The 288,358-nt window shown below is 40.2% G+C and overlaps 4 long non-coding RNA genes across 4 annotated transcripts in view; 2 read left to right on the forward strand and 2 right to left on the reverse strand.

Annotated features, from left to right (window-relative positions):
• LOC122455744 overlaps nucleotides 1–7,784 on the forward strand; it is a 12,039-nt gene extending 4,255 nt beyond the window's left edge. The window contains exons 2-3 of the long non-coding RNA XR_006274195.1: nucleotides 7,240–7,241; nucleotides 7,419–7,784. This is a non-coding gene — a long non-coding RNA (uncharacterized LOC122455744). The remainder of the gene's footprint in view (nucleotides 1–7,239; nucleotides 7,242–7,418) is intronic.
• A 23,317-nt stretch (nucleotides 7,785–31,101) lies between these two features.
• LOC122455843 lies at nucleotides 31,102–220,216 on the forward strand. Its single transcript, XR_006274337.1, has 3 exons — nucleotides 31,102–31,200; nucleotides 189,303–189,382; nucleotides 219,612–220,216. It is a non-coding gene; the product is annotated as an uncharacterized LOC122455843 (long non-coding RNA).
• On the reverse strand, nucleotides 158,497–167,688 carry LOC122455845. The gene is made up of 3 exons (XR_006274339.1): nucleotides 167,309–167,688; nucleotides 161,616–161,719; nucleotides 158,497–159,647 (listed from the first exon to the last, which is right to left on the reverse strand). It is a non-coding gene; the product is annotated as an uncharacterized LOC122455845 (long non-coding RNA).
• On the reverse strand, nucleotides 201,054–203,462 carry LOC122455844. The gene is made up of 3 exons (XR_006274338.1): nucleotides 203,405–203,462; nucleotides 202,810–202,899; nucleotides 201,054–202,293 (listed from the first exon to the last, which is right to left on the reverse strand). It is a non-coding gene; the product is annotated as an uncharacterized LOC122455844 (long non-coding RNA).
• Nucleotides 220,217–288,358: the final 68,142 nt, after the last annotated feature.

The raw sequence follows: 288,358 nt of genomic DNA on the forward strand, positions 1-288,358 counted from the left end.
TCATTACTTTAACTCCCAGGCTGGCACCTCTAATATGCCTTGAGACTGGCATATTTACTTTGTGGCATGGTGATATTTAGCCTCCCCCCATCTATTTTCCCCAGATTTCATTGGATGCAGGATGCAGGAGGTGTCTGGTTTTAAATACAGATCATATCCTCGCATCTAGGTTTGTTTTGTTGTATTGAATATTAATGAGTTTGATGGCTGGAAGCAGCACAGCTGTTAAGATTGGCCTCTGAGACTTGGCAAGAAAATAAAATTCCTGAGCCAAGCTCTATTGAAATAAATAGATTCATACTTCCAACAACTTGCTTGTAATATTTAATGTGTGCCTCTTTCTAGACGTCATCCAGCTTGAGCTTTCATGCTGGACACAACTTGTGACCTCGATTAAGAAAAAATAGCTAAAGTTTTAGCCAAAGCTTATACATTTACTAGAAAAGAGCCTAAATATGGTACGTGTTCTGGAGCTAAGGCTTACAACCTAGGTACTTCCACGTTTTTCACTTCAGGGAGAAATACCAAAGCCTTGCTCAGCCAGAACTCCCCTTGGCTTCAACGGGAGTTTGTAATCTAATGAGGATTTTATAAACCAGTCAGTATCTTGTGCCATTTCTAGAACTTTATAGTTCTAGCACGGATTGCACATACTGCAAGAATCAAAAAGCGCTAATACACGTGAGCATGAACAAGTTAAAGTTTATTTTCCATTTTGGATGAAATTTAAAGGGAGGTCTTATTTGATCCTCTCCAGTGGTTTTCTCCTTAATGATGCTCAGGTCAAATGTTTATACAACAGAAATAAAGAAAAAAACCTGAATGAAGGTTCGGGAAAGAAATACTAGATAATCATGTAGTTTAAAGAACTAAAAAGTTACCAACTTGAAATGAGAGCAAGCAAATCACCCGTTAAAAGAATGCAGCACATTTTACAATGTGCTTTATATATGTAAGGTGAAGAAAAAAGGCTGGCATTGGGGAATTCCCGTTAAAAACAATGAGCTGAGCAGAGGAAAATGTACAGCACTGGAAACATTAGAATGCCTGGTATCTGCTACAATCTGTGATATGGTAATAAACAAGATACTCGATGTACTATGCGTAGTAATCTGACTTCTTTGCTTTAGGGGAGTTCATTCATGGTTCAGTTTTTGATCTAGTTATCTTTTTGCTGTCAAACTTGAATATTGTCAAGGGAGCACGAGAATATGTTACTACCAAAAGCAATCATGCTGTTCGCAACGCACTTGATCTCTAGCATCTTGTTGTAAATGCACATTCCTGGCAGACAACGTCACTGGCATGGAACAAGCATAATAATTCCTGTTTGCTTTTCTGGATGCTGTGATGATAAACATCTCCCCCTTTTTGGGGTAAATTATCAAATAGATCTGCAGATTTTTAGATAAGATTTACACTGGAAGTCATGTGGCTTCCCATGCAGCCCTGTATTAATTCTAATGGTTAATTTCCTATGAATGAAATGCAGCGTGAAAGATGCATTCTAGATGGCTGTGCCTGCCAGTTTACTTTAAGCTAATAAGTGGACATAAATAGTCAGTGTACCACTTCCAGATAGGAAGGCAAGCTGTTATAGATGGGATTGGTAATTTTTGTGTATAAAATAAACAAAAGATAACAGATCCATGGTAGATGATACTTGCATTGTATTTTGCCTAATGCACGAATCAGCATATTTCTTCCAAATAGTGGTTGATGGCTTTCTTCAAATGAGTTTGCATTTGAGTATTTAAATCTAACTGTAATCTAACATTAGAAACCTTTTGAATTACATGGTTTAAAACTAGTTGTTTGACAATGACATCATGTCAGTTCAACAAGAACAGCCAGACTCTATAAAAGCTCCTCTGCATCATGCCCTAAGTCAATTAGGGTTGCCAGGTGTTCAGTTTTCGACCAGAAAGTCCAGTTGAAAAGGAGACCTGATGGTGTCTGACCGGATCTGACTGGACACCCAAAGTCCGGTTACTATGGGTGGGAGATGCAGGGAGGTGCCGGGTCATCACCTTCTACCTGCATTGTGTGGCTGAAGCTCCTGGCTCTGCAGGAGAGACCCTCCTGACCCGGGGGGAGGAGGGGAAGAGGGGAAAAGAGCGACGGGGGGGGGAGAGGAGAAAGTGCGGAGTGGGGGCCTTGGGACAAGAGATGGGACAGAGGCCGGGCCTCGGGTCACACAAGATTAGTTTGGTTCTTCATTCTGAATGCATGGGTTTTCAGATCCCAGGCTTGCTATAAAGGCAGGAATCATTTGCAAAATTCAGATCTTGGTGGTTTACTCCAGAAGATAGAACTTATTTTGCATCCTGCAGAAAGTGAGCTGGCTTGGGCCAGATCTGATAGCTACAATGCAGGAAGGTATTTATTTTGACTCAAAGGTATAATGTGGGACCTGTGTGATTCTCCTATACCCTCATGCGTTCATCATCACTAGTACTAAAACTCTAATTGAGGCAGCAGGATCTAGCCTGATACCTCAAACAGGTTGCAAAATCTGAAGATGTAAAATCTGAGTTTATAGCTGGAAGCTCCAGTCCAGTCTTCGTTCTCTGACTCAGCTACAGTGCCTCTGCATTTTATACAATAAGTACTTGAGCATGCAGCTACTCCATTGACTCATGGCTCATTCAGTACTCTTGGAGCTCTGCATGTGGAGTGGCTGCAGGGCTGGATTGTAACTGAATTAAAAGGCTATAATTATTTCAGGGTGGTGCTAGTAATATAATTTAAACAGTAGACTGAAGCTTGAGTATTTAATGTCAGCAACATCTAATTAAATTATCTTTTAAAATGTTATATAAAACAGTATTATGTACAAATCGGGATAACTTTTTCTGCAGAAATGGAATAACAAAGCAAAATACTTGTAACTGTCAACCATTTTTTGTTTCTCATATTATCACTGTGCATAACCATATTATTGAACATGCACAAATGACAGGCAAAACAAACAGGTTAGTGGAATTGCCTTAAATGATGCCCAAATAATAGTTAAAATGGACACTGACAGATAATTGGGGAGGTCGTTAGCTGATGTCATTTGGCGTAGATTTGTTGGAACTGCATCAGTTTATACCAGCTGGGGGCCTGGATTTTATCCTTCTCTGACTCACTTTAGAAATCAATCTTACTTTTTTTTTGGTCCCTCTTTGATTTGATGTCAGTTTCAAACTCTCTTGCCACTGTCTGCCAGGATGGAAGGGATAAGGAGATTAGAAAAAAACATTTTTACCTCCTGTGCTTTCATTTTTCCATAGTCACTAGTAGTGGCTCTAGTCCTCTCCTGACACTAGGCTATCACCTGATTTCTCCTTCCTTTTTATTAAATATGTTTAATAAGTCTTTGTTTAATAAAATAATCTCATAAACTTGAGGTGGGAAGGCATGTTAGATCATTTTGGGCTGCCAAACACACACCTTTCCTTCAGTATATTCCCATGCCAAAAATGTTACTGAGTTACAGTTAAGGTTCCTCCAGTGAGTTTCCTATCAACACATCTATTAAAAATCAAGGAGATCATGTTAAAGCAGAAATAAAGTCTAGAGTAAACTCAATTCACATTGGTTACCAGCCAAAAGTCAAAAACCCAAATACACCTATAGATGCTTCCTCTCCACAACAAACTGCCTTTCCATTTCATACAGACAATCACACAAAATGCACACAGCCAGTTCCTCAGAATTTCACTGAAGGACACAACCTTAACTCTGAGCTCATCAAGAATAAAGTATCTTACTGACAGACATACCTATACTGTACCAGTCTGTTCTTGCTCCCTAAACAATTGGTGTCAGAGATAAACTGAACTGGTCAAATTTTACTTTTTGTTGAAAATGAGGTCTGGTTGAAAATGAAATTTTTTTAAGAAAAAATAGTTTCTCCCCAAAATATCCAGGTTTTGCTGAAATGTTTTTAAATTAGAAACTTTTTCAGTTGGTTTCAGAGTAGCAGCCGTGTTAGTCTGTATTCGCAAAAAAGAAAAGGAGTACTTGTGGCACCTTAGAGACTAACAAATTTATTTGAGCATAAGCTTTCGTGAGCTACAGTTCACTTCATCGGATGCAGTGAGCTGTAGCTCACGAAAGCTTATGCTCAAATAAATTTGTTAGTCTCTAAGGTGCCACAAGTACTCTTTTTCTTTTTTTCAGTTGGGTTTTTCTATGACAACCAAAAACTTTTTGTGGGAAGGAAAATATCACTTTCTAACCAGCTTACAGATAAGCTTGTGCATTAGAATGTCTGAGGATACAACAGGCAAATAGCTGCTTATGCTTTGCTTTGCTGACTGTGCTGAGCCAGTTACGTTTAGAAGCAGAATTATCTATCAACTTCCCCAGGTATAAATGGAAACAGTAGGTCACATAATGCTACAAATTTTAATAATATTTGTTAAAAATGACCTTATGTCTGAAATCTTTTTGTACAGTGACATTTGAACGATGAGAAACACCCCTCTGTTAGCTAAAGAGACCTTCAGAAGAAGATAGACTACAAGTCTAAATTGCAAAAAAAAAAGTAAAAATAAAAAAAGCATGTTTAATTCCTGTCTCCTAAAGTACTGAACAGATTGACTTGTACATTGCAGAAAATTAGCTCTCTAACTTCCCTAAGAGGAAGTGATGTAAGTTTTATGTGAATACACATGATGGCCTGGTCTACACTGGGGGTGGGGCGGGGAGGAATCGATCTAAGATACGCAACTTCAGCTATGAGAATAGCGTAGCTGAAGTCGACATATCTTAGATCGACTAAGAATCACTTGCTTCATGTCCTCGTGGCATGGTATCGATGGCTGCTGCTTCCCCGTTGACTCCGTTTCCGCCTCTCGCTGTGGTGGAGTTCCGGAGTCAACGGCAGAGTGATCGGGGATTGATTTATCGCATCTACACTAGACGTGATAAATCGATCCCCGATAGATTGATCACTACCCGCCAATCCAGCGGGTAGTGTAGACATAGCCGATGTTACTTAAATAACAAGATTTAATCCTTACTGAAACAGCAAATCTTAGGCGTACCCTAACTGCAGAGTCACTATTGAACCTCCATCATTCCTGATGTTTTGTCCAGTTTAATTGAAAACAAAATAAGTGCTGCTGTCCCCCCACCCTTTCTCATTAGAGACTGTTCTACAGTCCTCTAGACATTTTTGGTTTTTTCCTGATCACCATTTTAGATTTTATTTTCCTCAATCTCACAACATTCTTTCTGGTTATACTTCCCCAAATTGAAAGGGCAGAAATCACAATAGTCTCTCCAGGTTAGATAGTTCACTTTCCTATATCCTTTTTTTCAGATTGAATCTCTGTTCCCAGTTGAGCTAAGAATAAGAAACTGGAAGACAAACACTTGCTTCCCTGTTGTCGCTTTTAAATAAATCAAAAGAAAATATGTTTTCAAAGTGTCACAGTAGTTTTAAGCACCACATGGTTAAACTTGAGAAATGGGAGAAATCTGCAGGGAAATGTGCACTTAAAATATTCGTTAAATATAAAAACAATGTATACTTGACTCATACATAGCACTTTTTTTTCTATAAACTTCAAAGGAGGTAAGTATCTTTATATGGAGAGAAATGTTTTTTTTGATTTGGTTGTGGAATCTCCATCGCTGGAGGTTTTAAGAACATGTTAGACAAACAACTGTCCCGTATACTTAATGCCGCTTCAATGTAGCGGACGGACCATATGATTTCTCTAATTCTCTTTCAGAACTACATTTCTATTATTCTGTGATTCTATTATGTTTTTGTAAAAAACACAAAACTTGCCCACTGTTAATGTATGGTTCTGAATGTGAGGATGTGATAACTTTTAAAATTCCAGCAGTAGATGGGTTCTGGGATGCATGTACAGTAGGTATCCCAAGTGCCAGCCGTTGCCACTATATCTACATACCTAGAATAGGCAATATCACAATATTGCCATCACTAGAAAGTGACTAAGGGTCAGTTTTTAATGTCACTCACCATAAAATGTGATATGGTTATGATATATTTTAAATACAGCTCATCATACTGTAATCTTTTCTTATGATTGATTGACTCATATTATCTTGGAGTATATTCAAATATCATATTTTAGCAGCCGAAATGCTGTTAATTTGTAATGGAATAAAACTGTGAAGGACAATATTTAGAGAGGAACAGGAGTTGGATAAATCAGAAACCACTTTTGTATTTGCATGTATACAAGTGGTTAAACTGCTCAAGATAGTTAAGACCAAAGCAGACTGTGAAGAACTTCAAAAAGATCTCACAAAATTAAGTGATTGGCAACAAAATGGCAAATTAAATTTAATGTGGATAAATGTAAAATAATGCACATTGGATAAAAATAACCTCAACATTACATACAATATAATAGGGGATAATTTAGCTACAACTAATCAGGAGAAAGATCTTGGAGTCATCGTGGATAGTTCTCTGAAGACATCCATGCAGTGTGCAGTAGCAGTCAGAAAAGCAAACAGGATGTTAGGAATCATTAAAAAAAAGTGACAGAGAATAACTTGTTGTCCTTATATAAATCCATGGTATGCCCACATCCTGAATACTGCGTACAGATATGGTCCCCTCATCTCAAAAAAGATATACTCACATTGGAAAAGGTTCAGAAAAGGGCAATTAAAATGATTAGGGGGTTTGAAACAGGTTTGATATGAGGAGAGATTAAAGAGGCTAGGACTTTTCAGCTTGGAAAAGAGGAGACTAAGGGGGTGTATGAGAGAGGTATATACAATCATGAGTGGGGTGGAGAAAGTGAATAAGGAAAAGTTATTTACTTGTTCCCATAATATAAGAACTAGGGGCACCAAATGAAATTAATGGGTATCAGGTTTAAAACAAATAAAAGGAAGTTCTTCTTCACTCAGCGCACAGTCAACCTGTAGAACTACTCGCCTGAGGAGGTTGTGAGGGCTAGGACTATAACAGGGTTTAAAAGAGAACTGGATAAATTCATGGAGGTTAAGTCCATTAATGGCTGTTAGCCAGGATGGGTAAGGAATGGATGGGTAACCCTAGCCTCTGTTTGTTAGAGGGTGGAGATGGATGGCAGGAGAGAGATCACTTGATCATTACCTGTTAGGTTCACTCCCTCTGGGGCACCTGGCATTGGCCATTGTTGGTAGACAGGATACTGGGCTGGATGGACCTTTGGTCTCACCCAGTATGGCCATTCTTATGTTCTCATGTTATGTTCTTGATGTCTATATCAGCGGTTCTCAACCTGGGGCCCGGGGCCCCCCTGGGGCCAAGAGCAGGTTTCAGGGGGTCTGCCAAGCAGGATCGGTGTTAGAGTCGCTGGGGCCTGGGGAAGAAATATGAAGTCCCACTGCATGGGCCTAAAGTCTGGGGTCCTGAGCAAGTTAGCTTCACAGTTCCCCTGTGGTGTGAGGCCCTGGGCAGTTGCCCTGCTTGCTACCCCTTAACGCCAGCCCTGGCTTTTATATGCAGGAAAAACAGTTATTGTGGCACAGGTAGGTCGTGGAGTTTTTATACCATGTTTGGAGGGCCTCAGAAAGAAAAAGGCTGAGAACTCCTGGTTGGTTTGTTTGTTTTTTTTGTTTGTTTTCCTAACTTTTTACATTGCTTTTTGAGGATATTTAGTGAATTTTGATGGCAAGTTATTTTGTGCATTCATATTTAAAATTGACAAGGTAACATATCATTGCATTCCAAATAATGGTTATGCCAGTCTTCCTCTGCTGTAGTTGAAAACGTAACAATAATATAGTCAGAAAAGGGGAAACTGACCATATTCTTTCACTTTCCTGGAGATGCATTCAATGGCAGATGGGCCATGCATGTTGAATGTTGCTTTAAGTTATACTTGGACACTTACGTAATTATGCTTAATTGAATACACATAATATCTTTGTTGTACACTAGATAGCTTCATAGTTCAATCCTGCTTCCACTGAAATGAATGGCCTGGTCCTTTTGGACTTCACTGGTAGTAGCATCAGACTCTTAGTTAGACTAACGTCATTCAGAAATATCCCGACTTCAGTGCTTGTTACATGCATTTGAAAAGCTATAAAACCTAGTGAAGAAATGAAGAATGAAGTTAACAGGCTTTATTTGCAGGCGTGAGGAAATAAAGGGGGCAAAATGCGGAGAGGGTTTTCGTCCTAGTTTTGTCAGACTTATAGAACTTGCCCCTAGTTGCTGGGAGTTTTCATGGCTCCTGTGGGATGTAGCTATCATGGAAGGTCCTGGTTGTGAAGAGACAGAGACAGTCTCATGTAGACAGGATCAATTCCATGTGGAACATCAGGACAGCCACCTGATTTCCCAGTCCCATTAAGCTGGACTCTGTTTTCAAAGGGGAGCTAGCATAGAAGGCGGCATGAGGGGATGGTGTGTTCTCATTGTCCAAGAATAGACACAACCTGGACACTAGAAATGCAAGCTTCCCTACCTTGCCCTGACAACATACTTTTGCTATGAAATAGGCTAGTAATTTGAGTAATGGCAACAACCAGTCAGCACTCCTTCACTGGTATTTATTGTGAATGAAGCCACAAAAGGGAAGGCATGTGGTCCAGAAGGACCAGAAATATACATTCTGTAACTGAGAGTTTCAATGAAATTACTTTGGATTTACACTAATGTAACGGCATGACTGAGAGCTTGATTTGGGCTCTCTACGCTAAGATGAGACCAAGATGACTTGGTGACAAATGAGGAATACGTACAAGAGAGTCAGCGTGGTGTGTGTGGTTTGTTTGTTTTTTTATGTATCCATGTGGATCTGCTCTGAGAGCATCAAACTCGTTTTGCAAAGACATCAAATTTCTTTATTCCATTCAGTTGTGATTTTCTACATTGCACTTTGGCAGGGAGCAGGGGACAGTTGCTTTCCAAGAGAGAACAGAGGAAACATAGATTAGTACTGCTATGCTATAAACTGCATTCATATCCAAACAAAACTTAGTCTGGTTCCTGTATTGGTATGAAACTGAGTTTGTTTTTTTGCTTTGTGGTTTTATCAAAGCCAAAGTATCTGTATTTTATCCTGGTAGGTCTATTCTGATGTTTAAAAGGGGGGGGGGGAGTAATGATTATGTAAGGAACAACTTTGACATGACTTCCACCGACTATCTCAGAAAGTTGTAGGCTTTGACATAAGTAGGCCACAATATTTTACAGAGATCATCTGACAAGAAAGCAACATTTCTTCTATTTGTACTGTTAATATGGGCAGTAGAAGAAATATGTGCAATAAATCTCCTAATGCCTGACTCTTTGTATGTTTGCAGTTTCGTGAATCACAAGCAACTTTTGAACAGGAGCCATCTGGTAGCATAATACTTTTAATGATACATTTACTTGAAATTCTTTTCACATGCCCTCCAGACTTCCTTTAGCAAAACAGATCAGAAAAGAGTAGTTGGCTCAGTTGTTTGTCTCTGTGATAAACTGTCTCTCTTGATTTGAGATGACAAAAATGCTTGTCATTTATCTCCTTCCCTTCAGGGAATATTCCTACATTATCCTAGGTTTTCTTTCCCCTTCTTAAAATCTGTCATATTACTAAAAATATAAATGTTAGCATTATAGATTTGTATATTTGCCTTACTCATGGGAATAGCTGCAGTGATTTTTAATGGAATGGCAGTAAGGGAAGATGTTTTTTTTTCTAGGGGTGTCAAGTAATTTAAAAAAAATCACAATTAATTGCACGATTAAAAATATTATTGTGATTAATCACATTTTTAATCGCACTGTTAAACAATAATAGAATACCATTTATTTAAATATTTTTGGATATTTTCTACATTTTCAAATATATTTATTTCAATTGCAACACAGTATACAAAGTGTACAGTGCTCACTTTATATTTTTATTACAAATATTTGCACTGTAAAAAATAGAAATAGTATTTTTCAATTCACCTATTACAAATACTGCAGTGCAATATCTTTATCATGAAAGTTGAACTTACAAATGTAGAATTATGTACAAAAAATAACTGCACTCAAAAAAAAAGTTAAACTTTAGAGTCTACAAGTCTACTCAGTCCTACTTGGTCAGCCAATCACTCAAAGAAGTTTGTTTATGTTTGCAGGAGATAATGCTGCCCTCTTCTTGTTTACAGTGTCATGTGAAAGTAAGAACAGGCATTCACATGGCACTTTTGTAGTTTTGTAGTCTGTGGGAAGCAACAGACCTCTTTGATATCTGGAAGATACTGGAACAAATTATTAAACAATCAGTTTGTAAGCATCTAAAGCATAATAAAATGATAAGGAATAGCTGACATGGCTTTGTCAAGAAAAGTCATGGCAAACCAACTTAATTTCCTTCTTTGACAGGGTTGCTGGTCTAGTGGATGGGGGAAAACAGAAAACATGATATCTTGATTTTATTGAGGTTTTTGACACAGTCCTATATGACAGTCTCATAAGCAAACTAAGAAAATGTGGTCTAGATTAAATTAGTATAAGGTGTGTGCAAAACTGGTTGAAAGACCATAGTTATCAGTGGTTCACTGTCAAACTGGGGGGACATATCTAGTGGGGTCAGTTCTGGGTCTGATATTTTTCAATATTTTCATTAACGAATTGGATAATGGAGGGGAGAGTATGCTCATAAAATGTTCAGAGGACACCAAGCTTGGAGGGGTTGCTAGCACTTTGGAGGACAGGATTAGAATTCAAAATGACTGGGATGAAATGAAAAATTGGTGTGAAATCCACAAGATGAAATTCAATAAAGATAAGAGCAAAGTACTTTGGATGAAAAAAATCATGCAACTACAAAATGGGGAATAACTGGCCAGGTGGTAGTACTGCTGAAGAGGATCTAGGGCAGGGATTGGCAACCTTTGGCCCGCAGCCCGCCAGGGTAAACCCGCTGGTGGGCTGGGCCAGTTTGTTTACCTGCCGTGTCCGCAGGTTCGGCCGATTGCAGCTCCCACTGGCCGCGGTTCGCCGCTCCAAACCAATGGGGCTGCGAGAAGCGGTGTGGGCTAACTATAATGATAGCTAAGCGTTGAAATAGACTACTAATGGGAGTTGTGGAATCCCCATCATTGGAGGATTTTAAGAACAGGTTGGACAAACACCTGTCAGGTGTTGGTCTAGGTTAATTGGTACTGTTTCAGTTCAGGGGGGCTGGATCTGATGACTTCTCAAGGTCCCATCTAGCCCTATATTTCTGTGCTTCTATGAATGAAAAGGGTGAGAGCCATGGTTATAGAACTGAGTGAAGTAAATGGGTTTTTGTAGGACAGTTTTGGACAGATTGTAAGGTGGGTGATAAGAAGCAATGAGTGCAACAATAAATTTCTTAAACACTATTATAAAGAGCGGTGGCAGCATGTGGGCCAAACTTTGCACCTGCTATATCCTTTACCACATCTCTGACTTCAGCAGGTGTGCATGGGATGTAAAACCACAGCATATTATTACAGGTAGATAAACTGCACTGTAAATTCATATATACTGAATGGTGGGATAGCTTGCATTGGGGTAGGACATATATGCACACTGACTATGGACTAGTGACATCTTTCTTTTGTTAGTATTTTGATCCCTCCTTTTCTATCTCATACTCAGTTGTGCACAAAGCAGTTTGCATGTGAAGGGAACGGCAGAGCGCACTCATGATGACAGTCAAAGTCAGAGATAGTTTATAAAACTGGTTTCAGAGTAGCAGCCATGTTAGTCTGTATTCGCAAAAAGAAAAGGAGTACTTGTGGCACCTTAGAGACTAACAAATTTATTAGAGCATAAGCTTTCGTGAGCTACAGCTCACTTCATCGGATGCATTTGGTGGAAAAAACAGAGGAGAGATTTATATACACAGACACAGAGAACATGAAACAATGGGTTTATCATACACACTGTAAGGAGAGTGATCACTTAAGATAAGCCATCACCAGCAGCAGGGGGGAAAGGAGGAAAACCTTTCATGGTGACAAGCAAGTTAGGCTAATTTCAGCAGTTAACAAGCATATCTGAGGAACAGTGGGGGGTGGGATGGGGGGGAGAAATACCATGGGGAAATAGTTTTACTTTGTGTAATGACCCATCCACTCCCAGTCTCTATTCAAGCCTAAGTTAATTGTATCCAGTTTGCAAATTAATTCCAATTCAGCAGTCTCTCATTGGAGTCTGTTTTTGAAGCTTTTTTTGTTGAAGGATAGCCACTCTTAGGTCTGTGATCGAGTGAACAGAGAGATTGAAGTGTTCTCCAACTGGTTTTTGAATGTTATAATTCTTGACATCTGATTTGTGCCCATTCATTCTTTTACGTAGAGACTGTCCAGTTTGGCCAATGTACATGGCAGAGGGGCATTGCTGGCACATGATGGCATATATCACATTGGTAGATGCGCAGGTGAATGAGCCTCTGATAGTGTGGCTGATGTGATTAGGCCCTATGATGGTATCCCCTGAATAGATATGTGGACAGAGTTGGCAACGGGCTTTGTTGCAAGGATAGGTTCCTGGGTTAGTGGTTCTGTTGTGTGGTGTGTGGTTGCTGGTGAGTATTTGCTTCAGATTGGGGGGCTGTCTGTAAGCAAGGACTGGCCTGTCTCCCAAGATCTGTGAGAGTGATGGGTCGTCCTTCAGGATAGGTTGTAGATCCTTGATGATGCGTTGGAGAGGTTTTAGTTGGGGGCTGAAGGTGATGGCTAGTGGCGTTCTGTTGTTTTCTTTGTTGGGCCTGTCCTGTAGTAGGTGACTTCTGGGTACTCTTCTGGCTCTGTCAATCTGTTTCTTCACTTCAGCAGGTGGGTATTGTAGTTGTAGGAATGCATGATAGAGATCTTGTAGGTGTTTGTCTCTGTCTGAGGGGTTGGAGCAAATGCGGTTATATCATAGCGCTTGGCTGTAGACAATGGATCGAGTGGTATGATCTGGATGAAAGCTAGAGGCATGTAGATAGGAATAGCGGTCAGTAGGTTTCCGATATAGAGTGGTGTTTATGTGACCATCGCTTATTAGCACCGTAGTGTCCAGGAAGTGGATCTCTTGTGTGGACTGGTCCAGGCTGAGGTTGATGGCGGGATGGAAATTGTTGAAATCATGGTGGAATTCCTCAAGAGCTTCTTTTCCATGGGTCCAGATGATGAAGATGTCATCAATGTAGCGCAAGTAGAGTAGGGGCATTAGGGGATGAGAGCTGAGGAAGCGTTGTTCTAAGTCAGCCATAAAAATGTTGGCATACTGTGGGGCCATGCGGGTACCCATCGCAGTGCCGCTGATTTGAAGGTATACATTGTCACCAAATGTGAAATAGTTATGGGTGAGGACAAAGTCACAAAGTTCAGCCACCAGGTTAGCCGTGACAGTATCGGGGATACTGTTCCTGACGGCTTGTAGTCCATCTTTGTGTGGAATGTTGGTGTAGAGGGCTTCTACATCCATAGTGGCTAGGATGGTGTTTTTAGGAAGATCACCAATGGACTGTAGTTTCCTCAGGAAGTCAGTGGTGTCTCGAAGATAGCTGGGAGTGCTGGTAATGAAGGGCCTGAGGAGGGAGTCTACATAGCCAGACAATCCTGCTGTCAGGGTGCCAATGCCTGAGATGATGGGGCATCCAGGATTTCCAGGTTTATGGATCTTGGGTAGCAGATAGAATACCCCAGGTCGGGGTTCTAGGGGTGTGTCTGTGCGGATTTGTTCTTGTGCTTTTTCAGGGAGTTTCTTGAGCAAATGCTGTAGTTTCTTTTGGTAACTCTCAGTGGGATCAGAGGGTAATGGCTTGTAGAAAGTGGTGTTGGAGAGCTGCCTAGTAGCCTCTTGTTCATACTCCGACCTATTCATGATGACGACAGCACCTCCTTTGTCAGCCTTTTTGATTATGATGTCAGAGTTGTTTCTGAGGCTGTGGATGGCACTGTGTTCTGCATGGCTGAGGTTATGGGGTAAGCGATGCTGCTTTTCCACAATTTCAGCTCGTGCACGTCGGCGGAAGCACTCTATGTAGAAATCCAGGCTGCTGTTTCGACCTTCAAGAGGAGTCCACCCAGAATCCTTTTTTTTGTAGTGTTGGCAGGAAGGTCTCTGTGGGTTAATATGTTGGTCAGAGTTGTGTTGGAAATATTCCTTGAGTCGGAGACGTCGAAAATAGGATTCTAGGTCACCACAGAACTGTATCATGTTCGTGGGGGTGGAGGGGCAAAAGGAGAGGCCCAGAGATAGGACAGATTCTTCTGCTGGGCTAAGAGTATAGTTGGATAGATTAACAATATTGCTGGATGGGTTACGGGAACCATTGTTGTGGCCCCTTGGTCACTTGCCAGCTTAGTTAAGAATTTGGTTCCACTATCATTCCCCTATAAAGCTTGCCGTGACTTGAATGTTGTAGTACACCTCTTTGTACAACATGCGGTAAGTGACAAAGATGATCACTAAGTTCTATTAGCAAGCTATGAAGCTAGTTTTAGACACAAACAACACACTGCAGCTGTGATCTCAGATACCAGTTTATCCTACAATATTTTGCGCTTGTGAAAATGGGGGACTGAACATCCTGGAAAGAGCTGTGAGACAGAACCCTGTAGGGCATCAGCAATGGAGCATGGGGCTGATAAATCAAGCTAGATGGGGTGATCCTCCAATCTCTATTAGGGAAATACAGAAGCCAGGGGACACAAGAAAAACATTGAGACCATAACAAAGATAGGATTTAGATTGTCAAAGAAACATTGATCTATAGAACTAAGCTTCTTTGGGTTTATTCTAAATTTAGGACAGGAAGAGAGCAAAACTTGTAGTACACGGTGTGTGGATAGCAGGAGTGCAGGGATGACTCTGGCAAAAATATGTAGCTGGGACTAGCAAGAACATTGCTGGGAATTTGAGTTTCTGAACTTTTGAATAGGTCTGGAACATGAGATTGACAGAGGTATGGTCCTTGTAGCGTAAAGGGGAAAAGGTGATGTTTCTACAAAGATCAGAAAACTGAATCTCATGAAACTATTTCGAGTGTGAAGATTTCTGTCATATCTATCAACTCACCCTAGTTTGGTTTATAGACAATGGCCTTCGTTTTGGGTGTATTTATACACCCAAGCTCTCTGCATTTGTCCTTATGCATAATACAAAGTACTCCATTTAGGAAGGAGCAGTCAGTTGCGCACACAGAAAATGGGAAATGACTGCCTAGGAAGGAGTACTGCATAAAGGGATCTGGGGGTGATAGTGAACCACAAGCTAAATATGAGTCTACAGTGAAACATTGTTGCAAAAAAAAGCAAACCTAATTCTGGGATGTATTAGCAGGAGTGTTGTAAGCAAGACACGAGAAGTAAATCTTCTGCTCTACTCCATGCTGATTAGGCTTCAGTTGGAGTATTGTGTCCAGTTCTGGGTGCCACATTTCAGGAAAGATGTGGAGCAATTGGAGAAAGTCCAGAGAAGAGCAATGAAAATTATTAAAAGTCTAGAAAACATGAGCTATGAGGGAAGATTGAAAAAATTGGGTTTGTTTAGTCTGGAAAAGAGAATTCTGAGAGGGGACATAAGTTTTCAAGTACATAAAAGGTTGTTAGAAGGAGGACAGAGAAGAATTGTTATTAACCTTGGAGGATAGGCTAGGAAGCAATGAGCTTAAATTGCAATAAGGATGGTTTAGGTTGGACATGAGGAAAAACTTCCTGTCAGGGTGGTTAAGCACTGGAATAAATTGCCTAGGGAGGTTGTGGAATCTCCATCATTGGAGATTTTTAAGAGCAGGTTAGATAAACACCTGTCAGGAATGGTCTAGATAATATTTAGTCCTGCCATGAGTGCAGAGGGCTGGACTAGATGACCTCTTGAGTCTCCCTTCGAGTCCTATGGTTCTAGGATTCTATGAAGCCAGTCAAATTTCTGAGTTGGTTGCTTTGTTTTTAAACTGCTCATAAAGTGATAAACAACAAATTCGTTAAATTAATTTAACAACAAACATTGGTTTTTAAATGCTTAATGAATTATGTACAGTGGGGGGTGAATCCTTACATTCCTCACTAATGCTTGTTCAAGCAAAGCTCTCTGGGACCAACTCTCCAGTGCCATGCACGTTATCTTGGTCTTCTGATTAGAAACGTGCAAAGAATGCAGGATTTGACACTTTGTTTAGACTGAAACTTTAGTAGATAGTGGCTCTCATAATGCAACGGGCTGGGGAATAGGGACTCACAGGAAGATGGGCAACTATCTGTGTTTACCTCATAGCTATTCTTATCACTTCATAAATTACTGTGTATTCACTGGTATTCCCACTGATGCCTTGTCAGTAAGCTTAAAAATGTCGTCCTCTTGCGAATACTCTTGATCACCCCTAAAATGAGGAGATTACATCTGAACAATTTTTATCACCATCATTTTTAAAAGTATACCTTTGTTTCCAAAGGTAAATTACAACAGTAATCCTTAAACTTGGCATTTGTAGGTCCTTTCCTGTAGCTTATTTAATAGCATATTGATAGAGGGGAAATATTTTTCAAGTTAAATAAGTGAGCTGCAGCTAGTGTTCTGTTTCCCTAACTGGCATAGGTAAAATGAATTTGGCAGATTACCAGATAGGCTGGTTGGATTAACTTTACAGCCTACAACTTCAAGTACGGAAGTTCAAATAAGGTAATAAATTTGCTACTTGACTGCAATTTAACATTGTTTTCATCAACATATTTCAGCCTAAAAGCCCAGCATCTTGTATGTCCCTGAGCAGGATTTATCTGAAGACATTTCAAATGATATATAGGTAGTTAAGAATTTCTTTAAGACTGACTGGAAAATTGAGTAAGATGGGAAAGATCTCCATCATCTGGCCTGTATCACAATTCCACCTAGAAATATTGGCCTAAAATTCCATCTAATTCAGGCTCTTGAGGTACGTGAAATTATATTATTTCCAAATCTTTTTGCCAATTGTAGTCAAAATAATGACACTTTTGACAGAATGTTGGGTTCTTAATAGGATTAAATCAACTGCAGCTTTTCACTAATGACTTCACAGCAGTGTACTGCTACTGCTAAATTTGTGTTAGTTAAAAATAGTGAGAATGTGAGTGGCCTTCCAGAGTAAGGGCTTATCTTCATAACCAGGGAGATAGATGCAGCGGATGTCGATTTAGTGGGTCTAGTGAATTCCCACTAAATCGATGGAGAGCACTCTCTGGTTGACCCTGGTACTCCAGCTCCCCGAGAAGAGAAAGGGAAGTCAACTGGAGACCATCTCCCATCAATGCAGTGCAGTGAAGTCACCAGTATAAGTTGACCTAAGCTACGTCGACTCCAGCTCCGTTATTCACAAAGCTGGCGTAGTGTAACTTAGGTCAGCTTATCCTGGTAGTGAAGACAAAGCCCTAAGACAGCAAGCCATGTTCAGAGTTAAGATTCTGCTCTGTTACACTGATGTAAATTCAGAGTTAATTCTTTTGAAGCCAGTAATGTTTACTTTAGATTTATGTGGGTGTAACTAGGAGCAGAGTGAGGCCTGAGGCACTAGATCTTCTTTAACACACACCTTCTTGTCTATGCATTATAACACATGGCTATCATCAGATATCCCTGCAACACTGACCATTTATAGTGCCTGTAGTTAGCTCCTGCAATAGTTAAGAATAAAATTCACTTTCCATTCTAAACATTCTTGTTTCAGTTGCTTAGATCTTTCTTAAACAATTTCCTTTTGGGCATTCTCAACCTAAATGTGATATTTTCTTTTATATTTAAGAAAAATTAGTTGAGTTCTTTATTCAAGCACAGGGGGATATCCCCATATTCCCCATCAAAACTTTTTGCATTCACATAATGTAAAAGCAGCTGAAGGTAGAAACTTCCCACTTATTTTGTTGATCTCCGTAAGACTTATCAAGCAGGGCCAGCTTAGATTGCACATGGTAATAAATGGAGAAAACTAGTGTTAATACAAAATTAAGTTAGAAATATCACTCAAAGTTCCAAAAAGGCAAAGCTGCTCTCACACAATGATTCAGTCATATGCAAAATGTTTCCCCACAAACGTAGGGCCTTTTGATTTGCCTGTTCTGCCAAAAAGCACCTTTTTCCGAAGTGAATGAACACAACTAGATGCTGGTTTAGTTGCCGGGCATGCTGGTGAGGTTAGTGAACTGAATCTCACCAATTTGGGTACAATGTCCCATAAACCTTTCTTATGAAATGACCTGGATTTTATTGCTGCACAATGTTGAAAACAGATTCCTTCTCTTTAGCAATTAAAATAACTATCAGTAGAGTCTGCAATGACTTTTGTAAGTCACTGAGATTGCTATAAAATCTACAGACATCTAGACTGTGGCATTAAGCCACAGTTTGTGACAAGGGATGGATTACATAGAGGCAGATCCTACAATATTCACCTGGATACTGGCTTCTGGTGAAAGTTAGAGCAGTTTCAAGGCTGGTCTAAGTTATGGCTGGTTGTCCATAGCTAAGGATTCCGTGACTTTCTGGGACCTCCGTGACTTCTGCAGCAGTTGGTGTGGCTGGCTCGGGGGCCGCCCAAACAGCTTGAGCAGCCCCTATGCCAGTCACACTTGCTGGTGCGGAGGCAGTCTCTGGCCGCCCTGCCCCCCATTCCTTCCCAGCAGCAGCATGGGTCCTGGGCTGTGAACCCCTCCCAGCAGCAGCAGTGGGGGTCCTGGGCTGTGTACTGCTGCCCCCCAACCCTCCCAGAGCACCCATGGTGCCCCGGGGACAGATCATGCAAGATTTAGTCAGGAGTATATAGTACAAGTCACAGACAGGTCATGGGTTGTGAATTTTTGTTTACTGTCCGTGACTTTTACTAAAAAAATACCCATGACTAAAAGGTAGCCTTATCTATAGCCCCAGGATGGCATTCCAGCAACTGAAGGTCTCTAAGGTACAGGTATGGCTACCCAAGGCACGTCCCCTTTCCCTAGGAAGTGCCCCTATGCTGGCTGGCGAAGAACTACCCAGGGATTTTCTATGCAGAAGAGGCCCTGATGGGGCAAGATCTGCTTAGTTCTAAACAGCTTTGCACCGCAGGAGTAGACCCCCAAATTAGGCTCTTTGTGCATGAGACAGGGACAAAGCCTCTGGATGTGCTGGGGAAATAAAGACATTAACAGGGGCCACCTTTGACAGGGGGCACTCCGACAGTTGCGAAAATGCAGAAAGGAGGGAAGGATGTGACCCTGGCTTGACCCTTAGGGAGATTAGTGCTGCCACAGCCCTAGAGTACTCTAGTTCTTTCGTGCTGTGAGCACCAGGACCAGGACTTTGCCTGTGTCCTTATGCCATTGTGTAAGAGGCAGGGCAAAGCTCATTATGTCCTTTCCCTAGCCCAAGCACCGCATTCTCCTTATGTCTTTCACTCTGGCAGTCTCTGAGCATCTGAAGCTCACTGCAGATGCTTCAGCTCTTTCCCCCAGTTACATTTCATATTTGGATTTGCCATTTTAAGTGGAGGAAAAATTATGGATGTGATTCAACTCCAATAAAATCAACCACCGACACCCAATGACTACGTGGGAGCAGGATTTGCCCCTTATGTCTGAAACGATCCTATATCAGGCACATGACCCCAAGGAAATGCCAGCATTTTTCTCTGATGCAGTTATATTATCACATGCAAACCAGCATGCACTTCCTCCAATCAAAATGTTCCATATTTGTTATTTACTGTCATATGTAAGCGTATTTAAAGAATTGTGTATTTTCTAATGCTAGCAAACCTCCTACTTCTACATTTATCATATCTTAATCATAACCCATACGATATAAACACTGCACTTAGTCAACTTGCATTATTTTTTTCTCATTAATGTATGTTGAAAACAAGTATATTAATTATCTTATTATATTATTTTAATTAACTTTCTCCCTGACAGCAAGAATTCTATTTCACTTCCATTTTCACTAGGGTTCTGATTTAAAAGAAAATAGGGAATGTGTGTGGAGGGGGTTTAAACAAAGAAATATCTAAATTCATTGATTTCTAAAGTCAGATATATTTCCCAACCTACTTAAATGTGAGCCCCGTTAAAATGGCTGGGATACGTTTACTAAAGGAGTATTTTATTCAAAACAAAATCTTGTATGAGAAAAAGAATTTTCACATTGCAAGAACAGAGGAGGGAGAAGTCGTTCATCCTTTGATAATTTTACTTCAGGATGGAATACATGTATATAAAAAGGGACGTGTAGCTAGGAATGAGGAATGATAAGCATTTAGAGAGAGAGAGGAGCGCTAAGTTTTCATATTGAATTAAGGCTCTCTTTAACTAGGATAAAGGCATTTACATGGGGAAAAAGACTAAAAGATTACTTCATCAGGGTGAAACTAACTGAAAAAAGATATCACATGTGAGATTACTTTTATAGAAGAAATTTAGAATATAGCATCTTCTTTAAAAGTAACTAAAAAGGTTAGTAAGTAATGCTACCATTACTATGAACATTACAAGGGCTTAAATAATCATGGATATGACAAGGGAAAAATAAAATAGAGGAGAAAATCCATGGAAAGTGCAGACTTCACTCAGTTTTGCAGAATCTATGTTTTTGTTTAATGACTAAAATTGTATCTCTTTTGGTTTTGAAGATAACCTTCCTACCATAAATCACAGAACTGCTGCCTGGTAGATTACATATATCCTAAAAGACTGAAACAAAGTACCAAGAGAGCTATTAAGTTTCTCCATTCTTCGTAATAAAGGGTTAGGTTCAAAGCCTGATTTTGATAATGTAAATATTTAGATGTTGAACTAGTTTATTTGGGGGGAGGGGGAGGAGGGAGGAAATCCCATTCACATCACTGCAACTTAACAATAAATTTTTGAGATCCTCATTCTGCACGGTGCCAAGGGCTGTTCTCATACTTGGGGGTTGCATATTTACCCTAATTCTGAGTTCAACTATAAAAAGTGAGTGTAAATTCATAAAATGTCACAGTAACCGATAACAAATGTTGATAGGGAAAGATGCAAAAACAAGAAAGGCAGAATGAATCCAAACAAAACGGCCTACTGATCTAACCCAAGGACTGTGTTAAGATCATGCTTGGTAAACAAGAAAAGGTGGAACTGGAAATTGGTGAATCAAAACTAGTGTGTCAAAAACTAGGCCTAATGGGTGGACAAAATAATGAAAGGACTGGCTATTCTGCACATCGCTCCCATTTTTGTGTCCAAAAAAGAAACTTTGGGGAGAAAATTTGTCTACTGGAGCGAGCTCCACCACCATGGCTGCCACTCTTATTTCCTGGGACCCCAGGCCTTTGTCTTCCTGATCTTGAGAGGTGACCGGACCGGACCAGGCCATGGAGAGGGGCCCAGATGACTGCCACCTCTACTAGCTCCAGCTGAATTCCAGCCACCTGGGATGCGAGACTTTATCTTTCCCTCATGTTATTTGCCTTCCCCCACCTTATTTCGTCTTTCCTATCTCTCTCCTTTTTCCTTTAGTCTATGGAGAGTCTGCGTTAACTAGCCAAGACTGTATATATTGCAACACCTCTGTAAGCCTGTGACCAGAAAGAGACAGCTAGAAGTAATGCCCTAAACAGCCCATTGCTGGTGTAAGTTTTCCAGGTGTTGGAGTGGCTGATAAAACCATATATGATGCCTGTGGTTTTTTTCAGCAGTGAGGTTGCAAGTGAGAGTCAACACCAAAGTCAGAAGCTGCATTTTCTATCTTTGCTGTTGTGTTCTCTCCCCTTTTTGTGAGAGTCTTGTTTTGTCTGCTTGGGAAATGGGATCAGACTAGCTTCTTCTCTTTTCCCCGACAACAAGTTATTACCATTGCTTTCCGCCACATCTGTATGTTGTCATTTGCCAACAACCAGATCTGCTAGGATTTGGGCTTTTTTTCATGTTATTTATTAAAAAATTAGTGCGGTGGCTGTGTCAAACATGCTGCGGGCATTTCTAAGACGTTGCAAACAGTAAACAAGACTGGAATAAAAGAGAGCCTGTGAAAGTCTAAAAACGTATCTCCTGAAAGTTTATCTGCCTCTACCATGAAGGGCAGCATTAGCTTTCCAGTAATAACCTCTTTCAAAGGACAAAAAGATAACATCCAAAAAACAGATACATTGTTAAAACTGATATGGTTAGAGGAGAGACATGTGACTATATTTCCATCAATAAGCCATGGTATTGTTCAAATAGGGGTGCTGGTGAAGGTTTGAGGCAGTAGGAAAAGTCCAGTGTTCTACTGAGATTTCAGAACAACAGTGTCACCTGATAGCATATTGGTAAAGTAAGATTTTTCTGCAAATCTTGTCTACAGCTGTCTGGGCACATACTGTAAATGAGCTCTCAGGAGCTAAACATGTGTACTTACAAACAAATAAAAACAAAAAGCTATTCTTCATCAGATTGGTCTGCATCTGCGGTTTAATCTTTTCTAAAACTGGGTGAAATTTCCTGACCAAATCTTTATTTTTTTTTGGGGGGGGAAGTAGGTAGACAAAATCTTTTTGTGAATTTGTGTCAAATTCACCAAGTTGCTTTGGTTAAAAGAAAAAAAAATCCTTCCTCTTCCTGCCAAAAACCGCACCAATCATTTTGGTTTTGACATTTTTAAGTTAATCATTTCAATTTTTTAGCTTGAAATGCTTTTTCATTTTGAAAATTCCTTCTAATTTATTTTAAAAACATTTTAAAAGGTTAAAAAGGAGCTCAAAATCAAACCAAAATGTTTCACTTTCAGTCAAGCAACAGGTTTTGTTCTCCCCCAATGAATTTTTTTCAACTTTTGAGTTTGCCAAAAATTTCAATTTGTGTTTTTGTTTTTGGTGCCCACTGAAGTTTTTTCAATTGTTTAGTTTCCCGTGAACTGAAAAATCAGATATTTGCATAGCTCTAGTCTTCTCTCTCTGACTTTTAGACTGCATGGTCTTTTGGGCAAAGAGAGTCTGCTCTGACTACACTAGAGAGCTTACTGTGGCACAGCTTCACTGACGCAGCTGTATGCTCTCTGTGTATCCACTTTAAGCAGGTGGGAGAGCTCTCCCATTGGCTTACTCATTCCAGCCCCTATGAGCAGCGGTAGCTATGTCAGCGGGAGAAACACCAAGTGGCTAATTCACACCCCGAGCAACATACCTTAGGTCGATTTAAGCGATAGTGGAGCCATAGTCTGTCTGTGTCTTCTACAGTGCTGAGCACTGCCCCTAGCCAGTAATGGCAAATCATAATAGCAGAACTCAACTGTAATCTTGGACTGCCCTCTCTTTATAAATGCAGGGTCAGGATGAAGCTCATCAGCTGCAAGGTTTTTACTGCTGGGGAATTCAGGCAATTTATGTTCTCATGTTTCAGAGTAGCAGCTGTGTTAGTCTGTATTCGCAAAAAGAAAAGGAGTACTTGTGGCACCTTAGAGACTAACAAATTTATTTGACATAAGCTTTCGTGAGCTACAGCTAGTCTCTAAGGTGCCACAAGTACTCCTTTTCTTTTTATGTTATCATGGTCACCCCACTATATTGCTGTCTGGTAGGGGATTCCAAGCCTGCAGGAGGAATTACCTTGAGCAAGTATTTGGAGAAGTAACACCTCCAGGTGTTCAAAGCTACATATGTACAAAGCGAGAAATATAATTTTAAGTCTTCCCCTCCCTCCCATCAAAATAATTTGCTGAAATTGACATGCATTCAGAAAATGTTTTGGTTGACCAAAATCTGCATTTTTCACCACAATAGTTCCAATTGAAAAACTTCACACATCTCTTGACCAGTTGCTGCTGAAATCTGTGGTGTTGCAAAGTTTGGGCACCCTTGATTTGCCTGAACCCCCAAAAGAAAAAAATCCAAATGGTAAATAGTTGAGAGAGTTCTCGGAAGTTAAAGTGTAATATCAAGGTGTGCATGTGTTGAAACAGGCAAAGCAAATTCCTTCCTCACTGGTCAGAGGAATAGGGAAGCTTTTGTTTTGTTTGCCTGTCAGTTGCCGGTGTAGAGAAAGCAAAGGTCCTGACTGATTACTTATCAAAAGATAAGGAGCTGTTTGTTTGCAAGCAAAAGGAGCATCACAAAAAGATACTGTCACACTCACCCCACAGGAATGACCTCACAGAATAGGCAAGGTGAGAGGAATTCTGGAAGTTTTCAAAAAGTGTCCATGCGCCAAAAAAAAACAAAACAAAACAAAGAAGAGTGACGAGGGGAAAGGCAGGCTGAACCATTGCAGAGGCAGACATTGCTTGTACTGAAGTAATCATGATTATGCTGCAGTAACAACATAGCTTAAAAAAAAAGGCTAAAAGAGGTGTATATGGTAGGCAAAGTAAGTTCTCATTGGGGAATGAATGAAGACTTTGATTTTCACCAGTAAGTAGATACAGAATGTCAAATCCAAATACCATAGTAGTAGGGAAAGCTGGTAACATGATCACCTGTCATCAAAATATAGGTCTTCTTCTGTGGACAGGTTTAACTGATGTCCCGATGGTGTCTTTGGCTCAGTTCTTAACTGAAGGGACCAGATCTACAAGCAGTTCAGTTTCCATACCCATTTATATCTAACTTTCTTCTGAGTGCCAACAACAGTGCTATTTCCTATTTCCTATTGTTCCATCCACTGTCAACTGCACTGAGATTGTCTATTTCATATACAAACAGCCCTCTGATGGTAGTGACTCTTGGTCACAATTGATTTGGGCTGGATTTTAACCTCTAATCTACAGCTGACAGATTTCAGGATGTCTGTACAAAACCCATGAGCCACTCACACCACTGTCTGTTTTCATCACATTCTGAAATCTTTTCCTTTCTCTGTTTGATGCACTGTAAAGAAAGGCTGCAGTTAAGTAAGGGGAAGAAGAGTTAGGTGCCCACATGAGCTTGCCCATGCTTTATATTTTCTTTCCTCAGACTGGAGAATTTCAAGATGTGTAGAGCTGCATTTTGCCCTCAAGTTACCCAATATAGATCAGAGTTCTTCACTCAATTTACGTGAGGCAACTATTCAAACCTGTTACCTTGTAGCAGCAAGACATTCCCCACTGAATAGAAAAGGTGGTGGGAATATACTAAAGGGCACCAATCCTATATGGAAAAAAATATTTACAAAGCCGTTAAGAGATCTGGCACAATAGATGTGTTCCCTTCTAGTCTTTCCTCCAGTTCTGTGATTTAACCTAGTACAACAACCAGAATAAGTGTAGCCTACAATTGACTCCCACATGCTTAAAATCTGCCTGCTCTGTTTAAAGTGTTTAAGATTTGCTTAAAAGTGGTCAGATAAGTTTCCCCCCCCCAACCCCCATGACCTGTGGAACTTTGAGCAAGTGCAAAACCTTGGCGGGGACGGGGGGCATTTGGTCCCTCCAGGACTCCCTAATTGATAACACTGCTCTGTTCATAGCTGCTGGTGTCCCAAGTGTAGTGGGAATAAAACATGCCTTTGACGTTAACACTGTGCTTTCTGCAGCTGACTTTCTCTATGTGTCATGTCCTGTTGCATCATCCTGACTGCCATTTTTAGCTCTCTTCCAAATTGCCACTTTGCACTGATGTGACTGAGTTAGAGCTGGCCTACACTACACAGTTAGGTCGACATAAGGCATCTTATGTCGACCTAATTATGTCAATGTGCATACAGCCTTCCTCCCTCTGATGTAAGTGCCATACTACACAGGCATCATAACTCCACCTCCACGAGAGACGTAGGGCTTTTGTCGGTGTAGTTAGGTGTAGTAGTAGTCTCCACTTACTTACATTGGCTGTTGGCAGGAGCCGAGAAATTGACAAGAAAGCCAGGCAGCTAGAGCCCAGCTGCCGCCATCTCCCCTGGAGAGCTGGGCGGCTGGACCCTGCTCCTGGCTGGGAGCAGGGGAGAGAAGCCTGTGCATCTGGTCCCTGCTCCCTGTGGGTAAGAAGACCCGACAACTTCCCCAACTCCTGACGGGGAACGAGGAGCACAGGGGGGGAGCGTCCTGCTGGTAGCCTGGGAATCTGTGGGGCATTCAGACTCCCGGCAGGGAGCTGAGAGACCAGGTTCTCAGCTCCCATGCTGCCCCTTGTAGATCAGTGGTAGGCTCCTAGTGAGGACACCTACCACCGATCCAAGGTCAATATAGGTTGACTTACATTTCTAGTGTAAACCTACCCTTACAAAGTGCAGCTTCATCACATAGAAGAGGCTTTACACATTATACCAACATGAGTACACATCAGGAAAGATTGATTAAGAACAGGTGACCACAATATCATCATTATTTTATGCACATGAAAAGGTATCCATCACTATGCTCTTCTATTAGTAATCCCCCAGGAAGCACAATGACTGTGCCAAGGGTAGGGTAAAAAACCTGCACATTGGGTATTATCCTTAATTGTATTGCAGTAGTGCCGCAAAGCACTTCACTTTCCATGAGGATTGGGCTTTATTGTGTTACGTGCTGTATAAAACAAACCGTAAGAGAGTTCCTGCCCCACAGAACTGACAGACGGAATAGACAAGTCAGGCAAAGGGGGAAGGAGATGCAACCTACAAACAGAGTGGGCTCAGTGATAGTTGGCATGCGTCTAGTTCCAAGGAATATGTTTGTTTGTTATTATGGATGAAGGCTTTGGAGGGTTACTGGAAGAGAGGCACTAATATGACCACATGGACTGGTGTGGAGAAAGTAAATAAGGAAGTGTTATTTACTCCTTCTCATAACACACGAACTAGGGGTCATCAAATGAAATCACTAGGCAGCAGGTTTAAAACAAACAAAATTAAGTATTTCTTCACACAATGCACAGTCAACCTGTGGAACTCCTTGCCAGATGATGTTGTGAAGGCCAAGACTATAACAGGGTTCAAAAAAGAGCTAGATAAGTTAATGGAGGATAGGTTTATCAATGGCTATTAGCCAGGATGAGCAGGGATGCAAAACCATGCTCCGAAGTGTCCCTAGCCTCTGTTTGCCAGAAGCTGGGAATGGGCGACAGGGGATGGATCACTTGAGGATTACCTGTTCTGTTCATTCCCTCTGAAGCACCTGGCATTGGCCACTGTCAGAAGACAGGATACTGGGCTAGATGGACCTTTTGTCTGACGCAGTATGGCCGTTCTTATGTTATTGGGGTAGTAAAAGGAAGAAAGGGGGATGTTAGGGAGAAAACAGAGAAGAGGAGCTAAAGAGAGGAGGGCTGTGAGAGTGAGGTTGTTGCTGGGGAACTGATGGTTTGGCAGTTGTTGGAGATCAAAGCAAATATCCAAACAACACAGGGAAAAGGCAGGCTGGGATTATTCAATAGTGGAGCTACTAAAGATTCGCAGCAGCGTGAGTGATTTTAGATCTTAGATAATTGGTGATTTCTTTTTTGCCATGTCATATTTGTTCCATTATTTTTTGTAGGAATAGGTGCCAGATCTGTGAGATGGTAAATGCTTGGTTCACTCCTTTGCTTCTTTCGAAAAACAGTACTGGCTTCTCTTCAGTATCTGAACACCTCCTCAGTCAGACTTTAGTCCTAAAATACACATCTGAGTCTGCAGTGCTATTAGTCCCTACTGAGTAATTGAGAGCTCTTCCTGCTGCTCAGCACTTTTCTTGCTTAGGTCTTATGGCAGAATTCATGCTGAAGATGCAATGTAAACACACAAACGTAAGGAAGCAAAGGCCCTGATTCTGGGTTGCAGCTGGCTTCTTTACTCTGCTCCAGTGATGTAAAGGGGCTGGAAAGCAACAAGATTCTTCCACCCCTGCAAATACATGAGGTTTCCTTGGGTAGCCCACAATCAACATAACCCTTTTTCCTGTGCAGCCCCTCTGACGAAGGGTCATTCCTGAGATGGGAAGTGTGTGACTAGAGTGTTCGACGCCCCAGATATTTTAAGATGAGCAGCCCATGGTCATCTGTAGGAAGCTGCTGAAAGTTAGAACAGGCCTGGAGGCCTGTGCTTATGCTGGGGACCAGGCACGCTCCCAGAACTCAAAAGGGACAAAGGGGCTTAAATACACTTTTCCCCTCTTCCCAGCTATACTTTCTGAACTGAGATTCCAGCAAGGGGCCGTAACTTGAAACTCACACTGCATCCTCACCTGCCCATTTTGCCAGGTTATTAGAGCACTTTATGGGCTAACTACCACTGCCCACATTTTCAGAATGAATGCATGGACTCTTCTTTCTCATCGAGCTCTAAAAGCTGCAACATGGGCACTTTGAGTGCGAGACAGGGGTTTCTGCAGCTGGCCAACATTTCCGCTGCGTAAGTTGATGTCTGCAAGCCCAGTTAGCATGGGTCTAGCATGGCTCGGAGGACTGTAGATACATTGTGTCTGGAGGAATCCCTTAACTAGTGAATGAGTTAGTTGGCATCAATAAAGCTTGTCTTTTAAATGCTTTTTATTTTTAGCAAAATATGAAAAAAGGCTAGCAATTTGGTATCAGCAGCTAAAGAGTTGTGTTATACCTTTTATAAGGTGAGTAAGATTGGTAAAGGTGGTATGTTTCCATGTTAGTTTTTTTGACATCCTCTCCCAAAATGATAGGATGGGTAGAAACATTAGTTAATAGTAATTTATAGAAGCGATCATGTTTGCCAGCATGGTTACTGTGCATCTACAATTGGCACTGTATATCATCCCGAGAATATCTCTTTGCAGAATGAGACCATGATCCTTCCTGCCTACCTGTGCACTCAAGTGATTTTTCAACAGACTAACTGGCTGATATGCAAATTAAACTGTAATTAATTAATAACCAGAGCTGTGGTGGGCAGGCAAATTTTGTTTAATAATGGATTTAGTTAAGGGCAATTGAATTAATGGATACTTGAATAAAACATAAGCAGAGGCACCAGAAAGAAGGGTGAGAGGAGTTAGTGCAAGCAAACAAAAGAATAGGTGTCTATTTAATCTGTTCTATGTTTGCTGGGAAGCATGTGTTATGCTGCTCTTCAAATGAATTCAGATATGGGTTCCTGGCTGAATCAATGTTAGAGTTCAGGATCTGATTCAGTGGTGCTGTGAGAATTGAATAAAAAAATGCTTGAAATCTCATGAGATTTATCTGAATGAAGGAGTTAGAGCCCTTTGGATTTTCTAAATGAAATCAGATCCAAAGTTTCAAACCCAGTCCCCATCCCCGACAAAATTCAAATAGGTTTGCAGTGCATATTTGAACTCTCTATTAAAACCTGAAATCATTTCCTACATGTTCTTCAGTGTTTTATTTCACGTTCTTGCTTCCTGTATGTTGGAGAGATTCTCATTCACTGTGTTTTCCTTATGACTGTTAGAGACTCTGGGGAGAAGTAAACAAAATGAGAATCGATAATGTCAAGCAGACAAGCTTGAAACAAAACGTGGTCCATTAACTAGAAAGGTTCTCTTGGTAAAACATAAGGTGAGGCTGCATGCAAAATATACACTTCATGTTTGGTATTAAAATTTCCAGGAAATAATCTACAACTGCCACAAAAGAGTCCTTAGAAATGAAGAAGAGAATTTTTTTTTTATAAATGACCCCATTGAAATACCCGTAACTCAACTGGCTACTTGCAGTTATCCAGGAATACTTATTATAGTAGCACCTAAGAGTCTCAAACAAGTTTGGAGCTTTACGGTACCAGGGACTGTGCACGTTCTGAGACAATCCCTTCTTCAAAGGGCTTGCAACATTAATAGAGAAAACAGATAGGAGAGAGGGAGTGTTAGAATGTCCGTTTTACTGATGGTGAACTGAAATGCAAAGAGATTAAGTGGTGTGCCCTAGCACACACTTGAAGTGTATGGCAAAGCCAAGTACTGAATGCATATTTCCTTAATCCCAGCACAGTTTTAACTACAACACAATCTTTCATTTGCATGACACACTTACTACTCAAATATTTGTGTAATTAGGCCAGTGGTCTATAATAAGGTCTCTGGGGAACTAGGAAGGAGCACTTCAAGTACCTGCTGGAGGAAGAAAAGCCTCATGTCAATCCCTGATGCTTATGGACAACTGCAAGAGCACCCCATGTGCTCTGTAGGCATATCGTATGCACTATTGCAACTGGAATAGCTCAAGAATGTGTTTCAGGGTTGAAATCTATTAAAGGGATGACATATTCTGTAACACAATTTAAATGAGAACTGGGATTTGAATTGGTTTTGCATATTATCACAACTACATGAAATATGGTCTTTCATAAAAATGTGTGTATTGAGGTGATGGATTTAATCAGCCCTCAGGGAAGTACTGTGTGATTTCCTCAAAATGTTTGAACTGGTATTATATACTGCAATATACTAGATAAATGTTTAATTTCTGGGCAGGTGAACTTTTGCATTAGAGAACACACATTTGTGCTTGCTTATTTTCATGGCCAATATCATTCCAGTTTTCATTGCCATTGACACATAAAAATATGTTGGCAATCATGTAAATATCTTTACAATAAAAATTCCTGATTCTGTGGCATTGTTTGTGTAGGAAACAAGGTGCTGTGTGTCCAATACTGTGGTGATTCTCATTATCTGTGTTTCATTAATTATGGTGTTGCAGGATTTTGTTTTATAATGGATTTAGTTAAGGGTAATTGATTTAATGGCTACTTGAATAGGACAGACACCCAAAAAAGAAGTGTGAGAGTGGAAGAAAACAAAACAGATGTTTCTTTGTTCTGTGATTGCTGGGAAGCATGTGTTATGCTGTTCTTCAAATGAGTTACCACCTTATCAGGAATGCTGAATATAGGAACAGCTGGTTTTAGTGATGAATGAAGGGAGTAGTGCTTTTAAAGTACAGCTTGCCTGATCCTCAGCTGGTGAAAATCACTAGCTCTGTTCCAAGCTCTCCCTGTCAGAGTCCTCCTGTGTTTAAGGGGAAGTTCACCCCAGGCTAGGACAAAGAATCCTCAGGTGTTCTTGTCCTCCAGGTTTAAACCCGCTTTGCTGCAGGGGGAGTGATGCAAACAAACTTACTGCACTAGAGAATGGCGCCAGTATTTTTATGCATACACACACATACACAAAAGAGATCAAGGTACAATTTGCACATTCAGCATGAACTTTTGCATTTGCTGACTTTGAGAAATGAGCTGTGCAATTTTGCTGTTGCAAGGGCACATTTTTAAATATTTATTTTAGATCTCTTTAAAGAATAAGAGAGACATGCAGAGTTCTACAATTGCACAGCACCGGTTTGAGATACCTCTGAATTACATTAGTAAGCCAGAAAGGTACACTCGTTTCTTCAGCATACTGTCATTGGACAGCCAGCAATACAACCTCATCTTGATTAAGTTTTCTGCTTAAAACTGGTAAATATATATTTTATACTAACATATCTGAAAAGGAAATGACATCCAGAAAGAATGTGTTGTCACCTTTTCTTTTTATTTTATTTAACTAGGTAATTAACCTTTTAGATTTTTGCTAGCTATCTTGCAGCCATGCCTAATAAGTAGACCTATTTCAGTCATGTGTTATTCATTAACTGTAGAAATCTGTTCTGAAATTGCTCCTGTGCCAATGAAGTATGGATGTTAAAATCTCTATGGATTATTTAGATCCTGCTACCTTGATACATTTTGGAATTTAATTTTGAAGTCAGAATACTTTAGGAATGCCATGGTTTGGAAAATGTAAAGTTTCACAACATTTGGAGATTGTTTCCTTGTCATTTTGCATTCCTTACTCATGTGAAGTCAATGGTATGGCTTGTAGGATTGAGCTCTGTGTTAACACTTCTGTCCTCCCTTTTCCTATGAAGCTTTTGAGTCCTGTGACTCAAAATGAAATGTTATAGTAGTGTTGTGTTGCATGGACCAGTTGGTACAATATATCTAAGAAAAATGAGATTAATTTATCCTCCCACCTGCTCACTTTCTGCAGAATGTAAAAGAGTTGGTCAAGGTGGAATCCTCAGTGGTTTGCTGAGGTATTCAATTTTTTAATCTCCATTAATGGAATCTAATTGCTCAGACCAATTAGAGGGATAGATAATTTGTAGTTCATTTATTACTTCCTCTTAGCCTGGTTCACATTGATTTAATCAATTTACTTCATAATGGTTCTCATTTGAGCTCTAGGCAACAAGTGACCTTTTCCCCAAATTATGGGCTAAACCTACAAAGACCTGTACAACATCTATGCAAATTCTGCATCCCTCCTCCTCAGCTGCTGCTTTTTTGTATACCAGAGTGAGTTTGGTTTTTTGCTATCCTTGTTAACTTTCAGGAATAATTTGATGCTCGTGAAAGTGAGGATATAACAGCATGGTGTAATTAGAGGCTTTCCAGGCTTCCCTACACAGCTCAGGCAGTGCAGAGAAGATGCAACTTACGCCATGTTATGCTACTGCTACAATAAAGCTATGGGGACCTGGTTATCCCCTAATTGGTTCCAATTTGTAGTGCAGAAAGTCCTTTAAGTGTGTTCCCAAACCGGGCTGAAGCCTTGGAAATGACTATTATTTCTGAGACCACTGACCCCTGGTTGTAGCGTGGACTGCTCTTACAATGTACAATTAGGATTTGTGAATAAACATTTTCCAGTTTGACCGAATCAAGATTTTAACCTATATCGCCAGAATACATAAGGCTAGTGCAAGAACCCTCTAGATGATATCAGTCGTTCACTTCTGTTTGCCAGTATTACATTAGAGTTTCTAGGTAGTACCCTCAAGGACAATCCTCGCTGCTGCAGGGCATCATGGTAGTAGATCACACAAAGTCAATATGAACTCTACAGAAGAAAGTTGCTCCGATTAGGGGTGGTTGGAATTCCAGTGCACGAAAAATTTAGAGGTTTTGGAATTTGTTTTTGTTCCAATGCAGAATGAATCAAAATCTTTAAAATCTTCATGAAAAAAATGAGAGCAAATCCCTCACCTCAAAAGCTACCAGCCTACTGGTTAGAGCACTTACCTGGGATGTGGAAGACCCAGGTTCAAGTCTCCCCTGGGTGACAGGGGATGGATCTTTTGATGAATTGCCCTGTTCCGTTCACTTCCTCTGAAGCATCTGGCAATGGCCAGTCCGAAGACAGGATACAGGGCTAGAGGGACCATTGGTCTGATCCAGTATGGCTGTTCATATGTTCCCTGTTCTGAATCATGCAGAATGGGGACTTACTAAATATTAATTGGGCCAGATAGAAAACTAGGCAGAGTGGGGACTCTTGGTGACGCACGTTTCCACAAAATTTTTTGGTTTCGATGAATTGGGATTTTCTGACAAAAAAACAATTTGTCAAAAAATTCCTGACCGGCTTTAGCTGTGATAACTTTTAAAAGTTATGTACTTCTCCACTCTATTTCATATTATCTAAAGCAGTGACTCAAAGTATTTATATTGTCTCTATAATGCCCTGAAGCTAGATGCTATTAGCATATCAATAATATATCCAGCCCTAAGCAATGCACGTTGAATGTTTGCTGCACATTGCTTTGAGGAATGAAGTGATCCACTGTGCAATAAATATCTTAATAAGGATGAATTCTAGAAATCCCGCTAATAGTGGAACCCTCAATTTACTCTACATCTCATCATTACTGGTTCAGAACTATATGGCCATACTTTGAACCAAGTTCACCTTGGCAGGGTTGAATTTGGCCTGCTGTTTCAATTACTCTTCCCAAAAGACCATGGCATGTATTGATTGTGACAACAAAATTGCAAATACCATTCTGTTTTTGTTTTCGTGGGTGTTCTAACACAAATTTGAATGAGCTGTGGTCATGCCCTCCAGCAAATTAGAGAGCCAATGGTACCCTCTGGTACAGTGATGTTCATTCATTAACTGTATTTTGAATGGGATTCCAGAACTCGCCCAGCAGCTTCATTCGATTTCACTTTTGATATAATGCAGCACTTGAGATGGACTAACTACTTGTGAGTGTAAAACCCCTTTCTGGTCATTTCAGGGAGCCTTTCAAGTATCTCCCCCCTTACTCTCCTTTTTTCCAAATTAAACATACCCAGTTATGTCTGCCTTTGCTAATATGGCTTGCATTCTGTCCCTTTGATCATCTTTGTTCCTCACCTTTGGATCCTTTCCAGTTTCTCTACATCCTTTCTATTCATTGGTGACCAAAATTGGACACAGTACTCCAGCTGAGGCCTACCCAGCACTGAGAAGAGCAGTACTATCACCTCCTATCACTTGGATGCTATGCCTCTGTTAATGCAATCTAAAATTGCAGTTGCTTTTTTTGCAACAGCTTCACATTGCTGACAATTGCACATTGGCAGTGCTGCTGCCAAGCCATTTCTCCCCCCTTTCTATATTTGTGCATTTGGTTTCCTTCCCTAAGCATAGCACTGTGACAGGGTCAAGACTCACCACCGCTGGCACCTCCCGCTGTTTGGTCCAGGAATTAGCTCTGTCCAGTCATGGAGCACCTTTTGCTCATAGTGCCTTGCCCTTCATCTACTGTGTTGCTTTGGAGGCCTACTGCTCTGGTCTCACCCCCTTCCGGGGGTTTGGTGTTACCAGCAGTCTTTGATCTACACCAGCTCTTGTGGCCAGTTGCAGCCTCAAAGTCTAGCCCCTTTGTCACAGGAGCCAGCCACAGCCTGTATCAGGCCACACTCCTCCTCAGCCAGGTGTAGTACAAGAAGGAAGGGGGGACCCAGGCCCACCTGCTACTCTGGGTCCTGACCCCAGGGACCCTCTAGCAGCAGCCTCTCTGCCCTCCTTCTCTCCCCTTGTCAAACTATTGTCCCTGGGCCGCTTCCCCTTCAGCCCTGTGCACCTGCTCGACCCTTTGTAGCAAGGCCTGCAGCCTGGGGTTTTCCTTGGCCAGAACTCCCCATCTCCTTCTGCCCTTCCCCAGCACTGCTCTGTCCAAGGTGCTACCTTTTTGCTCAGGAGCCAGTCCTCCTCCCTTGCCAATCAGGGAGAGACTGCCCTGCTCCCTAGCTGGGCAGCCTTTATATAGGACCTTGCCCAGTCCTGATTGGCTGCCCCTTCCACCCGTCCTGATTGGCTCTCCCCAGGCCTTCACTGATTGGCTGAAGTTCGCGCAGCCTCTCTGGCCTGGTTCAGCCCTTTTCTCAGGGGGTGGAGCTCTGCATTCAAATAATTCCCAGCAATTCCTGTATTGCAATATACCAGAAAATTACTAACATCTTAGAGTTTCATTTGTATCTAAGTTATACAAAATGCAGTTAAATATTGGCAAAGAATGAAATGAAAACGGATCAATGGTTGTCGCATCTGGTTATTTTGGCTATTACAGTTATAAATACGCTGCTCACTCTTAGTAAAATCTTTATTCAAGCTCTGAACAGAGTCTTCATTCCTAGACACTGAGACTCCTTCCTTTTCTCTTTCTTTAATCACTGAGGGCAATTCTGCTGAATTCAAATCTTTTCATTGGTTTTGGATTGGCAATATTTTGGCTAGCAATATTTTGCTACCTTTACTCCCATTCAAGAGTACCTTATTCTTGGTGCTGAAGCCAATAGAAAGACTCCTATTAATTCCAAAGAGCTTTGGAACCACCTATTGGGTTGATTCTCCACTGTCTTGCCCCATTTATGGTTATTCACATCTATACAAAGTAGCTGTAAAATGCAACCAAATCAGACTGGTTACTTTACACCCACTTTTCACAGATATAAATGACTTTGGCAAGTGCATAGCAGTAGAGAATAAGGATCTTCACCTTTCACAATGCTGGCAATTATAAATGTTAAAATGAACAAGAAACACTGAAACCCAGTAGAATAGTTCCTGAGTAAAGTTTGAGAAATTCTAAATAGAAAGCGATGGTGACTGATGCCTGATTTAAGAGTCAAAGGGGTGAGATTTCACTTAATTATCATGCAAGCATACAGTTCTTCAATAGAAGCAGAAAACCACATAACATTGAGTTGACTATCATGCGGAAGGCTTTCATTAACAGATGCCCATTGGAGACAAACTGGTTGCTGAGCGTTTTTGTTCAGTCTAAAAGAAAACATTTTACTTTAAAATATTACACTGTGTTTTGAACTTGAACTGCCACTTGCTGTCCTTTAAAATGTATTAGCAAAATGAATCTTTTCTGTGTGACAGGAAGAAATCACTTTGTATTAAAAATCCTAAATAATATGAATCTGAGTAACAGAATCTCAAATGAACCCTCTATTTCTCTCTCTCTCTCTCTCTCTGTTGGTATAACTATACATTTTGCTTTTGCACTGACATATCTCTAGAAATCTATAAGCAATGGGTGCATTAGACATGGATAATTGACAATGGCTTGTTTGAATTTAACCATTATGTATTTTGCAATGTTGTGTATGCTCAGAATTGTTTATTGAAATTTTGATTCACTTTAGGATAACTTGGCTTCAACAAACAAAAATCCTATATAAAATGTTTTTTCCCATAATTCTTTCTGGTTGACAAATCTAGTATGAAGCCACAATATTCATCTTACAGTAAATTAATTCATGATGCTGACTGCTGAGAACACAATGGCAGGCTCAAGTTTATTGGTTTTATAAATCAATTTAAAAAGTTACTGTAGTAAAAGTGCTCCATAAGAGCTTCTGTGTAAAACTCCAGTATGTAATTAAAAAGATAATGCAGTCTGCTGGATTTTCTTTTATTTTGTTAGGTGTGATCTACTGCTATAAACCACAGTCTAATATATATAAACCACAGGCTAATGTTTTGTTTCATTTTATTTTATTATTATTTTGGTCATTTTATTTGTAGTCTAATAAACATCCTGTTGTAGGTGAATTGCATTCAAATTGCAAACTTCTATCTGGTCTCATGACTTTAGAGCAGTGGTTCTCAACTCTGGTCCACCGCCGGGAAGGGCGGCCAGCATGTTCCTTGGCCCATGCCGCTACTGGCAGCCCCCATTGGCCTGGAGCGGCGAACTGCGGCCAGTGCGAGCCGCGATCGGCTGAACCTGCGCATGCGTCCGTTAAACAAACCAGCCTGGTGCGCCAGGGACTTTCCCTGAACAAGCAGTGGACCAGAGTTGAGAACCACTGCTTTAGAGATTACCTGCTTTATAGGTTGTTTAGATTTGAACATCCTTCATGTTGTCAGTGTAATATAATTTGTGGGGGAGGGGAGTACCAATATGAATTACTAATACTTCATTTTAGTGCAACTGCAGAAAAAGTGTTAGATAATTATCACTCATAATCATATAATTAGTTATATTAATATAATATAATCAGATAATCATAATTATCTGTTTAGCAGACAGTGGCTGCATCTACGTAACAGACTTGGTAACCATGATTTACCATCAGTGTAGCAATGGTGAGAGCTCTAGTGTATGTTAGACTTAGGCATTTTTACCATCATGTCACCTAACGTTATCCTGGAGAGGTAAAATAAGTTAAAACACTTGAATCCCATAGCTTTCACCATTGCTAGGCAGGGTTGTGAATGATGGCTATAAAGGTTGCCAGTGGACACGAGGAAAATGGAACATATTGTGTAGGTGTTTTTTTATCTGTATATAAACTACAAATTTTCACTAGGATTTGACGGTCACCAATGGGATTGAACTTCTACTCATTGCTTAAAAATACAAAGCAAGCTGTTATTGGTACCTTTCAACAGTTGATCCCAACCCATCTATAATGATTTATGCTCTTGAGGCCACCTTATAGCTATAACCTGAGAACTTCATTCCTGATGGGCAGTGAATGAGCTTTTATAAATGTGAAGTTGGCTACAGGAGCTTGGCTAATAGAATGGATCTGTCTCAAAGGCTCTGTCTATGCTATGAGGTAGGAGTGTGATTCTCAGGCTCATGAACACATATTTGTGCTAGCTCTCATCGAGCTAAAGAGCGTAAATAGCAGGGTCGCTACTCTAGAATGGGTAGAGGCAGTGAAGGCGTGGCTAAGCCATGCTCTCCACCGTTAAATATCATATAGTCAATAAAAAGTCTCTGTTAAATGGGGCATACTGAAAAAAATAAGTTTTAAGTACGTTTGAAAGCACAAGGTGATGAATTGGCTGCTTATGTTAACCTGGAATTTGACATTCCTGTGTGTACTCCAGAACTTGACATTACTGCAGTCAGCCATTTTGTATGTTCAACCACTGCTAGCCGAAAACCAAATACCACGTAGCGAAGAATAATCTTAGGCCTTGATGAGGTGAGGTGAGGTTAGATAGCTTCATATTTGAAGTTTGCTAATCAGAATGGGAGGATGGGATAGAAAGTTATGGAAAAGGGTGAGTGAATAGCTATCTTGATTTTAGGTGCCCCTGATATATTATTGTTTATAGCTAGAAATACTAGAAATGTTTTGAGAGAATGAGTAGTTTGTTGAAATTAGGGGAATTGGTGATCACATTATTTTGACCCACTATAGGTTATGTGCTTTGCTAAAAGATTAGGTAAAAGTAAATACCTCTGAGCAGTCAAAAGGAGCTTTTCTTAGGGCAAGAAGCTGACATTTAAACTCCCTGTCAGCTGGATGGAAAGAGGACCCCTGGAAGCCTGGCTGGTGATCACCTGAGACCATCTCAGACTGTGGGCAACTATATCTGGGATGTCCTAAGCCTATTGTGTGTGCTTAATATCTAATAAATAGTAGTTTTAGATTAGAGCATGCTTGCTTGTATCAATCATTTATCAGAGAATTGCTGTATTCCCATTGATTTATTCCTGACACTGCTTGGAGAGAAACAGTTAAGTTACCACAGTTTTGGGTTTTGAAAACCCCAGGTAACAGTTACATCAGTTTACCACTGCCCTTTACTGGACAGAATCAGAACAGTTTGATAGACGCTATCTGGCTTGATAATAAAATGAAGATTCTCCTTTATTGCAAATAATGGTGGCTTAGGATTTTAGAGTAGAAAGATGAGAGTTACATTCCTGCTTTCGTTGTGAAGTTCCAAGTGGTGGCAAAGTGCAGCAGGGACTAAACGATAAAGATCTCAAGCATGTGTTTGGGGCGTATCAGGAGAGGAGCTGGGGCAGAGCTGGTGGAGCTCTGTCTTTTCAAATCCCTTGGTTGTTCTCTTTCATGAAAAGTACAGGGGAAGGGAAAGATAACAGAGTTGAGAAGCAGTCTTGCTCCCATGTTCTAATTTCTGCGGAAGAGTACCGGGATATGCCAGAGAAGACTGAGATACAGCACTCCTTGTCAAAGTAGTTGTGTCCGTTTTACAATCACAGTAACTGAACAGTTAGCCTGCAGGGGCAGGAAGTCATTCAGTCAACATGGCACCGCTCCAGAAGTGGTATCTGAGCGAATGAGATTTGCCTGGCTTGTTCTAAGCTTCTTTCTACGGTCTTGGGAGTTTGTCCAAGTGCCTCTCCATACCCACAGGGGGTGAATAGTAAAATATTGGCTTTGCCTGAGAGTATCTCCAATTTTTGGAGGTATCCAAGCCTTTTCCAAAGCTGGTACTCTCATTTCTAATATGAAACATCTGTACATGTGCTAAGTGGGTGTTCCCTTCACTTCATACTTCCTGTAGATCTTTTATGTGCCTTACATGTTTCCCTGAGTGTGCGTGTGAGAAAGTATTTATTTATTTTGGGGACAGGGGGTATTTACTTCACATCCTAGTAACACCATTAGTGAACCACAGTCCTCCAAATTTTTGCTTCAATTATAAGACTGTTTTAGATAGATGGGAAAGCAAATTTGGGCAGATTAGAGTTTAGGCTGAGTTTTTTAAAGCTGCTTAAGGGGTATGGGAGACAGACAGCCAAACACCCTAGATACCTTTTGAAAAGCTCAGTCCAAGAGTGCCCTTCTCTGTGGACTCAGCTTGTGCTGTGGTTTAAAACTGAGGTTTCCATTATGCAAATATACTGTATGGAAATAGCCAATCTGTCTTTCTTTCTGCACTGTGTATTTTCACTAAGCCTCCACTCCGCTGACTTCTCTCCCTCAACAAATATAGTACTTATAATAACAACTGCCAGCCTGAGACTAAATATTGAGCCTGATAAAGTGCTCAGTGGAGTATTCTGTCCATCCAAATCTGATAATTTGTAGCAGACTAACACAGGAGTAACATAAGGAGGGAGTGAAATAACTTTAATAAGGTTTTCAGAGTATCCACTTTTCTAGAAAAAACAGTATTTGCTGTCATCCTACCCATGTTTAAGAGCACAGCGGGAAATTGGACATAAATAAGTGGACAATAAGGAGCAGGTAAATGCTTTTTTTTAAAACTGAGGAAAGGTTTGTTCATTCAAATAAAAGATCCCGAGAAAGTTGGTGAAGAGCATAAAAATTGCTCTGCAAACGCTTGTGCGATTTTAGTCACTAGTGGCAAGGTAAAGATGTGATTCGAATTCCAGTGTTACTAAATAGCAAAAAATAATAATCCCGACAAAGCTCCCTTAACAGCAGGCTAGGTTGTAGCTACTGCTAATCCAATGCACACAAAAAAGCACAGTGAGAGTTGCAATCACAGGCCTGATACTCCCTGAGCCCAAGGATTGCTCAAGGCTAGCTTTGCTACTGGTGTTTGAGGTTATGATTCTATTCCTGAATCCGTTTAAATTGATAACAAAATGCCCCTTGATTTCAGGAGTTCATGTCTTCAGGTGTTCTCTGGAGCGATGTGCCTACATTCCTCATTCTGTGGCCTTCATAGTGTAGGTCAGAGTCTCCCTGAAATTAGATGCCAGCGTATGGATTTCGGTTCCCACTGTTAGCCATTCAGGCTTCAAAATTTTAGCCTAGTAAATATGTTAAGTTAATTGTTAGTGGATTAAGAAATCTCGTTTTATATTGCAAAGATGTTTCCATCTTCGTGACTTATTTCTGCTTTTTTTTAAATCCTTATAAACATCTAATTTACTTCACATTCTCAACATCGTGACAGTTCTTTTGTCTGTCCCTCCTTCCACATCAGATTTGGGTGGTGGAATTTATTATTCTCCCTTGTTTTGTTTGGTTTTTGCATGGCTTTTTGGTGGCAGTTTCAGCCCATATTCCACGAGAGTCCAGAAGATTGTGAGAGTGCGGAATTCGTGAACACCCTGTTATCTCAATTATCTTATTTTTTCTTTTTCTGCTTTTGTCCTTATTAGCTCAGAGACAACCCAGCCTTGTCATATTCTTTAATTTTAGGGTGTGAAAGTGGGGTTGCCTGCTTGCATGAGTGCCTGTAAAATCCCCAGGGGGAAGGCACCAGAAAGAAAGCTCACTAGCTTTAAGCAACCCTAAATATAGTCTCATAAAGCATGTACCATATTCTATGGTTAAAAGACCTAAAACTGTCTTGTAAATTGTGGTATATAAAAGTTCTGATTATCAGAGTGTTCTATTAAAGTCTGTTACATGATGCCTGTTGGAAGGAGGTGGGAGGAAATGGTTAGCTACCATTCTTACCACATAAGAATATAAATCGAAGGAGGAAATTTCATACTTGGCTCTTCTTCTGATTTCGTATGGCTTGGGTAGGTAGCAACCATCACAAATTTGATAGCCAGCACATTGCCATGGCAGTGAGTAGTTGGTGAATGTCCTTTAGGTCCCAGCAAAAGAAAGAAGGGGACTTTTGGATATGATGTGCTCTATCATTTGTGCCTGGTGACCACAGGTGTGTGCCTCATTTTCCATTTAAAGAGAATTTGTCCACATCTCCCATGAGATGTCTTGATGTGATTTAATCTTCACCAGTCTTTCTGACATAAATCAAAACCCGGTGGTTCCTCAACAGGATCAATGATGAGCTGTTTTGCATGGTCAAAGTGCTCCATGTGATTCTCCATTGAGTCTCAGCATCAAAATTGGGTGTAAGGATCTTGATACAGTTTCATAGAGGGTTGCAGGATTTTCATCTCGTCTTTAGCGAGTTCTGCAGGTCATGGTGTGTAGTGGGATCCTCATATTTGCGTTGACATGACTAAGAAAGCGAAATGTCTGAGCGGCTCTTCTAATTGGTAGAGGCTGGATGTGCGACTCAATACTTGACTCTGAGGTTGTGGTTTAGACATTAGATAATCATTTTGGATTCAGTATCAAAATATTTAACCAGTTGCAAGTTAATAGATTTGATTGACTTTTTAGTAAAATTCTTTAGTTGTTGATTATAACCCAATGGACAGCCACCTTGATGGATCTCTTTATAGGAACTATAAGGTTTGAACATACTATTGTATGAAATTTGATTTAACTCACTTGATTTAATTCTCTTCCCATATGGAGACTAACGTGTTGATTTGATTTATATTGTTTTATTCTTAGTTTAGCTTAATATAAACAACAGTAGTTTAGCTATGGTGATATGTTTTCCTGATTTTATTTTTGTTTAATAAAGTTTTAATAAAATGTGTAAAACTGATACTGAGTCACTTTTCTTCTTCCAACAAGTAATGTGGGTCCAGATGTTTTGAGGACCTAGGTAAATATCAGATAGTCAAGCTAAAATCCTGACCAGCTCGCCTTAATTAGCTTTTGGTTCTCCCAATTACAACCCTGGGATAGGGTGACAAGATAGCAAGTGTAAAAAATCTGGACGGGGGAGGGCAGTAATAGGTGCCTATATAAGAGAAAGCCCCCAAAATCGGGACTGTCCCTATTAAATTGGAACATCTGGTTACCCTACCCTGGGAAAAGATGCTGCTGCTACCTCGGTATATTTACCTGTGACATACTGTGTTTGCTTTTCACTCTTAATACTAGTAGTTATGCAGCTGGTGGAAAGATGCCAACTGCTTATAGTGTAAGAATTACCCAGTAAATGTTTTGTGTGGGAATGTGATTATGTAATTAAAGTTGAGATGTATTTACTAGCACCTAACATTCTGTAAGTATACTTGTTTTACCAAACTCATGGGAATGTAGAATTTCCTAAACACAAATGCTAGAGCTTATTTCTACATTATTTCCAAAGGAAATACCCTACTGATTTTTTTTTTAGTTAATGGCATCCTTCCACTTCAAAATGAAGGAAAAAGAAAACATGCAATATCTCCAAACCTTATAATTTCTGAGCAGCCCTTTTGTACCTCAGGTAACCTTCTACCTGAACTAGCTTCAGGTAGTGTAATCCCAATGATTTATATGGAAAAAGTCATTGATGCTGACTATGAGGTTTAAGAATCACACATTGTGTCTAATTAGAAAGTAACACTAACAAACTTCTACAAAGCAATAAAGCCTTTTATCCATTTAAAGATAGAGCAACATTATGCAAATGAGTGATAATCAGATGAAGCAAAATCCTTTGATCATGTAGTTTTTAAGTTTCCAGATGGCTTTACTGAGACCAATGGATATAACAAGCATTTTCCTGCATTACTCTCCTGGGTACATAAGTACACGTGTTCAGGATTCTTTTAAGCCCTTTCCTCTTTGCAGTCTCTCCCTTTCATTTCCAGGATCACCAACTCTATCCCCAAAACTTGGAACAGATTCTTTGAAAGTTCACCAGGGCTTAAAAAGCTTTTGTGTGAACCTGGGCTGACTAACGACTGCATCAAAAAATCACAGAGAAGTTAAGCCTTTTTGCAAGATTTCCACTTAAAAATAGGTGAAATGTGATGGGCTTGAGATTATAATGGATTTGTTTAATCCAGGTAGCTCAGTGTAAAACTGAGAGTGTGTGAATCCATAGAAATCAAAACCAAAAGAAAGGTATGAAGCAGTGTTTATTTAAGTGTTTACACAGCTCTGATTCCAAGAGTGGTCTCCAGATAGGTGTCTGCCTATTTATTTATTCTGTGTTTGAGACCATTTTAGTTGAGCATCATACAGAAAATGAAATAAGTATTTCATCACTAGAAATCTCCAATCTCAAGGAAGATAGGGATATTGTACATTTAATTGTGGGGTCGGTCTTTTAGGTGGGAGGGGTTTGAGGGAAGGAGTGTAGCTGAGACATTTATTTAATAGTTGAACAATTACCAAAAGGTATGGGTTTCTTGTTTGTTTTTTGAAGATCGGAGGTCAGATTCACAGTGCTCTGCTCAGCACACAAGAGGAAAATCAGAGTAAAGGTGGCTTTAAGTCAGCCGTCCACTCCCCTGATCTTGGGGATGTTGGCGGAGTCCGTTTAACCCCGTGGTGGAATGTAACCTAAGGGCTTTTTTTCTTCTGCTGGCTACAGTGGACTCCAAGGAGCCTTTGCATCAGATGAAAACCTGTGGAGTATAAAGCTTCTCTGGCCATGCTCTTTTCCCTTGGCCACTCCCCCACAATTTATCACCTTTGCCCAGGTCTACAATGGGCGTTGTATAGAGAGAATGGCCCTGGTAACTGGATCCACTAGATTTCCTCGTTTCAGGATATGGTGATAATATTGTGGCAATTTATAGGGCATTTTGGATGGAGAAAAGATAAACTCTCTAACTTTTCTATTTGTGAACCGTTGGCTTCAATTTCTCTATTTCTGTTCTCTAGTAACCAAAAGTATATTTTTATATGTATTCATGGATTTTCCACAGTATCTCTTTCTTGTATAGACTGTGGTAATTTTATTGCATAGTGATATCTACAGGCATACCCTCCGAACAATGTACTTTAGAAGTTTGGTATAAGGTCCAGAAAAAGAACTGAGATATCCTAACAGAGCCCAATTTTAAATGATTGTTAGTGTATTCCATCATTTTCATATAAAGTTCAAATTATGTAATGAAAAAGATAATACCCTATTTGGAACTATAATATAGGAAAGAAGGCCCAATTTTTCTGAATTTAAGCAAAAGAATACCAGAAATAATAAGAGGTAATGATCCATAGTTAGCTCTCAAGCAGTTGACAGATTATTTTGTTGAATGATATCTAGGTAAGAGGTAAAGAGACAATGAACAGATTTGTTTGTTTGGTTGGTTGGGTTTTTTGTAATATGAATGAAGCACCAAAAATGATATTTTTTCATTTTAAACAAATTTAGTTGGTGATAACTTCTAACTTGGTTATCTCAGAAGTCAATGGCCAGATGATCTAAGGACCTACGTGAGCGATGAAATGACGAATGTGATACATGCAACTGGTTTGAAAAATTACCCCCATTTTACATTTGAAAAAACTGAGGCACAGAGAGGAGAAGTGACTTGCCCAAGTTTGCTCAGCAGGTCTGTGGCAGAGCTGGGAATGTAATCTAGGTCTCCTGAGTTCTGCTCCACTGGTCTGTCCACTAGGTCACAATGTGAGTAGTAATAAAATGCAGAACTTCTGTACAAGGTGCTTACTTCCCCTTTACCTGTTCATAAGTGTATTTTTGACAGAGGTTCAAACACAGATGGTCACATGATCTGATGAATATCTTTTCTGTAGTTGGATAGAGAGCAGTAGAAGATCCTTAATTTTAATTTATATCTTGGCTGGGAGTGCAGCATTGTCCAATTTCAAAAATGATGCAAGTTTGATTCTATTTTGTTGTTGTTTGATGGAAAATGTAAGCCCTGCAAGAAATGGTGTTTTGAATCAGTAGGTGGCACTCGCTCCTTTCAGTCAGTACATAACCAGTGTCCTCACTATCTCGTTACTGGGGTGGGGTTAGGAGTGCCTGGTGCTGATGGAGGGTATGGTTTTTTGGTAGAAAACAGAGATCCTGACTACAAATCTCATGTCATTTTCCACAAAACTGAAGGCATTAGCTTGGTGTCCTGGTTTACCTCTAATTGGGAAATTCCATTTTTGCTGATCTAATATTTCCCTCTAGTTCAGCTGAATAAGGTAGTCTTCAGTTGGTCTTGTGCAGTGCTGTACATGGTTTAAAGCAATTCACCTGTGTAGGAAGCTAAATTTTAGTGATGGGTGAAATGACTATGTATCTACAAGGCCATCTTTTTCAAAGAGGCTCCAAATTTGTATGGACAACATTGTGAGCATGGTTATTTCCATGTGTACCCTCTCTATTTTCTGGTTACATTATTTGCAGGTTGGGTAGTGATATGGCAGACTACTCCACTTGTGCGTACAAATGCATGGGGCAAGCATCTGCATTTGCAAAAATTGCTGGCCCACATTCAGAATCAGTTACTGAAAAACGTGGGCCATATTCTGTTGGGTATGTGAGCACCTGGAGATATTTTAATGAGAAGCACTGTATAAGTACCAGTTATCAGTTCCTCCAATTTGTTTCGATAACTTGGTGAAGGATTTAACAAAAATGATGCAAAACCAAAAATCCAGGCCTGAAAACTCTCCAACTTTGTGGTCTTCACAATCAGAACTGAGATCCAGACCCACACTTACAAGGAGCCCATTTTCTTTAATGGACCAAACCAAAACTTGGATCCTGCCATTCCCAAACTGGAGGTTCTGAAATGTTGATCCAAATGTTATGGTTAAGTTTAGGCTCTATTTCTGATCCTTTGTACAGTAAATCCAATTTGCCCAAAACAAGCATGTTTTTTTCCTTTGCACCTGGAAGCTCCTTTTATATAGGCATGTTTTTAAATTACCTATATTAGATACTGTACATCTTGCTACATAACACTGTGAAAATTGATCAGTAATATTATTGAAGGATATCACATACTCTGTATTTTTTATTGTAGTAGTCTTGGCTTCAAAATATAAATGCCTTGTAAAGGGAAATCCCAAATCACCCATTTTTAGAAAACCTGGGGAGATGAAGAGAAAGGGAGGAATAAAATAAAGTATCTATGGATTTGAATTTGACTTTTTATTGTGATTTTTGGGAAGTTTTTGGTTTTTGGTAAAACTTTTTTTTTGCTTTGTAGGGAGAAAAAGGTTTTGACCTGATATGGGAAACAGCCCATTTAAAGTTTGTATGGGGGGACAGCAATAAAGCAAGACACTGAACAATGCTTGATAGATGAGAAAATGCTTCTAGACATCAGGGGCTGCTGAAAGAGAAGCCTGCTTTCTGGACAAGATGCAATGTATGCGGGCAATAGAAGAAAGGAACCAGCTGTTCATCCCTTGATCTTGCCTGATCAGCGTGAGAGAGTTTTGTGCAAGGTGGTCAGTGCACTCGTCTTTGTCAATGAATGGAGAAATTCATGTCATTCATGACTTTTATGGAATGCTTATGCAGAGATAGGGGAAAGATAAAAGGGTTGAATGGAGCACTCAAATCAAGAGATGCTCAAATGAATAGGAATCACAAGAGGTTAGGTGCACTCAGAGTAATATTGTTTTGGCACGTGTTAATGCAGCCAAAAGATATGGAGGCATTAGATAATAAGCTTTTCAACCTTGAGTTCAAAGGAGACAGAAACATGCAAAATGTGAAAATTAATGGAGACAGACTCCCAGGAGAGAAGTAAAGATTTAATATACAGTCATGGGAAAACAATGGGAAAAGGGAACATGGTGATTTTTGTCTCCTTTTTCTACTGAACACGGTGTTATTACAGAGAGTATCTGCTGACCAGAGCCAAAGGGCATTTAAGTTATTTAATGTGCGGTGACCATCAGAAAAGGAGTTTTGCAAAAAATGGCAACAGAGATCTGTTCTTATACACTCTTACTAACAATCCATTTCGTGTTTCGGAAGATTATTTTTTCAAACTCCCCCAGGATCTGAAAATTAACTTGCTGATTTTGTATTTTACTTACATCATCACCGGCAATGATTCCTCCTTTAGAATGTAACTGATGATTTTTCTGATGCATGAGGAAGAATAAAATCTATCTTGCCCTTTCAATTGCTATATTGATTCGACAGTAGTAAAAATAGCACAGAGTAAGGACTTAATCAAACTTTCCTACAGAAGAAGCCACGGAAGAGGGAAAGAGAGGGGGTTGTGTCACTCCATAAGGTTATCCTTCTTCACTGTCTCCAGTGGTGGGGGTAGGAGACTGACAAGTTTATTGGCTGGACCCCCTCCAAAAATAGTGTGTCTTGAAGTCTTCTGGGAGTAGTAAAGAAGGGTTTGTGCTCTGAGAGTGGGTTATGTCCTGGTTGGGGGAGAAGTGAATGCACACACTCACAGGATACATCAAACATACAGTCCTAGCTGCATCTGACACTTCACACAATCCTGAACAGGGGTATAAATGACAAAAGCAATTTTTTTCTCCAAACACGCACACATTTGTTGTATTGAGGCTTTCAGTCAAAGTTGGTCTTGGTCTTGGATCAGCTTTGTCTTGGTGCTATTTAGTCCATTTTTAAAACTCACACTGGAAAATTCCATTCTAATGCTGTGAGCCATCAGTTGTTAACTCAAACTTCTGTTGCATTTGGAAGTTTGCAGTGGTTTTAACCCTTCATATGAAAAGACTAAGATATCTTCTGTATGACCTCTATCAATTAATGTATTGATTCCATATCTTTGCCACTCTTGTTATAGTATTTTTCTGTTGCTTATCATATTCAGAGTATTTTTTACAAATGGATAACTTCTCTACCTGGCCTTAGATCACTTTTCTGAGTTGTAGGTTGTTATACTGTGAGTTTTTTCTGCTTTTAATATACTTCAGATGTGGAATTTTGCCTGATAATCAGATATAGGAACAAAACTTTATTCAAAAGAGATTTAAGCGGGTTAAGTGACATACCTCCCCATTCAAAATAGGAGGAAATGTCAAGTTATGGGACACTTCTCAACTGTGCTTTCACACTGCCTATACAGCAATTTCTGTATACAGACAGACTCTATCATTCCAAGGAATTTTTGCCTCCAACCTGCTGATCCAGGAGTCAGTCTGTGCACCCCAAGGCCCATTGGTGACTACAACCAGGGCCATGGAAAGGAGAAGGAAGTGTGTATAGTAGGCATTATGAAACTAGAGCTGAGAGCCATCACCCTGGTCCCAACAGTGATAGGACATGCAGAGAAAAAAATGCTTTAGAGAAAAATTGAAAAATAGCTTTCAGTGACTTTCTGAGCTGCCTAAATATTGAGATTGCTCTGAAGTTACTGGTTCCAGCTATTAAAGTCAACAAAGAGTTTTGCTGGCAGTCTGAACTCTAATTAATATTTCTGTCTTGTTATTGCTTTATGTATTTGGAGCCCACAATATGGATTTTTTGCTTGAAATATTTAGTTTTGATTGAATTTCTCTTTTAAAAGGTTTACACTTGACCTTGAAGTTTACTTGCAAAAGAAGCCCTATCTTTGGGAAGAGCAACAACTTTTTTTTACAGTAAGTGGCAATAAAATAAATTCTAAATGGAAGTAGCTGTCAACATGGAAAAGAGATTATAATACGGGAGGTAGTAGAGCAACTACCATGGGTTACGCTAGAGCTCATTTTTCAAAGTCTTTGTTCTGTGAATTTTGTCTGATAAGTTCTAGCTGAATAAACTGAAAATGAAAAGAAAAATCAAAACAAAACAACCCCCTCAACCCTCCCCCCCCCAAAAAAAAAACCTCCAGGTGGCATTTACGGTCTCATTTTTCTTTCACAGTCTTCCCAAGTCACTGAAAGCAGTATTCCATTTTGAAATATTTTAAGTGGAATATCCTGGCTTCTGTCCAGCATCTGGAGTAGGAAACATAATTAAGAAATGTTAAAACTCTGACCTAAGCTGCCAAAAAGAAAACCCCATGGGAGTTGAGATGTGAAGCTTCGACTCCATCCTTAATTCAGTACACAATGTCATTCCTAAAAGTGGGCAAACCAGGATGCGTAAAATAATGAATTGTCTACACGAGGAAAATGACCCATTGTTGATGCTGGAGGTCAACCTCTTTCTCCCTACCTACCTATTACACCAGAAATCTTCATCTGTATATTTATTTGTCCCCAGGATGTTCCCATTGTGCATCTCAAGCATGCAAACCTTGCTCAAATAGAAACACCTACTGTATACAATTCTAATTTGCATAGGATGTAATTTTTCAGGAAAGATTTTCCAGAATGTAATCAGATGAATGACTGTGAATTCACTTAATATTTTGCCTAATTTTCCATGGTTTGTATTGTGCAATGGTACCTGAAAATATGTCCAAATATATACTGGCACAGCCTTTTGGGCTCTTATATTTATCATCATCCTTATCCAATCTACGGATCCATTCAAGAAGACCACTTAAATCCTGTTGTCTAATAAAATGTTTTATTAGTAGTGTGGCATTTTAACTGTTACTATTATTATTTTTGGGCATTGTCATCCCTATTCGGCATTTCAGAGGTGCTCATTAGTGTAATATCTGAACATCAGAGACACAGAACTCAAATAATTGTCTCATAGGAGAGAGAAAGCAGAATCTCTGTCTCTTCCATTTCAGATTAAATTAGTTACTTAGGAGTTGGAATTAAGTGATATATTTCTTCCTTCTCCTAAACTGAGCCATTCTACTGCCTTGTAAGTGAACTAAAATAATGGTTCTTGCATCATGTCTTAAAGGTGACAAAAACAGGGCTCATATTGATATCCATGCGCTCCACAATTGAGGGCCCTCGGTGGAGAATGCTCTCACTCTGGTGGGTATGGCTCCAGATTCCCTTATCCTTAGCAGTCTCTCAGTTACTGCACATTGACAATATTCTCAGTGTTGTATATCCATATAACGGTCTACGTTAAACAGATTGCCATCTAAGGGCTCCACTGCAAGAGTCTAGAACAGGGACAGGCCCTACCTTTGACACCAGCAATACAATATGGATATAAACACCAGTGGACAGGTCAAGTTCAAAGTATGGGCAATATCCAGGAGAAATCATTGAATGGCCCTATTCTTTTCTTACTTACAGTAGGGGTCACTCAGAGCTTACGGAGGGTTGAGGGAGGTCTCATGTCTACTAGTGAAACTACTGGTAAGGTTCTATCTCAGAGATGCCTGTTCTCTTGGGGGCAGGAGAGAAGGGAGAGAGTGGCAGCCTTTCATTAAACCTGCAGGACTCAGTTGTGTCAGCAACTCAGGATGGGAGGAAGGCTCCTGTCTAAACCCCATGGTTGTCAGTGACACGTTTGCATGATCAGGGAAGTCATTATCAGGGACTGAGGACTGTAAAAGAAGGTCATGAAAATATCAGTGGTCAAAAATGGTCATGGCTTGATTTGGAAGCACTGTCTTGTACCAGTATTGCACCGGTATTATACTTCTCCTGATTTACCCCATTATAAGTGAAAGGAAACAAACCCTTATTAATTGTCCTGGTTATAGGTCTAGCAACAACTCTGCTCCCCCTTCTGGTCCCACTGAATGCACCCCTCAGGTTTTTTGCTTCTTGCCCTTAACTTTTCCACTCTTAAACTGGCACCTGGCTACCATACCCTGTGTGCCAATTGCAGGGGTGAAAGTAAGTTAAAGGACTTACCAGTATGCTGGAGTCCTGAGCAGGGAGTGGGGCCTCCACTGGAAGAGGTGGGGCCTGAAATCTTGATTTAAAGGGCCCGGAGCTCCAGCTGCGGTAGTGGCGGCTACGAGCCCCGGGGCTCAGGGGCAATTTAAAGGGCCCAGGGCTCCAGCTGCCGTTACCACAGCGGAGCCCCCAGCCCCCTTAAATCACTGAGGAGCCCTGGGGGCTCCCGGCTGCCACCGCTACCCCGGGGCTCTGGGTTCTGGCAGAGCTTTAAAGGGTCTTGGGCTCCGCTGTGGTAGCAGCAGCTGGAGCCCTGAGCCCTTTAAATCCCCACCTGAGCCCTGGGGTAGTGGCGGCCGGGCTCCGGCGGGAATTTAAAGGGCCTGGGCAGTAGCGGTGGCCACCCTGGCTCTTTAAATACTTACCAGAGCCCCGCCGCCACTACCCCCAGGCTTTAAATTGCTGTCTGGGAAAGCTGGTCCCGGTACAGCGCACTGGCTCTTGCTGGTATGCTGTACCGGGACTTACTGGCTTACTTTCACCTCTGGCCAATTGCTATTGCCAAGCAGATCCAACTAAGTTTGGAGCACCTTTGTTTCTTCCCTTCCTGTGGCCAGTGAAATTGACCAACAGCCTTCTTAAAATGATGTGTTTTTATTCAGTAGCTGGAAGAAATTATTGGCAAGGAGGGAAGAAAAGAGATTTTAAAACAACAAACAGCCCAGGCATAAGTAATCTTATCTAGTCTAATGCTTCACTACAAATGAAGTTGGATAGGCTTTTCTCTTATTACAGGAACAAAACCAACTTGCGTTTTCATAGGCCATCCATATTCTCCTGAGTGTCTGTCTTTCTATTTTCTGACCCACAGTGTCCAAACTGGATTGGGTGATCCACAGTTAGACCCATTAAGGCTACTTCCTCTAGCATTGGTTCTGAATGACTCTCAAATGTAAGCTATTCATTGGCTATTAAAATGGGCCTTCTTCCTTTTTCCCCGAGGTGGGTGAAAGTGTTGAAACTGATCCAAGTCAAGCACATAAATCACATTTTGGGAACTGATCAAAACATGCAATTAAAACATATTTTACCACAGGTTTGTTTATTTTATTAGAAAAAGGAGGTATTGTTTTCACCCAAACAGTATTTTTCCCCAGAAAACGGTTCTTCAAGAAAATGGAAATATTAAAAAATGACTAAAAATCTGCCTTTGTCAATTTTCAGGTTTTTTGGGAATGAAAATTAGAAAAATGTGTGGTTTTTTTTAGTTTTTCTTTTTTTCAAAGAAAATTTTTGAGAAATTAAAACAATATTAATTTTTTCCAAATTCACAGGGAAAAAATCACTCTCTGAGGATCTGTACTTTTTAGTGTTGATTAAAATAGGATTTAAAATGTTGCATAAGTAGTGGAATTTATTCTTTCTTTTCTATCATCTCTGTTTAGATGACAAGTGATAAAATAACTTGATACTAATCCGGTTTCTGATATTTCGTTCCTTGCACTTGCAAAACTTCTACTGAAACCAGTGGGAAGTTTGCCTGAGAAAGGAGCACAAATTTTGACCCTATATTTAAAAGCCTATCAAACAACATGGTAAATTTGCTCCATAATGAAAATCTGAGACATGTCGCACAAGTTAACAGCAGTGCATTGATGGGTAATTAAGTACAATCAGGGAATCTTGATGTTGATGATTATAAATGGTAAGCTTGAGAGGTTTATGAAAAGAGTTTTTAGACACCTGAGATTAGCTTGAAACTTGATAATTAAATATTTTGTTTTTATTGGGCTTCTATATAATTTCCAAAAGAAGATATCAAACTGTCTTTGTAATCATCAGAGTCATTCTGCTAGGTATCTGATTTCCGTCACATTCCCATCTGACTGGTGGAATAAAACCACAGGTGCTAATAACAATGGAGATGTCCACGATGACTGGGCTTCTTTCCATGGTGAACCTTTTCCTAGTAATAAAATATTCTAACATGGCTAGTTTTCAGAACAAGAAGAAACTCATATTCTCTCCTTCCCATTTACCCCTGTGTTGCTTTGATGGAGGGAATTTCAGATTATGGGACAAAATGGGTCAAGTTTCTTGATCTGGAAATACCTGCTGTAAAAGGCAAAGGACTCACTCCTGCACTCTTTAGTCACGCAAAATATTCAAGCAATGGAAATTTTGCTTAAGCACCAAGTGCAAGATTGGATCCCAAACTGAGCACAGGGAGAATGGATAGTGGAGCTATAAGGTGATAGGACTCATTTATTGAATTTTTCTCATGCTGGGGAAATCAGGAATAATTTTGGGACTCTAGGTACCAGAGTAACTGAAAACTCCAAAATGACAACTAATTAAAGAAATTCATGGCTACATATACTGTACCAAGGAGACCACCAGTGACTTGCTAGTTCACAGTCTTGCCGTGCTTGTTGTTCTAGCATAAATTCAGAACTGAACTCACTGAATGATCATTTTCAGTGCTGCTAATGAGCTACAGAGAGTCTGAGAGCCATTAGCGTTAAAAACTGTATGGTCTAGCACGGATCATTCTATTAAATATGTCATCAGTTTGGGCCAGATTTTGATCTATTTCTTCAGAGTATTTCCATGGATCCTCAGAGGTGTTATTTCAGAGATACAACTAAACATGAGATTTTTGTTTTACTTGGGTGTGTGAAAAATATAAAGAGACTACTTGAAGCTAATCATTGAACTCTTGGGGCCAGATCCTCTGCTGGCTGTAATTTGGCATAGCTCTTTGTGATTGATAAACAAACCAATCTTTCAGAAAAGTTTTTCAAGGCGTACGTTTAAAAATAAATTTAAAGCAGCAAACTCTGCCTGGTAAAATAGGCTTCTAACCTATGAAGAAGTTCTGGCCGATGGTAAGAAATCAAGGTCAGCATCTCTTGAGGATAATGTACATGATTTTATCACTGATTTGTGTCTTGTTACATTGTAGAATAAAACTAAAAAATAAAGATTGTGAGGCGCTCAAACTACAAAATGAGAAAAAGCTGTAAAATATTGTTGCGTTAATGCTTAACAAAATTGGTGATAGACTGAAAGGATACCTATCATTGAAGTGACAGAAGATTAGGACAATGAATCAATATGTATACACAGAGCTCTGAAGGACAGTGCTTCTATCAAGTTCACTAAAGCAGCAATAGTATCACAACAACAGGTGTTTCCCAAGTGGCTCTGATTCATAGTTCTTTTTGCAATCTAATTTAAATGCCAGCTTAAAACAGGTATTCAAAGGCTTGAGTGTAACTAACATAACCAGGTTTCAGAGTAGCAGCTGTAACCAGAAATCTTTGTGGCTGCTGAAACTTCATTTTCTCATCCATCTTCACAAATACACAAGGTGTAAGATTGAGCCGATGTGAAAACCAGTTCACTTGGAAGAACTCAATATCTGTAAGTGCTTTAAAAATATTAACAGCAATTTCAATCACTATACACCCAATATCCTTTTTCTGTGGAGAAAAGCTCCATTTAGGGTCTTGGTTTAATTTCAGCAGACTGGATGAAATATGAGTTTTTCTGAATACTTTCAGGAACAGTGATGCTTTCCAAGTGCTCAAGCTACATTAAAACAAAGAAAGCCATTCCATGCTAATAGCCATCAAAGTTAGTGCTGACCCATGTGTCCTTGGCTGGTTACCTACAGGTTTTGCTTGGCCTGATGGTGTTTCATGTAAAGGGTGCACACTTGTGTCTTGCTAGGGTTGGAATTCAGGAACATGACTTTCCAGTTGAGTGTTGATTCGAACATCAACTGCATAAATGAAACTTTTGCATATCAGGGAATTCTGGTTGGCCATTTGTGTAGACATTAAACAGCAAGGGTGATAGCACCAAATCTTGGAGCAATCCATTCCATTGAGTATGTAGTTGGTTTTTCTGACCATCTTTCTCAACAAAGAAACATTGGTTCTTGAGCAGGGTGGAGATAACTTGGACCATATTATTTCTCAAAATTCTTCTCAGTTTCAGTAGACATGCACAATGGTTCACAGTGCTGTAAGTAGCTGACAGATCAGCACACATAGTCCCTGTAAATGTGCAGGTTTGAAAGTCATCCTTTATGTACTGGGTTAGGTTTGCAACATAACCATAGTATGAGAATGGGCGAAAAATGGCTTGGTTATCAGTCAGCTGCCCTTCCATTTTGGGTGCTGTTCTACCCATTACCGTCCACTCATATAGATTACAGGCTGAGCAGAGTAAGGATATTAGATGTTTACTTTTCACCGTTAACTCCAGGTATTGTGGGATGGTACAGTCCTTGAGCCTTATGAACATCCAATGTACCTTGGGGTCACATTAGATTGAATGCTGACATTCAGAGGACCTTGAGGAGCTAAAAAGGATACATGAACTCTGGAATTTGTGTATCCCAGAAGCTGGCCAACACAAAATGGAGATCTGATTCTAAAACACTACTAGGTACGAGTCTTGCTCTGAGTTACTGCTGAGTGTTGTGCTCTAGTATGATCAGATTCAAGTCATGCACATAAAACTGATACTGAACTCAGTCAATCCTGTAGGATCATCAAATGAAAATGACTCTCACAGTCCTGCTATACTGCCTTGTGGGGATTGCAGAAGTGAATGGGTGGATGTGATTGTTTCAATAAATATTTTGAAAAAATACTTGCGGATTTAAAAAGTTACAAATGCTTTAAATATCTTTTAACATGTACTTAAATAAAGTGCTTAGTGCAGAATATTTTAAGTGTTTTTAAGTACAAGAATGTAGAATACTTCAAAGTACATATGTGCATTTGTGCTTATGTACATAGTTAAGTACACGGCAACACTTACTAATGTTACCCAGTTTGGGCATTATATATCTTATCCTTTTCAGTGCTCTGTACTGATTAAATTTTCTAGATTCTCACATGTTGTGTAAGATATTACTAAATATTCAAGGCAACCTTTTCAACCCCCTTAGAGAAACCATGTTAATTTCCAATGCCTAACACGTGATCATATAATTTATGCATTTTAATATCTTTTCAAAAGAGAGGACAATAGATAATTGTCTGGAAATGTTTAATTGGAGTAATACAAAGTAAATGGCACCCTGGAGTAAATATCTCTACCTTGTTGGCTTACTACCAAAATCAAGCTTATTGAACATGTGAACGTGGTTTTTGTGAAATGTATTTCAGAGCTTTAAAATAATACAGTTGTATTAAACTGTTTTCCTAATAATCGCTAGCTATTCAGAATGTTTCCCTTCCTTTTTTAGCGCAATTTAGCAAAATGTATTCCACTGCTGAACTGTAGCAATGAATATAAAAGTAGTGCAGAACTCAACCTTAAATACAAAATAAACAGTTTTTCCTTTTAAATTATTTACTGTACAAGGAAAATAACTCATGATACGACCTGAATCTAAAGCTCTGATTGTAACCACTCATCTTAATATTTCTGTTCAGTACACCATACTTTTTCATTTTCATGCATTTCAGTTGTTTTAAAACTTATTCCTGAAAAAATAACACATTCAGGTAATGTCAGTATCAATAGCTTCTTACATTTTCAATATTCTAGATAATCAGAGATTTTGGATATCAAAGAGGATGCATTTTCATTATACACTTAAGTCCAGCATAACAACTAAAACTCCACAAATAATGCAAACAATTTTCTATGTTTCTTCCTTTGAATTAAACTGGAAAAAAGTTGAAAAATTCGAGAGGGTTCAGATAAAATCCATGAGAATGATTAAAGGATTGAAAAACCTGCCATATAGTGCAAGACTCAAGGAGCGCATTCTATTTAATTTAACAAAGAAAAAGTTAAAGAATGACTGACTGAGAAATTTAGAAGTACCTCTATTGGGAACAAATATTTAATGAGGGGCTCTTCAGTTTAGCAGATGAAGGTATTAAAAGATTCAATGGCTGTAAGTTGAGGCTAGACACATTCAGACTAGAAATAAGATGTAAATTTTTAACAGACAAGTAATTAACTATTGGAAAAACCTATCAAGGGTTGTGGGGGATTCTCCATCTCTGGCAATTTTAAAATCAATTTTGGAGGTTTTTCTAAATGATATTATTTCAGGGAAGTTCTGGTGTCCTGTATTTTGCAGGATGTCCAACAAAATAATGATAGTTGTCCATTCTGGCCTTAGAATCTATGGACCTATGAAATGTATTAGTCTTAGTCCTGCTCGCACTTTGTATAGGATCACTTTTTGGTGAAAATTGATGCCGTCTAGTTGTGCTGCCATCATGAATGCTTGTGCAAAAGCAGTTGTAAGGCTGCATAGAAAAGCATAATTTTAAATGTGCATGCATGAAGCTTGCCAGAAGTGCTCGCCCACTCATCCAGGTAGGGAACAGAAATGGTACCCATCACTAAACTGATCAATCACAACTAACCAATGCAGTTTGAATTGTGACTATTCACCCAGAACTTTGCAGTCAATCCACTGAATTGTTTTAATTGTCTCAAAGAATGCCAAGCACCTGTGAATACAGAATACATTTGAGAACATCAAGATATTTTCTAAGCAGAAAAAAGGATTAAACTCATAAAAAGTATTTATTGTAAATTGTTTGCTTAGCTCCAATTACCATGACACTAGCTCATAGAGTATAACTCATGCATTTGTACTAGGGCTGTTAAGTGATTAAAAATTTTGATCGCAATTAATTGCACTGTTAAATAATAATAGAATACAATTTATTTAAATATTTTTGGATGTTTTCTACCTTTTCAAATGTATTGATTTCAGTTACAACACAATACAAAGTTTACAGTGCTCACTTTATATTTTTATTACAAATATTTGCATTGTAAAAAAATAAAAGAAATAGTATTTTTCAATTCACCTAATACAAGTACTGTAATGCAATCTCTTTATCATGAAAGTTGAACTTACAAATGGAGAATTAGGTACAAAAAATAACTGCATTCAAAAATAAAACAATGGAAAACTGTATAGCCTATGAGTCCACTCAGTCCTACTTCTTGTTCAGCCAATCGCTCAGACAAACAGATTTGTTTACATTTTCAGAAGATAATGCTGCCTGCTTCTTGTTTATGATGTCACCTGAAGGTGAGAACAGGCATTTGCATGGCACTGTTATAGCTGGCATTACAAGATATTTATGTGCCAGATGTGCTAAAGATTCATATGCCCCTTCATGCATCAACCACCATTTCAGGGGACCTGTGTCCATGCTGGTGACGGGTTTTGCTTGATAACGGTCCAAAGCAGTGCGGACCGACGCATGTTCATTGTCATCATCTGTGTCAGATGCCACCAGCAGAAGGTTGATTTTCTTTTTTGGTTGTTCCAGGTTCTGTAGTTTCCACATTGGAGTGTTGCTTTTTTAAGACTTCTGAAAGCATGCTTCACACCTTGTCCCTCTCAGGTTTTGGAAGGCACTTCAGATTCTGAAACCTTGGGTCGAGTGCTGTAGCTATCCTTAGAAATATCACATTGGTACTTTTTTTGCATTTTGTCAAATCTGTAGTGAAGGTGTTTCTAAAATGAAAAAAAAGGTTCTGGGTCATCATCCAAGACTGTTATAGCATGAAATATATGGCAGAATACATGGAAAATGGAGCAGGAGACATGCAGTTCTCCCCCAAGGAGTTCAGTCACAAATTAAATTTAACACATTTTTTAACGCGCATCATCAACTGGAAGCATATCTCTGGAATGGTGGCTGAAGCATGAAGGAGCATATTAATGTTTAGCATCTGGCATGTGAATATCTTGCAATGCCGGATACAAAATTGCCATGCAAATGCCTGTTCTCACTTTCACGTGAGATTGTAAATAAGAAGCGGGCAGCATTATCTCCTGTAAATGTAAACAAATTTGTTTGTCTTAGCCAATTGGCTGAATAAGAAGAAGGACTGAGTGGACTTGTAGGCTCTAAAGTTTTTCATTTTGTTTTGGAGTGAAGTTATGTAACAAAAAAAATCTATATTTGTAAATTGCACTCTCACAATAAAGAGGTTGCACTACAGTATTTGCATGAGGTGAATTGAAAATACTATTTCTTTTGTTTATTATTTTTAAAGTGCAAATATTTGTGATAAATAATATAAAGTGAGCACTATCCACTGTGTATTCTGTGTTGTAATTGAAATCAATATATTTGAAAATGTAGAAGAACATCCAAAAATGTTTAATAAATTGCAATTGGTATTATATTGTTTAACAGTGTGATTAAAACTGCAATTAATTGCGATTTTTTTTTAGTTTATCGCGTGAGTTAATTGTGATTAAGTGACAGCCCTATAATATTATAGCCCATATAATACAGCCCATTATATTTAAAACTGTATGGGAAAACCATCATATGAAAACATTCATTCAAAAATGAATTTTGTTTATAGGTCACAAATTTGCTTTATTTTTTGTTTATTTTCTGGGATTTAATGTACAATCATGCAATAAAATAAGTGTGTATAACTACTTTCCCATATGGTTTGAACTTGGGACCTTCAGCATTACAGGCAAGCAACCGTTTTCATGTTCTCTCCACAGGTACTAATGTGGAGAGTGGACTGGATGATACATCTGAGGGAAGGGAATAGAAGGAGACTCCGCCAATTGGAAGGCACGAGAGGCACTGTCCTAGGGATGGGGGTTCCACAACCACCGCTCCCAAGAGGAGGAGGCGGGTGGTTGGGGACTCTCTCCACAGGGGGACTGAGTCATCCATCTGCCGCCCCAACTGGGAAAATGGAGAAGTCTGCTGTTTGCCAGGAGCTAGGATTCACGATGTGATGGAGAGACTGCCGAGACTCATCAAGCCCTCGGATCGCTACCCCTTCCTGCTTCTCCACATGGGCACCAATGATACTGCCAAGAATGACCTTGAGTGGATCACTGCAGACTATGTGGCACTGGGAAGAAGGATAAAGGAGTTTGAGGTGCAAGTGGTGTTCTCGTCCATCCTCCCCGTGGAAGGAAAAGGCCTAGGTAGAGACCATCAAATCTTGGAAGTCAACGAATGGCTACGCAGGTGGTGTCGGAGAGAAGGCTTTGGATTCTTTGACCATGGGATGGTGTTCCAAGGAGGAGGAGTGCTAGGCAGAGATGGGCTCCACCTAACAAAGAGAGGGAAGAGCATCTTCACAAGCAAGCTGGCTAACCTAGTGAGGAGGGCTTTAAACTAGGTTTACCGGGGGAAGGAGACCAAAGCCCTGAGGTAAGTGGGCACATGGGATACCAGCAGGAAGCACGAGCAGAAGAGCGTGAAAGGGGAAGGCTCCTGCCTCATACTAAGAAAGCAGGACAAACAGCAAGTAATCTCAAGTGCCTATACACAAATGCAAGAAGCCTGGGAAACAAGCAGGGAGAACTGGAAGTCCTGCACAGTCAAGGAATTATGATGTGATTGGAATAACAGAGACTTGGTGGGATCACTCACATGACTGGAGTACTGTCATGGAGGATATAAACTGTTCAGGAAGGACAGGCAGGGCAGAAAAGGTGCGGGAGTTGCATTGTATGTAAGGAGGAGTATGACTGCTCAGAACTCTGATATGAAACTGCAGAAAAACCTGAGTGTCTCTGGATTAAGTTTAGAAGCGTGAGCAACAAGGGTGATGTCGTGGTGGGAGTCTGCTATAGACCACCGGATCACGAGGATGAGGTGGACAAGGCTTTCTTCTGGCAACTAATGGAAGTTACTAGATCGCAGGCCCTGGTTCTCATGGGAGACTTCAATCACCTTGATGTCTGCTGGAAGAGCAATACAGCGGTGCACAGACAATCCAGGAAGTTTTTGGAAAGTGTAGGGGACAATTTCCTGGTGCAAGTGCTGGAGGAACCAACTAGGGGCAGAGCTCTTCTTGACCTGCTGCTCACAAACCAGGAAGAATTACTAGGGGAAGCAAAAGTGGATGGGAACCTCGAAGGCAGTGACCATGAGATGGTCGAGTTCAGGTTCCTGACACAGGGAAGAAAGGAGAGCAGCAGAATATGGACCCTGGACTTCAGAAAAGCAGACTTTGACAACCTCAGGGAACTGATGGGCAGGATCCCCTGGGAGAATAACATGAGGTGGAAAGGAGTCCAGGAGAGCTGGCTGTATTTTAAAGAATCCTTATTGAGGCTCCAGGAACAAATCATCCTGATGTGTAGAAAGAATAGTAAATATGTCAGGCGACCAGGTTGGCTTAACAGTGAAATCCTTGCTGATCTTAAAAACAAAAAAGAAGCTTACAAGAAGTGGAAGATTGGACAAATGACCAGGGAAGAGTATAAAAATATTGCTCGGGCATGCAGGAGTGAAATCAGGAAGGCCAAATCACACCTGGAGTTGCAGCTAGCAAGAGATGTTAAGAGTAACAAGAAGGGTTTCTTCAGGTATGTTAGCAACAAGAAGAAAGTCAAGGAACGTGTGGACCCCTTACTGAATGAGGGAGGCAACCTAGTGACAGAGGATGTGGAAAAAGCTAATATACTCAATGCTTTTTTTGCCTCTGTCTTCATGAACAAGGTCAGCACTGGGCATCACAGCATGGAAAGGAGGTGACCAGCCCTCTGTGAAGAAAGAAGCGGTTCGGGACTATTTAGAAAAGCTGGACAAGCACAAGTCCATGGGGCTGGATGCGCTGCTTTCGAGAGTGCTAAAGGAGTTGGCGGATGTGATTGCAGAGCCATTGATCATTATCTTTGAAAACTCATGGTGATCGGGGGAGGTCCTGGATGAAAAAGGCTAATATAGTGTCCATCTTTAAAAAAAGGGAAGGAGGAGGATCCTGGAAACTACAGGCCAGTCAACCTCACCTCAGTCCCTGGAAAAATCATGGAGCAGGTTCTCAAGGAATCAATTCTGAAGCACTTAGAGGAGAGGAAAGTGATCAGGAACAGTCAGCATGGATTCACCAAGGGCAAGTCATGCCTGACTAATCTAATTGCCTTCTATGATGAGATAACTGGCTCTGTGGATGAGGGGAAAGCAGTGGACATGTTGTTGTTCCTTGACTTTAGCAAAGCTTTTGACACGGTCTCCCACAGTATTCTTGCCAGTAAGTTAAAGAAGTATGGGCTGGATGAATGGATTATAAGGTGGATAAAAAGCTGGCTAGATTATAGTGATCAATGGCTTCATGTTTGGTTGGCAGCCGGTATCAAGTGGAGTGCCCCAAGGGTCGGTCCTCGGGCTGGTTTTGTTCAATATCTTCATTAATGATCTGGAGGATGGTGTGGATTGCACCCTCAGCAAGTTTGCAGATGACACTAAACTGGGAGGAGAGGTAGATACGCTGGAGGATAGAGATAGGATACAGAGGGCCCTAGACAAATTAGAGGATTGAGCCAAAAGAAATCTGATGAGATTCAACAAGGACAAGTGCAGATCCTGCACTTAGGACGGAAGAATCCCATGCACTGCTACAGACTAGGGAATGAATGGCTAGGCAGCAGTTCTGCAGAAAAGGACTTAGGAGTTACAGTGGACAAGAAGCTGGATATGAGTCAACAGTGTGCCCTTGTTGCCAAGAAGGCCAGTGGCATTTTGGGATGTATCAGTAGGGGCATTGCCAGCAGATCGAGGGATGTGATTGTTCCCCTCTATTCAACGTTGGTGAGGCCTCATCTGGAGTACTGTGTCCAGTTTTGGGCCCCACGCTATAAGAAGGATGTGGAAAAATTGGAAAACATCGAGTGGAGGGCAACAAAAATAATTAGGGGACTGGAACACATAACTTATGAGGAGAGGCTGAGGGAACTGGGATTGTTTAGTCTGCAGAAGAGAAGAATGAGGGGGGATTTGATAGCTGCTTTCAACTACCTGAAAGGGGGTGACAAAGAGGATGGATCTAGACTGTTCTCAGTGGTAGCAGATGACAGAATGAGGAGTAATACTCTCAAGTTGCAGTGGGGAAGGTTTAGGTTGGATATTACGAAAAGCTTTTTCACTAGGAGAGTGGTGAAACACTGGAATGCATTACCTCGGGAGGTGGTGGAATCTCCTTCCTTAGAAGTTTTTAAGGTCAGGCTTGACAAAGCCCTGGCTGGGATGATTTAGTTTGGGATTGGTCCTGCTTTGAGCAGGGAGTTGGACTAGATGACCTCCTGAGGTCCCTTCCAACCCTGATATTCTATGATTCTATGATTAAAATCATGGGCCTCAACAGTTTGAGCTAAAGAAATAACTCTGCTCGTGGGCAACTATAATAGACTCTTGACTTCTTTTGGGGAGACCTGACAGAGGGGGGATAAAAACCCTATAGTCCTCTAGCGTGGGTTATACAACCATTTTGCAAAGTGGACAAAGCGTGATATTGGTCATGTCATGCATACTAAGAAGTTTCTTTTTGCTTGTTTACTTTATTATAGAATCTTAGGTTCCTGTCTTAATTTTATATGTGCAAATCTCATTGAAGCCAATGGAAGTTTTGCACATGAAAATGTACTGAAGGATTGGGCCTGTAGAGATTTTAGAAGGAAAGACCTAGAACAATGGGTCATCATGTCCATCATCCCGTCAAAACAGTACTGTTACCTACACTGTACTCTGAAGTGCCATTTCCAATTTGCTTTTGAAAGCTTTCACCATGGGAACAGTCTTCCAAGGTAAATGGTGGAGTGGGGAAAATGCTAGAATGAGCAATACCACATTAGCAAGGGAATGGATAAAGTGAACTGACGCAGTAGATCTTCATTATCTCTCATACCTATAATTTTGTGTAATATTACAATATAACAGACAAAGAAGACTTCTGGCTAAAGGTTAGTGTAACACCAAATTAAGACTGTGACCTGGAATATAATCTGTATGAGCGGATCCTTGTGGCAGTATGGATTCTCATCAGCTCCAATAGGGGATCCATGCAAACCCAAACGCCCACCTATATGAATCTAATTGCCTTAGCTCTTTCTCTCCACACCTGTTGACCTTGGAGCATGAGGGTCATGGTTGAGGTCATGGATATGGTAACACACCAGGCATAGAAAGTGAATCGGGCTCCCAGCTGGGAGAGTTCACTAAATGGTTAAGCCTGAGCTAGTGTCGGTGTTTGATATTTGGAAGATAACAGTGTGCAACAGCAGGACTGCAAAATGGCATGACAGATGGCAATGTGTGCCCCCACATATGGGAGGGCAGGAAAGATTTCAGCTCAGAAATGAGCATCTTTAAAATCTAACAAGATCCTTATTAAGTGTCATCTCTCCAGTGTAAACAAATAGGAAATATAGACATCTTTAATAGCCTGAATGGAAAGTTAGATCCCGGTATTTATGAAGTTGTCACACTAAGTTAATAGTTTATCCTTTTTGATAGTACTTGGCATTTAGCAAGCACAATGTAGAATCTCACAGGGTAAGCATACATGAACGAAAAGCACTTCCCTCTGATTGCTTGTCATACCTGGTCGTGGGAGTTAATAGAAAAAAAAGCTGACATAGCTTTATTCATAATGCATTTAAGTTACCTTAGAAGACTATAAAATGTTCCATGGAAATAAACACATTTGTATTTTATGATCATCAATGATTTCACTTTAATTTTGGCCAAGCAAGGAGTTGTTGCATTTTGTGGAAATTTTTATGCATGATAGTAATGGAAAACAGGAATTTTAAACATCTTCATGTTAAACCCCACACACCACCACTGAAGATCTCAGAAGTGTGGATTAATTATTTTCTGTTCTCTTTCTACTTCTCTCTATTTATATATGTTGGGCATTTCTAGTTTTCTGCCTGACAAAGTGAATTGTGATTTTAGTTCTACTGTTGTTTCTCATTCATGGTTAAATGAACACTGATCAGCATGTTAGCTGATTACACATTTAATATTTGGGAGCCATAACTGGATGAGGGAAAAAGAAAATTAAAGATAAATATGCATTTTAAAAACAATGGGACTTCAGTAGAGCTATTATTTTTTACACCAGCTCAGGATCTACCCATTCAAGGCAACGGTACCACAAAAGAAGTTAATTATAAGATGACTGGCCTGTAACTGGTTTGTTCTACGGTTTTTTGAGCATTATTGTCCAATCTGAAAATTAATTTTACTTAGCGATTCACCTTCATAAAATCTTTGGCTGTCCTACATTGGTTCAAATCTGGATGTCACCTAACTGCACATCTCCTATCTTTACAATGAGCCAATCTCAAACCCCATAAATGAATAGTCCTACATTTTGATCAAATCTGGGCCAGAATTGAACTTCAAAATTTGAAATTTTGAATTTCAAAAATTATACTTTTTCCCCATTTGTATATACAGTAGTCAGTGCAGTTCTTCACTCTTCAGCTATTTTTGTATGTATTTCCCCTTTGTCACTAGGTCATCTTGATTTCATTTTAGTGTAGAGAGCCCAAATCTAGCTCTCAGTCACACAGTTACATTAGTATAAATCCAAAGTAATTTCATTGAAACTCTCAGTTACAGAATGTATATTTCTGGTCCTTCTGGACCACATGCCTTCCCTTTTGTGACTTCATTCACAATAAATACCAGTGCAGGAGTGCTGATTGGTTCTTGTCATTACTCAAATTACTAGCCTATTTCTAGTTATGCAATCTAAATTAGCAAATGCCAGGACTTTCTAGAGAACAAAGGGTACTTCTGCTGCTCAGAAGAAGCCCAAGGTATAATAGTCAAGACATTCAAATTTAAACCCTCAAGAAAGATATCTTTTTGTAAAAATACTAATCTGTAACTTTAAGAATTTTCACCTTTGCTTTTCCTTCCTGTCCTTTGATTAAATGTTATTCGAAAACATACATGAATTAAACATAATGTTTTTACCATCATGCAACTTCAGCTCTGAGTCTGCATTTCCTTTAATCCTACACTGTGTGTTTTTGTTCTGAAACTCTGTAAAACAGTCAAATGGTGATGCTTAATTACTGATCAGACAGAATGCTCCAAACTCTTTGATGATCTAGCAAATATTTCCAGCTGTGATTGACAGAAAGCAGAGAGGAAATGCTGTAAATTATTGAAGCCCTTTAAGAATTAAGGATTTTTTGGACTCAGAAGGATAAAGGGTCACTATTTACTATTGATAGAAGAAAATTAAAAGGATCTTTCAGTGGTTAAATATGATGTTTTTAAATACATACATGACATTAAACAGAACCCCTATCAAGCATTCAGCTAGATTCCTATTCACCTCTCTAAACTGAATAAGGAAGAACTTTGAAAAGACCTTTGCAATTCCCTTTAATTTGACATCTCAGAAGTGCAAAAATATTCGCCCTAGTCATTATTATATACACCCCTCTACACAGATGCATTTTACTTTGGTCTGTTGCTATTTTCATTTTATTGTCTGTCACAAGAATTAAGGTTTTAATGCCTCATACATTTTTCCAAATGTGGGAAATTTGATCAGGGTAGACTTTGATTAACTAAGGCTATGTTTACACTACCATCGTAAGTTGACCTAAGTTACGCACCTCCAGCTATGTGAATGATGTAGCTGGAGTCGATGTAGCTTAGGTCGACTTACCGCAGTGTCTGCACCGCGCTGGGTCTACAAGAGACGCTCTACCATCGACTTACCTTACTCTTCTTGTTCCTGGTGGGGTACTGGGAGTCGATTGGAGAGTGCTCTGCTGTTGATTTAGCAGGTCTTCATTAGACCCGCTAAATCGACCCCAGGTGCATCGATCGCCAGAGCATCAATCTAGTGATAGTGTAGACATAGTCTAAAATTTTATATCTCTTCCCAGTCATTTATGGTGCCTAGAGAAGGAAAGCACCAAGCTTGGAAGCTCAAAGGAATAGTCACTAATGTGTGCGTGTGTGTGTGTGTGTGTGTGTGTGTATAAATGTATATATAAATTCATTCTGGTAATGCCAAAACCAAATACAGTATAAGAAAACCAAAATTACACACACCTATATGCATATATAATCTTAGTTTTATGTGGAGATTTAAGTAGACTACTATCTGCAAATTTTAAATTACTGCCTTTTGTGTGCACAGTATTTATTGGTTTCAGAGTAGCAGCCGTGTTAGTCTGTATTCGCAAAAAGAAAAGGAGTACTTGTGGCACCTTAGAGACTAACAAATTTATTTGAGCATAAGCTTTCGTGAGCTACAGCTCACTTCATCGGATGCATCGAGCTGTAGCTCACGAAAGCTTATGCTCTAATAAATTTGTTAGTCTCTAAGGTGCCACAAGTACTCCTTTTCTTTTTACAGTATTTATTGTTAGCTACTTGTGTATAGAGTTTAATTCCTAACCAGTTCTTTTAAGTAGCAATAATTTTCTTTAGCATGACAGGGCAAATACTATCCATAGAATTTCTGCTCTTTGAATCTTTAGTTTCAGATTAGCCAAGAGAGGTCCAATTAATCTTTCAGACCAGTTCTTATATATCCAGTATGTTTTCATTTCCCTTTGAAAAGAATGTGACTCTAGAAGGCCAGAGGGAAATAATTTAGAATAAATAAAAATGGCTTTTTATAGACTTTTCCCATTGAATCATTGGCTCAAATCTAAACTAGGTTGGACATTAACAAAATTTAGGCCACCTGATAGCTGTCAAATGGTGAAAAAGTGGAAATGAAGGGGTAGTCTCACTGTTGTTTTCACTTGTAAAATGTCCATATCACTTCCTTGGACCAGTTTTGCTCTTAGTTATACCCTGTAAATTCAGAATAACTCTTTTGGCTTCAATTCCTTAGATTCCCCATCTGTAAAATGAAGATAATTATCCCTGCCTCAGGAGGGCACTTGGAGTGTTACTATTTGTAAAGCATTTTGAAGATAGGTACTGCCCTGATTGATTAAGAATTATGCACATCTTCTGATCTTCGCTACCCTGTCTCCCCTGGCCCTTGCTCTAATCCACTTGTTTTTCTTATCCACTGGTTATGTCTTGCCCTTTTACATTGTAAGGTCTGTGGGGACTAGGTCAATGGACCTCAGAAATTGTTTGGCTACCACAATATACAAATAAGGCCATCCTTCATATGTGTTGTAGTGCTACAATTTTTAATTGTTCATTTTTAATTTAATTTTTAACTAAGAGAGTTAGGTCAAACAATCAATTCTGACTGATTTGACCATTTTTTTCTCTTCAAATGTATTTCTTGCCTTTTATGTATTTCACTGAAACTGAGCTAAGGTTTGATTTGAAACATTTTCCCATTTGAGATCATGTAAATTCTACAAATCACTCAAATACGAATGCAGCTGAAACACATAGAATGTCATTGGTTTGGATTATATATTTACAAAATCATCTAATATGAGTGCCTTGTATTAGTTATTTAAATTTATCTTCACAAAGTTTTTGCATCAGTGGCAATGTCATATCATTTTTCTCAGTTCTCCTTTCACAATCTATGTTAGGACAATAGTTTTACTTTGTGTCGATTCATATAATGTTCTTTGTCACATGGAGAAATACTTTGTGACATTGATCAGTCATGTTAAAAACAAAGAAGAATTCTAGTTTTAAAAAAGGGTAATTTTAAAAGACTTCTCATCCCACAAATAGCATTGAGTTTAAAATGAGATTGGTTTTGAGCTGTGTTCCTGCCCAAAATATGACCACTGTAGCATTTACTAATGCACCAGATAGCCCACAGTAAACTCAAAATTTACAGATGAGTAACATGAAATGCTCACGTCATCTTCATTTGCTGGTAGCTTCAAAGCACAGGTTTCAGATTCAGGCTTGAACTTTTGCTTCTAAATCAGGTATCTTGTATGATGCTACCCCACTAATATACTAGCTTTCCATTTCCATAAAATAAAAACATGTTACTAGTTGAAACTGAAGAAGAAAATCTTCAAAATGTTAGATGGGGTTGAGTGTTGAAATGCTGGATGGGCATATTGTGAATTAGGAATTGTATTGACTGAATGGTGCTTTCATTCAGTATTTATCCACTTTGAATCTGAACCAATAGATTGAAATCCTTTTGGGTGGTAATGACAAAACTCCCATTGATTCCAATAATTTCTTGAGATAATTAGTCGAGGAAAAATACCGCTCTGGCTCCTACCATAGATGGCTAGCAGGTACAGTCTCTCACTACATCTCTAGGAGCTTCCACATTCTAGTACGTCTCCACACTTAATATTCATTTAGTGATCAGGAGCCACAGAGTCAGGTTGCAACTTTAGTTGGCTCCATGCTCTCACCACTCCAGGGGGTTTAGATTTGACACTTTACAGTCATCTCAGGACCTGTTAAGCAAAATGGTAAAATAGCTATGCAATGAATATCTGTAAATAACTCCTTTCATGGATTACAGCTCTACAAAGCATTTTCATAGGGCAGATGTCCATTTCATAAGACCCACCATCACAATTATCACCATTTGATAGTCTCTGAAAACTTAGCACTCAAGGATGTTGCTGGATTCACAGACCTGACGACTGTCTCTCCTTTAGCCACAGAACAGTCATAGCACAAACAGAGGGATTGAAAGCTTCCTCATTTTGCCCAGCACCATACGTCAACCAGTTTCTAATGGTCATGGAAGTGCTGATCAGCTTCATAGTGAAGGCTGACTTTGGTGACTTATTTGGGGCAGATCATCAGCTGACGTACATATGTCATAGCTCTGTTGAAGTCAATGGAGCTGAGGCTCTTTCTCTTTTATCACAATGTTCCACCTAGGTCCTGGGCTATCAGAAAGGCACCAAACAGGGAAAGCAGGAGCTCAATATTGTGCTGAACATTGTGGATTTCTCTTTAAAAATGTATTTTTTAAATTCACAACATCATTAGCATTAATTATTCTGGAATTAAACACATTATTTTTCATATGTTTTGAAGTGCAGGTAATGAGCAGAACCAGCTAAGGGGGTCATTTAGAAACTCTGATTATCCTAAGAATCATTAACCTAACCAAAGACATTATGGGGTAAGAGAATGTCAACAACGTCACATCTTAATAAATTAAAATAACCTTTCCCCCGCCTCTCATGCTGGATCATATTATTGACCTTTCCATCAGCAGTGTATTATTTGTTAGCAGAATTGCAATACGTATAATGGATTTCTCTGATGTGGTTGTGTGAGCAGTCTGCAACCAAGTTAATGTGCGTGTAAGGCTGCAACACACCAAAAGGATGGTATGGGATATACAACTGGTTGAAATGGTGTTACATTCTTATACCAACTTCAAAGTCATTAGGGCTGAGTGAATAATTTATAACATGATTTACTCACTGAATTTTGCCTCCTTTCTATTCATGAATTGACTGTGAGCTGATCGTGATTAGTAGAATAGTTTCTGTAAATGATTCTTGGTCAGTAGATTGTGCAGGTGTGTTGGGATACTTGAAATTTGACTGGTTTTGGCTAGACACCCACGTAGGCTGCATTTTCTATCTCTCTTTCCAGCTGGGGGCCTATCATTCTTAGACTCAGGCTTTTAGTGGGACTCTGCATGATTATGAATTCCAGATTTAGTTTCTGTAAATATTCAGGAATAGTTGTCTAGAATCTGCAATTTCAACATACAGTCTCAACAATATACTAATTTCCAGGGAAATAAACTCAAGTAGACATAAAAACTATTCAAGCTCATAAGCATAAACATTAGAATCTTTTTGAACAATCCTTTTTTTTTTCTCAATTTGCCTCTCTCTGTTACCCAAAAGAGAGCCGTGGCTACCCACATGTTTGTAAAGTGACTGCTAGGTAACGTAAACAGACCCCCTTAATAATACTGAAACATCATTACTATTGCCCCCCCCCCAATGGCTGCAGAGAGTACCCTGAGACCTTAATGGGACTCCTTTCAATATATGGTTAGAATATGCTGAGGTTAGCAGTTCCTGTATTCCTAAATCTGGGACTGTTAGTGTGTTGCTGTGACTTAATTAGAAGTCATGCGAAACTCATTGCCACAGCATGTCATTTAAATCAAGAATGTAACCAGATTCATAGATGGCCTGGACAGTTATAAGGATAATAAGAATACTCTGAGATGTTATAGTAAATTTAAAAAAATGTTTTGGAAGGGATGTAAGTACAGTGTGTTGAATTTGCAGTGTAGAAGAGCTTGGCGCTATTTGAATGGTGTCAACATCAGAGATGGAGATAATGGCCACATGAGTGAATATTATAGGTTCCAGCTATAAGACCATTCTGCAGTTTTCCAAGCCTTTCTATTGCATGGCAAATCATTGCCGCATAGCTGCTCTGTTAAGTCAATTTAGTAGGAAAGTGTCCCAGTATAATAGTACTGGCACAGTTGTGAGCCTCAGCTTAAAAGGGAGGGAATTGATAATAGGGCAACGTATATGCCTCAGCTTTGGAATTCACTCACTCATGTGGCCCTAAATAGCCTGCATCTGTTGACTTTCAGAACATATTGCAAAGCCCATCTGCTGTCGCAGGCTTCTAGGAGATGGTGGGTGCAAAGGAATGTTTGAGGGGTAATTGGGATATTTCCTTTGGATTTTTCTCAGGTGATTATTTATGGCTTTGGAGAAGGGGGTTAACATACAATACTGGATTTCCTAGTAAAAAAGCTTGTATTTTAAATATGTCCCAAGGGCACCTGGAGCCTAAGACAAAAGTTTATCATTTGTATACATCAAAATAATTTTTTTTCTTACCCTAGCTGCCACATGCCCCATTTTCTTCACTGAGATATTAACTTTAAAGTCTGTAAAAGAAGAGATAATATTAGCTTCATTACTTAAGGTGGCACGTTTCAGTAGAATGTCTAATAATGAGGTACATTGATCAGGTTGCCACCTTCACCATTTTATTTTTTTTGCCTTGCAGTCCATTAGCCTTCAAATAGTTCTTGCAGTTGGACAGTCACATTTTTAAATTGGTTCCATTAACTGGTTATATTATACATCGAGGGAGTGAAGAATGTAGTGTCCACCCCGTTCTGTACGTGGCCTCTTTTGCCTAGCTGTCCTAGAAGCTAACCCAAGTGGCATTGCTAATCCAGAGCAGCTATTGTGCTCCTTGGATGAAATCCCATTTCCACTTAAATGAGTGGTCAAACACCTATTGACTGATCAATGGAGAAAAGATTTCCCCCCATAAGGCAAAATCTGACAGCCCCTTTGTAGGTGTATTACAGTGGAAATCGTATTCCCTGACCTTTACCTTTGGACTCCAGCCATGGGAGCTCAACACAGTCTTGTAGAATTAAAAAGAGAGTTTCATCTTGATTTTTTTAAAAAGGGAAAATTATAACAATTTAAGCACCTCAATAGATTCTCCACTTGCTGGAATCTCACAAATCTTCTCTCTCCCTATGTAGTCATCTGTGCACTGTCATACATAATGTCCTTTATTCATTGGGATGTATCCTGACCAAATGGGACATGTATGTATTTTCTAGGTGACTTTTCTATTGACCTTGTATCTCTGATGATAATTTGGAGACAAGTTTCATAAATATATTTACATTGCTCATTTGATAGTTGTATGTTTTATATTTGTTTATTTGAAGTTTTTCCTCTTTGAAAGAAATTCTTAAAAGATCTCACAGTTGCCTAAAATAGGACTCTCAAAATTGTGAGCTCCTTACTGACTACTTGCTGACTGCCTCCATGTTAATACATTTGACAAAGTGACATTCCAGCCAAACAGCTCAGTGTTAGCACATTATCAGAAGCTATTACTTTAATGTCAGGCTGAGAACTAAGTACCAAAAAGGTGTCTAGCAGGAAGCAATTGCACAGCCTCAAGCTACATACTTTAAAAAATAAAAAGTATGTAAATTGCTTTTGGGAAAATGGACAATTTAATGAATAGGCTACAAGATCTTACATGGCTTCCAATGACTTTAAAATATTGTTTTTTTAATGTAGCATTGGATACCCCAGAGGGATATTAAGAACTAGAGAATAAGCCCTATCAGAATGTTTGACCCTCCCCCCCTGAATGTTTTGATCAAGTAAAGACACTTTAATCTGTCATGGCCAGTGGGCTGTGATTCTCTTAGAAATTGTTTGTCTCATCAGAATCCTCCAGGATTTTGTTAACACTAATTTTTTATACTGTATAAGAAAGTCTATATTTCTCCCTCTCTCAATATTTTCTATGTTGATTTCCAAAATGTAGCTGTTTAAAAATGAAACCCGAGTTGGCTGGAACTTGATAAATATGCTACAAAATGTTTAATGTAAGTAAAAACGGTTGAGTGCTATTCTTAGAGCAGAGCGTAATTTGTAAATGGTTTAAAATGTTATTCTCTTGCATTTAAGAAAGCGGAGGATAACTTTTCAGAACAAAATATTTAGCAGGATCAACACCAGTAATCTGAATTTGATTTCTTTTTGTTGATGAAAATGATTTTAACCAATTTTTGGTTGACAGAGCACTTTTCCATGGTTCTAGAAACTCATAACAATAATGAGAATGTTTCATAGAATTACTACCCAGGAATCAATGAGCAGTAACTATCCTTTCCAACTATTTAATAGCTTATCTATTTCTTATTTATTTTGGGTATTTCCAGAGCACCCATCGCTATTGTACATTAGCTCTAAGGTCAAAGATACAATTCCCTGTGATCAGATGAAAAATACAAATACACTTTAATTTCCACATTTACTCTATAGTTAGGGTAAAGATTGTATATAGCTACTGCTAAAAATGCATCTTAAAATGGTAGTAGCACCCTTATTCCAATTTCAACATAACTCCATTTAAAAAAATAAACAACTGCTGATTCTTGTCCACTATCTTGATTTGATACATTAGGGTTGCTTTAGGGGTGAAGCACAATTGCCAGTGCTGTTAGGGATGGTCTGTACCTGGAAGGGCAAGCAGGTTACATTATGATAAGAATCTCCATCCTCTTCACCATCTGAAATTTGCCCATCGACCAGACCAAACTTGAACCTTCTTTGAGTTTTGAGAAAGTTCGGTGAAGGATCTTCTAAAGGCCAGTTGAGAACCCCAGGCTTTTATCAGAACTGTATCAAACCTCTAAACATCTTATGTTTCTCCAGTCACTGACTCTACCCATGAACTTTTGTTTAATGTGTAGTTGATCACTGAAGCTAACACTGGAAACAAATGGTTTTGCACTTTTCTTACACAAATCAGTGGCATTCTTTTTCTAGTGGCAGGGGTTTCTTTGTTTTGGCTCTTTTTTTCCCTGTTAGGATCTCTGGAGATCTAATCTCCCTATTGCATACAGGTCCAGAGAATTCCTTTTGGCTCTGACATTAATACTCACATAATGATATTTTTATGTGTGGCCTTAGATTGTGTTTTGAAGGAAAGTTTAAAAACAGATAACGGGGTGCGGGAAAATAATCTCTCTTGTGTAAATAGTAGCACATTCTACAAAATTATACAGGCTGTGGTGCCTGCCAGTGTTACTTTACATGTAAATGTGTGTTTCATCTATGCTAAGCAAATATACAGCAAGAGGAGATCATAAATCTCTCAGAAATGAACATGATAAATAATTTATACAAAGACCTCTGGTCAGTCTGTCTCTGTTCCCAGGTGACTGAACTCCCATGGAAGTAAAGGAGAAATCTCATTAGCTTAAACCAGCAGGGACTCTGTTATACTTATATGACAGTCCTTCACATTGCCCCACCCATTTAATCCACAGTTCTTGAGTTTGAAGGTCAGGAACAAAGGGTGCAAAACATGATGATTTTTCAATATAAATGTGCACAGTTGGAGGCTGGCCCAAGTTTATCAGCTGAAACACAATCTATTTTCTACATAAAGAAAGAAAGAGAATTTCATCAATTCTGCTCGTGCTGCACCTGCATAGAGTTTTCCTTCCTTAGGATTTTATTCCACTCAAGAAAGACAGCAGGCCAGTGACCACAGAGAGAAGGAACATAAGAAAAAATTCTCCATATGTATTAGTTTGTACAGCCTTCCATGATTATGTATTGTGGGTCCACCATTGTTTCTCTTTTCCCCGTCAGAGCCCTTTCCCCCAACTTAAGGGTTCAAAAAAGAACTAGATAAGTTCATGGAGGATAGGTCCATCAATGTCTATTAACCAGGATGTACGGGGATGATATCCCTAGCCTCTGTTTGCCAGAAGCTAGGAATGGGCGATGGGATGGATCACTTGATGATTACCTGTTCTGTTCATTCCCTCCGGGGCATCTGGCATTGATCACTGTGAGAAGACAGGATACTGGGCTAGAGGGACCTTGTTCTGACCCAGTATGGCCATTCTTATCAGCTTGGGGTACAGCTGAGTGGGGGCACTAGGACTTGATGCCTGGACTCTGGGGAACTCCATATCCTAGCCTTCCTTGTTCTTCCCTTAGAAACATCAAAGGCTTACATACGCGGCTGGTTCACTACTTGCCAACGACCATCCAGCTAATAGAGTTTTATCTTTAGCTCATGCAGTAGTATTCTGGGCTGAGGTGCTGACAGCCCTGGGTTCAAACCCTGCTGCTGATCCACATGAGGAGTTGTTAAGCAAATAGAAAAAACTAAGGGCAGGAGAAGAAGAATGAGGTAACTGTTGCACCCTGCTCACCCTAAAACAATGGGGTTCATGCTATTGCTGGCACACTTAGGGGTCAGTGGGCATAGTAATTACATTTCAAAACCTATGTTCCTTAGTCAGCCATCCTACATCTCAAGCAGATTTCTCCTTTCCCCTATCAAGTATGATCTGCACAGCAGGCATGGGGCATGGTCTTTTGAGGGGGTTACACATAATTTATTATAAAACAGGCTCACACTAATGCTGCCTTTGCACTATTTCTGCATACCTGTTTCCCCCTCAAGTGGAAAAGGGCCTGGAATTGGCCCATCAGCTTCAGGGCTGATTCTAAAAAGGGAATCAGCCTTACTAAAGATGTTCCCAAGGAGAAGAATGGAAGTCTGGTGAAAGTGTATCCTTGCTAATATAGTTGGCATAATGTATGACATGTATTTCACCAAAGCCTAGCTAACATTATTATTAATATGCACACATCATGTGCTGCTACAGAATCTGAATGGCAAAGGAAATCTTTAAACTCTAGCTTTAAACTCTAGTTAGGTCTATAGGAGTCTGCACATAAAATCTTCCATTCGCTGAAGGAATATTAATAGAGCATTTTACTTTCTTAGGTGGAAATGTAGTCATTAGAGAGGGAAAATAAACCCAGACAAATCTATGAAGCCCTCTTTTTTTCAATTCCTGATTGAAATGACCTCCTTTTCTTAGTGTGTGGCATTTTAAAACCAATATTTTTTTTAAATGAGAACACTGGGAATCTGTGGCTGATATTCTGTCTCTTTTGTTCAGATTGTGTTTTTGTGCTGAATAAGGTGAATGAGGTGTTTTGCCTACACAGCTTATAATGACATTAAAAAAGATGAAAGAAACATTTACAAAAGATTGTATCAGCAACAGGTGCGTTTTGTTTTAATGTGGGCATTTTGAAGGGTATAGTATTACAATACTAAACGTATTCTTTTTACCGACAATTACCAAATACTCGCCAGAGATAATGAATTATAAGCTTAAGAGAAAAGGAATGTTTAAGACAAGGTTTTAGTGGAGAAAGAGACAGAGAATGAGAGAGAGAGAGAGAGAGAATTCCAGATATTTTAGGCAACACAATGAAGAAGCAGTGGAATGTGTCAGGGAAAGGATAGTGAGAGAGAGAGAGGGCAAGGAGGAGACAGTCATAACTGAGCAGAGAGGAATTAGGTGAATGGAGCTGCATTGAGACAATGTAGAGTTTATTTCATTGGGACATCTGAAAATCATGAAGGCAATTTGTATTGTGTTCTGTAATGGAGGCAATATGAAATGTATTCTGTAACCCTCACTAAAGGAGGATTTAGCAGAGTCAGGGTCAAGGGAAGCACAGAGCCCGGATGATGTGAGCTTACAGAGTTCCAGATGAGGGAAGCATGGGAGGAAAAATAACATTTTTTTGCGGGGGGGGGGGGGGGGGAAGGGACAAATGCAGGATTCCTTGGTAGCAATGTTAAAATTTGAATTAACGAGAATGATCCTGGAATCACAGACATGCAACAAAGATGACATTTTACCCAGAGGAAGGACTTTGATCATAGAAGCATTCAGTAGTACTCTCAGGCATCTGTGCAATGTGGCGGTGTGGCCAGGACATGACATGACAGACAAATAGATGAGACAAGGAGAGCTGAAAGAGACAGAATTATGTGATCTCTAAGTGACCGAAGTGATTTGCAAGGTTAACGGTAGTAATGAAATGCCCTTGGGGGAGACGATAGAAGAAAAAGAGATGATTGATCAGTTAAGGAGCTGTAAGACACTCCATTGAAGAGATGATGAGGGGAAGTTTTAAATAAAATCGTGGGGCATTTAGAGGAGCTAAATGTTAAAGCAAGGAGATGAGAGTGCTGGAGAAACCAACATCTCGTTGAAGCACACAAGAAGGAAAGAATGATAGCAGAGATATCCACAGTAAGACTAAGTAGAATGTCAAGAGAAGAATACATGCTTAGAGCCAACCACCTGGAGAGAAGGGGAATCCCAGCACTGTGTGAAAAGATCCTTGGGTACACACCTACAGTTTCATCCTGTCCTGAAAATACCATCATGGAGTTTGGAAATGAGAAGCACTTTGTAGGACATTTTTTATATATTTAGCCAACAGAGGTTGGATAAAGAACTTTGGGAGAGGTTAATCACACACTGGGAAGTGTGCTGTGTGGTGGGTCTTTCAACAATGGAAAGAGAACTAGTTTCTGGAGAAATGTCTTCATTAATTTGGATGTTGGGACATTCAAAAGTTACATAGTCTCTCTCTTTGGTAAGCTTCCGTTGGCCACGGTGATGATCCATCATCTGCAAATTCAAACATATCTTTTCAGTGCACTCTGATTTCATATGTTCCCATTATCCAACAGAGCAGACTCTAAAAATTCTGGGTTATCAATGGTGCTACGCTAGGTCTGTCCCATTTTGTTTACTACAGAGTCCTTAGTTCCTCCGATGCAACTAAAGATGATAATTGGTACGCAGTACAGAAGAGTTCTTATCTCTTGTATAAATATATGTTCTGAATCCTCACCTCTGTTTTCAAAGGCATAAACATTTATCAAGCTGAAAAGTGAACTTTAAAAGACTATTCCATTATGTTTGCATTATCAGTCCAAAGGAAGAAAAACAACAACAAAACCAAAAAAGATCTCTTATGTATCATATCAATTTCAGGATGTTGGAATGAAATTGGCTATATTTGTTAATGTAATTAATTGATGATGTCAAAAAGTTGGATAAAGATTTATTTAGTCTAGGCCTGTGGCTGAAGTCTGTGATGTACCTAGATCTGTAAATAGAAATCTTTATCAAACCAAAATTAATTATAGCACAGAACCACTTCAAGTAGTCTTGACAGAAACTAATTTGGAGATGTTAAATCATTAGGACAGTCTCTCAAAGAGAATTTTTTAAGCTTGCAAGTTTCTTTTATGAACAATAATTGCACAAAAGATTTTCCACATCTGTTTAAATCAGGGAGAAAACAGATTTGTTATAGGGTCCTGTCCTGCAAACACTTAAATGAACTGTCCTATTTAAATCAATGGGACACCTTCCATGATGGCCTGTTTATGGGCCAGATTGTGTTATATCCTTATTCGTATTGAGTAGTACATTACTTCTGGAACAGTTAATCTATTTGTTAATGCACCAGATTCAGGAAGATTTTGAATTTTATGAGGCCAAATTCTCTGTTATGTAACTACAATGGAGTAAGTGTGGGTTAGTGATAAACAGGATACCGGATTTGGACTCAGGAAACTCAGATTAAATTCCTGGCTCAGCCACAAACTTCCTGTGTTTAAATGGGCTTAATACATAATCTACCCCATTGGTTCCCAAACTTGTTCCGCTGCTTGTGCAGGGAAAGCCTCTGCTGGGCCAGGCTGGTTTGTTTACCTGCCGTGTCCGCAGGTTCGGCCGATCGCGGCTCCCACTGACCGCAGTTCGCTGCTCCAAGCCAATGGGAGCCACTGGAAGCGGTGGCCAGTATGTCCCTCAGCCCACTCCACTTCCAGCAGCTCCCATTGGAGCATCGAACTGCGGCCACTGGGAGCCACAATCGGCCAAACCTGCGAACGCAGCAGGTAGATACACCGGCCCGGCAGGCGATGTACAAGCGACGGAACAAGTTTGGGAACCACTGATCTACCCTATGCCTCAGTAACTTATAAAATGGAGACACTCTTTCTCTAACTCAGAGTGCAATTGTGAGGGTAAAATCCTTTAGTGATTGTGAGGTGCTGAGATTCTATGGTGTTGAAACCCATATTAGCACATGAATAAGTGAAGTTATGCCATCAGAAAATTTGACGTATGGGTTTATAGATTCATAGATACTAAGGTCAGAAGGGACCATTCTGATCATCTAGTCCGACCTCCTGCACAGCGCAGGCCACAGAATCTCACCCACCCACTCCTATGAAAAACCTCACCCATGTCTGAGCTATTGAAGTCCTTAAATCATGGTTCAAAGACTTCAAGGAGCAGAGAAGCCTCCCTCAAGTCAACCATGCCCCATGCTACAGAGGAAGGCGAAAAACCTCCAGGGCCTCTTCCAATCTGCCCTGGAGGAAAATTCCTTCCCGACCCCAAATATGGCAATCAGCTAAACCCTGAGCATATGGGCAAGATTTACCAGCCAGATACTACAGAAAATTGATGAAGAACTCTACAAAAGCCAACATATATTTTAACAAAATTAATGAAACATGCAAACACATCCACTCATGGGCTGACAAGCTAATTTTTATGGCTCATTGTGGATTTGAGGTTGGAGACAGAAAGTTAGCTCAAATAGCTCTTTTTAGAGGAAAATTTAAATTTGTCTTCAGTAAAAGAAATCTGAATCACAGCAGCCATAATACACAAAGTTTTAAATTAAACCATAGAATCTTATGATGCTAAGAAGTTTGCTTCAAGTGGAGCTATCACTACATGAGGACCTAATGAAGAAAATAGTAGGATATTCTTGAATGTTCTATGGACTTTTATTTCCTCATTTTAAGCAGCTGTGTTGCTGTTGAACCTCAGAAGGGACTGCATAGAAAAGTGGCAAATTAATCATAATTAGTGACAACACACGGAATCCTTACATCTCTGCCTGAATCTTTTTTTATCATCATCATCACAGTGGTACTGGCAATATATTCCACTTCTACTATACATATGAGCTGACTGCACCATCTGTCTGAATAATGCTTAAAAATTTGTCTGTCCCTGGTGTTGTAAAATTCCATTACTTCTACTGTCCTTTTGCATTAAATATCTGTCAGGTGTTCCCTGACATTAAGAGAAAACTGTTATAGTTAGATGGCTTGGCAGCTAGAACAAGATGAAGAGAACAGCCTGTATTTATACAAATATGGCCCTACTTTTCTTAGTGTCCCTGACATATTACCAACATTAAGTTATATCTTCCAGGGATATAACTGTGTGAGTTCATTAGCCAAATGATAACATAATAACATGGAACAATGCATACCTTTCTTTCTGCTATCATTTGTAAATGGAAAATACTATTTGTTCCAGGTCTTACTTATATCTATCTTTATTTTCCATGTGATGTAAGTGGCCTGGTTTAAAAGACAGGTTATTCTCTCCACTTGAGAGCTCTTAGCTACATTGTCAGACAAAACCTTTCTAAATCAGTTTGCCATGTGGTCCCCAGCAAGAACCATTGGTAATGTCAGTTGTGTGCAATGAGGAAACCAGCCCACTTGTATTCTGATGAATACATGGTGAATTGGAACAATTTCCTAATTACGTATTGTTGAGGTCTGCCTGCATAGATGTTGCTTTCAAATGAACACTCACAATGGACTCTAGATCATGCATTCCACTATGAGATACAATAATGTTTGCTACAAATGTTGAAGAGTATATGTCTGTTTTGTGTGTTATCATTTCACTACTCCATATTTCATTTAAGGGTCATGGTTAGTTTACATAATGCTTAGTTCTTGTATTCTTGTCATCGGGTGGCATAGAAACTTCACTAAAGGGGGTAAATTCTCTTTTGTTATGTTTAAGCTCTGATCGCTACTGCATTCTACCTTCCTCCTCCTCCCCTGCTTTTTTAAAAATTGGTATTATTGCAGAACCTGTGGGCACCAGTAAAGTCCCCATTGTGCTAGGCACTTCACAGATGTGAAGTTAAAAGACAGTTCCTACCCCAGAGAGTTCACAACCTAGGATGGGGGGGGGAAGCAGGAGAAGAAGGGAGCAAGTCACTGTGCATTCATCAGAGACCTCTGCTTACTTCCAGTTTAGCCATTCTCAGCTGGTTTTGCTCTAAACATCACAGCTGCGATGAGTCAGAATACAGGCAGGGCCAGATTAGCTCTCCAGTGGGTCCAGGGCTATTAGATTTTGTGGAGCCCCTGTATACAAGTCTTTTTCCTAATTCAAAACAAAATGATCACAATTACGGTCACAATTCCACTATAAAGAAAAGGAGTACTTTTGGCACCTTAGAGACTAACAAATTTATTTGAGCATAAGCTTTCGTGAGCTACAGCTCACTTCATCGGATGCATTCCACTATACTAAACTTGCCTTTTAATTAACATAAAGCTGTTCTGTGGTTACATTTCAGTCTTAAAACACGTAGAATATAGTTAAGTTAATTCAAAATAGCCCACTTCTTACCTTAGAACAGCTGGTATATTAGTTTCTTTCTGGGAGGGAGTTTGGGTGCAGAAGGGGGCTCCAGGCTGGGGCAGAGTGTTGGGGTGCAGGAGAGGGTGAGGGGTGCAGGCTCTGTGAGGGAGTTTGGTGCAGGATGGGGCTCCATGCTGGGGCAGAGTGTTGGGGTGCAGGAGAGGGGTGCGGGCTCTGGGAGAGAGTTTGGATGCAGGATGGGGCTCCAGGCTGGGGCAGAGTGTTGGGGTGTAGGAGAGGGTGAGGGGTGCGGGCTCTGGGAGGGAGTTTGGTGCAGGAGGGGATTCTGACCTGGGGTGCAGGAAGGGGTGTGAGGTGTAGGGTCCAGCCGGGAGGCCCTTACCATGGGTGGTTCCTGGCCGGCGGCGCAGCAGGGCTCAGGCTGCCTGCCTGCAGGCCATGGCTCCATGTTGCTCCTGAAAGCGGCCAGCTGTTGGCATGTCTCTGCACACTCCTGGGAGGAGGAGGACAGCATGTCTCCATGCGCTGTCCGAAACCAGCAAGCGCTGACCCCGCAGCTCCCATTGGCTGGGAGCCATGTAGCATGCAGGCTTTTGTGAATCACAGTTGAAGGTGCCTATCTCTCTCCATTCATTGTATAGGGAGCTTAGGTGCTGAACTCAGGGTTTGTGAATAGCGATTTTCTAGGTATCTAAAAGGTGTGGTTACTCTGAGCATCACCGTACCTAAATTTCTTTGTGACGCTTTAGCTTAAGAAGCAGTGGTTAATGCTTTTAAATCCAAAGGTCCCAGGCTTAATGCCTGTTGATGGACTCAACCAGAGAAATTGTTATAAATGGATTTCAGAAGTTTAACTATTGTGACAAAGCTCTGTCCTTGCCTCCGTGGGTCCCGCATTTCCTGGCGGATTTCGCTAGCCTCAGAGGCTCACTGTGACCCTCCACGTAACCCTTCTTTCTCTAGATACAAGGGTCACAGTCTACTGAGCCATTTTCATCATAAGCCAGCGAGGGAGGTGAGGAGAAGTTATCCTTCCTTGCACAGTCTCTGTTGTCTCCCAGTCTCGGTGATTAATCAGGGGGCACTGACGTGCACACCCACCTGACTAACTGGGAGGCTATTAACTAGTTTCAGGCCAGCCCCTGATTGGCTTCAGGTGTTCCAATCAACCTAGCCTTCTCCCTGCCTTCTGGAAAGTTCTTAATTGGCCCCAGGTGTCTTAATTGACCTGAAGCAGCTGCCATTTCACTTATCCTGGTACCAGGGATTTGTTTAGTCTGGAGCTAATATATCTATTTCTCACTACTCTTCCATAGCCATCTGGCCTTGCCCCGTCACACATCCGCCCCCTCTGCTCAACACCATAGAGTTTGGCAACTTGGGACACCAGGCAGTATGCTCATGACAGATCATCAGCCTTGCCGTGGTGGCATCCAGCCCTGTGCCATATGCGGAACTGGAATGGTTGGAGGGATAAGAACCACCTGGTGACCCTTGCATTCTTTTCCTTATTCCGCTGCATCCACTGGAGGGGTGCATGGTCCGTCACAAGAGTAAATCGCCGGCGTAAGAGGTAATAACGCAGTGTCTCCATAGCCCATTTGACAGCAAGGCATTCTCTCTCGACTACTGCATATTTCTGTTCTCTTGGGAGAAGCTTTCTGCTTAGGTAGCGGATTGGGTGTTCCTCTTCTCCCACCATGTGTGACAGAACTGCTCCCAGCCCCACCTCGGAAGCATCTGTTTGTGAAACAATTTCCCTGTTAAAGTCCGGGGCTATGAGTACGGAGTCATACTCTTCCATAGCCATCTGGCCTTGCCCCGTCACACTATGTACCAACAGTTGAGAGCTGGTCTATAGCATGAGAAATAACACTTCAAAAATGGGGATTCCTTAGCTAAATACAATGACATAAAATGGACAGTCCCTTCATTTGTACTGCCTATGATGTTAAAAAGAACTCCTACTAGGCATAGCTGGCATCTGTATGATACCCCTTGCATATTCATTTCCAAAAAGAAGTTTTTTTTAAAAAAAGAACAGACATTCCGAAATAAAAACACTGTAACTTTGAGATGTGATTGCTGAAGTAATCAGTAGAACTACTGTCCAAACTACATCAATACAGCGTTGCTTTGAGAAAACTAAGCAGTAATGAGCATTAGAAATACTCCCAAGCCCTTGTCCTCTTTAGTGATGGGTACTTTGCTGGTGCCAGGTAGCCAGAATGATGGCTTACTGAGCCCTTGCAGTGTTCCCTTTGCTTTAGAGAAATCCCCAGGTGATGCAGAACCATCACAGCAGCTCTAAAGCTGCCCCCGCTTCCAGCATTGAGAATGATCTAATTTGCACCAGGGGACCATTGCAGTGCCAGGGTGGGCCAGAATTGGGAGGGCATGAAGGCAGCTTAAAGCCAACTTCACTCTACTGTGCTCCTGAATTTCTCTGATTAATGCTCTGTTGCGGCTCAGGATTTGGTCCCTGGCCTGAGCCGGAGGGGTGCTGTGCCAGCTTTCTCAAATATTTTAGTCCTGATTTCAACATCTCTGCTCCAGTCTTGTACTGAGTCTGATAACGGTCCAATTGTGGTGGTTTGGAAGGGGAGTGGTTAAAAGGAGACAGTAACACAAGATGTTAATCCAGGACTACATAGGTGAAAGCTAAGGGGAAATCTCCTTACACCTTGCTTTATAGTGTACCCTGATGATTCATGTTTGTTAAGAATACTAATTCTCAACAAGGAGCACATGAGAAGAGAAATAAAGATATGTAAAATTCAACACAGTGTTCCTCAAATTAGTGAGGCATGAGGGAATTAAGAGTCTCACTGTTAGTGGGGTCTTCTACAGTTTCCATGGAGTTACTTAATGTTTAGGTGTCTTCAACATAAAAATACGGCATAATTGGAAAATCAAGGAAAAATCTAGATTTATGAGGGTTAGCTTTAACAGTATTTAGCGAGTGCAAATCAGAACCCCTGTTGTAGTTGAGGTCATTAATTTGGAATTTACTAAAAGATTAATACTTTACCAGTAGATGTTAATTTGTGACTACAAATGCAGGAGGTCAGTATTAGTGAGGATAAGAGTTTTTATACCATGGCACATATAATTGACTTCGATGGAACAGGAGCAGGGCACTAAATAGCTGTGAGAGGGTCAACATTTTCAGCCAATATCCTGGGCTAAATGTGAATTGGCATCATACAGGTGGAAAGCTCCATTGTGTATCTCATACAACTTGTTGTTGTAGATGCATCATTAAATAACTACACAGCTTTATCGATTGTACTTTATGGTCTATATCAAAAAAGGTAGAACAGTAGAACATTACTGATAACATTATTTTCACAATACACTCAAATGTTAAAACAAAATCCAAAGGATAAAGAGGGGAAAGTAGTAGAAACTCTGAGTGAAAAATCTGTTCTGCTCCCTGTGATTCTGGCAGAGCTCTGAACATCTTTGTGGACAAATCAATTTGCAGAAGCTGTAGATAGCTGTTAAAAACTGAGGGAAGAACAGCTTAATTAGAGAAGCATATTGAAAGTAGAAGAGTCAGAGTTACTCTAAGAACATCATGTCCCTTTTTCAAAAGCTTTCTTAATTAAATAATTCCAGCCTGTTGGTAAATCTTCAATCTCAGTGGAAGGGTGGAGGTAAGCACAGCTGATGATGCATGTATTTCCCAAGAAGAGGTTTTCCTATCCTTTATCACCAGCTTATACAGTGTGTGGGTTAGGTATAGTGTTTGGCAGAATTAGAATTAGCATGCTCAGATTCTCCAAGTGCCATCAGCATTGTATGGTTGAACTGCAGAAGAGCATAAGAAGAAACAATACAAAGACTACCCTTGTTTCAACATCACAGGCTCCCCATCCATGAATGACCAACTCAGATTCTTGCTCTGTCTCTCACATCCCGACCTTTTTCTTCATTTTTCCTCCCTTTGCACTACCACTGGTGCAGCTCCACCTACAGTAGAGCTAGCACAGACAAGGCACTGGCATTTTTACCATGGTTTTGTCTAGCCAGGTTCAGACCATCTCTAGACAACGTTGTGACAGGTTGGATCACAGAAACCCCCTTGGGGCTGCCAACTGATGAGCCAAGACTACTTCTGCCTCTGCCTTTCCTGCCAGCTTGGGACTCCAGAACCCTGCCTGGTTGTGCCAAACCCGCTTGCCAGCCACAAACACAGACCCAGGTCTGAAGCACATCCCACAAACTGCAGGCTTAACTGAAAGTAGTGTAAGAAGTGTTCCTGTCCTTAACACTCAGATGCCCTACATCCAATGGGGTCCAAACCCCAAATAAATCAGTTTCACCCTGTATAAAGCTTATACAGGGTAAACTGATAAATTGTTCACCCTCTCTAATACTGATGGAGAGATATGCACAGCTGTTTGCCCACCCCCAGGTATTAATACATACTCTGGGTTAAATAATAAGTAAAAAGTTATTTTATTAAATACAGAAAGTAGGATTTAAGTGGTTCCAAGTAGTAACAGACAGAACAAAGTGAATTACCAAGCAAAATAAAATAAAACATGCAAGTCTAGGCCTAATACAGTAAGAAAACTGAATACAGATAAAACCTCACCCTCAGAAGTGTTCCAGTAAGCTTCCTTTTACAGACTAATCTCCTTCTAATCACTCACACCACCTGAGGTTACTCTTTTGTTCCAGTTTCTTTCAGGTATCCTTTGGGGTGGAGAGGCTATCTCTTGAGCCAGCTGAAGACAAAATGGAGGGGTCTCCTACGGGTTGAAATAGACTTTTTATTGTGGGTGGAGACCCCCTCCTCTCTCCCATGCAAAGTCCAGCTCCAAGATGGAGTTTTGGAGTCACTAGGGCAAGTCGCATGTCCTTGCATGACTCAGTTTTTTACAGGCAGCCACCATTGCCCACATGCTATCTTGAATGTCTCCAGGAAGACTTCTTACGTGGATTGGAACCTTCCAAGATCCATTGTTCATTAAGTGTTTCTTGAGTGGGCACTTAATTTGCACATTCCTTTCTCAAGAAGCTGACCAAATGCTTTACTAAGGCTACTTAAAAATCAAGCAAGTACACAGCCAATATTCATAACTTTGAATACAAAAATGATATATGCATGCAAATAGGATGAATAGATTCAGTAGATCATAACCTTTACAGGGATATGTTACATGGCATATGTAGCATAAAACATATTCCAGTTATGTCATATATACATTCATAAGTATATTTCCATAAAGCCTTATGGGGTGCACCATCACAAACGTGGTGGTGAAATCTCTGGTGCATGTCAGCACCCTGTCTGTACTAAAGCTTACTTTATTTCTAGCCCTGGTGCAGCTGTAACGTAAGGAAAAATTCTGAAAAAGCTTTGTGTAGACAAGGCCTTGGTGACCAACCATGCATTACATATATGGGTTTATTATTATAGACTTGGAGTGATCTACCTTGCCTGACTGTCTTGCCTATAAGCATCAGTTTTCTTCCTCGTGACCTGTTATAGATTGGAGAAGAATTTGACCCAGATTATTGGCATTCAGAAGCACTTTTCCGATGTTCATGGTAACAACCACTGACTGCTTCCACTAGTGGCTTGTATGCTCTCAGCTCCTTTTGCAATGATGATGGGGATTTCTCTGAGATGTCTGAAGAGTAGTGGAATGACTCCATATTGAGAGGGTTATACAGTTTCAGGAGTGCAGGCTTCTTCACAGCTGCTATCTTCTGCAAGCTGGCCCACCAGCTGTTACGCAGGTGAGCTCTATGGGAGCTAAGAGAAATCTAATGAAAAATGTGAGGACCTTCCACAATGATTGCTAAGCTACTGGAATTAGATACTGAAGGCTCTCATGTATTGAAAGAGGTTTCTTGATACCAGTTTGGAAGATCTGGAAGAACCTTTAATGTCATGTCTAGGTTGCTGAAATAGATTCAAGAACTAAAAAGGAGAACAAAAAGAGGGGTATTAGAGGGATATTTGTGTTTATATTCCAGCCAGACTACAAGCACAGAGAGGAGACCTAAGCTTACCAAAGCAGGTGCATACTCAGTTGAAAACATTTCTGCTGTCATGTTGCAACCAACAACATTTCACGCTGCCCAACTCATCAAGACAATTTACCTATTTTCTGGAAGAAAGGCAAGATCAGATCAGCAATGGAGAGGAGAGGGCTGTCTCTTGATGGCTAATACATAAGGCTAATTTATAGGATACCTACAGGCATGCTAAACACTGCTAAAAGTTCTTCTCTGAGGTCTATGAGTACAGTTTTACCTTCCTCTGTAAGGGATTAAAGCCCGTTGTTAAATGTCTCCTAGTTTGTTATGTAAATTTGAAAGCTTGTCTCTCTCATCAACAGGAGTTGGTCCAATAGAATATATTACTTCACCCACTTTGTCTGGCTAATAGTTGAATTACATGCCTTTCAAAGAAACCTATCAATGCACCTCACAATGTTTACTGTTTGCAATATTAGGATACATAATGCATTGGTTTCTGCACCATAATCCCTAGAATGACAGAGATGGAACACCATATTTCATGATTTTTTTTGATTGCTATATACTATTCTGAAACCATATTCTGAACCTGAAAATCAGATTTTATTCCTCTTCACTCATTTTTGAGATGTGTTTTTATGCCCTTCCATTTACTGAAGATCAAATTCTGCTGTCAGTTACTTTCAAGCAGGTGACATGATTGCAGTTTCCCCAGAGAGGCCAAGGACTGAATTGTATGGGAACTCTTAGAGGTTATCCTTTGTGGTAAGCAATGAGGCATACTGTGATGGAGGCAGTATGAGGAAAAATTTGTACTCACAGTGTCTACACTATTCTTGCTCTTTGGGTAAAAAAAAGAACTTCAGTCTTCAGATCTGTCAGTCCAGCACTTTTCATAAGGGCTAAATTCCTTTTCAAAAAGGGAAAAAAACCCAGCCAGATGACAGTAATATGAAATAATCAAATGAGAAGGGAGAGAAAGAAGAGAGCTGTCCAGAAAACAGGACTTCCATTCCTGAAAATTTTTGACATTTGTTTTCATTCTGCACCATAACAAAACCAAGAAGAGTTGTCAAAAGAGAGAACCAGAATAGCTAATAGACAGTAGTTAGGGCTCTCATCTGGGATGTGAGACACATGGGTTCACCTCTTCCTGAATCAGAGGCTGAGCAGAAACTTGAGTCTCCTACATGCCCCGAAGTACCCTATACACCAGGCTATCATCAGTCTTCTTTCTCAATCTCTTCTGTGGGTGCTGTTCCCCTTTGTAGAAATAATTAAATATTCATGGGGCCAGAGAGAAACTGACTCTATAAACTCCATGGATAGGATACTCACATGGAAGTCAAGTGCCGGCTCCAAATCAGGCAGGTCAGGGACTTGAATCTGGGTTTCCCACAACCCAAGTAAGTGCTGTAACTGCGAGGCTATCATGGGGTTAGTCTCATTTTGAACACAAATTCCCCCCGGGACCTGAGAAACCTTCCCAATGGACGTTTCCTTTAAACTGATCCATTTCCATGAAAAGTTTCAGTTTTGATGCATCAGCATTTTCCAATGAATAATTGTTTAGTCAAAACATTCCTGACCAGCTCTACTAAATAATGATTGCCTTTTCTGCCTTAGTCATAATGCATTTGCTGCTCTTATGCCCAGGAACACTTCTTATGGAAGAAGAGCATGTTTGCAGTTTTGGGGTATGTACGATGTGAGTGTGATGTGTTTTGCTTTGAAGGAAGAAAGTGACATTCACAATATGACCGGTGATCAGAAATCTCTAGATGCTGGGGCTAAACTGTATGTTCAATGGGTGCAGCACCAGGGAGCTTAACACACAGACCTGAATATCTGAAGAACGATCTTAGCACCGTAAATATGTAGTTTATGAGATGAAGTTTGTAGACAGCATTTCAGGAAAACTTTGAAAGATTTCTCCCCACCCCTGGAATGAGTGCATTGACGGCAGGGAGGAGGGAAATGCAACGTATAAGATTGTGACTAAGCGTTACCTTTGTGATTCCACAAGCTTTCTGAAGTTTTCCTCCATAGAAAGCATACCAGTGAGAGTAGGTAGGGTTAATCTCTGAAATATAGTCTACTTTTCCATATTCTTCCCCCAAAAGAGCCTTTTAATCTTATTTCCCTTTCTTACAATATGCTTGAATGACCTCTTTTTGTTAGTTTAACTCAGCCAAATTGCTGATACAGATGTTTTGTTTCTAAGAAACAGTTGCCTAGGACTTGGAGAATAGGAGAGGAGTCTTTATTATTGACTTATTTCTAAGAGTCCAAAGATTGTATAAGTAGTTAGTGGCATTCTTTATAGAATTGGTATCACTAATACTTGTCTGCACTATCAGCCACAATGTACTAGGTGCTTTCTAGATATTTAAGAAGGGACAGTTCCTGCCTGGAGGAGCTTACAGTCTAAGGATGGACGGACAAGGAGACATGATAGGGGAAGGGGAGCAGCAAATATGATGGGGGGGGGGGTAGCATTGCAGACAATAACTTATGTAGTGGAAGGGTGCCCAACTTAACACATCTAAGGCAGTTTACTATGCCTAGCCTCCCTTGATTCAGAGGCTATCCTCTGGTCACAGTGGCCAGAAAGTGAGCTCTGACATCTGCATACAAGAGTAGAGGAGGAGTAGCACACATAGAGGGTGAAATCCCATTTAAGGCAGTGGGATCAGAATTTCACCCCAGGAAGTTCTAATACATCAACTAGACGCACTGCAGTCAGCGTGGCCGAAGTAGGCATGTAAGAAGGACTTAAATGTAGACGGGGTAGGTGCCTTGCACATGAACTTGGGAAGCAAGCAGTTGGGAAGCAGAGAATATAGAGAGTGCATCCAGTTAACCCTGATTCATTCTCTGAGCCTGGGGCTGGCAGCAGGACTGGTGTAGCACCTTTGTGCCAGTTCTACACCAGTTTTGGAGATGTTCCTGCAGGGTGTCTTTTTAGGTGGTGGTTTCTGCCCCCTTTAAGAATCCTTTCTGCTGCCAGAGATACTAAAAAGGCCTACTTGTTTTCATTATATACTCCACCTTTAAGGACTGTTTCAGACAGGAGTATACTGCAGGTGATTCCTCTTAACATGTAATGTTTTGTTTATAGATAATGCTTGTGCTTTCCTCAGGCCTCTGCCTCTAATGTTACAATCTTACACGTATTTACACATCCTCAGAGTGTAACTATACAGATTGAATAGATGTCTCAAATAGACTTTTGGGAAGTAAAATTGCTGGCTCATCTCATTCTTAATTTAAGGGATCCTTGAGTATTAGGCCCTGAGATCTAAACCCTCTTCCATCCATCCCAGCAAATGAGGTTCAAACAAATCCATCTATCCATAATGGACAGCACTAAATGGTAATGTGCCTCCAACAAACCCCTAAACAAACATGCAGTTAGAGACCATTAATTTCACATTATTTATGAGGCGAATACTTTAATTAGAGGAAGCATGGAAATAAAAGGGGGAATGACCTGAAAAAGTTTGGTTAACATAGGCAGAAAACGAACCAGAAAAGATTATACATTTCCAAACCCATTCATTCTCTCTACAGTTGAATCTTTCCTGCTGTCCCAAGAAGCATGGGATGAACTTCTGGCTGCAGTGAAATCAGTGGAAAAACTTCCATTGATTTCCATGGGACCAGGAGTTTCATCTATAGCGTCAAGAGGCTGGGAGGAAAGGGGAAACTGAATGTATGTTTTTCCCGGGGGGGTGGGGAGGGTAGATTTGCCCCTGCGTGTGAGCACAAAGGAAGGGGGAGGAGCAAAGAGTTCATCCTCTTGTAAATTGTGCAGGAGTCGGACACAATTGCAATCTCCTCCCTTTCTTGAATCCAGACACTTCTAGTGTCCTTTAAAGCACTAGCCACCCCAAGGCAGGCAGAGAAAAGGTGGGAGGTTGTTCCCATCCTCACTCTGATGAGTAGTGGGATAGGCTGGCAGCACAGATCATGGGTCTTATATGAAGCCCATTGAAGTGAATGGAAAGAATCCTCGTATGTTATATCATATCGTGTTGGTGCCCTTCATGCTAAGTGAAATCCTAACCCCTCTGAGGTCAATGGTAAAACTCCCATTGATTTCAGTGGGGCCAGGATTTCACCCCATCTATTTATTCATTAGAATTCTCCTTCCCCCCCTCACCATTCATTTGTCTCTTTGTTTTCACTTTGACCACCCTCTGCTCAATGTCTTACCATCTATTTTTTTCTCCCTGCTGCTTTTTGGCCCCTCTTTCTCCCATTCCAAAGCTGAATTAGATCCCAATACTCTGAATTAGTGTTCTGATAGGGTAGGAAATTAACAAAGAGTTCACCCACAGCCAATGTGTGGGTAACTCTTGTTTCCTGGCAATGGTAAGTGAGGGAGAAAAAAGGACTCATGATTCTGGATACCAACTATTTGATCTCTGTTTATACCAATGACTACTTGGGAAAGCAGATTGAAAAAATGCCCCAGGGGTGCTAAATCTTTATAGCTAATACAGATTTCAGTCTACTGATTTGCTCAGATACAGGAAGTTATAAGTTCCCAACAAGCATTGTAGTGTATGCTACTGGTTTGTTCTCCACTTTAAAGAACTTTAATTTTCCTTTTATGAAGTTGAGTTCTTCTAGAAGCTCAGACTTAATCAATCACATGCTATCTGAACCTTCAGTAGTTTGATCTTCTGTCCATACACCAACAGTCAGGGAAAACACCAACCCCACAAATTATGATTAGATACGGGGTACAAAGGACACAAACTGCCACAATTTGTAAAACTCAGCACTCTTTCCAAAGAGTTTGCACCATTTAACTAGTACCAGTTTTCCTTTTGCTAATGACATATTGTATAGCTGGTTTGGCACTGTAAAATTTATCATAAATATCTCCTTTGTTCAGCTCTGAAGTCAGGTTAACAGATGTAATTACAGTTACTTGTCATCAAAGGTCACGTCCTATGATATAGAAAGAGACACAATGCCTTTTAAATAGTTCCTTGATGCAAATTCATATCAGCCACCCATTTGAAGTGATCCCACTGACTCAAAAGACCCTTTCATCAAAGGTTAGAAATAATATTTTGTGTTCAAGAAAGAGCAGTTTTTGCACAGAAGCCTAACATTATCTTACAATCTGTGTGCCAGTTTGTTCTCACTGAGTCCCTTCAGCATGCAGGCAGTAGCATCTGTTTTCTGGGGGAAAAAGAGCACTGTGTCAGGGAATCCTTTGTAAATATTATGAAAGAAGGATGCATCTGTTATTCGCTACAAGTGCAGTTTAGTTCATATTGGCCACTGTTTAAAACCACAGGGCTCAAAGCTAGATATCCAAATCCATCATTGGGCATCTGAATAGAATAATAATACATAGCTCTGATTTAGTGCTTGTCATTAGTAGATTTCAAAGCACTTTACAAAGGAGGTCAGTATCATTACCTCTTTTTACAGAGGGAAACGGAGGCACAGACAGGTGATGTGACTTGCCCAGGGTTATCCAGGAGGCTAGTAGTAGTGCCAGGAATAGAACCCAGATCTCCTGAAGGGGAATGTGGGCAATGCTGCCCCATACCAACTATGTAGGGTGATTTCCACGTAGACCCTGCTGGTGCCTACTAAAAGTTCCCTAGTGCACATTAACAGATTACCGTTGGCAGCTGGCCTATGTTAATGTGCATTAGGGTACTTTTAGTGTGCACGAATGGGGTCTACATGGGCCAGTTGGTGTGCAACATGTTGGTGTACTTTAGAAATCACACCCCATAGTGCTCATTGTTGCATCGCCCTGAGTCCCAGTCCAGTGTGCTATCTACTAGGCCAGGCACTGTACACTCACGTCTCTCTCTCTCTTTCTCTCTGAATTCAGGTTAGAGCTATTGGTGCTGAGCCTCTCTGAAAGCCACAATCCCTCTCCGAGCTGCCCGTGTGATGGGATGGCTCTAAACTAAATCCTACCTACTCAGGCTACTGTAACTAAACTGCCAGGTAGAGCCTGATCCAAAGCCCATTGAAATCAATGGGACTCTTTCCAGTGGCTTCAGTGGTCTTTGGAGCAGGGTCTAAGGGCATCTTTTCAGTGAGATAAATAAGATCATGTGTGTCAGACAGCTTATAATTGCCCTACAGCTTTATGCAATAGGCACTCTTCAGACCAACTCCTTCTCCAATGTAGATACAGAGGGGAACCAAATCCAGTTGAATGCCAGCTGCAGTTCATTTGCAGGGGGGAATAGAAAGATGCAGGCTCAGAAACAGGCAACAATGGGTAGTTGCCTACGCTGCAATTAGACATGTGGGACTGGCCCATGCCAGCTGACTCGGGCTCATGGGGCTTGGGCTAAGGGGCTGCTTGAATGAAGTGTAGACTTTTGGGCTTAGACTGGAGCCTGATCTCTAGGATCCTGTGTAGGTAAAAGAGTCCTAGAACTCAAGCTAAAAGAAAAGGAGGACTTGTGGCACCTTAGAGACTAGCAAATTTATTTGAGCATAAGCTTTCGTGAGCTACATCTCACTTCAAAAGAACTCAGGCTGCAGCCCAAGGCCAGAAATCTACCCTGCAGTTAAACAGCCACAGGTTTTAATTTGCAGTGTAGATGTACACAGTGTGGCCCAGCACAAAGTTGCTGCTTCTCAAACTACCTATGCTTTGTGTGTTTGTGTGGACATGCATAGAATTAGAAAGTACCGCCCGTGCATTCTTTTTTTTTGTGGTCTAATTTTCAATTCACCAGCATGTATCCATAGGATTTTGGAAACGAGGCATTCTGGGAGAGACCTTCTTTGCAGAGACCTTACCCACCTACAGCTGCCATTGTATATATTCGACCAATACTTTGAACGTGTACCCCAAAGGTTTTCTTGCTTATTGACTGGCTGAAAACTCCTGTCAGTGATGGAGTTAAAAATAAAACCATTAGACCAGGCATTAAACTGGTGTAAATAACATAGCTGCGTTGACCTACTTTACTGAATTTACACCACCTAAGGATCTGGGCCCCAAAGTGCTCAAAATTGGAAATATGGTTAATGTTTGTGTATGTTTCTAGACTTTTCAGACATTTTGTTTTTCAACCAATTTTGCAGGAAGGTAATAGGAATCTATGCTGTATATACCTATACCTAGACAGCCATAACTGAGCATTTCCACATTTTTTACCCCCTTTATGTTGTTTTTCAAATCTATTGGTTTTGTACTGCAATTTGTTGAAATATTTACTCAGCAATCTTAACTACACGTTTCTGAAATGTGTTGGATATAAATACAGTGACATGAGAACAAGTGAGAAAACCAAAAAGAGAATTTTATCGTACACATTTATCCCTAGGCACATCTGCTCCAGTGCTGCAGATTTATGAACTATACACACTTTGAGTTGTCCCAGTGACTTCAAGAGAACTACTCCATGTGTAAAGTTAAGCACATGTCAACTTCTCTGCAGGATCAGGGGCAGTTTCCTCACTTTACTGCTTCATGCAATATACTGTCCCAGATATCCAAGAAGGTCTCTGTTAACGACACTGCTTCAATCTCTGCAAAAGCGAGTAAATGCTAATATTCCAAAAAAAATTACAATGCAAGCATTCCCACTGAAAATACATTTAGAGACAGTGAGCTAGACACAGGCCCCAAACCTAGTTGATTTACAGATTTCCTTAGCCTTCCTTTTCCTTAACAGTGTCTTGTAGAAACCCGGAATATACAGCTTGGATAGAGAGGTTTAGTTTGTCAGTAGGTTGAAAAATCATGTTCACTGAGCAAATTTTCTCTCTTTACTGTGGTAATATGTTTTCATTAAAAAGTACGAGTCCAATTGGAAGTTGCACTGGTTGACAGTTCACCTTAAAAAAAAAAAGGTCATGTTTGTTTTTTTTCTAATTAACATTCATCTCTCAGAATTATAGTTCTCCATATTAAGGAAAGAGGAACTCACTGAGTTGTCTGGAGATTACAAAAGGAATTGTATTAAATATTTAAAAGTTACATGTTTAGGTAGCAGGATGTTGGTATGTGTTTTAAAAAAAACCCAAACATTTGAAATGTCTCTGAAAGTAAAAAGGCCAAGATGAACCAAATGATTTCATCTAGTTTCTCCTAAATACATGGACGTTAAATGGAATTTATCATTTTCAGCAATTTGGTTGAAGTGTGCATCAGTGTTTCTTATAGAATTGTTTCTGAGGCTTGGCCAGCATTCTTACAATGACAAAAGAAGGTTGCAGCTTCCTTCTGTTGCTTCTCTGGACCAAAGCAGAGAGCAGAACCATGCTCATTTTCTCTTGACTAATTCAATCTGTCATCTTCTTTGGCTCAACTGAACTGGCACTGACAGATCAAGAAACTGGCTAGGCAGCAGGGTGTGTCTCTGCATAATGCAATAACCATCGACTGGCAATGATATGAAGTGCTCATGCTGTTAGTTTGATCTCCAGTTGGTTTCCCCATGCAATGCGTTTAGTGGGTCCAACAGGGTTTAACATTGTTAAGATAGATTAAACCTAGCAATAAAAAACATGTTGCAAATATTTAGTTTTGAAATATCACTGATAATGAGACCACAAGAAAGCAGGAAAAAATGGATGGTAAGAGTAATTGCGAATGAAATAAAATTAGACAATGGAAAATATCAGTGATAATTGGAAATAAGAAAATATCTACGCTAAAAGAATCTGTCAGTACTTAGATTTTAATTATGGAACTTTTACTGACCATGCATACATATTTTAAGACCTTATCAACATCACTCATGAAAAGAAAATGAAATTGAATAACACCAGCTGCTGTGTGGAGAGCAACATTAAATATCTGGTTAGAAACGAGTTTGCAAACTAGGTTTTTAAAATAGCTTTCACGATGTGATAAAGCAAATGTCCTCAGTCAGTTGCAGAAAAACTGGCTTGTGAGGATCCTGCTGTTAGAGGTACAGAGATGTGAAAAACCCAGAGTTCTGTACTCTTCATCACTGTAAATGGAAGCTAACCATCGTCAGCAGGTAAAGAAAGAAATAAAAGCACTTTTTGCCACAGGATAACACTTAGATCTGACTGCAAATAAGGCACAAACTTTACACTGGGGAAACGCTAATGGAGCCATTTGTATTGTCACCAGATTCATAGCCACTGCACCAGTGATGTTGCATATTACCAAACTTCATCAAATCCAGAGTTATTTCCATGCACTTTGCAAGAGCTACAGCTATCTAGGATTAACATTTGACTTTGCTTACAGCATGTAAATTTAATCTCCTGATAAATAAATTCTCTTCACGCATACGTGGATGCTCTCTCTGAACCTTGCATTCATCAGACTACTGCTTCTGCAAAACAGGCTATAAGGAGAAAAAGAAATTGTATTACAAAATCCAGCGTATATGGCAACATGCCTTACTTTCCATGTTAGTGGAGAAAACTGAGTTCTGAGAGGCTGACGCACCTGAAGTTGTTTCATTGCCATCATATCTTGACTGGGCTAGTAAGCATCACAGGACAGTGTGCTGAACTCATTCCCCCTTGTTGGGTTGTCAGACTTATATTTTAAACACATGATTTACTGACAAACTTACTTGGACAAGCAAAACAATAATCTTTAACAATCTCTTCCCTGTACTACGGCTTTACACGTTCCATCTGCTTTGTCTGCCTTGACTGCTTTCGTTTAACCTGCAGTGTGTAGTTGGTAATTGTATCCCACTACTTTTGTTCTTTTTGTATGGCTGTGATAAACTTCCCTTTAATCTGTTTTTCTGGTCTCGCTTACGCCCTTGCAATTTTGGTTTTGCCCTTCACTTGTGACAGCAATAAAGCTATGTGGGCTAAGATACCCATCTTCTTGTTTAGTGTCTCCATAAAACACAGAAGCTAATTTTGAAGAATTAACATTTTCAGATAGTGTATCCTTTGGTCAATTTTTCACATCTCTCTGTGGTATTCTGATCAATTCTATATTGTTTAATCAAGAGTTTTCAGAGTAGCAGCCGTGTTAGTCTGTATTCGCAAACAGAAAAGGAGGACTTGTGGCACCTTAGAGACTAACAAATTTATTTGAGCATAAGCTTTCGTGAGCTACAGCTCACTTCATCAGATGCATTCAGTGGAAAATATAGTGGGGAGATGTATATACACACACAGAGAACATGAAACAATGGGTTCTATCATACACACTGTAAGGAGAGTGATCACTTAAGATGAGCTATTACCAGCGGGGGGGGGAGGGGGGAGGAAAACCTTTTGTGGTGATAATCAAGGTGGGCCATTTCCAGCAGTTAACAAGAATGTCTGAGGAAGAGTGGGGGGTGGGGTGGGGGAGAGAAATAACATGGGTAAATAGTTTTACTTTATGTAATGACCCATCCGCTCCCAGTCTTTATTCAAGCCTAAGTTAATTGTATCCAGTTTGCAAATTAATTCCAATTCAGCAGTCTCTCGTTGGAGTCTGTTTTCGAAGTTTTTTTGTTGAAGGATAGCCACTCTCAGGTCTGTAATCGAGTGACCGGAGAGATTGAAGTGTTCTCTGACTGGTTTTTGAATGTTATAATTCTTGATGTCTGATTTGTGTTCATTTATTCTTTTACGTAGAGACAGTCCAATGTACAAGGCAGAGGTACATTGCTGGCACATGATGGCATATAGCACATTGGTAGATGTGCAGGTGAACGAGCCTCTGATAGTGTGGGTGATGTGATTAGGCCCTATGATGGTGTCCCCTGAATAGATATGTGGACAGACGTGGCAACGGGCTTTGTTGCAAGGATAGGTTCCTGGGTTAGTGGTTCTATCGTGTGGTGTGGTGTGGTGTGGTTGCTGGTGAGTATTTGCTTCAGGTTCGGGGGCTGTCTGTAAGCAAGGACTGGCCTGTCTCCCAAGATCTGTGAGAGTGATAGGTCATCCTTCAGGATAGGTTGTAGATCCTTGATGATGCGTTGGAGAGGTTTTAGTTGGGGGCTCAAGGTGATGGCTAGTGGCGTTCTGTTATTTTCTTTGTTGGGCCTGTTCTGTAGTAGGCGACTTCTGGGTACTCTTCTGGCTCTGTCAATCTGTTTCTTCACTTCAACAGGTGGGTACTGTAGTTGTAAGAATGCATGATAGAGATCTTGTAGCTGTTTGTCTCTGTCTGAGGGGTTGGAGCAAATGCGGTTATATCCTAGAGCTTGGCTGTAGACAATGGATCGTATGGTGTGATCTGGATGAAAGCTAGAGGCATGTAGGTAGGAATAGCGGTCAGTAGGTTTCCGATATAGAGTGGTGTTTATGTGACCATCGTTTATTAGCACTGTAGTGTCCAGGAAGTGGATCTCTTGTGTGAACTGTTGTGTGAACTGTTGTCTCATCAGGCTGAGATTGATGGTGGGATGGAAATTGTTGAAATCATGATGGAATTCCTCAAGGGCTTCTTTTCCCTGGGTCCAGATGATGAAGATGTCATCAGTGTAGCGCAAGTAGAGTAGGGGCGTTAGGAGACGAGAGCTGAGGAAGAGTTGTTCTAAGTCAGCCATAAAAATGTTGGCATACTGTGGGGCCATGCGGGTACCCATCGCAGTGCCGCTGCTTTGAAGGTATACATTGTCCCCAAATGTGAAATAGTTATGGGTGAGGACAAAGTCACAAAGGTCAGCCGCCAGGTTAGCCGTGATATTATCGGGGATACTGTTCCTGACGGCTTGTAGTCCATCCTTGTGTGGAATGTTGGTGTAGAGGCTTCTACATCCATAGTAGCTAGGATGGTGGCTTCCTTTTTAGGAAGATCACTGATGGATTGTAGTTTCCTCAGGAAGTCGGTAGTGTCTCGAAGATAGTTGGGAGTGCTGGTAGCATAGGGTCTGAGGAGGGAGTCTACATAGCCAGAGAATCCTGCTGTCAGGGTGCCAATGCCTGAGATGATGGGGCGTCCAGGATTTCCAGGTTTATGGATCTTGGGTAGCAGATAGAATACCCCAGGTTGGGGTTCCAGGGGTGTGTCTGTGCGGATTTGTTCTTGTGCTTTTTCAGGGAGTTTCTTGAGCAAATGGTGTAGTTTCTTTTGGTAAACCTCAGTGGGATCAGAGGGTAATGGCTTTTAGAAAGTGGTGTTGGAGAGCTGCCTAGTAGCCTCTTGTTCATATTCCAACCTATTCATGATGACGATGAATCATCAAAGCACCTCCTTTGTCAACCTTTTTGATTATGATGTCAGAGTTGTTTCTGAGGATGTGGTTGGCATGTTCTGCATGGCTGAGGTTATGGGGCAAGTGATGCTGCTTTTCCACAATTTCAGCCCTTGCATGTCGGCGGAAGCACTCTATGTAGAAGTCCAGTCTGTTATTTCGACCTTCAGGAGGAGTCCACCCAGAATCCTTCTTTTTGTAGTGTTGGTAGGAAGGTCTCTATGGGTTAATATGTTGGTCAGAGATGTGTTGAAAATATTCCTTGAGTCAGAGATGTCAAAAATAGGATTCTAGGTCACCACGGAACTGTATCATATTCGTGGGGGTGGAGGGGCAAAAGGAGAGGCCCCGAGATAGGACAGATTCTTCTGCTGGACTAAGAGTATAGTTGGATAGATTAACAATATTGCTGGGTGGGTTAAGGGAACCACTGTTGTGGCCCCTTGTGGCATGTAGTAGTTTCGATAGTTTAGTGTCCTTTTTCTTTTGTAGAGAAGCAAAGTGTGTGTTGTAGATGGCTTGTCTAGTTTTTGTAAAGTCCAGCTACGAGGAAGTTTGTGTGGAAGGTTGGTTCTTTATGAGAGTATCCAGTTTTGAGAGCTCATTCTTAACCTTTCCCTGTTTGTTGTAGAGGATGTTGATCAGGTGGTTCCGCAGTTTCTTTGAGAGTGTGTGGCACAAGCTGTCAGCATAGTCTGTGTGGTATGTAGATTGTAATGGTTGAATAACTTATGATGTTTTGATGAGAAAAATGCTGCAAATCTGATACAGGATGCCCAAGCATGGTGCATTGTTTGAGAGAGAGGTAATCTATTTACAGGATGTGATTAATATGGAATGCTGTAAAATAGATCAAAGAACTTTAATAGCCTGCCCATGAACTATATTTTAATTGGATCAGACGGGGACCTTTTGAAATATATTTTAATTGGATCACACTGGGGCCTTTTGGATCTCTTCCCTTCCACATGGAAGAGACAGTGTCCATCCCATCACAGACATGACAAAGCCCTCTACTTGTGGACCAGGGACCACTTTGGGGAACTGAGGCAACTGTGAAGGAGGAGTGAGCTGGCCTTGGGAAAAGATGAGGTCCTGTATATTATCCCCTTCTGGCCTTGCTGGGCCACACACTGAGAAGATAATTCGACAAAAGCTGGATAAAAGTTTTTGACCAACACTTTTTTGGTGGAAAAATGCAGATTCAGCAACATCAAATCATTGCAAATTCAGGCCAGTTTTGTTGATTTTGTTTGCATTGACCTGCCCCCCACACACGTGTGTGCATGCACACACACACACATACCCTCTCCCCCAGTTTTTTTCCCCTAAAAAGTCAGGCTATTTCATGTCAATACATTTGTCAGTTTTTCTATTCAAAAGGACCTTTCATTTCAACATTTCCTTCCATTTACTTTTACTTTTACTTAAAATCAACATGAAATATTTAGTTTTGGATTGAACAAAACATTTAGTTTGACCTGAAACGGTTTTTACCCTCTACTTTTTCGCTTCAGATTTTTAAAAAAATTCATTTTCAGTTCTGTCAGCAACCAGGAGATGGGCAATCAGACTCAGTGGTTGGAGCAATGGTGGTCAAGGCGTGCAGTCAGAGCCGGAGTCACGATCCAGGAGTCAGAGGCAACAGTTAAATCTGGTCAGAAACTGAGCAGGGTTGGAGCAGACTGGAAACTAGGGAGGAGAAAGACTGGAGCAAGGAGAAGGGGGGGTGGAGAAAAAGTGAGGGACAGGAGTGATCCCAGCTCTGGATGTCATCACTGAGCAGCCAGTGACCAGCTGTTGGGCTTAAGAGCAGCCCTCTTGGTTCCCCTCAGTCAATCAGGTGGGCTGGCCAACTAGGCAGTTCTGCTGTAGCTCACCTGTGTTCACTAGTCTGGCTGAAGACTGAGCTAGCCAGTCCCAGGCCAGTGGCAGGTCTTTGTTCCTGACAGGGTCGACCCAAAACACACTCTTCTTTTGGTTTTCAGAATTACAAGAAAACTGAAAAATCCATTACTCAGCAATTCATACAACCTCAGGCTGTATTACCTTTTTTCCTGGCCCCCTCCTTCCTGACCAAAGCTTGAAAGAGCTGCCATGGTCAGGTATCTGATAGACAAGGGTTGCTGGGGAACTGGCCAGAGGGCCAAGTTATAGAACAGAGACCAGCATTGCAATGGAATGACTATCAGCAGAAGGAGCGCCGGGAGAAAGATAGCTGCTTATGCCATGCTTGGCCACAAGGAGGCGCTCCTGTGGCGAGCTGGTCTCTTGACAACCTTGTAGGAGGCAATACATGGATTCCACTGTCTCATTTTGGCCATTAATCAATATACAATCAATTTATGGTAAGAATATTAAAAAAGAAACAGAGCTGATTTCAGTCACACAATGGATTATCACAAGAAGACAAACAAAACCTGCTGTTTCCTTCCAGAGTGATGTTTCAAATGTGTTGTCCTATTAGGGCCCGGTTCCCTAAAATGCCCTGCACCTCTTGGATCCCAGTGAAATCTGGAGTGGAGGATGCTCAGCCCCACACAGAATGGAGCCCTATTTTGGGCTAGATTATCTCCTGATTTTACAACTCTTTGCTTGTCTCAAAGACCTTGCCTGGCTTGCAGCTTTGTGCACAAGGAAGAGATTGGGGCTTTATGACCAATGCTCCCAGCCTTGCAAGTAGGACTGTGGCGAGGGGAGAAATCAGGTCTCAATTCCCCCTTCGCACCAGCAAGCAAAGCTGGCTAGACTTGAGCAGGGGGAAGTATGCCCCTCTCCTGCATAGGGCAGACACACATTACTTCTGCCTCACCTGGGTCCAAAAGGGGAGCAAGGAAAAATTATGACTCGGAGATCTGTCGCACAGCTCCCTGGGGTATTGTAGTGTACGCACCACCCCTTGCTCAAGGATATACATAAAGGAACAATCTAGCCATTAGACTTTCTGGGCATATAACACTGAGGATGCAGTTCGGATAACTTGTCTGAGTAGGAGTGGCCTGTGTGCATAAAGGTCAAGTGACCAGATGTATTGGTTCATAATCTGAGCACACAGTTCATAGCAAATGACTATTGAGATCCTTGAATACATAATCATTAATTTTGAAAACCTAATTCCTTAAAAGAAGTATAAATTATTACTAGGAGGAATAATTGGGAAAAAAATTATATATTTACAAATTATTCATATACCTCTTAAGATGACTAATAAAGCAATCTTCCTAACACAGATAACTTCCTTTATTATCAGTTATGCTTTGTGCGAGAAATGCATAAGTGCATATTTCTTTTAATAATAAATATGTTAGTTAAATTATAGAGGGAAAAGAACTGTAAAGGGATTTTATAGCAATAATTTTCTTTAGTTTTGGCATAATAGTTTGGCAGAGCTTTTTAAATAATCAGTTTTCTATGTTTGTAGATAAAAAGATGAAAATTCTAAATGATTAAACCACCTTTCTTTAAATTCTCTTTTCAACTTTATGATGTCTGTTATAATTAAGAGCATGAGTTTACTGATTTAAAAAAAAAAGAGAATGTCACTATTATTTCTGTATGGCTTACAGCTATTATTATTCCCTCCTCCCCCCCAAACCTGTTTACAATCTTGTAAACGTATTTACTTCAGTGGAGAAAATGTACTAATAAATGTTAGCAGTTACATTTTCCCTAAGGGACATGTTACATTGTTGTTTCGTTTTTTCCTCTCTTTCTTTTATCAGTGTACATGGTTGGTATTTAAAGTAATTTAAATATATAGATATAGATAATTAATCCTCTTAAGTAACATGTCATGCATATACCTTGTTTACACTGTTTTGAAGCTCTGTTCAGATTCTGGTCAGATTTTTGTCACAGAAGCGTTTTATTATAATCATTCACACAAATTGTATATTAAAAAAAATCTAGCAACCACTCCTGCTCCTTGAAATATGAAGTAGCAAGCCAAATCAATTTAACAAACAGGAGTACCTGATATTCTGGTAAGCACTAGCTTGAAAGCTTTAAAAAAAACAAAAACAAAAAAACCAAAACCTTGCCATTTCTAGTGTTCCATTAGCTGCTGTGTAATCAGATCCCATCAAGTAAATCTTATCAGCAGAACAAGGTGCATGAAACTGAGCAAATTTTACAAATCACGAGAACTAGGCCTACTGTGAACCCATATTTCCATTTCTCAACAAATTAGCCATAGATGGACGTATTAGTCAATATAATAAGGACCCGATCCAAGTCAGGGGACAGACTTATGGATTTCAGTGGGAGTCAAATCAGGCATTTAAATAATCAAAAATTAGGACTGGATCAAAACGATAATTGGTCGCTTGAAACAGACGGTTTGGGTTTGGACCTGTGTTTTCTCATTAGCATTAAGATCCAATTCAATAATATGAAGAAAGAACAAGACATGAAGAAGAAAAAAGGGGAGGATGAAATTGTTTTGTTTTAAAAATAAATTGCGTTAGTAAGTAAGTTGTGAATAGTTAGCAATTTGGTTTCTGATTTATAGCTTTACATGGAGAACTGTGGACCAATCAGCTGGAACAAAAGGTGACTGGATGTAACAATGCTTTCCAGATATAGTTTCCTTTGTTCCTTCTGGTAATAAGATGTGGCAATGTCCTTGTCCTCATGGATGGCATTTTATTGTGGTTTTTTAAGGTACTTGTCTAGAAATCTTTACAAGTTGCCTTACGAGTACTTACTTCTTCATATCACATTTTCTCTTCCAATAAAGGTTATCAAGTGGACCAAATCCACTAGAGCAACTCCTATTAACATCAGTAGGTGAGGATCTAGGAAAAATATTGTATTTAGAGCCTGATTTTTAAACCAATCTTTGTGGTGCATCCACAAATAGTTAATTAGATGGCCCCACTGGTACATACTCATATCAGGTTGCTTGACACCTGCCATCATTTTCACCTACAAGTAATTGCATCCAGAAGATTGTGGGCATTAAATGGGAGGCTGGTTTTCAAAATCAGCTATTTCACGTCCTGAGTAAATATCATCTGCTTTATAAGTAAACTACTATTTTTTGTGAGTTCAAATGATTTCTATTTTGAGAAGTACCTTAATTAAAAGGGGCTCTTTTCGTCTTAGGTTATTATTGTGGTAGTGTGTACTGCACCCTGATCAAAGATCAAAGTCCCATTGTGTATAGAGTCTGACCAAAGGCCATTCAAATCAGTGGAAAGTCTTCTGTTAACTTCAGTGGACTCTGGATCACAAATAACAAAAGATGGTCTCTGCTTCAAAGAGCTTACAATAATAAGACAAAAGATGGTGGATGCATACAGCAAGCAGACAAGGGCAGCAAAAGGTAACAGCGAGACAGTTATGTTTAGAGTAATAAGGAGTTGGCACAACATACCAGCTGCCTAATCATTGTCAAGTAGTTTGTAGGTATCTTGTCACAGGTAGGTATATTTGTGGTCTTATGATCTAGGACACATTGACAGATTTCTTTATGAATTTTGATACACTTTCAAAAGCTGGCATATTTCTTTGTTGTGGGATGTGTGTAGAAGAAAGTTGGAGCTATACATTTACTCTGCTAATACTGCCTTGGTTTTAGAAGGGCATGACATTATATTCAACTGAATGTTTAATAATACTGTCTTCTTTGACAGGCTTTATTCGACAAATATTTCTAGATGCTTGTATCGACTCTCTGTTACACTGTCATCTGATTTGAAAGATGACGGTCCTTATATAATTTGATTTAGTGAAGAACATTGATTGTTCGTGAACTGCCATCTTGTTGACAAAGGAATTTAAGTGAACTGACCTTTCCTTTATTTGTTTTTGGTGGTGTTGTAACGGTGTTGGTCCCAGGATATAGAGAGGCAAGGTGGGCGACAAGATTGTCTCTCACCAGAAGAGGTTGGTCCAACAATAGATAGTACCTCACCCACCTTTCCTTTATTTGATTTTTCAGAAGATGTATTTGTATGTATGTGTATTGCCTGGTGGCCAGTGCCGTATGGACTACTAGCCACAGGATAAATATGACAGGGACAGTGGTATAGAAAGCTTCTTCATACTCATCAAAGTGCCTCAAGTCTAATTGGGGTGGGGGAGGTGGGGAACCAACTCTAGGGGTGAGAGTTCTCCTCAGTTTCTCCGCAAACATTAGATGGTTGCAATTGACCTGGACTGAATCTGAATCCATGTACTTGAGGTGAAAGTCTCCATATGCCATTCTGTATTTCTTGAGAACATTATGAACTCCTTAATTTTCAAAAGTGAAATTTGAAGTGTGACATTTAGGGAGACTACAAATGAAAAGATTAATTAAAAAATAACACATCTGTTAAAATATTGGCTTTCAGGATACCAATTAGTAGGGTGTTGCCTTTTCATGGAAAGGATCAGACACCAGGCACATTTTAGTGCAATCTTTTCATTTTAATTGGAGGAGCCTCTCCAGTTACTTGCAATTTCAATTATAATTGTAATTGCACTTAACTGTAAAATATACTTGTAATTTCATTTTCATTAAGGCCACTGTCACCTGTTAGCACGCCAGTAACTGCAACAGTTAGATTAGTGCATTTACATGCTATTAACTAGTTAGAGTATTTTTGCTACAATTTAATATGCCATCAGAATGCAAAACACAGTTCTCACTATACAGACTTCAACATGTACTTGAACATGTGTGTGAGCTCCGATTTCTTTTGTGGTAACCTTAAAGTGACAAAGACTAAAGTTTTAAAACTTCTTGCTGGAATATTATCCCTTACTCTTTGTATTCATTCTTTATGCCACGTTGTCCAGAGAGAAGCTAACAAGTTTTTCTCTTTACATTTGTCATTTTCACAGTTAAAAACAAAACCCCCTGAGAAATGGGCCCAAGCCCAAACTCTCTGGACATTTGGATCCAAATTCAGGTCTGAACATTTTCAGTGGCAAAATAGTAAAAGTGTATCCCTATTATGAATTTTTTAAAAAGTCAATGCATCAAACCATCTTTAAGCTTTCATAGATTCAGATCCATATCTAAATTTTCATCTCTGGCCATTGGCTAAAATTAGTAGGTATTGCTGAGGTTCTAGCATATGCTGCAGTCAGAAAAAAAAACATAAACATTTTCTACTAGCAATCTTACATGGGAATATAACATTTGTTACACTGGCTAGGATCTTTGGCCCATCATGTCTATTAATCTGCTTTTGGGTGGGAATACTTGATACTTCAGAGGAAGGTCCCTTCCCCTATTGTGGAATGCTATGATGAGACAGCTGTTCCTTACAGACAATTGTGAATAGACTCAACTTATTTTTGTTTTGGAAACTTGCAAAGGGAAGCTTAAATGTGGCTTTAAGCTACCTTTATGCACTCCCAGTGCTACATGGCTGTCTTAGTCCTGAGCCAATCCTGAAGGCTGCTCTATCTATGGGTCTTCAGGGGAAGCCTTTATGGTACTCAGAGGTCACGGGGGAGCAGGGATCAGCCTTTCCCCACCTCTGCTGCAATGGTTGGGCTGGGGGGTGGGGAAGGGGAATGTAGAATTGAGACAGCCATGGATTCTCCAGCATAAGAGGTGGATTAAGCTGCTTTATGGCTCGTCTGTGCTGCCCAAGTGGAGCTAAGCACCTAACACAGGAAGTACAGTTCACCAACTATCCAGTGAAACTGGCTATACACAAGCTACTGACAAATTTATAAAGTAAACAAAATAGTACCTCCTCCCTAATAAAAAAAATCTCTCTAATCTTTCAGCGATAGTGGTCTTAGAAGTTATTTGTAACCAGAATAGGAGCAAAAATATGATTTTCCCGCCCCCCCCGGTTGATGGTGTCAGTTTAAGAAGAGCATGATACATGATTACCCCCATCTTATCTGTTTTAAATATAAATGCTCTTACTAGTCCCCAGATCATCTGGTCTTTTAAACTAATGATATTTCCTTGTGAGCCCAAGAGAAAATGAGTACATTAAATCCTTTTTTTTTTTTTTGGTGTCAAGGACTTTAGTTGAGCTCTTACAAGATCTTGCACATGCTTATTTAAAACAAACCCGATGGCACTGGAGAGTTTTCAGAAATACTTTTTTTCCCCTAGTGCTCATTGGCTATTTATCTTGGATTTTCAGGTTAGCGGTAACATTCCCCTTGTGTCTGGATGTAATTTTCTTAATATTCCAACTGAAATCTTTATCAGATCTTTAATGCACTTATTACACTTTTTTGTTTTTCAAACAGGAGCTATTTGAAATATATTCTACCTTCACTCCTTTGTTCCAATGATTTATTTTGGTTGGGGAACACAGTTTGTTGCCCAATGAAAGACTGAAGTTTGAATTTTTTTTCCAAGCAAATCTACAGTTTCCTGCACTAATTAGAGCATCGGGCTTTTGCAGCCTGTTTTAAGTCCCATGAGAAATCATGAAAAGAGGCTGGCTTTAAGTATCTCTTCTTTACTGTTTCTGAGGTTTTAAATGAAAACCTCATTTGCTTAATGAGAATGCTACTAGTGTATTTTCATTGGGGTTGGTGGGGGGACATCTCTGCTGTTCATGTTTCATTTGGTGCATGACCTTTTAATTTAGAAAACCTAATAGTGACTAATAAAGTATGGCCAACAATGCTCTTACATTTATTAGGGAAGCCAAGGGTCTTTGTTAAAGAATTCTGAATAAGATGAGTGATGTAGTTCACCCCAGGACAGGAGAGCATTACATAAGCCCTGAAATTTTATTGGTGAGTGGGATGCCTGGTTGAGAGTCTTTAGCACGGAGGTGAATGTTACCCATGCTGAATAAGACCTCATGCCCCAATGCTGCTATATCCCTGTGAGATGCATTAAAATCCCTTGTCTGATGTTAAATATACTGGGCCTGATTTTCCAGGGACTTTGCACCTTGTGTTATCTTTTGCACCAGTGTGCTGGAGGTATAAAAGGTGATCATTCTGACTTGGTACCACTTTGCCCTGGTGGAAATGTGATCACGCAAAGAGCAGGGCAATGCAGCAGCAGCAGGTCCTTTGTATCTTACTGTATGTGTACAGGAGTTGAATGCTTTTTGCTCTGGGTATTGTCATATTCTGTTAATCACATGGATGTTGTCTTCCTCTTTCACTGTCAGGAACCATTAGATATGAGATTTGCCTATGAATTCTCCTCTCACAAATGTAAATCTTTTCCAGCTAGTTTTTATTGGGGAATCATCATTTTATTTCAGTAGCATCAATAACTGGCATACAGATAAAGATGATGAGCTAAATTCGCTGCTGGGGTTAAGCAGGCTAATCCCACTGATGTTAAAGAAATTTCATCTGCGTAAGTCGGCAATTAGTATAGTCTGCTGTTCGATAGTCTGCAGTAGACATTGGGTCTGAGTCAGAGCTAAACTTCATTGCAATTTATGAAATTACCTCAGCATGAGATCAGAGTCAAGCCTGTAATCGGTGCTGCTTGAGTAGGAGAACCTAGTTGGCTGTTATGTAACAGATTTCTCCAAAAGTGACAGAGAAAACAAGTCAAGTCTGTTGTTAGTTCCAGCTGGAAGGGACAGCGTGTACCGAGTGATGACGCCAATGAGAAAACGAGGTAAATTGTAAGTTTAGAAGTGTATCCTTGAGCTGCATTACCCTTCTCTTCGAATCTCAATAGCCTGTGGTGAGGAGGAGGAGATATACATCCTTCGTGCTCCTGCCTTTTCCATGGGCCTACCCGCTTTCCACCCTCAGCACATATAGATGTTGCTCACAGCTCCATTCCTAGCATGCCTAATCCCTGCCCATTTCCCTGCATAGACCCTGATCTCTTGATGGACAGCTTCTGGGAGTGGAAAGAAGAGGGAATGATGGTATGGAGGCAGCTGATACTACCCCATTATGTAGAATAGGCATGAGATCCATAGATGGAGAGTTTCCTCTATGCATGGATAAGGGCATAATTAGGCCCAGTGTGTATATTAATAGTGGACATTCTTACTATTATGTTTTCTTTTCTCTCCCCTTCTGTGGGCTTTGCCTCTGGAGTACAACATGTAGAACGTGTTTGGGAATTCCAATGCAGATACTGAAGTTACAGTGGGCATGCTTAAAATTATCCATTTGAAAGACTCCCCTAGCTCTGAGAAACTCCCTAGCTTTAATTTCCATTAGAACAAAGAAATTGTTCCAAACTGGTGGACCATTTTAACGGAGCTCAATAGATATTCTCTTTCTTTTACCTTTAATAAGCCTATGTTAAGGTAACTCTGATTAGACACACAGAAACCGAGAGGAATGTAGTTCCTATTTTTAAGAAAGGAAAAAAAGAAGTGATCCGGGTAACTACAGGCCAGTTAATTTGACATCTGTATTATCCAAGGTCCTGGAAAAAATTTTGAAAGAGAAATTAGTTAAGGACATTGAAGTCAATGGTAAATGGGACAAAATACAACATGGTTTTACAAAAGGTAGATCATGCCAAACCAACCTGATCTCCTTTTTTGAAAAAGTAACAGATTTTTTAGATAAAGGAAACGCAGTTGATCTAATTTACCTAGATTTCAGTAAGGCGTTTGATACCGTGCCACGTGGGGAATTATTAGTTAAATTGGAGAAGATGGGGATCAATATGAACATCAAAAGGTGGATAAGGAATTGGTTAAAGGGGATACTGCAACGGGTCCTACTGAAAAGCAAACTGTCAGGCTGGAGGAAGGTTACCAGTGGAGTTCCTCAGGGATCGGTTTTGGGACCAATCTTATTTAATCTTTTTATTACTGACCTCGGCACAAAAAGTGGGAGTGTGCTAATAAAGTTTGCAGATGATACAAAGCTGGGACGTATTGCCAATTCAGAGAAGGATCGGGAGGATCTGGATGACCTTGTAAACTGGAGTAATAGTAATAGGATGAAATGTAATAGTGAGAAGAGTAAGTTTATGCATTTAGGGATTCATAACAAGAATTTTAGTTATAAGTTGGGGACGCATCAATTAGAAGTAACGGAAGAGGAGAAGGACCTTGGAGTATTGGTTGATCATAGGATGACTATGAGCTGCCAATGTGATATGGCTGTGAAAAAAGCTAATGCGGTTTTGGGATGCCTCAGGAGAGGCATTTCCAGTAGGGATAAGGAGATTTTAGTACCATTATACAAGGCATTGGTGAGACCTCACCTAGAATACTGTGTGCAGTTCTGGTCTCCCATGTTCAAAAAGGATGAATTCAAACTGGAGCAGGTACAGAGAAGGGCTACTAGGATGATCCGAGGAATGGAAAACTTGTCTTATGAAAGGAGACTTAAGGAGCTTGGCTTGTTTAGCCTAACTAAAAGAAGGTTGAGGGGAGATATGATTGCTCTCTATAAATATATCAGAGGGATAAATATAGGAGAGGGAGAGGAATTATTTAAGCTCAGCACCAATGTGGACACAAGAACAAATGGGTATAAACTGGCCACCAGGAAGTTTAGACTTGAAATCAGATGAAGGTTTCTAACTATCAGAGGAGTGAAGTTTTGGAATAGCCTTCCAAGGGAAGCAGTGGGGGCAAAAGATCTATCTGGCTTTAAGATTCTACTCGATAAGTTTATGGAGGAGATGGTATGATGGGATAATGTGATTTTGGTAATTAATTGATCTTTAAATATTCAGGGTATATAGGCCTAATCCCCTGAGATGGGATATTAGATGGATGGGATCTGAGTTACCCAGGAAAGAATTTTCTGTAGTATCTGGCTGGTGAATCTTGCCCATATGCTCAGGGTTTAGCTGATCGCCATATCTGGGGTCGGGAAGGAATTTTCCTTCAGGGCAGATTGGAGAGGCCCTGGAGGTTTTTCGCCTTCCTCTGTAACATGGGGCATGGGTTACTTGCTGGAGGCTTCTCTGCTCCTTGAAGTCTTTAAACCATGATTTGAGGACTTCAATAGCTCAGACATAGGTGAGGTTTTTCGTAGGAGTGGTTGGGTGAGATTCTGTGGCCTGCGTTGTGCAGGAGGTCGGACTAGATGATCAGAATGGTCCCTTCTGACCTTAGTATCTATGAAAAAAAACATAATATATAAAAAATAGGGAATGTGGCGGAAAAGCATAGGTCAAACCTAGATGAATCATCGAGTGAAATTTAGATGTATTGAAGTCTAAATATTCCAATCTGTTTCCATGGTGATGTTACTTAACTTGAGGGCTCACCATCTGAAAATGACTGTAAATCTTTCATGTCCGATTGATACTGCTGTGGTTGCATCCTCACGAAGGATGCGGCTCAGGAAGGCTAACAACACCATATGAAGATGAAATGTTTGTGAATCTTATGGGAAGAAATTAAAGCTTCCCTTTAATACTGAGTTTGGTGTATGTGCCGGAAGCCACCAAAAATATATCCTCTTACAAGTCTGCCTTTTCATTTCAATGTAATTATTTCCTGATATTTTTTTCCTGTGGATTTCTGTATTGTTACAGTATTAAAAGGTCAAAATGCCAATCAAGTGTCCCCTTGTTTAAACATTTTCCATAAGTGTTTCTGAATTGATTTGAATAAATTATTCATTAAAAATGTTCCCCAGGCCTTGATTTCCTTTTATATAAGTTCAGACTTGAGATAAAATTATACTGTTATTGCCTCTGAGTTTTTATTTCAAACTTTTTATTATGAATAGCTTGACTGCAATGAAAACATCAGGGTACTTATACTTGTCAGTCTCAAACACTAAAAAATCTTTAATGACAAAAAACTGACTATAAACAGCCTCTGAAATACTGTAGAGAGTTTTATTTAACTAGTGATAAAACAAATGTCAGTCATGAGAGGCTTGAACTGCTAAATTGAAAATTAATAAGAATTGCTACAAATATAACTGCATTGCTTCAGAGTACAGTGGTAGAGATTATCTGCACTCTTCATCTCCAAAAGACAGAAAAGCCAAATAGGGTATTTGTTTTAGAGAATCATTGGGAAAAAGTGTATTATTAAAGGAATGGAATGCATGGTTATTAGTGGTTTGATTTGGAACAGTATTTTAATAAGCCATGATCATGTACACCACGATCAACAGTGGGTCCTGAACTTGGAGCCTTCCATACCAAAACCACAGTCCTCGACTGACTGTGTAAAAGGAGAACTTCATCGGGTGGAAGTATCAAGTACAGCAATTATAATGTTATGTACAGCTACAAGAGGGAGACTTGGTCATGTAGACTAAGCCAACATATTCGGCTAGGATTAATTTGAGTTCAGTTTATTTTTCCAGTTAACTAGGACATCTTTGATAATTTTGTGGTAGACTTGTATGGTGTGTGCAAAGGTTTGCAATGGCTGAGGTTTCATGAAAATCTTTTTTTTGTTTGGATTCCTGTGGGGCTTGCAAACCTGTGTTTCATTTTCAAATTTGCTGTTTGAACAGAGATTCAAAGCAAAACTCACCCAAACCCAGAGTTCTGATAGCTCAGTGGTTTGCATGGTTCAAACCAAAGCCATAAAATGGCCCACTTTGCTCTGCCTTGGTTCAACAAAAAAAACTATGAAACTATTTAATGAACTTGATCTGTAGCGAACTCTCCAAACCCAAGAGCATTTCGCCTGGTTCCCGGTTTTATTACAGAATTTGACAAAGTTGTATGTTTTAGTGCAAAAGTCCCATTGAAAGTTTACATTCATTGCAGTATGTGATTTCAAAATAAAACAGATTTGGTGTTTGATCTCAAAGACTGGTAGATAATGTGAGAGAAGTAGAGCATATGAGTACCAACCTTGGATAAACTCGAAGTTTTCTTGTTTTAAATTAACTTTCTGCCCTTGGTAGATAGTTCCCAAGAAAACCGAGCCCTTGTAACTTTTCCCTTACTTATAAGAAACAACAGTTTTATCATTTGCTTTGCTTGCAAGAAAGATTATTGATTGGATCTTAATTCTCATAGATATATTGATTTGAACTTAATATGGCATTGATTTTACAGTTGGATATCTTAACTTTCTTTAGTTAGTAGTATTAAAAAGTAGTTTCGTTGTAATAGTATGCTTGTTTGATTTTATTTTTGTTCGTTTTTTCAACTTTAATAACATCTATGAAAAGAATACAAAGTTATGTTTCTTTCAATTAGTAACATGGAATAGAACCCTTAAGAACCTTACTGAGTTTCAGCTTGTTTAATGAGGAGCTTATTGGCTGCCCTCTAAATTAACCCTGTGGTTCTCACAATAAGGACTAATTATGTCAATCCCACATCATTTGTGAATCCACCTTCCTATAGAGTCCCTTTTGTTTTTTTCACTCCTTCTATGCCCACCCGCCTGCTCTCCTTTCTCCTCCTCACTCCTGCTAATGCCACCTTAAGATGGGATTCTAGCAAGTTTGGCTGTCTCACTAATAGTTACAGATTTGTCAGTTATCCTGTTACTATGCCTTAGACTTCTTAGAGATCGGGGTGGGATTTTCAAAAGACACTCAAGTCCAGATCTTGCAGCCTGTGAAATTTCTGTGCTCAGCTGAGAGCTCAGACAGACAGTGTCCCTCTGGCTTTTCCATAGCAGGGAAACAAAAAGAGCGGAAGGCTCCTTGAAGTCCACTAGGGATTTCATTGTGTAATGTACCTGGAAAGCATTTATATACTACGGTTACTGGTACTATTGAAAACTTTATATATAATTCTTGGCAGATTGTGACAGGAAGTCCCAGGGTGGCAAATCTTGAGTGTTCTGGGATTTGTGCTGAAAACAATGGTGCACTATCAGTGAATGGTGCATCAGGACAGAGCAGAGAAGCCATTATAGCTGTTGGGGCTTCTGACTAGAGGTCCTATAAAGGTAGCCAGCCAGTCAGGCAGCGGCACAGGAGCTAGCAAACAGAGCTGTAAACAGGGGAGTTTGAGTGGGAGTTCTGTTGGAGGAGAAGGTAGTTGTACTTGGTTTTGTATTTTTAGTATTTGTGTGTGTGTAGGGGCTTTGTGCTGGGAGAGCAGCTGAGCCCTGATTAGGAGGTGGGGCTTTGTACTGGGAGAGCAGCTGAACCCTGCTTAGGGGGTGGGGCTTCTGACTAGAGGTCCTATAAAGGTAGCCAGCCAGCCAGTCAGGCAGTGGCACAGACAGCTGCAGCGGCACAGGAGCTAGCAAACAGAGCTCTAAACAGGGGAGTTTGTATTGTGGTGCTTGTTTGGGGTTTGCTTTTGTTGGGGGGGGGTCTTTTTGATGTGGCTTGTGTTGCCCAGATTAACAGGAGTTAGGTGGGAAGGCGATGAAAGATACAGAGGCAACTGTGGGAGTGACTCCTGTAGTGGAAGACACATTGAGGATGACTGGATGTGGAAGCTGTGGTATGTACATGATCCTGGAGGGGGGAACCGGTAAGAGTTTTTTCTGCATGAAATGCCATCTGATAGAGCTGATGGAGGAAAAGATCCGAGGTTTGGAGATGCAGGTGGAAAGTCACGTAGAGTTTAGGAAGGGGTTTGAGCAGATGATGGAGCAAAGATATGAGGTATCTGAAGGGAAAAGCTCAGACTCATGGATGGAAGCAGGGCTGGGGAATTTTGAGGGGAGACTGGGTGAGGAAAGTGGTCAGTGGAAGCATGTGACTAAAAGAACCAGGCAGAGGAAAAGACGGGCTAGTGAAGGAGAAATAGAGCTTATGAACAGGTTTGCAGAGTTGGAAAATGAAGAAGGGGCTCAGCAGGTACTTGTTGAAGGTGGAAGGGTAAGGAAGAAGAGAAGAGAGGCTAGTCCTATAGGAAAAGGGGAAGAGTCAAGGGAGACTACACCAAATATGAGCCCCAGGAGGATACAGGATGGGTTGAAGAGGATTACAAGGGAGAATAGGAATGGAAAGAACTTGCAGCCAGAGGGAACAGGGGAGAGACTGGAGAATAGCACCATCACCAGGAAAAGGCAGGTCTATGTGATCGGGGACTCTTTATTGAAAACAATAGACAGGCCTGTAACTAGAGCTGATCCAGAGAATAGAAGGGTGTGCTGTCTTCTGGGTGCTAAGATACGGGATGTAGACCTGAGGTTGAAAAGGATCCTAAAGGGAGCGGGAAAGAATCCCCTAATTATCCTTCATGTGGGAACAAATGATACGGCTAGATTCTCGCTGGAAAGTATTAAGGGAGACTATGCTAGGCTGGGGAAGACGCTTAAAGAAATTGAGGCTCAGGTGATCTTTAGTGGGATCCTGCCTGTTCCTAGAGAAGGGCAACAAAGGTGTGACAAGATTATGACTGTCAACAGATGGCTTAGGCAGTGGTGCTATAAGGAGGGCTTTGGGATGTATGGCCACTGGGAGGCATTCACGGACAGAGGACAGTTCTCTCGGGATGGACTTCATCTGAGTAGGGAAGGAAATCGACTTCTAGGATCAAGGCTGGCACAACTGATAAAGAGAGCTTTAAACTAGGAATTAGGGGGAGATGGTTGGGAGATGTCCAGGAAATCTCCACACCAGATTTTAGCATTGAGAGGGAAGAAGACAAAGTAAGAAAGGATACAGCCGTGGGTAGGAGAATGTATATAAGGAGCGAGGGCAGTGTGGATACTAGTCTAATAGGTTATACTGGCTGTAGAATGACTGTGCCTAATAGGGTACCAAATGTGAGCGAGGCCAAACAGCAAAAATTAAGATGTTTATATACCAATGCGAGGAGCCTAAGTAACAAAATGGAGGAACTAGAGCTACTGGTGCAGGAAGTGAAACCAGATATTCTAGGGATAACAGAAACATGGTGGAATAGTAGTCGTGACTGGACTACAGGTATTGAAGGGTATGTGCTGTTTAGGAAAGACAGAAACAAAGGTAAAGGTGGTGGAGTAGCAATGTATATCAATGATGAGGTAGAATGTAAAGAAATAAGAAGTGATGCAATGGATAAGACGGAGTCCCTCTGGGCAAAAATTACATTGGGGAAGAAAACTAGTAAAGCCTCTCCTACGATAGTGCTTGGGGTGTGCTATAGACCTCCGGGATCTAATTTGGATATGGATAGAGCCCTTTTTAATGTCTTTAATAAAGTAAATACTAATGGAAACTGCGTGATCATGGAGACTTTAACTTCCCAGATATAGACTGGAGGACCAGTGCTAAGAATAATAATAGGGCTCAGATTTTCCTAGATGCGATAGCTGATGGATTCCTTCATCAAGTAGTTGCTGAACCGACTAGAGGGGATGCCATTTTAGATTTAATTTTGGTGAGTAGCGAGGACCTCATAGAAGAAATGGTTGTAGGGGAAAATCTTGGCTCAAGTGATCATGAGCTAATTCAGTTCAAACTAAATGGAAGGATTAACAAAAATAAATCTGCAACTAGAGTTTTTGATTTCAAAAGGGCTGACTTTCAAAAATTAAGGAAATTAGTTAGGGAAGTGGATTGGACTGAAGAATTTATGGATCTAAAGGTAGAGGAGGCCTGGGATTACTTTAAATCAAAGCTGCAGAAGCTATCGGAAACCTGTATTCCCAAGAAAGGGGAAAAAATTCATAGGAAGGAGTTGTAGACCAAGCTGGATGAGCAAGCATCTTAAGAGAGGTGATTAAGAAGAAGCAGAAAGCATACAGGGAGTGGAAGATGGGAGGGATCAGCAAGGAAAGCTACCTAATTGAGGTCAGAACATGTAGGGATAAAGTGAGACAGGCTAAAAGTCGAATAGAGTTGGACCTTGCAAAGGGAATTAAAACCAATAGTAAAAGGTTCTATAGCCATATAAATAAGAAGAAAACTGAGAAAGAAGAAGTGGGGCCGCTTAACACTGAGGATGGAGTGGAGGTTAAAGATAATCTAGGCATGGCCCAATATCTAAACAAATACTTTGCCTCAGCCTTTAATAAGGCTAAAGAGGATCTTAGCGATAATGGTAGCATGACAAATGGGAATGAGGATATGGAGGTAGATATTATCATATCGGAGGTAGAAGCGAAACTGAAACAGCTTAATGGGACTAAATCGGGGGGCCCAGATAATCTTCATCCAAGAATATTAAAGGAATTGGCACCTGAAATTGCAAGCCCATTAGCAAGAATTTTTAATGAATCTGTAAACTCAGGAGTAGTACCGAATGATTGGAGAATTGCTAATATAGTTCCTATTTTTAAGAAAGGAAAAAAAAGTGATCCGGGTAACTACAGGCCAGTTAGTTTGACATCTGTAGTATACAAGGTCGTGGAAAAAGTTTTGAAGGAGAAATTAATTAAGGACATTGAAGTCAATGGTAAATGGGACAAAATACAACATGGTTTTACAAAAGGTAGATCGTGTGAAACCAACCTGATCTCCTTTTTTGAAAAAGTAACAGATTTTTTAGATAAAGGAAATGCAGTGGATCTAATTTACCTAGATTTCAGTAAGGCATTTGATACCGTGCCACATGGGGAATTATTAGTTAAATTGGAGAAGATGGGGATCAATATGAACATCAAAAGGTGGATAAGGAATTGGTTAAAGGGGAGACTGCAACGGGTCCTACTGAAAGGCGAACTGTCAGGTTGGAGGGAGGTTACCAGTGGAGTTCCTCAGGGATCGGTTTTGGGACCAATCTTATTTAATCTTTTTATTACTGACCTTGGCACAAAAAGTGGGAGTGTGCTAATAAAGTTTGCAGATGATACAAAGGTGGGAGGTATTGCCAATTCAGAGAAGGATCGGGATATTATACAGGAGGATCTGGATGACCTTTTAAACTGGAGTAATAGTAATAGGATGAAATTTAATAGTGAGAAGTGTAAGGTTATGCATTTAGGGATTAATAACAAGAATTTTAGTTATAAGTTGGGGACGCATCAATTAGAAGTAATGGAAGAGGAGAAGGACCTTGGAGTATTGGTTGATCATAGGATGACTATGAGCTGCCAATGTGATATGGCTGTGAAAAAAGCTAATGCGGTTTTGGGATGCATCAGGAGAGGCATTTCCAGTAGGGATAAGGAGGTTTTGGTACCATTATACAAGGCACTGGTGAGACCTCACCTAGAATACTGTGTGCAGTTCTGGTCTCCCATGTTTAAAAAGGATTCATTCAAACTGGAGCAGGTACAGAGAAGAGCTACTAGGATGATCCGAGGAATGGAAAACGTGTCTTATGAAAGGAGACTTAAGGAGCTTGGCTTGTTTAGCCTAACTAAAAGAAGGTTGAGGGGAGATATGATTGCTCTCTATAAATATATCAGAGGGATAAATACAGGAGAGGGAGAGGAATTATTTCAGCTCAGCACCAATGTGGACACAAGAACAAATGGGTATAAACTGGCCACCAGGAAGTTTAGACTTGAAATTAGACGAAGGTTTCTAATCATCAGAGGAGTGAAGTTTTGGAATAGCCTTCCAAGGGAAGCAGTGGGGGCAAAAGATCTATCTGGTTTTAAGATTCTACTCGATAAGTTTATGGAGGAGATGGTATGATGGGATAATGGCTTTCTGATAAGTAATTGATCTTTAAATATTCAGGGTAAATAGGCTTAATCCCCTGAGATGGGATATTAGATGGATTGGATCTGAGTTACCCAGGAAAGAATTTTCTGTAGTATCTGGCTGATAAATCTTGCCCATATGCTCATGGTTTAGCTGATTGCCATATTTGGGGTCGGGAAGGAATTTTCCTCCAGGGCAGATTGGAGAGGCCCTGGAGGTTTCTTGCCTTCCTCTGTAGCATGGGGCATGGTTGACTTGAGGGAGGCTTCTCTACTCCTTGAAGTCTTTAAACCATGATTTAAGGACTTCAGTAGCTCAGACATAGGTGAGGTTTTTCGTAGGAGTGGGTGGGTGAGATTCTGTGGCCTGCGCTGTGCAGGAGGTCGGACTAGATGATCAGAATGGTCCCTTCTGACCTTAGTATCTATGAATCTATGTTGGTGATAATAATCTTGGGTGGTAAAAGGATTATATAGCACTGTTGGCAGTGAGAGGGAGAAAGGACACTCCTCTGATTTAGAAGTTCAGTTCACATTCTGATACACATCCAACTGTTTTGATGCTTATTACCTCTAAACCTTTTAACCTTCTCCTGTTCCCTGTATAACCGAGCTGGTGACATAGGGCATTTTCCATCCTATCCCAAACAAAGTAGCACTGTATAACCTAAGCTTTCTGTGCATTTCATTGTGTGATTGAATAGTAATTGTGTTAGCATAAATATATGTGTGCTTATTAGGTGTAAAATGTATACAATCATATACATCTAGTGAGATTAAAATAATAGTTAAAATTTCTGCACTAATTTTATTGTAAATAGTCTTTTACTTGAGTTCATGTTGCACACAATTTTTGTAACAGAAGGGGTGAGACTCTGGGGAAATATATGAACTATTAGCCTTAAGAAGTTCTTAGGTGAGTTTCCATAAATCTTTTGTTGCATTTCTGTGCTGGAAATAGTCTCCTGTAATTTTGTGACTAAGTTAACTGAGGCTTGATATATTAATGGCATTGCATTACCAGGTAATGATATTTATAATATCATCAACACAAATCAAAAATGCAATATATTACAGTGTTCATACATAGACACTAGACCACCCTGCCATTTTCTGTAGTTTGATATGTCAAAAAAAGAGCTGGTCACATAAACCAAACCAATTAATTGATGGATGCAAAATTAATATTGTTTTTTTCATTATGAACATATACTGCCTAATTTGTTTCTTACAGTTTAAAGGCAACTAATGAAAGTGGCAAACTGCATGATAACAATGAACTGCCTCAGCATCCATTGGACTTCCTGGGGGAAAAACATTTAAATATAATTACTTTTCTAATCATATATATTTGCCTAAAATCAAACAAATGCAATTAGGGTCAAATTTGAAAGTATGTCTAAGGTAGTGCAAGAGAGTCTAAGGGTTTGAAAACCTCTAACCCATCAGCATGTATGTTACACCAGTCTGAACCCACTGACCGTGTGTACCTTACACTTCAATTCATAATCATCTCTGAGATCGGGATGGGATTTTCAAAAAACACTCAAGTCCAGATCTTGCAGCCTGTGAAATTTCTGTGCTCAGCTGAGAGCTCAGACAGACAATATCCCTCTGGCTTTTCCATAGCAGGGAAACAAAAAGAGCGGAAGGTTCCTTGAAGTCCACTAGGGATTTCATTGTGTAATGTACCTGGAAAGCATTTATATACTATGGTTATTGGTGCTATTGAAAACTTTATATATACCAATTTATTTTCATTTAAATCAGGGCTTCTCAAACTGAGGGTCGGGACACCTCAGGGGGTTGAGAGGTTATTACATGGGGGGTCGTGAGCTGTCAACCCTGAAGTCCTCCACCTTGAAGCCCGCTGTGCCTCCAGCATTTATAATGGTGTTACATATAGTTAACAAAAAGAAAAGGAGTACTTGTGGCACCTTAGAGACTAACAAATTTATTAGAGCATAAGCTTTCGTGAGCTACAGCTCACTTCATCGGATGCATTTGGTGGAAAAAACAGAGGAGAGATTTATATACACACACACAGAGAACATGAAACAATGGGTTTATCATACAAACTGTAAGGAGAGTTTCAGAGTAGCAGCCGTGTTAGTCTGTATTCGCAAAAAGAAAAGGAGTACTTGTGGCACCTTAGAGACTAACAAATTTATTAGAGCATAAGCTTTCGTGAGCTACAGCTCACTTCATCGGATGCATTTGGTGGAAAAAACAGAGGAGAGATTTATATACACACACACAGAGAACATGAAACAATGGGTTTATCATACACACTGTACCTGCTTGTCACCATGAAACGTTTTCCTCCTTCCCCCCCCTGCTGTTGGTGATGGCTTATCTTAAGTGATCACTCTCCTTACAGTGTGTATGATAAACCCATTGTTTCATGTTCTCTGTGTGTGTGTATATAAATCTCTCCTCTGTTTTTTCCACCAAATGCATCCGATGAAGTGAGCTGTAGCTCACGAAAGCTTATGCTCTAATAAATTTGTTAGTCTCTAAGGTGCCACAAGTACTCCTTTTCTTTTTGTAAGGAGAGTGATCACTTAAGATAAGCCATCACCAACAGCAGGGGGGGGGGGAGGAGGAAAACCTTTCATGGTGACAAGCAGGTAGGCTAATTCCAGCAGTTAACAAGAATATCAGAGGAACAGTGGGGGGTGGGGTGGGAGGGAGAAATACCATGGGGAAATAGTTTTACTTTGTGTAATGACTCATCCATTCCCAGTCTCTATTCAAGCCTAAGTTATTGTATCCAGTTTGCAAATTAATTCCAATTCAGCAGTCTCTCGTTGGAGTCTGTTTTGAAGCTTTTTTGTTGAAGTATAGCCACTCTTAGGTCTGTGATCGAGTGACCAGAGAGATTGAAGTGTTCTCCAACTGGTTTTTGAATGTTATAATTCTTGACGTCTGATTTGTGTCCATTCATTCTTTTACGTAGAGACTGTCCAGTTTGGCCAATGTACATGGCAGAGGGGCATTGCTGGCACATGATGGCATATATCACATTGGTAGATGCGCAGGTGAACGAGCCTCTGATAGTGTGGCTGATGTGATTAGGCCCTATGATGGTATCCCCTGAATAGATATGTGGACAGAGTTGGCAACGGGCTTTGTTGCAAGGATAGGTTCCTGGGTTAGTGGTTCTGTTGTGTGGTGTGTGGTTGCTGGTGAGTATTTGCTTCAGATTGGGGGGCTGTCTGTAAGCAAGGACTGGTCTGTCTCCCAATCTGAAGCAAATACTCACCAGCAACCACACACCACACAACAGAACCACTAACCCAGGAACCTATCCTTGCAACAAAGCCCGTTGCCAACTCTGTCCACTTATCTATTCAGGGGATACCATCATAGGGCCTAATCACATCAGCCACACTATCAGAGGCTCGTTCACCTGCGCATCTACCAATGTGATATATGCCATCATGTGCCAGCAATGCCCCTCTGCCATGTACATTGGCCAAACTGGACAGTCTCTACGTAAAGAATGAATGGACACAAATCAGACGTCAAGAATTATAACATTCAAAAACCAGTTGGAGAACACTTCAATCTCTCTGGTCACTCGATCACAGACCTAAGAGTGGCTATACTTCAACAAAAAAGCTTCAAAAACAGACTCCAACGAGAGACTGCTGAATTGGAATTAATTTGCAAACTGGATACAATTAACTTAGGCTTGAATAGAGACTGGGAATGGATGAGTCATTACACAAAGTAAAACTATTTCCCCATGGTATTTCTCCCTCCCACCCCCCCCCACTGTTCCTCTGATATTCTTGTTAACTGCTGGAATTAGCCTACCTGCTTGTCACCATGAAAGGTTTTCCTCCTTCCCCCCCTGCTGTTGGTGATGGCTTATCTTAAGTGATCACTCTCCTTACAGTGTGTATGATAAACCCATTGTTTCATGTTCTCTGTGTGTGTGTATATAAATCTCTCCTCTGTTTTTTCCACCAAATGCATCCGATGAAGTGAGCTGTAGCTCACGAAAGCTTATGCTCTAATAAATTTGTTAGTCTCTAAGGTGCCACAAGTACTCCTTTTCTTTTTGCGAATACAGACTAACACGGCTGCTACTCTGAAACATATAGTTAACAGTTTTTCTTAATTTATAAGGGGGGGTTGCACTCAGAAGTTTGCTATGTGAAAGGGCTCACTAGTACAAAAGTTTGAGAACCACTGATTTAAATAAACCAGCTGAATGGGTTAAAAATGAAGAAAAACTTTTGCAAAAAATTTTATACCAAAAATTGTCCCTTTTTTACATCAGAAAAGGTTGTAACTTTTCAACCAGCTCTTTTCCTTCAATATTTAAACTTTAATTTAAAAAAAGTTCCCATCTGTCAATTTTTAAATCAGCACTATCATTCTACTGTTCAGATAGACAGAAACAATAGTCTAAAGCCATTTCTACGCTACCAAGTGTGGTTGACGTAACTTACGTCAGTGTACAACCACTGACTTTTGTACTTGGGTGCTTGCATTGGTGCTTTATATTTGCACCATGCATCATTGTGTCAATGTAAAATGCAGTGCATCATAAGTAGGTATCCCAGCACTCCATGCCGCTATGCCTCAATGCCTTGTGGGGCACTTTTGCAGTGCTTTGTGAGATAGCAGCAATTGGGTGCAAGAATTTCTGGGAGACAGAGGTCTAGTTACCATCATGCCACTTTCTTCACCCCCATTCTGCCAACTATTATGTTGTGGGCTGTTATGCTGGAATTTTCCAAGAATTGGAAAGGCTGCTGAGTCCAGGATCTTTGGGCATGTACATCAGGAATACTCTGCAACATCTGCGTTTGTTTCTTCAGCAAATCCATGATGCTCTGGTGCATTTACCTATATGCCTTTTGGTCCTTTTTCCTTTCAGTCCTTCTCAATGGTCACAAGCATATAGACCCTCAAAGCTCTGTGTTCACAATACAAGGCCATAGAAGAATCGAGGATCTGGTGGAACATATCCTCCCTAGTCCATATCTTTCTTTTCCTGATCAGGGTCAGATGTTCAGCAGCATGGAGGGAGAACCTCTCAAGGCCGTCATGCTAGCAGCTGCTAATTACAACACACAGATATACACAGATTAGAGTTATAGTCATGATAGAAAGGGAAAGATAACTTCAAAACTCCCTTAACATTTCTTATTAAAGGTATTTATGGGAATAATGTAAATTGTTACTTTCAGCTTTGGAGCACCTCATTACCATTAGTGGGCAGATTTCCAGCACTTTTCACCTCCATTCTGACCCCTGACCAACCCAATGTAATCTCATTAGCAAATTTTACCAAATTACTTTCTCTCCTGCTGCAAATCATTAAAATATACATTGAAGAATACCAACTCAGAAGATGAATAACTTATTATTAGCTTTGTTGTGCTCTGAGAAGCAGTTGTTTTTTGTAGCATTATATTTCCTACACGACATTTTAATTAGATTTTAATCTGTGCTTGGACTTTTCTTCATATCCCAGTTATTTATTTTCCTCAATAATTTTCTTCTGCAGGGACCTTATCAAAGCCTTTTGAAAACCCAAGTAAATTATGCCTACCAGGTTGCCTTTATCTACTATTTTATTAAAAAATTTCAAAGAATTCTACCAGTTGCTTTGGGTATTCTATCTCACTTTTTCAACCCTAGTTCTTCTACTATAAATAAACCTCAGCTCCAAACATATGCATGACCTGTCCACACAGAAGTGGATGTTGGAGTACTTCACATAAAATGGAAACAAAATCATTCATTCTTCTTCACTAAACATTCCTAATGAAAGTGATTGATCTCTCCTGCTCTGGCTCCTAGTCCTGTCCTTAGTGTCCCTCAGGTTGCAAAGCTCTTTGATAATTAAATTCCTTTGACTCTGTTTCAGTCTTTTGTTTTCCAGGGGGGAGATTTCCAAAGGCACCAAGGGCAGTTAGCCAATGGGAATTGAATACCTAATGTCCATTCATGCCTTAGTATAATCCAGGATTTTGTCTGCATTCCCCCCTTGCCTGGGCTGCACCGCCTCCAGGAGCCACGATCGGGAGCCGGGCCTGGGTTCCGTAGCCAGGAGCAGGGCTGGGAGCCAGTGTCTGAGGCCTGGGCCGGACCTGCGGTTGGGGCTGGGGCTGGAGTGAAGCTGTGGGCAGAGCGGTACAGGGTAGTGCTTCCTTCCCACCCCCTCCTTTGGGGCTGGCCCCAGTATTGCCATGACCCTTCAAATGTTCCTCCTCACAGTTTATGGACCAATGCTCTAACTGACATAGCTATGCCAGTGTAGACACAATTATGTCAACAGAAGAATGCTTCGGTCGGCATAGCTAACTTGTTCAGAGAGGTGGCGTAGGCGTTCTTCTGCCAGCATATATTGCATCTACACAGTGGGGATCTGCTGGTATAGTTACCCTGGCATAACCAAGGCTCTGTAGTGTATACATTTCCTTCTGAGGAAGTTTAGCTGTGGCCAGAACGGAAACTGAGATCTGAATTATCCTGAATTTTGGGGTTTGAAATCTAGAACTTAATTTTGAAATGAGAAGCCAACCCTACATTGCAACTTCAAAACAACCCACTCTAAACTACCTGTTTTAGACCATGCACTCAGATACTATCAACATTCATAATTCTAAAATTGAATGGTCATGAAAGGTGTTCCACTGATAAGCTGTGAAGGAGCAGTTGTCCCGTAGAACAGATACCATATGGGCCACAGCAGGGGAAGTTTCCCCCACCTACCTATTCATGCGTCTCACCAGGAAAGGTGGCCAAAATTTACTAGCCCTGTACTTTGTTGCTGCTGGTAATCATCTGAGAGTGGCAGAAGACAACTCAGCGGTGTAGCCTGAGAGCAAAGAAAGCAAATAAGATTTGTGTATTAAGACAATAATTATCACAGTTTTAAAAAGTGAATTTATCATTTAGACTACTGAGGTAATTATATGCACAGTCCTATTTTGGCATGACATTAGCAAGTTACATGTCCTCACGGTATGAGTTTATGTCAGTAAAGATATTGCAAAACCAGAAAAGGCTTAGGGAGGGGCTGCAAAATAGTATTAACTGCATGTGCCTTCCACTTCCATGAGGAGAGTAGTTAGAAAGACCAGACTATTTAGTTTTGAATGGAGAAGTATAAGAAGAGATAAGGACTGAGAGATTTACAATAATGAATGGAACAGATAGGCCAGCTGAGTGCTTCTTTTTGCTCTTTATCATGATAGATAAACAAGAAGAAACTTGATGAAGTTAAAATCTAAAATGGATTAAAAACCAATTCTTTTTAAATTAAAATGTACAATAAAACTTTGGAACTCAGTCACTTGATATTGTTGAGGTCAATAGCTAAGTAAGATTGAAAAGAGTTATATATTTATTTGAATAAGACTAGCATTGGTGTTTTCACTAGCTAAAATAAAATTGCAAGGGATTATTAAGTCTCGTACTACAGGACACACGCAAGTAACCAGCTGATGTCAAGGAGAAGTTCCCCCCATGCTGTCATATTGTGTGATTAGATTCATCATGTTGGGTTTATACTCAGTCATTCCCTGAAATGTTCAACCTTTGTCACAGTTAGTTACACGATACTGGACTAGAAGGGCCAGTGGTCTGTTTGGAATGACAATGGCGATGTTCCAATGATCCCTACATGAATATAAGTGTGAGAGAAACACTGATTATTATTATCTGTAACTGTGAAAAACAGGTTGTTAGAAGTGTGGTATTAAAGAGGAACAGGATAAATTGTTTTCCATGGACACTGAGGGTAGAACAAGAAATAATTGGCATAGTTTGCAGCAAGGTTAAATATAAACTTTCTAACTCTAGTGATTGTTAAATACTAAAATAGGTTTCCAGAGAAGGTTGTGGAAGCCCCATCATTGGAGGATTTTAAGAACCAAGTCTCTCACACACCTGTCAGGGATGGTCCTGCCTCTGGGGAGGATGAACTAAATGACCTCTTGAGGTCTTTTCCAGACATCCTTTTCTGTGATTCTATGAATATAACGAGTCAGATTCACTCCTGCTCTGATTACCAGAATGGTAGCTTTCTACCCCCATTTTGAACAAGTGTAGAGGACTACAAAAAGTGCTGGGCAATGGTAAATGGAGCCCAAGATATGTCTGTGCACATTTCAATTTAAATCACTGAATGAGTCTAATCTAGGGTTAACATTAAATTAAACATTCAACAGCATTGGCTTAAAGGCTTTAAGAGATCAGAAGGCAAAGCTTTAAACATATTAAGACTAAATTACCCTTGTTTGGAAACTTTCTCAGGCTTTTGTTCGTCATGAAAGCAAACAGCTGTTTAGCAGGACTTGCATGGGAACCTTTTATCAAGCTCCTGCCACAGGCAGGATAGTGATCAAATACATCAGCAGATTTACATCTCTCTCAACCAAAGCCAGAAGATTTTAATCATTAAAATGTGATTACAGAAAAGCAAAGATGTCAGTAGCCCAAAATAAATCTATGTGTTAGAAGGACAATTTGCCTGAGTTAAATCTGGTAAGAGGTCCCTGCAATTTTAATAGCTCTCATAGCTCCTATATTACCAGGTACACAATGAAGTCACTGCTTGCCATGCCCTGGTATTTCCTCAGATAGAGATGCTAGGAATGTGCAAAGTGTTTTGATTTATTATTATTTTACTGTAAATACATTAGGGCACAAACTCTTCTGAACATGTTCCACTGAGTTAATGATCTACAGAAGATTAATGGGAGAGTTTGAATGTCATCTTCCATGGAAAAATTCAACAGTTTCTATGATCACAAATCATAGAATGTCCTGTGGGACATTGGCACAAGATTGCCACTGGCATTTTCACGAGCTCCTGTAAACCAGTGATGCACTGATATCAAGTGTGGGAAAGCCCCAAATTCAAGGCTACTGATTCACCATAATGTTTTTGAAAGGTTTGGATTGTTTTAAAGAGTGATATCTTTATAAATGCAGAAGAGAAGTTCCCAGGAAAACATACAGTACAGAAAATTGAGGGACACCTGGCTTTAAAAGGGTGTCTAATTCTGGGTCTGCAAAAATGTCTGTTGGCTTGTTTATAACCACGTAATTGTGCACATATCTAAATCCAACTAACCAATTTACACAGGCTACATAGGTATGATCATGAGTTTAGACCCTGACCTTCGCACTTTCATTTTAAAATTGGAGATCATCAATGAAAATTTGGCCCTAAAAAGTAGGGCTTCATTTTTTTAGTATAGCAATTAGCTATGTTGGTTTAGTTTTCATAGTGTAGAGGTAGCCTAAGTCTACCTCAGCATAGCAGGTTAGGCTAAGAGAGGGGTATAATAGCTTTCCCAGTCCTACTAAAAACAGAAGAAATCAGCATCCTCATGGGCTTGTGGGAGTCCTTCTTAGTGGATGGTGACTCACGAGTGAGGCAGCAGGAGGAATAGGACTCAGACATTTCTGGGTTTCCCAACATTTGGTGCGAGAAGAGTGCTCAGCCCAGAAAGTCTTCTATCCACCACTTCTAAAAAGCAGACTCTTTCTTCTACATGCCTGAGCAAAAGAGAGAACACACAACACATGCATTTTGCATAAAAATCTCTCATTTGAACTGCATTAATATCTTCTAAAAGGCAGGAAATTGCATTCAGCATTTCAAAACTTTCCCCAGGAGGAAGCTCTGCTCCTCTTGTGTTTATTTGTTTTGACATCAGTAGGGATGCTCCATCCTGAATGAGTAAATGATGGAATTTTTAGCTAAGGAGAGTGGAAAAAAATACCCATATCCTTTTGCTTGGCTAACTATGGTCCTGCTCCCTGGGGAGATGAACTCCTTTCAAATACATTTCTCCCCTTCCCTTGGCTGCAGCCCATCACCACAAGCTAATACCACACTTTATTACCACATAGCATCCAAAACCTTTGTCAATACCCCCAAAATGCAGTGAGTTTCCCCTCCTATTTTGATCTATTTTAACCACTTAATTGGCTTACTCCTCCTGCATTTAGTAGTGAAGGAGAAGGTTGATAATATAACACAAACAAAATGGTGTTTTATGGCTATGAATATATGTTTCTTTCTAAGAGTTCTTGTTTAGCAACTACCCAACAATGTATTTAGTCATTCCTATTGTCTTTTAAGACCTGATTTCAGTGATCTGCTTGGTCACAGAAGAAACTGTGAAGCTGGTAGACAGCTTGAAAGAGAGCAAGCAATCTGTGAGTCGGTTAAGAAGGAACAAAGGGAATACTCTAGGGACAGACTGACTGTGTCCTGGAGTGGTGCTGTAAATATGATCCATGTCTACGAGTTATAAAATGTGGCAATTTATCTATGTATTGACTGAAACACAATTTTTAACAGTTGGCCGAAAACAAAATGTTTTTAGGGCACAGAAGTGAGCATCAATTAAAAAACAAAACAAAACACTTAATTTCATAATGAGGGAACTGCAATTATCAGTTTTAGCATAGTAGCTCTCTATACAAGTAAATACACTTTATCAGTGTTTTCAGATCCTTTCTTACATAGCATGCATACATATATTTCAGGAACTTTTTAAAGGTGCATTGGAGACAGAATGATAATACTGTGGAATATGAAAGTGTAGTAGGATTTGTTTTAATGCAAGTGATGCTTTTCTATTCTTTAGACCATAGGGAAGCAATTTCCACCAGGAATTACGGTTCAGTCCTAGGTTTTAATATCTACTTTAAAAGAGTTCTGATTAAAGCAGGGTTTGGCAACCTTTGGTATCTGGCCCATCATGGTAATCCACTGGTAGGCCGTGAAACATTTTGTTTATGTTGCTCGTCCGCAGGCACAGCCCCCTGCAGCTCCCAATGGCTGTGGTTCGCCGTTCCCAGCCAATGGGAGCTGAAGAAAGTGGCAGCCAGGCCCACGCCGCTTCCCGCAGCTCTCGGTGGCCGGGAATAGCGAACCTCAGCCATTGGGAGCTGCGGGGATCCATGCCTCTGGATGGTCAATGTAAACAAAACGTCTTGCGGCCCGCCAGTGGATTACTGTGATAGGCTGCGTCCCAAACATTGCCGACCCCTGGATTAAACCATCTGTGAGTTCTTTGTCCATTTAGGGCTTGATCCAAAGCCCTTTGAAGCCAGTGACTCTTTCCATTGGCTTTAGTGGGGTTTGGATCAGGCCTTTAGAGAATTGCATTCATAAAAAATTCATGACTGTCACAGAATAATAGAAATGTACTGCTGGAAGAGACCTCAAGAGGTCGTCAAGTCCAGCCCCCTGCGTTGAGGCAGGATCAAGTAAATTTAGAGCATTCTGTCAGATGTTTGTCCAACTTGTTCTTAAAAACCTCCAATGTTGGGTTTCCGCAACCTCCCTTGGAAGCCTATTCCAGAGCTTAACTACCTTATAGTTAGAAAGCGTTTCCTAATATCTCACCTAATTCTCCCTTGCTGCCATGTCCACCATCTCATCCACTTCTTCCTTTTGGGTGACACTGATCTACTTTGAAGCATTACAATATCAGTCTTGAGCACCCCAGTCCTACAAACATTTCTGCGCTGGAGTAATTTTACATATCTGAATAATGCCAGTTCAGTGTTTGCAGCGAAGAAGTGTTTGTAAGTCTGAGGCCATAATGTGCAAATTAAACCTGTTCAAGATCTTTTTAGTATACTTTGACTGTGTCTATTTTTAAATGATTCCAGTAGAAAACAATTGCAACTTGTGTTTTGGGGCATGTTTGGATACTTTTTATGCATTTCCTACTCTCATCCTCAAAAAACCAGAGTTGCCTCCAAGGTGTAAAAAAATATTTGGATAGGACTACACCAACATTGTCAAACTGAAACTGACAAAGATGTGCGACCTAGTTTAAATTACACAGAAAGTGGAGAAAGAAAACCCAGTGAGGTTTGCAACAGCCATAGCAGGGAAATATTAAAAGCTGAACTAAAAAATTGCTATCCAGCATAATCTTCGAAATCACTACTCTGCATTATATTGCCCAACATGTCAAACGTATTACTAATTTTCCAGAGGTTTGATCCAGAGAGATACTGAGCTCCATTGCATGTTGCAGATGTTCATGACCTCTCAGGATCAAGCTCCACATTAGTTCTCTTTGTAAAGTGGTAGTTTCTCAATACCTTGAAAAATTACTATGCCTGGAAAGGCTCAAACAACTAATCTCTGAGGTATGTGTAAACACAGAATCAAACAATTCTGAATCATTCAGATGCAAGTGGGAACTGAGGCATCCCTTGAAGTGAGGCTGCCTATGGAAAATTGATCTGTTGATCTATTTGATCTATCAAAACCCTAAAATAACCCTAAAATTACATTGTCACAGTCTAAAAAGACTTTATGTCATTATGAGGAAATCTCTCTTGGTTTAATCCAAACTCAGCTGTTACTAGAAGCTCAAATTAAATTCAAAAGGCCAAATTCTACCCTGATTTACACCCCATTTGGTTTAACCACTGCAAATCAGATTACAATTTAGCCCAACATTTTGATAGTTGGAATCATTTTTTTTCTTAATTGGAAATTGCTGATTAATTTATGACAAAGGAATTGCATTAGAATGTATCTGAGGTATTGCATTTAGGATACTGTTATGCTCTGTAAATGAGGCATCATAAGATAGATACTAGGAAAAAGCTGTGGTTCATTACATTATTATAAACTCATAACAACTGAACATATTAAAGTTATCTTGATGCACCCCCGAACTTTCTGAGGAAATAATACCTAACATAAAGCCCTTCACCGTCCTCTCTCTGCTCCTTCCATCTAAGCCAGTAGTTTTTCAGTAGGTTTGATTTTGCTACGTTCTGTCATGATGGAAGCGTGCAAAGATCCTCGTGCTTTCCAATGCTGAATCTGTAGGTACTGATGGAAATAGATTGAATGGGCACTAGAAGAGGTGCCAGCCTGGTTGCTTTGCACTGGTATCCTATCCCCATTCCTGGTTTTTGCTACATTTAAATCTGAGAGACTGTTCTGCAATAATTATTCTATGGACTTCAGGTGAGATTTTTCCGAAGCCTGAATGACATTTGGGTACCTACTTCAGTTGACTTGCAATGGGAGCGGTGTACCTAGCTGCTCTTTGTGTCTTGAGATTCTTTCCTAAGTGTCTTTCCTCCCCCATGTTGTATCTGTGAGTGGTTTGTGAAATCCTCAGATCTGAATTTTTCTCTCTGGATTGATTCCTATGAGTTGCACGGTGGATGATATCAAAGGAAATATCAGTCGCACCTTGTTTACTTTATCACTTAATATTACAAAAGTTCTCAAAATCCCTCTATCAGCAGTATCTTCAAGGTCCAACCCCGCAAACCTTTACTTCACCGAGTAGTCCCAGTGACTGCAATGGAATTGCTCATGAGACAAAGGACAGCAGTGGCGCAGTGTGGGAAATATAGGCACTGATACTTACACTGCAGTTTGTTTTCCTCAAACATATCCAGTACATGGATATTCTACATGGGTCTTAAAATATTTATTATACAGTTTTCCCAACTACAATTCAGGGATATTTTTATAGACATTCTGTCCAATAATTCCCATACTATTATCTTTAGTAAAATGTTTGTTTTGGCTGATTTTTTGCTGTCTTTTTAACACCTATTCTTACTTTAAGATGGAAGATATTTTATTATGTAGCTTAGGTATTTAACTGCAAATGCTTAAACTTTGGGGCTATGAATATGTTACAGATCTCTAGGTATGAATCATCTATGCCAAGTATCACATTTGTACTTAATGCTAACATTTCTGCTCATTTAATGATGGGTATCAAAAGTTGTATATACAACCCTCTCATCTAATATTGTATCCTCTTTAGCCCATGGGTAGTAACTTTTAATGCTATTTTATAATTGGATAAATAGATAAATACACAAAGTAAAACTATTTCCCCATGTTATCCCCCCCCCCCATCCCACCCCCCACTGTTCCTCAGACGTTCTTGTTAACTGCTGGAAATGGCCCACCTTGATTATCACCACAAAAGGTTTTCCTCCTTTCCCCCCCCCCCTTCCTTCTGGTAATAGCTCATCTTAGGTGATCACTCTCCTTACAGTGTGTATGATAAAATCCATTGTTTCATGTTCTCTATGTTGTATATAAATCTCCCACTGTATTTCCACTGAATGCATCCGATGAAGTGAGCTGTAGCTCATGAAAGCTTATGCTCAAATAAATTTGTTAGTCTCTAAAGTGCCACAAGTACTCCTTTTCTTTTTGCGAATACAGACTAACACGGCTGCTATTCTGAAACCAAAGATTAATACAGTTTACCTGTAGATTATTTCAAAAGTCTGTGATCTGTTGTTACCCCCTAACCAATTCTATGTTCAGGATTATGGCACATATTGGAGAATCAGATGTTCGCATTGTGGATGTTTGTATGTTGGAACTATAAAGAAGTTTGTTGTGGATGTGAGGAGTTTGTGGGTGCCTTTGGGTGTGATGATGTATGGATTTCAAGACATGTGAATTGAAGTGGATGTGACTGTCCATTGTTGCTGTAACTCCTGGTTTTCTTGCTTTTCAGGGATTGAGTTGATAGTAAAGTCACTTGAACAACTTTAATTGTAAGTTAATGAAGTTTTCATGTGTGTAAATTGCATTGCTGCAGTGATTTCCACAAGGTCATGTAAGGGCCATAGCTTTATCATCTGTTTGCTACCACACTACCCCAGCTGTGTGGGGTGGAACGCTAGCAGATGTGCTGGTTCTGGGAACTGAGGCTGTCCCTCTACATACATTAACTGAGCCCAAGTAGCAAAGTTGCAGTGGAGAGGTGAGGGATCAGATTTATGCAGTACTTGTGAGAGCAATGTCAGTAACAGAAGTTGGTCAAGCTACAAACCAAAAGGCATGAGAGAAAAAACATAAGAAAGAAAGTAAATGAGTCAACAAATGGACCTTCCTAAAAGGCATTGCATAGACTTTCTCTCCATTGTGGCTCTTAAGCCCTGCGTGGCACAAAGAGGGATATCCAGCTTTTCATCCAGGATCTATTTTTTCCCCATGATCTAAATAATCGATATTGCATAACTTACCTCTATCTCCTCTGACCAGTAGAATCTAGGGTGGCTTTTTGCTAAGGGACATATGATCCGGACATGCCCTTTAAAAATATAATACAGTATGGTGTTTTTTTCATTCCTTGTTGTAATAAATGGGCTGTCATGACTCACAGGCCTCAAACCACATCCACAGGAGCAACCATGCTGCAGGCAGCCAAATGGCTACTGCACTTGGCTACCTGCTGATAACTGTTGGCCTGGGACCCATGAAGCCCAGCCCCAGTTTGAGGCTGCCCCTTTGATGCCCCATTGGCAGAGTCCCAGAGCAGCCAATTGGCATTCCTGGGAATAGAAGCAGGAAGCTGTCTGAACAACTGGGGTCCACCCTGCTCTGGACTGTGTGCTGTGTGCTTCTTGCTTCCCCTCCCCTTGCCCCTGCTTGACTTCCCAGTGTCCTGACCTGGCTTGGCTCTGGACCTCTGGCTTGTGGTTCTGATGTCTGGTATGTCCCCTGCCTGTGACCTCCTGCTATCCTGACCTAGCCTGACTCTGGTTACTGATTTGTGATTCTGATCTCCCGTTTGTCTCTGGCTTCTGACCTCCCAGTATCCTGACAGTGGACTATGGCTCTGACTACTAGGTCTGGCTACCCATGACCCAGGCCTGACTTGGCCTCTGTGATGCTCAGAGGCATTTTGAATTCTCGTAGTTTAAAATAGTAGATATCAAAGTTACAGGTATGGTGGAAAGTTTGTATACAAATAAAGTGCTAGATTGGATAGCTCAGACCCATCTGCAGTCCAGGTTTAAACTCATTATCCAACTGGGCAATGCACTTTGGCGAGAGATGGGTCTATAAAAGCCAGTGGATGGTCCATCCAGAGGGCAGAAAAACTTTCCCTATGTTTCTTTTGTTTTAAGAAAAGTTGATGGGGAAAATAGTGTGAGGGATATTGGAGTGAAGGAGGTGGTACTTTCCAGCCAGTGTTTCCATTCTTATCAGCTAGACCCTTGCTTTGTGGGTTTTTTTTTTGAAATTGAGTTCAACTTAATGTATTTGGTTCCAGGTGTAGACCTTTGCCTTGCACTGTTGGGTTCCAGATAATAGCATTCCCAATGTAACAAAAATATATTACATTATTGTTATTATTATTATTATTATTATTATTACTATTATATTTTATTATATAAGGGTATTTAGTAGCATTAGACAGCATTAAAATATGGCATTTGTTCTGCATACTAATGTTAACATAGCTAAGGTAAGGCTTGCCAGACTGCTTCAAAATGCTCAGAATGCTTTTCTCCACAGTGTGGTCATCTGTGCTAATAACAAGAGCTCATTGTTTGCGGTGGATAGGTAGAGCTCTGGTGAATAACATTTCCCTCCACCAAACAACACATTTGAATTGAGCAACATTAATATAGTAGAGCCCTGGACATGGAAATTGATGAAGGGTGTGCACATTGCTTTCATTCTCAGTGAAGATTTGTCGGTATCTTGAAGTATCACATCGCTTCTTTGTGGAAATTCTCATCTGGTATAATGGCTGAAGTGGGATGTGTGTGTATGGTCACATGGAAAATAGTGTCTGCTCAGAATGCAAAAGCAGAAAGACAGTACAGTATCCACACAGTATTAACATTGTATTGTAACTCTGTAGTCTACGGATAACCATTTCAAAAGTACATAAGTGATTTAGGAGGCTAAGTCTCATTCGCTCCTAGGAATGCCATGCAAAGTGTTATTCGTCCATACCTACATCCACACAAACCTACTTCTTTATTGTGTTAATATACAAAGTGATATGAAACTTCCTAGGACAAGCTCGCTTAATTGAACGTTTCAGCCTGGAAAATAAAATTTTCTGAAAGTTTTAAGTGACTAGAAACAGGGGTTTAGAATAGATGCCTTTATGCAGATCTAACTCTGATACAACTTTTAGTGAATTTATCAGATTTTGTATGTGAAGGATGGAGAAGAGTAGTACACATTTTATTTCTTCTGACTCTAGCGCCCTGTCATCTTTCCTTTACATCTTCCTAACAATATTCTACACTTCTATTGAATCTTTCATTCAAGGATGACAAAGCATTTGCAAACATTAGTTAAGTCTCACAACACTCTGGGGAGGATGTTGGTGTTATTTCCATTTTATAGATGAAAAAAATACAGGGGTTAAGTGCCTTGTCCAAAATTAGAGCAGGTGTCAGTGCAGAGCCAGCAGAAGAAATCACAGCACTCTGGTTACACATCTTGGGCTTTGGATCAGGCACTAAATAAACAACTCTCCCTTTGTTAGTGTGAGCTCCTGTTCTAATTGCCACAAAACCATTTATCTTTTTCCAGGGTTTCTTGTCATCTCCAAATCTCCCCAGGGCACATATTTTAAAAAAAAGCATTGTGAACAATTTCATGTCACCCTCTCCCCTTCGCTGATATGAGATGACTCTAGTTTTTCTTTGTTAAGAAAATGACTTCCTATCTGCTGATTGTAATCAAAGGATTGCAAAACATTTCAGTAGATGTGCCTAGTTAGTAAATGCAAACAGTTATGGAATTATTGTGGAGACTTGGTTCTGAAGCTGTGGTAATGTCTACACTAGTGGTTCTCAAACTAGGGCCGCCGCTTGTTCAGGGAAAGCCCCTGGCGGGCCAGGCTGGTTTGTTTACCTGCTGTGTCAGCACGTTTGCCACTCCAGGCCAATGGGGGGCTGCAGGAAGTGGCGCAGGCCAAGGGATGTGCTGGCCGCCCTTCCTGGAGCGGTGAACCGCGGCCAGTGGGAGCCGCGATTGGCCAAAACTGCGGACGTGGCAGGTAAACAAACCAGCCTGGCCTGCCAGGGGCTTTCCCTGAACAAACAGCGGCCCTACTTTGAGAACCACTGGTCTACACTACAGCTTAGGTGTGAATAAACCACCCACTTGAGCAATGTAAATTATATCGACATAATATTCCACTCCTCATTTAGTTACTGCAGATTAACACAAATACAGTCTCCCTCATTTCATACCCATAAATTTGGTGTAAAATTAAAACATGTCACTCCAATATTATGCAATTATTTTTCATTTCAGATTTTGTGTGATAGAGAGATTTGCCTTCATGCCTTTCTGAATATCCTATTCCACTAATAATGTAGAAATCGGATAAAGGTTAATTTAGCATTGTTATGTGTAATAACATTGTAATAAGTGCTCATAAGTAAAAAATCTGTCACCAAATTCCCTGAAATTCGTTGAATTTTAAGATTTTTTTTAAACCCACCTATTTTAGATACTAGGTACTATTTAAAAAATTCACCATTTCCCCCCTCATTTACTACCTGATGACATTTTGGAAGAAAAAACAATTCTCTCTGAAGTGTGGCCAGAAAGGGTTAAATGTGCTGCAAAATAAATGAGACAAATTCAACCCTTAAAGACATGTGGGGAGATAATATTTGTGTTTTTGTGTATTTACATATATATGAGTAGGGTCAACAATGTAATCAACAGTCCCTGTCTATGCTGTATTCTGATAATTCAAAGATCAAAAGAACATCCTAGCATTTAAATGAAGTGTAAACATGGGATATCTCTGTATTCATCTCTCTTTGAAATGTACAGCAAGTGGTGGGTGAATGGTGTAGGAACCGGGCAGTTGTCTTATGTTAATTCATATAGCTAAGTACCAGTGATGGACCTCCTTCAGAGTTGCCCTAATTACCTATTGTTTCCTGAGGAAATCCAACTTGTCAAAGAAGGCCTGAAATTGTATAAAAGATCCTTTGGTTCTGATTCTGTTTATCTCAGATCTGCTTAAGCTTCATCAGGGGAAGTTTGAGTTGCAAGATGAGATTCCAGTTATGCTGGTACATCCTGAATATGATATTGGACATTGGACTATAACCTATTAACTAAACTCTAAAAGAACTCTTTGCAACTACAAAGCTCACCATCTCCGCTATGTATTTGAACCTCAAGAATTGAACTCATGTCTGTGTGTATATTGATATTTTAACCATACTCTCTATCTTTTCTTTTATAAAACATTTTAGTTTAGTTAATAAGAATTGGCTGTATGCATGTATTTTGGTAAGATCTGGAATATTCATTAACCTGGAAGGTAATGTGTCCGATTCTTTGGGATTAGGAGAACTTTTTCTTTTATATGATGAAATAAGATTTTCAGAAATCTTCATCATATTTGACTTGGACACCTAGATGGAGGCCTGAGGCTGGGTTACTTTAAGGGAACTTTGGTGTTAGTTTCTGGACAACCAGGGAGGTAATAAAGGAACTGGTTTATGCTGGCTTGGTAAATCTAAGTATTGAATTATCCACCATCTTTTTTGGGGTTTGTCTGCCCCATTCTTTGCAGTTCACTCTAATTGGCTAACCTTGGCTGGCTTCCCACCAGTCACACCTTCAAAGAGCGAGCTTTCATGTTGTAAATTATAAGCAGTGCATAGACAAATTCCTTCCAAACTAACACCTATAAAAATATTTAGAGCACTTCATTCAGCAATTCCTTTCTTGTATAACAATGATCAGATAATGAAGGAACGGGATGTAATGGATGGACCACATAAACAAGTTTTTTAAAATTATTTGATTGAATTGTAAATCTGTTAAATAATTCCAGCATAGCAGTAGACTAGATAATAATAAAGCTTTCTAGATTAAATATAGACACCATATATCTTATGTTATTATTACGGATGGCATGCATTCTCTCCTTCCTCTTTAGATAATACATTTCCTAGTTATTTTTCATTATAACACCCAGTAGCAGTACTGGAATGTTTTAATAAACCATTTAATAAACCATAGGAGACTCATTATGTATATTGGGTCAGATTCTCAGCTGGGGTAAATCAGTATAATATACATTATAAAATGGCCTTTGATAATACTCTTCAACATTTAAAAAATGTAATTGGAAGAATTACAAGTGCTAAAAAGAATTCCAAAATGTAAAAATTAAAGTTTCTCAGCCTGAGCATAGACTCATTATGCCATCTACTGAAAGTACGAGCAATAATGTTTTGACTATTAGCCTTCATTTTACGGAATTTTCTTTTCTCCAACTCTGAGGCCTCTAGTTGTGGTGAGATGTTTTGCGGAAAATGTGGGAGCTTTTTCTCAAGCACATTTAAAATCAAATTTTCACTGTATTCTGAATTATTCATTTTTCCTATTGCTCCCGATCTGTCCACAGATGGGTTGGGATAGATCAATTAGGAAAAGGCAAAGGAGAGGATTCTGAGGGAAGAGTCCAATAGTTCCTTGGGTAGAGTCAAGTCTGTTTGTAAAACCCCAAGCAAAAGAGCCCTCTGATCCTGCTTGGGAATTCTGACTGCTCTCATTATACAAACAGTAATTACAACTGTATTACTGGGGGTTCACTTTAAAAGATTTTACAGTGTTGAAAGATACTATTATATATATTCCCTATAAATAAAATAGGAATGCTGCTACAACTGGTAAAAATATTCAAAACCAGAACAAACTATTTTTCAAGTGTATCTTCCACTGTACATCATTCCTTCCCCCACCCTCTCCCTTTTCTCACTGTTTGAGCTGTGAGTTGGGCCATTTCCTCTTAGTTACACTGGTGTAAGTCTTTAGTAACTCTACTTGAGGTTAATGGAGTTACTTCAGATTTATAGCAGTGTAACTTGGAGCAGAATTTGGCTCGTTGATTTTATTGTGTATTGTGTGTAGGTGAGAGCAGAATTTTACCTCAGAAGTTCTATTTTGTAATTTGCAGGAAGCATGTAATTTAAAAAGGACCTTGTTATTTTCCTTGCTTGGTGCTAAGCATCTGAAATTAAGGTGTGTGGTGTTGAGAATTTGAAAGTGAGATATTTGTGAAAAGGTGTATACCTGAATTGTAAAATAAAATGCACTGCTTCTGCACACACGTTCCAGGCCAAATTCTGATCTCAGAGGCATGGCATCAATCCCAAGTAACTCCACAAAGGTCAATGGAGTTACTCCCAGTTTCCACCAATAAAAGTGAGAATAGAATTTAGCCAATAGCACATGATGGTACATCAGCAATTTTATAAAATAGCATTTGATGGAAAGTCCCCGTACGTGAAATCACATTTATATCCCCCCTTTCAATGTAAAAAATGAAAGTACATTTAAAATTCAGCGAATCTTTCTTCCGAACACCTATGGTTTTAATTCAATAAGGCAGGCGATTCTCTGACAGATAAAATATTGTCTGCACTTTTCTTCTAAGGTGATAAGATAGACACTGACTTTTTTTTTTCTGAGTTGTTCCAGAATGTCAGCTTTAGCAGGATTAAGTTGACTTGCAAAAGACAGAACTGTTATATTTATGCTTTTCTAACAAAGCACTGTAAATCTCTTCCACATATTCTGGAAGAGGGATTACCATAAATGAGACAATTTTGTGAAGAGACTCAATGGAAAACTAAGAAGACTTCCTTTTTTATGAAAAACATTCAAGTGTGTTTAACACCCCCCGCCCATCCCCCGTTACAGAAATTAGTTCAGTTTAAACAAAATTAGAACGGATCATACTATCTAAACTAGTAGCATCATCCATAATATTATTTGAATTTTGGCTAGAATGCCATAAGAAAGATAATCTCGTAGAAACTCATAAGAGCTAAATGATGTATCCAGTAAGAGCCTGCGATGTAATTATACCATCAGCCAGGTGTATAGTGTAATATAAATTTATATATATATATATATATATGTAAGTCTAACAAAATGCAGTCACAGAGACTTGTTCTGAGGAGATGGACTAACAAAACAAAACAAAACAAAAACCCACACACAATTTGGTCCAGATTTATACAGGTCTTTTAATGGGAATTAGGTATCTATATTGCTTAGGCTCATCTTAAAATCGCAGTGCCCATCTGCTATCTTTAGGTGCCTAAATTCCTTTGTAAGCTATTTATCTTTTAAACCCCACAGGTGCACACTGTGTATCGGGTGCTCAAAGGTATGTCACTGAACTGTTTGACTTGGTGGTGAGACTGCCAGCTTCAATAATGGAGGAAATTATTTAAATTCTCTCCCCCCCACCACCATGTGAAGTCCAGGTGTTGATTCAAACAACAAAACATTTTGCTCAGACTTTTAGATGCTTTCAAATGACAACCCAAGGAGACACGTGCTGTGCCCAGTAATGAGATCAACAGCCTGCTCTCAGTGAAATAACAATGGAGCTGGTGGGGTGCTTCTTAACCAGAAGTAAATCAGATATACACACAAAGGATTGCCAGTTCCTGGCATAAAGTGGGCCGAGGGGGGAAGAAACACACTGCTCGTACTTCTTTGGTTATCCCTCGATGCAAGGATGATGTCTGTCAAGGGGGGTCATTGATGGGTTTTTAAGTGGCTGAGGAACCCAATTCGTGCCCTGCAGATTTTCACATAGAAGTGACAGTTGTAATCTTGGAGGAGACAGAATTGTTGGCGGGACTGTTGTGCCCTTTCTTTCCTCCTTTGTCACTTCTCTGTCTCATGAGCACGTCTGTTCTCTGCAAAGTGAGCTGTGGCTTGGCGTACGTTGTGGTGCCACCATGTTCTGTTCCACGCCAAGTCCTCCCAGTTTGTTGGGTTGATGCCTCCCTTTTTAAGGTGTACTTTCAGTATACCTTTGCCCTCTGCAAGCCCTTCTTCCCTGACTTGCCTGAGAGAAGAGTACATGCTTCAGGAGGCGAGTGTCAGACATATGTACACAGTGGCCAGCCCAGCAGAGTTGGTGTCTCATGACCTGCACTTCCATACTGCTGATTTTGGCTACAGAGAGAATGCTGATGTGCATTACTGTGCTCCAGCTAGCATTGTAGGTTTGGCTGTCCACACCTACACTGCTACCCGGAGCACGGTAACACATGGCCACTTCTTGGGTAGGATGTATATGTCCACTGGCTCCTCTCTTTTGTAAGAAGAAAAGGAGTACTTGTGGCACCTTAGAGACTAACAAATTTATTTGAGCATAAGCTTTCATGAGCTACAGCTCACTTATGCTCAAATAAATTTGTTAGTCTCTAAGGGTGCCACCAGTACTCCTTTTCTTTTTGTGAATACAGACTAACATGGCTGCTACTCTGAAACCTCTCTTTTGTAAGGAGTCTGAGTGGCTTTGATCTGTTGTGGGTGGGGGCTCACTGTGATACAGAGGCAAAGATGGTGCAGAAAGAGCAAACACATTCATTCTAACACTATAGAGAAAATAGGTTGAATGTATTCTCTATTTTAGTTCCCTTGACTGCAATGGAGTCATTCCTGACTTCTAACAGTGTCACTGAGAGTAGAATCACGCCCTACAGTGGCTCATTCCTTATGTACTCTACCCATAATTATGAAAAAGGAGATGAGAAGGAAGACTTATTCTGAGTTATGTACCCTCCTTTAACAAAATTTTGCTCCTGGATTTTTGTGTGTTTATTGGTTTGATTATGGGACCTTTGCTGGTCAGAGCAGAGAATGGATATTTGTATTTCACTTTTTTTTAATTATTTTTTTTCTAGCATAGTTCTTAGTGCAGTTAAATGAAATTTTGTTGTTTGCACACAGGAGTAACACAGCTCTGGAAAAGCTTATATCTTCCCAAGAAAGGTATAAAAATAAGTATGTCTTTCTTTTGCACCCTCTAGAACAAAAACACACAAACAAAAAAACCCAAATAAAACAAACACACTCCAAAAAGCAAACACAAATAAAAGGCAGAAGTATCAACTTGAAATTCAGTAAAAATTGCCTATTCTTTATACCTGTTTTCAGGTTTCAACCTCTGTATAATTCTGGAATTTCTTATATATTGCAAGGCATTTTACCAGCTTAAACCACAAGTTAGACTTTCTAATTGTTAGTAGGTGCTCTTTATTTACAACAAATGCTGTATATTACATTGTATGTATCCTCCAAACCCATATTCACCCATTTTTAACATGAGCCAATGTTTCCTCTTTATGGAGTGAGTGAATGTTATATGATATAAAGCTTTGCAGATACTTTTAGACATGGAATAAATAACTATCAACAATATAACTAACGGAGCAAATCATAAAACCCCTTGGTTTAACAACCATTTACACGTTTCTCTAAAGCAAAATTGCTTAGTGCTAGATGCAATACTATGTGTGAAAAAATGTAAAATTGCATGCAACACTTTATGCCACCAAGAGCTAAACATGGTAAATATAACTAAAGAATGAATTACTGTTGAAATCACCTCTGAAGGCGGTAGGAAATGTATTAGATGGGAGGTTATATTCGTGGTCAACTGAGTACATAATAAATCATGATTTCAGAATGATAATAAGGAAGCTGGAAAGAATTTGACTGAAAAAGTAATTATATTGACATTTTTATAATGCTGTATTGGTAGGTATTAGGAACAGATGAGAATGGCAGTTTAAGAATCAGATTAGTCTAAGGGTAAGGGAGAGTATGGTGTACATTTCTTCTTAATTTTATATATTATACAAAGCCATATTGAAAACACAATTGACTTTCAGATCTGCTTTTAAGCTGATTAGAGCCAGAGAGACAGATTCTGCTCTCACTTGTAGTAGAAAGAGAGCCTGAGACATAAGACCTTGAATCAGAAGCCCCGTGTGAGGCCTAAGGCCTGGTCAAGCTTTGTTGATATAAAGCAAAGAAGCAAAGTTAGCAGAAGTCAGGCTCTGCCTGCCTGTAAGCTCACAGAACCTTGCAAGAACAGGGCTGGTATTGTAAAAACACACTGAGAAGTTCCTGAGAAGTGCTAGGCACAGGACACTCACTCAAACACATTCCAGAAGGTGGTACGAGAACACCCTGATATCCAGTATGGTACAACCCCACCCTTCCCCAAAGATCATGAGAACACACTGAGCCCTCGTAAAGATACGGTCAGGATGACAGTGTGATGGATAGAGAGGTTTTGATTGAACCAACATGTGCAATGTAATGGATGGTAACAAACCACACCAGGAGACAGTAACAAACCACGCCAGGATGCAGTGACTAACCACATTAGAGGGGCAATACATAACTTGCGGCCTCAGAGGGAGTGTCTCTGTCTGTCCAATGTGGGAACGGAAAGTCCCGCTGTTCACTGAGTTGATCCATTGTTATGGGCATACATCTCTTAGTGGTCGGGTAAAGTCTGCGAGATACTGGAACTGTGCTTCATCGACAATAAACCTGGCCATGTGCCTTCGCTATAAACCGTCTGGATTTATTGGACAGTTTGATTGAGGTCTGCTGTTTCTGCTATCTGCGCAGAGCTGGGATGGCACCTCGAGAGAACATACACGCACAGCCAACATCTGACAACAATATTAATGTAAATCAGGTGTAACTCCACTGAAGTAGAATAAGATGAGAATTACACATGGGAAATTTTTCCTTTATCCATCCTGTTGGGTCTAAACATTGTTTTAATAATGGATAGATTCACCTGAACTCAGTGGGAAGAAAATGCCTCCAAGAGTGTTGCAACCCTGTTGAACACATACAGTGAGAATAACTGGCCCAGGAACTGTAAAAGAAACAGCAGTTTGATAAGAAAGGCACTCAGTTTATGCAGGCAAAACTGTCTGAAGGCCACCTGCCCATTGTTCCCTCTTCCTGGCCCTGCCCAGAAGGGCACAGAATTTACTTGTGGGCCATATTACTTGTGTACTTCAGTACAATAGCAATAATAAACCCCCGAAATGGAATCATTAAGTGATGGATATTTTACTTCAGTTTAAATTTTGTTTCTTTTATTGGCTTGGTATTTTAGAGATGATTATAACATGTAGTTTCCTGATATGTGGATTTTCTTTGTTTTATCTGATGTTTAAAGAAAAACGGGTAAAATAAGGAAAGAAAACCTCTCATGAAAATATATTATGTTTGGCATGAAAAACTGTAATTGCTCCTTTTGAGTAAGGGCCAATTTCTAAACTTTATTTTTTTACTTAATGGATCATAGCAGCTCCTTTTAGAGCAATTTCATTATGTTTGGTAAAGTTGCATTTAGGCCTGTGAACAAATTTATTATTTAAATACATATTTTGACACATCGTGCTACTAACTATGTTGTGCTTTCACAGCAAGTGTCCTCTTTCTAAAGTACTAGACTTGGTGTATTTGCATAGTAGCAATTTTTCAAAGTTACAGCAGTGATGTCTTGCTAAAAATAGATTTGTTAAAAAAGGCTTTCATCCAGAATTATTATTACCAGCAGTGAAAAGTGCTCTGTTTTTGACATCTAAATGAGTTCTTAATCCATTCAAGTAACCCACTCCATATAACACAATGACTTTGCAGATGAATATTAAATACTTTGCTAAAGTCCAGGTAAATTAAACCCATCAGCCTTCATAGAAATAATCCCTTGTTTATGAATCTATGATGATTATCCCTAACTGTGCTTTGACATGCATTCCTCTGTTCTAGTCCTGATGAAAGTATCCTGTATGTCTAGCATTACCAAAGTAAAACTTGTAATTTTAGAGTTTCCTGTATCAACTTTATTTTCTCCTCTTGTTGCAGATGGGCCCAAACCAAAAAAACACCCATAAACTTTGGGGAAATTCAGACTTGACTCTGGATCTAAACTCTGGGGCTTGAGCCCACCTCAAACAGTTTTTCAGTATATCAGCCAATAGCTCCTCTCAACTTCACTAGATTATTTTATTTTACATCTGGCTGCTCCTTCAGAGTTCTGAATTCAGAATTGTGGAGTTCTGTCAGTCGCTGGATATTCTAATTTTGGATGATCTGAAATGGTATGGTGTTCCGGGCTTTCTTTAAAGGTACAGGGCCTTTTCCTTCAATGTATGTCTATTTCCACCATCTCTGTCCATTATTCTTTTTGAGCACTGAGATAAAGTATGCATTTGTTAAGCTTTGTCAGAAATGTACCTTGTATAATACAGCATCTAGTGTCAGACTTTGTTCTCTATAAACAGCTCTTAGAATAAATTCTCTGCACTAGATTTTTCCCACTGGCTTCCTTTTTCACTAGAGGGGTCACAGACTGAGTTTTTTGGATATGAGTTTTTGTTTGGTCAGTTGTAGAAATAGGGACAAGCTGTGTGAAATTTACATCTGAATCTTGATTCAGATTCCAAACCTCTTAACACTTTGGCAAGTTGTCCCTTGGGGTTTTGGGTTGGGTTCATTTCTAGCTCTTCTGGGTATTACAGACTTCAGCCTCACTAGTGACTATGTGCACTCACTTGGTGTGCTCAAGTAGCCAATCAAAGGTGCAAAACAAGCAGTTGAGTGACCAATTTGCATGCTCAAATAAGGATTTTACCCATTCCAAAGGACTACAAAGCCACTTTTTCAGGCATAATTAGCAGATGCACAAAGCATAGATTGACAGGGGCCAGCTGAAATGTTGGCCCTTATTATTTTGGCTTCACCTCTCATGCAATATTCCTTTCATTTAGGGCGACCAGATGTCCCAATTTTATAGGGACAGTCCTGATATTTGGGTCTTTATCTTTATGTAGGTACCTGATACTCTCCACCCCCGTCCCGATTTTTCACACTTGCTATCTGGTCAACCTACTTTCATTTCCTATCTTTGATTTTCTCATTATTTACATTCATAGTTTCATTCTCTAACCATTCCAGTCTTCCATGTGCACAACAACCTTACACATAATTAAGCATTTTCTGTCCACATCAGCCTTTTAACACCTGATGCACTTACACTTGTGTGGCACTTTTTGACCTTTAGGTGTATATGAATTTCTTTTTAAAACACTTTCATTTTTCTCCTCTTTGTCCTTTTATCTTCAGTACTCTACACTGTTCTATTTCAGGCAACATCGGTAAGAGCTTTCCGAAATTTTCACTGGTTAAGTATATCTTTATTGTTTCCCGTTTTAGGCCTTACCTAATTATGTTATAGTCACTACTGCTTATAAGTGCTGTTTTATCTCTTCCATTGTCAGTCTTCATTGCCTTTGAATTATAGAAAATTACAATCTTGGGTAGTTTCTTCCTTAATATATTGTGTAAGGAAACCGCACTTGAGTACTTCCACCAATATGTAGCTTGATTAATTCTTCTACTTAGAAGTTAAAGTCATGCATTAGTACTATATTGTTTTTTCCCCAGATCTTTTATGATTTCTGTGATCGTTTCCTCCTCATGTGATCATTTGATCAAATAGTGTAAGGCAAATTCTTACTCCATTTGTTACCTTAATTTTATTTTAGACAATGATTCTACTCACTCAGAGTTCCTTCTAGGTCCTGTGTCCAAGTTACACCCTCTTCAAATCTTCAAGTGCACATCAGACTCAACTGTCTTCTTTCTATTGTCTTTTGTCTCCTGTAATCAGCCAACTGTGTATCTCTCAATATTTAGTCCTACTGATTGTCACTTTAAATCCATCATGCCAAATTACTGTTTTTGATTTGGGATACACATTTAGTTTAAGCCTCTATTATGGTGGTTTTTTTAAAGTTTCCTTGCAGCTTGCAGGCATTGAGTATGAAATATGTAGACTAGATCTTTATCAATAAAAACAAACTTTCCCAAGAAGTAAATTTGGACACCACTTGATTTCATTTTTCATTATGAACACACGCACTTAATTTTAATCTAAAATTATTCAGGCTTACCCAGTGCCCAATAACCCATTTTTGTACAGGCAGCAGTGAGGACCAATGAATAGAGCACTGGACATAGAGTCAAGAGAATTGGATTCTATTCCTGGCTCTGCCCCGACCTGTTATGTGACCTTAAGCAAGTCACCTTATTGCTATTTTCCCTCCAACTCTTTGCTACTCTGTCTTTTCTATTTAGATTGTAAGTCCTTTTTTTCATCCCCTGGTTCAATAGGGCCCTGACCTTTGTTGACAGCTCCAGGGGCTGCTGCAATATAAATAAAAAAGTAATTAAAAATTGTTCTCCTTTGTGTCAGTCAACCTATTATGTTCCCCCAGGCCAAAATTTAAAAAAAGTTAAAAGTATCCTCTAGAAGAAAACCGAATGCACTGATCTACTCTGAGACCTTTGGTAAGGGTGTCTTATGTTTATTTTGAATTCTAACAACTTCACTACCATAAAACCTGACTTTATGAGTTGCTTTGCCCTATGGCAGTGTTCCTATATCATTCGGGAAGACCTGATTCTGTCACCAATGGTTCAAGAACTAGGGCAAAATTTATAGAGGGAAAACAGAGTTTATGATGTCTACCCTTAAACATATATAAGACATCCCATTCATAGCACCTAAAGCGGAATACTATAGCAATGTAATCAGTGCTAACCAGTATCTCAGGGTTATTTTTGCTTGCCCTGCCATTCACCTATTCCAAATATTTTCCAGAATCTGATAGCAGCCCTCCCTGCATTTGGCTTAAGACCAGTGGCTGGCAAATTCAAAGTAATGTTATGATGTTGTTAAATGACAATCTGTTTTTAATAAATCCCACTTGATTTCAATTAATTAGATTGGAAAATGAATCTTCTAGGCTTCTCCCTAAAACTATACTCATCAGGAATACGGGTCTGTAAAATGGGCTACTTATACTCTCTTATTCTTTTCCAATGTTATTAGCCTGCTATAGTCCATTTTAAAGTAGCAGAAACAAACTTCTTGATGGAAAAGGCAGTTGTACGCATTAGTTAAGGGGCAGGGACATTACATATGTAGTTTGAAGGAGCTATGGAGGTGCGCAGCACAAAGCAAACAATGGGTACAGTATATTTAAAACATCCAACAAAAGGCAAAACGAAGGTCACTATGCTAAGGTGTATGCTTCATGTGAGAAAGGCTATGCAGGCATGTGTAAGTCATGCCCACTCAATGTGCTACTCTCTCACCTGCTGGTGAAGGCTAGGCCACTTAGAGACTTATACATCCGCTACCACCTTGAGTAAGCGAGCTACGTTTTTCAGCTCAGGAAGTAGAGGCTCATGCATTAAGATCCAGATGCTGCAGGTTCAATTCCCTTTACATGTATCATTAGTAATCCTCCCTAGATCTGCACATGGAGGAGATTTAGCTGTCTTGACAGCACTATCTTTCTGGTCCCTCTAGCTCCTGCAGAGATGACTCTGGGCTTTGAAGCCTTCATAGGAGCAGGGTAGATTCTGAGAAGGCCAGGAAGAGGAGTGGATGGGCTAGGAATGCTTTCCCCCACACCATAGACATTGTCAATAGAAGAATATACAGCCAGCAACCAGGAGAATTCTATAGGAGAGGCCTTGCCAGGAAGCAAGTAAGGTAGAGGGACTACAGAGGGGCAAAACTTCTGTGCAGATCCCAATATTTCCAACCTCAAGCATTCAGAGACAAGACCCAAATAACAATCAGATTGTCTTCAAAATCACAAGACTTAAAAATAACAATATCCCCCTCTCCCCCCGGAAACTGTTTATTTGCCTGCTGGATTCTGAGCCTTTAGGGTGCACTTGGGTCATGTTTATGGGTTTTTTTGACCACAAGCACGAGGGCAAGAAATTTACTTTTTTTCCAAATGGAAGCACAGGTTCTCACCTAATTACATGCCTCCAGGAGCTGGAGTTTTCAGAAATACAATAAATGTTGTGAGACCCAGGATAAAGTCATGCAAATTGGCAATACAAGATGGTCAGGGATCCCAGCTGATATGCCAGGTTTAGAGGTGAGCCCCATAGACTGGTCTACAGGGGAGGAATTCCACCCCCCTCCCCGCACGCACGCATTAGAATAGTATGAGATGGGTCTCTGCCGCAGGATTTTTGCAGATTTCCTCTTCCATGTTCTCCTCCTGTGGGGATTTCTGCAGGTGAGGATGACCTATGCCATTAATATTAATCTTCCTAATTGCAGTACTGCAGTGAATGCCCAATTTGCAATAGCAGATCATATATTCTCTAGTATCATATCTTACGTTAATACTTAACATGCAAAGTACAAGAGTTAATATTGGCCATAAAAAGTATCCCTCTTTAAAAAAAAAAAAAATCCAACTACCACATTTAACTGTCTAACCATAGCCCCACACTTTGCAAGGAATATCTTAGTATTTTGTAATGCAGCAAGTTTCTGATGCAGATTCAGATGAGGGCGAGAAGGATCTTTCCACTGACTTGAACGGGCTTTGGATCAGGTTTATAAACCAAATTCTGTATATATTAAAACAAGTTGGATTGACACATTCTCAAATCATACTCTTCAGTTTTTCATGCACTGAATGTACCGCCAGGGTAACAGCAGATCAGAATGCTGATCAGTTATATAGCCCTGCCGTGGATGAATATTTATTTAATTTCCACTACTAGGACCCGAAAGTCTATTTACATTGCACACATATAGTGGATCTTCCTGATGACGTTGCTGACAGTAAATTCAGCAATACAAAATTAAATACATTTTCCCCTAGCTTTTCACCCTGATTTCTTCACTTCCTCATAATTGCCAATGCTATTCTCCCCAAACACTGATCTACCTTACATTAGAGTGAAAAGAAATTACAAATGAGATAGAGATTTAATTAACAGGAAGTAGCCAAGCATGCCTACCAAAGTCAGGTTGAGGAAGGAGGCTAGTTATTTCTCCTAAGTAATTCGTTTAAGAAGTGATTTGACTTGTAATGTGTAGATAAAAGAAAGCTAATAAGGAAAGAATACCATATTCTATATCAATATCTTTCTTTGATAGGAAATCTGTCTTTGAAAAGTACATAATGTGAACAGAAATGTCGCCTTCCATTCCTAAGTAACACTGCTTGCACTAGTTGCTTTTAAATTCAGTTCCATGTGGTGACACCTTTCTGCACCTGATGTCTTGCAATATAAATGTAAGTTTGCATTGGACACCAGAAAAACTCAGAACCATAAAAAGTGATGCAGACAATTACCTATTTCTTCCCGCTTCATTTCTCAAAAATAATTGGTGAAGAACAGTGGTTCTTTTGAGTTATTGGCAAGCTTAACAAGTGCTTTTTATTTTATTTTTATTATTATGCATCATGTGCAATTAGGCTGTAATACATCAAAAATTTAAATAAAATGACCACTTTTCCATTTGGCAGCTTGCTGATTGTTCAGACAGCTGATGCCCCCCCTGAATTTTGAGAAGTGAAGTAGACACAAGGAAGCCATTTAAGTATGGTTTACAGGGAGTATTTACTCTTGAACATAAACGATATTATGCTAGCTATATTTCTAACTGAATATTTAACAATGAACTAACTCACCCACACTCCTTTCTTCTAAACTAGCCCATCTCCAAGACTGAAAAGGAAAAGGTTAGCAGAGTGACGAGAACTAAAGAAACTAATACTGTTTTATTGGTTTATACTTATTTTGGCTCTATAATAATCACACACATTTCAGGTATTAATGCTACTGAGCTCACCAGGAAGCAGACCTCTGTAGCTTGAAATAAGATCTCACTCCAGGTGGGAGTTAGGTGTCAGCTCACCAAAGGCTGTCACCTAAACAAGGCATGTGATTACTTTTCTTACAAGGTATATCATCTTGTGCTAACTAAAAGGCTATTCCACTTTCTTTTCTCTGGGGGAATTTTACCACGGGACAGAAGGATAGCACCAAACCTGTGCACTATTGAGGTCCCGTAAAAATAACAGGAATGAATTCACCTTCTGTGAAAAGGCATTTCTCTGACCCATGCTCCATTAACTGATTCACTCTCATCCCTGTACTGGAGATGGGATGTTGTGAAAGATGACAGAATCCTTGGGCTAAGACTGTCCATTGCAGGGAGAATTGTGCTGTAGTGGCCATTTAAAAACAATAGATAATATCTCAGCTTCTCTTGCTTTTATTGATGCCCTAATTTTGAAAGGCATTTGTGATTGATTCATAGATTCATAGATTCATAGATACTAAGGTCAGAAGGGACCACTCTGATCATCTAGTCCGACCTCCTGCACAGCGCAGGCCACAGAATGTCACCCACCCACTCCTATGAAAAACCTCACCCATGTCTGAGCTATTGAAGTCCTCAAATCATGGTTCAAAACTTCAAGGAGCAGAGAAGCCTCCCTCCAGTCAACCATGCCCCATGCTACAGAGGAAGGCAAAAAAACCTCCAGGGCCTCTCCAATCTGCCCTGGAGGAAAACTCCCTCCCGACCCCAAACATGGCAATCAGCCCAACCCTGAGCACATGGGCAAGATTCACCAGCCAGATACCCAGGAAAGAGTTTTCTATAGTAAATAAGCTTGTCTTCGAGATTTCTATCCTGCCACTTCACATACACATCTGGATCAGCATTTCTACAGCGGTCTTTATATCTGAGCTTTTCTGTTTCTGCTAAGTGGTGGCTCTGTAGATCTAATAACCTTGAGCATGTGGCCAGAGACACTTTCTGTCTGACAACTTTAACTCTGAAACCAACATACACACATTGCATAATAATTCATTTCTGTATTGATTTCCCCCCCCCCACCTCATACTTGTATTTGGCCTTTACGTGGTCTGCAGCCATGTGTGCTACATTCATGTTTATTCTGGATTCAGAGAAGGCTTCTGTTTAGAAAGTCAGTGTCCCTTCTGAGCTGAGAGAAGCAAGAGTTAGCACCACATTCATAAAAGTTTACAACACGGTTCAAAATATGCACTTAAAAGAATAAGGGAGAGTAGAGGATCCCTTTTATCGGACATAATCTTGCCCTAGGACAAACAGTCTTATATAGGGCCAGATCCGCAACCCTGCCTTATGCAGGCAGCCCAAAGTGAATGGATCCTGCCTACATCTCCCCAGCTTGGAATTAGGGAGTTCCCAATGGATGAACTTCAGACAGTGCCAGCTTCTATCCGACCCCATTCTGCAGCCACCACTGTGCTGTGACTATCCCTATCTGGTAGAGGTCTCTTCAAAGTCATTGCCAGTTGGCCAAAATTGGAGCATCCCTCTGGCTGCTCTAACCTATGCTGTGGCTGTGGAGCTGAGCAGAGGACTGGGGAACTATCCCTGTCTCTGTGATGGCCCCTCCCACAAGCTGCACCAAATGGCTATCAGAGGCAGTATAGAATTTGACCCCTTGTGTATTAGTAATTGGCACTTCACTGGATAGGGGCCTTTCTTTAACTTCACCATGACTCTTGCATTCACATGCAACTTTTAATTAGTTCACAAGAGCACCTTGTAATTCACGAAACCTTCTTTAGGTATTGAAACCATACTGCACGACTTTCCCACAGGCATCCAACCCACTTCGTCTTACAGGTGACAAACTCTAAATCTCCACTATAAAAAACTGAAGATAAAATACAACCATCAATCTTTTCCTGTGCAGAAATAAGACCTGTGCCCCCCCCCAAGTATTGGCTGATGTCTACCTACAATAACCCAAACTGGACAGACCTGCAATAAACCAGGATACCTCAATGCATTTCAAATAGAAACGGATATAAAAGAGTAGCTGGTTTGGCCTGAAGGAAACACATGGCAACATGTATTTAATTTGAAATAGATTCCCTCACAGCAACTACCACATCTTTAGGGAATAAGAAGCAATTTTTTTTTCTTTAGATAAATGTTAAATAATTAATGTGCTTGGAGCAAACACGGCATCTCTCTAGTGTTCTTTATGTAAGAGAAACAAGCTATTCACACTCCATTTATAAACCTGATAAATAGGTGTACAAATAGCATCTTACAGAGTTTAGTGCATTTCAACATGTAAAGAATGAGGTGCATTAATACCAAATAACATAGAAACTAAACAAGATTTATTGGTGTGGAAAGCAGTTTACATTATAGACCTTATTACAAAAAAAACCCACCTTTAAATCAAATATTTTCTGATTTATGTTAAAAAAAATCATTTTTAGCATATATATCAATAAAGTATATATATGGTTTTCACCGGTGATTACAGTTTCCCAGAACATGTTATTTTAAACATTGGATTTTATTAAAGTTGTATGTTCATTCTGATTTTGATCATCACTCCCTTTTTCTGCATTTCTAATGCACCCATCATTCTTGGGGAAGGACTCTGGCCTGTGTTATGCAGGAGGTCAATTAGAGGATTAAAGTGGACACTTCATGGTTTACAGGTGCTGTGTAGAACATTAAGTGTCACAAGTCTATATGTTTGAAGATGGACATGTAGATCTCCTTCCTTTTTCAAGATCTGTATGATTGTCTTCCAGGAAATAAAGTGTGGCCAGAGGAGATCAAACTAGTGTTAATCCCCATTAAATGTAGCTGGGGAATGAGCAACTTCATGATGTGTTTCCATAAAAACTGACCATAACTTATGTGGTCAATTTCTACAAAGCTTAAGGCTAGTTCTTGGAATGTTATTTTCCCCTCCAGGGCAGGATGGCATGGAGAGAGGCAGACATCACTTGCGGCTCTCCTGCGATCCACAAGGTTAGGGTAGGGATCAACCAGTTTTGTGGGTGTGCACCCTGGCTTGTCTGCAATTTCAGCCTGGAGTCCCTCTCTGCTTGTGCCACGCAGCCAGCAATGAATGGAGGCCCTTGTGCTGGACCCCCCTCAATGTAAAAGAGAGGGTGCTGGTCCTCATCCCTAGAACAAACTCCCTCACTGGTTCAAAATAGCCCTCATCAATTGACCTCGAGGCCATTCTGTGAGGGGCATTTATTTTGCGAAAGATGGGGTTTGATGGGGGCTTGAGCTGTGTATGGGGAAAGGATTTTTGTGATTTGTAAGAGGCGTCGGTTCTTCTGGGTGGATTGGCTGCTGTTTACTGTTTTCATTTCTGTACCTTGCGTCAGGAGCTCTGGACAGTATCCTGCATTTTATTGCTGTAGAAATCCAGATGAAGAGATGAATTAAATAGCAGAAGTGATAGTCACACACTCACCCTTTACTCTTCAGCTTCTCATATCACCTCTCATACCTGAAATACCACAATGCCAATTCCCCCGGGCCAAAGATCTGATTTCTGTTGTATACTCTGTATGGCAGGGAGGGTGACTATTTCTAAGTTAGAGCTACAGGTGGCTTGGTTTATTAGACCATTTGATCAAGAGAAGGCCTTGTTGTCTGGCGTGGATGGTGGGTGAAGCTAGCTCCCTGCCCCACCTCTTCCAGTTGGGGGGCACGCCCTCGCTCACTGGTCTCAGTCCCCACCAATGCCATGGCCAGGGCTGTGGAGGCTCAGAGCTCAGTCAGGGCCACGGAGAGGGGGCTGAGAGCCCAGACTCACTCTGCTAGGGTTGCCAACCTTCCAAGGTTGGCTTGGCGTCTTGAGGAATTAAAGATTAATCTTTAATTAAAGATCATGTCATGTAATGAAATCTCCAGGAATACATCCAACCAAAGTTGGCAACCCTCCCCTCCCCCCAGCCAGGGGCCACAATGACAGAACTCCAAGCCTCTCCCCTGTTCTGCCCCTTCCGCCACAGCCTGGCCTCCGGTCTGCCTAGGGTTGCCAATTTCAGTTGGATGTATTCCTGGAATTTTCATCAAAGGAAATCATCATTAATTAAAAGTTAATCTTTAATTCCTGGAGACTCCAGGACAATCCTGGAGGGTTGGCAACCCTAGGTCTGCCTGCACTCTGTCTCGTCCTCTGAAGTCCTGCGCCCATTCACTCCTTTCCATCCCCTGCAGCCCCGAGACCAGAAAATCAGGAGAAGAGAGCTCCTCCAGCCCCAGGGCCATAGTGTGGGGAGATTTTTCTGGAGGCCCCAAGGCATGAGCCCTGTGGGCCCATGCAGTAATCCGTCACTGTCTCTCCCCCTGCCTGCCTGGTGGCATGAGGTCCTCCCTGAGCCTCCACTGTGCACCTCCCATGTTGTTTGGTATGGATTTCTTAGCATTTCCAAAGGCTGACTGGTAGGATTATCATTAGCAGCTTATGCAAGGCTATTTTATCGGTGGCGTTATTACATTCCATTTCGTCTGTGTCCGGAAAACCGAAGCAAGTCCCAGAAAAGAGACTGACTGAAATGTTTGTTCATGACAAGCTGGTATCTGTTTAGGTTAGAAAGAAAGACAATAACAGTAATGTCAATTTCTGCCAGTTCTGTCTACTTTTCTTGATTAAAGTCCCAAATCTGTGCTGTGTAAACTTTGCAAAGCACAGATCAGATTTTGTGCTATCTACAAGAACAAAATTTTAATCTACTGGTGTCTGTTTTGTATTAGTTCTTTTATTTTGAAGTGGTAGATGAGGAAAATAGTCATCTTCATTCAGTATGTTTATTGTCTATATCTAGAAATTTTCTTCTCTTGGTATCCACAACTAATTTCTCTTTCTGAAATAAGATATTTTGTTGTCTCTTGTGGAATTGCCATTAAAACAATGTTGTTTTCTCAAACTGATAGGCAGCATGGTGGATGGGACCAGCATTGGGAATCAGACCTCAGTCTCTCCATTGACCTATTGTGTGACCTTGGGCAAATCACTTGCCCTCTGCTTTCCCTTCCCATCCCTTGTGTCTCTTGACTGTTTCGACAATAAGCTCTTTAGGGGGGTTGACTTTGTGTGTGTGCGGGGAGGGGAAGGGCCATATGCTAGCACAATGGGGTTCTGATATCAGCTGGAGCCTCAAGGTGTTACCCTAATGTGAAAAATAGAAAGGGGTGGAAACCGACTAAAATATCCTTTTGGCTGACTGACTGCAAGAACTCATTGGAGAGGACCAGGAATTTTAAGGAGATGATGACATTCACTTCCAGGACAGGACAGTTTAGTCGAAATACTGAGAAACACCTCTTAGTTTTTGGTTTAGAGCAGGTTTGTAGTGTTGGAAGAGACATTCAGCATATTCAGCTTCTGCATTCTGTGATGTGATGAAGCATTCGTGACTCTGAGCAAAGGAAAGGAAAGGATGTAAATGGTCGTGATGGGGCTGGGCTTATTGGTGGTACAGTCTCATGGTCAGATCCTTCGGTCACAACTCTCCCCTGTCTCTGGTGTGTCTTCCAGTAGATAGTAACTCAGCCCTTTGGCCAGGTCACCACTGAAGTCCACCTGTTTCTGAAACAGAGTCCAACTAAGTGTACAAGTCCAACATCCCCCCAGAAAGGAGTTTTCGGCCCAACTCCAGGCCTCTAAAAGCCTAACACCCTTACTTCAGTTCTTATAATGTCTTCATCGCCCTGATTTGAAGGAGAGGGTGGGAGAGGGTTACACCAACCTGAGGCTCGCCGACAGCAATTCCAGGCCCCAGGCCACGGCCATCCCTAGTGGGGTGCGGGGCTTGGGGTGGAAGTGACAAATCTGTCACTTCGGAGACCGACCGCATTGGCCAATCGTGCCAGCCCCCCAAAGCACGGGGCCCGGAGTAGTCGAGCATGCCTTGGAACCCTGTGGCTTGTCTGGGTGATTTAAGAGGGCCTGGGGTTCCCATGCCTTTTTAATCACCTAGGCCCCTGAGCAATAGATCTCTTTGCCCCCCCCCCCCCCCCCCCGTTGTCGGCGGGCCTGACCATCCTTGTAGCTGGCAGGTAGGGAATCTCGGGTCTTCCCTCTATACCCAGCTCTGACCCAGGGCCCTAGGAGTGACAACAATATCAAGAATCCAGGAGTGCTCTGAGGCTGCCTCCCTGGACCACTTCCTACCAATCACTTTCCCAGTTCAGGGCGTGACCACAGTCTCACAAACAATGCGAGAAAAGATCAAGCAAAGGTTTCTTTAATCCTTAAGGATGAGCTAGTCTCTCCTCTGGGGCCTGGGATAATGCTGCTTGCAGACCGCTGTTTCCTGCAGCAAGGACTCCCACTGTACCCTTATTCAGGAGATCTCAGGATGGATCCATCTATCCTATCTACCATCTCCCTCTTTCTCTACTCCGCTCTGCCATTTGCTCTTCTCTCCCAACTGACTTGTCTGATTCTATCTCAGGGTGGAGTTCGTATACCCCATCACAGGATAAAACTGATTATTCTGAATGAATAGGTGAAAATGCTCAGGCAAATGCACAGATCTAATACCTAGTACACAGCAAGATTAGAAAAGGTTGTGAGCCTACAAGAGTGAAAAGAAATGCCATGTGCAGAGAATGTACAGCAGTGAGATCATTATTATTATTATTTATGGCTCAAACCTTCTCCATCCTCTTTTATGTCACTTGGTAGCTGCTAACCTGTGCAGAGATTTACAGTCGACTGCAGCTGTTGGCATTACCAGCAAGCTATGAGTTTTAGTCTTATTAAGATATAGGTGCGCTAACACCTCTGAGACCATTCCTCGCTGATAATTTCTTCCTGTAATTTCGTATAGTGATATAATACAAAGTATTAACTTCAAGACCAAAGTTACATACACTGGCCACCATTAAAATTTGCTTACATTTAATAAACCCTATGTATCAGAAACACAAGGGAGTTCCCTTTACTCAAAAAAGAAAATAACTGGAAAATAAAAGAAAATAACTTGGTAAATATTGATTCTGGTTATTGCTGTACAGTGTGGGTAAAGAGTAGCAGCCGTGTTAGTCTGTATTCGCAAAAAGAAAAGGAGTACTTGTGGCACCTTAGAGACTAACAAATTTGTTAGTCTCTAAGGTGCCACAAGTACGCCTTTTCTTTTAGTGTGGGTAAAGTTCCTTACTGATGTGACACCACTGAAACTAGATGAGTTACACCAGGTGCAAATCTGGCCCAGTGTTTTCAAGCTGATTGATAAACCTTGACATTACATAAGAATTGCCATAAAAACAAAGGGTTGCCATTAAAATGAACAAAGAAACTCCTTTTTGTTGATAGTGTAGAGTGCGGTGAAGCTAATGCAATCGGACATCACCTTGTGTCATATATAATTACCCTCAAACTTAGCAATATTAGTGAACAAAGCCCCTAGTTAAAAATCAGAATAGCTTAATCTCATATGTTGTAAATAAAGGCTGAAAGACACAGTAGCACATCAGAAGATACTGGTAACTGTGCAAAACATCAAAGGATTGTGTGCATTAGTATTCTTAAATCATAGATACATCTTAGATGCACATTTGGTTTTGACTGTAAAAACAGGAGCACTTGTAGCGACACACAAATCAGGAATAGATGGCAGCGTGTGAAATTCCACAGACGTGGGAGTCCTGTGGCCCAGACTAGTGTGAAAATTCTTGGTACAAAGGAGTTCTTTGGAAGCAAAAAGACGTTTCTGGGTTCTAGACTAGGAGGTGGGTAAATGGCAGGTGACATGGAAACTAAACACACATGCATTGTGTTCACTAAGTAGAGAAACAGGAGAGTCTGACATTAGACACAGGGGTAACAAGGCAGCTGCCTGGGGCTCCCATGTTATAAAGTCATCAGCTTTCTTGAGAAAATTCTTCTGAACTTTTGAAGCAAATCCCCCTTTTGATGCCAACACAGATTTCTGTCAGGCGAGCCTGACCCCTATTCCCCAGTCAAGCGGCAGATCTATTTCCCTTTTTCTATGACTGAAGGAGGAAGGTTTCATTAGTTGCCATGCCACTGAAGTGCCTCTCGGGGGAAAGTAGTTCTTCCTTTCTTTGGAGCTGGCAGGCAGGAAAGCCAAGACTATCCCAGAGCTGTCAGGAATCAACAGGGTTTGGGATGAGCAGACCATTGGGGATGGTACTATTTATGGGAAGGTTTGATCAAGGTTCTGGCAGAATTTGACTGTGTCTTGTGTTGATGGGGATTGAAAGTAGCTCTCCTCGGTTTGTAGCTCTTGTGTGATACGAGTTTGGTCTCAATTTAGTTCCTTTTGGACAGGGATCCAGATCTTAAAAAAAGAAACAGAACATGTATCAGCAGTATTTGCAGACAGACCAAGAAGGAATGCATGCATGTTAGGTATTGATGCATATATGCCCCTCGATCCCAGAATTCAGGCTGAGGGATGTTAATGGGGCAGTGTGGGGAAAGATGCACTTAGAGCGGGGGGGAGGGGGAATGATTTCCATATTCCAGGAAAAATGTTGATATTTCAAACATTTTTCCCATCCCAAATCAGGATGAAAAGTTGCAATCTTGAAAGTTTTTGTGACCTACAAATCTGAAATAAATCAATAGATGAATGGGGGGGTCAATCAAAATGTTTAATTCTGATCATTTCAAAACGTTTCATTTTGATTGTGCCTACTTTTATTTATTTATTTATTACTAAAAATTAACTGAAATTTCAAATGAAAAGTTGTTTAGAATCAAAAACTGGAACTTTTCATTTTGAAAATGTCAAAATGGGATGTTTAGACAATTTCAAAGGTTTTTTTTTTTTAAATTGTTTTTCAGACAAAAAGATGTGAAGAATGACCCTTTTCAGTGACAAGTTTTGGTTTCTGCAAATTGGGATTTTTCCAATGAAAAAAGTTTGACTGAAAAATTCCCTACCAGCTCCCCACACGCTGCCGCTGCCCGTCTTATAGCTGCTGTTTGACTAGTTCCAGCACTTCTATCTGACCACACCCAAAAAGCCAAACCAAAAGATCCCGTCCCTCTCCACACTGAGCAACTCCACTTTGGCTTAGTTAAGTTAATGAAAATGAAAACTGACAAATTAAATGAAATATAGACCCGAATTAAAACTCTCATTCCAAACCTATGTTGAGAAAGTTCTCATCCAGAGTCAATCTGTGCTTGAAAAGGACCCACAGAATCTCAGCTGGTATAAATCTCTATTGGAGTTCATGGAGTTATGACAGTTTATACCAGTATGGAGCTATGAGCATTTACATCAGCTGAGGATCTTCTCTGAATTCTTTAGTTCACCCACAGTAGCTCCCGAGAGGGTGCTGTCTGATTGACTGTGCAGTTAGACAGGTGCCTTTGACTACTCTCAGAGTAGGAAAGTCTTTATAATAAAAGAAGATAAAGAAAAAAAGAAGCTGAATACAATTTTCTGCGTGGATCTCCATAGGAATGGCTCTAGGTCTTGGGCTGTCTGGGCAAACCAGCAAATGTCTGCCTTTCCCAGCCCAAAGTCACCTAGACAAGTTACTGAATGTTTTGCTGTCCCTAACATTTTGTTACTACCTGTTCTGCAGTTCGGCTAACTGGATACAAACAAAATTGACCAATATTCATGTTATACACCTTTCATAGTCGTTCCCAACAGGAAAAAAAATATCTAACATGCAACATGGAAATGTCTCTTTTTTTGATGGAGACAAGACAGGTGAGGAAATATCTTTTATCAAATATCTTGGACCAGCTTCAGTTGGTGAAAGAGACATACTTCTGAGCTCCACAGAGGTCTTCTCGAGACCTCTTCTTCAGAGGTAGAAAGCTTCTCTCTTTCACCAACAGAAGTTGGTCCAATAAGTGACATTACCTCACCCACCTTGTCTCTCTCATATCCTGGGACCAACATGGCTACAACAACACTGCAAACTTCTTTGATGGGCATTTTGCTGGACATGAGCACACACCATGATCAGACATTTTAGGCATGTGGCAATTTAAAATGTGCATACTGAAGATTCAAGCAAGAGATGCTTCCTACAGTGAACAATTATTCCCTCAGAGATTATAATGGTGCAGAGTTTGCTGTGAGTTTGTGCAAACACTGGATGTATTTTCTCAATTGCGATATATGTTATCTGCACTGCAGCTTGCACTGTGGATGTAAACTTTATAGAGTGACATGTCTTCCTCTCTATTACTGTTTGGGAGATTCAAATCACTACGAGATCTCAAACTGATCTCTTCATGGAAAGGTATGTGATAAATATAAAAATTGTATCTCATTCACCATTCTGTGCAAGGAAAGATCATAGTCAGCTCATTAGAAATTGAAGAACATATTAGGAAATTCTCTGAAGAAAATGCCTGGAGAAAAAGCTGGGCAAGTGCTTACTGAAAGAAAGCACATCAGTGCAATGTTTAGAGGAGTTGCTATTAGTCGTACCCACATTCAAGTCTAAGTACATTAGGTTGAGAGACACATTTTCAAGTATAAAAATGTAGGGCTGTCAATTAATTGCAGTTAATTCACATGATTAACTCAAAAAATTAACTGATTAAAAAAATGAATCATGATTAATCGCACTGTTAAACAACAGAATACCAATTGAAATGTATTAAATATTTTTGGATATTTTTCAATGTTTTCAAATATATTAATTTCTATTACAGCACAGCATACAAAGTGTACAGTGCTCACTTTATATTATTATTTTTATTACAAATATTTGCACTGTAAAAATGATAAAAGAAATAATATTTTTCACTTCACTTCATACAAGTACTATAGTACTATCTCTTTATCTTGAAAGTATAACTTACAAATGTAGATTTTTTTATTGTTACATAACTGCACTCAAAAACAAAACAATGTAAAACTTTAGAGTCTAAAAGTCCACTCTGTCCTAATTCTTGTTCAGCCAATTGCTAAGACAAACAAATTTGTTTACATTTATGGGAGATACTGCTGACTGCTTCTTACTTACAATGTAACCTGCAAGGAGAATAGGCGTTCGCATGGCACTTTTGTAGCTGGCATTGCAAGGTATTTACGTGCCAGATATGCTAAAGATTCATATGCCCCTTCATGCTTCGACCACCATTCCAAAGGATATGCTTCCATGCTAATGATGCTCGTTAAAAAAATAATGCATTAATTAAATTTGTGACTGAACTCCTTGGGGGAGAACTGTACATTGCCTGTTCTGTTTTACCCGCATTCTGCCATATATTTCATGTTATAGCAGTCTCAGATGATGACCCAGCACATATTCATTTTAAGAACACTTTCACAGCAGGTTTGACAAAACACAAAGAAGGTACCAATATGAGATTTCTAAAGATAGATACAGCATTCAACCCAAAGTTTAAGAATCTGAAGTGCCTTCCAAAATCTGAGAGGAACGAGGTGTGGAGCATGCTTTCAGATGTCTTTAAAGAACAACACTCTGATGCGGAAACTACAGAACCCGAACCACCAAAAAAGAAAATCAACCTTCTGCTGGTGGCATTTGACTCAGATGATGAAAATGAACATGCGTCGGTCCACTTGCTTTGGATCGTTATCGAGCAGAAGCCGTAATCAACGTGGACACAAATATTCTGTAATGGTGGTTGAAGCATGAAGGGACATACGAATCTTTAGCACATCTGGCACGTAAATATCTTGAGATGCTGGCTACAATAGTGCCATGCGAATGCCTGTTCTCCCTTTTAGGTGACAGTGTAAACAAGACGTGGGCAGCATTATTTCTTGCAAATTGTAACCAAACTTGTTTGTCTGAGTGATTGGCTGAAGTAGGACTGAGTGGACTTGTAGGTTCTAAAGTTTTATATTGTTTTATTTTTGAATGCAGTATTTTTGTACATAATTCTACATTTGTAAGTTCAACTTTCATGATAAAGAGATTGCAGTACAGTACTTGTATTAGGTGAATTGAAATATAAGATTTTTTATTTTTACAGTGCAAATATTTGTAATAAAAATAAATATAAAGTGAGCACTGTACACTTTGTATTCTGTGTTATAATTGAAAATGTAGAAAACATCCAAAAATATTTAAATAAATGGTATTCTATTATTGTTTAACAGTGCTATTAATCGTTCAATTAATTTTTTTAAGTGTGTCATTAATCATGATTAATTTTTTTAATGCTTGACAGCCCTAATAAAATGCACTATGAACTATGCTTAAAACTTGTTTAGAGAGATGGACTTGAATAATAGGAAATAAACTTGTGTAACTGCTGAATCCGGTGAAGTGAGCTGTAGCTCACGAAAGCTTATGCTCAAATAAATTTGTTAGTCTCTAAGGTGCCACAAGTACTCCTTTTCTTTTTGCTGAATAAGTGTTTACCTATCTCCCACTACTATCCCCAATCTCAAACACAAGGGTTGCATTGGGGGTCGGAGGGGGTGGTCAAATTCCCACTGCACTCCAGCTATTCTCCATGGCTGTAACAGCCTCTTGGGGCCATAGTTAGGTTGAGTATCTTAGAGCAGACCACAGACTGCAGAGGCAGAGAGGCAGAGCCAGTGTGGAACCAGCCTCGGCATCGGGCAGCCACAACAGGCTCCTTTGCACACTCCCTCCCCCTGCCCAGCTGTGGGAGAAACTAGCCCTGTGATACATTTCATGTTTTCCTGGTGAAGGAGGGTATTCAGATCCAACGGCATGACCTAAAGCAGAGCAACCAGGCCATGTTTGAGATGTCAGTTGTTTTTCGGCACTCATTCCAATATCTTACATGAATTTTTTTTCTTCTTATAAGAAACAAAAATCATGAGAAATGCTTCATGCAACATGCTGAGAAAATCCAACACAGCAAACCATTTGCTCAATAGTCCAAATCTAACTTAGTTTGATGTAAAACTTTCCTTGCTTAAAAAAAACCAGACTAATGCATACATATTCATTTGAAATTTTGTGAATATGTAATTCCTCTGTGAATTGCCTATACTTTAGAGTTATCTAATGCCCACAGCTAGGTTCCAGGAAAGCATAGATTTCTGCCTGCATTAGCCCACACTTTTCCTCCCCTCAGCAGATGAATATCTCCTGAGAGACACTTTGTTGGGTCAATGTTTCTATGATAAAATTGTATTTTCTACCCACACAAAAAAACCCAACAGCCTCTCAAAGCTGACTGCTAATATTGAACAAGCCTGGTAATGACAAAGCATTAAAGTAGGTTGACACTGCAGGGCAAGTAAGAGAAGTTTTTGCATCCATGGATTTTACAGTGAAAGTAAAAGGTTAAAAGCATGAAGAAAAATCAGCTCGTGTTTGAAGTCTGTGTGTATATTAAAAAAAAAAAGTGTAGGGCTTTATGCAAGCCAAAGTGGGAGAAATGCTCTTTGTTCGTTCTGCTGAAGAGAAATGAGAAATGCAATTTTGTCAAATCATGAATAATTTAGTGTGGGTAACAGGGAGATACCACACTTAAAATTGTCCAGTTAGACATCACTGAAAGAGGGAGATTTTTGATGGAATTGTAGATGTGCTTTCTATCCTGTAAGATTAAATAAATAACTAAATGAGAATTGAAAGAAGGTTGGCCCAGTGGGTAAGATGCAATTGTCTGCTCTGCCACAGACTTCCTCTGTAACCTTGGGTAAGTCACTTAGTCTAGTGTGCCTCAGGTTCCCGTTCATAGACTGGGGATGACAGTATTTCCCTACCTCACAAGGCAGTTGTGAGGCTAAATGTATTAAAGACTGTGACCCAATCAGATACCGTGCCAATGGGGCCATAAAAGTACCTAAATAGATATATACTTAGAATCCCTATTCTGCAGTGCTGGCTTGGAAAAAACTTGCCATTGCAGTGATGGGAATTTTGCCTCAGTAAATACCACAAGATTGAGCTCCATGGATTTATTTTAGGGCCTGAACTGAAGCCCTTTGAGGTCTTTTGAAAGATTCCTACTGACTTCAGTGAGCTTCGAATCAGGCCCATAAGAAGGTGTGGACAATTTTGGAAACAGGAGTTCATAGACTGAAAATAAATTTTGATTAAACATTTTAAATATGCCCAACATTTTGACAGATGAAAGGAGATGCAACAAAGTTGGTCCATCAGTGATGCTTAGCAGTGGTATGGGAAAAGAGCCCCATACGCGGGCGGCAAACCTTTCCACAGTGTTTCCAGGTCCACTTGCCAGATGGAAGTTGAAGCAAACTCTGTTTCCTGGCTTGCCTGTGGGCTGCAGACTGGGCTCTCTGCAGTGACTGTACCAATCTTAACCTTACTTCTCCAAACTGAGCGGTTGTGGGCAGAATTGTCATTGACAACAGTTTTTCTAGATCGGGAGAAAGGAGATCTGGGTAACTTATAAATCTTACCTTTTCCCCTCGCTATTTTTAAATCACAGGAAAACTACAAATTAACATAAGCTGGAAGTTAATCACTCCCGAAGAAGGTTGATATAGGGTTAAATCTAAAGTCCATTGATCTCAATGGAAAGACTCCCATTTATCTTCAGTAGACTTTAGATCAGGCCCATACGGACTGTCATTTCCAACTAGGTTTACCATTTGCAGAATTAGAATTAGCCAGAGTTAAAAGCTGCTGTACGTTCCTATTTCATAACATGCTCCTCTAACTCTGGGTATGTTGTTCCCACCTTTGCGGCCACACTATTTTGGCAATACACTAATTGGAACAAAAACAGGCTATGAATCAGAAGTTTGGCCATAATCAATATGATGAGGGAAATATTAGAGAAAATATTTTTGATGAAGGAAAACTGCCTGGACTTGGAGTCCTTTGTAGGCAAGGTTAATAGAAATGCATCCATTTTTATCAACACAAAGTTTGGCCCCTTGGTCTTCATTTTTTATGTGTTTTCACAACTTTTAGTTGTCCCAATTATTACATTTTATTATGGACAGGCTGACATTTCTGCTGACGTGGATCATCTCCGTGAAGAGCTGTGATATTAATCAAACCCTGCCACAGTAAGAAAATGCATTTTAAATTTTGAGCACGCGAATGTGTCTGGGAATATTACTTATGTGAATAAAATATTTAACTAACAAATACTAATTAAGATATAAAACCTAGTTGTGGCATATAAGATGCTGTAGTGAATTTTGAGTCTTAGAATCTACTTTAAGATACACCATGCACAATATCTTCAGAAATCCACTGCTGAGAATTCATGAACAATAGCAAATTTTTGAAGTGCTCTGTGTTGTAATTCACAATGTGCAAGAGATTCATTTCAGCCCTGCCTGTAACTTTAAGAAATGTAAACTGAGGATATTCCATTTATGCAGAACCAAGAGTACAACCATTCCAAATCTGTCCAAATAATTTTAACTTTGAGGACAAGAAACAAAAGTGAGAAGTATTTTCATTATCAGCATCCCAGAAAGTACGATAGTTTTACTTCCAAATTAAATCTTGGGGATGGAGAAGCTCATAAAATGGATAAATAGAATTCGTTATTTTTAAATTGAATTTCCTTAACTTTGGACCGGCCAAAAATGATAAAAATGTCTGATCAAATTTAATTGCAGATTTATCCAGGCTAACCAAATTAGGATTCTTTACTTTATAACGTTAATACAATTGAAATTTAAATACTAATCCTAAATATTATTATGATTATTTTATCAGTTTGATAAAACCCATTAATTTTAAGTGATGATGTAGGGCTATGGACAATCTTAACGAAGGAAATGATGATTCTAAAATTGCTTTAATCATAGGCTTGAACCTCTTAAAAGAAAATACAAATTAAATTTTAATCTGAAACAATAATTATGAAAATCTCCATTTTCATCTGCCAAGCCTTACCATAAAATGTTCTTGCCTGTTTGAAACTTGCAAAAATAAAGAAACATCTTCTATTAAAATAACAGAGTTTTAGCAACTTTCATATATGCTGCCTGCTGGATTTGTATTGAATTGTATTTTTTATGATGATTAGCTTTTCCCATTTTAAGGTACAATAATTGTGAAGGAGTTCACTCACTGATAGAGAAGCTTCTTGTGTCTGGCCATGGTGTAGTAGCTCTCTCTGTCTGCTGATGGTAGCTCCAGTGCTACGGTGGTCTCTTCTCATATCTCAGCCATGTCACAATTTAGTCCACCCCCTGGGGTACAGAGTCTAACAAATACATAATCCATATGTCCTCACCACAAGGTCTTTGGCCCATCCAGGCCGTATAGTTCTCTCACTCTTCTCAGGGCTCTCCATTGGTTCTTATCCCCTCCTCAGGAGCCTCATGCCACCTTCTCCAGTGACTCATAGGGGAACATTGGCCCTCCCTCTACATTGGGTTCTAGCCCAAGGACCCTATAAATCCACAGGCAAGGTCTGTTTAGTCCAAATCCTTGCTGCTGTTTTGCCAGGCTTCTTTCTACCCAGCCTTTTTCAGGCCTTCTCCCCCAGATCATCTCTAGTTCACTCTTGTTTCAAGGCTGAGACTGTCAGGGACCTCCCCCTGGAATCCTCTATGAAAATTCAAGTAGAAAAGTATACACAAAAATCCAATTTTGCTCTCCTTGGGCTTGAACTTGTGTCTCTCTCAGTTAAATGCTTCTCATGGCTCTATGCTTGGAAGTCTGTTTGCCAGGCCTTCCCACCAAAGCCTGCTTTATTCCCGGAGCTGTTCTATGTCAATCCTGTCCGCTTGCCAGCCTTCCTTACTCAGGGCTTGTTTTCCCCAGGGGCTTCCTTCTCCCTCATTTCACAGAGTGACTGCAGAGTCTCTCTCTTTGCAGCCTCCTTCTTTCCTTTCTTTTCTTGACATTTTATGATGTAGCAGTCTCAGCATGTGAAGGCAGTAACCACCACCTACCTCAGTTTTCGAATAAACAAAATCTATATCCTCTCACCCTGTCCTGTATCCTTAACAAAGAAGAGTAATGCTTTTTTAATGCTACTCCACTTTGCCAATACTCTTGCCTGTCCTTTCAGATGATATTCTTTCACTTTGCGGTGTTTCATTTCTTCCTACAGAATCTTTCTGTCTGTCTGTATAATTTTCCCAGCATTCCGGTAGCAGATGTTCAACCCATCTTTGTGCACGTTTAGTAGATATAAATTCTGTTTAGGTCACAGTGATCTGTTAGCATTCTAAATATAGCTACTTCACTCTTCCTATCGTAGCTGTGAAATATAACATTATCCTCAAGTTTTGACATATTTAATAGACCCTTCATCATTTTTCTTCCCACATTTCTTGCCATTCCTTCTTAAGTTCTCTCTTAACCAAACTGTTGAAGTCCAGTGTACTCAGAGGGATCTTTATATCAACTTCCTCTATTTATAAGGCATGCTTTGCTGCTTTATCTGCCATTTCATTGTCAGGTATCCTGACATGTGCCAGAATCCACACTCTTGCTACATGTATACCTAATTGTATTATTTAGAACAATATTTCATTGACTAAATCATTCCTTCTTTCTGTGGCTGCCTTTCTGATTGGTCTTGAACCTGATAAAGAGTCAGATAGGATAGCAGCTATAGTTGGGCGTACAGCCCTTATCCTGGTCAGTGCCAACAGTATGCCTATCAATTCAGCCAACATAATGGCCACAAAATTGGATAGTCTCATAGATCTCTTAATTCCAAATTCAGGGATACAAAAGGCTGTTCCTGTTCTGCCCGTGTTATCATCTTTAGATTTATATCTCTCTCTGAAACCTTGGAATCTTTGTTCATTTTCCAACAATACTTTCTCTCTCTTTCTTTGCCTTTTTAATAAGTCTTTGTGCTACTGCTTTATATTTTTTATAGTTCATTAAGTCCTTTGTAGTCATTGCACTTTTTGCTTGTTTGTATGCTTTTTTTCTTGCTTTAATTGCTTCTTTACAATCTTCATTCCGCCAGGGAACTGGATTTCTGTGTTTTTGGTAATTCAGTATCTTACATATAGATGGGTTGGCTGCTGCTACAACTCCCTTTATTATATTATCATGAAATTCCTCTAAATAATCACTTATCAGTTGGTACTTAGATACATGTCACACTTATTCTTAGAGTCCCCAGTTCGCGTTTCTAAGGTCCCACAAAGGGATTCCTTTGGTATTTTCAATATTACCTTGGTCTTGATATGTAATTAGCATAAGGAAGTGATCACTTCCCATTCCATCTTCTTTATAGATGCATTTACTTATGATATTGCTTGTTGCAGTTCCCAGATCTAAACATGAAAAGCTTCTATCCACCAAATTAAACCAAGTAGGTGCTCCAGTATTTAGCAGTACCAGGATGTGCATGTCCATGAACTGTTCCAGGCATTCGCCATTATAATCTTGCTTTCCCATAGTTCATTATGGCTCTTAAAGTCTCCACAAATAACATCCAGGCCTTTGATACCCTTATCTAACTCTTCCAATTCTAGATTGTCTATTTTTTTTAACATGGGTTGTAAACATTAGAGATTCATATAATGGTGTTGTTATTCTTCAAAGGAATCTCAGCAGTTTTTTACTCAGAACTTAAGTTCTGTACATCTATTTTTCTGTAACTAAAACCTTCCTTTATAAATATACAGACTCCCTCCTCCTATTGTTATTTCTCTGTTGTATCTGATTACATCATATCCTGGAAATCTAAACATAACTTTTCTTACCAAAGCCCCCTTCTGTTCTACACTTCTTGCCTTTATAATCACTGCTCAGCCCCTCCCCATCTGGCCTTCATCTCTTAATTAAGCCAAACTATAGTAGCTTTGCATTGAAGGTTGCAGCAAAGATAGCTCTATCTAGAAAAGACTGCTTTATACTGAAGGGGACATACTTTATCTGTTTTACAAATTTTATTCCAGAATAATATAGATCACATCATTCCTTGTTTCTTAATATATCAGTCAAAGAAATTCCTTGGGTAGGAAGGCTGTCCTGAAATTGTTATGAATATGCTTTTTGGGCCCTGATTCAGAACCTTGAGTAAGAAAATGTCTGAGCTTCCGAAGGCTTGAATTATAGGGTTAAAAGGGACCACAGGGTTATCTAGGAAACCTCCTACCAAGATGTAGGATTTGTTTTGTCTGAACCATCTAAGACGGATGGCTCCAGCCTCCTTTTGAAAACCTCCAGTGAAGGGGCTTCCACAACCTCCTTAGGCTGTACATTCCATTGTCCTACTGTTCTTCCAATGAGGAAGTTTTTCCTGAGATTTAATTTAAATCTGCTATGCTGTAGTTTGAACTCACGGCCTATTGTCCTGCCCTCTGTAGCAAGAGAGAACAACTTTTCTCCATCTTTTTTCATGGGAGCCTTTCAAATATTTGAAGACCGCTATCAGGGGTTAAAAGCAGCCAAGCTAGGCTGATTGGGGAAGCAGCCACAGCTGGGGCCATGCCCAATCAAGGCCCAGCTGGCTCTGATAAGTGGGCAGGGGCCAGGAGCTGGAAGAGTCTCACTCCAGCCAGGGAGTGGGAAGTGCTTGGCTTCCTGGGAGAAATAGAGCAGGGCTGGGGAAAAGCAAGAGGAGCTCCGGAGCTCTAGCCTGGCAACTCCCCAGGCTGAGGCCTTGATAAAGGCCTACGCAGGTACTGGGGCTGGGAAGTGCAGCTCGGGAATAGGCAGAGGCAGCTGCTCCTATCCCTCTTGCCAATGATGAGTGGCCATTACAGACTGCAGTTTGCCCCAGTGATGATGACTGGCTATAGCCACTGAGGCAAGATGGGTGTAGAGGGTTGGGGGGTTCCCCGGGGTCCGGGAGGGACACAGGGCCTGAGGCAGGCAAGACACCGGCCAGCAGAGGGTGCTCTGAGGCTGGAAAGAGCTAGTTCCTGGAAAACCAGCAGGAGGTGCCACACCAGTAAGTCAGTGATCTGCTACACCTTCCTTAATGAACATACCCAGTTCCTTCAGCCTTTGCTCATATGACTTGCATTCCACTACTTTGATCATCTTTATTGCTCGTCTCTGGATCCTTTCTGTACATCCCTTCTATAAATTGGTGACCAAAATTGGACACAGTTCTCCAGCTGAGGCCTAACCAGCACCGAGTAGAGCAGTACTATCACCTCTCATGACTTGCATGCTATGCCTCTGTTAATGCAACCTAAAATTGCATTTTCTTTTCTTTTCTTTTCTTTTCTTTTCTTTTATTTTTTTTTGCAACAGCATTGTTTTATTGACTCATGCTGAGGTTTTGATCCACCTCAACTCCCCAGATCCTTCTCAGCAGTGCTGCTTGCCAAGCCAGTTATCCCCCATTCTGTATTTGTGCATTTGTTTTTTCTTCCCTAAGTGTAGAACCTTACATTTGTCTTTGTTGAATTTCACTTTGTTGCCTATAGCCCAGTTCATCAAGATCCCTCTGAATTTTAGCTCTATCCTTCAAAGTGTTTACAACCCCCCAACTGTGTGTCATCTGCACATCTGATCAGTGTGCTTTCTATACCTACTTCCTACTATACCTACCTACTTCCAGTTAATTAATAAAGACGTTAAACAACACTGGACCCAGAACAGAACCCTGTGGAACCTCACTTGAGACCTCCCTCCATCTGACATCATTCCATTAATAGCTCCACTGTGTTTGCAGTTGTTTAACCACTTAACCACTTAATGGTAGTTAAGACTGCATTTCTCCAGCTTACCTATTGGAATGTCATGTGGGACTGAGTCAAAAGCCTTGCTGAAGTCCAGGTATATTATGTCCATCACATTCCCCTTCTCCACCAAACCAATTACCCTGTCAAAGAAGGAAATCAAGCTGGTTTGGCATGGTTTGTTCTTAGTATCATAGAAGATTAGGGTTGGAAGAGACCTCAGGAGATCATCTAGTCCAACCCCCTGCTCAAAGCAGGACCAACCCCAACTAAATAATCCCAGACATGGCTTTGTGAAGCCAGGCCTTAAAAAAACCTCTTAAAAGTCCGTGCTGCCTGTTCGTGATAACCTGTTCATCCTCCAGCTATTCACACATTGAATGCATTACACATTGCTCTATTAGCTTCCCAGGTATCAAAGTCAGGCTGACTGGTCTATAGTTCCCCGGCTCTTCCTTCCCCCCAACCCTTTTATAGATGGGCACTTCCTTAGCCCTTCTCCAGCCTTCCAGGACCTCCCCGTGATCCATGAGTTTGCAAATATTATTGCCAATGACTCTGAGATTTCTTCAGCTAATTCCTTCAGTACCCTTGAGTGAATAGCATCTAAAGGATGCTAGTGAAGGAAATCTGGATTTGAATCTGGGTTTCAGTATGGAAACTCAGGATCATCTCTAACTAGACACCAAAGAACTCCCTCCCTTTATTATATGTGGAGTCATCAGATAGGGCCCTTTGTTTATCCTCTTCTTTATGGCCAGTTCTAATGGGGGCCTAACATGAATTGTAAGGATGGAAGTTATGGAGGAGACTGTTCCCATCATCTCTGCACTATCCCCTTCTTCTTCTCTCCATCTTTTGGTCATTGGTGGAACTAGTATGAGTACCTCATCGTCTCATTTCTCACTCTCATAATCTGTGTTTTCAACCTTTCTATTTAGATTGTAACATCTTTGGGACAGGCAAAGTCTTTTTGGGGTGTGTGTGTGTGTGTGTGTGTTAAGCACATAGCTCAATGGGTCCATGCCTGGGGTTCCTAGGTGCTACGGTAATACAAATAATAAACAGCAATAATAGTATAATTCAGCCAACTACCAACAAACTTCTTTTCAGAACAGATTTAATTGCCCACTTTCTTATATGGGAATAACAACATTTAATTATGACTAGGAGCGGAATGTAATTCTTGTGAACGGCATAATCAGATGAATCAGCATAATCAGTGTTCTATCTGCAGTCTTTTTACATAATGTGTTTTGATGAAAACAAGCTATTAACAAAATCATAGAATTGTAGAATCGTAGGACTGGAAAGGACCTTGAGAGATCATCTATTTCAACCCCCTGCACTCGTGGCAGGACTAAGTATTATCTAGACCATCACTGACAGGTGTTTGGCTAACCTGCTCTTAAAAATCTCTAATGATGGAGATTCCACAAGCTCCCTGGGCTTATTTCTGTGCTTAACCAGTCTGAGAATTGGGAATGTTTTCCTAATGTCCAACCTAAGCCATCCTTGTTGTAATTTAAGCCCATTGCTTCCTGTCCTATCCTCAGACGTTAAGGAGAATATTTTTTCTCCCTCCTCCTTCATAACAACCTTTTATGTATTTGAAAATAGTTGTCATGTCCCCTCTCTGCTCTTCTCCAGACTAAACAAACCCAGGTTTTTCAATCTTCCCTCATAGGTCATGTTTCCTAGACTTTTTTAATCATTTTTGTTGCTCTTCTCTGGACTTTCTCCAATTTGTCCACATCTTTCCTGAAATGTGGCGCGCAGAACTGGACACAATACTCCAGCTGAGGCCTAATTAGCGCGGAGTAGAGTGGAAGATTTACTTCTGCTAAGACATCCCAGAAAGATGTTTGCTTTTTATTTTTATTGATTTTTTTTGCAACAGCAAAACCTGTTGTGAGTCAAACTGTTGACTCCTATTTAGCTTGCCCTCCCCAGGCATTGGATAGGGAGTCTAGGTGTCCAACTTGGGGCTGAGGATTCCAGTGAAGAGCAGGACACCTAAACATGAGGTGTTAATCCCATTGGGGTCTTTTCCTAAAATCATTTCCAGGACAAGACATTAACTGGTTCCTTTATAAGTATAGGTAAAACCTGGCCTTCCAGGGAAATAGGACAGCAGTATTGCCAACCCCAAATGCTCAAAAATCATGAGTCAGGCTCACCAAAAATTGTGAGATTGTCTTAAAATCATGAGATTATGTAAAAAAATAATAGATTTGATTTTTTTTTAATTTGCCTTCTGCTTTTTAAGCCTTTAGGGTGCACTGAGGTCCCATTTTGAAGCTTCCACAGACACAAGGACTTGAAACTTACTTTTTCTTTAAAAATGAAGTCTGAAATAATCACATCCACTTCACTCCAGGAGCTGGAGCTTTACAGAAAATAATAGCGACTCATGATAAAATCATGAGAGTTGGCAACATTGCTCAGCCACACCAATGTCTGAAGTATGTGCTCTTGTGTAATGCCACTTAGATCTCTGATAGAGAGAGATAGAGAGTAGCCTACCTACATGTCTGTCTGCTAAATCTTTTGCAAATTTATTTCTTACACCCAAATGCTGGCTTCTACCAGTGTATCATTGGGCTGCTAATATTCATTTGACACTTCCTGTTTCCGTTACCAATGTGTAAAACCTTAGGTGTATTTCGTGCATCTATCTGATCACTCAGTTATGCAACTTCTGGTACTTATCTCTCTGAAACACAAACAAAAGGATGAGGGGGAAAAAAATCACTTTGGTGGAGAAATTTCTGTCACATAGATGAATAATGTTGACCACTAACAAGATGTGTGTTAATATCAAATATCTTGTGCACGTCTTTAGTCTCCTCATAATTCATTAATTAACAGGTTAAGGACCCGATCCTGTTCCATTGAATTTAATGGGGATTTTGCCATTGTCTCCAGTGAGACCAGGGTCAAACCCTTAACCTCTGACTGGCAATGACCACTTCTAAGTTGTAGTTTTATAAATGGCTACAGAGGTTTTCCAGCTGTGCCATGGGTACCTGGGATTGACCTTTATGCCTGCTGACATTCATATAATATTTTCTTCAACCAAAGCAGCTTATTAAGGTTTAATCAATTCATAAAATTTATAATAGTACTTTCAAAAAAAGTTTCACATTAGAAACAATTTCCCAAAATTATAGACTTTTTCTGGGGCACTACCTAGCAGTTTTTATAGTATCCTTTGACGAATCAAACACTGGATAAACCAATAACCAAAAGCGTTTGCCACCGTGTCAGCATTAGGTATTATTCTCAGTACTTCTGATTTCTTTCCCCTTTGTTTATACCATGTAGCTGTCTCTCTCTTCCCAATGCCAAACACTTGTTACTCTAAACTAAATGACTTCACACATCTGTTAGCTAGAGTATTGTCATCAAAATGCTGTGCTGGCATCCAATTTGATTTTAACAATATGTCAAATAATAGACAAGGACTGAGAGTGTTGGGAAGCATTATTACTATTATGAAACAAACTGGGAAAAAACATAGGGCTATATTTGGATCCAAACTCCCCCCATTTCCATGTTCACCAAACGTGGCTTGTGCCTATCTATCACTCCCTTGCCAGAACACTTTTGTGCAATGGCCAGCCCAGGCAGGCAGATAAGGAGGCTGATATCATTAAGCACAGAGAAATGCTAGTCGGTGTGAAATTCATACTGCAGTTTAAGCCTTGCTCAATACTCAAATCCTCGTTTATGTTAAATGTTGGTGAAGAAGCTTTTGTGCATTTGTCATGTGCATGATCACCAGGAAGATTGACTAATCCCACCCATGTGTTTTGGGCAGTCCAGATGCTACTGTTACCACATAATGCTGAAAGCTCTATGTGTAAAATGTGTGTTAGATGGTATTTTGCAGTCATCCAATGATGCTTTTCGCTTCTATCATCTAATTCTGTGGTCAGAGATGGGAACTGAAGAAGAATCCTAGAACAATTAAGAGTTGTTGGTACCAGGAGCCCAAAATCAGAATAGGATTTTTCCTTTCCCTTCCGCTTTATAAAGTATTGTCAAGAAAGCACAACGTCCCTCAAATTGGTCCACAGAAAAATGAATTAATAACTTACTATTGCAGCTTTCTTCCTATTTTGTACCTTACATATAACTGGACATTACTTCTAGGCTTCTAGAATTCAAAAGTACATTGCACAGAGAAATGCAGGCCATCGATGGTATCTCAGCAAAGATAATAACTAATGAGAAGAGAAAATTGAGCAAATTAAATCCACGCTCATAATAATGAATGGGATAAGAATGGAAAACACATTAAACCATTAAAAAAAAAAGTGAAGACTGCAAGTGTCGTCTTTCCTACAGAAAAAGTGGGGTTGGACTCTCCCACAAATGTGTTTTGTTTCTATCCGTAAGCAATATAGGTCTGCTCCTGTAAATGCTAAACCAAGTTAATGGAGGTGCAGAGCCATTGATGCATCAGGCCCTATGTTGGTAAAGCACTATTTTTCCTTCTTTCATGTACTGTGCCTACAGGGATGCCTCTTTTAAGAGAAAGCATAACTGGGGGCACTTCTTCTGAAAACTCACATCAATAGAGAGTTCCTGCTCTGAAGAATTTATCTCCCTAGGTGGACTGTTTCACTGGGAAGGTATTCATCTTGTTAACTTAAAACGATCCCATTAAAAAACAAACAAACCACAAGTAGAGGTGCACTAGCTGGGCGGTTAGGTTTTCTTCTGTAAAATATTCATTAGATCTCTCTTGGGTTCCTATATTTAAAAGTTTCCTGCTGGTGCAACCAATTCTACCATTTAAATATGTGAAATATCTTCTGCTTTTCTTCTAATATTTCCTGTCTTCCTTGTCAATATAGAGCAAAACACAAACTACTCTAAAGAGAGCTGTTTTATCCTAACTTCTCTTTTGTTTTGAAGTCAGCCTGCATGGTGCTCACAGCAGGATCGGGGCCTGGGAATTCTTGGGGCCTAATTCTGCAAACTCTGCATATCCCATGGATTCCCTGACTTCCCTGGGAGCTTGTGTTGAGCAAGGATTGAACAATTAGGTGTTAAAAAAGGGAACATGTGATATTGTGTTGGGGCTTAACCACCATGCCCTGCAAGGTACAGGATAAAACACCAATTAGTCATGCTCAAAGGCTGGGGGGTGGCTAATTAACTAATTGCCTTGTGGCCAGAAAGGCAGAGCTAGGCCTTATGAGTAGACTAAGGGAGCTCAGTTGTGGAGGGAAGGCCCAGGAGAGAGGAGGTAGGGAGTTCCTGTCCTTTGTGGGAGAGTTCTGGGGTAAGCAGACTGAGGAAGGCCCCAGGGATAGAACTGGTCCCCTGGAAAAAATGGGGTAACAGCTAGGGAAAGACTGTGGGGAAGGCAGGACCTGAGAAAAGGCTTCTGTTGGAGGAAGCCCTGATATAGGGTTTGCAAGCAGAGAAGATTTCAGTAGTCTTCAGAGCAGAAGAATTATTCACTTGTGTTTGGACATTTTCTTGGAATCGTTTATGATGTCCTGGAAAGAGGTTTGAATTTAGGCTGAGGCATGGAAGGTCTGGGGCTAGAAGTAGGCAGTTTCAGAGGTGCTGGATCCAAAGATAGTGACAACATCACCCCCGGCTGATGCAAGGGAGTGCTCCATGATGCACTGCCACAAAAATCAGAAGGAAGTACAGCTGGCTTATGAAAAATTGTAAGTCCATGTTTTGTTCATTGAAGGTTTGTTGTCTGTCTTTGTCTGTCTCTCTGTTTTTTGCTTTGTTGTTTTTCAGGTAAAATTAGATTTTATTCTTTGAAGAAGCGGATAAATGGAAAAGGCTGAAAATATCAAAGTGAGCCCAATAGTGTCCTTAATGAGTACCTAAAATGAATGGCCATTCTAACAATTTCACGTGAGCGCTAATTACAGACAGCAGGGAGTATCAAAGTGTAAGGACCTGCCTCAGAAAGAATGAGGTTGCTAAGGGAAACTGGAAGTAAATAAGTTAAACGGGTTTGAAGACTACCTCTTGTAAATGAAAAGCTGTAAATGACATTTACTGATTTATGCAAAGGGGAAAAACGAACAAACAATAAAGATAATGAGTTAAAGGGACACGATTAAAAAAATGGATGGAAGCAGAAAAAAGTAAGTGACATTAACAAGAAAATAATCTAAAAACGTGTCATTGGTGAGAGAGAAATCAACACTCAATGTACTGAGTGAAAGCAGAGAGGAATTAAGCAATAAGATGACCAAGAAAAATAAGGGATATGTGATGCTGGTGGACCAGGTGGCAGGTCATGTCACGGTCATGATGTCTCAAGTGAACACTGAAATATATAACTGAAATCGTTCCGGCACACCTATGAGTTAATATTGATAGGATACATATTAGAAGTATGAGAAAGTGTTTGGATTCTATCAAATGCGTGTGAGTTGCTCTTCTACAGAAATTGTTATGCTCCCCCTAAAAGAGGAGACCTCTTGATACTAGACAGGCTATGGTTGGATCTTACAACTGGAAACTCCCTACATCTGGATTGAGGAATTGTCCACAAAAAGACTAAAGACTCTGACTGTTGTTTTCATCTTCTCCCTCTGAGTGGAGTGGAATCAGCTGAGTTTGCTGCTGGGAACACAAGGCAGGAGGGAAATAAAAACCCCAAACAAAAGTAACTAGGCTTCTCTATGTTGATAGGACTCTGGGGGACAAGGAGCTTCCTAGGCAGAAGTAAGAGCTCCCCAGCCTTTTAGCCTAGGTTAACCCTAAAGGACAAATAGAGTTTGCTTGTTATAGATGCCTTTATTACCTTTAAAAACCTAAGACTGTAACTCATTTATGTGTCTGTATTCACTTGCTTTAACTTTGTAAACAACACTCTAGTTTCCTGTTCCTATTTAATAAATCTTCATATGATTTATTATAGAATTGGCCACAAGCATTCACCTTGGTATGAGATCTAAGGTGCAACTGACAAGGGGTAAGTGACTGGCCCTCTGGGATTAGAAGTAAACGGAATATCGCTGTGATTCTTAGTTTTATGGGCCATTTATCACAGAGGACAGACCGGAGCAGCCAAGTGAACTGTCTCTCTCCATTTAAGGCTGTTAATGTGCCTGAGGAGTTTGCACTTGGAGCAGCTGGTTGATGAGATCTAAGTTTAGAACTCATGACCAGGTTCTGTGCCCTGGTTTTTGGAGAATCTGCCTGAAATTGATACTTGCTGTTGTGTCATAATTGGGAGCATCACAGGAGGGATTAGTGATAGTAAAGAATAGATGAAAGATTTTATAAAATAGACAAAAGTGAAGCCACAATAAGAATTAACACTAACGGGCAAATACAAGCTACCGGCCACAGTTAAAAGGAAACTCGAATGTGGTTTAAAACAAATGAATGCCTGGAAAATAAAATGAAGTGTGAGATAATTCATCACAAATCAATACTTTCTTTTCAGGAACCACTTACTGTACCTGATAGTAATTTTACAGATCAGTGTGACAGGTTGAGCATTGCCTTGCTAAAAAGCTACCCCTGCAGTAGCCCGTGGGGTGGGGATAATTGCACTCACATGTGTGCGCTCCTCTTGTATCTCCTAAAGGGGGGTGCTTGACCATGGATAGTTTTGTGACACTCAGATAACTATTTTTTTATGATTCATGACATTTCATAGGCATAGATCAAATCTTGTTATGTCATGAGAAACCTAAACCTAAAATAGTCTTTTTTGTGTGTTTTGACTCCCTGCATTTTGTCATTTTATTAACCAAGGCCAGAATCGGAAATTTTCTTGGTAATTGGTGATTTATATTCTGCCCACCATCATTGTCTGTGGTGAATGTTGGATGTAGGGTTTTTGTTTTGTTTTTTTTGTGGGTAATGAGCAGATGTAAATACCTACAAGTCAGATTAATTATGCTGTATTCCCTCATTTCAGAGACACTCTTACAATGAAGTATGTAATCAAATCCTGTTGCCCTGGTGATTACTAGTTCAAGTCTGGATTACAGCAAGTTTACATTCTTTTTTTTTTTTTAAACTTTCAGATATGTGCATCAGTATTCAGAATTGAACAGACATAGACACATGCTACAAATTAAATAAAACAAGGTTAAAATAGCACCAGATTCCAATTTATGGAAAATAACATAAATTACAGAGAATACAAACATGTTATGCTACAGTAAATTCAGAATAGTCCTGAAATTATTAAGGTGCTGTCAATTTCCAGAATTTAGTAGATGGTAAATGACATTTAAAGGGGCCCTGTAAAGGCTGATGGCCCATAAATATGACCAGCTCCTCATAATATCCAGCTTACCATATTTAAAAATGACTAGTAATGATGAGTGTCTCCATTTCTAACTTCTGATACCTTCTAGGGTGCCTGATTTTCTGTGAGTACATGATCAACACTTTCTGAAAATCAAGCCCTTTAGGGGATCTCAAATGGGCACCTCAAACAGAAGCCCCCCCAAAGACTAATCACTCTTGAAAATGTAGATCACAAGACCTGATCTAAAACCTCTTGAACTCAAAACTATCATCATCCCCCCAAAATAAGGAATGGCATGTTTGTATTCTACACACTATTCACAGGACTCTGGGGGAAATATTGACTGTCTTGTAATTTTCAGAGTCTGTGACATTTAGCATTTAGTTCATATAGTGTTTAGTCCAATATGAAATCTATTGGATTTGCACCCTCATTCTGGAAACAGACACTGTTTCAGCTATTAGGAAGTATTTTTGTGATGTGCTTGACATTTTGCAGACTCTGGGTATTTTTGAGGACTTGCAGGCTTGATAAATATACATTTACTTTGTTTTTCTGGAACCCCGCCCCCATCTTTGCTGGGCTCTGGATTGATTGCCTGACAACCTGCCTGGTGTTTGCGTGGTCATAAGATCTACACAAAGACTGGGGTCCAACTATGTGTAGCTGATTCAAAATACTGGGATATATTGCTGTGTAGAATGGTGGTTTTTTGAAAAGTTCTCCTGGTAATGCCTGTATTGTTTAGACTGTAAGCTTTTCAGAGTGGGGACTACTGCTTGTCTTGTTCAGATCTAGAGGGAGTATCAAGCTCCTAGAAAATGGTAAATAATATTAAACGTCAATATTATTAACAAAGCATGCAATAGTGTAGAAAAGCAGATAAGACTAAACAGTTTCACCTCACACATCAACAGATTAAAATATATATTTACGGGATAGTTGGTACCAACTCCTTGAGTCTCAGTTCTCATTATAAAGGGTCCATGCAATCTTTTCTTTCAGACACTCTGATACCTCCAGTATTATTGTTGTTTGTTTTTTTTTTAAACGTTTTGTGGCACAATGAAAAACCATGCTAGAAGAAAGTAAATTTTCCTCTAGAGTGTGCCGGTAAATTTTCCTCCAGGAATGCCATTCATTTGTTATAGGAGTTGCAACTTCAAGGAATATGATTTTACCCTTTCCACCAACCAGTGCCTTTATATCAACAAAAGGAAATGCCTGCTGCTATAGGTTTGGACCTGCTGCCATTGAAAGAGAACTCCATTGGGTGCAGGACTGGGCATTCGTTCACCTTGAAATCGTATACATTATATTGGTTACCTTTGATGTTCCCTTGACTCCAGGAGACACTTACCTATGCTCTTTTATGTCTTGTTCACTTTGAAAAGTGGCCCAATATGTGATAACATGGAGCCATATAATGTAGATGAGAATTTTAGTGCTGGACAAACTTAAATAGGTATTAATGGCTGTCCCATAGGAACCAAATGTGATGCATTCTGTGAGAAGCTCTAAAATTGATTTTAAATTCTTGAAGTATTTGCAGCTGGATTGGCACATAAAATAGTACTAGATGAAATCCATCCAGGTAATGCAAGTAGATCAGCTACATCAGTGTGATTAAACCTTAACCTGCTATACCCCAGCCCCACCCCCTCCATCTTCCAGTCTTGAACCCTTCTTAAACCAATTGCCAATTGTGCTGAATTATGGCACATTGTACAATTATTTTATTATGATAGATAAACATCAGTTAAATACTAGGAGGAGAATGCTTTCTAATACATGCAATAGATGGAAGCGTATTTAATAAATATTTGAGTTACTGGTGATATACTGATAATGAGAGTGTTTCCTCTTACTGTGAAGAAGCCATCTTAAAGATGCATCTCCCAATTGTGAAGTGTTTCAAAATATATGAATATTAGTGACTATCTATTATGAACAAAGACCTTCAGATACCTCCATCCATTCCCTCTGCATCGCTGCTCCCACCCCCGCCCCAGCGATAAATATCAGACTCATCTCCTTCAACAAACATCTCTCTAGCACATCTGGCCACCTGCAGTAGGAGTTAAACCAAGCACAACCAACTTCTCTTTAAGTAGGAGCTCACACATTTGGGGAAGGGCAGGTTTGCTTCCTTCTCCTGTAAGACTGTTGCTGCCCTTTCAGATGCAAGTAAAACTAAAGCTGATTGTTCAAGCAAGGCTTACCATATTAAATAAAAATGCACAGATGTGGAAAGCAGTCTTCTCCTAGGAGTAGAAGCCTTCTTACAGGACTGCCTTCAACATAAGCTTTGGAATACTTAATGTAGCTACTCCCATGGGCTCTTGGGAGAACTGCTTCACACTTAGCAGGTGGATGTTGCCTCCCTTTTTTAGGAAGGCTGGGGTGATGGACCATGAATACTTTCTTTGGGTCCCAAAGAGTCTGTATAATCTATTTTAGTTCTATTCCAGTCCCTGCTCTCCCTCCTTCCAGTGGAACTGGATGTGAGTATCCAACTCATCCTCTTACTTCATTTTGCCTTCATTTGTCTTGTGCCTTCATCAAGATAACTCTGTTGAGACACATTAGTCAATAATACATAATTTTAAACTACCTGTAGAAAATCCATATTTAGATAATTGAGGCTTTGCTACCTACCCCTTGAAATCCTGTAATCACTAAATTAACATGTTGTCTTTACAGAGCATAAACCTCTTAATCCCTTCACTGCCCACCTACCATCTCAGTACCTGCACAGACCAGCTGGCTCGAGCCAGTTTCATTTCTGATGTTCCTTTTCACAAAATAAGAACTATTTGTTTCTTTTTCCTCTCCACAGACCTCACAGGAGTGGTATCTTGCTTGAATGCTTTAGTAGGTCAGTAACATTATGATTTCTGTGTATCTTTGTTTCAAAAGGTATCTTTCCAGGACTGGCAATAAAATGTCTTATACCTCAGGTTAATTGATTGTAATCAGGGCCAAACAAGTATTAAATGGAAGCAATGCTATCTAATGACTTCTGACCTGTATGTTGATGTCCTTACCAAATTCAAATTAAATTGGTAATAGTGGCAACTTCCTTGTTAATCCTAGCATAGAAGCTAAAGATACCAACATTATGGAGACTGACTTACCCTTTTTCCTCCTCCATGCTTCCTCTATACCAGTGGTGGGGTCACAAGTGGAAGTTTATTGCCATTGCCAAAGCTGTGCCTTCTCTGACTTCAGTCTTTGGGACTGTCAATCTGATGTCTTGAATGAACATTGAATCCACTTTGAAAGAGTAACTTTCCAAGTTGCAGGAGGAAATATCACAATCAATTGGACTCATAAAAATGATGAAAACATGCCCTTTGTCTAGAACGTTTTTTTTTATGGCTTGTCCTTTGTAAAAGGTCAAAACCAGACTTCAATCTACATTATATACTTGTGAGCCTCACATGGATTATGAGCAAATGTTGTTGATAGATTCGCACAGACATGTTTGGACAGGGCTTATGCACTCTTAAACATTGTTTTTATGGGGACTGTGCACCTATATACTTGTCAGTGAGTATGTCCTACGCTGGAAAGTATCTTCTATTATTATGTCTGTCAGCTGACTGGATTTTATCCAACTGATGTAATCTTTGTACTCAAAACTTTTCTCTCTAATGGGGAAGTTTGCTGATTATCATGGGGAACAGGAAGTCCTGAGTTCTCTGGCTTGGTCTGCAACTAACTTGGTGGATTCTGGGCAAGTCGTTTAGGCCAAAACTTTCAAAAGTGGCTGTAGTATCTTAATGATGAGCAGACCTACATCAAGAAACTCTTTATTAGGAACTAGGTATGGAAATGGCATAACAAACTTTCTCTATTCTGTGTAGCTGCAGCCTGAGACAGCTGTCCCCTGGACTTCTTTCAGTAAGAGTGTCCCAGGAAACCAAAGACTGCATGAAGGGTGTACAGGAAGTATGGCTTCTCTGCAGTTCCTGGAGGATTTACTTTATATACAGTGTCCTCAAAGTTTGGTGCCCAGTTTTACACATCTAAATTGGGCAAGCAAATCTTGAATTTCCAAAATAAGGCCGATGGCCTTACCTTCTCTGTCTTAGTTTACTCATCTGTAAAATGAATACACTAATAAATACCTGTCAAGTGTTATGAGACTTATTTACTGTTTTAATGCACTTGACATTACTGGAAGAAAATAGCTGTATAAGTGCAAAGTATGAATATTAATAACTTCCAGGAGATAAATCATTTTCACCAGCCTCTGTTTCTAAAATTTAACTTATTCTTATTGTATCATCCATCTTTGTCTTCAGACCTGATTCTGATATCTTTTTTTCACCAATGTAACTCAATTGACTCCAGTGGAACATCTAATTTGCACTTGTCTAATTACTGTCAGAATCAGGGTCTTTAAATTCACAAAGATTTTTTAATGTAGCTAATTCTGAATACATTTAAAATCAGGGGAAAACATTTAATTTGGATTCACTCAAAGCCGGCATAGTGAGTCTCTTGTCATATCCATTGTTTTATAGTAAAATCATTTTATTGTAATAACTGTCTAATAGCAGCATTTCTTTTAATACCAATTTCCTAACATTATGCTCAGTATTATATGATAATTATTCTAATAGAAGCATCACTGATATAGGCTAGGTGCAGTATTATCAAATCTATTTTGATTCTCTGTGATTATAAGTGTTCTTAATTTCACTTCTATTATAGAAAATGGTTAAAATAGGCTCTAGATGGCTTTCTTGCATATTTCTAGCTATAATGTTTCCTGCTAAAGCAGAAGCACTAGTGAGTGGAAGGAATTAGGAGATGAACAGAAACAAAATAAAATGACTGAATAATACACATGCCCCTTTTATTTTGTTTGTTGCAATTTATTCCTCGTTGGTGGGACATTTCTGGGCATCAGGTTCCCAAATGAGCTCACATTTGAATTTGGTTTACAATCACCAAAGAGGTGTCCAGTTCGACCTGTCAACCAACCACTTCGTAACTGAGTAGAATCAGATGCTGTATGGGAGACAGCAGCCAAGTAGAACTTTCTGATCTTGTGTTTCAGGAGTTTTCTTCTATGAAACAAAGTGCTTGGGTAGCTGAGCATGAATCACTTATCACAATGAGCTTGTGCTTGATGCTGGAATAAATTTAGGTTTAGCTCTGAAATTACCCAGGGTAATAAATGATCCCTCCTAAAGAGCAGGGGTGGTACTCCAGTTTGTGGCCTTGTACCACATAAACATGTCTCCTAGTTTTGCAAAAGATAGATCATGCCAGATGACCCTGATCTCCTCCTTTGAGAAGATAACTTTTTTTTTAAAGACAAAGTAAATGCAGTAGAACTAACCTACCTGGATTTCAGTAAGGCATTGATAATTCCACATGGGAAATTATTAGTTAAATTGGAGAAGATGGGGATTAATATGAGAATTGAAAGACGTATAAGGAGTTGGTTAAGAGGATGATTGCAACAGGTCATACTAAAGGTGAACTGTCAGGCTGAAGGGAGTCTAGTGGACTTCCTCAGGGATCGGTGTTGGGATCAATCTTATTTAACATTTTTATTACTGACCGTGGCACAAAGAATGAGAGTGTGCTCATAAAATTTGTGGCTGACACAATATGAAGCCAATATGAAGGAGGACAGTAATATCATACAAGAAGATCTAGATGACCTTGTAAACTGGAGTAATAGAAAAGGGATGAAACTTAATAACGCAAATTAATGAATTTGGGGAATAACAACAAGAAGTTTTGCTATAAGCTGGGGATTTATCAGGTGAGAATGATAGAGGAGGAGAAAGACCTGGGTGTATTAGTTGATCACAGGATGACTATGAGGTGTCAATATGATGTGGCTGTGAAAAAGGCTAATGCCCAAAGTCCTAGGATGTATCAGGCAAGGTATTTCCATTCAAGATAAAAAGGTGTTAGTACTATTATACAAGGCACTGAGGAGACCTCATCTGGAATACTGTGTGCAATTCTGGTTTCCCATGTTTAAGAAAGGTTTAGAGAAGGGCTATTAGGATCATCTGAGGAATGGAAAACTTACCTTAGGAGAGGAGTCTCAAAGAGCTTAGCTTGTTTTAGTCTAGCCAAAAGAAGGCTGAGGGGAGATATGATTGCTCTCTATAAATACATCATAGAGAACTCCTCTCCCTTCTTGGTATTTATCTAAATTTAAGCATCACTGTGGACACAAGAACAAATGGATATAAACTGACCATCAACAAGTTTAGGCTCAAAAGTAGGCGAAGAATTCTATCAGAAGAGTGAAGTTCTGGAACTGCCTTCCAAGGGGACCAGTGGGAGCAAAAAACTTAACTGGCTTCAAGACTGAGCTTGATAAGTTTATGGAGGAGATAGTATGATAGGACTATGATGGCATGTGGCCCATTGGGACTGCCAGTAACAAAAATCCCCAGTGCCTGGAGATGGGTCACTAGATGGGGAGGTCTCTGAGTTACTACAGAGAATTCTTACCCAGGTATCTGCCTATTTGGTCTTGTCCACATGCTCAAGGTCTAACTAATCACCATACTGGGGGTTGGGAAGGAATTTTTCCCAGGTCAGATTGACAGAGACCCTGGTGGTTTTTCGCCTTCCTCTGCAGCTTGGGGCATGGGTCATTTTCAGGTTTAAATTAGAGTAAATGGTGAATTCTCTAACTTGAAGTCTTCAAATCATGATTTGAGGACTTCAGTAACTCAGCCAGAATTTAGGGGCCTATTTCAGGAGTGTGTGGGAGAGGTTCTGTAGCCTGCAATGTGCAGAAAGTCAGACAAGATGATCACGATGGTCCCTTCTCACTTTAAAGTCTGAGCCTAGTGTGACAGGAAGTAGAATGCCAACTAATTATTCCTGATTGTCTTCATTCAGCACTCCCCTTGCCTTCAGTGGGAATCATGTGCATATGTAAAACTACTGCAGGATTAGACACTAGTGGGAGTGAACATATTGGAGGAAATAAGTTTAGGGCCTCAGTCTGCAAATTTTCATACATGTGAGTGGTGAGATTGATGTCCATGTGCTTGCACACACACAAGGATTTTCATTTAATTTTTCAAAAGTAAAGATTAGCAAACTCAAACACATGGATTATGAGACCTTTGGGACAGGGACCATGTTCTTTCTATGTTAACTGCTGGGCACTTTTATGGCACTATATCAATAAATATTACTAATAACATTACATTGAGCATTCAGTCATTGGTAGTTTACCCTCACTAGAGGACTTGTTGGTTGCTACCTTTTGATAGAGTGCTACAAATCTCTCTCTGGAAGACAAAAGCTCACTCAGCAGCACACAGATTACTTTATCCTGCCCTACAGATGCTTCATTTATTATGTAAATTATGCTTTAAGCAATGCCATCAAGTTAAAAACAAAACAAGACCAAAACACCTCATAAGAATGGTGTAACTGCTATAAAAGGATAAAGAATTGTTGTACAGAATTGAATACCATTGGCTAACCAAGGCTATAATTTTTAGAACAATTCTTAGAAACAGACAAATGGAGAAATTTTCAGATAATTGAGCATCTTAATGTAATCCAACTTTTGAGATAAAGGATGGTTTTGTGATTATTGTAAGGTGTTGGGCTGGGAATCAGGTGTGAGAGATTCATTTCCTGGTTCTGCCGCAGATTTCTTTGAGTGAGTCACTTAACCTCTTTGTGCACTCTTAGAAAGTACTAGTAATACCCCTGTCTTCCTTTGTCTTTGGGATCAGGCACTATCTTACTGTGCATATGTAAATGACCTAGCATGGTGGTCTCCTGATCTCTGTTCAGGTCTCTGGGTGAACCCATAATATAAATAATAATTTGGGGGATGGATTAAATGATTTGGCAATGTCCCTTTTAATGAAGGAATCTTGACACTAATATTCAAACACTTCAGGGTAATGAGGTTCTTAAATATCTGGTTTTGCTTAATATAATTCAAATTCTTGTGAGTTTCAATTAATAATAGAATTTGTTGCAGATATTAGGAAAATGAAATCTTCTACTATGGATCTGCCGCTAGTTTTGTTGTAATATAGCTAATGCTTTCCATCCTGTATTTTGCTCACTTTATAGAGCTTGTAGCCACTTTCAAATTGCCTTAGATGTCAATCATCTTGAATGTGGAATGCCCTGGGAAATGATGGTCCAAACAGCTTTATTGCTATGGTGTAACAGGAGGCTCTTGTACACCATATCCACAGCGCTTGTCAACTAATGTAGAGCCATATCCTGTTTTTGCTAACTGCGCATGCAACTCTTGTTGAATTCACTGGGCGTTTTAACATGAACGGAGGGCAGTGTGCAGCCTTAAATTCCTGTCTGTACTGGGGCACTTAAATCTTATGATCAGTTTATGATGTTTGTTGACCTTACTGCTAATGACATTGCTGTACTGCAGGCAGCGATAAACAGAATCAACCGTCAGGATGCATTAACTGGAACTTTTTCATATTATGATGTTCTGTGTGCTTCTTGGGATTGACTCAGCTTTAAATTAAACTTTAAAACTCAAATCGTTTAAAATAAAATTGAAGTGGAACTGCTACACTTGTTTTCTCTAGTTTATAAGGCCATATGAATCATGCTGTTAAGTTTTTTTTATTGGAGCTGCTGGCGCTAGCTGGCTTTCATGTTTAAAGAATACTTTGAAACCTTGAATGTCTTCCTTGTTGTAAGTCTTGATATTTTGGTGACAAATGAAAACAGGATGAGTGAAAGACAGCTATGTTGTGTTTTTGCTAGATTGTTCGTTTTAAACCTGGGCTGCAATAGTATGTTCGTGTAATTTCAGAGAGAGTAGGAAAGAGACCTAAGCACTACTGCTCAAAGGTTTTTTTCTATACTGAGAGCCAGACTACAAAGTTGTTTTAAATTTGAGATACTGAAGGGACTAAGTGCTTCCCTCTGGAGTAATAGGAAGAAAAGCCCTTTCAAATTTCTGATGACGTTTCTTCTGAGGAGAAGCCACTTGTCTTAATATTGATCTTAGAAATGTGCAAAAGTGTATTAGGTATCCTTAAGCAGGCCAAACAGTCTAAATTTATACACAGCAAATATCTGGGGGAAGATTTAACACGAGTTACTGTAAACCACAAATGTGTATGATAGTCTCCTAACAGATTGTTAATCATTAACAAACATTAACAAACTGGATCCATTTCTTCTGATTCTAGGCTGGGATTTGGAAAACCAAAAGCAAGACAACCCCCAAAGTATCTACTTCAGGCTTTATACAAGACTCCTTCTGCAGCACGTCAGGATTTTGGTATGTTGCTTACTGATAGCACTATGCAGATGCCTAGTTATCCTGGGTGTTTAATAAAGCTGTTAACCCTGTAAATTGATATTGAGCCATAGTATATTAAATCAAGGCTATGAGAAATCTGAAGCACAAGAGGTAAATGCAATAGAATAAGTGTTTTTTACAGGGTGTGTTTTTTTTTTACAAATCTGAGCTCATCAATGTTTCCACAAAAGTTAGTGATTTTGTGGTTAATTTCAAAATGTGGGCCTTATTTTTTTTTTAAGATGAAAGCTTAAACTCTACAGAAACTAAAGGAACAACCATGTAAGTGATTGGACAGTGCACTAACAATCACCAGAATTAATCTGATCTCTGTTCATCTTACATTGGGGACTTCAAGTTGCTCTCCCTAACAGTGAACATCAAACCATCCTATCCTCCACTATATACTCATCTAGGTGGCCCATTGTAATGGCATCACTGCATCCTTATACATAGCACCCACTGACTCAATAGAGAGAGCCACATTTTCATTCTTTCTTTAATTGGGCCTTAAAAGTCAGTTAAATATCTGAGGATCACATTCCTGGATTTGTGCTCACATTTAAAGTCTCACAAATATAAATCCTCCCAGAATCCAGATACACTCTAAAATGTGTGGAATGAACTCTGGGAGAAACTTCCTCCCAAAACTGTGTGAGAGCTGAGCATAGAATGGCTGACGGACTATCAGGGACTGATTCAAAGGCTATTTAAAGACCCCCCATTTTACTTCAGTTGCCTAGATCATTTCTAATGATCCCAAAAAAGCAGAAGGATTTTGAATTAATGTTTGTATACAATGAGTAATTGTCACCAAAGATACCTGAGGGCACATGGGCATAGATGGGAATAAATTGGACAACAAACAGATTCAAAATTCCTGATTGAGTTGAGGCAATTAGTTATAAAATTGTAAGAAATCTATGACCTTCCACATTCATATTTTCAGGGAACATCTTCAACAGCTATAATAAATTGCAAGTTTGATTCAGGATGAGTTTTCTACCATTAGACTGGTTAATAAATGTGAGAATCCCATCAGCCCTGACTCTTTGTATGCAAGCCCCTGAAATCTCATTGCTGTCTAACCACATTTCCATGTTTTAGAATGAGATTGTCAGTGTCCAACATGGCAATATAAATTGTTATGTAGCTTTCTATGCTTCTGATCAGCCCATTATTTAGTTGTTAAATGAAAAGCTTACAAGGTTATATTGTGAATTTAAAGTGTTAATTTGGCCAATGTGACTAGAAAACTGAAGGTCTTTGATTTTGTTCAAATGTGGTATCTTTGAGCCAGTGAACAATGGCTTATAAAAAGCAGTGTTTGTCTTGGGAGTTTGGTGAAGTAAATAAGAAAATAATCTGAATTCTGTCCCAGTCCCCAGCACATTACACAAAGGTGGCTCTGCCATTCTCCATTAGAAATTGAAATAAATGATCAATCCCTTGATGTTTTTAGCATACAAAAGAGGGATGCCACTGTTCCAAGATATAATGGCCGGAATTTATCATTAACATGACCAGAGGTAATAAGTTAGTAAGAAGATGGATGCAAGTGGGTGTTTGGCACAGCAGGGGAAGGAAGGGATTTGAGGGAATCTGGCTGAGACCCCTCATTCTCAGAGTGGATCTGCATCAACCGGGGCCTTGGCTAGAGTGCCCTAGGGGCAATGATCTTTAAGGCACCATATTTCAACTGACATATTCATGGCATATCTTGCAGCAGCCAGAACACAGCAGAGATTCTGACCCTTAATGTACAGAATTTAATAGACTTATTTGTATTGTCATGACTGCCAAAAGGGTTAGGAAAAGCTGGACTTGTGCAAGGTGTTATTGTTGGGGGAGAAATACAAAGTAAAAGCAGATACTTACTATCCTATTTTGTTCTGCACTTATTAACAATCCCCAGATAGCTTGAGCAGTAAGGAATTATGAGAACCAGCAGCAATGCTTACTGATCAAAGACCTCCTGAAACCAACTGTGTTCAATGGTTAGTCAGTAAAAGGCCTCTTTACCCTACAAATGTGACTTGAGTCAAGAGACCAAATTTCAACTCAGTCAGTTGTCCCTGATCTGGTTGCAATATTCACTGGCTGAATGGTGTCTTTTAAGTCAGGTTAGGGTCTTGGATATGCCTGGTTGCAGAACGCAGTTAAAACATAGGCCAGATCAACCAAGGACCCCCTAACTCAGTGTTATTTGTAGCAGAGAGGGGCTCTTTGTTTTCTGCTTCTCTCTGAAATGTTTCCCTACATGCTATATATGTTTACCACTTCTATAACTCATTAAAATACTACTGTAAGCAGCTGGGTGGTCAGTTAGGGTCAGTCCTTAGTCATGTTGTGCAGATAATCAAACCTACCTTTGTTCTGGGCGCTGCTGAATCTGCACTTGCGGCTCCAAATGGACCTTGTTTTTCATTGTTGTATTTCAAAGGAACCTCTGCCTTTGAAATGAGAGACCCAAATACACAAATGGCCTTCCCTCTGCTGGTATGTGCATGTCGGAGAGAAATATCTTCAGGACACTGTTCCTCTGTGCCTCATCTTCATCCTCGTGTTTGAGCTTCATTTTTAGTTTTCCTTTCCTTCACATTTATCCTTCTATGGGGATGGACGTGTATGCCACAGCATTGCTTGTACTATTGCTTTCCCTTCCCTTATTGGATGTTAGACTGTGTACCTTGTGACAAGTTATTAAAGGCTTTCCTTCCTAAAGTAAATTAGCAGGACAATCTATTAATAAGGAGTCTGTGACTGCTTTTTGCTAGGGGGAAAAGAAAAGTTGAGTTAGATGAGTCATTAAATTGATTTTTAACATGCAGTGGTGATTTTAATTTTTAAAATTTATATTATGACTTTGAAATGTGGAGGTCTTGAAGTGTTCTGGCCAGATTACCTACTATCAGCATTTTCAGCAGGTAGGAACTTGTCAGGTTGGCTTTTTCTGTAACGGCTCTGTCAAATTAACTAGAAATACAAGACACGAAGTGACAAGGTTATTTATACAAACGAACCCTGCTTGCACTCAACAGATCTGCATAACTGTTCTTGAGAGAGAAGCTGCATCACAGTTATACAGTAAGTAGGAAATATGGCTACGCTATAGTGAAGCTTTTAATTTATATAAGCTCCCTCAGAAGTTCCTGAAGAAAAAGGACATTTCTTTTTAAATCTTCCCTGCTCTATCTGACCTGTGACAATGTCAGAGATTTTGGCTCACATAGAGTTTCATGGGAACCTTTCTTTCCAGGTTTGCTTCACATTGGTTGACACCCCTTGAATTCCAGACTTGAATGGGCACAACACTCACGTTTTCAAATGACTGCAGATTTTTGAAGACTTGCCTCTTAATGTTTGCCCCCAAATGGGTGCAAAGCTGTTATTCTGAATGTGAACCAATGCAATGCTGAGACTACAGGCAGACAGAATGTAATGACAGCGCTACAGGATAGAGGATTGTCTTCCTGACCTGCTTCCTCCCTCTCCCACTCGCCACAGTGGAATGGAATGCTCCAAGGAAGCTAAATGGTTAGGCTTCCATTATTCGGGGTGGAGTCAAACTGGAGACAAGATGGAGAGTTTGGTGTCATCAGAGGGGCAGCATGGGGATGTGGCCAGTAGTTCCTCCCTTATATTGATTCACAGGCCTGACATTCCTGTATAGCTGCTACGAAAGCCCATGCAAAAGGTAGTTGCAGTGGAGTATCTATTTTACACACAGCCATCAGATCTATTCCTTTTCTGAGGACCTTTACACAAAGACAGTTTTTACTTGGGATTTGCTTTTGGGGTTTAGCATTTGATCCTAAGATTTGTGTGACCTCCCCCTGTTCGTCTCAAGGAAAGGCTAGCTCTGACTCATAATGATGATTTTAAAGTCCAAATTATTTAACTGTTCATCAGGGAAATAATTAACATGCTCCTCTGATGAGATTATGGGCAGATTTTTGGAATTGCAGGTGGAACATTATTGCAAAGCCCCTTATGAAAAATCCTATAGGGCTTAGACCATGAAAAATCAGGTTTTATAGGCACTTGAAGGTATCCTATAAGAAGATCTCTAGATCCTTATGAGATCTCATGGAGAGCGATATCCTTTCAACAGATTGTCTAGACCATACTAAAAAAATCTGTAGCAAGGACATAATTCCATATAAAGGGCTTCCTCTTGAATACCCACAACACCACCTTATTGTCCTTCCTTAAACACCTACTTAAAATTCTTCTCTGCCATGATACCAACAGAAAATGTGATATTGGAGAGCTAAGACCACGGCTTATCATGCTGAGCAGAATCATCATCTTGTTTCCTTGTGCTTCTCCAGTCTGTTTGTTGTTTTGTCCTGTTGCCTCTTGTTTTATACTTAGATTGTAAACTCTTTGGGACAGGGCCCATCTCTGTAATATGTATACAGTGCCAAACACAATGGGGCAGTATCTCCTAGATGTTTCCACAATACAGATAATAATAAATGGGTCAAAAACAGTATATAAATCTAAAGTTTATAATATTGTCTTAAATTCTGTAGAATTTTTTTCTATAAAGGATGACTATATTTTGCCCCATTACCTGATCCCTGGAGATGAATGGTAGCACCATAAACAAACCCTGGCTTCCTGAATTGAAGGTAGATGTTGAGAGATTCCAGCCAGGAAAGAGTCAAGAAAAGTCTGTAGCTAAAAGTGGGAAATGGAAACTTGCTCTTAATAAAGCCCTAAATCAATAACCAACATTATGATTATTTGTCAACACCCCCCATTTTAATTAATGATGTCAGAAAGTAGTGTGTAGTGCATCCCTGAAGTGACATTTTCTAACGGATACATTGTCTGCCAGAGTTGTTCAGATGTTGCATTGGGAGATTGTATCTCAGTGATGTCTTGGCACAATGTAAAGGTAACTTATTTTTCTTCATTTCAGATATGAGGGCATTTTCATTTGTGGAGTGGGTTACTCTGTTTATGGGTTAGAATGACGCAGGCACTTCAAAAACAGTGAATTCATTCTGCATTGGGTAGAATTTTCATTTTAGTGGGAGGGGAACAGCACAAGCCATAAACTTCATTGGCCAAAATATTGCCCCTAAAAGAGGAATTACTTAAGGCTAACAATCTAAAATTCACTAAAGTTTTCAGATTATCCATCTCTTATTTGTATCTGTAGAAGCCAAATATTTGATGTAAATGGATTCACATTCACAAATAATTTATTGCTTCAGATTGTCTGACCTATGTTACCTGCTTTTTGTGAATATTCACATAGGCCCTTTTGTCTGGGCATTGTCCATTTGACTGGAAATGCTTTAATCTGAATTGATAGACACTTTACAAGCTGAAAAATAAATATATAGCTTTAAAATTTAATTGTTCTACATGTTTTATCACATAATCAACTGAAGGTACCAACATTTAAACTGGCATTAAGATAACACAGGGACAATAATGAAAATTTAAAGTGATCACATTTACTTTCAGCTCACAAAGAGGTTATCTATTCAGATAACAGCTGAAAATAAATGACAAAAAAGAACATTGTGAACAGGACAGTTGTCTTTGCTATTCATGCACTATCTAAATAACCAGTAAACTGTTTGTTATTTAAGAGTTACGTAAAGGTGAGAGATATGCCAAAGATAATGCAATTCTGCACCATAATAATTTCACAAGATGGAACAATACAGATTGTCGGGAAAATAACTTTTTATATTTAATAAACTAGCCCTGTTCAGTACAAGCATATTATCTGAGTTAAGTGAGAATGTTAAAAACAGGATAAATTCAATCTCTGTGCAAATCCATTGCATTAAGTAGACTTAACACCAGGGATGGATTTGACTAGTACACTTAACAGGAGGAAAAGGAATACATTTTTGTGGTAGCATCTACCAGTACTATCTGACTTGGGTGGGAAGCAATGTTCTAAGTTGGGTTTCGGGGTGGTTCCTTGCTTTTCAGTAGACTTTTTTCAGACTCACATAAAAAAAGAGGTGTCAAAGACATTTTTATCACCCAGTCCATTTCCATGATGATGCATGGTCTCTACTTCAGTACGTATTTTTAAAATTTCCCTATTCTTAAAGGTATCACTAGATGAGGCCTCTACAATCCAGTTGGGAGATTGGTCCATGACCTAACAGACCTCACAGCTAAGATGACACATTTCATGTCACTTGCTCCCATCCCTTCAAAAAGAGAGAGAGAGTGAGAAATTTTGTCTAAATTGACATGTTCCCACAGAAAGTTTCAGTTTTGATTAAATGACATTTTCTGGTGGAAAATGTTCTGTCAGAAAAATTTTGAGCAGCTCTAATTGCACCCTAGTGCATCTTTTCTATCCTAAGTACTATTTGTGACCTTATATTTTATGTCAAGGGTCAGTCCTAAAGTTTTAGTAACAAGGATTTTCCAAGCATCACCAAAAAGGCTCTGTGACTGTACTAGAGCTTGTTTCTTCTGGATTACTGAGGCATCAAGCTGTGGTTCAGATTTTCCAGGCATTAAATGCAGATAAAGTATTGCATTCCCTTTCTTCTAATTTCTTTTCATACTTTTGGTTCCAATATTTTAAATTGTATTTTCATTTGACATTTGTACTCTCCCCATATATTTTGTTTTATTTATCCTATTTAACCTTCAAAGTTGCTTGCTTTTAAATGTAGTCTCAGGTTTTAAGTTTTATTTTTTTCTCCCTCAGACTCTTTTCTTATTTAGACTATAAAATTGTCAACAATTAAGTAAATGAAAACAGTTACATTTCCAACACTAAACTGAGAAACCTACCCAAGAAATAAGCTAGCTGAATATTATGATTAATTTGCTTGTCAGTAACATTTTTCACTCTAACATTTTATATCTGTTCTCATTTCCCCCTAACCATGTTTTCTTAATTGGACTGATAACATTATTTGAGGGAAGGGTTAACTCTTTCCAGATAGAGGCTGACTTTTCCTTATATCCAGCTGCTAAATTGTATTAATAAACTACAAGACATTAAACTCTTCTAGTATTTTTTCCATGTAAAGATGACAAAACAGAAGAGCATCTTTGTGAGCAGGGGTTGCTAGGTCACCTTTTACTAGGGTTCAGACCTTTATGGAGAGGAATTCTAGGAGATGTAGTTTGCCAGTAGGAACTGATAGGAGGCGAGTCCCAGAGGCCTCAATGTGACTGTACTGGGGATATATTAACAGTTGCTTTAGGATCACAAGGAGAGGACCCCTGAATGAGGGAAAGACCTGGGGTTAGGGTTCTCAACAGGAAGTGCTGGAAGACCAGGGCTGATGAAACCTGGCTGGGTGCTTCCTGCCAAGAGAACTAAGGAAGCATTGAGTACAAAAAGAGGTCGGGGTGAGTGGGGAGAACCTGGGGGGAGGCATGATATAGAAATACCCTGCAGATGGGTGGAGCAAGAGGAAAAAGGCAACATAACACTGTTGTGGGCTGGAGGCTGAGTGATGGTGTTAGTCCTTATTGGGGCTTCCTTTGAGGGTGTGAGAGAGCTTCCTCCTGGCCCCTGTGTGCTGAAAACATTTTGGACAAAAAACAAAGGAAATTCAACCACATATTTTCAGGGTTTTCATATCTTAAACATTTTCAAGGAAAACAGACACTTTTCTGTGAAATATTTTCATTTTGTCAAAAGTTCAATTTTCCATTAAAAAATTGATGGACAATGTTTTGTCCAGCCTTAGTTTTTAATCTAATGCTTGCTCACTCATTCAATTTGTGCTGGTAGTTGTGCATTCATTAGGAACTGAACTCTGACCACCAACTTAATTTATATGCAGTAGGCTGTGAAGGCGTACTGGTATTGTAGCTACTTCCATTCACAATAGATCTGAAGCAGATTTACTCTGTGAACTGTCAAAAAGTGAAAGATTCTATTGGAGGTTTTTAACAACTGGTTAGAATGGAATGATGTAGGTATACTTAATCCTGCCTCGGAATGGGAGTATGTACTAGATGACATTTTGAGGTCCCTCCCAGCCGTACATTTCTATGATATTCCATTACCACTTTCCTCAGTCATCCAGCCACCTATTTAATTCAAGGTAACCAGACGTTGCTTAGTGCCAGTAAATGCATCATTTTTCTAGGGGTTATTTTTTGTGTGTGATAAAATAAGTTTCTGTATAGTAACCAGTAGAATTTTAAATATTACCAAAGAAGTGCCGTAAGACTCATAGACACTGATCCACTACTGTGAAACTAGTTCTAGTTCACAGTTCTTAAACACTTTAATTCCATCACTTGGGCTTGATTCAGCAGGGACTACTTCTGACTTTCCAACACAGAGGAGTTTGCATATTGATTTAAGGCAGTAGCTCCTTCTCCCTCCACTCCCCAACACACACCTACCTTTGGTCTAATCTCTCCTCCTTTCTCACAGATTTTTGTCCCGGATTAGTTAAGCAATCTATATTGTGATCAAACACCATACAATGAACTTTTCAGCTTCCCGTCACGCATCCGCTTTAGCTTGTGGTTGAATACATGTTTCCACAAAAGCTTTTGGGCTTTTTTTTAAGCTTGTATGGTCTCCTTCTCATGATAAGCATTAAAAAGGCCCTGAGGCAAAAATGCTCAGTAATCTTTATTCCTACTTCATTAAATTGGTGGAAGAAAATAAACACTGTTTATTTTGAAAATGTAATTGAATTTCAGAAAAAAAAATCTCATTATGCCAGTCAGGGGTCTGAACACAGACTCCTTTAATTTTTTCTAATGAGTTAAATAAATTGTCTAATACAAGATTGTTTCAGGTACAATAGACCAGAAAATATTCAGACAAGAAGTTTAGCAAGGCATAATTAGTAAGCTGTTAAAATGACCCTCTTTGTGTAGCAAGTCAGAATGAGTGCTTTAGTTTCAAATTAGTTTTTGGATATTAAGAGCTTAATGGCTATGGAATTTTAACAGTAGCTCAGTCTTTAAATTTAAATAAGGAATAGTGAGAATTTTAAAGGGCATATACAGGAAGCATTATGAAACATTAAAAACGAACTTCTTTCTAGCAGAAGAATTCATAAACTATCACAAAATGAACATTTTGTAACATGCGAAATATTCCTAAAAGCAGGTTGCATTCATTATACACACCATTAGTAAGCACTGTTGGTACGGTTAGACATTTCAGTGCCAGATCTAAGTTCAATGCCAGTTGAAGGTCGTTGGAGAATAAATTGTATTCCACATCACTATGACTTTATGATCTATTGCTCATTTTACCACTTGAGCACTGAGAGAGAAATTTTATAATCCTAAAATTATTTGGATTAGCTGCTTGGAGTGTTGTAATTTACAAAAAGTTTCTAAAGTACCTCATTTTTATTTTTATTTTTTGAGCTGGGAAAAATTTATCAAACAAAAATACTGTATATGTGCCAAAGTACCTTACATGAGATTTGAATACCTCTGAACAGAGTATGCCCGTCTTAAACTAACAAAACACAGAATTTTATTTTTTAAAATGAAATAACTTAGACTGGACAAACCATGCCTTTTAAAACTTTCTCTGTTCCACATGATGGATCTCAGAGTGTTTATCTTAATGGGGAGCAACTTTTGGGGGGCAGCCTTTATGCAGAGTAAATATTTTACTGCAATGAATATGTAGCTGTTAGTGAATGTGATGACCTGCTTAATTGTTACATGGCCTCCCACAATAAATGGACAAAACCAGCGGAATCGTGGCCTGTTGGATAGGGCACTTATCTACAACTTGGGAGGCCAAGATTCAATTCCTCTCTCTGCCACAGGCTTCCTGTGTGACCTTGATTAAGTCACATTGCCTCTGTATCTCAGATCCCCATTTTACAGATGGGGGAGAGGGATAATACTCCCCTATGTCCCTTGAGTGTTGTGAGTATAATAAATACATTAAGATTGTGAGGTGCTCAGATACTAACGAACTTGTATGGCCTCAGTTACCAAAGGTGCAAGAACCACCATTGTGATTGGCCATCGTGACATGGGAAGGCATACGGAGGGAGAGAGGTTCCTTCAGCTTAAGCATTTAGCACCTGACTGAAAATTTTGGCCTAAATGAAATGCTAGGAAATGTCATGCATCACCCCTGAGAAAAGTCAGGAAACCAACATAATTGATGGCTATTGCATGCTAGCAGTTGTTGACCAGTGGTGGTGGAGAAAGAGATTTCATGGAATTTAAGGTTCTGTAAACAAACTCCAACTTCCATGTGAATCAACAGGAGTTGTTCCAAACCCTGAGGAACACTCCCTGTGGGATTTGTACAGCCCTGTTTTCTTTTATAGCATTACACAGACTCATTTGCCTTGCTACAGATTTATTCCTGAAGAACTCTCATCCAATATGCATGGAAAGATGTCAGCTTAATGAAAGAGGTGCAGAGTTGACAGATACAAATTAGGTATTAATTAGCTGGACACCAGAATCATTACTGATCTCCAACCTTTCCTTAGGCTAAATGCCATCTCTGGCAGCTGGATTGCATTAAAAGAGCTATCTGCTAAGACCCAGTGACTGGCATCTGTTCTTGAGTCTGCTGTTCGTAACATCTCTGCCCTCTTCTGATATATTTCACATCTAAAGATGAGGTGGCCTCCTGGAGAAACTCAATAATTTATCTTTAGGAAATGTGTGTGTAGCCTAAAAGGAATACATTAGTAACCATGTTAACGGTATGGTAAATCCAAGCCTATATATAATTTGTCAGGGTTTGTAGTAATGACATGAACTATGAGAGGAAAGCAATGGCTTTATTCCAAAGTTTCTTTTCATTGTCTACTTCAGTATTGCCAACCTGAAACATTCAAAAATCATGATTCAGGCCTCCCAAAATAACGAGAATAGTTTTTAAATTATATGTTTTTAAAGCCAATACATTTTGGGATCTTTTTATTTGCCTTTTGGTGTAGAAGTATTTAGGGCTCACATTTCCGATCTTTTTTCAGCAACCACGAGCACTACAGACTTGCTGATATCCACAGGCAATAACCTAATTCCAGTGGCTGGGGCTTTTTTAAAAACACCAAATATTATAAGGCTTATGATAAAATCATGAGTTGGTAACTTGGCCATTTTAATATAGTGAGTAATATAGATCTCTGTGATGGAGTAGCATGGTCAGCTACCATCAGATCCCTCGGCTGACAAGTCACACCATCGCCAAAAGAGTAATGAAGCAGCATGTATAGCCATGTCTATACTTCAGTATTAGAGGGCTTGATCCAGTGCCTATATGGGAATGGGAATATTTCCATTGACGTCCATAGGCATTGGATAAGGCCCAGAAATTGTAGCTTGAGTGTCCGCTCTATTACTTGTTTCATGTCAGTAGAACTCCATTGACTTCAGTGGAATGACACTGGCATAAAACCACTGTAAAGGAGTAGAGAATGTGTACTGTGTATAGAATGCTAGAGAAAAGGGAATAAGAAACATGTAGGAAAGGTAGAAATAAAATATCTGTCAACATAGTATAAGATTCTAGAGCTGAGCACAAAGAAGCAACAAATGAGTGGGTTGTAACTCCTGGGACAGGAGAAGCTCATAAAAGGCAATCAAAGGGGCTGCAAGGCATTGACAATTTTATTACAATCTAAAGCAAAGAAAATCTCTTTCCCATCCCCCACCTCTCCTTACCCTTCAAGGTCAAGTATTCTCTGTCAACCTATCAAAACACAAATAAATTCTATAGGCTCAGCACTCTTAGCACTGGTAGTTATTTTTAATCTTTTACAGTAAATGTAAGGGGCTCACATTAATTTCTGATTTTGAATAAAGGGATGCCAACCTGAAAAGGTTGAGAAATTCTGAACTAGAGCTTACTTTAAATGTCTCGGAGGTGGCTCACTCTAAGTCGTCTTGGCACAAAGCCTGTAGACTTCATTCAGTCCTTACCCAGGCAAAACTCTGATTAACATCAACAGGAACTTTGACTGAAAATGGGCTGCAGAATTTTGCTCTTTATTATTTGTCAGATTTCTCATGTCAATCTGAAACTTCCACTAATCTTTGTTTGATCTTTTATGTTCTTGCAAACTCAAATGAAGTAAGAGAGTTTGTTAAATACTGCCAGCATATCTTGCATATTAATATCCATGTTTAAATGGCCTTTTAAAGCATCTGAATAGCATCTGGCACCAAATATTTTTTTCTGAAGACAGCTATATGGCATTATCATTTGAATTACGGTACTTAACCAGTTCAATTAGTGTAATTCAAACCTCATTTGGCAAGATGTTTCTTTAAATCTGGCTGGAAAGGAGGTACAGTACTAGTTACACATACATTTTATAGTTTAGGAATTTTATAAATAAGTTACGTGCTCTTAAAAAGTAGTCTTGCTTCATATTTAAATCTGGCCTAAATTTTAACTTGCTGTAATTCCAGCTACACACACAGAAGAAGCCTACACTATTGGCAGAATGGTACAAATCAAATAGTATTGATGCCAATCCGCAGCACAGAATCTCTCACTTCTCAACAGATGTCTGCCTACCTTAGAACCAGATACTAAATTATGACATGGACAAAGTACCATACAAACAACTCAGAACTTGCTTTACATGTATGCAGGCTTCTTGGGTCAAGTTGAATGGAAGTAAATAGGGCTACTTGCCCATTTACTCCCTCTCCGGAGCATGGTGATGGGGAATGGTGGGAGCTCTATCTACTGGACAAAGCAGGTGAGTCAGTATGGGAGGGCAGTAATTTACAACTGGCCTTTAGCAGCTGTGAATTATTACTCCTTGAGAGCAAGGAGAGAACAGGGAAGGAATTGCAGGTGAGGCTTGTCCCTGAGTAACAGTGCTTCCTAGTGCTGCACCTGGCATGGGGCAATATTCATCTCTTGCTGGGATGCACACTCTAGGTCACCATCTAACCTGTGTGATGCATTTAGAACATTTGTATTCAAGTGAAAAAAAGAATCATTTGAAATGTGTCAAAATGAAAAATAATCATTTCAAAAGAAATACCTTCACAGCCACACTACTATTATCTCCTTCGGGGACAATTAGCCTAATTCACGACACAGCTAGGGGCTAGTTTTCACATTCATACAAAGGCTAGCAAAATCTTTGAGACTTTCTCAGCCACATTACTGGAAGTTTTGACTGAGTAAAGACTTCAGGCTTGGGCCTACAATTACCGTTGTCCTTCTTACAGAATATAATTAAGCAGGACAGGAAAATCCGACTGAAGGAGAGAGATACCATAACCTGAAAGAAAATGGCTGTAAACTCAACTTTATATCAGCCACCGCTTCCACCCTGCTGTACTCCTATGTTTTGTGGCACAGACAGCCTAGACTTATAGCAAGGGTTCCTCTTGCCCTTCTTTCTTGGTCATCGTTAAAACGTGACCTATTTCAAAAGGTTGGAGGATTTTCAGTCACTTACCCTTCTAGGGTCTGATCCAGTGCACATTGAACTGAATAGAAATCTTTAAAGCGTCTTCCTCTTCTGATACAGCCAGCCATGCAGTTTGCTCTGCAGTGAAGAGTTGGCTTAGCTACTCAGAAATATATAAAGTTGCATCCGATAAAGTGAGCTGTAGCTCACGAAAGCTTATGCTCAAATAAATTTGTTAGTCTCTAAGGTGCCACAAGTCCTCCTTTTCTTTTTTCATATAAAGTTGTCTGTATCATATCCCAGCCTCTGGCTGGCTGGACACAGGCTTGGTGTTTTAATTATGATCAAGACTCCCAAATGGTCTTCTCTGCTTTTATTTCTCTTGCTTTCCCTATCTGCTTATCTATTTTCATGGTCATGTTTTGCTATTTATTTGTTTGTGCAAGTAAAATTAAATTTCCCTGTTTTCTCCTCCTCTTTTATTTCCCCTGTTGTTTTACATGGTGGCATCTGTATAATGCTGTGATTTTATTTACATGTTTAGCATGCAAATTGATAAGATAAGCTTGGGAGAAGGCAGTAAAAAGCCAAGACAAATTTAAACAAAAGTCCCAGGGTGTCTGTTAAAAGTTCTACAGTTTACCTTGCTATTTGACAGAATAGAGCATCTCTTCCCTTCCTCTGTAATTATGCATATTCACATACACATCTAAAAGTAAGAAAACAAATATAAATGTATGGAGACAATAGTATGGGTTATTTAATTCAGTCAGTACCTGCTACCATTTTAGAAACATATGGATTCAGATAAGAAGATATCTCATTCAAGATTAGGGGGGAATTTTTTTTTCCTAGCAGCTCTTTAGAATCTGAATCAATTAAACAACCTAGGTATGCTTTAAAATCTAGAAATATAAGTAAACTGCATACACGGTACACTACGATATATTGTATAGTGTGTATATATATTGCAGATAGTCTATTACTGCATAGCTCCATATGCATGTAAGGCTTTTTCAGTGCCCAGGTGCATTTTAAGCACACTGATCTTTCTGCTATGTGTGGGTGCAATCTGCATTTGATATCAGAATAGGTAGCTTTAGAGTTGCCCAGCAACTGCTTCTCAAATACAGTTGAGGGTGGAGCTCCAAGTTGTTTTCTTCCCGTTCTGCAGCCCAGTGGGCTCTGACAAATCTAAAATACTGTCTCCACTGTGTTTCCATTGATGGGGAAATATCTGGGCCCAATTCTTGGATCCAGATCAGCTGTGTTCAGTGCTGGGCCTGAGATGAGACAAAGGTGGCTATGTACCAATGTTATGCCCCTGATATTGGACTGCTCTAATTTACCAGTATGTTTACCTCTTAATAATGACCCCCCAAGGAATCCAGGTACGTGCTAGCAAGGGATTGCAGGAGTACAGAATCATCCTACCCACAACTTCCTTCTCCCCGCCTCTGCTCCCATGCTGTGTTGCAAAAGGGATAGTGTGTAGCAGGCAGGAATCCTCTGGTGGCTAGTTAGCCATTTTAAAGCTCGTTGACACCACTGGAGAAGCACCAAAGGATCAGAATAGGGGCCAGGATCTAGCTTTCTGAAGCAATGTTGCTGTTTCCCTAGCAGATCCAGTATCCATTCTCACTTCACTATCAGATTGCTGGATAGCTGTTTCTTTGTCTTCCCCTTTTATTTTAGATTCATCTTTGGCTTTTCCCTGCATGTTCTTTTTATGAGGGTCAGACCAGAAGCCTCTGCAGCAGTATGGGTTTTATCTGAATATTATAGACATGCATCTTAGGAATCAGGCATATATGTCCCGCTTTCTTTTGGCTTGTTGAAACTGACCTGAAATGGGTTCTTGGCTTTCCTGGCTCTGACGCCATCATATGACATTTCACTCTTCAAGTAGGCTTGAGTGCTCAAAATTCAGGGGTAAGTACAGAAATGAAGGCTTGGTCTGAGCTGATCTTAAAATTACAGCTTCTGTGAGATTCACACGGGATGGACTCCACTGAGTGAAAACAGATTTTCCACAAAAAGACAGTGAGAAACAGCTTATTTTCTGGCAAGCATTAAAGCAGGCAGTGGAGTAAGGCCATGGCATGTTGAATCAGGAGGATAATAGCTAGGCCTAATTCACTTTGTAAGCTGTGTAGCTTGGAGGCAGCAGAAGACAGATTCTTTAAGTGGCTGACTTAATCTCAGGATCAAATTCTCCATGGATAGTTAATAGTGTACCCTTAATGAAGAACTGTATGGTGTGCATAGGTGCTGGAACTAGGGTTACAAGGGTGCTGCCGCACCCCCTTGCTTTAAGTGGTTTCCATCATATCCAGGGTTTACAGTTTGGTTCAATGGCTCTCAGCTCCCCCACTATACAAATTGTTCCAGCGCCCCTGGTGGTGTGCAAAAGTCTCCCACGCTTTACATGTAGTCATTAAAAGCAGAGATTACGCTAGCTCCATTTTCTAGAGCATTACAGCATGCTATTTGGTAATCTGCCAGTTTCCAAGCAAGCCCACAAATGTCTCAAAAATGACATTTTCCAAGTGCTTGCTGTTGAAAAATCTCACAGTGAAATACAGCTGTTCCCCAGTGGATTCCTTGCCTATTCCAGATGGGGCTGTACTGCTTTATACTCACCTTCCTGCAATAAAATAGTAGCATCATGCATGTTCCATCAGTTATTGCTTAATGTCAAACCCTTCATATATACTGCCCCAGAGATAACATTGGTCAGAAAATCTCCTATTGACTTCAGTGGACATAGGTTCAAACTCCTTATCTCCCCATTCCAACTCTGGCACATAGAGATGCTGGAACAATTTGTATAGTGGGGGTGCTGAGAGCCATAACCAAACTGTGAACACTGTGTGTGATGGAAACCACTTCAAGTCGGGGGTGCGGCAGCACCCCTAGTTCCAGCATCAATGCCGTCGAATGTTCCCTACTGCCTTCTCCATCATGGTAAAGAATTCCACCAGCCTCTCTGAATCATAGACCTGGAACTTGAATATTGTTCTTAGTTTGCGGCTATGAATTAGATGTTCCTAAAACAATTTATATTTCCTGAAATAATACAAAAAGAAATGTCATTCCACAAATGAATCTGGGGACAGTTTTGCTAGCTTTTCTTTCCAACCAATCTTGGTCATGCATGAAGATACAGAGTGCTATACATTTCCCTTTTCTTTCCTGATTCAAAGTTCTTTCTGTTAGTGTTTGCCTGTACTAGGCTATTTCAAATATCCCATGTTGGCACAGCAGAGAGTAATGGGCGTACCTCCATGTGGCAGAAACGGAAAGTTGCCTTATTAGATCAAGGATAATGGAGTGTTGTGGTAGTAAACACCACTTGTATATTTGTACTTTATCTTACACTGAGGAAAAATCAACCCAGTTTAATTGTTGCCCTTGTCTCTGATATGGCTCTTTCCCAAATTCTCTCTCTCTCAAGACAATGCAGATGCAATGTAATTAGTAATGCACAATAACAAGCAACAAAAATATAAATATCACAAGAGATGTATGGTTCAACAGTGCACCATGAAGGTAAATGACATTTTAAAAGCTACAGTATACTTGCACTTTTAGACCACCTTCCCGCCTGTTATCTCAGATAATTTTCTAAACATTAATTAACTTAGACTGACAACACTCTGATGAGATAGGCAAGTGTCTTATGTGGTGATTGTAGATTAAGAAACTGAGACAAATAGACGTTAAATGATTTTCTAAGGTTATCATGGACATGTATGGCAGAATTGGGATATCACACCACACTGTTTCCTACATGTGCATTAGCCACAATATTATCTTTGAGAGAATAAGAAGCTATTCTTCCTCTAACGAACTAACTGTTGTGAAGCCTGATTTAAAGCCCATTGAAGTCAATGGAGGATCAGACGCTTAGTAAATCTAGAAATTTAATGTAATGAAAATGTTTTTATTGCTTTTTGTAGAAAAAGCATTGACAAATAGTTGTTTAGCAGATACGCTACTTTTCTCCGGCCCTTTCAAGCCTAAATTAATATTGAAAGCCACATAACCTCTGGATGAAACAATATTATGCAAATATTATACCTAAAATAGCACTTAGCTAAATACTGGTACATTTATTTGTTTTAGATTTTGCTAGATCATGTACATTACAATGAAACAGAACAAAGACTCATTCAATGCATTAACAGTCCAACTCTAAATTCCATACTAAAAGTCCAAAGTAGTCACTTCCGTAGCAAATCTAGTAAGTGATGTCACATTTGTACCAGTATGATTGTGTCCCCTGGTTTACAAATTGTTCTCCCTTTTTAAAAGCTGTTAAGTATGCAGAAGTTGCCTGAGCTATATGGACTTCCTCATTAGGCTGATGAACTTCAAAGCAGATGGGGCACCTTCCAAGTTTGAAGGAAAGACACATCATGCATTTCAATTGACGTTGGGCATAAAAGGGACACATTCCGAACATAATGTTCCAAATACTTCACCTCATCTTGACTACAAGGATATCTAAATCCTTCCACGGCAAGCCACTCTTTCTTTTTGCAGTTGCTAAAGCTATAATATATGCATCCGATGAAGTGAGCTGTAGCTCACGAAAGCTTATGCTCTAATAAATTTGTTAGTCTCTAAGGTGCCACAAGTACTCCTTTTCTTAAAGCTATAAACTTACTTTTTATTCTAGAAAAGGCCTCTTTTGTGCCAAATTTGTCTCAAATATAATATAATTTATATAGGTTCTTATACTGCACTAATTGCTGTATTATCTGAGCACCTTCCAAAAGTGCATTGTAATAGGGTAGCTTGCCTTATTAAGGGCCAGCGGGCTGGGCCCAGCCTATCCTAGTTACTCAGGAGATGCTCCTGAACAGGAACCTGAAGATTCCCTAAAGAGAAAAGCCGGAAGTGGATGGAAATGAGAAGGCCTGAGAGAGTTTCAGGAACAGCAGAGAAAAGGAGCTGAGTGCCAGAGAGAGAGAGCCTAGCATTAGCCTATGAAGAAATGCCCTAATGGCAAAGACCAGCAGGGTGCCTGCCTAATGTTCTTTGCATTTTGGTTTGTTTTTGGAAAATACAGTCCTGCTGGAGCAGCTGGTGAGACTGACCTGTGCGGAGTTTAGTTTGGAATTCCCGAAGAAGGGGGAGACTGATGGCAGGGGGCCATGAAGGGGTGCTCTGGAGGAGACCATGCTCTGACATGCATTCACACGACTAGTATCTGTTACCTGTGTTTGTTCTCTCATCCTCTCCTCACGGGGAGAGGTGTGTACAGTGGAGTACTTTGATTTGCAGGGCTTTTTTATGCATGTATATTAGGGAAGGTCGGTCAGAGCAATGTGCCTTGTGCTTGGAGTGGAAGATGAGGAGGTTTGTGATGGTCCTGAATTCCTGGGGGCATTCATGCCACATCTCAGGCTGGCCCCCGAGAAAGTTTTGTCTTTTGCATGGAAGTGGAGACTACAGAGGATAACCTCTGATCTAACTCTGGCTATATCTGACTGTGCTCAGATACATTTAATAATCTTTACTCAATCTCCAATTTTCTCTTCGCTAAGATCTTTCTCAGTAGTTTAGACATGTCAGCCACAGACCTTCCAAGCCACCCTAGATATATTTAAGCAAGTGATTGGATGGATGTCTGTTTTTATTATGCGTGACCGCTAAAAGACATTTCTTAGGAAGCCTCTTATTTTCCATTTTAATAAGTCTCAGCCAGAAGACAGATTCTCGTATTGATTTTAGTATTAACAGAATATACTGCAGTTTCAGCTTGGAGGCTTGAGGCAGGGAAAGAGCCTGGCGAGCATTAGTATTCCTTGGACAAAGTTGTTTTGAATGGGCTCTAAAGTACTGTTTCTGGCATGACTGCAGATCTATGGACTACAAAGAACTGACACTCATTTTTACTGCTGAACTCTTGTGGCCAGCTTCTACTGACTTCTTTGAGTAGTGTATGTGGAGCTCTGAGGGCTGGATTTGGCCCTTAGGATTGTATGGATTCCTTCCACACCTTAGCATCCCCATCGCAGAAGTGTCTGTATATTTTTCTCTTAATTTCTAAATGATTTTTCAATGAAAGATTTTTATAAGTAACAGATAAATGGTCAAACTAGCCCGCTACACACTGCAAGGGGTGTAGCAGATGTGTTCTCCCTGGCAAGGAAGGAATCTTGCTAACCAGGTCCGGAGTCTATGGGCTAAGCTGGAGTTATAGGATGCCTAGGCTTTGAGATTCATTTTTCTGCCTCCATAAGTAGAAATGGCATATGCTCCAAAGACTGTGTTCTGTGGGGCTGGACATGCTTCCTGCTGGGCAGATGCCAGTGACACTTTGTGCATGGACTTACACATTCATGGTTCCTCCCTCTTAGCACTGTATTCCATGCTAGGGGAGTTCCTGGAATCTATCTGTATTGTATATACAGATCTGGTAGTTGGATTTATATTGGAAAGTAGAAGAGTATTTGTTTGAAGAGAAGGAAGACAAAAGATGGGGGAGGGGCATATTCTGATGGGAATTCCAGGTATATAATATGTGGGGCATGGGGTGGGGGTGGGGGACATGCCTCAGAACTTTTATGAATCTAATAATTTGGTGTAATGCATTTTCCCTGGACTTTCCACCTGTAAGAGAAAATTGCTTATTCCAAAGTCAACAGTGCAACCTGGCATTTGCATTGCATTTCATTACTTTGGGTTATATGCTAACATACAATGTGATGTAACTGGACAGAACTTAACCTCTGTGATAGGGAATCCTGACTCTGAGTACTGAAAGGCTAACGTGAATTGATGTATGAAGGGCATTTTTCCCAGCAGGTGGAAGCAGGCATCCTTTTCTTTCCAAGTGGGGAGAAATAAGAATGTGCTCAATAAATATTCTTGACTGCTTACAATTCTGGCAGTGAAGCATGTAGGCCACTGTCCCTCAGGTACAATAATCTGCTTCTTGGGAACCCACAGATATATTAAAAATGGAGTACTTTTGCAAAGAAATAATACAACATATTGCAGACAATATGCCATTTTGTGTGGTTAAATCACATTTTATGTGATGTGACATGATTTTATATGGATCAATGGGATGTCAACATTGCATAATAATATATAAGCTGTTTTAAGAAGGGGAAAAATTGTGCTCCATTGCAATTTTAGCTGTTTTAGTCACAGGAATTATGATGCATATAAACCACTGCAGGAGTGGTTGACCCAGATATGTTAAGGGCAGGACGGCGGGGGGATGAGATGGAGAAAACATTTAGGGAAACCATAGTATAGAAGGAGGAATAGCTGGATGGCTTATTTCCTTTTCTTACCCGTGCTCCTTGTCCAGTTATCTTACCTGTCTCTCCATGTTTTTTGGACCTAGGTTTTTGAGGTGAGCTGTCTACTCCTGCACATAGGCCATACCAGTTAGAACATAATTGATATAAATCTCTGCATTATGTAATTGTATTGTAGCAGCACCTAGTAGTCCCAGCATGGACTAAGGCCCTCTTATGTTAGGTGCTGTACAAACACAGAACAAAAAGATGATCCTTGCCCCAAAGAGCTTAAAACTAGGCCATGATTCTGGAAGCTGCTCTGGGCAGGACCAGAGCCTTAGAAATTAAGACTAGAATTTTGAAAAGTACTGAAGGGAGTTGGGCAAACCCTAAATATCGATGATTGGCATGGAAAAGATGAGTTGATGCTGATATGAATGCCTCCAGACAGCTATATATGATATCACTGCCAGGTTCTCTTTATTCTTTCTTAGAGGCTTAAATGTGCATCTAAGTACCTGGCAGACTCTTGTGGATATGGACCAAACAGAAAGCAATATTTCAAATCAAGCTCCCTGGCATTCAGTGGAAAGAGTAAATGATTTATGTAGCTGCATTTTGCCTGTTGTCTGCACACAAAAAAAAAGGCTGAGTTCCAACTTCCATTCTAACCTCCCTCTTTCCTCATAACTTCCTCAAGTCAAGCAAATTCCTTTTCAGCTCTCTAATATAGCAGAGAACGGCATAGCAAGAACCAATGGTTGGAAAAATTTGAAATTGTGAATAAGGCTCAAATGTTTAACAGTGAGGGTAAGTGACCACTGGAATAATTGACCAGCGGAAAGGAGACATCACTCAAAATCTTTAAATCAAGATTGGCTGTCTTTCTAAAAGAGATGTTCCAGTTCAGCTATAAGGTATTGGGCACGATGAAGGAATTGCTGGGTAAAAGTCCATTGCCTGTGTTATGTAAGTGGTCAGACTAGAAGATCACAATTGTCCATTTTAGTCTTAAAGCTGATGCTTCTATGACATTTCCCACCCTTAGTCTCAGCTGATAGGTGTGGGTTTTGTTGTTGTTTTAATTTAAATGGGGCAAAACTGGCTCAACAGTTCTTGCATGGTTCGCTAGGAAGAGTGCAAGGATTTCTGGGATTTGTAGTTCCCGTAGGAGGCGTAAGCCATGAAGGGTCCACTGAGCTTCTTTGTCTGCTCCATATCTAATATTGCGTTGGGCTAGCTAATTGTTGTTGGACGTTCCTTCAAGTCCACTGCATTGAAATGAAGGCTAACCTGGTAACCCAAGGTCCCAGAGAGGCATTGTGGTGAACACTCAATTTGCACTTCAGCTAAGATCCTGTGAGGATTTAGCTGTCGAGTATTGTGCGGCTCCATGTGTGGATGTTTATGCACATGAGTGAAAAACTTTGCATATAACCATACATTACAGCTTTGAAAACCTTGTGTGGCATCCATGCTGGGTTGACAGCCCTGGTAAGTGGCATCCTCTATTTAGTTACAGGGCAGCAATAGGGCCAACCTTCCCACTCACACTACACTGTCTCAGCTGGAAGTAAGATCTTTGGCACAGGAAATAAAAACTAAGTGAAAGTTGTACGGTGGCATCTTCACTACTGATGTCTTCCTAGTTTAAGGTGTGAGGGAAATGAACTGAGAAAGGGAGGGAAAGTCTATCATTGAAAAAAGAAAAGGAGTACCGGTGGCACCTTAGAGACTAACAAATTTATTAGAGCATAAGCTTTCGTGAGCTACAGCTCACTTCATCGGATGCATTTGGTGGAAAAAACAGAGGAGAGATTTATATACACACACACAGAGAACATGAAACAATGGGTTTATCATACACACTGTAAGGAGAGTGATCACTTAAGATAAGCCATCACCAGCAGCAGGGGGGGGAAAGGAGGAAAACCTTTCATGGTGACAAGCAAGGTAGGCTAATTCCAGCAGTTAACAAGAATATCAGAGGAACAGTGGGGGGTGGGGTGGGAGGGAGAAATACCAGGGGGAAATCGTTTTACTTTGTGTAATGACTCATCCATTCCCAGTCTCTATTCACGCCTAAATTAATTGTATCCAGTTTGCAAATTAATTCCAATTCAGCAGTCTCTCGTTGGAGTCTGTTTTTGAAGCTTTTTTGTTGAAGTATAGCCACTCTAAGATCTGTGATCGAGAGACCAGAGAGATTGAAGTGTTCTCCAACTGGTTTTTGAATGTTATAATTCTTGACGTCTGATTTATGTCCATTCATTCTTTTACGTAGAGACTGTCCAGTTTGGCCAATGTACATGGCAGAGGGGCATTGCTGGCACATGATGGCATATATCACATTGGTAGATGCACAGGTGAACGAGCCTCTGATAGTGTGGCTGATGTGATTAGGCCCTATGATGGTATCCCCTGAATAGATATGTGGACAGAGTTGGCAACGGGCTTTGTTGCAAGGATAGGTTCCTGGGTTAGTGGTTCTGTTGTGTGGTGTGTGGTTGCTGGTGAGTATTTGCTTCAGATTGGGGGGCTGTCTGTAAGCAAGGACTGGTCTGTCTCCCAAGATCTGTGAGAGTGATGGCTCGTCCTTCAGGATAGGTTGTAGATCCTTGATGATGCGTTGGAGAGGTTTTAGTTGGGGGCTGAAGGTGATGGCTAGTGGCATTCTGTTGTTTTCTTTGTTGGGCCTGTCCTGTAGTAGGTGACTTCTGGGTACTCTTCTGGCTCTGTCAATCTGTTTCTTCACTTCAGCAGGTGGGTATTGTAGTTGTAGGAATGCATGATAGAGATCTTGTAGGTGTTTGTCTCTGTCTGAGGGGTTGGAGCAAATGCGGTTATATCGTAGCGCTTGGCTGTAGACAATGGATCGAGTGGTATGATCTGGATGAAAGCTAGAGGCATGTAGGTAGGAATAGCGGTCAGTAGGTTTCCGATATAGGGTGGTGGTTATGTGACCATCGCTTATTAGCACCGTAGTGTCCAGGAAGTGGATCTCTTGTGTGGACTGGCCCAGGCTGAGGTTGATGGTGGGATGGAAATTGTTGAAATCATGGTGGAATTCCTCAAGAGCTTCTTTTCCATGGGTCCAGATGATGAAGATGTCATCAATGTAGCGCAAGTAGAGTAGGGGCATTAGGGGACGAGAGCTGAGGAAACGTTGTTCTAAGTCAGCCATAAAAATGTTGGCATACTGTGGGGCCATGCGGGTACCCATCGCAGTGCCGCTGATTTGAAGGTATACATTAACACCAAATGTGAAATAGTTATGGGTCAGGACAAAGTCACAGAGTTCAGCCACCAGGTTAGCCGTGACAGTATCGGGGATACTGTTCCTGACGGCTCGTAGTCCATCTTTGTGTGGAATGTTGGTGTAGAGGGCTTCTACATCCATAGTGGCTAGGATGGTGTTTTTAGGAAGATCACCAATGGACTGTAGTTTCCTCAGGAAATCGATGGTGTCTCGAAGATAGCTGGGAGTGCTGGTAACGAAGGGCCTGAGGAGGGAGTCTACATAGCCAGACAATCCTGCTGTCAGGGTGCCAATGCCTGAGATGATGGGGCGTCCAGGATTTCCAGGTTTATGGATCTTGGGTAGCAGATAGAATACCCCAGGTCGGGGCTCCAGGGGTGTGTCTATGCGGATTTGTTCTTGTGCTTTTTCAGGGAGTTTCTTGAGCAAATGCTGTAGTTTCTTTTGGTAACTCTCAGTGGGATCAGAGGGTAATGGCTTGTAGAAAGTGGTGTTGGAGAGCTGCCTAGTAGCCTCTTGTTCATACTCCGACCTATTCATGATGACGACAGCACCTCCTTTGTCAGCCTTTTTGATTATGATGTCAGAGTTGTTTCTGAGGCTGTGGATGGCACTGTGTTCTGCATGGCTGAGGTTATGGGGTAAGCGATGCTGCTTTTCCACAATTTCAGCTCGTGCACGTCGGCGGAAGCAGTCTATGTAGAAATCCAGGCTGCTGTTTCGACCTTCAGGAGGAGTCCACCCAGAATCCTTCTTTTTGTAGTGTTGGCAGGAAGGTCTCTGTGGGTTAATATGTTGGTCAGAGGTGTGTTGGAAATATTCCTTGAGTCTGAGACGTCGAAAATAGGATTCTAGGTCACCACAGAACTGTATCATGTTCGTGGGGGTGGAGGGGCAAAAGGAGAGGCCCCGAGATAGGACAGATTCTTCTGCTGGGCTAAGAGTATAGTTGGATAGATTAACAATATTGCTTACCCTGACAGCAGGATTGTCTGGCTATGTAGACTCCCTCCTCAGGCCCTTCGTTACCAGCACTCCCAGCTATCTTCGAGACACCACCGATTTCCTGAGGAAACTACAGTCCATTGGTGATCTTCCTAAAAACACCATCCTAGCCACTATGGATGTAGAAGCCCTCTACACCAACATTCCACACAAAGATGGACTACGAGCCGTCAGGAACAGTATCCCCGATACTGTCACGGCTAACCTGGTGGCTGAACTCTGTGACTTTGTCCTGACCCATAACTATTTCACATTTGGTGACAATGTATACCTTCAAATCAGCGGCACTGCGATGGGTACCCGCATGGCCCCACAGTATGCCAACATTTTTATGGCTGACTTAGAACAACGCTTCCTCAGCTCTCGTCCCCTAATGCCCCTACTCTACTTGCGCTACATTGATGACATCTTCATCATCTGGACCCATGGAAAAGAAGCTCTTGAGGAATTCCACCATGATTTCAACAATTTCCATCCCACCATCAACCTCAGCCTGGGCCAGTCCACACAAGAGATCCACTTCCTGGACACTGCGGTGCTAATAAGCGATGGTCACATAACCACCACCCTATATCGGAAACCTACTGACCGCTATTCCTACCTACATGCCTCTAGCTTTCATCCAGATCATACCACTCGATCCATTGTCTACAGCCAAGCGCTACGATATAACCGCATTTGCTCCAACCCCTCAGACAGAGACAAACACCTACAAGATCTCTATCATGCATTCCTACAACTACAATACCCACCTGTTGAAGTGAAGAAACAGATTGACAGAGCCAGAAGAGTACCCAGAAGTCACCTACTACAGGACAGGCCCAACAAAGAAAACAACAGAACGCCACTAGCCATCACCTTCAGCCCCCAACTAAAACCTCTCCAACGCATCATCAAGGATCTACAACCTATCCTGAAGGACGAGCCATCGCTCTCTCAGATCTTGGGAGACAGACCAGTCCTTGCTTACAGACAGCCCCCCAATCTGAAGCAAATACTCACCAGCAACCACACACCACACAACAGAACCACTAACCCAGGAACCTATCCTTGCAACAAAGCCCGTTGCCAACTCTGTCCACATATCTATTCAGGGGATACCATCATAGGGCCTAATCACATCAGCCACACTATCAGAGGCTCGTTCACCTGTGCATCTACCAATGTGATATATGCCATCATGTGCCAGCAATGCCCCTCTGCCATGTACATTGGCCAAACTGGACAGTCTCTACGTAAAAGAATGAATGGACATAAATCAGACGTCAAGAATTATAACATTCAAAAACCAGTTGGAGAACACTTCAATCTCTCTGGTCACTCGATCACAGATCTTAGAGTGGCTATACTTCAACAAAAAAGCTTCAAAAACAGACTCCAACGAGAGACTGCTGAATTGGAATTAATTTGCAAACTGGATACAATTAACTTAGGCTTGAATAGAGACTGGGAATGGATGAGTCATTACACAAAGTAAAATGATTTCCCCCTGGTATTTCTCCCTCCCACCCCACCCCCCACTGTTCCTCTGATATTCTTGTTAACTGCTGGAATTAGCCTACCTTGCTTGTCACCATGAAAGGTTTTCCTCCTTTCCCCCCCCTGCTGCTGGTGATGGCTTATCTTAAGTGATCACTCTCCTTACAGTGTGTATGATAAACCCATTGTTTCATGTTCTCTGTGTGTGTGTATATAAATCTCTCCTCTGTTTTTTCCACCAAATGCATCCGATGAAGTGAGCTGTAGCTCACGAAAGCTTATGCTCTAATAAATTTGTTAGTCTCTAAGGTGCCACCGGTACTCCTTTTCTTTTTGCGAATACAGACTAACACGGCTGCTACTCTGAAATCTATCATTGAAGTGTTCAGAATGATGCAGTTAATAGGCTTTGTGTATGTTACTCCCACATGCAATTTTGAAAAAAAATGACTCCCTCATCTCTGGCTTGCTTGATTCTCTTCTTGCTTACACTGCTGTAAATCAAGAGTGTGTCTATGATTGCCAGTAGAATGATACTGGTGTAATGGAGTGAAGAATCAGGCCCTAAGTGTTCATTTTGTTCAGCAGCTGATCAGTAAACTAAGCTGGCAGTTATTTGACTAGAATCTTTGAAATATTTCAGACTATGATCTTTTTATTCCCTTATTTCTGGTAAGGGCTGATTTTAGTTGATGAATGCTGCAATCACAAATAGAAATGATACAGGCAAAGTCAATTGAGCAGCAATATTATCATTTCATGGAAGAGTTTTCAGTATTAACAACAGAATGGAATTTATTACATTGCTTACCTTTGGAAACCATCTTTTCTGTTTTCCCTTCCTCATGGGCAGCTACTTTATGACTCAATAGCCTGGAGTATAAAGATATGAAAATGTAATCCTATAACAGTTGGGATTCAACTGCCCTATGGAGTGGGGGGAGGGGAATCATTCAGCTCAGTGAGAAGCCCAAACACTATAATTAAGGTAACACTTCATTTGACAAGTGAATATGGGCTGGACTCACTGTCATTTTGGAGCTGCTCTGTTTTTCTCCCATCATTCATTTTAAATCTCCTGTATAGCCAAATACCATTGCTCATTTACTCTGTGGTAGAACACCACTGATGCTGATCTATGAATCAACCAGACAGGGAGGATATATTAGCAGCAGTGTAGCTGTACCTGCTTTACTACCAGGGGACTAACTACAAGTGAAAGTCTGATTATCAACTATGATCAGGACATTGACTCCACAGTGGAGACCATTTCATGTACTGTGTGCTGGGTAATACCATGAAAGGACTCCATGCCTGTAAAAATAAACTGGGCCTTATTAACAGAACTATTTACAGGGATGCTGCAACCGCAGCTCATATTCTAACCATGTGTACACAGACTGACTTCCTGGTATCTCCTTCACACTCTTTCATCCTGCAACCTTGCATCCTCCCTCCCTGACTTTCCCTTCCTATCTGTAGTTGAGGGAGGAGGTTTCTTTGGGAAGTAGCTCTTTGGGGTTTGTAATCAGGCAGATAGTAAAGGTAAGGTAAAGTGTTTGGAATTATAAACAGAGCTTTTCCTCCTGTGATCTGAACATAGTTTCTGTGGAACCAATCCTGTTTTGCTTTCTGTGATCTGCTGGAGGGAGACTGACTGTTTAGTCTAACAAGACAGTGTGAGATGGGCAGCAAAAACTGCTCAGGTTATCTCCAATTTTATATTGTAAACAATAGAGAGTTAATCCTTTTTCTACTCACATTCTTTTTTCAAAGTACCTCTTCAAGGTAAATGCACAAGATTAGTCACTAAAGGGATTGAGGCCCAGATCCTCAAAGGTATTTGAGTGTCTGACTTCCATGCAGCCAGGTTCCTAGCTTTGCCAGAGACTTGTTCTATGACCTTGGACAAGTGACTTAAGATCACATCCTGGTTCCATTGAAGCCAATGGAAAATTTCCTATTGACTTCAGTGGAGTCAAGATTCTATCTCAATATGCGTCTGTTCACATCTGTAAAATGGTTGTAGCTCACAAGATTGTCGAGAAGCTTGATTCTGTAATGTTAAAAGACACGATCAATGTTGGAAGTGCAAATTATTTTGGTATCTTTGAGTAATGTGTTAGATAACATGACCAAATCAGAAGAATTGCCCATAAGCTCTGGATTCTCCAAAGCACTTATGCCTGATTCACGAAAGCCTAAGAGCTCATTTCAATCACAGGAGCAGGAGAGCTGGAGTTTTCCTGCAAAGCACAGAAATGAAATCAAGACTGACTTTCACAGAATGGTACCCACATCTAATGTAATGCGTATAGGTAATTCACTGACATATTACAGCTAGATTCTGAGCTTTGGATGTATGCAGATATCCCACACCTGAAATAAAAATGTAATAGAAATCAGTAAAACTTTATGCAACTGATCCAAAGCTCACTGAAGTTAATAGAAAGTCTCCCAATGACTCCACTAGGTATTGGATCAGGCCTCAAATTACCAAATGTGACTTGCCAAGTACTATCTCAGCTACTTTCCTTATGTTATACCTCTTTCCCTTGCCTTTGTTTCTTTCTGTTTAGCAAAATCTATCACATCATGGGTGCTGCTGAAAACAATTTAATAATATGTAATTATTTGTAGGCAAAAAAATTTCTGAACCCTAATTATAATTTGCTATAACATATTATTTTGAATTTGAATTTGATATAAGAGCCGATTGATTTAACTACAGCATTGCATATGTTTTCTTTCAGGAAATACAAACTAAGATATCAATGCAAATTGCTCTCCTTTTTTTATAATGGTTGCTGCCTGGGCTGAATGAGGGAGTTATGTATGCATTTATATCTTATAAATATCATATGCCTGTCAGGATATCTGTTTGATTTGACTCCTGGTAGTCAGACAAATTAATATCAAAAGAGGGAATTAAGGCAGAAAACCACAGGAAAAAATGATACAGACAAGAGTTCTGGAGGAAACAAGGGAAAAGCTGTTTACTGGGGAATACCCCCTATTTGGCTCCATCTGGGCTAGGATGGTTTATTCTTTCCAAGGCTAAGCATAGGATCAAAGGGAATTCTGAACTTACTGGACTCAGGAAGGAGGAGAGGGAGTGGGTTATCAGCATACGGAAGCTGACACCCAGATTGACAGAGATAGGTTTAATGTCATAGTGTGCGCCTGTGTTGTAGTGTCCCCGGCTGGCTGAGCATGACACTGCAGGTGCTCCTTGCCTTAGTTTCCCTTAGTTTTCTGTCTCTCCCAGGGATTTACATGACTCAGCCCCTGGCTGGCCATTCCTAGGGTTCAACTCCCCTTCCAGGGCAACAGATTTCACACAAACGAAAATGCTTCAGTCTCCCTCTGGGCTCAGTTCCCAGCCCCTTGTGGGGTACCTTTAAGTTGCTCTGGGATGATCCTGGCTCCAAGGCTTTCCACAGGAATCCAACTGGCTCCCTGTGGTTCCTCATCCACACTGTTTTCTCAGCCTTTTATGAGGGCTGGGTGTTTCAGGCTGTCGCCTAACCCCAATTAGTCCAGCCCCCTAGGCTGGGAGACCACTAATGACACAGGTGAGGGTTATTATAGAGGGCTGGCTAGCCCCAGGCATACGTAAAGTGACAGGGAACATGCTGTGAGAAGGACAAGCTGGGTTTCCCAACTGAGAAATCGGAATAAACTGATCCTCCCTGAGTTACGGGTAGAGAGGTTAAGTTTTGGTAAGCAAGTTTGCGTCTAGGCCGTTAATTGTATTAATCCATTTTCCTGACTGCCTTGTACCCTTGAGGAATGAATAAATAATGCTTTGTGTCAAAGAGGCTGTTTCTGTGTCATTGCAGATAGATGCTGACACAGGCCCCCGAAAGGAAACTCCTATAGATGCTCCAACTGAATTCAGCCTGTGTCCTTAGCATGGCTGGAAGATGGGGAGAGGTGGGGTGGTACAGCACAGAGCTCCAGCCTGGGAGTTGTTGGACTGTGTGTTTCCACCCAGAGTGAGGGTTCAGGAAGCCTGACCTGTCACCTAAGCGGTGCAGCTGGGCGGGACTATAAGGCACAGTTTGCCCGGTAGATGGACACTGCATTATATCTATAGTGACCTAATTTATTGTTTTCATCACTATGAATCTTAGATAAGGAACCCTTTACAAAAAGAAAAGTCTACATTTTGTAAGCAACATAGAACTGTCGTCTGCTTTTAATGCCATTAACTACTCCTTTTTCTTTTTTTAAAGGAAGCCTAGTGTGGGGTTCAATTTCATAGAAAAAACACTTTTGTTTTATTTAAATGGAAGAGTTCAAGGTGCCCAAAGGAAAATGTATCATTATGGTTACGTCTTTTCCAGCTGAATGACTATCCATCCAGATTATGTGCCTCTAGAATTTGAATTTTCTCTGTAATGATTGTGGAGACATTGTGAGTCATTACTTTGATATTAAGAGTTGTTACAAATAAAAAATTAAGGCAAAATGTTCTATTGTGTATATATGAATCATACTATTCTTACTAATGGGTACTTGGGAAGGATGGCTTAAAGAATGTGAATGTGGAACTATATCTTTATTGAATAATTCTTATATGCCAGTGCCCATTCATGGCATATATTTAGAAATTTAAAATTACTCAAAGATTAACCTGTTAATCACTATTATTTCTTTATACAGGGTCACTGGATTGCAGGATGCATTTTACTGATATAAAAGAAGCCAGGGACAAATACATTCTTTTGGCACAAGTTCAAGGAATCATGTATTGCCAGTATATAACTTGGTGTGATTGCAATCAATAAGAGGTAAACAATGTGCAATGTTTCACACACTGTCCTCATGAATATTAATTTTATGACTTCTGCACTTGGTCTAAAATTATTGATTTCCTCCCCCACACCCTACCCACTTCTTTTGATATATTCCTAATAAAATATCCTCTTCATTGACACTATTTGCCTGGGAGCTGTTAGAAAAAAATATTGTGGATAGAAAGACTTGTTGCCTCAGTGTCCCTTCAAATTTTCCTCTGTGGAATCCTGATTCAAAGTGTCATTTCCTTTCAGGCTAAACACTTTGAGATGCGTGATGTATTGAAACAAGTCCACAACTTGGCCTGTTGGTTCTGAGTCCATGGGCTCTCCCGTCTATGTAATTAAACCACTCTCAACAAGTGGTGGCAGCTATGTCGATGGGAAAGCGTCTCTGGCTGACAGTGCTGTCCACACTGGAGCTGCTCTCGGTGTAACTTATGTCACTCAGAGGGTTGTTTTTTCACACCCAACAGCGGCATAAGTTCTACCGACAAAAGCTAGTGTAGACATAGCCTGACTGTGTGCGTGTGTATGTGTGTGTGCGCGCTGTTTCTTAAGTACTTGACTGACTCCTTGTGATCCCAAGGAAGTCCCTCCATGGCAGTTCCATGCAGCTGGGCTCTGCAATGGTTTGGTGGAAGTCAAGGGAGCATGATGAGACAGAACCAGGGAGTACATTGCCCTCCAAAGCTGAACAATATCTGCTTGGAAGGTAATGCTGTTTGCTATCAAAGAGGGGTCTGAGAGCCGATGCTACCACAGCTCTGTATGGGAGAGAGAGTCTGAGCCCTGTGGAGGAGCCGTCACTCTATGCAGAGACACCAGGATTTCTGGGATTTCAGCACCTTTCCTCCGTGGATCCCCAGGTCTCCCAGTTTTAGGAAGACCAAAACCCATCCTTCCTCGAGGAAATATTAGGCAGAAACTCTGTATAGTGAACCTCATGGAGTTTCCTTACCCTCCTCTGAGGGTTTTAACACAATCTGATAGAATATAGGTTTCCATACATATTGGTAAGGAGCAAATTGGAGCAGTGAATCTTCCTATGAAATGACTGAAATGTGTAGTGACAATTTCTGTAATTCTCTTGTGTGTCTTATAGGCTTCATTCTTCATGGTGCTGAGCATACTTGTGAAGTATAGTGGGATCCCTCAGCTCCTACTGACTTCAATAGGAGTACAAAGCACTCTTCACTTCACAGTAGTGCTCAGCACTTTTCAGGATTGGGCCCCCAATATTTTACTAACAGGATGAACTGTAATTCAACAACGCTTACACGGAGCAGGGTGAGTAATGGCTTTGCAGGCCTTTTGGAGGCCTGTTCCAAGTGTGATGCTACAGAATAGTTTAATAAGATGGTCTAATGAATGCTACATATTCTCTATTTTATATTAATTGTTTTTAAAACATGTTTCCACATTGTTTCAGTATTTTCTACAAAAGATGCTCTACGAATGCTGCCAAAATCATCATAAAATCAATACTGAAGGCATACCTATGAGATAAAAAAAATCTCCGTTTTGTGTGCATACAGTTTGATGTGCAAATAGTTGTTTGCATGCACACACGGGGTAATTATGCATCTACTAACTAGATTTTATCTTCTGTTGGATGTTTGTTATGGTGCGTACAAATCGGTATGTCTGTTAACTCTCTACAGATACAAAACAAAGGGCCTTGGGGAGTTTGTCTCCAGATATTTTTCATAAGTTGTCCAAGTTAGATAATTTTGTCTTTAAGATTCTAACTTTAGAATACCTACATTGGTTCCTGACTTTGGAAAACATCTAAGGAGCATTAAACAAGGGAGCAATCACAGCATGCTGTAGTGTACAATAATCATACTGTACTTTCTTTTCATAAAAAAGGATGGTGGTCCAGTGTCTTCATACACAGCAAATGACTGCCTAACTATATGACAACCTTTTCCCACATCTCTCTAATGTCAGGGCCTGAAGCCATGTGTTCCTTAAAGACAAGAGCTTAACTTTTTTTTTTCATATCTACTTGTCAGAGGTTTGACAGGTCTTTCCCCGTTCTCATCTATTATCTATGTCATGTCACTTTTGATCAGTGGATGTGATTGAGAAGTCCGTTAGTGTGTTCGTTCTGCAAATCAAACCCCTCTACTTTCCACATTCTTCACTACTGCTTCATCTGTGTCCCTCTCGGTAGGACTGATGGTCTTACCATGTGCAAACAACATTTATAGTTTTATATAGTTCTTGATGGTTTTGTCTCTTTGGTGAATTTCCCAAACCATTCCCTCTTTCCTTTATATTGCTCTTGTTTTCTGAGCTGCCGTGTCTGTCTTGTTAAGACTTCTTCCCACCTCTCTGCTGAGATCTGATGGGGTTTGGATTTGATCTCTTCTGTTTCTGGCTATCCTCTAAACTTTTGGAACAAATTCCAATATGAGTTTTGCTCTTTCTGGATTAAATAATCTACTTATTATGATTGAATGACTTAATATACCATTTTATACTGTCCTCCACTACTCCCAGAGCTCCTTGGATAGTATTTTCAGCTTGATATTTTTGATTTCTTGCTATTAAAAATGGATTATTGTTGTTACCTTGTATTTCACTAAGTAGAATTTAGTTTGCAGTCTACAGATAATTCATGCAGTTCACCATCATTTTTAAAGATGACTGAGAAGTACGCATATATCTAGCACAGTGTTTTTGATCTGCGTCACTTCCCATTCGTATGTATGTGGTGAATTATTCTCTGTCCTTATTCATGTGCAATTAAACAGTGTTCATCCAATCCCCAAACTGGTGTTGGTGAACAAGTCCATAGAAATTCCCTCAAATGGATATTTTTAACTGATTAGACTGTTGATGTGATAGCCAGTCAGAAACTGTTTTCAGAGCATACAGCAGCTCCTGTCACTGGGTGTTTGGTCAGCCTCACTCAGAGTAGGTTTTTTGCTGTCTTGGCCTGTGTTTGATTTGATTAAAAGGTTTACGTATATCATGAAACAGGTGAATTGCTTTGGCACTACAGGGGCTTTTTGTTCTGTGTTTGTACGGTACCCAGCACAATGGAATCCTGGTCCGTGATGACAGCTCATAGATGTTACTGCAATACAGATAATAGTAAGTTTAAGAAAGGCTTCTAAATGTAATTTTTTTTAAAATCGTGATATGTCCTTAACAAAATATTTGAATCCCAGCAATGGAGAGAATTCTCCTTGATTGTAATCTGCAGCTTCTTAATTTCCTTTTAAAATCAATGGACTGAACTAACAAAGCTGAGTGAAAAGAAAAGGAGTACTTGTGGCACCTTAGAGACTAACAAATTTATTAGAGCATAAGCTTTCATGAGCTACAGCTCACTTCATCGGATGCTCTAATAAATTTGTTAGTCTCTAAGGTGCCACAAGTACTCCTTTTCTTTTTGCGAATACAGACTAACACGGCTGCTACTCTGAAAGCTGAGTGAATAAGCAGCAAAATAGCAGATACAATTCACTTTTGACAAAAACAAGGTATTGTATATTGGAAGGAATTGTTTGAACTACTCATACAAGTCACTGAGTTCTAAATTAACTCTAACTATGCAGGAAAGACCTAGGTGTCACAGAGACCTAGGTAGTGGAAAGCAAAAAAGGACAAAAATGTTAAGGTGCATAAGGAATGGGATGGAAAATAATAATGAAAATGTTAGAATACTGTTATATAAATCAGTGGTTCACCCTTACCTAGAACACTGTGTTCAGCTCTGGTTACCCCATCTCAAAAAAGATATAGCAGAAGTAGTTTGGATACTATCGACAAAATATATTCTATTCTAATATTCATTGCTGTGAGAGTTATGCATGTATATAGTTAATGTTTAGTTCAGTCTCAATAAAGTTACTGTGAATAACTCCTATTTATTCCAATTTAATTTTTAGGCCAGATAATGAATTATCCATATTCCTGGATTTTTTGAGGAATATGACTTAAGGATGTATGATGCCAGATAGATAATATCAACTGCAAGTAGTGAGATATATTTGTTTTTTGTTTATGCCTATCTTGCCTTTAAGAGGGTTGGTCCATAGTACAGTGGTGAGAGAAGCTAATTTCATGTTGACCAAATAGTGAGTAAGTTCATGTTAATAGATGACATGTAAAAATAAGATATTGTGAGCCAGATGATTTCAGATGTGGAGATTAGGGCTGCCTGAAATTTTTCTCTCAAAACTATTTTTGATGGAAAATTGGATTTTTGACAAAACAGAATTTGTCATTAAAAATACCTGCTTCCTGCAGAATTGTATTTTTTCAAAGAAAGATTTTGGCCAAAGACGGAAAGAAAACTTTCAACTTTGGAACTTTTATCCGAAACTCAAACTTCCATGGAAAATTTCAAAAATTTCCATGGAAAATTACACTGTGGTACAGCTCAAGTGGAGATGCTCCAGTTGTAGCCCTTCAAGAGTGAGTGTGGTAAAAAATAAAACTTCTGACTGAGATCTCTTCAAAGTTCTCTGAGACTGCTCTTCATATTACACATAGCACTCTGATATGGGTAGAGCTCTGGAAATGTATATGCAGGATAATTAATAATAATAATAATAATAACAATAATAAAACAAATATATTCTGTTTGCCTAGCAGCTTGATCAAGTAATCACATTTCACAGGAGAGAGGCCTTCCACATTGAGTTGGCATACATATCGGTAGAGCCTATGATTTGGTGTTTGCCCTGAAAAGGGCCATTTCACTTGAGCTCATCACTTGAGTTGCTTTTTGGATGGGGAGGCCATTAATTGGATTGGGGAGGCCATTAATTGGTGGTCACCACATTGATGGCATTGGACAAGCAGAAGTACTTGGCAGGGAGGGCTGTGTGAAGGTTGCCATCTTCCTCCCCAACAAATATATTAACAAATAATAATTAAACAAAAAATAATTCATGTCCATTGACACTAGATTGTGGAGTTGGCATTTTTTAAAGCTAAGAATCTTTATTCTAAGGCTTCGCATCAAGGGAATTTTTACTTCCAAGTTATCTGAAACATAGAACAGAAACTTCTAATGAAATTGTTAGCTGAACTGTAACTATAGCATCATAAGTGAGATGGTGTAATAATGCCTGTATCAGTTGTACATCCTCTTTGGTTTATTTCACTTTTGATCTTTACCATCTGCTGGAGTGAAGCAGCATTATTCTCAGCCTCCTGCTGAGATATATTTAAATTAACCAATATACCAAACAAAAACAAACGTTGCAACCTGCAGCCAGAAAATATGTTCTTATATGATCATTATTTGTGGCCATGCAGAAAAGACACAGCCCTTGCTATCACCTATCCAGATAAAAAAAATGAGTTTCACACAGAGAGAACAGAACAAGACCACAGTTCCAACTAAAACAAAAACTCTTATTTAAAGATCAAAACTCTTATAACCGCACACTGTCTTTGTTCTGTAACTTTCCTAGTACTTCATTTAACAAAAACTCACGTGCTCCAAACATGAGTTTCAAGGTGGGGGAAATAATAATACCAAAGGCTTCTGGGATCAAAAATCAATTGTTATAGATCTAAATTAAAAAGTGCTTGTTGATCCACTGTGAGTCAGGGTTGGGTTTGAACCTCCTCAGTGCTGAACACCCTCGAATCCCAGTGAGGGGTCAGTATTTTGCCAGGTTGATTACATTTATCTTAGAAAAAGAGAAGCACAAGTATTGGCAGGGGATAGCATACTATCAGCAGGCTCTTCTCTGTTCCAAAGTGAAATAAAAAGGCAAAGAGGTTACAATGAATGCTCTGGGCACTCTTTAGTTTCATGCTGGTGGGGTTTTCACAAAGTTTTTAGCTCACAGAACATGTTAGAGAGTGACAGTCATTAGCTACCCTCATTGGAGCCATTACTCAGAAGGAATATACGTTGTAATGTGATGGTGTGGATGGAGGAATGGTCAAAGTTCTGAGTACCACATGGGATTTCTGCACAAATTGTTATAAGATGTAAATGTCTTTCAAGGCCATATCTTCAAAATGCAGTTTTCTGATTTTGTGAGTTATATGTTTCCAGGCAACTTTATTGTGGGTGGAAAAGTGATTACTTGCTGTTCTAACTATACACCAGTTCTAATACCATTATTCATGTTGAGCACCTTATTCCATACGTTTGTCCCATTTATTTAGTAGAAAACTCATGGAGTAAGTTCCTGTGATGGTGGGCACTAATTTAGTAGTAAAGGAGCAATTACTTAGATTTTCAGTCACAGAAAATGAATTATTGCAGAAAGAAAGGTTAAGCCTTGATCTGCAGAAAGATAGCTCTTAATGAGCAAAAACTTTGTTCCTCATACTGCCTATACTGATCTTTTTCAGATTATGCAGTGGTATAATAGCAATGTTTAGCCTCAGGGCTCTAGAATAGGTAGTCAGAGATCATGTACAGAAACCTGCAAACACAAAGACATATGAAAGGTTAGTATTCAACTGATTCACTTTCTTTGCCCTCAGTGCTGATTGGGGATCAGAGCCAGCGGAGAAGTGTTTAAAAGCTGGGCTCCTTCTGGTAAAAGCTCTGACCGTGGAGGTAGAAAACCTCATCTTCTGCAATGGAATGGTGGGTGTTGAGGGGGCACAGGAGTGTATCTCCATAAGGGTATATCCTCAGAGATCTCGTCCATTTGATCCTCCAGCTCACCAGGGTTTTACCACAGAGGGAATGATCCGGGCCTCAGTAAGGTTTCATCCTCCATTGCCCACTCCCACAGAAGGCAACAACTTGGCCTTGTGGCCCAGCATTTCTAAGATTGGTTGATTTAATAGGATTCCATTAGTATCCGCTAACAGAGTAATTTGAGTTATTAGGGGATCAAAGTCTGTGGAGTATTTTCATCATATCTCTTCCTTTTAGCTGTCTGAACATGGAACTCTACTTTATTTCCCATAAAGCAAGTTTTACTTGTCTTATCAGATTTCCCTTGTCTCCTTTTCAGTAGGTTCCTATTGAGGCTCTTGCTGAAAAATGCATTTCATTTAGATTTTTTTTTTTCAAACCTAAAGAGTGAAGCCCCTTAATGTGGATTTATTTGCAGAGTTTATAGACTTATATCATTACCACTTCCTTACATCACATAAATTATCCATTCCTTGTTTCATATATCAGTGCAGAAAGTCTTTTAGTGTGTTAATATTTTATATTCTGAAGAACTATGCCTCATCAAACAGACAATGAGATAAAGAAACAAATTTGTGCTTTGGAGCTGTACACAGGAGATTAGCTGAAGCCCACCATTTGAAATGAGCTGCATACACTTGTAATGTTTCTCTTATATTTGCTCTTACGCATCTGTAACAGACCCTTATATCAGTTATGTAAGAATCTCCACATTTCTGCAAAAGACCATAAGAGCTCAGCCATTTTTGCACCATGCTATCCTTTTAGGAAGATAACAGTTGTAAAACTTGGTTTGCCAAGATATGAGAGTTTTTATTTGCTTGTGATATTCTTTATCATGGAAGGCTATAAGATCATTTATGGGAAGCAAGGCTTCCAGTTAGGATATGAACATGCAAATAGAGTTCCTATCAATTTAAATAGAAGCAGTGAATTCATGAAATCCAGTCCCAAGAGATACTTAGAGTTAGTCTCTAAGGTGCCACAAGTACTCCTTTTCTTTTTAGAGCGGGTAGATGTGTGTACAGTTTGTTTTAAAGCACTTTAGAGTGCTTATTAAAATTACAGAAAAAGAGATAAACTGCTGATCTGTCTTGCAATGGGGGAGTGTGTTCTGATTTCTAGTAAGCCCAGCAGTGTAAGAGACTATTTAAAATGATAACTTAAATGTTTCTGTGTAAGGAGAGCATGAATAAGGATAAAGACAATGCTCCTATACTACCTAGTTTTCTAACCTTTTTTCTGTTTTCCCTACTCAGGCACAATTCCTCAAATTCCAATAAATAGGGGCAAATCCTCAGCTAATATGAATTGTTATAGCTCCATTGACCGCATAGCTATGGCAATTTACAACAGGGGAGGTTCAACCCAGTGGAACCAGACCTTTCATGTAGGGCCAGAATTTAATACCCTTCCTGCATTAGGCCAGATCCCAAACCCATTGAAACCAGTGGAAGGACTCTCGTTGATTTCAATAGACTTTGGATCAGGGCCACTGAGTAGCACTTAGTTCCACTGAAATCAGGTTTTAGAGTAGCGGCTGTGTTAGTTAGTCTGTATTCGCAAAAGAAAAGGAGTACTTGTGGCACCTTAGAGACTAACAAATTTATTTGAACATAAGCTTTCATGAGCTACAGCTCACTTCATCGGATGCATAATAATGCTCAAATAAATTTGTTAGTCTCTAAGGTGCCACAAGTACTCCTTTTCTTTTTACTGAAATCAGTGGAATTATTTGCAGAATAAGGAACTAGGCAACGTGAGTAGGTGTATTGGACTCTAATCCTTAGTTAGTGATGATGATTAGTATTATGCGAGGGGCATTAAATAATACATTTAAAAAACCCAATTGACCATCTGACTATTGAGAATCAAGTTATTACTCAATATGAAAAAAGCCTGAGTCCTTCTTTGCTGAGTATATACCTGCTTCAAAAACAGATTAAATGGAGGCAGTGCACAAGATATTAACAGCACATTTATTTAGAAGTAACTGTGGAAAAAAATCATCTAGGAAGAATATTTGGTACAAAAGGAAGCAATAACGTGTCCTGATGTCTCTGCATAAAGGAGGCTTTGTCTTAGTAAATTAGAGACCAGAAAGGCAAACTCTTCATAAAGTACTTCCTAACCTGGAAGGGCTGCCCTGTCTAGTGGGAACATGGCTATTCATTTTCCATCTTTGTTCATTTCTGAAGATTGTGGCAAATGTCAGGCACTCTTTTTGATGTGGTCCATTATGCATTTGTGATTAAATTGAATCATGAAGATCACTCCTACCACAGTTTAGGTCTTTACAATCCAAGAGTCTTGGCTGTGAAAAGATGGTAAACAAGTTCATGTATGGAGCTCAGAAACATTAGAATGAAAGCTAGGAATGCAGATATCAAGAATATAGGGTTTTTTTCTTAGTTTTGAAAGCGGGATTCTGCCACCTTTCCTCGAATTGAACTACATGCATAGACCCTTTGTGAGAGAAGGCACATCAGAATGGTAGCATTTTGCACTGGTGGAAAGGACTATAGGAAGCGCAGGCAGTGGAGAAGTAGAAGCAAGAGGAGAAGGTAAATTATAGGTGAGATTATGTATGGTCTTGAAAAATAAGATAAGGAGTCTGAATTTCAGATGATAAAAATGAAGCAGATTCAAGGGAAGTGTGTGATGTGGTCAGAAGCAAGATATAGAAAAACAGGATTTGAAATCCTAGTGGGTAGACAGCTCCCCCACACCCCGCTCCCAGCACCTCCCACCCACCGGCAGCCCCGCCGATCAGCGCCTTCCCCTCCCTCCCCGTGCCTCCCGATCAGCTGTTTTGGGGCATACAGGAGACTCTGGGGGGATGGGGGGAGGAGTGAGGGCACGGCAGGCTCGGGAGGGGGCAGGAAGGGGTGGAGTGGGGTCAGGGCCTGTGTCAGAGCCAGGAGTTGAGCAGTGAGCACCGCCTGGCACACTGGAAAGTTAGCGCCTGTAACTCCAGCCCCGGAGTCGGTGCCTATACAAGGAACCGCATATTAACTTCTGAAGAGCCGCATGTGGCTCTGGAGCCACAGGTTGGCCACCCCATGTTAGATCATCTAATGCATCCTTTTGCCAGTGCAGGTTTGTTCCCTAAACTACTGTGTAGTGTCTAGCACTTCATCCTCTTGTGCAACGGATCATGACAATGAAAGATGCCCTGATACTTACTAGTGCCTTATCTATTAGAGTATTACTGGGTTGAAAATTACCCTTCAGTGTAGGGGGGATTGTACTATTAAACAGAGGCTTTGTATTATAATGAACATTAATTATTCACAGGGTTGTGTGGCATTTCGTAGAGTAAATCTCTGAAATCGTATCCCAAAATGTAATTGAACAGTTTCAAGTGCCTTCAAGAGTTCTGTTTGAAAGAGCTCATTAATTCCTTATCTGTAGAATAAGTGGCTTGTTCTAGGTTGTAAAAACAGAAGCTACCTGCAATGGGAGAGAGGAGTTTTATCTCTTACCTTTCTTTCCAAACCATATAGTATAGCCTCTACAAATTCCCTGTGGTATTTAAAAGTGCATACTAAGGCCTGGTCTACACAGAGGGCGGGGGGGGAATCAATCTAAGATATGTAACTTCAGCTACGAGAATAGCATAGCTGAAGTCGATGTATCTTAGATCGACTTAGAATCACTTACTTTGCGTCCTCGCGGTGCGGTATCGACAGCCGCCGCCGCCGCCGCCGCCGCTCACCCCGTCGACTCCGCTTCCGCCTCTCGCCATTGTGGAGTTCTGGAGTCGACGGCAGAGCAATCGGGGATCGATTTATCACTTCTACACTAGACGCGATAAATCAATCCCCGATAGATCGATCACTACCCGCCGATCCGGTGGGTAGTGTAGACGTGGCCTAAGGAAAATATATTATAATCCTTAGAGGCCAGAGTTTCAGTAATGGCTGTGTGTGCATGCAAAAGGGTAAGTGCACACAGGTATATAATTAAGGATTGATTTTTCCAAACCCCCACGTGGACTGAATCAGAATGAATGGATGACAGAGAAATTGTGTGTACACCACTTTATCTGTTCCTTTTTACCTGAGCTGTTAGCTGGCTGCTCCCTTAGGAGGAGAAATTGATGATAGTCAGGTATTTTTTTAATGCAGTCCTTTTTTTTTTATGCAGAATGTACATACAGTCCTGTTTCCTGGAACATAGCGGGAATCAAACAGCAGGGGACAGTTGCTCTCCATTCCAAGCCTCTGTCCAGACAGCACTTTACTCAAAAGCTCATTCGTAGTTTTTCTGAGGGTCACAGCACAACTGCTGTCCTTTCTGTGTCTTGACATCTTTCCTGCCTTCTCTGTCTGTTTTGGTGATGTTTCAGCAGCTTCTGTCCTCCCCCCCCCCGCCTCACCTAGCTACACTCAAATCAATCCCCCAATCCTGCATTTTCATTCAGCCCACAATCCGTCTGCTAGAGCTGGTTGGGAAATTTCCAGTAAAACATTTTTATTGGAAAATGTTGTTTTGTTGAAACCAAAATCATCCATGGGAAAGGGTTGGTTTTGAGGAATGTGGTCCATTCAATTTTTTTTTTTTTTAAATTTTGACATTTTCAAAATGAGAAGTTTTATTTTCAGATTGGAAATGACCTTTTGTTTCAAAGTAGTAGGCAATGTGACACAGATTTTAAAAAGTAAATGGTTGAAATCAAAATGCTTCACTTCAAAATTATTGAAACAAAACATTTTGATCAACCTAATCATTTTCTTTTTTCTTCTTCAAATTACTGGTTTGTGAAAATGTTTGAGATTTTGAATTTTCATCTTGATTTGGGATGGGAATTTTTTGTTGTTGAAATCTTTGCTCTCTGCCCACATAGCTCAGATTACTGAATGGCCTTGCATGTAGCCTGTGGTTTGGGATTGGAGGCTCCAATTATTTCAGCTCTTCCTAAACAATATGACATTTAATTCTTCCCTCATTTAGCCTGAATGGAGGACCACCTGCTTCCAGGTTTCTCCCACCCTACCAGCATATATGTTTTAGACTCAGGAATTCAGTGCTAAGGACTTGCCTAGGCATGAGTGCACATACCAAACAACTTGATTCCCAAAGCATGTGTATCAACAGTCTTAGGTGATTGGGTGAATGCAAGGATATCTACCCTGGCTTCTCTAGTGGATGACAAAACCCAGGTGATATGCATCTTTGGAGGAGGCTGATTGATTAATGCTGCATTGTTATCAGTTCAAAAATGAATAGCTTGCTTTGTTAGAGCAGGGAAAGATCTGTATACACACTATGAATCAACCTGACCATCTCATTTCCTATTGAAGCCAACATAATGAAGCTGTATCCACCTACATGATCTCCTTTCTGAATGTTCTTCATGGATTTCTGTTTGGGTCTAAACAGAGGAGTCATTAGATTCGCTTGGAAACCTATCCGTAGAGGGAGAAGAAGGAAAGTCTCTTCCAAACACAAAGCTTCTTAAGCCAATCAACCCTTCAAATGTTGGCTTTGAACTTTGCCCTAAATGTCTCCATTTAGACTTGGATATACTTTATTTACTGCTTTCAAAGTTGTGTATACTATACTACAGAGAATGGTAGGTGACTTTTTAATATATAGACTACATTAAATAAAAGTTCTAATAATTAAATTACTTGGACAAAAAGCCTTGATTCTGTACTGTATTTGATTCTTTTTCTGATTCTTTTAATCCACAATTACAAAAATAATTATTCCATAGGTCTTCAGAGATAAGTATATTTTAGGCTCAACATGCTTACATGGATTTTTAGCTACAAACTCTCCCACTAAATATAAAAAGCACAAAATGGAAAACTCTGGCAGCAAAAGTAAAACATGGTTTAATGAAAGCCACTTATGACAAGGATCCTAGTTTATAAGCTGTAGTTTTAATCAGCTTCCCCTGCCCACCCCAGATAGTGGTAACCCACTGAAGGATATCTAGGGATACAGCAGAATAGGTGCTAGCTGTTATAGGCATCATCTAATCAAAACAGACCTCAAACTAATAAATCCTATAGTTGCATGGTGCCTTGTCTGAACAGCGACAGGCTGTGTATTGTGTGGGAGAATGCAGGACACAAAATGATTGGCTATTCAACCAGCCAGAGATGTAAAGCATACAGAATAAAAAATCCTGTAAATTGATAATTCAACTATGCTGTTACTAATTGTCATAAAAAAACTCCCAGTCAAACTAGTAGAAATTACTCTGCAGCAATATGGATTTGATTTTAAATGATTTCACTTTTACTGGTTTATCCAGCCTCTTTTATTGTGAGTTCTTTTACTGACTCAATTTGACTTTATCTATTTGAATTTTCTTTACTCCAGCTATCTTTTAAAGTAAATAGATTTTTTACACCCTAATCTATTAGCTTCCATTCCTTGGGCCTTATTATAGATTTCAGTCTTGCCTTGTTTCTTTTATGTGACATTTTCCCTAAAACAATGCCTACTTCATCATAATGCTGTGAACTGGATTGACTGCAGATCTGGATTGACTGCAGATCCCATTATTGTGTGCAAATTGCAGGCTATATTTAGAGATTGTTGCATCATAACACAATATTAGTTCCAACTGATGACTGAACTGTCAGAGGAGCCAAAGGCAGGGAATTATATGATGACCATTTTTACTATTATGTTTAAATAACAATTTAGCTAGGTGTCTTCACTGAAAAGGTCTCAAACTGAAATGAACCAAAACTGTATTAGCCTTTTGGAAATATGGTAACTAAATGAAAAAGAAAAGTCTTGTCTTTATTTCATTATAGCTGCTTCATAGGAAAAAAAATCTCCCTTAAATGTGTGCATTAGGGTTGCCACCTTCCTAGTGGCTAGTAACTGCCCCCTGAGATCCTGCTCCCCGACCCACCTCTTCCCCTGAAGGCCCGTCTCTGCTCCTCCTCTTTCCCCCGAAGGTCCTGCCCCTGACACTCAAGCTCTCTCCCCCTCCTCCCTCTGTGGCATTACCACATCTGAGGTACATCTGCCCACACATCCTAGGAGTACTAAGCACAATTTGCACACACATGGGGGAATTTTCATTTACAGACACTCATTTGAATGTCTCTATTTACACACACACACACACACACACACGGAAGGTTTGCTTCATTAGCACACCCATTCAGGGGAGCTGTGGAAGGGATCTCCCCTTTTGCACATACAGCTGGGGTAAAAGGGAAGACTCCTTCCTACTTTTACACGGATGCCCAGATTAGGAGAGAGACTCCCCTTATTTGCACTAGTATCTAAGAGAGAAGAAGGTCCCCACTTGCCCACACAGTGGGAGTATGGAAGGAAGAGATACTGGTTTGCAGCACACTTGAGAGAGGAGGGGAGGGGAACATGCTCCCCTCCCAGCACCATTTGTTGCACATCCACCTACTTCCCATGCTCCGCCAAACTCCAGGCTGAGAAACTTTTCAAACTTTCCCCAATTGGTTCAGGAATGGGCAGGATAGGCAGGACTGCAGGCTGTGATTGGCTTTGTGCCTCTTCTCACCAGGCCGACAATCACTGGCTGTGTAAGCGCCTCTCAGCAGGTTAAATTCAAATCAGCAGCAAGAGCTTTCTACAGGGGTTCTCAAATAGCATCTGGACACACAAGCCGAAACCTGGACTGTCCAGTGAAAACTGGACGGGAGGCAAAGCTAGTGTGTGTGGGAGTCCAAGTTAATAGACACTGAGGCAACAGAAGAAAATAGAAGATTACTTGCTCATCGCACATATTCTTTCAGCTACTCAGCACCTGCCAACTTTGGGTATGTCTGCACTTTGAGCTAGAGGTGTAATTCCAGCCTGAGGCAATATACCAGTGCTAGCTCCAACTGAGTTAGTCTGTTAAAAATAATGTGTATCTGCAATGGCATGAGAGGCGGGAGGGGCTAGCCACCCTGAGGATGATTCTGTATGAGATGCTAGATGCATACTCGTATGTCTAGCTGCTCCTATTGCTTCTGCAGCTGCAGCTGCCCTTTATTTTTAGCACACTAGCTTGATCAGATCTAGCGTGGGTATGTTTCCTCAAACTGGAAATCATATGCCCTTTAGACTCGCTGACCTAATGGTAGAGTGGGTGAAAGTGATTGTAACCAAGGGGTTGTAACCAAGGTTCCACCCCTGTGTAAACTCATATATGCCCTGTGGGGGGGGGGTGTGGAGGTGAGAGCAGGGAGCTAGAGATTGTACAGTGGTCACTGTGGGGCCGGAGAGTAGGCCAAGGTGCAAGGCCTGGAGGGGCTGCCTCAGTACTCTGGATTTGGCATTGGTGTAGACAGTACAATCGGAGGGGCTGGAATGGGTCCAGAAGCAAGTGGGAACCCCCAGGCCCCTCCTTCCCAGCCTGGAGCTGGCTGCCCACTCCACCTTAGCCAAGTCCCAGTACTTCCCCTCACTCCATCTCCTATCCCTCCACCCTCCCTTTTTTCACAGAGCTTGCAGCACCCGGGCATGATCAACTGTGATCATGTGCTTAAGTTCCATTGACTTCAGTGGGATGTAATCATGTGTTTAAGTGCTAACCCGAATAACAATGTTTTCATGAATCAGGGCCTTAAACGTGATTTCTTATCGTTTCTCATATCGCATTGGTAATTTCAGAGGCTGATTCCTGTATGTGACAGGAATATTCCCAATCCCTTATGAAACATGAGTCTGAAAGTTCTCCAGCAGCCATGGTAATGATTACAAGTGAGATTTTCAAAGGTACAAAGGGCAGTTAGGGGGGTGAAAATTTCAAAAGCACTCCTTAGATGACCTAGAAGCCTGATTCCCATTTTTAAAAGCAATGTAGGCACTTAGAAACCTATGTCCCACTGACTTTCAAAGTATCTAAATCACTTTTGAAAATGGGACTTAGGAACCTAAGTCAATAAAATGCTTTTGAATATTTTAGCCAGAGAACTTAAATCCCATAGGCTTCTATGAAAAATCTGATCCTATATATACATAACAGATGCACATATGTCTGTTGTAATTCAAAATAGATAAGTAGACCATTTCCTGCCATAGCCATTGTGTCTTCAAAGCAATGGGACAGAACATGGCAGACTTTTTTTATATTTCTGTAACTTTTACTAAAGCAAGTCATTTTTGCAAAGAATGTTCTTCTACATTTGAGAAATAAGCTTTACAAAATGATGAAACAATTATGACATTCCAATGAGAATATGAAGACATAGTCTGGCATCTGGTGACATAAAGAATGCAATATGTTTTGACAGATATCATAATTTGACAGTTAAAATAAACACACCAACTGTCAGACATAAATGGTATAGCTGATGAAAGGCATACACAATAATTTTTTTACGAGGCTTTTCTGTAGAAAGAGCATGGCTGTTCATCTAGAACAAATACAGACTATTTGAATAAGAAACTAGAGAGTGCTGTCCCACTCCAGAGATGGCTGCATTTCATTGACTGAAGTAATTCATGTGTTTGCCTCTCTCTCTCTGTATATACATGGAGTGTGTGTGTGTGTGTGGAGAGAGAGAGGGGAATACATTATAATGAATGTGTGGTACATGGTAGATAATGTATTAATGCTGTAGTATAAACATACAATGATTTTGGGATACCTTTGTTACTCACAACTGAACTATGCAGGTCATCCCAAAAGAGTGCCACTTAAAACCATTATACCACATAGCAGCAGCATGTACTCTGTATAGCCCATCTATTCTATAGAGAAGCTGTTTTAGGAATTGTATTTTATAGGTTTGTGATGGGGCAGACGGACCCTATGCTGGCAAGGTAAGGGTTAATGAAAGATGGTAGATGCAATTGGCCACACCCTGGACACCTGGAGCAGATGTCAAATATGGAGAATGGAGTTAAAAGGAGACCTAGCTCACGTCAGGTTGACTAGGAAGGAAAGCATAGCTCTGCTTTTCCTGAAATGAGACAAGCCTGGTAGCAACCTAGAGACTGAAGTAGCTTGCTGGTTAGCTGAATGTCCTGATAGAAGGGCCAGAAAGAGCCTAGGAGACCCACTAAGGGTATGTCTAAAAAACCCATGGCTGGCCCGGGTCAGCTGACTTGTGCTCAGGCTCCAGGACGAAAAGTTGCTGTGTAGACATTTGGGCTTGGGTTGGCACCAGAGATCTGGGACCCTGTCAGAGGGGAGGGTTGTTTTGAGTTGTGCTTTTTCCCTAATTTGGGGGACTATAATTCCCCAAAAGGTGCGGGACTGAATTGTACCTTGGCCAGAGGGTTAAAGCATCAATATATCAGATGGCATGAGAGACAGCAGTCAACTAGAAAAGACTCGGTGACCCAATGAGTCATGCACTGGTTGGCCATAAGGGGAGCTGCAGAGGAAACTCCAGGCACAATGCGCACATCTGATTTTCATAGCACCCTGAGTCCAGCTCTGCAGGCCTGAAGAGGCTGTGAGAAATTGAAAATAGAGATGGTTGAATTTTTTTGACAAATAATATATTTGCTTTGAAAGTGCAGTTTCAAATTTGGATCAAATTCAGCAATTAGTTTCATCTGGGAAAAAAATGATATTTTTAAGTTAAAACATTTTATTTCAACAAGTCCCTGAGTCAGAGCAGCAACTTGAATCTGTGTCTCTTACATTGCAGGTGAGCATACTGTGATGGGGTGTACTCCCACACGCTGGCCCTGAGATGGCTGAATTAGGCCAAGTGGGCCCAATCAGCCAATGAGGCTGTAAAGGTGGAAGACTTAAACTGGAGGAAGCTAATTAGAAGAAGGCTCACCTGTGAGGGGACAGACAGGGCTTCTACAAAGTCAGGAGGCTAGCAACAGGGGAAGGTAGTAGAGAGGAAGCTTGTAGTCCTTCCCCTGAGGTAAGTGAGAATCAGCCCGGTAGGAAGAAGTCCAGGGGTGAGAGTAGTAAGGTGGTGGAGATGCACACCTGTTCACTACAGAGCCCTGGACTGAACCAGAGTAGAGGGTGGGCCTGGGTTCCCCTACCACCCAGTACGGAGTGGTCCTGCTCAGGGCAGTCCTGTTGGGATCCAGGAAGATTGCCTGAGTTCCTGTTGGAGTGACAGGGTCAGGGCAGTGGCCATGAAGACTGCCTGATGCTGTGTGGACAGAAGAGGGTTTGAAAGACTACCCTAGAAGGAGAACCCACTTAGTGGCCTGGCTGGAGGGCTGAGTCACGAAGATGCCACTGGAGCAACAGAGAGGCTGCAGACAAAGAGAGAGACTGAGCACAAACACAGGAAGGGGTGTTGACCACCCAGAGCTAATCCCAGGAGGAGGCACCACCTGTGTTGAGTAGAGCCTGCCCCCGCCCCCTTCCCCATCTCATACCCTGACTACTGAGCTATTCTGGGGTCAAGCTCCTTCTTCTTCCTTGCCCCCCAGAAAGCAACATTGAAAGGTCTCTGTTTCTCCCAAACGTTGTATGGGAATGTTTTTGAAATCAATTTTTTGTGGGACAGAAAGACTCTTTCCTACTCAGTTGTACATACAGGAGATTGGCAGCACACGTATAGCAAGATGAAGTGGCAAAGGGGGGTGCTGAATACACAAAGAAGTGCAAGGCTACCATCCTGTTCTCTCTCGTCTCCCTAAAACAAAACAGGCGCAGCTACTCTACTGTGTATTTATTTTTATAGCAATGTCTATTTTAGGGTTTATACTGCTGCCCATCACCATAGTATCTGAGTGCTTCCACATCTGGAATGATTCCCCAGATTTTATCATTCCTATTAAGTTTTCATCAGAATGCAGTAGGAAATGATTCTGAGAGCAACAGAAGGGGTAAAAAATGGATTATTTTCCAATGAAAGTAGCACCCGCTGCTCATGGACTGTGTGCTTGGGCTCGAAGGAAAGTTATTATTTTACATTATATGACACATTACAGGGTAATGGTGTTTACCTGAAGGCTGGTTTGACTGGTCACATGTGGTTAAGAGCTTTTGAAAAGGCAGCAAATAGACAGAGGGTGAAGGATGCTGGTCCCAGGCACTATGAATGGCTGGAAATGATTCCACGCCAAGCGGAAGGCATTGCTGTATCAAAAATGTTGATTACTATTGCTAGTGTATGCCATGAATGACTAAAAAGCTACTCAAAAGGTGGCTTTGTAGATGCATAGGAGCTTGTCTACAACAAACGGTTGCATTGTACGCTGAAGTGTCAATTTGAACTCCTACAATAAAAGCAGCGCAAACCCCTGTGAGGATACTCTTATTTGGCTTAGTTTAATATGACTAGGAATAGATTTAAATAAACCAAAACAAGCCTATCTTATACTGTAACAAGAGCACTCAAAGAGCTTTGCATCATTCTAACTACATCTGGTTATACTGGTGCAATCTTCTGGTTGAAGAATTGAAAATTCATTCTACGTGTGCTACCGCTCCTTAAAATTCAAGGATTCAATAAAAAAAAACATTACTAGTGTGGTATATACGCAAAACTCCTTTGTAAAACTCCATTCACGTGTTGCATGGGCGTTTGCACCCACACAGAGCGGTTGTCAGTTTTTTTGGACTGCACATTATGGGCCCAATTCTCTCTCTCAAAAAAAACAAAACAAAAAAGAATGGGGAAGGGGATATGCCATTGGTTTAAGAGGATGCAGCCTAACATAAATTACACACGGTTGCTGAATCTTAGCTCATTTTGTCAGATGTATGGATTAAAAGAAATGGAAAGATTAAATTTGATCCAGCTCCTTGTTAGCTGTTCACAGTTCGAATTTTTAGAAGGATTATATAATTGGTATTGAGATAGTCCATTCAGTTGTTTGAAGTGTCCATCAATAACTAGATTTCTCATAAAGAAAAGGAGTACTTGTGGCACCTTAGAGACTAACAAATTTATTAGAGCATAAGCTTTCATGAGCTACAGCTCACTTCATCGGATGGCATCTACTCTGAAACCTAGATTTCCCATGTATCAATGTATGTAAATGGTATTTAGTCTGATTTTTTTTTTATCATCAGCCCCAAAATAGTTATAGCATTATAAGGAGTAAAGTGTGTTCTGAAGCTATCAGTTTGTTTTCATTTGCATTTTACTTTCATTGTAACATGATAGTAAAAACACTTCCTAGCTTGTGAAGTGAATGTGATGCTGGCGTTTTAATGGCAGTTTGCAATATTTCTCAACAGAGGTGAGAGAGGAATTGAAGTACTAAACAATGGTCTGGAATCCACTCATAGGGGGCAGGATGGACATTGAGAGTTATTGCATAGCTGGGGCATAATCCTCTAGTAGCCTGTCCAAGAGTCAGTAGAACAAATTGTAGAGGCCTTGTATTTGCAGAGGTTCTGAGCCCCTGGTGGTGGTGGTGGGAAATACAGTTGCAAAGAACCCCTTAAAATCAGTCTTATAGGGCCGAAACCAGCAAGCTACTCACTGTGCTTGCCATTGAAATCAATAATTTGCAGACTCTCTCAGGAACATGAAGATGGTGCTCAGCATCTTGCAGATGCGGTCCTCAGCTGGTTCAAAGTTCCATAGCTTTATGGACTTCAAAGGAGCTATGTTGATCTACCCCATCTGACAATCTGGTCCATAATGTCTGACCTATTCCTCTCCATTGTCCTTGCGTTACCAGGCTCCAGGTCATGCTTTGGAATAGGCTGAGTTTGAAGGGAAATGTATTAAAAACAAATGTGACTTACCTGTGCCCAGCTTCAACTGAATTTGGAAAGATACTCTACTGCCTTGCCCAGAAAAAGATCAGAATATGTCAAACAATATATTAAATGTGGCATGATATAATTTCCTTTTATGCTGGTATCTCTTTGCTGTACTCTGTATACTCCATGTTAAGGTGATTGTTCCTAAAGGCTGTGTTAAAATGCAGGAACAAATACAACTCAATGTCACTCTCACAAATTTAGATTTTTACCCAAAGGCTTGCCTGATTTTTCTGTGATCAGATGTAACTAGTCTTGAATTCACGCTGAAAGTTTCAGTGGACTTTCCTGTCTACAGCTATACATCTTTGCCAAGTATCTGTGTGCTTATCTGTCAGTGTGTTATTTCATTGCAACTTTGAACATCAAAGAGCCAGCTGGAAGCTTAAAAAATGATAGTTGGAACACATAGTACAAATGTAAAAAGAAAAGGAGTACCCGTGGCACCTTAGAGACTAACAAATTTATTAGAGCATAAGCTTTCGTGAGCTACAGCTCACTTCATCGGATGCATTTGGTGGAAAAAGCAGAGGAGAGATTTATATACACACACACTCCTCTCCTCTCTCCTCTCTCTCTCTCCTCTGCTTTTTCCACCAAATGCATCCGATGAAGTGAGCTGTAGCTCACGAAAGCTTATGCTCTAATAAATTTGTTAGTCTCTAAGGTGCCACGGGTACTCCTTTTCTTTTTGCGAATACAGACTAACACGGCTGCTACTCTGAAACCTGTCATAGTACAAATGTGTCATTTACAAGTCTTTTTCTATTTCTTTTAAAGTACTGATGGAACCACCAAAAAAGGATATGGCAATTTTGTGGCCACTTTCACTTGTGGGCACCATTTAACTATATGTAATGTTGTAAAGCACTTTCCATTCATTGAACTCCAATCACTTTACAAAGGTGGTTAAGTATTAGTTATTAGCATGGGGAGACAGACTGAGGTATAAGGAGTGACTTGCTTGAATTCACACAGTGAGTCAGAGATGAATCTAGGTTTCTTGGTCTCCTAGTCTGTTGCCTTAGAGGAATTCATTGATAACAGTACCATAAAGGTTAAATTAGGCTCCTGGAAAAGGAGACAGAGCTCCCTTTGGCTAGATCATTTTCCCTCCCCGTTGCCAGATTTATGGGATTGAATGCTGCTCATGTTCCCATGGCCTCCTTTCGAATTTGCATTCTCCTTGCTGAATGTTATAGCTGGCAGGTTGCAGGCTGCGAGCCAATGGCAGCACAGCTCCTAAGTAAGTTGTCGTGGCAGTGAGGAACACTCAATAGCCTGAAATCCAAAGGATTTTCCTGTGGACCCGAGATCATTTTTTTCAGTTACATTGGCACACCTCCTGTCCTGACCACCCCACTGTTTCGATGTTTTAGGTAGTCGGGGGGGTTAACTTATGGGATTGAAATTGTGGTTATAAATGAATTCCTCCTTTCCTACCAGTATCTTGCTTTCCTTTTTCTTCTCTTAATGCCACCCCCTCATTTACACCATCCTTAATTCCATAACATTCATTCACATAAAAGGAAAGGGACAAAGTTGGGAAGAGGAGAGAGGCTACTTAACTCTGTTGCAGGTTTCTAAATCCATATCACGGACAGCCCTAAAATTCTTCCATGTTTCACAAAGCTGTACCACTGCAGCAAGCTGTGGCTCCTGCATACACAGTGCATCAAAAGGCAATGGCTCTTTGTGCATGTTGCGAGCCTCAGCTGCAGGTTGGAGAAGGAGTGACTTTACAATCCTGAAACACCACCTGCAGTATAGGGTTTGCATTTATAATTTTATCTGGAAACGGAAGGCATCCCTGAGCCAGTGAACACCGTAATGTTATCAGCATATACTGCAAATGAGATCTCAGTGTGGATACCTCATAACTCAGATTTCCTGTTTGTTCCTCTCTCAATTGTGAGACATGTCCACACTGCAAAGCCCAGGGTTTGAATTCAAGACTAATACCCACCCCCGCCTTCTATCTACCCACAAATCATACTAATCCAGGGTCCCAGGACCCCACAGGTGTAGAGGTCTGCGTAAAGCAGGGAACCAGGAATGAAGCCAAATTGCTTTGCAGTGTAGATGAAGCCATACTAGACTCATGCTCTGGAAGTCTGCCAGAAGTATCCTTCAATCCCATGGGCTGACTTTCTTTATCCTCTGGACAGTAAAGTTTTCCCATGCTGCACCATGAACAAAAGGCAAGAGTGGCCACATTTTGGGAGAGAGCTAGGAAGTCTGGGATATGGGTGGTTGGCCTTGGGCGCTCACAATGCAGTATAGACACTAAAGACCTAGGTCAGGACCCTGGGTTCAACAAATTCCTAACCTGGGGTTACAAATGAAGGTAGACACTCAAACCCTAGATTAACAAACCCAGGGTCTGATAACTCGAATTCTGCTAACTTTGGGCTTACATTGCAGTGTAGACAAACCCAGTAAGGCTCACTGAAAGCACACGTTCTGAATGCTAAAATGTAGAGGAGAGTTCAAGTGGCAATTCAGAAAATACTGCTGCCTGTTTGAAACCTTTCAGTTTCACGGTCAAGAATAGATTACATTCTTACAACAACCAAAAATGCTGCATGGAAACTATATTCACTTTTGCCTCGGAGTCTTAAAAGGGCCTGGATGGATCTGCAGAGATAATATATAGGACTGGGGAAGTGAGGAATGAAAATGCATTTGTTATAAAATTCTTGGTTATTCTGTTTCTCTTTTGAGATAGAAAGAGACCCAATACCATCATATGCACGGTATACTTGTAAAATATATTGCATACAAAGATCCTGTGCATCCTTATCACATAAACTGAGGGCTATGCACTTCCTTCAATCATCATACAACTCCCATTGCAGGCATATTAGGGCACTTGTATTTCAGTTTTTAGCATTATATGTCTGATGCAGGGACACTGTGTCCATTTTGTTCATGCTTCATAAGGGAGGGGGAAAAACCGGTTTCAGTGATTCACACTTAAGAAGTTTTGAGAATGTCTCAGATGTGCTGAAATATGGGAATGTGAAATTGGCTTTTATTCACTGGATGGTATAAACCTTTTGGTTAGGATCGGCCAAATTATTTAGCTTTGGGGAAGTTCTGACAGTTCCAAAAGGGCTAAACTGTCAGCAAAAGGCAAAATCTTCCTCACATCTATCTTTGAATCTGCTGGCATATAATTCTGAACATCTTAAAAAGCTCCTATTAATTTGCTATAGTATTTAGCACACAGAAGTGATTACCTTAGCCTGGTAATCTCTGATATGCAGAACTATTTAGCAATATTGGAAAAGTCTGCTTGGTAAAAGGCATTAACAAAATAAATTGTAAAAGCTTGGCCCACATTAATATGACTGCCAATGTCAAAGCAAAAACTTTGCAAGCCAAACAATTTGTCCAGTGCTAAGCAGATACTATCACAGCAGACTGAATGAGCATTCATACAAGGACACCATCTGTTCATAATGGGGTTTGAAGAGTAACAGATAAAAGTGCACTGAGGATATAAAAGTGTAAGTATGCAGCATCAAAAGAAACAGTGCATATATGGATAGCTAACTATTATATAGCAAAACAGGCCATGCAGTAAGCAAAGGGACTGCGGATGTCAGTATAGAGACAATAGAGCATGCACATGAGAATATACAGGAAAAATAAAATATGGTATTGAGGAAGAAAAAGGAAGCCAGTGAATGCATGCGGTGGTGTTATAGCTGTATCGATCCCAGGATACTGGTGGGAGAGACAAGCTTTTGAGCTACACAGGGCCACTTCACCTTGAATGGTCCCTGAGAACACTTATGCTAAAATGTCTGTTTGATCTTGTATTGAGCTGTGACACTGAATACCTTTCCCAGACCTGAAGAAAAGCTCAGCATAGCTTGTCTCTCTCACCAGCAGAAATTGGTCCAATAAAAGATATTACCTCACACAGCTTGTCTCTCTAGACATGGAATGGTGATTTGAACACCTGTCTTCCTTGATGAAGGAGGGTGATAGGCAGAAAGATTCCCTCTCTTTTCCCTCTAAGGTGACCATTGGCAGAAAAAGGTGTAACCCAGTGGTGAGTGGGTGGTATAGGACTCCTACTGTTCGCAATTCACAGAAGACATGAGTTTCTTACAGTCCCAGCTAATAAGCCAAGGTTCTTCAGGTGGGGGCTGTGACAGCTCATGCTTTTGGCTCTGGAGCTTGCCAGTTAAATCCCTTCTGTGTCAGCCATCACATAAGTACGGGTTCATCCAGGATTGAATTGCTATGGACCTCCAATACTTGATATGAGATTCTTTTGATCAGAGGAAGTATGTAACCCATTGGTGTGCATGTTACAGGTCATCCTCTCTTCCTGATCAGAGGATGTCAGTTTCTTGCAGGTAGACACCCTTGGCTCATTAGCGCTGTTTTGTATGGCAGTGGCTCTCAACCTTTCCAGACTGCTGTACCCCTTTCAGGAGTCTGATTTGTCAAGGGTACTCCTCCCCCCACCAAGCTTCACCTCACTTAAAGAGTACTTGCTTACAAAACCAGACCTAAGATACAAAAGTGTCACTGTACACTAGTACTGAAAAATTGCTGACTTTCTTATTTTACCATATAATCATACAATAAATCCAATTGAAATATAAATAGTGTACTTACATTTCAGCGTACAGTACACAGAGCAGTATAAACATGTCAGTGTATGGAATTTTAGTTTGTACTGATTTTGCTAGTGCTTTTTATGTAGCTTATTGTAAAACTAGGCAAATATCTAGGTGAGTTGATGTACCCCCAATGACCTTCATGTACCCCTGGTTGAGAACCATTCCTGCATGGGTTCTTATACTGCACTCATCTCTGTAGCATCTGAATTCCTCAAGCTATCTCAGCACATGCTTTTAGCTCTGAAGCTCCCAGGTTCAATTTCTGATGTTGCCACTAATCTGGTGGCTGTCACAAAGGCACAGAATTTACTTGCTTATCAGATAGGGCTGGATTCTGACCTGATTTACGTAAGAGTAACTCAGTTGACATCAGTGCAATTTACCCTTGGTTTACCCCAGAGTAAATAAGACCAGAATCAGGTCTATGTATTTTTAATAGTTTGTTTCAGCTGATTTGTTCTCCCTGCTGCATGTATAACGCAGTAATTGAATGTGTGATACATTTTGCTCACCGCAAAAATAAACAATCCAGGAGTTTCATGATTAATTCAAAGAATACAGCAGCTTCCCCCCTCCTTCTGCATGCCAAATTCTGTCTGTCTCTAACTTCTTGTTCTCTTCTTCAGTTCAAAAAATTAATATCTTAAAGTTTTGCCAGGAGCTTCAATTAAGGTATTGAAATTAATTTATCTTAATTGCAGAGTCTTCGAGAAATAAAACACTAAAAGTAACATAAAAAAGCTCTCATATTTTGTGCACATAGTTTAGTACATTTTTATGTTCCCGTTGAATAGGGAAATGGACAGATTACAACTGGTACCACAGATTTTAATTATTTGTGAAAATACACTTTTTTCCAAGGGAAGATTTTTGGGGAAAATGCAGAAATACTCTTCTATTAGGATTTTGCCAAATAGCAACTGGGGCAATAAGGTTGTACTGGTTTACATGAGAGCAAAATTCTGTCCATAGGATGAAAACTACTGTTTTAATTATGCAGACTTGAAACACTGGGTAATATAGAAACCACAGCACTGTTCATCTCTGATGATGCATTGCAGTCCATATGCACCTCTTTGTGTTAGTAAGGCCCAGTACATTGCAGACACTAGTGTACACTAGGAACTAGTGTCACCCTGTGTTTACAGGTTCTTTATCTTCCTATGGTATGAACCATGAATGACTATTGAAAACTTGGGAAATGCTCCAGCATGCATCATAAATAACTCTCCCAGCTTTGAGCCCCGATCTTGAAAATGTGGTGTTGTAAGAACGAGGCCTAACTACAACTGTTGACTGATTCTTCTATCTGTACTAAAAGAAAAGGAGTACTTGTGGCACCTTAGAGACTAACACATTTATTAGAGCATAAGCTTTCGTGAGCTACAGCTCACTTCACGAAAGCTTATGCTCTAATAAATGTGTTAGTCTCTAAGGTGCCACAAGTACTCCTTTTCTTTTTGCGAATACAGACTAACATGGCTGCTACTCTGAATTCTATCTGTACTATATTTCTTAAATATGTATTGTTTTGAGAAGCTTTCTGCTGAGCCACAGAGAAGTTTTGCTGTGTTCTAATCCTTGACTAGACCTCTCTTTTTCTCTTTTGAAGCTATATTGTCTGTCTCTGTCCTACAAGTCACCATGCTCAGTATTATGGAAAGGATACCTATTTTCCCAATGGTCTCAAAGCTTTCACTTTCTGAGTGCAAACGAATGTACTGAAGTGCAGCTCCCTACCCACATGGAATAGCAATGCACTGGTTTACCAAGATACACTCTTGCAACAAAGGGCAGGGGGAAAGTACAAATATAACTGTTCTCCAAAGATTTAGGTAACAGCTGAAAAAAATTAATAGCATTCAAAATGAGGTTTTTAAAAATCTAATTCTCATAAAGCAATACCTCCTTGAACTGCTTAGGCTGATGTGAGTTTGCTGTAATGTACCACATATAATTATAGTGCAACAGTTAGAAAACAACATCTACCTTACATAGAACAATAAGTATATCCTATGTTCAGAGACCTCATCTTTTTATATGTCTATAAAGCACCAAGCATCCCCAAAATGTTACAAATAATAATAGTAGCTAACACTACTCAAAAGATTTAGCTTGGTAATAAAGACAATGCCAAAATAATTCATGTTTGTTGCTGCATAATCCACTGCATCCATAATTGAAATGTATAGATTAGATACCACAGGCAGTTAGTTTTCCAAAACTAAATCCAATCTTGGAAACAGAATGCAGATGAACCATTCATTTAGTCCCACCTGAAATGTACAGCAGGCAAACAGACGGTGCATGTTAATGCCATTATCAGAGGTGATTCTTAAAGCTGCTTTCATTGCTTCATTCTGATATAACTACTTGCTCACACACTCTGAATGAGAATAGTCAGAATATTACCAGGGAACTGTGGGAGTAATGTATTATGGCAATGCATCGAAAAGCTTTGTAATGATTTTTCCTCTTGGTGGTGGATGTGGGGAGAAGCTTACTCCCTGTGTTGTAGCCCCAAAGATTTCTTCTTGCTGCCGTGTGTTTTATTTGGTTTCACTACTTCTCAGACCACCTAACAGTGTCTTTGTGCCATAGCATCCACCTTACCTGCTCAGTGTCTCCCTGACATGCAATGACACTCACCAAAATGGCCAGAAGAATTTCAGCAGATGTGCCAATGCCTTAGAAGATGGGGAATATTCTGCTTCTGTAGTACTCCCAATGGCCTTTGGTGGAAAGGATCATATCTCTTTTCTGCCTCTAGGTGCTAAGCAAGAGGGCAGCCCTTCTTTTAGACTTTATAGAGTGAAAAGTTCAACATGGAATCGTTAGCAAGCTGAGGCATCATAATAACACATAGCTTAAGGAATGGCCATGGAGTAAGATTAATCTATCGTGTACATATCCATGAACCTCCCTTTATCATGCTCAGTTCTTTTTCAGCTGATGTGCATGAGTTAAAGCACATAGGGCAATACAAATCCCAGGTTCTTGGATGTGTATTAAATCCTAAGGCACTGTAGAGGATAACGAGAGAATTGCAATTGATTATAGTTAATGAGACATGGTTTGATACTTTTTAAAAAATATTGTACTAGAATTCTGTAAAATCTCAGGCATTTGGGGGAGATAAAAGATGTTTTATTTATCATCGCTCACATGAAAAAGCCTGAGATCTCATTCATATTTTATAGAACGTTGCTAAATCTTAATTAAAGTAAAATAAAAATGTTTTTTATGAAGATCTAATTTGGGGTAATGCTTGTTCTCACTTTTCTGAGACTAATAGTGGAGTTGGTAGCAGTGCTTTTGAACTTATCCTTTTGAATATGGGCACACCGAGAGGCAGAACAGCAAGTAGAAAAAGTAATGACTCTTTCTTTTGCAATAAAAACAAGATAAATACTCTAGTAAAGTTTGCAGAACTATGTATTCAATTACTAAATTAACAGTGCCCTTTGGGAGGATTTTAAAAGACTTTATGTTGCATGATAGCCTGAGGCCCATACACTAGTTACTGTTTTCACACAGGTGATCACTTGTGTAAAAAAGGTACCCTGTATTTCAGCCAGAGAGCTCTGCACATGTGCAGATTTACTCAAAGCTGCCTAATAGGAACTAGGCATCTAAATCCCTTCAAGCTAATGGGAACTGGAAATCCCATGTCCAAACCTTAAGTGGCTTTGAAAATCTCAGCCCTACATTTTCATGATCAAGTTCTACTTAAAGGGCAAGATTGTTTGTTGTGTTGTACCCAGCACAGCTGAGGAGATGGACAAAAGTGGCTTAATGTCCCTTTGTGTCTCCGGACCTTTGGAACAGGCTGAGGATTTGGTTCCTCTTAGGCTGCTTTAAGTTGCGCCTAACTGAAATGACCTTCCATGCTCATCTTTGCCATTCCGCTCCTAGACAGCAATGTGGGGTGCATGTGAAAGACCCATTGCAGTGGCAATATGCCAGTTGAGGATTCCTCTTACAGTACACCCCAGGCACTTAATCCTTGTGTCAAATAAGCATGTGGTTCAAAATTAAGGTAGGTCTCCTTAGACAAAATACTCAGACTTCAAATTTATCAACATAATAGGGGTCTTTTGCAGGAGTGGGCAGGGGAGGTTTAGTAGTCTGCGATGTGCAGGAGATCAGACTAGATCATGATGATCCCTTCTGGCCTTAAAGGCCATGAGGCTATGAACAGCCCCTCACTGGGTTCAGTTGAAAAATGCAAGTGTTAACCCAAAGTTGTTGTTGTTGTTGTTTGTTGTTTGTTTTAAATGTATTTCACTTCAAATAAGTGGAACGAACTGTAATTAAAATTAAAGCCTTTGTTTTTACTCATACTCTGCAATTACTGTTCGAGAAAGAGGATATGGCTTTGGGGGACATTTCAGTTTTTCTTGGTGCAGCTGTGAATCATTGAGCTCCTGGTTTAAAGACATTTAATTACAATCTACTTTTGGATGTTTAAAGGGATATCTTCCTTCCAACCCCTACTGCCACTTTACTTATATATTTTGCTGTTCCTAGGGTGGCTTTCTTGGAAATGTGAGAAATACATTAGGAGCGGTAGAGATGTCGGGGGCAAGGGTTGTCATTTACTTGCTGCATCTGCAGGTGACACTTCACATTTCTGAGACTTGCTTTACCACACTGGCAGTAATTTAATTGGAGCCATGCCTGGCCTGTTGTTAACCAATGCTTATGTGGTCAGGCAAGTCAGCACTCTTAGGTGATGCTTCAGAGGCATGTTTGGAGGAGTTATTCTATCCGCATTTAGTTCCAATGCCAACACTAGCAGAGACTTCTGGACACCAAGTTTTCACATTTAGTGAGAATTATTCTTCATTGCCAGTCTTCAGAGACCCTCTCTACTAATAGCATCCCCCAGCTCCACTGATATAATAACTCCCCTATGGTTAAGTAGAGCCTTTAAATCTCAACGATTCCAGCATATTTTGCAAACTGTGAACCACGTTCTAATGTCCAAAACAACCCTTGCAATAATCTGTATAACTATATAGGCACTCTACCAATGTGTGATGAGATCATACCAGTCTGGGATATGGATGCAAGTCCAGGTCAAGTTACGTCTGGAGTTACACTTCCAACCCCATTGATATTAAATCAGGGCAGAATTTGACCAACATGTTTCAACAGTTGCTGCAGATTAAATACTTAAAGCATCATCAACATGAGACATAATTATTGGGTCAGTAACCAGTACGTAAGAGGAAATCCCATGTTGTCTGAGTGTTAAAGATTTTGTCGGGGATTTTGAAAGCAGCTGAAGGGCATTAGGAGTCTAACTTTAATTCAATTACAATGGGATTTGGAGGCCTAAGTCCCTTAAATTGCTTGAAAATCCCAGTTTTGAGCACCAAATCCAACTCCCATTAAAGTCAACAGGAAAGTTTCTATTGACTTCTCTGGAACTGGATCTATATCTGGCCAGGAAATATTTTTTGGTTCAGAGGAAAATGTCTATGAAAATGAGTTTTAATTTCTGTTGATTTTTTTCTTCCCATGTAGAAAACCTAAACAACTGACACATTTTGGTCAAAAACTGAATTTTTCCAGTTGTTGGACCTAAATATGTGTGTTGGTTGCTGGAAAAACATTGCATTTTGGGTTTCAGATTTCCATTGAAAAACCAGGCAAATTTGTTTTGTTGAACTCCTCCCGCCCCAAGCTTTTTCAATGAAAAATTTCAACCAGCTCTAGTTGGACAAAGTCCTGTTTCTCTCACTCCAAACTGCAGACAAGATTTACGATCCTATTAGAAATAATAAAAATTACTAAACAAAATATCCATCGGTTCTGTTTTTTTCACTGAGGTTTATACAAGCAGTATATGCGTACCTTGTTCAGAGCCGTAGCAGTTACAATTTTAGTTGTGCTTTATGTGTTCCTCTCTTTTTTTCCCCAACTTTTTTGCATGACGTGTAGAATTAAAATACTACAAAATACCAACACATGTGCCTTTAATTCATTTCTCATCTCAGTATTCCTTTGTAAGGACATCCGAGATGTTTGTTTTACCTATTTAATGTAGACACACTATACCTATATTTTCTTTATGCAGTATGTAGTAAACACCTTATTTCTTCTGCATATAAAACTGATCTACATGCTGACTCTGAAGACTTGAGACACTTTGTTTAAAGAAATAAGAGCCCTAGAATTCATCAATGTTTCATTTTTATTAACATTTTACTTTATTAAATCAACACTGGAACACCTGGGTTTTTTTTAACTTTAGTCATAAAATATTTGTGTTTTTTGGGGGCGGGGCGGGGGCTGGATTCCAATTTAGTTGTGACAACCTATAGACAAGTAAGTGGTTGTTTCCTGCTCAGGCTAATTTGTACAATGCATGTTCTCAGTACTAAGGCATTCAATTTTAGCACTCTTAAATTTGAAATAGATTTTTAGTATGTGGCTTCATGATAAAGGAATGCTTGCCATGAACTAACAAATTTATTTGAGCATAAGCTTTCGTGAGCTACAGTTACGAAAGCTTATGGTCAAATAAATTTGTTAGTCTCTAAGGTGCCACAAGTACTCCTTTTCATTTTGCGAATACAGACTAACACGGCTGCTACTCTGAAATCTGCCATGAACTAGTAACCCCCTGGAATATAATCATTATCAGTAAATCAGTTTTCTAAAGATACAATTATTACTGGTCCATGAACCAGCAGACAGGTGTTGAGAGATTATAAAAACACCACTGCACTGAAGAGATACTCTTATGAAATGCTCTCCATGGAATTGTATTCCTAGAGCGAAAGCAAATTCACCAAGATCCAGAAATGCTTGTAAAAATGTGATAGCAAGTCCCTTTTATAAGAAAAGAGATACCAAAAGCCACGTCCCAAATTCATGAATGGTGCATTGATTGAGAGTCACTGCATCTTTTTTTTTTTTTGGTCAGATTTTTTCAAGGCCTCTTAGTTCACTATATTATGAAATATATATGATTTCTGACTTTTTTTAAAAATTGTTTTTGGCCTAGGTGAATGCAAATACAAAGCTGGATAGACGATGGTGGGTGGCTGGAGCACGCTTTCTGCCAGGTGCCTAACTTCATGAATTCTCAACAGTCAGCAAGATAATGAGTTGGTGCTCTATTAATATTCTCTGCTGGCTTGTAAATGATTTATATTGTGTGTGTAATTTCAAAAAATTCTTCATGAATCATCAAGAAAAACACGGGGTAGTTGGTAAATAGAGAAACAATATAGTGTTATAAAACTGCATACCAAAGAAAAGAAACTGGGCATAAATCACTGAGAGTTTGAAGAATTTTATGTAGCTCTTTACTTCAATATGTGATTCTATACTCTAATGCTATCAAAACTAGATATGTTTGAAGTGTTAGACTACCATTAATAGCAACTAAATAGCAAAGCCCTAAAATTGACACCTCTCAAAATACATTCATGGGAAATTTTCTAATGAAGTGTTTTTGTAATGATTCACAAAGAAAATTGGACTGATAGCTATATTTTAATCATTTGTACTTATGGATACTGAATAAGCCTAGGCAAAGACCTTGCCTGGCACGAGTGTGTTTCCACCAATTCTTCTTTAATATAAATTGCAGATTTGTTTAAAAGATATTATTACTAACGAAATAAGTAAGGTGTCATGTTGGAAGGTGTAAGTAAGAGGTACACAAAGATGTAATGATATATAAATACCCCTCTTTTTGGGAAGACCCAGGAACAGGGTGACACAGGATGACATGACATAGAAACTGTAGGAAAAATGCAGAAGTTGGGTAACTTGTTCCTGTGTAATGTCAGGGGTAAATGCATCATTGGGTCATGTGACTGGAGAAAACGCGAGTAATGGGGAATGTGAAAATGTATAACACTTGGCCAGTGACTGAATGCATCCGATGAAGTGAGCTGTAGCTCACAAAAACTTATGCTCAAATAAATTTGTTAGTCTCTAAGGTGCCACAGGTCCTCCTTTTCTTTTTGGGGATACAGACTAACACGGCTGCTACTCTGAAATCTTGGCCAATTGGTTTTCAAGATATTTGGAAAATGGGAAGGTGCCATCAGGGAAAATTCAGGCAGTGACCTTATCCAACACCTATTGAAATCAGTGGAAACATTCCCATTGCAAGCAATGGGTGTTTGGATCTGGGCCTCATGACAGAATATGGAAGGAAGTCAACAATATAATTTGGATGCCTACTTTCAGCTACTTAAAGAGCTTCAGGAAACTACCAGTGGATGGAGTTTGTAAAAGTGGCTTGTTGTTTCTCAGTGAAAGCAGGATTTAGAAATGAATTCTCTAATTTGGATCATTTATAGCTAATCTGTTTCTGAATACATTTCTGATATATTAATTCAGTGAGCATATCTTTGTCAATTATGAAAACAACTTCCTCTAAGTGGAAAGAAAAGCAAGACAGAAAACAGTGGAAAAGAAGTAAAAGAGGAATCGGAATGGATAATTCTGAATACAGCTGTGTGGGGAAAAATTATCATTGCTGGTCAGATTTTCATTCTAAAAAGTTTTCAAAGCAAAACCTTTGTTATTTGTTTTTGCCTGTAAATAAGGCATTTACATTGGCATAATGGAGCAATTTCACCTCCAAAGGAGGTTTTTTTTACTGTGAATATGTCAAATTTCAAATTAAGGCGAATTCATAGAAATTGCCCATAGTCACACAAAGTTAAATTTTGTCACACAAATCTGTCTATGCACGGACTTGACTAGACTACAACTCATCTCTTGCCTGGAATATAAAATCAAAGACTCTGAAAGTGAAGAGCTCTACATTTATTTAAAAAGATCTGAGTGAATTCAAATGTTCAGATAACATTGCCCTCTTTTTCTGGAACTTCATCACACTTTGAAGCTACAATTAAAGGAATGCACACAAATATTAATGAATTTGGACTCAAGGAAATATGCAGAAGCCCAGATTGACAAAGATCTCTTTATGAGTACAAAGAAAGCAATTAATGGTCCTGGTGCCCTCTACCCTAGTGTCTTTTGCTAAAGAGGAAAATAAGTAAGGCAGTAGAATACAATTGCAATTACTACTTCATGCCAAGCCTGCTTCGGAGACCCATTTAATCAAGCACACATTGAAATTAGTGTCAAGGTCTGACACCAAGGTGTGGCAGCAATTGAAATCTTCAGAAATTGATGTCAAACTCAGAACAAAAGGACTTGGCAGGAAAATAAGGAATTTGGTTGAGAAGGAAGAACACTAGTGAAGAATAAACCAGAGTTTATATCAAGAAAGGGCTTGGATTTTTTAAATTCTGATAAATAAGCTAGGATGGTATTTTGATCGGTCAGATGAATAATGATGCCTTTAAAATGAGGGATCTCACAAACATGTTTGTCATGTCAAACATAACACTGATAGAGGAAAAATAAGATGGATATCTTAAAAATCAATACTAAGAAAAATAAGGAAGTCTCTCTTTATTGCAGTACTTTTAACAAACTCTTAGAATACAAAAATAAATATAACCTGGGTAGATGAAGGCCAAAGTAAACAATAAACATCCTTTGATTCATTGCTTCATGCCCAAACAATAGAGACTATTGTAAAGCAAAGTATCATGCTAAGTGCAAATGCTCTCAATGCTGTTGTGCATGTGTGCTGACCATTTTCCTCTGAGATTCAGGGATCTCTGGTGTAAGGCAGAAGACATTTAACAGTAAATAGCAACACACAACAGTTCAACAGGGAAAAGGAATAATATTGTCATTTCTTCTGGGTAATGTACAGCAGCAGCTTTAGGTAAGCAGAATGTGTTTTCTCAGTTGGACAACTACTTAATCGGCCTTCCAGCTTAGAAAGAAGACACTTGTTGAACTGAACATGTCTGGGGGGAAAAAACAACAAAAATTGCTTGCAAAGTAGCATGAACAAGGAGGATGAAAATGGTTACAAACTGGTTTGCTTCCACGAGGACATTAATCTCTCCAAAAGCAAACATCAAAGGCTCGAACCTACTTTTGAATTCCCCACACTTTTTAAAATAAATGGTTCTCCCTGTATCTTCTGATTGACAGAGAAGGAACACTGACAATATTTGCAGAAGCCCTGTGCAGCACATCTTCCCATTGCAGCAGCAACATGTTTCCAAAGCTACCAAGACACAATGAAGACAAAGTCTGCCTAATCCACAAGCAGCTGTTTGCATTTGGGGATGATAGAAAATTTGTAGAAATGTGTCACTCTAGTCAGTTCACTTGGCAGAACAACGGCTGCCTTAAGCGTATGAGAAGACAGGAGAGCTCTGAGCCATCTCAAGGCCATAGCTTGTTCAATTAACATTCTCAAATATTTGAGATCTCCAGTATGTCTTGTGATGTCATACAAATGTGATGTAGCCATGGCATGGCAAAAATTTGCACAGAAGAAATTTTTTGCGTACACGGCCTGTCAAAAATTAGAGGGAACATTGGTGAGAGGAGAATCAACCCTATGTTAATTTAAAAAAAAAACTATTAACCTGTAGCTTTTTGACTCATAAACAATTACATTGAAGCTTTCCGTTGACATAAGGAAAAGGAGCTATTTTTGTTTGTATCTGCATTCAACTGGATTGAATATACATCCATTATGTGAGTGTCTAGCAGAAGTTAGGTTTGGAATGGGTCACTGGGGCTAGAGGAAGCTTGGTGGAGCAGAGGTTCAGTGACCATTGGTAAATGGATTTGTGATGTATAACGGATTTTCCCATTTAACAATGTTCTGTGCAAAGATTTATTTCCCCAAAGTAACTTTAGTCTACACTAATTTACCTGATCATCTGTATTCTGCCCGTTTAAGGGAAAGTATCTTAGTACAATAGCAAATCATGAATTTGATCATATCATCATTTATCACTTTGAAGAAGTTAGAATGACCAAATCAATTTTCCATCTGTAAATCTCAGAGTCAGATTCTCAGATGGTGTAAACAGTTGTTCCACTGACTTCACTTGAGTGACCCTGATTTCCACTATCTTAGGCTGTGACCTAATATTTATACTCTTGATGATGATTATCACTGATTTTTTTCTTCATTTGGTGTGCTGGGAGTCCCTTAACTCTACATGATTTATGTTGACTGAATGACTAGTTGGTACATGAATGGCTTAAGTAGTTACAAAAGTTAAGGGAAAAAACCAGAACAAAGAAATGTAGTATGTGCACAGCATATGGGCCAGACCATCACTGGGCCAGACTTACGCTCAACATTGTTGAGGAAACCAAGGGCTAGAGGTGGCTTTACGCTACTGTAGGCTTTATCTACAAAGCTTCCCGCTGCCAATGGTGGTGAGGTTGGACTACTATCTGCAATGAGAAACCATGATGATCTTACCGTAACTTTGTCTTCCTTGTCTTCTTCATCTACATGTTGCATCTTGTCATAACCCCCTTGTAGTTTTAGATCCAGCTTAGCCTTATTTTACATAACCGGTAAGGCAAGGAAACTACAGGCCTACATCCTGTCAGACATTGGCTTAAGCAAATAGTATAAGTGAAGCATAGGCCTATGACCTTTAGCATAGATAAAGTGGCCCAATGATCACTCTAGATTTTGGAGAACTTGGAATAGCTTGCTTAAGAGAAAAATTGGTATAAAATGAGACTAGGCAACTTCAGGAATTCTGAAATAATAACAAGCTTGGATATTTTAAGATAGGATTGTTGGCAGATATCAAACCACAAATTCAAAGTCAAAATACCAAATTTTCAAGGAATGAAAAATTCCTAAAAATTTAGATTTGGTAATGTCAAAAGGATAAATGTCAATTTTCAGTTGAAACATTTCTATTTTGAAGTATAGATTCAAAATGTCTTGTTTAGAATTTTATCATAACAATTGTAAAATATCCTCAAAATTGCCATTTTTCTGGTGGGGGGAGTCAATTTTGACAAACCCCGATATTTTATCAGGAGAAAAAATCACTTGAAAAGTTTTGATCAGCTCTATTACTCACCGTGGTACATGCTGCTTGGAAAATTTGGAGGAAAATCAATGTGGTGTCATGCATGTGGATCTTACTCTTCCTGTAGTGCAAATCTATCAGCTATGTAATGAGCACACACAACTTATCCTGCTGGGCTCTGCTGATAACTCTTGTAATTGACTTCCTTGATTATGTTTGGCAACTCATCATTTGCAGTTAGCGTTCCTGTGATTTCACACCATTAGACTCTCATGATGTGACCTAATTAGAGAGAGTTACCTGAATACTGCCCTCACATGCAGTTCTGATAAGGTGACTGTCAGATAAAATAAGTGAATGGGTGCAATTAAAAAGAAAAAAGAGATGAGGAGGAACTTAATATTCTCAAGAAGCAAAGATACTACTTTGCTTCTATTGTTGTTCATAATGAGTGAGGGCATAAATGAGTTTATGGGGACATTATAAGAGTAGATACTTAAAATTTACAAGTAAGTTATAACTTAACTGAATGGTGCTTTTTTAGTTTTAACTGCAGTGTTTATCTTCACATCCAGTATATTTAATTTATTGGCCTTTTTATAGCTCTTATCACCACAATACATATACAGGGCCTGACCCTCAGCTGGAATAAAATCAGTGAATTCAGCAGATCTACAGCAGCTGACATTTGGACTATAGAGTCTGATCCTGTGAGGTGATGAAACTTTCATGTGCCATGGGCTGGGCAATACGAAAGGACTCCATGTTTGTAAAACTAAACTTGTTCTTAATTAAGAGAACTATTTACAGAGGTGCCTGCAACTTCAGCTAGTATTCCAGTCATGTGTACACAGACTGAGTTCCTGGTGACTCCTCCAAACACATCCTTATTGCAAACAGTGCTGCTGCTGCTCTCAATGTATGGGAAACTTGTTGAAGTCAACTGAAGTTGTGTATATGGTGGGCTTCTGGCAACAAATGCATACCTGCCCAAAAAAGGTGTGGAGGGATAATTTAAACAGGTGCAGTATGTTTAAAGTAATACAAAAGAAGATGGAAATAACCAGCTAAACAAAGTTGTTAGCATCTATTTGACTTTTTTCCCTCTACTAAACAACTTTGCCTCATGTATTTCATTGTATAATTCTGTCTAATTATCTTTACGTTACATTATACATTATCTTTCTGTCTGCATTGTTGGCAACAACACAGAGTAGCAATTATGGGATGTTGGGAAACAGAAATGTAATAAAAAGGAGCGTGCAAAGATCTTACAGTGAATCTTTGATGTCATAACTTTATAGCTAGAATTTGAACAATTATGTGAAGTACTTAACATTTTAAAAAGTGGATGGAGTCAGTATTTTACTCAGGAATATTTCTTTCTTTTATGCATCTAGATAAACTGTTTGATATTCATTTGAAATCAAACACCCACAATGTAAATGCACTAATGGAACAGGTGACATTACTCCAGTGTATTACCCACTGAAAAAACTTTGTCAGACAGTAAACTTTTCAAGGTAGGGATTTTCTAGACAGGTGAAGTGATTTACTCAAGGTGACTGACTCAGGATTAGAACCCAGGTCTCCAGATTTATAGTGCAGTGTGCTAGTCACAAGACATCACTGTCTCCCTTGTCCATGTTTGTTGGATGAGCAGTCATTTCCTAAATATTTGTGCAAGCGAAATACCGTTATCATGAATTTTTATGAACAATGAATATAAATGAGCACTAAGAATAGGGGCAGTTGAAAAAATCAGCCATTTAGAATTTGAATGAATTCAAAAAACTATATTTTTTTTGGCTCTGGCCATCCCTGTTTAATATTTGTACACTATGCAAGACAGTTTACAAAGAGAGAAAAGAAATACACACGGTCATCTTCTCTACAGCCTTGCACCTTCTGGAGTCATTTATACCAATGCAAAATGACTGTAAAATACTACCAGCTCAGAGATTTTTTTGCACCTGTTTGCTTGGATGCCAGGTAGTAGACAATCAGTCTCCACATTGAGGCCCTTTAGTGTTTGGGAGGTCTCTTCTTGACCCACTCAGTAGGAATAAGGATCACTCGTTGCAGAAGTTATGTTAGATATGTGATGGGACTCAGGGAGAGCTGGAATCTGGAATTGTATAAGGGAGCTCAGTTTTGAAGCTGCACAGGATATGAGGAGTTTGCTCTTTTATGTTTTGACAATGTATTATATATTCAGTGTTGTTGAGTCCCTGTTAGTACAAGGCAAAATGAACTTGCACAGCAGGATTGGTCCCAGATAAATGTTAATGCCTGATCAGCCAGAGTTCAAAGCTGGAGATACTGCTTTGGACCCTAATGTTGAGATCATGTCTATCTGGCCTTTTGACTCTCCATAATGTTGGTTTACATCCCATGCTCAGGAGAATCAGGTGCCTGCTGCCATTTCAGCTTCGGATCACTCCCCAGATAACTTCTTCAAACCACTTGCTGTAAATGTAATTAATAGATTACTCTGAGCCAAACCCTCAGGAACCTGTTCTCCTTAGCATCCCAGTGACTGCAAGGCCTTTTGCCTGCTTTGGAGCACAATGTCTGTTTTTTTCCTTGCCGTGTGGGGCTCCCTGCCTTGTCATACTTCTTCATATCATCAGGCAGGTGGCAAAGGTGTTTTGTGTGTGTGTGTCTTCAGAAGCCAACAACATTGACTGGTTAGACTGAGGGATTGGGAGTCAAGAAACAAGACTTGACTCAACAAGTTTCAGAAAAGAAAAGCTTCATGTTCCAAAGAAAGAGGCATTTGAAATAATCTTACTTCTCAGCAGTGTGAGACCCAGCAGTCCTATTATCAGAAAGCAAGATGATCAACTGATTGCCTTATGTCTTATGGCTCCTCCACTGTTACAGACCATGTTGATTTTGTCACTCAAAACAAAGACTGAATCAAATCTATACAGTAATCCCACCTGAGTGTAATCACTGGAGGGAAAGGTTTCAGAGTGGTAGCCGTGTTCGTCTGTATCAGCAGAAAAAATGAGGAGTACTTGTGGCACCTTAGAGACTAACAAAGTTATTTGAGCATAAGCTTTCATGGCCTAAAGCCTGCTTCATCAGATGCATGCAGTGAAAAATACAGTAGGAAGATGTATACTAACACAGCTACCCCTGATACATGAAAAAATGGGGGTTGCCATACCAACTCTTAACTAGACCAATCTATTAAGGTGGGCTATTATCAGCATGAGAAAAAAAAACTTTTGTAGTGATAATCAGACTGGCCCATTTCAAACAGTTGACAAGAAGGTGTGAGTAACAGTAGGGGGAAAATTAGCATGGGGAAATAATTTTTAGTTAGTGTAATGGCTCATCCACTCCCAGTCTTTATTCAAGCCTAATTTAATGGTGTCCAGTTTGCAGATTAATTCCAGTTCTGCTGTTTCTGGTTGGAGTCTGTTTTTGAAGTTTTTTTTGTTGTTGAATAATTGTGACTTTTAGGTCTGTAATTGAGTGACCAGGGAGGTTGAAGGAGGTTCGGAGAACACTTTGAGGTTAAGGCCCCGATCCTCTTTGACTTGGTTTAGAGATCTCTGATATGCGTATAATGATACCTGCTTCACAATGGGGTTATGAGCCTGGGTTAATTAATGTTTGCAGAGCAATGTGGGGCAAACACTCTGGGGCAGAAGACTTCCCTGGCAGTGGGACAGTGAGGGTCTACTGGACAATGGCTGGAAAAATTTGAAGGGGAATTTAAGGACTACTCCAGTCAGTAGGGTCCACTGCCTGGAGGGAGGATTCTTTGCTCAGTGTATCTATCTAGGGTCCAGTCGAGTTGTCTTGATTGGGCTTTGTCATAAGGATATGGCATTTGAAATCCTTATGGGAAAGGAGAGTTTTATCAGCAGCACTAGTCTTCATTCAATGCTCATGAAACACTCCTGCTATCGTTAATGGAAAATTGTACTCTGATATGCAGAAGAACATACCTGTAAGCTACTAATTAACCATTTGATCTAGAAACAAAATCTCACTAACTTTCTACAACAGAGCTTCCAGTTGGACAGAAAAATATAGTGAACATTGAACTGATGACCAAGCAGAGTAGAGCTTTTATGGGAAAAAGATTAAGAGGAATGGAATGAATGAATGAATCTGAAGGAAAAATGCTTTAGATATTTTAGAACTGATCCAAATATCATTAAAGTTGATGAGTCTTTCCATTGACTTCAGTGGGATCTGATTTCCTTCTTTGACAGGGTTATGGGCATAGTGGATAGAGGAGTAGCTGTTGATTTTTATATCTGGATTTTAGCAAACATTTATGACATTCTCATAAACTAGGGAAATGTGGTATAGATGAAATTACTATAAGGTGGGTGCACGACTGATTGAAAACCATATTCAAAGAGTAATTATCAATGGTTCACTGTCAAACTGGGAGGATGTATCTAGTGAGATCCTGCAAAGGTCTCTCCTGGGTCTAATACTGGTCAACTTTTTCATTAATGACTTGGAAAAGAGGATGGAGAGAGAGCTTATACAATTTGTGGATGACAGCAAGCTGGGAGGAGTTGCTAGCACTTTGGAGAACAGGACTAGAACTCAAAAGACCTAGGGAATTGGTCTGAAATGAATCTCATCTTATTAATTAAAGACAAGTGCAAAGTACTACATTTAGGAAGGAAAAATCAAATGCATAAATAGAAAATGGGGAATAATGGGCTAGGTAATGGTGCTGCAGAAAAGGACATGGGGGGTTATAATGGATCATAAATTGAACATAAACTGTTGTGAAAAAGATCTGACGTGTACTAACAGGAGTGTTGTACATAAAATACGGGAGAAGTAATCAGTGTTCTCTCTAATTTTTTCCATCTATGTGCAGAATGAATTTTGTATGTTAGGGAATGTACAAAAAACCTAGGTTTTTTTTTAAAGTTACCATAGGGATAATTACTCCAGCCAAGACAGGTTAGGCATTTTAGAACTCACTACTCAAAGAATTAAATTTAAGTGTAAGAGAAATAAAAACTGTGAAATGCATAGACCAGTCAAAAAACTAAAATAACCCACTTTGAAAGAAGTATCAAGAAGTAACAACAATAATACAAGTATGTGTTGGGAGGTGAGTGAGACAGAGACATACTGTGTGTGTGTGTGTGTGTGTGTGTGTGTGTGTGCGTGCACACATTGTCCTTTTAAGTAGATCAGCACTCACCCCCTCTGAAGCCTGCTTGTTCAGACACAGCAGCAGTCGCCAGCAAGCTCCCTCCATCCCACTCCTGAGCCCGCTTGTGTCCCCTCCCTCGGCTTTGCGGAGTTGCGGTTCCAGGACTGAAGGTGGGAGGGGGATACCCTGATATCAGCGTCCTCTCCGCTGCTCTGCACAGCAAATATGAGGCTCCCAGGAGCAGCTGGCCAGAGTCTCCAAGGCAGGAGCAGCACTGCAGTTGGGGGAGGGGCACCTGAAGCACGCGACACTTGATAGACTGCTGGGAAGCCACGCAGCTTAGAGGGAACTTGGGAAGTAACTGTCCGGCTCTACTAGGCTTGGTGAAGTTTCAACTGCAGCATTGTGCTCAGTATTGGGTGCCACACTGGACAAATTAGAGAGAGTCCAGAGGCGAGCAACAACAAATGATAAAAGGTTTAGAAAACCTATGAAGAAAAGTTTATATAGATGAAAGAAAAAAAACTGGGCGTGTTTTAGTCTTGAGAAAAGAAGGCTGAGGGAGGACCAGATAACATCTTCCAATGTTCAGAAAGACAGCTATAAAGATGACAGTGACCAGTTGTTGTCCATGTCCACTGAAGGTAGGATAAAAAGTAATGGGCTTAATCTGTAGCAAAGGAATTAAGGTTAGAAATTAGAAAAACTTGCTAATTTTACAGACATTTAAGTGTTGGACTAGATTATCAATGGAGGTTGTGGAATCCCCATCCCTGGAGGTTTTTCAGAACTGGTCAGACAAGCACTTGTCAGGGATGGTCTAACTATACTTGGCCCTGCCTCAGCACGGGGGATGGAGTGGATGACCTCTCAAGGTCTCTTCCAACCCTACAGTTGGAATGATTTAGATCTGGCCCCTATTGCAGCTTTTTGAAGGATTCAAAATACACCGAAATAACAATAGAGGTTTAAATTCGTACAGCAAACGTATCATTCAGGTCTAAACTGAACCCTTGACGTAGACAACATTGTCTATCATTACAGCAAGATTGGATTGTAAGCCCTTGAGACAAAGAGAATGTCTTTATTTGTATGCTGTGCAGAGCCAAGTATGCTATCAAGACTTAACAAATAAAAAATCACTATAAATTAAATTAGATGTACTCAGACTGGACACGTGACTAGTAATGCATTTGCATTGCATGATGGGATGCTGTCCAAAACCCAAAAGGCTGCAAGAATAAATATCATGAGGTTTGAAAATGTATATGCAATTTATCAGGCACGTTGTATATTATATTTCTTTCTTAGATTTCCAGGTGTTCATGTGAGATTGAAAGGAACTTTGACTGATTTTTTTTTCCAAACAAGAAGATGAGAATATGGTGTATTTTAGCTGGGTATGAATGAAGAGATGGAAATTATTATAGCAGCTCGTGACACCAGCAATAAATGCAGATGATAGTAAAGAATTCTTAAAAAAACAAACAAACATTTCATGCATTTGAAATCCCCTGAGTGTCCTTAGCACAAGACTGCAGCAGATTTTCTGAGCTCATTGTAACAGATTGCCTCTGTTACTAGCAGACTACTACATTTACTACACGGCTTTGCAATTGAATTGCAGCATAACAATTCAAGCAGCACTGGAAAACACTTGGCAAATCACAGTTTGTACATGATGGTATTCTGGATGAGTTAACTGAAAATGGTCTACAATACATAAGCTGCTTATTTGGACCACTTTCAAGGTTGCATCAGTTCTAACACAGCACATCAAGCCAACTTCATGAATGAACTCAAGGATTAGCTCAAATGTGCATGGGGAAAAAAAATCTACTAACCCAGCACTAGAAGATAAGAGTGTGCATCTGTAGAACTACTAGAGAATTGCAGAACTGCTTCATGATATCTGGTGCAATCCCCTTTTCCAAGACTGAAGGGCAAATGGGCTCCAACTTTTTCAGAAAAAAATTAGTAATGTTTTTGTCTATTTGCAACAACAAGTCATCTTAGAATATGTTTCTTAAAGTCAGACACATTTTTTATTAGGCTGAGGTTAAGGTCTGGTCTTGAAAAGTGTATTTGGCACCTTTTAGCCTTAGGAGTAAGCTTATTAGCCAAGGTGAAAAAAGATTTGTGCTTTCACAGCCCTAAGCTGTGCCCCTGGATGTTTAAACGAATACAACAGACAGTTGTGATCCGTTTACTGTGTGCTGTATTTTATTGTAACCTATTGTCAACTCTTGTATATCAAATTTAGTAACTTACTATATCTCCCTTGCTTTTTGCTTTACCTTCTTTCCCTTCCTGGCTTCATTCAGCTTTTTCATCCCCCTTACCTATTTTATGTATTTGTATTACCATAGTGGGTTAGAAGCCCTAAATGAAACCAGGGTCCCCATTGTTCTAGGCTCTGCGAAAATACATAGTAAAATTCGACCTATGCCTGTAAGGTGTTAATACTTTATAGAAACAAGACAGACAGAAGGTAGGAGTATTGTCACGCTCCTTTTGACAGATATTGGGTCAGCTCTGCTGCTGGTATAAATCAGTATAGCTCCATTTGAGGTAGGATTTGGAACAACAGCTGCCTTCAATTCTTGTGTCCTCTCTTCCTCTTTCTCTTCTTTCACCCCGCATATCACCCTTCCTTGTATTAAGGACTCTCCCTATTGCATATTTCTTCTATCTTGCTTGACTTTTCCCCCTGCAATCTCTTTTGGTGCTTCTTTTACATAATGATAACACTATGAGAGACCACATGGAGACTGTTGGGTCTGTTTACTCAACATAGTCAAATATGCCAGGCCTAGCTACATGCATACTGCTAATGTGGCTGGATTCTGGTGGCTTCTAAAAAAAATAGAACACAATGGGCACCATTAGAGGCTCCCAAACTATTTAAAAGGATATTACTCTATTCCTACACACTATGGTATCACACTTCTCTTTTCTGACTTATCCTATCTGTCCTTTCTCAGTCACTCAAGATTTGGAAACTTTACCAAGCATCTTATAGCCAGAGGACAAATTTTGCATGGAGAAGAACAGAAGGCAGGTGGAAAGGTTTATATTGAAATCAATGGAATTTCTGAGGAGAGCAAGATTTGGCACATTGCATCTAATTGAATTTTATAATTACACTAACAAAAAGCGGTTGGTCATCTCTTCTCAGCAAGGACTAAGTAGTACTTTTATGAAGTCGTTGAGGCTAGCTGTATTGAGACAGGGTGTAAATACATATATCCCTGATAAGAGACATTTCTGATTGACAGTGCTTAAAAAGCTGTCTACACCTGTACTGGTTAAGAAGCCCCTGAAGAAGCAATCCTGCATATCATATAAAGCTTGCAGCTGACACCAAGCTGGGAGGGATAGCATGTGCTTTGGAGGATAGGATTACCATTTAAAATGATCTGGACAAACTGGAGAAATGGTCTGAGGTAAATAAGATGAAATTCAATAAGGACAAATGCAACATACCTCACTTAGGAAGGAACAATCAGTTGCACATATACAAAATGGAAAATGACTGCCTAGGAAGGAGTACTGCAGAAAGAGATCTGGGGGTCATAGTGGATCACAATCTAAATATGAGTCAACATTATTGCAAAAAAAAAGGAGAGTCTGGGATGTATTAGGAGTGTTGTATGCAAGACACGAAGAGTAATTCTTCTGCTCTACTCCACACTAATTAGGCCTCAACTCAAGTATTGTGTCCAGTTCTGGGTGCCACATTTCAGGAAAAATGTCGACAAATTGGAGAAAGGCCAGAGAAGAGCAACAAAAATTATTAAAGGTCTAGAAAATATGACCTATGAGGCAAGACTTAAAAAAATTGGGTTTGTTTAGTCTGGAGAAGAGAAGACTGAGAGGTGACATAAGAGTTTTCAAGTGCATAAAATGTTGTCACAAGGAGAAGGGGGGGGGAATTATTCTTATTAACCTCTGAGGATAGGACAAGAAGCAACAGGCTTAAATTGCAGCAAGGCAGCTTAGATTGGACTTTAGGAAAAACTTCCTAACTGTCAGAGTGCTTAAGCACTGAAATAAATTTCCCCTGGAGGTTGTGGAATCTCCATCATTGGAGATTTTTAAGAGCAGGTTAGACGAACACCTGTCAAGGATGGTTTAGATAATATTTAGTCCTGCCACAAGAGCAGGGGACTGGACTAGATGACCTCTCGAGATCCCTTCCAGTCCTACAATTCTATGATCATCAAGTGTAATGGTAAGGAGAAGGGACAATACAAAGAGCAAGGAACAGATGTTTGATAAATAAGCCTTATGGATTTAAGGACAGTTAATTCTGTCAGAAGGAGAAGAGTCAGAATAATCCTTTCATCTCTCCAGTGCATTGAGGCAATCTATCCTGACTTCCACAATTGTTAAGCCTTAAATTATCTACACATTTCAACAGTTTAGTGATAATCCAGTAATACTGGACTTTAGTTAACACGAAGTGGTTGCATGTTTTTTGTCTTATGTAATTAGATAAAGGCAGATGTAATGGTATGAACTAAAATACTGCAACCTTATGCTAGTTCAGATGTAACTTTTTATGGTTGCTGGGGTATAACTCACGTCCTTCTGAGATTGGTCATGAGAATTGGTCACAGACCAGACTCAAACAAGCTTTGATCAAAGCAGTATCTAAAACTTTTCTCGTTGCCAATAATTTTGAAAATCATAATATTAGATAAATGAAATCTGTATTTTAGAGGTCTTTCAGCAGTTTCATATAGTGCCCCTCTTGAATTATGAGGCTATATCTGTTTCTGCTCCTTGGCACTCTGAAATGCTATCCGCTACTTTCAGTTGGACTATTCACATGGTTAAGGTTTGGCCTGCGCTCAGGAACCTTGCTTAACTGAAGCCTCATTTGTGACAGTGATATGGAGATCTAATTCTGCAAGGCAATACTCATGGCTGCATCAGATTAAGAGCTGGTGGTTGGTATAACACAACCTACTTATTGGGAACATGTGGATTGACCCTAGCTACCAAAACCATCCCTAACCCTTCCCAACAAGGAGAGGATATAAATACATATTCAAAAGTACATCTTGCTCTATTAGCAAATAACATAAGTAATATGAGCAGTGTCCTTTTTCTGCATGCCCACGGGCATGAAGTTTGTCTTCAATGAGTAAAGCAGACCTACTAAGGTACTTTGAACAGCAAAGCTCATGAATATCCAGTATTGCTGTATTTAGCAAAGGTGCACAATACTAAAGAGTTTGCTTATTATTAGAGCTGGTCAGAAATTTTTTCTAATTTTGTCAAAATTGAAAGATTTAGCAGAGCTGTTTGATTATTTTTTTTACCACGTTGCAGCAGAACCCAGGCAAAGTTTCCCCCCTGCCTGGTTTCCTAATAGCTTGTCTACCTTGCTCCTTGGCAGGGGCATCTTTACCCGGGGTCTGTAGATGCAATTGCAGCCCTAGAAATCAGCCAAATTAACCAATGTGCACTTGCATATGTCCCCCATCTTAGGTTAGGTCCTGCCATCCCCTCTGTCATGACGTAAAGAATTTCAAAATGTTCATTCTGTGACGGAGTGCTAAGAACCTGCAGCGTCACTGCAAATCCATTTAGTTCCCCCTGGAAACTGACTGAAAGAAGTGGAGCTAATTACTAGATCAGCCTGGGCTGGGGATATCAAAGAAGCTAATTAGCCTGTTGACTGCAAGAGTAGAAAGGAGTACATAAAGGAATTGCGGGAGTAGGGTGAAGAGAAAGGCCAGCAGGACAAGGGTAAAGGGAGATCTCTGCATTAAGAATCTCTTCCCTCTCTTACGACTGTATTGATACTTTAAATAGAATTGCTGCACAGGACTGTAAGAGGGTGGTGGTTGATAAAAGCACAAACTACACAGTGGACATTACAAACCAGAGGTCTCAAAGCCATACAGAAGAGGAGATAGGAACGGAAGGCTGCTGCCTGTTGCATATTCCAAATTGGAATGAAATCAAATTTTGAAATATCTAAATCCTCCATGAGACAGAATTGCCTTTCTACCCACAGCTCCACTTCTAATTCAAGTAATCATGATGATTACAATTGCTGTGTGAGTCCCTTAGCATGCAAACATCAAGGTCTTATAAGGTTTATAGATTTCAGAGTAGCAGCCGTGTTAGTCTGTATTCGCAAAAAGAAAAGGAGTACTTGTGGCACCTTAGAGACCAACAAATCCACTAGAGCATAAGCTTTCGTGAGCTACAGCTCACTTCATCGGATGCATTTATAGGTTTATAGAGGAGTTTTATTGCCCACTGTTATAAGGCATGCTTCTTGAATCATTAAATGTTACATGAGATGGGAAGAAATTTTCATTGCTCTTCCACAGATGTAACTGTTAGGGAAAACTGATCTCTTGGTATCCATATGTTCAACCATACATCTCATTCTGTCCGTGGGAATATAAAGTAGGAATGGAGAGCTAGACCGACAGAAGAAAATAAGTTAACTTCTACAATTATTTGAATAGTCAGAAGAGAGGCTTACAAGGTTATGTCATAGTTGTTTAGCCACAGGATAAAATACAGATTTTGTAATCATTTTAATAACTTCTGTAATACTGTAGTCCAAATTCCATCTCAGTTTTTTCTATTGATCTCCAAAAAGTTCAAGGGAAGTCAGTAGGGTTGGGTATGTGTAACTGAGAAGTGAATTTAGTTCTGTTTCTCTTTCCTGTTTGGGACTTAACCACATACCAATTATCAGGTAATATGTCAAGTACTTACTTTGAAGTTCAAGTATGTTGGAGTTCAAGTAGGGGACATCACTCAAGAAAGAGACTGCCCTTCCATACTTGTTTGCATTTGCAGTATCTGGATCCCTAACCTTATTGCTCCTCGGAACAGACAATGGGTTCTTTTCTGCATGTGCATATATACACCTCTTACTCCTTTTGAATAACAATGATTTACCATGCAGTGAGTTGTCAAGCATTCCCTGCTGTCTGCAGGTATTCCTAAAGGGGAGAGCTTGTTATTTATAGTTGCACTCAGGATATTTTTAATTTTGGACAAGTTGAATAGATTCCTTTCAGCCAGGCGTAATATTTATTTCCATGACATCTGGGGCTGTGTATAGGCATCTGTGGTTTGGAAAACCAAGCATGCTTTTATTTGCTTATGAACCTAATTTAATTAGGGCTGTGACAAATCTGTTCATTTTGTAATCTCCGGATGCTGAATGCTACCTGTTTGTTTATCCATAACCCCACAGGAGGAAAAAATAATCAGTGGCATCATGATCTCATGCTACTTAGGAATAATTCTTGCTAATATGACCCCTCAGGCTAAGCTTAGCTACTCTTATAAAAATATAAGAAAGGCTCAAGCAATGGAAGTAACTCAACTGAACCCCAAGGACCTCTTATGTCTTTCATGTATCGGAAGCAACTACTCTGACTCTCTGAACAAATTCTGATGAATTGAGCAAGCTAGATGAAATGCTCTATGAGACACCTGCAGATGGATCTAGCTGAAGGGTGGCATGAAGGAAGGTCCACCTGCTTTGGCCATAGCCTCCACTCTGCTAGGTTTGCAGCTACAGTGTGCAGCAATGGCTAAGGATGGGGGTACAGCCAGGTCAGCTGGGACTTGCTGATCCATTGATTTTCCTGCTGTATCCTTATTATTGTAGCACCTATGAGCCCTAGTCATGTACCAAGACCCCATTGTGCCGGGCGCTGTGCAAACCAGAAGAAAAAGACAGTCCCTGCCCCAAAGAGCTTACAGTGTAAGTATAAGAACAGAGAAAATGGATGGGCATAGAAAAGATCAAGGAAACAATGAGACACAATGTTGTCTAAATGGACAAGGCAGACACACGGAGAGATCAAAGCTGCACTCCCGATTGGGAAGTGAACATTGCTCCACCCACACGTCCTGTGTTCTCTGGTCTGTGCTGGGGCAGGGAGGTGAAGTTACATCCAGAGGGAATGTAGGTTCTTCAGCACTATGGCAGCATTACTAATGGAAGTGGTTTCTCTCCACCTTAAATGCCACCTCCCCCCACATCCTGCAGACAGGACCAGAGACACCTGGACTGGAGAGATAAAGCCCAAGAGCTGCAACCAGACTAGCCTGCGCTAAAGCCCCTCTTTCATGGAGTAGTATTGCTGTTCTTCCTGAGAAGTTGGATGGAGACTCACTACTGCGATTCATCTTGCTATAAATATGATAATGCGGGGAGAGAAGAGAGGCAGGGTTGCAGCATGCTGTACACTCCTCACCTCATTATTTATTGTAAACGTGGCCTGATTGTCAGAGGTGCTGAATGCCTATAGCTCCTTTTCATGTCAATGGCAGCCACTTAGCACTCCGAACATCAGACCAAGTGGATGGGATATGTGTTGTGATGGGGTATGTGTGATATATAGACATTTGTAACTTTAATTGTAACTTTATATTTTAATGACATTTTTAATACACCAATTAAATATTTCCTGTATGTAGTTTGGGAGGAGTTCACTATTTGATGGATCCAGATACTTAATCTTGAATGAATTCATGTGCCAATAGACTAAGGATTTATCACATCCTTAAAGCTGCTCGTAAAAACAATTCCTGGTAAATGACTGGAATGTCTGTGTATCATTTTTAATTTGAGTGGTACGTACTATTGCTTTGTAATGGTGGCTTCAGGGGGAGTTGAGGAACCCAGTTTTTCACAGAGGGAGTTTAACAGCCCCATAACCTAGCTAGATTGGGCTAAGATTTTCAAATGTGACCTGTCATTTTTTTCACCACTAGTTTTCAGTGCCCAACTTGACACACCTTAAAGGGGCCTTAATTTCAGAAAGCACTAGGCACCCACACTCTGAAAAGCAGGCCGTTAAGGGTGCCTCAGATAAGCACACAGAAAGAGAGACCACTAAATCATTAGTCCCACTTGACTCTCTTTGCCTTGGACTTTTGATCTGTGACCAGATCCACAAGTGCAAGGAAATCTTGGCAGGGATACACGGAGCTCTGTTAACTTTCTGAAAGCCAGAATACCTTTAGAAAACCTCCACTGGGCCACACAAATGCCATCATCTGTCTGATACATGCTGGGCACTCAGAAGGGTAACAAAATCTGTAAAATGGGTTTGTTTCCCCTTCCACAACCCTAAGCAGTAAACCGGAGAAAAATGTTTGATGTTGTTTTTTTTAAAGTCTTTCAAATTTCTAAAAGCTATAACTTTCCTTAATGAGAGAGACACTGTCATCCTGTTTAATATCCAGATGTAACTAAAATAAATTACTTCTTTTGTCTTAGTCCAAGGCACAAGACAGTCAGAAAAAAAATAGTTATTGAGTGTTATGAATAATTATTATTTGGGTCTCATTGTGACCATGATGTGCTAGCTTCTGTACAAACATAAAACGTGGTACTGTCTTGCCCTGAAGAACTTGCAATCCTTGATGATTATGCATGCCTGTTAATGCACTATTTTTGATAATATTGAATTTTGTTATCACATATAAGCTATCCCTAATTCCCCACATCCTTGCATTGTTAATCGCCTGATGTCTTTTAGGCATCACGGTCTCTGGAAGGATTTGACTGTGGTGAGTAAAGTGCCCTTGTAGATCAGCTCAAGGAGGGATTTGTATGGAAGCATGTGGAGACAGCCATTGGAAAAAATGGACAAATGGTGTGTGTAAGTGTAAGGGATATTGGGACTAATGGCAGAATGGGGAAGATGGAGAGTCATACAAACAGTGGGAAAATAAGTAGGGAGAAAGAGTGGGTAGTACCTTCAAGGTGAATTTTAGTGTGATATTCCCCACGATGCAAGCTGGACAGTTGCACTTCCGTGTCCCCTTAACTCTCTGGCCATGGTACCTTTTACAGTGCTTTGCTGGTGAACAACAAACCCCCTCTGGGTTCTGCTCACACACAGCCACTTCAGTCACGCTCAGCTAAATACATGGATGCTCTCCCAACCACTCATGAACGACATACATGGAATGCCTGCAAATTTCTGAGCCCCAGCCTTACCCTCCAGCAATGTGTCTTATGTTGTTCAGTAGCCCACTGGACCATACAAGCTCATAAATAGTTCATCATTCCATGACAGGGCAATGATTGTACACACGAGCCCTCTAAGTAGAGACTTTAATCAAACACGCTGGTTTAGATAAAACAATGAAACAAGTTTATTAACTAGAGGAAAAAATAGATTTTAAGTGAGTATAAGTAGTAAGGCATAGAGGTCAGTATTGGTCAGATATAAAAAGATAAAATCACAATCTAATTCCTAAACTTTACGAAGCTAAATAAGATTTGAAAGCAAGAAGGTGTCTCTCACCCAAAAACAATGAGGAGTACTTATGGCACCTTAGAGACTAACAAATTTATTTGAACATAAGCTTTTGTGGGCTAAAACCCACTTCACTGGATGCATGCAGTGGAAAATACAATAGGAAGATATATATACACAGAGAACATGAAAAAATGGATGTTGAAATACCAACTATAATGAGACTAATCAATTAAGGTGGGCTATTATCAGCAGGAGAAAAAAAACTTTTGTAGTGATAATCAGGGTGGCCCATTTCCAACAGTTGACAAGAAGGTGTGAGTAACAGTTGGAGAAAAAATTAGCATGGGGAAATAGTCTTTACTTTGTGTAATGACCCATCAACTTGCAGTCATTGTTCAAGCCTAATTTAATGGTGTCCAGTTTGCAGATTAATTCCAATTCTGCAGATACTCGTTGGAGTCTGGTTTTGAAGTTTTTTTGTGGGAGTATTGTGACTTTTAGGCCTTTAATTGAGTGACCAGGGAGGTTGAAGTGTTCTCTGACTGGTTTTTTAATGTTATAATTCTTGATATCTGATTTGTGTCCATTTATTCTTTTACACAGAGACTGTCCAGTTTGGCCAATGTACATGGCAGAGGGGCATTGCTGGCACATGATGGCATATATCACATTGGTAGATGTGCAGGTGAACAAGCCTCTGATGGTGTGGCTGATGTGATTAGGTCCTGTGATGGTGTCCCTTGAATAGATATGTGGACAGAGTAGGCAACGGGCTTTGTTGCAAGGATAGGTTCCTGGGTTAGTGTTTTTGGTGTGTGATTGCTGGTGAGTATTTGCTTCAGGTTGGGGAGCTGCCAGATCCACCCCAGTGCCTGCACCCTCCCACACCTCAACCCTCTGCCCCAACCCTGAGCCCCCTCCCACGCTCTGAACCCCTCGGCCGCACCCCGCCACATGAATTTTGTTATGTGTACCAATATGGAGGTGATGTGTTATACATCACCTCCATATTGATGCACTAACAAAATTAATTCTGCACATGGGTAGGAAAAATTAGAGGGAATACTGATCATAACCATATAAAAATAAATATGGGGTACAGGGTGTTACATGAGGTCTGGAATGTCCCAGCTAGCTCCAAAATTTTTCTTCTTTGGCAGAAATTTGTTTTTTTGACAAAGCAAAATTTTTAATGAAAAAGCCACTTTCTTCAGCAAACTTTTTGATTTTGTTGTTGAAAAACTGATCAGTCAAAAACCAAAATAGTTTGATTTATAAATGCTGCCATGGTGCCTCAGGGAAGCTTTAGTTTAGTTCCCATATGTATCCATTCTTTTCCAGGGGCTGGGTTCCCACCCAGACTGTCTACCATGATGTACAATCATTGGGGGCCCCCATGATGCACTGCCGCCCCCCCTTTGAGGTCAGACCAGTGTGCATCATGGGTGATGTAGTATGACCATGGAGTTGGCTTGTAGAAAAGAATGGGAGCAGGAGGCACCCAAACTACAATGCCCACGAGGTACTGTAGCAGCATTTCCAAATTGAATTATTTCAGATTTCACCCAAAACATTTGGGTATTACAATCAGTCAAAAATGTTCTGCAGGAAAATAAATCACATTTTTCAAATAGCTCTAGTGGGTACACGGAGCTTGAACTTGGTATGTTTGAGAAAGGGGAGCCAGGGAAGGCATTCCCAGTGACAAGCCAGGAAAGAGATCTTCACAGCAGCATTTTGTGTGGACTGAACGCTGGTGCAATAGGAGTGCCAGGATGTCAGAAAGAAGGTTACAGTAATCGAGATGGGAGATGATGAAAGTTTTGGTGGAAGGGTCAGAAAGTAAATGCCAGCTCTTTGAGGACTGTTGTGGAGGGAAAAAAGAAAGGGTTTGGACATGGCCTGGGCGCATAGGGAGGGAGGAGTCACAGATGACCCCAGGTTACAGGCCTGAGTGATGCCCACAATAAGAAGGGTTGAAAGGAAGGTGGGAAGTTCAGATCTGGCTATGCTTAGGTGAGGCATCCAGTTGAAGACTCAGTCATCTAGGGCAAAGTGACAATCTAAAATACGGGATTGGATGGAGGGAGGCAAGTCAGAGATGGACAGGTAGATTTGTAAGTCATTAGCAGAGAGATGGTAGTTGACGCCATGAGATCACTCAGTGAAAAGGTGTAAAGTGAGAAGGGGAAGGAACCAATGAGAAAACCATGAGGAAGCCCAGGGCCAGTTGAGGACAGGAGGGGAGGGAGAAGGAGGAGGAGGGAACCCACCAAAAGAGACTCTGAAGGAAACATCTGGGAGGTAGAATAGGAACCAGGAGAAGTAGAAGGAGAACCAAGAGAGGGCTGTAGTTTCACAAAAGTCAAGTGGGAATGAGATGACAAGGAGGATAATGATTAACATTCAAAAGCAGCAGAGAGGTCCTGACACAACACGGGCTAAGGCAGCTTCCTTCTGCATGTCACTGTATCAGTATAAGCCCCACTTTCCTCTGGTGCAGCTTGTCTATGTTAGGGGTTTGTGCTGGTTAATTACCTCAGTCTGACCCTTAAAAGTTCAATGAAAAGGAGGCTGGAAAACTTCCTTGTATCCTAAAAGCTACTCTTCTCTTGCCAGGAATAGCAGTTTTTTTGACAATGCTTTTGACATAAAAGATGGACTATAGGGAAGAATGGCTTTTTGAGATGTAAATGAACTTCTGTGGGAGAGGACCGAGTTTAATTGTGACTTTCTCATGTGTGTTCAGGTTTAGTCAACTATATTTAAAGGGTGTTAATTGGTTGCATAAGTTTTGGAAGTAAGTCAGAAGCTGCATATCTTTTCCATGCTGTTTGTAACGTAGCGATGCCACTAATGTATGTATTAAATTCAGCTTTTGGTTGGACAAGTTCCAAGAGTATTCAGAAGAACAATTAAAGAAAGGACTTGTATGAATAAACTAGATCACTGTTAATGTTTCTATTACTTTCTGAAAGGTTTGCAATTACTTCATCTCCTCCTTTTAAGACACTTCTGAAAGGTCATGACAACGTTGTCTTGGGCAGGAATTTCATTTTAGTGACAAATGGTTCTTTGCCTGGAGAAAAAGGGAATTAATGATTCAATTAGAAATGAACAAATGGTAACAGGAAAGAAAAAAGATCAGAACTTGTCCAAAGGGTTTCTTTTCATTACCTGGACTGACCCTCAGTGCTTGCATCATCATGTTTAATGCTAAATTGTGTACTTGTTTTTACAGCCCTTTAATAAGGTATCGATGAATTAGGACTATGCATGGGAATTCCCACCTATTGTGTAATTGCATGTGCATGCACTCCTCACAAATTTTCTCCTCAGAGGGATGAAAGCTATGAAGAATGCAGGACCTGGCCTTGATTTAGCCATGTAATGTTGCATTCTCTGTTACCTGTTCATTTTTTATCCTCCTTGTGCAAGCTTCTCAAGTACTCCCTCTCACATACATTTCAATCCTGCAGTACCATTCTGGGGTCCTACAGATTCTTGCCCATTTCTTGGGGACTTACACCCTCTCTCCATATGACAGAAGATCTCCACCATTGTCTTTCCACAGCAAGCAGTCTTGGGACCTGAAATGCAAGAGCTGGCAATGGGATTTGAACTGCTGCCTGCAGAGTAACACACAGAACTGGGCTGAACCTTATTAGCGTCCCTGGAAAGGTAAAGACTTTTAAAGTGTGATGTCATTTAGTTTGATATATTATCAAAAGTGATTTTTATATATGTATTGATTACCTCTCATTGGCCCACCAATGAGACTGACACTGCAAATATCAAGGTATATTTACAATTTTTTTCATACTTATTTTTCATACTTTTTTTTTCCTTTTTGAAAGAGAAGGTGGCCTAGTAATATGGAAAAGGTACATTACTGTCCCCTCTGTACAACAACACATAACAGAAATGGAAATCACCCACACCCAAAGCAATAACCTCTCCAATCATAGTACTAAAGGCCAAATTTTGCTCTCATAGCAGTTGGTGCACATTCATATTTAAACAAGCAGGAGTTTTGTGTACCTGTCCAAGAACATAATTTGGCCTTTAAATCATCAGGATAATGTTGGCTAACTAATGGAGCTGGGGTATGGAACATTTTACAGGTCCAGTGAAGATATTTGTTGAAGCTGGGATTTTCATAATAGCCTCAGGGAGAGGTGCTGAAATCCCAATGTAAACACAATGGGATGTGGACCTCTAATTCCTTTAGACTCATTTGAAAATCCCTTCGTTTTAATTTACTTCGTTTTAAAAGTATAGATTGTTGTTTTGTTTGGTTATTAGCATTTTGAGTAAACTAAGGCCTAGATCCTCCAATAAGCTCCAAGTTAGCAGGCCCCAGTGTGCAGGTCATTGGAACACTGGTGCTTAAATATATCAGACATATTCTGCTTATCCCTGCCCTTTCCACCAGCATCTCCACCTCTACTAACCCTGATGCTGAATACCAAGCATAAACATTTTCCTTACGTTTGAATGTTTCTAACTGTTAAAATGTTTTATATTAGTGTGAGGTTATTGCATGACATAAGACTTTAAAAATAACTTTCCTGTAAACAAAGTTCTTCTCTCTCTCAAATTTTCCAGAATTGATATTTTATTGCGTTTCACATAAACATAGAATGGAAGAATTCTATCCTACAGTTGTGCTAAAATATTTAATATTACCAAGATATACATTTTTGTTCCCAGGTCATGAATGCCTCTGAAATATTATATACTAAAGATGTCATTTGTGCTGAAAGATTATTCTGACACTAGAATTTGTTATTATGTTCCTCCAGCTAGGCATGAGCTTAAAATGGTGAGAGATTCAGAAATTTTTTTTAGTCTGTTCAACAGTGTTTGCACAAAACAACTTGTTTAATTAACCATACATAAGGCTTAGATTTTGTCATGGATATTTTTAGTGAAAGTCACACACAGGTCACGGGGGACAAAAGAAAAATTCACGGAAGCCCTGACTTGTCCGTGACTTTTACTAAAAATATCCATGACAAAATGGGGATCTGCAGGTCCTAAAGCAGGACAGCTGTGCAGGGGCTAGGAGATGCCTGTAGCAGTTGGGGGCTGTGGGGTACCCCTGACGCCTACAGCTCCAGGGGTCCCCTGCTGCCTGTGGAGGCTGGGAGCTGTGGGGTACCCCTGCCACCTGCAGCTCCAGGGACCCGCAGCAGCTGGGAGCTCAGGGTTTCCCCCACAACTGCAGCATCTGGGAGCTGTGGGGTGCTCCCCACCACATGTGGGGGCTGGGAGCTGCACAGTACTCCTGCTGCCTGCAGCTCCGGAGGCCTGCCATGGCTGGGAACTGGCCATCGCAGGTTGATGTCATGGAGGTCGCTGGAAGTCACGGATTCAGTGACTTCCGTGATCTCCATGACTAAATCGTAGCCTTAACCATAACTGATGAAGAACATGAGCTGCTTACCAAATAACCTGCCGGCATGCAGGACAAATTGTACCTTCCTTGCAGATCTTTGAAATATCCCTGTTCAACCTTATGTTGAAACATCAAGATGACAGATGGATTCTTTAAAATATTCACTTACCATGACTACTTCAGCTTCCAGAGACCAAATGTTTTCTCCTGAGCTCCTATCTTGAAATACATGGGACACAGCCCTATATGGAAGGTTCTGGAGAAGTCAGTTGAATCAGTGAAGAGATCCCGATGATATCAGACTCACTGACAAAATGTTACGTGGCTGTATCCTCTGCTGGTACAACTTGACATATCTCAGCTTACTCCATCTGATGATCTGGCCCACTGACTGAAAACATTTGCACAAAATCCAGGTTCATCTGATAACTAATATACTGGCATGTGGCTATTTAATGTGAAATTACGTAGCCATATACATGCAGCTGTACCACCATATGTCTTGATATCCTTACGTCTCCTAGACCAAGTAAGGTTAGGGCAGCTCTGTATTTGAAGGGAGGACCTTCGAGGACCTACAGCAAATATGGTGATCGAGAAGGTACCTAAGCAGCTTGCCATCTTTCGGTAAGGCCATTTTTGTATTAAAACATAAAATCAAAGTACATCTTGACCAGATGTAGTGACTGCAGATTTCATGGTGCTTTTTGACAGGAGATGGGGTATTAATCAAGGCATTCTGATCAAGGTTCAGCTGCCAAAATTCCCCCTGAAGTTTCAATTAGTTGCGTAGTGTGGCTGTGAGCTTGTAAAAGTGACCTACAAGTGACCTGATTAGGGGGTGGGGCTTTGTGCTGAGAGAGAAGCTGAGCCCTGATTAGGGGGTGGGGCTTCTGACTAGAGGTCCTATAAAGGTAGCCAGCCAGCCAGTCAGGCAGCAGCACAGACAGCTGCAGCGGCACAGGAGCTAGCAAACAGAGCTCTAAACAGGGGAGTTTGTATTGTGTTGCTTGTTTGGGGTTTGCTTTTGCTGGGGGGTGGTGGTCTTTTTGGTGTGACTTGTGTTTCCCAGATTAACAGGACTTAGGTGGGAAGGCGATGACAGGTACAGAGGCAGCTGTGGGAGTGACTCCTGTATTGGAAGACACATTGAGGAGGACTGGATGTGGAAGCTGTGGTATGTACATGATCCTGGAGGGGGGACCTGGTAAGAGTTTTTTCTGCATGAAATAGAAAATGTTTCTGCATGATAGAGCGGATGGAGGAAAAGATCCGAGGTTTGGAGATGCAGGTGGAAAGTCTCGTTGAGTTTAGGAAGGGGTTTGAGCAGATGATGGAGCAAAGATAAGAGGTATCTGAAGGGAAAAGCTCAGACTCACAGATGGAAGCAGGGCTGGGGAATTTTGAGGGGAGACTGGGTGAGGAAAGTGGTCAGTGGAAGAATGTGACTAAAAGGACCAGGAAGAGGAAAAGACGGGCTAGTGAAGGAGAAATAGAGCTTAGGAACAGGTTTGCAGCATTGGAAAATGAAGAAGGGGCTCAGCAGGTACTTGTTGAAGGTGGAAGGGTAAGGAAGAAGAGAAGAGAGGCTAGTCCTATAGGAAAAGCGGAAGAGTCAAGGGAGACTACACCAAATATGAGCCCCAGGAGGATACAGGATAGGTTGAAGAGGATTATAAGGGAAAATAGGAATGTAAAGAACTTACAGCCAGAGGGAATAGGGGAGAGACTGGAGAATAGCACTGTCACCAGGAAAAGGCAGGTCTATGTGATAGGGGACTCTTTATTGAGAGGAATAGACAGGCCTGTAACTAGAGCTGATCCAGAGAATAGAAGGGTGTGCTGTCTTCTGGGTACTAAGATACGGGATGTAGACATGAGGTTGAAAAGGATCCTAAAGGGAGCGGGAAAGAATCCACTAGTTATCCTTCATGTGGGAACAAATGATACGGCTAGATTCTCGCTGGAAAGTATTAAGGGAGACTATGCTAGGCTGGGGAAGACGCTTAAGGAAATTGAGGCTCAGGTGATCTTTAGTGGGATCCTGCCTGTTCCTAGAGAAGGGCAACAAAGGTGTGACAAGATTATGACTGTCAACAGATGGCTTAGGCAGTGGTGCTATAAGGAGGGTTTTGGGATGTATGGCCACTGGAAGGCATTCACAGACAGAGGACAGTTCTCTCGGGATGGACTTCATCTGAGTAGGGAAGGAAATAGACTTCTAGGATAAAGGCTGGCACAACTGATAAAGAGAGCTTTAAACTAGGAATTAGGGGGAGATGGTTGGGAGATGTCCAGGTAATCTCCACGCCAGATTTTAGCATTGAGAGGGAAGAAGACGAAGTAAGAAAGGATACAGCCGTGGGTAGGAGAATGTATATAAGGAGCGAGGGTGGTGTGGATACTAGTCTAATAGGTTATACTGGCTGTAGAATGACTGTGCCTAATAGGGTACAAAACGTGAGCGAGGCCAAACAGCAAAAATTAAGATGTTTGTACACCAATGCGAGGAGCCTAGGTAACAAAATGGAGGAACTAGAGCTATTGGTGCAGGAAGTGAAACCAGATATTATAGGGATAACAGAAACATGGTGGAATAGTAGTCATGACTGGACTACAGGTATTGAAGGGTATGTGCTGTTTAGGAAAGACAGAAACAAAGGTAAAGGTGGTGGAGTAGCAATGTATATCAATGATGACGTAGAATGTAAAGAAATAAGAAGCGATGCAATGGATAAGACAGAGTCCGTCTGGGCAAAAATTACATTGGGGAAGATAACTTGTAAAGCCTCTCCCACGATGGTGCTTGGGGTGTGCTATAGACCTCCGGGATCTAATTTGGATATGGATAGAGCCCTTTTTAAGGTTTTTAATCAAGTAAATACTAATGGAAACTGCGTAATCATGGGAGACTTTAACTTCCCAGATATAGACTGGAGGACCAGTGCTAGTAATAATAATAGGGCTCAGATTTTCCTAGATGCGATAGCTGATGGATTCCTTCATCAAGTAGTTGCTGAAACGACTAGAGGGGATGCCATTTTAGATTTAATTTTGGTGAGTAGCAAGGACCTCATAGAAGAAATGGTTGTAGGGGAAAATCTTGGCTCAAGTGATCATGAGCTAATTCAGTTCAAACTGAACGGAAGGATTAACAAAAATAAATCTGCAACTAGAGTTTTTGATTTCAAAAGGGCTGACTTTCAAAAATTAAGGAAATTAGTTAGGGAAGTGGATTGGACTGAAGAACTTATGGATCTAAAGGTAGAGGAGGCCTGGGATTACTTTAAATCAAAGCTGCAGAAGCTATCGGAAGCCTGTATCCCAAGAAAGGGGAAAAAATTCATAGGAAGGAGTTGTAGACCAAGCTGGATGAGCAAGCATCTTAAGAGAGGTGATTAAGAAGAAGCAGAAAGCATACAGGGAGCGGAAGATGGGAGGGATCAGCAAGAAAAGCTACCTAATTGAGGTCAGAACATGTAGGGATAAAGTGAGACAGGCTAAAAGTCGAGTCGAGTCGGACCTTGCAAAGGGAATTAAAACCAATAGTAAAAGGTTCTATAGCCATATAAATAAGAAGAAAACTAAGAAAGAAGAAGTGGGGCCGCTAAACACTGAGGATGGAGTGGAGGTTAAAGATAATCTAGGCATGGCCCAATATCTAAACAAATACTTTGCCTCAGTCTTTAATAAGGCTAAAGAGGATCTTAGGGATAATGGTAGCATGACAAATGGGAATGAGGATATGGAGGTAGATATTACCATATCTGAGGTAGAAGCGAAACTGAAACAGCTTAATGGGACTAAATCGGGGGGCCCAGATAATCTTCATCCAAGAATATTAAAGGAATTGGCACCTGAAATTGCAAGCCCATTAGCAAGAATTTTTAATGAATCTGTAAACTCAGGAGTTGTACCGAATGATTGCAGAATTGCTAATATAGTTCCTATTTTTAAGGAAGGAAAAAAAAGTGATCCGGGTAACTACAGGCCAGTTAGTTTGACATCTGTAGTATGCAAGGTCGTGGAAAAAATTTTGAAGGAGAAATTAGTTAAGGACATTGAAGTCAATGGTAAATGGGACAAAATACAACATGGTTTTACAAAAGGTAGATCGTGTGAAACCAACCTGATCTCCTTTTTTGAAAAAGTAACAGATTTTTTAGATAAAAGAAATGCAGTGGATCTAATTTACCTAGATTTCATTAAGGCATTTGATACCGTGCCACATGGGGAATTATTAGTTAAATTGGAGAAGATGGGGATCAATATGAACATCAAAAGGTGGATAAGGAATTGGTTAAAGGGGAGACTGCAATGGGTCCTACTGAAAGGCGAACTGTCAGGTTGGAGGGAGGTTACCAGTGGAGTTCCTCAGGGATCGGTTTGGGGACCAATCTTATTTAATCTTTTTATTACTGACCTTGGCACAAAAAATGGGAGTGTGCTAATAAAGTTTGCAGATGATACAAAGCTGGGACGTATTGCCAATTCAGAGAAGGATCGTGATATTATACAGGAGGATCTGGATGACCTTGTAAACTGGAGTAATAGTAATAGGATGAAATTTAATAGTGACAAGTGTAAGGTTATGCACTTAGGGATTAATAACAAGAATTTTAGTTATAAGTTGGGGACGCATCAATTAGAAGTAACGGAAGAGGAGAAGGACCTTGGAGTATTGGTTGATCATAGGATGACTATGAGCTGCCAATGTGATATGTCTGTGAAAAAACTAATGCGGTTTTGGGATGCATCAGGAGAGGCATTTCCAGTAGGGATAAGGAGGTTTTAGTACCATTATACAAGTCACTGGTGAGACCTCACCTAGAATACTGTGTGCAGTTCTGGTCTCCCATGTTTAAAAAGGATGAATTCAAACTGGAGCAGGTACAGAGAAGGGCTACTAGGATGATCCAAGGAATGGGAAACTTGTATTATGAAAGGAGACTTAAGGAGCTTGGCTTGTTTAGCCTAACTAAAAGAAGGTTGAGGGGAGATATGATTGCTCTCTATAAATATATCAGAGGGATAAATACAGGAGCGGGAGAGGAATTATTTCAGCTCAGCACCAATGTGGACACAAGAACAAATGGGTATAAACTGGCCACCAGGAAGTTTAGACTTGAAATTAGACGAAGGTTTCTAACCATCAGAGGAGTGAAGTTTTGAAATAGCCTTCCAAGGGAAGCAGTGGGGGCAAAAGATCTATCTGGTTTTAAAATTCTACTCGATAAGTTTATGGAGGAGATGGTATGATGGGATAATGTGATTTTGGTAAGTAATTGATCTTTAAATATTCAGGGTAAATAGGCCTAATCCCCTGAGATGGGATATTAGATGGATTGGATCTGAGTTACCCAGGAAACAATTTTCTGTAGTATCTGGCTGGTGAATCTTGCCCATATGCTCATGGTTTAGCTGATTGCCATATTTGGGGTCGGGAAGGAATTTTCCTCCAGGGCAGATTGGAGAGGCCCTGGAGGTTTTTCGCCTTCCTCTGTAGCATGGGGCATGGGTGACTTGAGGGAGGCTTCTCTGCTCCTTGAAGTCTTTAAACCATGATTTGAGGACTTCAATAGCTCAGACATTGAGGTTTTTCATAGGAGTGGGTGGGTGAGATTCTGTGGCCTGCGCTGTGCAGGAGGTCGGACTAGATGATCAGAATGGTCCCTTCTGACCTTAGTATCTATGAATCTACAACGACTGGACTGGATATTTTAGGTTATATTAGATGACAAAAGGTTAGTGCCTTCTCAACTTCAGGCTTTTCTAGGTGCTGAGAGGCCCTTGGTGTAACTTAGCCCCCGGGGCTTGTCTAACTTAAGGTGACCTCTCTGAGCTGCCCAAGAGGATATTTATGGAATTTCCAGAGCAGTGTGTGTGTGTAACACCAACAGACCCCCGTCACTGATGGCTGGGATTGTACCTGGGACCTCCAAAGCTTAATGCGTGAGCCTCTACTGCTTGAGCTAAAAAGTCACATGTCTATTAGGCAAGGCTGCGGCAGGCTTATTAATCTGTAGCTACTAGCTGGTTTAGCTGCCACTAGAAGGGGGCAGAGTGCTACAGCAAGCCAGCATGGGTTACATGTGCTGCCTTCTTGCCCTGCCATACCTTTAACGTCCCCATCATGCTTCCTGCATCAGGGCTCGCAAGGGAGGGATCTTGAAAGGAAGGCTTTCAGCTTTCTGCCACACTCCTTCACCAGGGAAACACAGCCAGATATGGCATTTTTAGGTGTATTTCCATCACTCCCAGCTTTTATGTAGCTTAGAGGGGACTGAGCAGGGGTGAGGATTGTACCCTAAACCTCTTATGAGCCCTGTGCATGGAGGGTTAAATGTAATCTTTTCTGATTATGTTGAATCAAGAGATTTATTTATATACGGGCAGTCCTCAACCTTACGACATTCGAGTTATGACGAACAGCACTTAAGATGCTTCTGCACTGACGCCCTGATTCGACTTACGACTATAGATTTTGCGTTTACGATGCTTGGTCCCGCAACGGAGTAGACTGCAATTCCAAGTTATGATGCAAGTGTAAGGAACCACTTGTGTCGTAAGTCTGAGGACTGCCTGTACTGTATAGCATCTTTCATCCAATTATCGCGAAGTGCATCCCCAATAGTAATGAACATACCTGTGCCAAGCTCCTCTGAGGTAAGTATATTTTCTCTGTTCTTGAGACCCATGCCCATGTGGCTTCAGTCTGAAGTCCAGAGTGGGCCGACTGAGATAAAGGTAGATTCAGCAGAGGAAAGGGACATGCACCGGTCAGCATTCCTTCTAATCTGTCATATTCTGTTCAGGATCTGATCAGGCAGACTCCAAGGGCTGTGTTCTGCAGCATTTACTCACATGAGTAATTGACTTAAATGGAGGGCTACTTGTTTGAACAAGTGATACCCAGAAGGAGTAAGGGCTGCAGAATTGGATTCCATCAGCTATCCTCCTTTATAGGGACGTGTCTATCATGAGACCTTTTTCTTTTCTTTCTTCCCTTTTCTCTCCTGTCTCCATCTGCTGATAGAAGGATTTTTAGCCTCTGTCTTGGCTCCACAAGGACTCAGAGAAAACGAATTAACAGGTAAGAAATTACCATTGATTTAACATCGTGTTTGCTGGCTGCTTGGCATTTTCAGGAAGTACATGACATTATTCGGAGTTAATCAATTAATAACAAGATCTTATAGATGGGAGACAAGAACATTTATTGAGAAAAAGGAGGATGGCTATAGATGGCTGTCGTAAGATTTGCTGCACTGTTCTGGGCCACCACTGCATGTGAATTTGGAATTCATTTCACTGGAGTGTAGTGAAGGTGGTATTGACTATGCTCAATAAACCTTTCTGCATGAAAATGATCATCTGACCTGCCGAAAAGTAAATTAGGAGCACTTTGGAAAATATTTGAGTTTTCTTTTCACTCTTGCTATTATTCTAAATTATAGCCCAAGCCTCAATTACAGTAAACCATGCTGCCAATCAGAAGCTGAAAAGCAAACCTTGGAACACCTATTGTGCCAGGCTCAGGAAAGCTGCTATTGAAGGAGGAAAAAGTACGTACTGCTTGGCTCCTCATTGCCTTGCACCTTCTTGGGTCATTTACACACACATGTGCAGAGAGATGGCACTACCAATGACACCACCAATATGATCTGGTTGTATTTTTCATGCACAGATATAGTTGGCTCCAGGAGGTGCATGGAGGATCATTACACCTACAAGAACTTGCTCCCTCTTATGTCTTTGAACTTCCTTTCTTTCTACTAGAGTAGGATCATCCTAGAGTTGGAAGCAAATCCCATAATTAGAAGGACATGCGGCACAATGATAAGCACAAGGAGGGTGGAGTTGGCAGAAATCAGGTGCATGGAGCAAGGGATAAAAGTAAAGGAAGCTAATGAAAGGAGAGAGGTAATCCCCACTTGGTTGTCGGAAGGTGAATGACAAAGCAAAGCAGGCAAAGACAGCATAACAAACTTGTGGGTTTTGGTTAACAAAGCTTGAGAGGCAAGTATTTTAGTTCACTAAAAGAGATGGTTATTGGTGCCCCAAGGGTACAAACAGATACCCACAGTACATATAAATGAGACTCATCCAGGTTTCATTTGGGCCTGCTCCTAGTTACCCTTTTCTCTCAGCGTCACAGGAAAAGTCCAGCTACAGCAGTTACTACCTAAACTCTTCTTAGCTCTGGTCTCCTCTCCCTTTAAAAACCCTGTCAGTGTTGTTGCTCTTTAAAAACCCCGTCCGTGTTGTTGTTTTTTAATCAGCTGACATGAAGCCAGCCAATCCTAAAAGAGCAAAAGCTTTTTCAAGGGCAGCCTCATTTGGCGTTACTTCTCTCTTTTCTTATTGATTTCTGGGGTCCAAGCAATCCAGGGTTTTGCTATGGAAGGGATCTCTGGCTGCCCCTCTTTGAGTCTTCCTCAACAGGTATCTAACAGCACAGATAGAATAAATCATAATCAATATAAAAATAATCAATCTAGGAGAACAACCCCTATTCCTATCAGTGGGTATTGTGTGCAATGGCACTATACAAACCTAAGTTAAATACCAGTGTTGCAAAGCGTTTCTTGATTGCACTGAACGCCTGCTCTGCTCCTGCTCCACTGAAGCAAGTGGCAACTGACCTCCCTGGCCTCCTGACTCCCTGATTAGCCTGCCCGCCCTGTCATTCAGGCTGACCTGGAGCATTGGCCTCTCCCCATTGTTCCTGGGGGCTGTCAGTCTCAGGGTCCTGATTCCCCATGGACCCTTCCCCCTTTTCAGCACTGGGAGCTAGCAACTAAAACACCCCCACTGAATGTTAGTAAGGAGGCAACAGTTCCCTTACACAAAGGAAGCACAATGAGCCTCTGGAGGTAAATCAAATATCCTAAATTCACAAAACTATGTTTTAATTTAGAAGTAATTGGATCCCTATTATACTCCATGTTACATAACATTTTATCACCAAGAATATATAGATTGAGGTTTAATTACTAGAAGTAATAGATACTTAAACTGATCAATCACAGATTTATAATGCAGTTTATTATAATTGTGGTCATGATGCACAGTTTTACATTAACGTATTAAACTCATTGAGGGGAGATAATTAACTCTTTACTCACCAGCAATAGGCACAAGATAAAATTTTGATGGAGAGGTGTCTAGCATACATCCATAAAGCCACTAAACACGTGCTACTGTTCTGGAGAAGATATTGGAAGCATTCATTTTACAGTAGGGATCCCTACATTTCTCTATATAAGCTACATTTAGATTTACTCAATATTTGCTTTCGGCTGCCACAACTAGACCTCTTTTTCCATTTAACTGGGGCTCCTATGAGACTTGCTGGGTCTGTATCTTGAACTACCGCGGTTCAACCCCAGTGAGTTCTGGTGGTGTTCCAGCGCTGAATGTAGGCTATGAATTTAAGTTGGTTTTCTGTCATTTTGTTCTGCTTCCTTACATAGCTCCTGTGCCCTTACAAAATGTAAACATTTCAAGCTATTGCACAGCAGCTGTCTTAACGTTTTCCAAGCCATTTATATTGTACTGTTGAGGAGACAGTTTGGTATATGGTCTATTAAATACAAGAAAGCTGTGTAACTTTATGGAGATTTATTAGTAGGTTAAAATATGGATGAGACGTGCCCAACTAGATAGAGGTGGTATGGAGGTATTTGCTGCTTTAACATCAGCTGCAAACAAACCAGGAGGCTGTTGCTTCTAATTAGCAAGGACTGTTTCTCAGTCAACCCATTTGTAACTCATGGGAAACTTTGGTTTCTCAACGGCTTGTATTTTGAAAAGGTTTCTCTTTTTAAGGGGTGATTTCTTAGTTTCCTGTGCAGTTAATTGATAGATACAAGTGACTTCTTTACTCCCTTAAGTGGTGGGCTATTGCTGATCACAGTGGTGTGCAAGGGGACGGGGAAGCAGCTCCTCTTCGCCCCCCCTCGGCTGCTTTCCCTCCCCACATAGGAAGGGAGGTGGGATGGATAGAGTTAACTACTTGTGCAATTTTATTGTGAGTCTCTCACAATATTTGGCTTTTTGTCTTAAAGCTTCAGCTCCTGGAATCATGTGATTACATGAGAGTCTCCGCTTTCAT

This window comes from Dermochelys coriacea, chromosome 9 (assembly GCF_009764565.3).
Source record: "Dermochelys coriacea isolate rDerCor1 chromosome 9, rDerCor1.pri.v4, whole genome shotgun sequence".
Classification (NCBI taxonomy): domain Eukaryota; kingdom Metazoa; phylum Chordata; order Testudines; family Dermochelyidae; genus Dermochelys; species Dermochelys coriacea.